Source organism: Dermacentor variabilis, unplaced genomic scaffold (assembly GCF_050947875.1).
Source record: "Dermacentor variabilis isolate Ectoservices unplaced genomic scaffold, ASM5094787v1 scaffold_21, whole genome shotgun sequence".
Lineage (NCBI taxonomy): Eukaryota > Metazoa > Arthropoda > Arachnida > Ixodida > Ixodidae > Dermacentor > Dermacentor variabilis.
The window spans coordinates 2776557-3064914 of record NW_027460379.1 but is presented as its reverse complement, the minus strand read 5'-3'; the positions used below and the strand labels follow the sequence as shown (position 1 = coordinate 3064914).

At 47.0% G+C, this 288358-nt stretch overlaps 1 protein-coding gene and 1 long non-coding RNA gene across 4 annotated transcripts; one reads left to right on the top strand and one right to left on the bottom strand.

The window, feature by feature from the left end:
• Positions 1-56538: 56538 nt before the first annotated feature.
• Positions 56539-215208, bottom strand: Vhl (von Hippel-Lindau protein). Of its 3 annotated transcripts, XM_075678454.1 has the most exons (4): positions 215025-215208; positions 211050-211208; positions 160454-160625; positions 56539-59435 (listed from the first exon to the last, which is right to left on the bottom strand). In XM_075678454.1, the coding sequence occupies exons 2-4, from the start codon at positions 211206-211208 to the stop codon at positions 59308-59310; spliced, it is 459 nt and encodes a 152-aa protein (XP_075534569.1). In that variant the 5' UTR covers positions 215025-215208; the 3' UTR covers positions 56539-59307. The 3 variants fall into 3 exon arrangements, with proteins under 3 accessions (XP_075534569.1, XP_075534568.1, XP_075534570.1); XM_075678453.1 differs by lacking the exons at positions 211050-211208; positions 215025-215208 and adding an exon at positions 172060-172302; XM_075678455.1 differs by lacking the exons at positions 211050-211208; positions 215025-215208 and adding an exon at positions 172060-172530 and having other exon boundaries at positions 59342-59435; positions 160430-160625.
• LOC142568570 (uncharacterized) lies at positions 113538-114582 on the top strand. The gene is made up of 3 exons (XR_012825461.1): positions 113538-113667; positions 113768-113997; positions 114258-114582. It is a non-coding gene; the product is annotated as an uncharacterized LOC142568570 (long non-coding RNA).
• Positions 215209-288358: the final 73150 nt, after the last annotated feature.

Here is a 288358-nt window from a genome sequence, read left to right as displayed (position 1 = left end):
GTTCGGTTCGCGCGGCCAGCTCCCCCTTGGGCTACTGTTTCCCGTAAATGGTTGGCACGGCTCACTTCGCGCTATGGAAAATCATGTATAATACCTAATTTTCAAGTAAGCTCTTCAGTTCGCGCAGCCAACCCTGCTTTTCTCCACTATTTCCACTAAACAGTTCGGTTCGCGCGGCCAGCTCCCCCTTGGGCTACTGTTTCCCGTAAATGGTTGGCACGGCTCACTTCGCGCTATGGAAAATCATGTATAATACCTAACTTTCAAGTAAGCTCTTCAGTTCGCGCAGCCAACCCTGCTTTTCTCCACTATTTCCACTAAACAGTTCGGTTCGCGCGGCCAGCTCCCCCTTGGGCTACTGTTTCCCGTAAATGGTTGGCACGGCTCACTTCGCGCTATGGAAAATCATGTATAATACCTAACTTTCAAGTAAGCTCTTCAGTTCGCGCAGCCAACCCTGCTTTTCTCCACTATTTCCACTAAACAGTTCGGTTCGCGCGGCCAGCTCCCCCTTGGGCTACTGTTTCCCGTAAATGGTTGGCACGGCTCACTTCGCGCTATGGAAAATCACGTATAATGCATACCTTTCAAGTAAGCTCTGCATTTCGCGCAGCCAACCCTGCTTTTCTCCACTATTTCCACTAAACAGTTCGGTTCGCGCGGCCAGCTCCCCCTTGGGCTACTGTTTCCCGTAAATGGTTGGCACGGCTCGCTTCGCGCTATGGAAAATCACGTATAATGCATACCTTTCAAGTAAGCTCTGCATTTCGCGCAGCCAACCATGCTTTTCTCCACTATTTCCACTAAACAGTTCGGTTCGCGCGGCCAGCTCCCCCTTGGGCTACTGTTTCCCGTAAATGGTTGGCACGGCTCACTTCGCGCTATGGAAAATCATGTATAATACCTAACTTTCAAGTAAGCTCTTCAGTTCGCGCAGCCAACCCTGCTTTTCTCCACTATTTCCACTAAACAGTTCGGTTCGCGCGGCCAGCTCCCCCTTGGGCTACTGTTTCCCGTAAATGGTTGGCACGGCTCACTTCGCGCTATGGAAAATCATGTATAATACCTAACTTTCAAGTAAGCTCTTCAGTTCGCGCAGCCAACCCTGCTTTTCTCCACTATTTCCACTAAACAGTTCGGTTCGCGCGGCCAGCTCCCCCTTGGGCTACTGTTTCCCGTAAATGGTTGGCACGGCTCACTTCGCGCTATGGAAAATCATGTATAATGCATATCTTTTAAGCAAGCTCTTCAGTTCGCGCAGCCAACCCTGCTTTTCTCCACTATTTCCACTAAACAGTTCGGTTCGCGCGGCCAGCTCCCCCTTGGGCTACTGTTTCCCGTAAATGGTTGGCACGGCTCACTTCGCGCTATGGAAAATCATGTATAATGCATACCTTTTAAGCAAGCTCTTCAGTTCGCGCAGCCAACCCTGCTTTTCTCCACTATTTCCACTAAACAGTTCGGTTCGCGTGGCCAGCTCCCCCTTGGGCTACTGTTTCCCGTAAACGGTTGGCGTGGCTGGCTTCGCGCTATGGAAAATCACGTATAATGCATACCTTTTAAGCAAGCTCTGCATTTCGCGCAGCCAACCCTGCTTTTCTCCACTATTTCCACTAAACAGTTCGGTTCGCGCGGCCAGCTCCCCCTTGGGCTACTGTTTCCCGTAAACGGTTGGCGTGGCTCGCTTCGCGCTATGGAAAATCATGTATAATGCATACCTTTTAAGCAAGCTCTGCATTTCGCGCAGCCAACCCTGCTTTTCTCCACTATTTCCACTAAACAGTTCGGTTCGCGCGTCCAGCTCCCCCTTGGGCTACTGTTTCCCGTAAATGGTTGGCACGGCTCACTTCGCGCTATGGAAAATCATGTATAATACCTAACTTTCAAGTAAGCTCTTCAGTTCGCGCAGCCAACCCTGCTTTTCTCCACTATTTCCACTAAACAGTTCGGTTCGCGCGGCCAGCTCCCCCTTGGGCTACTGTTTCCCGTAAACGGTTGGCGTGGCTCGCTTCGCGCTATGGAAAATCACGTATAATGCATACCTTTTAAGCAAGCTCTGCATTTCGCGCAGCCAACCCTGCTTTTCTCCACTATTTCCACTAAACAGTTCGGTTCGCGCGGCCAGCTCCCCCTTGGGCTACTGTTTCCCGTAAATGGTTGGCACGGCTCACTTCGCGCTATGGAAAATCATGTATAATACCTAACTTTCAAGTAAGCTCTTCAGTTCGCGCAGCCAACCCTGCTTTTCTCCACTATTTCCACTAAACAGTTCGGTTCGCGCGGCCAGCTCCCCCTTGGGCTACTGTTTCCCGTAAACGGTTGGCGTGGCTCGCTTCGCGCTATGGAAAATCATGTATAATGCATACCTTTTAAGCAAGCTCTGCATTTCGCGCAGCCAACCCTGCTTTTCTCCACTATTTCCACTAAACAGTTCGGTTCGCGCGGCCAGCTCCCCCTTGGGCTACTGTTTCCCGTAAATGGTTGGCACGGCTCACTTCGCGCTATGGAAAATCATGTATAATACCTAACTTTCAAGTAAGCTCTTCAGTTCGCGCAGCCAACCCTGCTTTTCTCCACTATTTCCACTAAACAGTTCGGTTCGCGCGGCCAGCTCCCCCTTGGGCTACTGTTTCCCGTAAATGGTTGGCACGGCTCACTTCGCGCTATGGAAAATCATGTATAATGCATATCTTTTAAGCAAGCTCTTCAGTTCGCGCAGCCAACCCTGCTTTTCTCCACTATTTCCACTAAACAGTTCGGTTCGCGCGGCCAGCTCCCCCTTGGGCTACTGTTTCCCGTAAATGGTTGGCACGGCTCACTTCGCGCTATGGAAAATCATGTATAATGCATACCTTTTAAGCAAGCTCTTCAGTTCGCGCAGCCAACCCTGCTTTTCTCCACTATTTCCACTAAACAGTTCGGTTCGCGTGGCCAGCTCCCCCTTGGGCTACTGTTTCCCGTAAACGGTTGGCGTGGCTGGCTTCGCGCTATGGAAAATCACGTATAATGCATACCTTTTAAGCAAGCTCTGCATTTCGCGCAGCCAACCCTGCTTTTCTCCACTATTTCCACTAAACAGTTCGGTTCGCGTGGCCAGCTCCCCCTTGGGCTACTGTTTCCCGTAAACGGTTGGCGTGGCTCGCTTCGCGCTATGGAAAATCACGTATAATGCATACCTTTTAAGCAAGCTCTGCATTTCGCGCAGCCAACCCTGCTTTTCTCCACTATTTCCACTAAACAGTTCGGTTCGCGCGGCCAGCTCCCCCTTGGGCTACTGTTTCCCGTAAATGGTTGGCACGGCTCACTTCGCGCTATGGAAAATCATGTATAATACCTAACTTTCAAGTAAGCTCTTCAGTTCACGCAGCCAACCCTGCTTTTCTCCACTATTTCCACTAAACAGTTCGGTTCGCGCGGCCAGCTCCCCCTTGGGCTACTGTTTCCCGTAAATGGTTGGCACGGCTCACTTCGCGCTATGGAAAATCATGTATAATACCTAACTTTCAAGTAAGCTCTTCAGTTCGCGCAGCCAACCCTGCTTTTCTCCACTATTTCCACTAAACAGTTCGGTTCGCGCGGCCAGCTCCCCCTTGGGCTACTGTTTCCCGTAAATGGTTGGCACGGCTCACTTCGCGCTATGGAAAATCATGTATAATACCTAACTTTCAAGTAAGCTCTGCATTTCGCGCAGCCAACCCTGCTTTTCTCCACTATTTCCACTAAACAGTGCGGTTCGCGCGGCCAGCTCCCCCTTGGGCTACTGTTTCCCGTAAACGGTTGGCGTGGCTCACTTCGCGCTATGGAAAATCATGTATAATACCTAACTTTCAAGTAAGCTCTTCAGTTCACGCAGCCAACCCTGCTTTTCTCCACTATTTCCACTAAACAGTTCGGTTCGCGCGGCCAGCTCCCCCTTGGGCTACTGTTTCCCGTAAAAGGTTGGCACGGCTCACTTCGCGCTATGGAAAATCATGTATAATACCTAACTTTCAAGTAAGCTCTTCAGTTCGCGCAGCCAACCCTACTTTTCTCCACTATTTCCACTAAACAGTTCGGTTCGCGCGGCCAGCTCCCCCTTGGGCTACTGTTTCCCTTAAACGGTTGGCGTGGCTCGCTTCGCGCTATGGAAAATCACGTATAATGCATACCTTTTAAGCAAGCTCTGCATTTCGCGCAGCCAACCCTGCTTTTCTCCACTATTTCCACTAAACAGTTCGGTTCGCGCAGCCAGCTCCCCCTTCGGCTACTGTTTCCCGTAAACGGTTGGCGTGGCTCGCTTCGCGCTATGGAAAATCACGTATAATGCATACCTTTTAAGCAAGCTCTGCATTTCGCGCAGCCAACCCTGCTTTTCTCCACTATTTCCACTAAACAGTTCGGTTCGCGCGGCCAGCTCCCCCTTGGGCTACTGTTTCCCGTAAATGGTTGGCACGGCACACTTCGCGCTATGGAAAATCATGTATAATACCTAACTTTCAAGTAAGCTCTTCAGTTCGCGCAGCCAACCCTGCTTTTCTCCACTATTTCCACTAAACAGTTCGGTTCGCGCGGCCAGCTCCCCCTTGGGCTACTGTTTCCCGTAAATGGTTGGCACGGCACACTTCGCGCTATGGAAAATCATGTATAATACCTAACTTTCAAGTAAGCTCTTCAGTTCGCGCAGCCAACCCTGCTTTTCTCCACTATTTCCACAAAACAGTTCGGTTCGCGCGGCCAGCTCCCCCTTGGGCTACTGTTTCCTGTAAATGGTTGGCACGGCTCACTTCGCGCTATGGAAAATCATGTATAATACCTAACTTTCAAGTAAGCTCTTCAGTTCGCGCAGCCAACCCTGCTTTTCTCCACTATTTCCACTAAACAGTTCGGTTCGCGCGGCCAGCTCCCCCTTGGGCTACTGTTTCCCGTAAATGGTTGGCACGGCTCACTTCGCGCTATGGAAAATCATGTATAATACCTAACTTTCAAGTAAGGTCTTCAGTTCGCGCAGCCAACCCTGCTTTTCTCCACTATTTCCACTAAACAGTTCGGTTCGCGCGGCCAGCTCCCCCTTGGGCTACTGTTTCCCGTAAACGGTTGGCGTGGCTCGCTTCGCGCTATGGAAAATCACGTATAATGCATACCTTTTAAGCAAGCTCTGCATTTCGCGCAGCCAACCCTGCTTTTCTCCACTATTTCCACTAAACAGTTCGGTTCGCGCAGCCAGCTCCCCCTTGGGCTACTGTTTCCTGTAAATGGTTGGCACGGCTCCCTTCGCGCTATGGAAAATCATGTATAATACCTAACTTTCAAGTAAGCTCTTCAGTTCGCGCAGCCAACCCTGCTTTTCTCCACTATTTCCACTAAACAGTTCGGTTCGCGCGGCCAGCTCCCCCTTGGGCTACTGTTTCCCGTAAATGGTTGGCACGGCTCACTTCGCGCTATGGAAAATCATGTATAATACCTAATTTTCAAGTAAGCTCTTCAGTTCGCGCAGCCAACCCTGCTTTTCTCCACTATTTCCACTAAACAGTTCGGTTCGCGCGGCCAGCTCCCCCTTGGGCTACTGTTTCCCGTAAACGGTTGGCGTGGCTCGCTTCGCGCTATGGAAAATCACGTATAATGCATACCTTTTAAGCAAGCTCTGCATTTCGCGCAGCCAACCCTGCTTTTCTCCACTATTTCCACTAAACAGTTCGGTTCGCGCGGCCAGCTCCCCCTTGGGCTACTGTTTCCCGTAAACGGTTGGCGTGGCTCGCTTCGCGCTATGGAAAATCACGTATAATGCATACCTTTTAAGCAAGCTCTGCATTTCGCGCAGCCAACCATGCTTTTCTCCACTATTTCCACTAAACAGTTCGGTTCGCGCGGCCAGCTCCCCCTTGGGCTACTGTTTCCCGTAAATGGTTGGCACGGCTCACTTCGCGCTATGGAAAATCATGTATAATACCTAACTTTCAAGTAAGCTCTTCAGTTCGCGCAGCCAACCCTGCTTTTCTCCACTATTTCCACTAAACAGTTCGGTTCGCGCGGCCAGCTCCCCCTTGGGCTACTGTTTCCCGTAAATGGTTGGCACGGCTCACTTCGCGCTATGGAAAATCATGTATAATACCTAACTTTCAAGTAAGCTCTTCAGTTCGCGCAGCCAACCCTGCTTTTCTCCACTATTTCCACTAAACAGTTCGGTTCGCGCGGCCAGCTCCCCCTTGGGCTACTGTTTCCCGTAAACGGTTGGCGTGGCTCGCTTCGCGCTATGGAAAATCACGTATAATGCATACCTTTTAAGCAAGCTCTGCATTTCGCGCAGCCAACCCTGCTTTTCTCCACTATTTCCACTAAACAGTTCGGTTCGCGCGGCCAGCTCCCCCTTGGGCTACTGTTTCCCGTAAATGGTTGGCACGGCTCACTTCGCGCTATGGAAAATCATGTATAATACCTAACTTTCAAGTAAGCTCTTCAGTTCGCGCAGCCAACCCTGCTTTTCTCCACTATTTCCACTAAACAGTTCGGTTCGCGCGGCCAGCTCCCCCTTGGGCTACTGTTTCCCGTAAATGGTTGGCGTGGCTCGCTTCGCGCTATGGAAAATCACGTATAATGCATACCTTTCAAGTAAGCTCTTCAGTTCGCGCAGCCAACCCTGCTTTTCTCCACTATTTCCACTAAACAGTTCGGTTCGCGCGGCCAGCTCCCCCTTGGGCTACTGTTTCCCGTAAATGGTTGGCACGGCTCACTTCGCGCTATGGAAAATCATGTATAATACCTAACTTTCAAGTAAGCTCTTCAGTTCGCGCAGCCAACCCTGCTTTTCTCCACTATTTCCACTAAACAGTTCGGTTCGCGCGGCCAGCTCCCCCTTGGGCTACTGTTTCCCGTAAATGGTTGGCACGGCTCACTTCGCGCTATGGAAAATCATGTATAATGCATATCTTTTAAGCAAGCTCTTCAGTTCGCGCAGCCAACCCTGCTTTTCTCCACTATTTCCACTAAACAGTTCGGTTCGCGCGGCCAGCTCCCCCTTGGGCTACTGTTTCCCGTAAATGGTTGGCACGGCTCACTTCGCGCTATGGAAAATCATGTATAATACCTAACTTTCAAGTAAGCTCTTCAGTTCGCGCAGCCAACCCTGCTTTTCTCCACTATTTCCACTAAACAGTTCGGTTCGCGCGGCCAGCTCCCCCTTGGGCTACTGTTTCCCGTAAATGGTTGGCACGGCTCACTTCGCGCTATGGAAAATCATGTATAATGCATATCTTTTAAGCAAGCTCTTCAGTTCGCGCAGCCAACCCTGCTTTTCTCCACTATTTCCACTAAACAGTTCGGTTCGCGTGGCCAGCTCCCCCTTGGGCTACTGTTTCCCGTAAACGGTTGGCGTGGCTGGCTTCGCGCTATGGAAAATCACGTATAATGCATACCTTTTAAGCAAGCTCTGCATTTCGCGCAGCCAACCCTGCTTTTCTCCACTATTTCCACTAAACAGTTCGGTTCGCGCGGCCAGCTCCCCCTTGGGCTACTGTTTCCCGTAAACGGTTGGCGTGGCTCGCTTCGCGCTATGGAAAATCATGTATAATGCATACCTTTTAAGCAAGCTCTGCATTTCGCGCAGCCAACCCTGCTTTTCTCCACTATTTCCACTAAACAGTTCGGTTCGCGCGTCCAGCTCCCCCTTGGGCTACTGTTTCCCGTAAATGGTTGGCACGGCTCACTTCGCGCTATGGAAAATCATGTATAATACCTAACTTTCAAGTAAGCTCTTCAGTTCGCGCAGCCAACCCTGCTTTTCTCCACTATTTCCACTAAACAGTTCGGTTCGCGCGGCCAGCTCCCCCTTGGGCTACTGTTTCCCGTAAACGGTTGGCGTGGCTCGCTTCGCGCTATGGAAAATCACGTATAATGCATACCTTTTAAGCAAGCTCTGCATTTCGCGCAGCCAACCCTGCTTTTCTCCACTATTTCCACTAAACAGTTCGGTTCGCGCGGCCAGCTCCCCCTTGGGCTACTGTTTCCCGTAAATGGTTGGCACGGCTCACTTCGCGCTATGGAAAATCATGTATAATACCTAACTTTCAAGTAAGCTCTTCAGTTCGCGCAGCCAACCCTGCTTTTCTCCACTATTTCCACTAAACAGTTCGGTTCGCGCGGCCAGCTCCCCCTTGGGCTACTGTTTCCCGTAAACGGTTGGCGTGGCTCGCTTCGCGCTATGGAAAATCATGTATAATGCATACCTTTTAAGCAAGCTCTGCATTTCGCGCAGCCAACCCTGCTTTTCTCCACTATTTCCACTAAACAGTTCGGTTCGCGCGGCCAGCTCCCCCTTGGGCTACTGTTTCCCGTAAATGGTTGGCACGGCTCACTTCGCGCTATGGAAAATCATGTATAATACCTAACTTTCAAGTAAGCTCTTCAGTTCGCGCAGCCAACCCTGCTTTTCTCCACTATTTCCACTAAACAGTTCGGTTCGCGCGGCCAGCTCCCCCTTGGGCTACTGTTTCCCGTAAATGGTTGGCACGGCTCACTTCGCGCTATGGAAAATCATGTATAATGCATATCTTTTAAGCAAGCTCTTCAGTTCGCGCAGCCAACCCTGCTTTTCTCCACTATTTCCACCAAACAGTTCGGTTCGCGCGGCCAGCTCCCCCTTGGGCTACTGTTTCCCGTAAATGGTTGGCACGGCTCACTTCGCGCTATGGAAAATCATGTATAATGCATACCTTTTAAGCAAGCTCTTCAGTTCGCGCAGCCAACCCTGCTTTTCTCCACTATTTCCACTAAACAGTTCGGTTCGCGTGGCCAGCTCCCCCTTGGGCTACTGTTTCCCGTAAACGGTTGGCGTGGCTGGCTTCGCGCTATGGAAAATCACGTATAATGCATACCTTTTAAGCAAGCTCTGCATTTCGCGCAGCCAACCCTGCTTTTCTCCACTATTTCCACTAAACAGTTCGGTTCGCGTGGCCAGCTCCCCCTTGGGCTACTGTTTCCCGTAAACGGTTGGCGTGGCTCGCTTCGCGCTATGGAAAATCACGTATAATGCATACCTTTTAAGCAAGCTCTGCATTTCGCGCAGCCAACCCTGCTTTTCTCCACTATTTCCACTAAACAGTTCGGTTCGCGCGGCCAGCTCCCCCTTGGGCTACTGTTTCCCGTAAATGGTTGGCACGGCTCACTTCGCGCTATGGAAAATCATGTATAATACCTAACTTTCAAGTAAGCTCTTCAGTTCACGCAGCCAACCCTGCTTTTCTCCGCTATTTCCACTAAACAGTTCGGTTCGCGCGGCCAGCTCCCCCTTGGGCTACTGTTTCCCGTAAATGGTTGGCACGGCTCACTTCGCGCTATGGAAAATCATGTATAATACCTAACTTTCAAGTAAGCTCTTCAGTTCGCGCAGCCAACCCTGCTTTTCTCCACTATTTCCACTAAACAGTTCGGTTCGCGCGGCCAGCTCCCCCTTGGGCTACTGTTTCCCGTAAATGGTTGGCACGGCTCACTTCGCGCTATGGAAAATCATGTATAATACCTAACTTTCAAGTAAGCTCTGCATTTCGCGCAGCCAACCCTGCTTTTCTCCACTATTTCCACTAAACAGTGCGGTTCGCGCGGCCAGCTCCCCCTTGGGCTACTGTTTCCCGTAAACGGTTGGCGTGGCTCACTTCGCGCTATGGAAAATCATGTATAATACCTAACTTTCAAGTAAGCTCTTCAGTTCGCGCAGCCAACCCTGCTTTTCTCCACTATTTCCACTAAACAGTTCGGTTCGCGCGGCCAGCTCCCCCTTGGGCTACTGTTTCCCGTAAAAGGTTGGCACGGCTCACTTCGCGCTATGGAAAATCATGTATAATGCATACCTTTTAAGCAAGCTCTGCATTTCGCGCAGCCAACCCTGCTTTTCTCCACTATTTCCACTAAACAGTTCGGTTCGCGCAGCCAGCTCCCCCTTCGGCTACTGTTTCCCGTAAACGGTTGGCGTGGCTCGCTTCGCGCTATGGAAAATCACGTATAATGCATACCTTTTAAGCAAGCTCTGCATTTCGCGCAGCCAACCCTGCTTTTCTCCACTATTTCCACTAAACAGTTCGGTTCGCGCGGCCAGCTCCCCCTTGGGCTACTGTTTCCCGTAAATGGTTGGCACGGCACACTTCGCGCTATGGAAAATCATGTATAATACCTAACTTTCAAGTAAGCTCTTCAGTTCGCGCAGCCAACCCTGCTTTTCTCCACTATTTCCACTAAACAGTTCGGTTCGCGCGGCCAGCTCCCCCTTGGGCTACTGTTTCCCGTAAATGGTTGGCACGGCACACTTCGCGCTATGGAAAATCATGTATAATACCTAACTTTCAAGTAAGCTCTTCAGTTCGCGCAGCCAACCCTGCTTTTCTCCACTATTTCCACTAAACAGTTCGGTTCGCGCGGCCAGCTCCCCCTTGGGCTACTGTTTCCTGTAAATGGTTGGCACGGCTCACTTCGCGCTATGGAAAATCATGTATAATACCTAACTTTCAAGTAAGCTCTTCAGTTCGCGCAGCCAACCCTGCTTTTCTCCACTATTTCCACTAAACAGTTCGGTTCGCGCGGCCAGCTCCCCCTTGGGCTACTGTTTCCCGTAAATGGTTGGCACGGCACACTTCGCGCTATGGAAAATCATGTATAATACCTAACTTTCAAGTAAGCTCTTCAGTTCGCGCAGCCAACCCTGCTTTTCTCCACTATTTCCACTAAACAGTTCGGTTCGCGCGGCCAGCTCCCCCTTGGGCTACTGTTTCCCGTAAATGGTTGGCACGGCTCACTTCGCGCTATGGAAAATCATGTATAATACCTAACTTTCAAGTAAGCTCTTCAGTTCGCGCAGCCAACCCTGCTTTTCTCCACTATTTCCACTAAACAGTTCGGTTCGCGCGGCCAGCTCCCCCTTGGGCTACTGTTTCCCGTAAACGGTTGGCGTGGCTCGCTTCGCGCTATGGAAAATCACGTATAATGCATACCTTTTAAGCAAGCTCTGCATTTCGCGCAGCCAACCCTGCTTTTCTCCACTATTTCCACTAAACAGTTCGGTTCGCGCAGCCAGCTCCCCCTTGGGCTACTGTTTCCTGTAAATGGTTGGCACGGCTCCCTTCGCGCTATGGAAAATCATGTATAATACCTAACTTTCAAGTAAGCTCTTCAGTTCGCGCAGCCAACCCTGCTTTTCTCCACTATTTCCACTAAACAGTTCGGTTCGCGCGGCCAGCTCCCCCTTGGGCTACTGTTTCCCGTAAATGGTTGGCACGGCTCACTTCGCGCTATGGAAAATCATGTATAATACCTAACTTTCAAGTAAGCTCTTCAGTTCGCGCAGCCAACCCTGCTTTTCTCCACTATTTCCACTAAACAGTTCGGTTCGCGCGGCCAGCTCCCCCTTGGGCTACTGTTTCCCGTAAACGGTTGGCGTGGCTCGCTTCGCGCTATGGAAAATCACGTATAATGCATACCTTTTAAGCAAGCTCTTCAGTTCGCGCAGCCAACCCTGCTTTTCTCCACTATTTCCACTAAACAGTTCGGTTCGCGCGGCCAGCTCCCCCTTGGGCTACTGTTTCCTGTAAATGGTTGGCACGGCTCACTTCGCGCTATGGAAAATCATGTATAATACCTAACTTTCAAGTAAGCTCTTCAGTTCGCGCAGCCAACCCTGCTTTTCTCCACTATTTCCACTAAACAGTTCGGTTCGCGCGGCCAGCTCCCCCTTGGGCTACTGTTTCCCGTAAATGGTTGGCACGGCTCACTTCGCGCTATGGAAAATCATGTATAATACCTAACTTTCAAGCAAGCTCTGCATTTCGCGCAGCCAACCCTGCTTTTCTCCACCATTTCCACTAAACAGTTCGGTTCGCGCGGCCAGCTCCCCCTTGGGCTACTGTTTCCTGTAAATGGTTGGCACGGCACACTTCGCGCTATGGAAAATCATGTATAATACCTAACTTTCAAGTAAGCTCTTCAGTTCGCGCAGCCAACCCTGCTTTTCTCCACTATTTCCACTAAACAGTTCGGTTCGCGCGGCCAGCTCCCCCTTGGGCTACTGTTTCCCGTAAATGGTTGGCACGGCTCACTTCGCGCTATGGAAAATCATGTATAATACCTAACTTTCAAGCAAGCTCTGCATTTCGCGCAGCCAACCCTGCTTTTCTCCACCATTTCCACTAAACAGTTCGGTTCGCGCGGCCAGCTCCCCCTTGGGCTACTGTTTCCCGTAAACGGTTGGCGTGGCTCGCTTCGCGCTATGGAAAATCATGTATAATACCTAACTTTCAAGTAAGCTCTTCAGTTCGCGCAGCCAACCCTGCTTTTCTCCACTATTTCCACTAAACAGTTCGGTTCGCGCGGCCAGCTCCCCCTTGGGCTACTGTTTCCCGTAAATGGTTGGCACGGCTCACTTCGCGCTATGGAAAATCATGTATAATACCTAACTTTCAAGCAAGCTCTGCATTTCGCGCAGCCAACCCTGCTTTTCTCCACCATTTCCACTAAACAGTTCGGTTCGCGCGGCCAGCTCCCCCTTGGGCTACTGTTTCCTGTAAATGGTTGGCACGGCACACTTCGCGCTATGGAAAATCATGTATAATACCTAACTTTCAAGTAAGCTCTTCAGTTCGCGCAGCCAACCCTGCTTTTCTCCACTATTTCCACTAAACAGTTCGGTTCGCGCGGCTAGCTCCCCCTTGGGCTACTGTTTCCCGTAAACGGTTGGCGTGGCTCGCTTCGCGCTATGGAAAATCACGTATAATGCATACCTTTTAAGCAAGCTCTGCATTTCGCGCAGCCAACCCTGCTTTTCTCCACTATTTCCACTAAACAGTTCGGTTCGCGCGGCCAGCTCCCCCTTGGGCTACTGTTTCCCGTAAACGGTTGGCGTGGCTCGCTTCGCGCTATGGAAAATCACGTATAATGCATACCTTTTAAGCAAGCTCTGCATTTCGCGCAGCCAACCCTGCTTTTCTCCACTATTTCCACTAAACAGTTCGGTTCGCGCGGCCAGCTCCCCCTTGGGCTACTGTTTCCCGTAAATGGTTGGCACGGCTCACTTCGCGCTATGGAAAATCATGTATAATACCTAACTTTCAAGTAAGCTCTTCAGTTCGCGCAGCCAACCCTGCTTTTCTCCACTATTTCCACTAAACAGTTCGGTTCGCGCGGCCAGCTCCCCCTTGGGCTACTGTTTCCCGTAAACGGTTGGCGTGGCTCGCTTCGCTCTATGGAAAATCACGTATAATGCATACCTTTTAAGCAAGCTCTGCATTTCGCGCAGCCAACCCTGCTTTTCTCCACTATTTCCACTAAACAGTTCGGTTCGCGCAGCCAGCTCTGCTTTGGGCTACTGTTTCCCGTAAATGGTTGGCACGGCTCACTTCGCGCTATGGAAAATCATGTATAATACCTAACTTTCAAGTAAGCTCTTCAGTTCGCGCAGCCAACCCTGCTTTTCTCCACTATTTCCACTAAACAGTTCGGTTCGCGCGGCTAGCTCCCCCTTGGGCTACTGTTTCCCGTAAACGGTTGGCGTGGCTCGCTTCGCGCTATGGAAAATCACGTATAATGCATACCTTTTAAGCAAGCTCTTCAGTTCGCGCAGCCAGCCCTGCTTTTCTCCACTATTTCCACTAAACAGTTCGGTTCGCGCGGCCAGCTCCCCCTTGGGCTACTGTTTCCCGTAAATGGTTGGCACGGCTCACTTCGCGCTATGGAAAATCATGTATAATACCTAACTTTCAAGTAAGCTCTTCAGTTCGTGCAGCCAACCCTGCTTTTCGCCACTATTTCCACTAAACAGTTCGGTTCGCGCGGCCAGCTCCCCCTTGGGCTACTGTTTCCCGTAAACGGTTGGCGTGGCTCGCTTCGCGCTATGGAAAATCACGTATAATGCATACCTTTTAAGCAAGCTCTGCATTTCGCGCAGCCAACCCTGCTTTTCTCCACTATTTCCACTAAACAGTTCGGTTCGCGCGGCCAGCTCCCCCTTGGGCTACTGTTTCCCGTAAATGGTTGGCACGGCTCACTTCGCGCTATGGAAAATCATGTATAATACCTAACTTTCAAGTAAGCTCTTCAGTTCGCGCAGCCAACCCTGCTTTTCTCCACTATTTCCACTAAACAGTTCGGTTCGCGCGGCCAGCTCCCCCTTGGGCTACTGTTTCCCGTAAATGGTTGGCACGGCACACTTCGCGCTATGGAAAATCATGTATAATACCTAACTTTCAAGTAAGCTCTTCAGTTCGCGCAGCCAACCCTGCTTTTCTCCACTATTTCCACTAAACAGTTCGGTTCGCGCGGCCAGCTCCCCCTTGGGCTACTGTTTCCCGTAAATGGTTGGCACGGCTCACTTCGCGCTATGGAAAATCATGTATAATACCTAACTTTCAAGTAAGCTCTTCAGTTCGCGCAGCCAACCCTGCTTTTCTCCACTATTTCCACTAAACAGTTCGGTTCGCGCGGCCAGCTCCCCCTTGGGCTACTGTTTCCCGTAAACGGTTGGCGTGGCTCGCTTCGCGCTATGGAAAATCACGTATAATGCATACCTTTTAAGCAAGCTCTTCAGTTCGCGCAGCCAACCCTGCTTTTCTCCACTATTTCCACTAAACAGTTCGGTTCGCGCGGCCAGCTCCCCCTTGGGCTACTGTTTCCTGTAAATGGTTGGCACGGCTCACTTCGCGCTATGAAAAATCATGTATAATACCTAACTTTCAAGTAAGCTCTTCAGTTCGCGCAGCCAACCCTGCTTTTCTCCACTATTTCCACTAAACAGTTCGGTTCGCGCGGCCAGCTCCCCCTTGGGCTACTGTTTCCCGTAAATGGTTGGCACGGCTCACTTCGCGCTATGGAAAATCATGTATAATACCTAACTTTCAAGCAAGCTCTGCATTTCGCGCAGCCAACCCTGCTTTTCTCCACCATTTCCACTAAACAGTTCGGTTCGCGCGGCCAGCTCCCCCTTGGGCTACTGTTTCCCGTAAACGGTTGGCGTGGCTCGCTTCGCGCTATGGAAAATCATGTATAATACCTAACTTTCAAGTAAGCTCTTCAGTTCGCGCAGCCAACCCTGCTTTTCTCCACTATTTCCACTAAACAGTTCGGTTCGCGCGGCCAGCTCCCCCTTGGGCTACTGTTTCCCGTAAATGGTTGGCACGGCACACTTCGCGCTATGGAAAATCATGTATAATACCTAACTTTCAAGTAAGCTCTTCAGTTCGCGCAGCCAACCCTGCTTTTCTCCACTATTTCCACTAAACAGTTCGGTTCGCGCGGCCAGCTCCCCCTTGGGCTACTGTTTCCCGTAAATGGTTGGCACGGCTCACTTCGCGCTATGGAAAATCATGTATAATACCTAACTTTCAAGTAAGCTCTTCAGTTCGCGCAGCCAACCCTGCTTTTCTCCACTATTTCCACTAAACAGTTCGGTTCGCGCGGCCAGCTCCCCCTTGGGCTACTGTTTCCCGTAAACGGTTGGCGTGGCTCGCTTCGCGCTATGGAAAATCACGTATAATGCATACCTTTTAAGCAAGCTCTGCATTTCGCGCAGCCAACCCTGCTTTTCTCCACTATTTCCACTAAACAGTTCGGTTCGCGCAGCCAGCTCTGCTTTGGGCTACTGTTTCCCGTAAATGGTTGGCACGGCTCACTTCGCGCTATGGAAAATCATGTATAATACCTAACTTTCAAGTAAGCTCTTCAGTTCGCGCAGCCAACCCTGCTTTTCTCCACTATTTCCACTAAACAGTTCGGTTCGCGCGGCTAGCTCCCCCTTGGGCTACTGTTTCCCGTAAACGGTTGGCGTGGCTCGCTTCGCGCTATGGAAAATCACGTATAATACCTAACTTTCAAGTAAGCTCTTCAGTTCGTGCAGCCAACCCTGCTTTTCGCCACTATTTCCACTAAACAGTTCGGTTCGCGCGGCCAGCTCCCCCTTGGGCTACTGTTTCCCGTAAATGGTTGGCACGGCTCACTTCGCGCTATGGAAAATCATGTATAATACCTAACTTTCAAGTAAGCTCTTCAGTTCGCGCAGCCAACCCTGCTTTTCTCCACTATTTCCACTAAACAGTTCGGTTCGCGCGGCCAGCTCCCCCTTGGGCTACTGTTTCCCGTAAATGGTTGGCACGGCTCACTTCGCGCTATGGAAAATCATGTATAATACCTAACTTTCAAGTAAGCTCTTCAGTTCGCGCAGCCAACCCTGCTTTTCTCCACTATTTCCACTAAACAGTTCGGTTCGCGCGGCCAGCTCCCCCTTGGGCTACTGTTTCCCGTAAACGGTTGGCGTGGCTCGCTTCGCGCTATGGAAAATCACGTATAATGCATACCTTTTAAGCAAGCTCTGCATTTCGCGCAGCCAACCCTGCTTTTCTCCACTATTTCCACTAAACAGTTCGGTTCGCGCAGCCAGCTCCCCCTTGGGCTACTGTTTCCCGTAAATGGTTGGCACGGCTCACTTCGCGCTATGGAAAATCATGTATAATACCTAACTTTCAAGTAAGCTCTTCAGTTCGTGCAGCCAACCCTGCTTTTCGCCACTATTTCCACTAAACAGTTCGGTTCGCGCGGCCAGCTCCCCCTTGGGCTACTGTTTCCCGTAAATGGTTGGCACGGCTCACTTCGCGCTATGGAAAATCATGTATAATACCTAACTTTCAAGTAAGCTCTTCAGTTCGCGCAGCCAACCCTGCTTTTCTCCACTATTTCCACTAAACAGTTCGGTTCGCGCGGCCAGCTCCCCCTTGGGCTACTGTTTCCCGTAAATGGTTGGCACGGCTCACTTCGCGCTATGGAAAATCATGTATAATACCTAACTTTCAAGTAAGCTCTTCAGTTCGCGCAGCCAACCCTGCTTTTCTCCACTATTTCCACTAAACAGTTCGGTTCGCGCGGCCAGCTCCCCCTTGGGCTACTGTTTCCCGTAAACGGTTGGCGTGGCTCGCTTCGCGCTATGGAAAATCACGTATAATGCATACCTTTTAAGCAAGCTCTGCATTTCGCGCAGCCAACCCTGCTTTTCTCCACTATTTCCACTAAACAGTTCGGTTCGCGCGGCCAGCTCCCCCTTGGGCTACTGTTTCCCGTAAACGGTTGGCGTGGCTCGCTTCGCGCTATGGAAAATCATGTATAATACCTAACTTTCAAGTAAGCTCTTCAGTTCGCGCAGCCAACCCTGCTTTTCTCCACTATTTCCACTAAACAGTTCGGTTCGCGCAGCCAGCTCTGCTTTGGGCTACTGTTTCCCGTAAATGGTTGGCACGGCTCACTTCGCGCTATGGAAAATCATGTATAATACCTAACTTTCAAGTAAGCTCTTCAGTTCGCGCAGCCAACCCTGCTTTTCTCCACTATTTCCACTAAACAGTTCGGTTCGCGCGGCCAGCTCTGCTTTGGGCTACTGTTTCCCGTAAATGGTTGGCACGGCTCACTTCGCGCTATGGAAAATCATGTATAATACCTAACTTTCAAGTAAGCTCTTCAGTTCGCGCAGCCAACCCTGCTTTTCTCCACTATTTCCACTAAACAGTTCGGTTCGCGCAGCCAGCTCTGCTTTGGGCTACTGTTTCCCGTAAATGGTTGGCACGGCTCACTTCGCGCTATGGAAAATCATGTATAATACCTAACTTTCAAGTAAGCTCTTCAGTTCGCGCAGCCAACCCTGCTTTTCTCCACTATTTCCACTAAACAGTTCGGTTCGCGCAGCCAGCTCTGCTTTGGGCTACTGTTTCCCGTAAATGGTTGGCACGGCTCACTTCGCGCTATGGAAAATCATGTATAATACCTAACTTTCAAGTAAGCTCTTCAGTTCGCGCAGCCAACCCTGCTTTTCTCCACTATTTCCACTAAACAGTTCGGTTCGCGCGGCCAGCTCCCCCTTGGGCTACTGTTTCCCGTAAATGGTTGGCACGGCTCACTTCGCGCTATGGAAAATCATGTATAATGCATACCTTTTAAGCAAGCTCTGCATTTCGCGCAGCCAACCCTGCTTTTCTCCACTATTTCCACTAAACAGTTCGGTTCGCGCAGCCAGCTCTGATTTGGGCTACTGTTTCCCGTAAATGGTTGGCACGGCTCACTTCGCGCTATGGAAAATCATGTATAATACCTAACTTTCAAGTAAGCTCTTCAGTTCGCGCAGCCAACCCTGCTTTTCTCCACTATTTCCACTAAACAGTTCGGTTCGCGCAGCCAGCTCTGCTTTGGGCTACTGTTTCCCGTAAATGGTTGGCACGGCTCACTTCGCGCTATGGAAAATCATGTATAATACCTAACTTTCAAGCAAGCTCTTCAGTTCGCGCAGCCAACCCTGCTTTTCTCCACTATTTCCACTAAACAGTTCGGTTCGCGCGGCCAGCTCCCCCTTGGGCTACTGTTTCCCGTAAACGGTTGGCGTGGCTCGCTTCGCGCTATGGAAAATCACGTATAATGCATACCTTTTAAGCAAGCTCTTCAGTTCGCGCAGCCAACCCTGCTTTTCTCCACTATTTCCACTAAACAGTTCGGTTCGCGCGACCAGCTCCCCCTTGGGCTACTGTTTCCCGTAAATGGTTGGCACGGCTCACTTCGCGCTATGGAAAATCATGTATAATACCTAACTTTCAAGTAAGCTCTTCAGTTCGCGCAGCCAACCCTGCTTTTCTCCACTATTTCCACTAAACAGTTCGGTTCGCGCGGCCAGCTCCCCCTTGGGCTACTGTTTCCCGTAAACGGTTGGCGTGGCTCGCTTCGCGCTATGGAAAATCACGTATAATGCATACCTTTTAAGCAAGCTCTTCAGTTCGCGCAGCCAACCCTGCTTTTCTCCACTATTTCCACTAAACAGTTCGGTTCGCGCGACCAGCTCCCCCTTGAGCTACTGTTTCCCGTAAATGGTTGGCACGGCTCACTTCGCGCTATGGAAAATCATGTATAATACCTAACTTTCAAGTAAGCTCTTCAGTTCGCGCAGCCAACCCTGCTTTTCTCCACTATTTCCACTAAACAGTTCGGTTCGCGCGACCAGCTCCCCCTTGGGCTACTGTTTCCCGTAAATGGTTGGCACGGCTCACTTCGCGCTATGGAAAATCATGTATAATACCTAACTTTCAAGTAAGCTCTTCAGTTCGCGCAGCCAACCCTGCTTTTCTCCACTATTTCCACTAAACAGTTCGGTTCGCGCGGCCAGCTCCCCCTTGGGCTACTGTTTCCCGTAAATGGTTGGCACGGCTCACTTCGCGCTATGGAAAATCATGTATAATACCTAACTTTCAAGTAAGCTCTTCAGTTCGCGCAGCCAACCCTGCTTTTCTCCACTATTTCCACTAAACAGTTCGGTTCGCGCAGCCAGCTCTGCTTTGGGCTACTGTTTCCCGTAAATGGTTGGCACGGCTCACTTCGCGCTATGGAAAATCATGTATAATACCTAACTTTCAAGTAAGCTCTTCAGTTCGCGCAGCCAACCCTGCTTTTCTCCACTATTTCCACTAAACAGTTCGGTTCGCGCGGCCAGCTCCCCCTTGGGCTACTGTTTCCCGTAAACGGTTGGCGTGGCTCGCTTCGCGCTATGGAAAATCACGTATAATGCATACCTTTTAAGCAAGCTCTTCAGTTCGCGCAGCCAACCCTGCTTTTCTCCACTATTTCCACTAAACAGTTCGGTTCGCGCGGCCACCTCCCCGTTGGGCTACTGTTTCCCGTAAATGGTTGGCACGGCTCACTTCGCGCTATGAAAAATCATGTATAATACCTAACTTTCAAGTAAGCTCTTCAGTTCGCGCAGCCAACCCTGCTTTTCTCCACTATTTCCACTAAACAGTTCGGTTCGCGCAGCCAGCTCTGCTTTGGGCTACTGTTTCCCGTAAATGGTTGGCACGGCTCACTTCGCGCTATGGAAAATCACGTATAATGCATACCTTTTAAGCAAGCTCTTCAGTTCGCGCAGCCAACCCTGCTTTTCTCCACTATTTCCACTAAACAGTTCGGTTCGCGCGGCCAGCTCTGCTTTGGGCTACTGTTTCCCGTAAATGGTTGGCACGGCTCACTTCGCGCTATGGAAAATCATGTATAATACCTAACTTTCAAGTAAGCTCTTCAGTTCGCGCAGCCAACCCTGCTTTTCTCCACTATTTCCACTAAACAGTTCGGTTCGCGCGGCCAGCTCCCCCTTGGGCTACTGTTTCCCGTAAATGGTTGGCACGGCTCACTTCGCGCTATGGAAAATCATGTATAATACCTAACTTTCAAGTAAGCTCTTCAGTTCGCGCAGCCAACCCTGCTTTTCTCCACTATTTCCACTAAACAGTTCGGTTCGCGCAGCCAGCTCTGCTTTGGGCTACTGTTTCCCGTAAATGGTTGGCACGGCTCACTTCGCGCTATGGAAAATCATGTATAATACCTAACTTTCAAGTAAGCTCTTCAGTTGGCGCAGCCAACCCTGCTTTTCTCCACTATTTCCACTAAACAGTTCGGTTCGCGCGGCCAGCTCCCCCTTGGGCTACTGTTTCCCGTAAACGGTTGGCGTGGCTCGCTTCGCGCTATGGAAAATCACGTATAATGCATACCTTTTAAGCAAGCTCTTCAGTTCGCGCAGCCAACCCTGCTTTTCTCCACTATTTCCACTAAACAGTTCGGTTCGCGCGGCCAGCTCCCCCTTGGGCTACTGTTTCCCGTAAATGGTTGGCACGGCTCACTTCGCGCTATGGAAAATCATGTATAATACCTAACTTTCAAGTAAGCTCTTCAGTTCGCGCAGCCAACCCTGCTTTTCTCCACTATTTCCACTAAACAGTTCGGTTCGCGCGGCCAGCTCCCCCTTGGGCTACTGTTTCCCGTAAACGGTTGGCGTGGCTCGCTTCGCGCTATGGAAAATCACGTATAATGCATACCTTTTAAGCAAGCTCTTCAGTTCGCGCAGCCAACCCTGCTTTTCTCCACTATTTCCACTAAACAGTTCGGTTCGCGCGGCCAGCTCCCCCTTGGGCTACTGTTTCCCGTAAACGGTTGGCGTGGCTCGCTTCGCGCTATGGAAAATCACGTATAATGCATACCTTTTAAGCAAGCTCTTCAGTTCGCGCAGCCAACCCTGCTTTTCTCCACTATTTCCACTAAACAGTTCGGTTCGCGCGGCCAGCTCTGCTTTGGGCTACTGTTTCCCGTAAATGGTTGGCACGGCTCACTTCGCGCTATGGAAAATCATGTATAATACCTAACTTTCAAGTAAGCTCTTCAGTTCGCGCAGCCAACCCTGCTTTTCTCCACTATTTCCACTAAACAGTTCGGTTCGCGCGGCCAGCTCCCCCTTGGGCTACTGTTTCCCGTAAACGGTTGGCGTGGCTCGCTTCGCGCTATGGAAAATCACGTATAATGCATACCTTTTAAGCAAGCTCTGCATTTCGCGCAGCCAACCCTGCTTTTCTCCACTATTTCCACTAAACAGTTCGGTTCGCGCAGCCAGCTCTGCTTTGGGCTACTGTTTCCCGTAAATGGTTGGCACGGCTCACTTCGCGCTATGGAAAATCATGTATAATACCTAACTTTCAAGTAAGCTCTTCAGTTCGCGCAGCCAACCCTGCTTTTCTCCACTATTTCCACTAAACAGTTCGGTTCGCGCAGCCAGCTCTGCTTTGGGCTACTGTTTCCCGTAAATGGTTGGCACGGCTCACTTCGCGCTATGGAAAATCATGTATAATACCTAACTTTCAAGTAAGCTCTTCAGTTCGCGCAGCCAACCCTGCTTTTCTCCACTATTTCCACTAAACAGTTCGGTTCGCGCGGCCAGCTCCCCCTTGGGCTACTGTTTCCCGTAAACGGTTGGCGTGGCTCGCTTCGCGCTATGGAAAATCACGTATAATGCATACCTTTTAAGCAAGCTCTGCATTTCGCGCAGCCAACCCTGCTTTTCTCCACTATTTCCACTAAACAGTTCGGTTCGCGCAGCCAGCTCTGCTTTGGGCTACTGTTTCCCGTAAATGGTTGGCACGGCTCACTTCGCGCTATGGAAAATCATGTATAATACCTAACTTTCAAGTAAGCTCTTCAGTTCGCGCAGCCAACCCTGCTTTTCTCCACTATTTCCACTAAACAGTTCGGTTCGCGCGGCCAGCTCCCCCTTGGGCTACTGTTTCCCGTAAATGGTTGGCGTGGCTCGCTTCGCGCTATGGAAAATCATGTATAATACCTAACTTTCAAGTAAGCTCTTCAGTTCGCGCAGCCAACCCTGCTTTTCTCCACTATTTCCACTAAACAGTTCGGTTCGCGCGGCCAGCTCCCCCTTGGGCTACTGTTTCCCGTAAATGGTTGGCACGGCTCACTTCGCGCTATGGAAAATCATGTATAATACCTAACTTTCAAGTAAGCTCTTCAGTTCGCGCAGCCAACCCTGCTTTTCTCCACTATTTCCACTAAACAGTTCGGTTCGCGCGGCCAGCTCCCCCTTGGGCTACTGTTTCCCGTAAACGGTTGGCGTGGCTCGCTTCGCGCTATGGAAAATCACGTATAATGCATACCTTTTAAGCAAGCTCTTCAGTTCGCGCAGCCAACCCTGCTTTTCTCCACTATTTCCACTAAACAGTTCGGTTCGCGCGGCCAGCTCCCCCTTGGGCTACTGTTTCCCGTAAACGGTTGGCACGGCTCACTTCGCGCTATGGAAAATCATGTATAATGCATACCTTTTAAGCAAGCTCTTCAGTTCGCGCAGCCAACCCTGCTTTTCTCCACTATTTCCACTAAACAGTTCGGTTCGCGCGGCCAGCTCCCCCTTGGGCTACTGTTTCCCGTAAATGGTTGGCACGGCTCACTTCGCGCTATGGAAAATCATGTATAATACCTAACTTTCAAGTAAGCTCTTCAGTTCGCGCAGCCAACCCTGCTTTTCTCCACTATTTCCACTAAACAGTTCGGTTCGCGCGGCCAGCTCCCCCTTGGGCTACTGTTTCCCGTAAACGGTTGGCGTGGCTCGCTTCGCGCTATGGAAAATCACGTATAATGCATACCTTTTAAGCAAGCTCTTCAGTTCGCGCAGCCAACCCTGCTTTTCTCCACTATTTCCACTAAACAGTTCGGTTCGCGCGGCCAGCTCCCCCTTGGGCTACTGTTTCCCGTAAACGGTTGGCGTGGCTCGCTTCGCGCTATGGAAAATCACGTATAATGCATACCTTTTAAGCAAGCTCTTCAGTTCGCGCAGCCAACCCTGCTTTTCTCCACTATTTCCACTAAACAGTTCGGTTCGCGCGGCCAGCTCCCCCTTGGGCTACTGTTTCCCGTAAATGGTTGGCACGGCTCACTTCGCGCTATGGAAAATCATGTATAATACCTAACTTTCAAGTAAGCTCTTCAGTTCGCGCAGCCAACCCTGCTTTTCTCCACTATTTCCACTAAACAGTTCGGTTCGCGCGGCCAGCTCCCCCTTGGGCTACTGTTTCCCGTAAACGGTTGGCGTGGCTCGCTTCGCGCTATGGAAAATCACGTATAATGCATACCTTTTAAGCAAGCTCTTCAGTTCGCGCAGCCAACCCTGCTTTTCTCCACTATTTCCACTAAACAGTTCGGTTCGCGCGGCCAGCTCCCCCTTGGGCTACTGTTTCCCGTAAATGGTTGGCACGGCTCACTTCGCGCTATGGAAAATCATGTATAATACCTAACTTTCAAGTAAGCTCTTCAGTTGGCGCAGCCAACCCTGCTTTTCTCCACTATTTCCACTAAACAGTTCGGTTCGCGCGGCCAGCTCCCCCTTGGGCTACTGTTTCCCGTAAACGGTTGGCGTGGCTCGCTTCGCGCTATGGAAAATCACGTATAATGCATACCTTTTAAGCAAGCTCTTCAGTTCGCGCAGCCAACCCTGCTTTTCTCCACTATTTCCACTAAACAGTTCGGTTCGCGCGGCCAGCTCCCCCTTGGGCTACTGTTTCCCGTAAATGGTTGGCACGGCTCACTTCGCGCTATGGAAAATCATGTATAATACCTAACTTTCAAGTAAGCTCTTCAGTTCGCGCAGCCAACCCTGCTTTTCTCCACTATTTCCACTAAACAGTTCGGTTCGCGCGGCCAGCTCCCCCTTGGGCTACTGTTTCCCGTAAACGGTTGGCGTGGCTCGCTTCGCGCTATGGAAAATCACGTATAATGCATACCTTTTAAGCAAGCTCTTCAGTTCGCGCAGCCAACCCTGCTTTTCTCCACTATTTCCACTAAACAGTTCGGTTCGCGCGGCCAGCTCCCCCTTGGGCTACTGTTTCCCGTAAATGGTTGGCACGGCTCACTTCGCGCTATGGAAAATCATGTATAATACCTAACTTTCAAGTAAGCTCTTCAGTTGGCGCAGCCAACCCTGCTTTTCTCCACTATTTCCACTAAACAGTTCGGTTCGCGCGGCCAGCTCCCCCTTGGGCTACTGTTTCCCGTAAATGGTTGGCACGGCTCACTTCGCGCTATGGAAAATCATGTATAATACCTAACTTTCAAGTAAGCTCTTCAGTTCGCGCAGCCAACCCTGCTTTTCTCCACTATTTCCACTAAACAGTTCGGTTCGCGCGGCCAGCTCCCCCTTGGGCTACTGTTTCCCGTAAACGGTTGGCGTGGCTCGCTTCGCGCTATGGAAAATCACGTATAATGCATACCTTTTAAGCAAGCTCTTCAGTTCGCGCAGCCAACCCTGCTTTTCTCCACTATTTCCACTAAACAGTTCGGTTCGCGCGGCCAGCTCCCCCTTGGGCTACTGTTTCCCGTAAACGGTTGGCGTGGCTCGCTTCGCGCTATGGAAAATCACGTATAATGCATACCTTTTAAGCAAGCTCTTCAGTTCGCGCAGCCAACCCTGCTTTTCTCCACTATTTCCACTAAACAGTTCGGTTCGCGCGGCCAGCTCCCCCTTGGGCTACTGTTTCCCGTAAATGGTTGGCACGGCTCACTTCGCGCTATGGAAAATCATGTATAATACCTAACTTTCAAGTAAGCTCTTCAGTTCGCGCAGCCAACCCTGCTTTTCTCCACTATTTCCACTAAACAGTTCGGTTCGCGCGGCCAGCTCCCCCTTGGGCTACTGTTTCCCGTAAACGGTTGGCGTGGCTCGCTTCGCGCTATGGAAAATCACGTATAATGCATACCTTTTAAGCAAGCTCTTCAGTTCGCGCAGCCAACCCTGCTTTTCTCCACTATTTCCACTAAACAGTTCGGTTCGCGCAGCCAGCTCTGCTTTGGGCTACTGTTTCCCGTAAATGGTTGGCACGGCTCACTTCGCGCTATGGAAAATCATGTATAATACCTAACTTTCAAGTAAGCTCTTCAGTTCGCGCAGCCAACCCTGCTTTTCTCCACTATTTCCACTAAACAGTTCGGTTCGCGCAGCCAGCTCTGCTTTGGGCTACTGTTTCCCGTAAATGGTTGGCACGGCTCACTTCGCGCTATGGAAAATCATGTATAATACCTAACTTTCAAGTAAGCTCTTCAGTTCGCGCAGCCAACCCTGCTTTTCTCCACTATTTCCACTAAACAGTTCGGTTCGCGCGGCCAGCTCCCCCTTGGGCTACTGTTTCCCGTAAACGGTTGGCGTGGCTCGCTTCGCGCTATGGAAAATCACGTATAATGCATACCTTTTAAGCAAGCTCTGCATTTCGCGCAGCCAACCCTGCTTTTCTCCACTATTTCCACTAAACAGTTCGGTTCGCGCAGCCAGCTCTGCTTTGGGCTACTGTTTCCCGTAAATGGTTGGCACGGCTCACTTCGCGCTATGGAAAATCATGTATAATACCTAACTTTCAAGTAAGCTCTTCAGTTCGCGCAGCCAACCCTGCTTTTCTCCACTATTTCCACTAAACAGTTCGGTTCGCGCGGCCAGCTCCCCCTTGGGCTACTGTTTCCCGTAAATGGTTGGCACGGCTCACTTCGCGCTATGGAAAATCATGTATAATACCTAACTTTCAAGTAAGCTCTTCAGTTCGCGCAGCCAACCCTGCTTTTCTCCACTATTTCCACTAAACAGTTCGGTTCGCGCAGCCAGCTCTGCTTTGGGCTACTGTTTCCCGTAAATGGTTGGCACGGCTCACTTCGCGCTATGGAAAATCATGTATAATACCTAACTTTCAAGTAAGCTCTTCAGTTCGCGCAGCCAACCCTGCTTTTCTCCACTATTTCCACTAAACAGTTCGGTTCGCGCAGCCAGCTCTGCTTTGGGCTACTGTTTCCCGTAAATGGTTGGCACGGCTCACTTCGCGCTATGGAAAATCACGTATAATGCATACCTTTTAAGCAAGCTCTTCAGTTCGCGCAGCCAACCCTGCTTTTCTCCACTATTTCCACTAAACAGTTCGGTTCGCGCGGCCAGCTCCCCCTTGGGCTACTGTTTCCCGTAAACGGTTGGCACGGCTCACTTCGCGCTATGGAAAATCATGTATAATACCTAACTTTCAAGTAAGCTCTTCAGTTCGCGCAGCCAACCCTGCTTTTCTCCACTATTTCCACTAAACAGTTCGGTTCGCGCGGCCAGCTCCCCCTTGGGCTACTGTTTCCCGTAAATGGTTGGCACGGCTCACTTCGCGCTATGGAAAATCATGTATAATACCTAACTTTCAAGTAAGCTCTTCAGTTCGCGCAGCCAACCCTGCTTTTCTCCACTATTTCCACTAAACAGTTCGGTTCGCGCAGCCAGCTCTGCTTTGGGCTACTGTTTCCCGTAAATGGTTGGCACGACTCACTTCGCGCTATGGAAAATCATGTATAATACCTAACTTTCAAGTAAGCTCTTCAGTTCGCGCAGCCAACCCTGCTTTTCTCCACTATTTCCACTAAACAGTTCGGTTCGCGCAGCCAGCTCTGCTTTGGGCTACTGTTTCCCGTAAATGGTTGGCACGGCTCACTTCGCGCTATGGAAAATCACGTATAATGCATACCTTTTAAGCAAGCTCTTCAGTTCGCGCAGCCAACCCTGCTTTTCTCCACTATTTCCACTAAACAGTTCGGTTCGCGCGGCCAGCTCCCCCTTGGGCTACTGTTTCCCGTAAACGGTTGGCACGGCTCACTTCGCGCTATGGAAAATCATGTATAATACCTAACTTTCAAGTAAGCTCTTCAGTTCGCGCAGCCAACCCTGCTTTTCTCCACTATTTCCACTAAACAGTTCGGTTCGCGCAGCCAGCTCTGCTTTGGGCTACTGTTTCCCGTAAATGGTTGGCACGACTCACTTCGCGCTATGGAAAATCATGTATAATACCTAACTTTCAAGTAAGCTCTTCAGTTCGCGCAGCCAACCCTGCTTTTCTCCACTATTTCCACTAAACAGTTCGGTTCGCGCAGCCAGCTCTGCTTTGGGCTACTGTTTCCCGTAAACGGTTGGCGTGGCTCGCTTCGCGCTATGGAAAATCACGTATAATGCATACCTTTTAAGCAAGCTCTTCAGTTCGCGCAGCCAACCCTGCTTTTCTCCACTATTTCCACTAAACAGTTCGGTTCGCGCGGCCAGCTCCCCCTTGGGCTACTGTTTCCCGTAAACGGTTGGCACGGCTCACTTCGCGCTATGGAAAATCATGTATAATACCTAACTTTCAAGTAAGCTCTTCAGTTCGCGCAGCCAACCCTGCTTTTCTCCACTATTTCCACTAAACAGTTCGGTTCGCGCGGCCAGCTCCCCCTTGGGCTACTGTTTCCCGTAAATGGTTGGCACGGCTCACTTCGCGCTATGGAAAATCATGTATAATACCTAACTTTCAAGTAAGCTCTTCAGTTCGCGCAGCCAACCCTGCTTTTCTCCACTATTTCCACTAAACAGTTCGGTTCGCGCAGCCAGCTCTGCTTTGGGCTACTGTTTCCCGTAAATGGTTGGCACGACTCACTTCGCGCTATGGAAAATCATGTATAATACCTAACTTTCAAGTAAGCTCTTCAGTTCGCGCAGCCAACCCTGCTTTTCTCCACTATTTCCACTAAACAGTTCGGTTCGCGCAGCCAGCTCTGCTTTGGGCTACTGTTTCCCGTAAATGGTTGGCACGGCTCACTTCGCGCTATGGAAAATCACGTATAATGCATACCTTTTAAGCAAGCTCTTCAGTTCGCGCAGCCAACCCTGCTTTTCTCCACTATTTCCACTAAACAGTTCGGTTCGCGCGGCCAGCTCCCCCTTGGGCTACTGTTTCCCGTAAACGGTTGGCGTGGCTCGCTTCGCGCTATGGAAAATCACGTATAATGCATACCTTTTAAGCAAGCTCTTCAGTTCGCGCAGCCAACCCTGCTTTTCTCCACTATTTCCACTAAACAGTTCGGTTCGCGCGGCCAGCTCCCCCTTGGGCTACTGTTTCCCGTAAACGGTTGGCACGGCTCACTTCGCGCTATGGAAAATCATGTATAATACCTAACTTTCAAGTAAGCTCTTCAGTTCGCGCAGCCAACCCTGCTTTTCTCCACTATTTCCACTAAACAGTTCGGTTCGCGCGGCCAGCTCCCCCTTGGGCTACTGTTTCCCGTAAATGGTTGGCACGGCTCACTTCGCGCTATGGAAAATCATGTATAATACCTAACTTTCAAGTAAGCTCTTCAGTTCGCGCAGCCAACCCTGCTTTTCTCCACTATTTCCACTAAACAGTTCGGTTCGCGCAGCCAGCTCTGCTTTGGGCTACTGTTTCCCGTAAATGGTTGGCACGGCTCACTTCGCGCTATGGAAAATCATGTATAATACCTAACTTTCAAGTAAGCTCTTCAGTTCGCGCAGCCAACCCTGCTTTTCTCCACTATTTCCACTAAACAGTTCGGTTCGCGCAGCCAGCTCTGCTTTGGGCTACTGTTTCCCGTAAATGGTTGGCACGGCTCACTTCGCGCTATGGAAAATCATGTATAATACCTAACTTTCAAGTAAGCTCTTCAGTTCGCGCAGCCAACCCTGCTTTTCTCCACTATTTCCACTAAACAGTTCGGTTCGCGCAGCCAGCTCTGCTTTGGGCTACTGTTTCCCGTAAATGGTTGGCACGGCTCACTTCGCGCTATGGAAAATCATGTATAATACCTAACTTTCAAGTAAGCTCTTCAGTTCGCGCAGCCAACCCTGCTTTTCTCCACTATTTCCACTAAACAGTTCGGTTCGCGCGGCCAGCTCCCCCTTGGGCTACTGTTTCCCGTAAACGGTTGGCGTGGCTCGCTTCGCGCTATGGAAAATCACGTATAATGCATACCTTTTAAGCAAGCTCTTCAGTTCGCGCAGCCAACCCTGCTTTTCTCCACTATTTCCACTAAACAGTTCGGTTCGCGCGGCCAGCTCCCCCTTGGGCTACTGTTTCCCGTAAATGGTTGGCACGGCTCACTTCGCGCTATGGAAAATCATGTATAATACCTAACTTTCAAGTAAGCTCTTCAGTTCGCGCAGCCAACCCTGCTTTTCTCCACTATTTCCACTAAACAGTTCGGTTCGCGCAGCCAGCTCCCCCTTGGGCTACTGTTTCCCGTAAATGGTTGGCACGGCTCACTTCGCGCTATGGAAAATCACGTATAATGCATACCTTTTAAGCAAGCTCTTCAGTTCGCGCAGCCAACCCTGCTTTTCTCCACTATTTCCACTAAACAGTTCGGTTCGCGCGGCCAGCTCCCCCTTGGGCTACTGTTTCCCGTAAACGGTTGGCGTGGCTCGCTTCGCGCTATGGAAAATCATGTATAATACCTAACTTTCAAGTAAGCTCTTCAGTTCGCGCAGCCAACCCTGCTTTTCTCCACTATTTCCACTAAACAGTTCGGTTCGCGCAGCCAGCTCTGCTTTGGGCTACTGTTTCCCGTAAATGGTTGGCACGGCTCACTTCGCGCTATGGAAAATCACGTATAATGCATACCTTTTAAGCAAGCTCTTCAGTTCGCGCAGCCAACCCTGCTTTTCTCCACTATTTCCACTAAACAGTTCGGTTCGCGCGGCCAGCTCCCCCTTGGGCTACTGTTTCCCGTAAACGGTTGGCGTGGCTCGCTTCGCGCTATGGAAAATCATGTATAATACCTAACTTTCAAGTAAGCTCTTCAGTTCGCGCAGCCAACCCTGCTTTTCTCCACTATTTCCACTAAACAGTTCGGTTCGCGCAGCCAGCTCCCCCTTGGGCTACTGTTTCCCGTAAATGGTTGGCACGGCTCACTTCGCGCTATGGAAAATCACGTATAATGCATACCTTTTAAGCAAGCTCTTCAGTTCGCGCAGCCAACCCTGCTTTTCTCCACTATTTCCACTAAACAGTTCGGTTCGCGCGGCCAGCTCCCCCTTGGGCTACTGTTTCCCGTAAATGGTTGCACGGCTCACTTCGCGCTATGGAAAATCATGTATAATACCTAACTTTCAAGTAAGCTCTTCAGTTCGCGCAGCCAACCCTGCTTTTCTCCACTATTTCCACTAAACAGTTCGGTTCGCGCAGCCAGCTCTGCTTTGGGCTACTGTTTCCCGTAAATGGTTGGCACGGCTCACTTCGCGCTATGGAAAATCACGTATAATGCATACCTTTTAAGCAAGCTCTTCAGTTCGCGCAGCCAACCCTGCTTTTCTCCACTATTTCCACTAAACAGTTCGGTTCGCGCGGCCAGCTCCCCCTTGGGCTACTGTTTCCCGTAAACGGTTGGCGTGGCTCGCTTCGCGCTATGGAAAATCATGTATAATACCTAACTTTCAAGTAAGCTCTTCAGTTCGCGCAGCCAACCCTGCTTTTCTCCACTATTTCCACTAAACAGTTCGGTTCGCGCAGCCAGCTCTGCTTTGGGCTACTGTTTCCCGTAAATGGTTGGCACGGCTCACTTCGCGCTATGGAAAATCACGTATAATGCATACCTTTTAAGCAAGCTCTTCAGTTCGCGCAGCCAACCCTGCTTTTCTCCACTATTTCCACTAAACAGTTCGGTTCGCGCGGCCAGCTCCCCCTTGGGCTACTGTTTCCCGTAAACGGTTGGCGTGGCTCGCTTCGCGCTATGGAAAATCATGTATAATACCTAACTTTCAAGTAAGCTCTTCAGTTCGCGCAGCCAACCCTGCTTTTCTCCACTATTTCCACTAAACAGTTCGGTTCGCGCGGCCAGCTCCCCCTTGGGCTACTGTTTCCCGTGAACGGTTGGCGTGGCTCGCTTCGCGCTATGGAAAATCACGTATAATGCATACCTTTTAAGCAAGCTCTGCATTTCGCGCAGCCAACCCTGCTTTTCTCCACTATTTCCACTAAACAGTTCGGTTCGCGCAGCCAGCTCCCCCTTGGGCTACTGTTTCCCGTAAATGGTTGGCACGGCTCACTTCGCGCTATGGAAAATCACGTATAATGCATACCTTTTAAGCAAGCTCTTCAGTTCGCGCAGCCAACCCTGCTTTTCTCCACTATTTCCACTAAACAGTTCGGTTCGCGCAGCCAGCTCCCCCTTGGGCTACTGTTTCCCGTAAATGGTTGGCACGGCTCACTTCGCGCTATGGAAAATCATGTATAATACCTAACTTTCAAGTAAGCTCTTGAGTTCGCGCAGCCAACCCTGCTTTTCTCCACTATTTCCACTAAACAGTTCGGTTCGCGCAGCCAGCTCTGCTTTGGGCTACTGTTTCCCGTAAATGGTTGGCACGGCTCACTTCGCGCTATGGAAAATCACGTATAATGCATACCTTTTAAGCAAGCTCTTCAGTTCGCGCAGCCAACCCTGCTTTTCTCCACTATTTCCACTAAACAGTTCGGTTCGCGCGGCCAGCTCCCCCTTGGGCTACTGTTTCCCGTAAACGGTTGGCACGGCTCACTTCGCGCTATGGAAAATCATGTATAATACCTAACTTTCAAGTAAGCTCTTCAGTTCGCGCAGCCAACCCTGCTTTTCTCCACTATTTCCACTAAACAGTTCGGTTCGCGCAGCCAGCTCTGCTTTGGGCTACTGTTTCCCGTAAATGGTTGGCACGGCTCACTTCGCGCTATGGAAAATCACGTATAATGCATACCTTTTAAGCAAGCTCTTCAGTTCGCGCAGCCAACCCTGCTTTTCTCCACTATTTCCACTAAACAGTTCGGTTCGCGCGGCCAGCTCCCCCTTGGGCTACTGTTTCCCGTAAATGGTTGGCACGGCTCACTTCGCGCTATGGAAAATCATGTATAATACCTAACTTTCAAGTAAGCTCTTCAGTTCGCGCAGCCAACCCTGCTTTTCTCCACTATTTCCACTAAACAGTTCGGTTCGCGCAGCCAGCTCTGCTTTGGGCTACTGTTTCCCGTAAATGGTTGGCACGGCTCACTTCGCGCTATGGAAAATCACGTATAATGCATACCTTTTAAGCAAGCTCTTCAGTTCGCGCAGCCAACCCTGCTTTTCTCCACTATTTCCACTAAACAGTTCGGTTCGCGCGGCCAGCTCCCCCTTGGGCTACTGTTTCCCGTAAACGGTTGGCGTGGCTCGCTTCGCGCTATGGAAAATCATGTATAATACCTAACTTTCAAGTAAGCTCTTCAGTTCGCGCAGCCAACCCTGCTTTTCTCCACTATTTCCACTAAACAGTTCGGTTCGCGCGGCCAGCTCCCCTTGGGCTACTGTTTCCCGTGAACGGTTGGCGTGGCTCGCTTCGCGCTATGGAAAATCACGTATAATGCATACCTTTTAAGCAAGCTCTGCATTTCGCGCAGCCAACCCTGCTTTTCTCCACTATTTCCACTAAACAGTTCGGTTCGCGCAGCCAGCTCCCCCTTGGGCTACTGTTTCCCGTAAATGGTTGGCACGGCTCACTTCGCGCTATGGAAAATCACGTATAATGCATACCTTTTAAGCAAGCTCTTCAGTTCGCGCAGCCAACCCTGCTTTTCTCCACTATTTCCACTAAACAGTTCGGTTCGCGCAGCCAGCTCCCCCTTGGGCTACTGTTTCCCGTAAATGGTTGGCACGGCTCACTTCGCGCTATGGAAAATCATGTATAATACCTAACTTTCAAGTAAGCTCTTGAGTTCGCGCAGCCAACCCTGCTTTTCTCCACTATTTCCACTAAACAGTTCGGTTCGCGCAGCCAGCTCTGCTTTGGCTACTGTTTCCCGTAAATGGTTGGCACGGCTCACTTCGCGCTATGGAAAATCACGTATAATGCATACCTTTTAAGCAAGCTCTTCAGTTCGCGCAGCCAACCCTGCTTTTCTCCACTATTTCCACTAAACAGTTCGGTTCGCGCGGCCAGCTCCCCCTTGGGCTACTGTTTCCCGTAAACGGTTGGCACGGCTCACTTCGCGCTATGGAAAATCATGTATAATACCTAACTTTCAAGTAAGCTCTTCAGTTCGCGCAGCCAACCCTGCTTTTCTCCACTATTTCCACTAAACAGTTCGGTTCGCGCAGCCAGCTCTGCTTTGGGCTACTGTTTCCCGTAAATGGTTGGCACGGCTCACTTCGCGCTATGGAAAATCACGTATAATGCATACCTTTTAAGCAAGCTCTTCAGTTCGCGCAGCCAACCCTGCTTTTCTCCACTATTTCCACTAAACAGTTCGGTTCGCGCGGCCAGCTCCCCCTTGGGCTACTGTTTCCCGTAAATGGTTGGCACGGCTCACTTCGCGCTATGGAAAATCATGTATAATACCTAACTTTCAAGTAAGCTCTTCAGTTCGCGCAGCCAACCCTGCTTTTCTCCACTATTTCCACTAAACAGTTCGGTTCGCGCAGCCAGCTCTGCTTTGGGCTACTGTTTCCCGTAAACGGTTGGCACGGCTCACTTCGCGCTATGGAAAATCATGTATAATACCTAACTTTCAAGTAAGCTCTTCAGTTCGCGCAGCCAACCCTGCTTTTCTCCACTATTTCCACTAAACAGTTCGGTTCGCGCAGCCAGCTCTGCTTTGGGCTACTGTTTCCCGTAAATGGTTGGCACGGCTCACTTCGCGCTATGGAAAATCACGTATAATGCATACCTTTTAAGCAAGCTCTTCAGTTCGCGCAGCCAACCCTGCTTTTCTCCACTATTTCCACTAAACAGTTCGGTTCGCGCGGCCAGCTCCCCCTTGGGCTACTGTTTCCCGTAAATGGTTGGCACGGCTCGCTTCGCGCTGTGGAAAATCACGTATAATGCATACCTTTTAAGCAAGCTCTTCAGTTCGCGCAGCCAACCCTGCTTTTCTCCACTATTTCCACTAAACAGTTCGGTTCGCGCGGCCAGCTCCCCCTTGGGCTACTGTTTCCCGTAAACGGTTGGCACGGCTCACTTCGCGCTATGGAAAATCATGTATAATACCTAACTTTCAAGTAAGCTCTTCAGTTCGCGCAGCCAACCCTGCTTTTCTCCACTATTTCCACTAAACAGTTCGGTTCGCGCAGCCAGCTCTGCTTTGGGCTACTGTTTCCCGTAAATGGTTGGCACGGCTCACTTCGCGCTATGGAAAATCACGTATAATGCATACCTTTTAAGCAAGCTCTTCAGTTCGCGCAGCCAACCCTGCTTTTCTCCACTATTTCCACTAAACAGTTCGGTTCGCGCGGCCAGCTCCCCCTTGGGCTACTGTTTCCCGTAAATGGTTGGCACGGCTCACTTCGCGCTATGGAAAATCATGTATAATACCTAACTTTCAAGTAAGCTCTTCAGTTCGCGCAGCCAACCCTGCTTTTCTCCACTATTTCCACTAAACAGTTCGGTTCGCGCAGCCAGCTCCCCCTTGGGCTACTGTTTCCCGTGAACAGTTGGCGTGGCTCACTTCGCGCTATGGAAAATCACGTATAATGCATACCTTTTAAGCAAGCTCTGCATTTCGCGCAGCCAACCCTGCTTTTCTCCACTATTTCCACTAAACAGTTCGGTTCGCGCAGCCAGCTCCCCCTTGGGCTACTGTTTCCCGTAAATGGTTGGCACGGCTCACTTCGCGCTATGGAAAATCACGTATAATGCATACCTTTTAAGCAAGCTCTTCAGTTCGCGCAGCCAACCCTGCTTTTCTCCACTATTTCCACTGAACAGTTCGGTTCGCGCGGCCAGCTCCCCCTTGGGCTACTGTTTCCCGTAAACGGTTGGCACGGCTCACTTCGCGCTATGGAAAATCATGTATAATACCTAACTTTCAAGTAAGCTCTTCAGTTCGCGCAGCCAACCCTGCTTTTCTCCACTATTTCCACTAAACAGTTCGGTTCGCGCAGCCAGCTCTGCTTTGGGCTACTGTTTCCCGTAAATGGTTGGCGTGGCTCACTTCGCGCTATGGAAAATCACGTATAATGCATACCTTTTAAGCAAGCTCTGCATTTCGCGCAGCCAACCCTGCTTTTCTCCACTATTTCCACTAAACAGTTCGGTTCGCGCAGCCAGCTCCCCCTTGGGCTACTGTTTCCCGTAAACGGTTGGCGTGGCTCGCTTCGCGCTATGGAAAATCATGTATAATACCTAACTTTCAAGTAAGCTCTTCAGTTCGCGCAGCCAACCCTGCTTTTCTCCACTATTTCCACTAAACAGTTCGGTTCGCGCGGCCAGCTCCCCCTTGGGCTACTGTTTCCCGTAAACGGTTGGCACGGCTCACTTCGCGCTATGGAAAATCATGTATAATACCTAACTTTCAAGTAAGCTCTTCAGTTCGCGCAGCCAACCCTGCTTTTCTCCACTATTTCCACTAAACAGTTCGGTTCGCGCAGCCAGCTCTGCTTTGGGCTACTGTTTCCCGTAAATGGTTGGCACGGCTCACTTCGCGCTATGGAAAATCACGTATAATGCATACCTTTTAAGCAAGCTCTTCAGTTCGCGCAGCCAACCCTGCTTTTCTCCACTATTTCCACTAAACAGTTCGGTTCGCGCAGCCAGCTCCCCCTTGGGCTACTGTTTCCCGTAAACGGTTGGCGTGGCTCGCTTCGCGCTATGGAAAATCATGTATAATACCTAACTTTCAAGTAAGCTCTTCAGTTCGCGCAGCCAACCCTGCTTTTCTCCACTATTTCCACTAAACAGTTCGGTTCGCGCAGCCAGCTCTGCTTTGGGCTACTGTTTCCCGTAAATGGTTGGCGTGGCTCACTTCGCGCTATGGAAAATCACGTATAATGCATACCTTTTAAGCAAGCTCTGCATTTCGCGCAGCCAACCCTGCTTTTCTCCACTATTTCCACTAAACAGTTCGGTTCGCGCAGCCAGCTCCCCCTTGGGCTACTGTTTCCCGTAAACGGTTGGCGTGGCTCGCTTCGCGCTATGGAAAATCATGTATAATACCTAACTTTCAAGTAAGCTCTTCAGTTCGCGCAGCCAACCCTGCTTTTCTCCACTATTTCCACTAAACAGTTCGGTTCGCGCGGCCAGCTCCCCCTTGGGCTACTGTTTCCCGTAAACGGTTGGCACGGCTCACTTCGCGCTATGGAAAATCATGTATAATACCTAACTTTCAAGTAAGCTCTTCAGTTCGCGCAGCCAACCCTGCTTTTCTCCACTATTTCCACTAAACAGTTCGGTTCGCGCAGCCAGCTCCCCCTTGGGCTACTGTTTCCCGTAAATGGTTGGCACGGCTCACTTCGCGCTATGGAAAATCACGTATAATGCATACCTTTTAAGCAAGCTCTTCAGTTCGCGCAGCCAACCCTGCTTTTCTCCACTATTTCCACTAAACAGTTCGGTTCGCGCAGCCAGCTCCCCCTTGGGCTACTGTTTCCCGTAAACGGTTGGCGTGGCTCGCTTCGCGCTATGGAAAATCATGTATAATACCTAACTTTCAAGTAAGCTCTTCAGTTCGCGCAGCCAACCCTGCTTTTCTCCACTATTTCCACTAAACAGTTCGGTTCGCGCAGCCAGCTCTGCTTTGGGCTACTGTTTCCCGTAAATGGTTGGCACGGCTCACTTCGCGCTATGGAAAATCACGTATAATGCATACCTTTTAAGCAAGCTCTTCAGTTCGCGCAGCCAACCCTGCTTTTCTCCACTATTTCCACTAAACAGTTCGGTTCGCGCGGCCAGCTCTGCTTTGGGCTACTGTTTCCCGTAAATGGTTGGCACGGCTCACTTCGCGCTATGGAAAATCATGTATAATACCTAACTTTCAAGTAAGCTCTTCAGTTCGCGCAGCCAACCCTGCTTTTCTCCACTATTTCCACTAAACAGTTCGGTTCGCGCGGCCAGCTCCCCCTTGGGCTACTGTTTCCCGTGAACGGTTGGCGTGGCTCGCTTCGCGCTATGGAAAATCACGTATAATGCATACCTTTTAAGCAAGCTCTTCAGTTCGCGCAGCCAACCCTGCTTTTCTCCACTATTTCCACTGAACAGTTCGGTTCGCGCGGCCAGCTCTGCTTTGGGCTACTGTTTCCCGTAAACGGTTGGCGTGGCTCGCTTCGCGCTATGGAAAATCATGTATAATACCTAACTTTCAAGTAAGCTCTTCAGTTCGCGCAGCCAACCCTGCTTTTCTCCACTATTTCCACTAAACAGTTCGGTTCGCGCAGCCAGCTCTGCTTTGGGCTACTGTTTCCCGTAAATGGTTGGCACGGCTCACTTCGCGCTATGGAAAATCACGTATAATGCATACCTTTTAAGCAAGCTCTTCAGTTCGCGCAGCCAACCCTGCTTTTCTCCACTATTTCCACTAAACAGTTCGGTTCGCGCGGCCAGCTCTGCTTTGGGCTACTGTTTCCCGTAAATGGTTGGCACGGCTCACTTCGCGCTATGGAAAATCATGTATAATACCTAACTTTCAAGTAAGCTCTTCAGTTCGCGCAGCCAACCCTGCTTTTCTCCACTATTTCCACTAAACAGTTCGGTTCGCGCAGCCAGCTCTGCTTTGGGCTACTGTTTCCCGTAAATGGTTGGCACGGCTCACTTCGCGCTATGGAAAATCACGTATAATGCATACCTTTTAAGCAAGCTCTTCAGTTCGCGCAGCCAACCCTGCTTTTCTCCACTATTTCCACTGAACAGTTCGGTTCGCGCGGCCAGCTCCCCCTTGGGCTACTGTTTCCCGTAAACGGTTGGCGTGGCTCGCTTCGCGCTATGGAAAATCATGTATAATACCTAACTTTCAAGTAAGCTCTTCAGTTCGCGCAGCCAACCCTGCTTTTCTCCACTATTTCCACTAAACAGTTCGGTTCGCGCGGCCAGCTCCCCCTTGGGCTACTGTTTCCCGTGAACGGTTGGCGTGGCTCGCTTCGCGCTATGGAAAATCACGTATAATGCATACCTTTTAAGCAAGCTCTTCAGTTCGCGCAGCCAACCCTGCTTTTCTCCACTATTTCCACTAAACAGTTCGGTTCGCGCGGCCAGCTCCCCCTTGGGCTACTGTTTCCCGTGAACGGTTGGCGTGGCTCGCTTCGCGCTATGGAAAATCACGTATAATGCATACCTTTTAAGCAAGCTCTGCATTTCGCGCAGCCAACCCTGCTTTTCTCCACTATTTCCACTAAACAGTTCGGTTCGCGCAGCCAGCTCCCCCTTGGGCTACTGTTTCCCGTAAACGGTTGGCGTGGCTCGCTTCGCGCTATGGAAAATCATGTATAATACCTAACTTTCAAGTAAGCTCTTCAGTTCGCGCAGCCAACCCTGCTTTTCTCCACTATTTCCACTAAACAGTTCGGTTCGCGCGGCCAGCTCCCCCTTGGGCTACTGTTTCCCGTGAACGGTTGGCGTGGCTCGCTTCGCGCTATGGAAAATCACGTATAATGCATACCTTTTAAGCAAGCTCTTCAGTTCGCGCAGCCAACCCTGCTTTTCTCCACTATTTCCACTAAACAGTTCGGTTCGCGCGGCCAGCTCCCCCTTGGGCTACTGTTTCCCGTGAACGGTTGGCGTGGCTCGCTTCGCGCTATGGAAAATCATGTATAATACCTAACTTTCAAGTAAGCTCTTCAGTTCGCGCAGCCAACCCTGCTTTTCTCCACTATTTCCACTAAACAGTTCGGTTCGCGCAGCCAGCTCCCCCTTGGGCTACTGTTTCCCGTGAACGGTTGGCGTGGCTCGCTTCGCGCTATGGAAAATCACGTATAATGCATACCTTTTAAGCAAGCTCTGCATTTCGCGCAGCCAACCCTGCTTTTCTCCACTATTTCCACTAAACAGTTCGGTTCGCGCAGCCAGCTCTCCTTTGGGCTACTGTTTCACGTAAACGGTTGGCGTGGCTCGCTTCGCGCTATGGAAAATCATGTATAATGCATACCTTTTAAGCAAGCTCTGCATTTCGCGCAGCCAACCCTGCTTTTCTCCACTATTTCCACTAAACAGTTCGGTTCGCGCAGCCAGCTCTCCTTTGGGCTACTGTTTCACGTAAACGGTTGGCGTGGCTCGCTTCGCGCTATGGAAAATCACGTATAATGCATACCTTTTAAGCAAGCTCTGCATTTCGCGCAGCCAACCCTGCTTTTCTCCACTATTTCCACTAAACAGTTCGGTTCGCGCAGCCAGCTCTCCTTTGGGCTACTGTTTCACGTAAACGGTTGGCGTGGCTCGCTTCGCGCTATGGAAAATCATGTATAATGCATACCTTTTAAGCAAGCTCTGCATTTCGCGCAGCCAACCCTGCTTTTCTCCACTATTTCCACTAAACAGTTCGGTTCGCGCAGCCAGCTCTCCTTTGGGCTACTGTTTCCCGTAAACGGTTGGCGTGGCTCGCTTCGCGCTATGGAAAATCACGTATAATGCATACCTTTTAAGCAAGCTCTGCATTTCGCGCAGCCAACCCTGCTTTTCTCCACTATTTCCACTAAACAGTTCGGTTCGCGCAGCCAGCTCTCCTTTGGGCTACTGTTTCACGTAAACGGTTGGCGTGGCTCGCTTCGCGCTATGGAAAATCACGTATAATGCATACCTTTTAAGCAAGCTCTGCATTTCGCGCAGCCAACCCTGCTTTTCTCCACTATTTCCACTAAACAGTTCGGTTCGCGCAGCCAGCTCTCCTTTGGGCTACTGTTTCCCGTAAACGGTTGGCGTGGCTCGCTTCGCGCTATGGAAAATCATGTATAATACCTAACTTTCAAGTAAGCTCTACAGTTCGCGCAGCCAACCCTGCTTTTCTCCACTATTTCCACTAAACAGTTCGGTTCGCGCGGCCAGCTCCCCCTTGGGCTACTGTTTCCCGTGAACGGTTGGCGTGGCTCGCTTCGCGCTATGGAAAATCACGTATAATGCATACCTTTTAAGCAAGCTCTGCATTTCGCGCGACCAGCTCTGCCTTGCGCTACTGTTTCCACTAAACGGTTCACACGCCTCGCTTTGCTTCGCGCTATTGAAAATCACGTAGTGTCTACCTTTCAACTAAGCTTTTCGGTTCTCGGGGGCAGGTATTCTTTGCGCTTTTTTTATTCTAGGGACACGGATGACCAAGCCTGCCTTGAAGTGGCGGCATGCTAGATTTGGAAAAGTGACTAAAACGGATAACTGAGGCATCAGTAGCGCTAATCACCAAATGCACTTCTTGGACGGACTGAAGTCGCTATCTTGTTTATGGTGGGACGGTATTATGTCTTGTGGCTTTTTGGGGGCCACTTTCAATTTTTTTAGGTTGCGCATGCATGAGTTTTCTTTATTGATATCTGTTTCACTAGCAATAAATCTTCAGCACAAGTAACCAGGTTTTCACCAGCCGGCAACTGATAACACTGGAAGACAAAGTCGGAGCTCTTTTACGGAACCCCGTTTTCCACTGCTCTTATTTTATGAATATTTTGCGTGTTTTCCGGTGGCGCCGCTCCCGAGACATTCGGCGCTGGAAGCGGAGTCCGGAGGAGACAGACGGCACGGTGTGACGCGCTCCGAGGAAGCGCACTCACAGGCGACACAGGCAGCGAGGACGCCCTGCTGCACTATTCTGCTTCGGAAGGTCTGTCGTTCCACGGTGATCACTTGATAGTTGTAAGTCAAAAAGGAAAGCGGAGAATCGTCACTGCTTCCTCATCTTCAACAAGGACGACGTCGGCGGCAAAGGCTAATGACACGTCTCATACCTTCTTGACGCCGACCGACGACCTGCATCGGCTAAACAGGCAAGCAAATCTGTCACACTGGTGGCTCTTGTTCCGAGAGAGATTACGGAGGCGAGAATTAAGACCCATAGGAACATTCTCGCGGTTGATGTTAAGAACAGAGCAGCATTTGATATCTTGAGTACTGTTAAAATGCTGGGAAAAATAAATGTTCGCACCATAATACCACAGGACAGCGACACTACATTAGGTGTGATTTATGATGTCGATGAGTCAATCAACGACAACGATCTGCCTATTTTGGTTAAACCCGCCACAGCAGATGTAACTATTATTGAAATCCGTCGCTCAGGAGAATCACATTGTGTGAGGAGAACCTTCAAGGGAGATAGCTTGCCGTCATACATGAACGTTGTATTTTTCGTCATCCAGTGTGGCCGTTCGTTCCAAGACCACTTCGATGCCGTAATTGTTTGAAGATCGGGCATGTTAGCGGCATATGCGAAAATTCGACCGTGTGCTTAAAGTGTTCTGAGCAGCACATGCGCATGATGCTTGCAGTGCGACTGATTTCAATTGCGCCAGTTGCTCTGGTCCCCATGAAGAATTGTCGAAAGACTGCCGGAGACACAAGACAGAGCTGAAAGTCCTTAAACAAATGGTGAGAGACAACTCAACGCACAGAGAGGCCGCCGCCAAAGTGCGACGGCGTCGTGTCCGCCGTCGCCGCAGACGATCTTTGTCTAATAGAAATACTGATAGCGTCATAAGACAGACGCTACTTCCTGCATCTGGTGCTGCCAAGGCGCTCACCCACACTAACAACACGGTGTCTGGTGACGCAGTGAATACGTCTGCTGAAAGCGACTGGCCTGCACGTCCAACATTAAGTCTTCCAGCACAACAAAGATTAAAACGGCGGACTAGCGAGGCACCAACGACGGCACAGATCGCGTGCGAGGTCAAGAAAACCAAGAAATCGCCATAATCAAATTTCTAATGCAAGTCATCCGCTTGTTGATAAATGACATGCAAACGCCATCTGCTCGAGGTGCACTACAAGTGCTGGACGGCCTGGATCCGGTTTTTGAAAGTCTCGAGTAGCAAGCACAATGAATCTACCGCGCCACCCGTTCCTCAGACAAGTCAAGGAAACGTCTATTATGCAATGGAATGCCCGTGGACTGAAATCCCGTATTGCTAATTTTCGCCATTACGTTTTCACCAATCGATTCCACCTTACTGTCGTCTGTGAACCGAACCTACACACCTATTACCTACTACCTATTAACTTTATGTGTCATCGATATGTAATGACATATTAGTAAAGTGATCCTCTACATACGGTGTGAACTGACTTACATTCTTCATCCAATGCGGCCACATGACAGTAATCAGTATGTCTGTTTGACCGTGAAAAAACAAACTTGCTGTTTACTTTAGTGGGCACTTACCTCCCTCCATCAATTAGTTTCGATAGACAGAGACTGAGTGACATTATAGATGCGACTCCTGGTCCATGGATTGTTGTTGGGGACTTGAACGCAGATCATTCACTTTGGGGAAGCAACAAGGTAAATTCCAAAGGAAGAAACCTCGTGTCCTACGCTTGTGACCACGAACTGCCTAAAGGATGCCACGTTTCTGCGCGGCGGGACGTACAGCAGTTGTTTAGACTTGGCTTTTGATTCGCGGTGCCTAACTCGCTGTGTCCATTGGTTAGCACATATAGAAACCCATGAAAGCTACCACATTCCTACCTACCTGAAGATAAAAGGCCTAACTAAATCCGTTCCATCAAATTTTAAACTAACGAAAGATTGGCCCGTGTTTAAATCACTTATAGAAAATGCATGCCACGAAGGCTTTTCGTCCACACTAGAATTTGAGATCGCCAAGGCTATGCAGGATGCTTTGCGTTGATTTCGGCCATTGGACACAGATTTTGATGCGGAAATGCAGAGCCTCCGTAAATCCGCCAACGAGCGGAGCGACGGTCGGACGGTCTACGACCTTAGAGGCGCCAGAAAATTCAGCAATTGAAGTCATAGCGCTGACAGGGACGTGAAAGACGGCAGCACGTGCGCTAACTATGGTTTCGAGAAAGTGGACGTCGTATTTTCATCTCCACAAAAGCTGTCAAGCACATGCAAGGCCACCGATCCGACGCGCCGAGGCTGCGCAAAGAACCATCGGGCGCCGTTTGTGCACTGCGCGCAAGGTGTCGCTTTCCTTTCACTTGCGGCAAAGTATACATAGGGCAGACTGGCAGGTGCCTCAATGAAAGACAAAGAGAACACAAACAAAAATTGAATTGTTATCGAGACAGACTCCGTGCATTGCGATGATTGCGGCTGTAATCCACTGTTTAATGATTGTATAGTTGTGTTTCGACATGCAGATAAAGATACAAGGGAGATTGTAGAAGCAAGCTTGACTGAAAAAGAAGGTGCAAACTGCGTCAGCGCCCCGTCGATCTCTCTGAGCAGAAAGGAAATGGTCTGTCTGGAAAACGCTGGGCTGCGCGTGCGATGACGCTCACTCACGAGAGCCGGCACAAATACCATGCTTTCCCGAGACCGCACGTCCTGTCGTCTTGTATGTCCCTGTCGATGCAGCACTATGACTTCAATTGATGCAACGAACCAACTAGCCCAAAAATCTGCACTCCTGGAAAATTCAGCGTTGCCTTGTTGTAGTGCAAAATCAAAGCTGCAAATCCTTTTGCGAGTCTCTCGATCAGCGTAGACCTCTGTCAGCTGTCTGGAGAACAATCCGCATACTTCAAACAGCTCCTCAACAGCGCCGTTCATTTAAATTTCTAGCCCTCCATCAAGGATGCCGAGAAGTCGACGTAGCCGAAGATTACTGCGCAAGGATCACGGTTCCGACGTTCACGTATTCACCTTGCGCACCCGCCTTGCTCTCCAGGTCCTCGTATGGACGCTCCTTTCTCCATCGAAGAACCGGAGGCCGCACTTACTGGTTGCAGGCGATCTTCGTCACCAGCACCCGATGGCATCATATACTCTGCGCTTGCAAACCTTGCTCAAGACGCCAGAGATGCACGTCTTAGCCTGTACAATGCATCATGGCATGACTGCCTGGTCCCTACCACATGGAAATCCAGTCGCCTTGTTCCACACTTCAAGGCTGGCAAATCTCCATTGTAATTGTCATCTTACCGTCCAATAGCACTGGCCAGCTGTGTCGTCAAGGTAATGGAGAGAATGATCCTGACACGGTTAGAATGGTACTTGGAATTTCATAACCTCTATCCAGAGGTAATGGCTAGTTTTCCACGTGGACGCCCGCCAATAGTGTTATCGACCTTGTAACATACGTACCACACCAGAAACATGTGAAACGAATCACTGCAGCCCTATTCCGTGATGTTAAAGGTGCGTACGACAATGTAGGCCATCACGCAATTCTGGGCGCCTTAGAAGCTGTAGGGATTGGTGGACACACCTGTGGCTGGATACGCAACTATTTGAATGGAAGATCTTTCTTTATTTTGACTGTAGACGGACCAACGCCATCTAGCTATACCAGTCGTAGTGGACCGAAAGGCGAAGTACTCAGCCCTACCCTTTTCAACCTGGTGCTCGTTGATCTCGCTGATTCGTTACCGCAAACCGTTCAGCTCTCCGTGTGTGCAGACGACATCTGCATATGGACTTCAGTCATCATCATCAGCCTGGTTACGCCCATTGCAGGGCAAAGGCCTCTCCCATACTTCTCCAACTACCCCCGTCATGTACTAATTGTGGCCATGTCGTCCCTGCAAACTTCCTAATCTCATCCGCCCACCTAACTTTCTGCCGCACCCTGCTACGATACCCTTGGAATCCAGTCCGTAACCCTTAATAACCATCGGTTATCTTCCCTCCAAATTACATGTCCTGCCCATTTCTTTTTCTTCATTTCAACTAAGATGTCATTAACTCGCGTTTGTTCCTTCACCCAATCTGCTCTTTTCTTATCCCTCAATGTTACACCCATCATTCTTCTTTTCATAGCTCGTTGCGTCGTCCTCAATTTAAGTAGAACCCTTTTCGTAAGCCTCCAGGTTTCTGCCCCGTAGGTGAGTACTGGTAAGACACAGCTATTATACACTTTTCTCTTGAGGGATAACGGCAACCTACTGTTCATGATCTGAGAATGCCGGTCAAACGCGCCCCAGCCCATTCTTATTCTTCTGGTTATTTCCGTCTCATGATCTGCCCTAAGTAGATGTATTCCCTTACCACTTCCAGTGCCTCGCTACCTATTGTAAATTGCTGTTCTCTTCCGAGACTGTTAAACGTTACTTTAGTTTTCTGCAGATTAATTTTTAGACCCACTCTTCTGCTTCGCCTCTCCAGGTCAGTGAACATGCATTGGAGTTACTAAGCAAGGCAATATCATCAGCGAATCGCAAGTTACTAAGGCATTCTCCATTAACTCTTATACCCAATTCTACCCAATCCAGGTCTCTGAGTACCTCCTGTAAACACGCTGTGAATAGCATTGGAGAGATCGTATCTCCCTGCCTGTCGCCTTTCTTTATTGGGATTTTGTTGCTTTCTTTATGGAGGGCTACGGTGGCTGCGCAGCCGCTATAGCCGCTATAGATATCTTTCAGTATTTTTACATATGGCTCGTCTACACCCTGGTTCCGTAATTCCTGCATGACTGCTGAGGTTTCGACTGAATCAAACGCTTTCTCGTAATCAATGAAAGCTATATATAAGGGTTGGTTATATTCCGCACATTTCTCTATCACCTGATTGATAGTGTGAATATGGTCTATTGTTGAGTAGCCTTTACGAAATCGTGCCTGGTCCTTTGCTTGACAGAAGTCTAAGGTGTTCCTGATTCTATTTGCGATTACCTTAGTAAATAGTTTGTAGGCAACTGACAGTAAGCCGATCGGTCTATAATTTTTCAAGTCTTTGGCATCCCCTTTCTTATGGATTAGGACTATGTTAGCGTTCTTCCAAGACTCCGGTACGCTCGAGGTCATGAGCCATTGCGTATACAGGGTGGCCAGTTTCTCTAGAACAATCTGTCCACCATCCTTCAACAAATCTGCTGTTACCTTATCCTCCCCAGTTGCCTTGCCCCTTTGCATAGCTCCCAAGGCTTTCTTTACTTCTTCCGGCGTTACTTGTGGGATTTCGAATTCCTCTAGACAATTCTCTCTTTCATTATCGTCGTGGGTGCCACTGGTACTGTATAAATCTCTATAGAACTCCTCAGCCACTTGAACTATCTCATCCATATTAGTAATGATATTGCCGGCTTTGTCTCTTAACGCATACATCGGATTCTTGCCAATTCCTAGTTTCTTCTTCACTGCTTTTAGGCTTACTCCGTTGCTGAGAGCATGTTCAATTCTATCCATATTATACTTCCTTGTGTCAGCTGTCTTACGCTTGTTGATTAACTTGGAAAGTTCGGCCAGTTCTATTCTAGCTGTAGGGTTAGAGGCTTTCATACATTGGCGTTCCTTGATCAGATCTTTCGTCTCCTGCGATAGCTTACTGGTATCCTGTCCAACGGAGTTACCACCGACTTCTATTGCACACTCCTTAATGATGCCCATAAGATTGTCGTTCATTGCTTCAACGCGAAGGTCCTCTTCCTGAGTTAAAGCCGGATACCTGTTCTGTAGCTTCATCCGGAATTCCTCTAGTTTCCCTCTTACCGCTAACTCATTAATCGACTTCTTATGTACCAGTTTCTTCTGTTCCTTCCTCAGGTCTAGGCTAATTCGAGTTCTGACCATCCTATGGTCACTGCAGCGCACCTTGCCGAACACATCCACATCTTGTATGATGCCAGGGTTAGCACAGAGTATAAGGTCTATTTCATTTCTAGTCTCGCCGTTCGGGCTCCTCCACGTCCACTTTCGGCTATCCTGTTTGCGGAAGAAGGTATTCATTATCGGCATATTATTCTGTTCCGCATACCCTACCAATAACTCTCGCCTGCTATTCCTAGTGAATATGCCATATTCCGCCACTGACTTGTCTCCAGCCTGCTTCTTGCCTACCTTGGCATTGAAGTCGCACATCAGTATACTGTATTTTGTTTCCACTCTACCCATCGCCGATTCCACGTCTTCCTAGAGGATTTCGACTTCCTGGTCATCATTACTGGATGCAGGGGCGTAGACCTGTACGACCTTCATGTTGTACTTCTATTCTGTATATGCTTAAGTTTCACAACTAGACCTGCCACCCTCTCGTTAATGCTATAGAATTCCTGTATGTTACCAGCTATATTCTTATTAATCAGGAATCCGACTCCTAGTTCTCGTCTCTCCGGTAAGCCCCGGTAGTACAGGACGTGCCCGCTTTTTGGCACTGTATATGCTTCTTTTGGCCCCCTAACTTCACTTAGCCCTATTATATTCTATTTACTGCTCGCTAATTCCTTCAATAGCACTGCTAGACTCGCCTCACTAGATAACGTTCTAGCGTTAAACGTTGCCAGGTTCAGATTCCAATGGCGGCCTGTCCGGAGCCAGGGATTCTTAGCACCCTCTGCTGCGTCACAAGTCTAACCGCCGCCGTGGCGAGTTGCTTCGCAGCTGCTGGGGACTGAGGGCCGGGGTTTGATTGTTGTGTTCATATGGGAGGTTGTGGCCAAGTACTGCACCAGGGTGGCCAATCCTGCTCTGGTGAGGGAGTGCGTTACCGGTTCTGGTCACCGGGATCAGGCCGCACTCGAGGCCTTATTTATGCTATTTTTATCAACAAGCGGATCTTTTTTTCAATCCGTTGGAAAATTGCGCGGCACCGGGATTCGAACCACGGTCCTCTTGCACGCGAGGCGGATGCTCTACCTCTACGCCACCGCTGCACCCTGGGCTTCAGGCATAGGCTTCAGGCATGACACGTGTACAAGTCCGCGCACGACTTCAGAAAGCTTCAATGGCTGTGTCAACAGAAGAAGGCAAGGTCTGGAGTTTTCAGCTGAGAAATGTGCACTCGTTGCTTTTACTCGCAAAGCGATGACTCTGTATGCTTTGCAGATTAATGACAAACTATACGATATAGACGAACGCACCGATTTCTTGGCGTCATCATTGATAGAGATTTTACAATATACAGCTCGTACATGACAAAACGTTTGGCAGCCATTGTAGACCTCCTTGTGTTTCTCAGCGAGAAGTCCTGGGGTGCAACAGTACCATCAATGTTGCAACTATATAAAGCACTGTTTTTGGGCTTCCTGCGGTACACCTTACCTGCAATACTTGTACTAGAAATATCCGCAAAATCCAGAGTGTGCCAAAACAAGCACTCAGAACTTGTCTCGCTCTCCTAAAACTACATCATCGATTGCGACAGTGACCACTGCCAGAGACGCTCCTTTGACAGTCTACATTGATACAGATGTCCTAACGGACATCCGACACCTGACTCGGATTCCCTCTCACCATCTTGCTTGCTTTCCAGCAAAAAGGCCAAATTCAACTTTTGCAAAAAATATTCTAAGACATCAGTCCTACTTGCCATCACAATTTATGCCGTCTACACGATTATCAGACCCATTGTGGTGTCTGCATCGGCCGCAAGTGCAGTTGACAATTCTAGGCATCGGAAACAAAGCTGAAGGGCCGTTGGAATCTTTGAAACAAGCAACATCGGAACACATTCACCATTTGCACAGATTCCGGCAACATGTCTACACAGATGGTTCAGTAAAACTCAACAGCTCTGCTGTTGCAGTCATCCTCCCGGCAAAATCTGAAGAAATCAAATTAAAAACTTCATGTGTGACCACATCGACGGGTGCAGAACTCGCGGCACTCCATGCTGCACTTGATTTCATTAAGCAGGAACCATCGCAATAATGGACAGTCTTCAGTGATTCCAAGGCATACAAAGTGCATACAAAGCCCAATGTGCCACGGACCCAATGAACAACTGGCCTCAGAAATTCGACACATATCATCACAGCCATGACAAAGGATACAACATAACATTTCAATGGCATCCAGGACATTGTAACGTTAGCAGGAATGACCACGCCGACGAAGCCGCCCGATCTGCATGTGAAAGTGGTCAACGAGTCTTCATTCCACTTTCGCGAACAGGCGCTGCAGCTGGGCTGCGACTGATGTCCCGTGATTGCACTTTGCCCCTGTGGGGCTCGAACGTTTTCACCATGTGTTGTTTGCGTTCTTTCTCTCCAGACATACGGATGCACCTCCCGCCTGGGTTACCACGACGTGAACAGACCATGCTGTACCGTCTGTGGCTAGGCGTTGCCTTTACGAACTCGCATGCTTTCCTTATTGGAATGGCCAACAGCCCCACGTGCGACACATGCAACAACGATGAGACGCTTGCACATATCTGTCTGCCCGCGATATAGTGCCCAGAGAGAAGTGCTGTGCAAAGTACTGGACCAGTTGCACAATTGTCAACTATCAGAACTTAAAGCTTTAGGTCAGTGCTCCGAAAGAACATCCGCGTTGAAGGCTTCACTCGTGTTATTAAGGATCCTGCGGTCTACGGGGCTTCCCGATAGACTTTAAGAACGCCGCCCCCTACCGCTCTATAGTGTACGCGCTTTGTTCGTGCTCGTCTCACTTTCTATCTCCCCCTTCCACTCTCTCTTTTTATCCCCCTTAACCCTTCCCCTCGTGCAGTGCAGCCAACTGGAACTACCTGTCGTTAACCTCCCTGTCTTCCTCTGTATTCTTTTCTCTCTCTCTCTTTGATAACCCAGAGCGTTCAGGTGACACACTACAAGGAACTGGGAGCCAAGGAGCACCTGACGAAGACACCCATGTCCCCTTGTCGAACCCCTGACTTTAGGCTTAGACTTCCATTGTTTGCCCCCAATTAACTCTGTAGTAATGTTAAAACAAATGCAGCCGTCGGGCTACATTGTTCTTTTTAAAGTCAAATGCCTGCTATTGTGCGAATAACTCAATAAATACTTTTTCAGTGCTGTTTGTTACTGATGTGAAGTAAATATCTGTTGTTTGCCTCCACATCTTACTTTGCGATTGCATGCTTTTCTTAAGATGCCAATTTTCTGACAACACAAAGCGAGTCAGAGACTTATTTCGGAAATATACTTTTTCGTGTTAATCATCTGATTCGATTAAAGGGTCTGCAATAAGAAGAGTACGACTGGAAAATACAGGCGGACTTTGAGAGGAACCGCACCACTGTCAAGTACTAGCAACGTCGAGAACAAACAAGACAAAAGACCAGAACACCGTAAAATTTCTGGAAGTCAGTGCCACAAGTTTGACGTTATCAAAGGTACAAAAATATGTTCTAAAAAGCACAGTTTTTCTGCCCGTATACGAGAACAAGCTTGTGTCTCACGTGAGTGAAGCGCTATTAATATTACAACGTGGAGAATTACATTCAAAGAGCTTATTTGCAAATCCATGACAACATTAAAAGCACGCATTCGCAAATATGTCCTTGCCGCAACACGCGAAGTTGTCGGCATGTTGCGGCTACATTTATGCCCGATGCGTGACGTGAAGCTTTAAAAATCCACATAAAAATTACCCCGTAGGCTTCGCTCTGATTGTAGAGATCAACCAGTAAACAGTGTTTACATTTGTTTCCTTGTGTACTTTGAAAGGATGTGAAGAAGCATTATGAAGGCAACCTAAACACCAACTACACATTCCATCGGCTGCCAAGGTCCAGTCGGAAACTACGTTTTAAGTGGATTCATCAAGCGCATGCATGTTTGCAGCTCCACACATAGAACCACCTGACGCAAGACTACGTCCACGAAGCGACGCCGAGTTCGCAAGCGTCGAAACCATCGCCACATTTTATGCAGTTCCGTCACCTTCCGCGCAGTACGTCCATTACCGTCAATATCCCGATGTTACTTGGGATGTCCACTTGCAGAAAGACACCAAAATAATCTATTTTTGCCGAACGCGAAATTGAGGGGGATATCCGCATCTTACTCAACGCACGTTGGCAGCGCTAGTGTACTAGAATAGGGGCAGTGTGTTCAGGAGGCGCTCGCGGCGCTGAGGCACTTGATGCACGAGATGGCACTGTCGGAACATGGGCTGTACACGTGGTTGAACACGTGCGAAAACGTGTCATACCTTAAGTGTGCGCGGCATTGATTGCTTTTAAATGGTTGGTGAGAATTACTTTGCGACATTTTGAGGATTTAGATCCTGTGCGTATTGGTTTTTGCTAGAAGGCACGTGCTCTGCATTATTATAGTAATATAGTATTATAGTATTTGCAGTAGAAAAAGCCGGGCAATACATGGGAAGAAAGCCAGGAAAGCGTGTGCGTGCGGTCCCTCAAGGCAGATGAGGATGCGGATGAGAATGGAGAGGGAATCGAGTCAATCGGCACACACTGCTATGTCGATGCGAGACTGAAGAAAATGGAGGCTTTCCAGGAAGAGCTTGTCAAGCAGGTTGAAGAGCTCAAAAACGAGCTAAATATGGAGCGTGATGCACGGAAGGTAGCGTGACGCACGGGACGCATCGCACTTCATCCCGTCGTAGCCATGCAAAGGCAGTTTATCCCCCTCCAGCTCGCACCGCCGCTCTCTTCGTTCAAACAGCGAGACTGCAATCACCTATCTGCTAGAAGCGGTGCACCATTCCAGTCATTCATCGTTCAAGGCATTAATTGAAAATATGATCTAAATATGTCGACCACTCATGTAAAACCCCAAATAGCGTATTTGAGGTACGAATAAATAAATAAATAAATAAAGACTTGAAGCAGCGGAGGAAAAGCTGAACAGGGCCGCCATTATGAACGAGAATCGTCGTGACAATGGAACGCAGTCCCCCGACGCGACAGGAGAGTACGTGGAAAGTACGTGGAATGCGGGCAACATGGTGACGGGTTAGCTGGAAAGAGCGGCACCTACATTGAGACCGCCATGTGTAAAAAGCAGCAGCGCATGGGTCAATGCCGCTTCTCAAGTCCGAATCACGCGGAAAAGGACAAAGGGAAGCAGGGAGAAGTAGGAGAGAGTGAAATGGTGATTATCGCCAGCGACTCAAACCTGGGTAGGTGCTCAGAAGCAACTGTGGAGAGGGTGAAAGGCGATAAAAGTGTGGCGGTAGGGACATTTCCGGGGCGGACGCTGGGTTCTCTCATGGAGCGCGCAAAAGCAAAGCTCGTGGAAAATGCCCACGTGCGCAACCTTGTCATACTATCAGGTGGGCTACATGACGTCCTAAACAGGAAAGGGACAGGACTAGCCCAGCGCTTGGCAAAGGGGGTGGACGACTTGCGCGAGCTGTCCCCTCAAGTGCAGATCGTGGTGCGCACGGTGCCGGAAATGCCTGTACGTTGACAGTTACGTACAAAGAGTCGTAGTGGCTGCTAATGAGGCGATAGTGAAAATGAGCCGAGGGAAAGGCTTCGAGATTGTCGAAGTAAACAGCAAGTGAGGAGTGGTGATTTTCAACAAGACGGGATCCACTTCAATTACAGGTTGGCACGAGAAGTGGGCTGGCAACTTGCTGGTCACGCTGTTGCTTTTTAGGGGGCCTACTGGTGCTCAGGAGGCCAGAGTAGGTTGTAATGAAAAAGGTACCCTAAGGGAACCTCAGAACAGCATCGCCGTCAGTAACAGAAAAAGGAGGAAAGCAAGAAAGAGAGCTCGCCATGCAATAGGCTACATAAACATGCAGGGCGGCAGAAGAAAGGAGAAGAGGGCAGAGATTGAGGAGCAGTTAAATAGACAACAAATAGGGGTGTATGCGGTTACAGAAACGCACCTTACAGATTTGGAAGAGCCGCTAGTGTTTGAGAATTATGTTTGGGAAGGGTGAAACAGAACTAAGTCGGAAAGAAAGGCAAGGGGACTCAGAATGCTCATCCATCAGGGAGCCAAATGGAAAAGAGTAAATTCAAAATGTCAAGAGCATGTTTGGTTATCAGGTACAATGAGTGGGGAAAAATTTGGCTGGGCGTTATGTATTTGCGGACCGGAAATAATTGCACAGAGAACAATAAAGGGTTAGTGGAATGCAGAAGTGCCGATATTAACGGCTTCGGGGATGATGCCGAAATTATTCTATTAGGTGACATGAATGCCCACATGCAGGATTTAGATAGCTATACTGACAACAACGGGAAGTCAATGCTAGACCTGTGTGAGCAACATAACCTCGTTATCGTGAACAGAGGGCCTAAGTGTGAAGGGCAGATCACGTGGGAAGTGGGAAACCGGCAATTGACCATTGATTACTGTCTGATGACAGGAGGAATTCATGATAAGTTGAGAGAAATGGTCATCGATGAGGAAGGGTTTAGCAGCATAGGGAGTGACCATAAACGCATCATTTTGAAAATGGAATATAGCTGGGAAAAAGAGCAAAGAATGCAAGATGGCCTGTCCAAATTTGAACGTTGAACAAATAACAAATGTATTCACTAGAGTCGAGGAAGAACTTCGCAAATGGCCAAGAGTAGGAATATAGTGAGCTTCTAAGTGTAATAACGACAGAAATACGGACAGAGAAACAACACGTTCGTTGGAAAGGAAAAAAGAAACCGGAATGCTGGTGGAACAGGGAGATACGAGAAGCGATCGCCGAACGACAGAAAGCCTCTCGAGAGCACAGGCAGGCAAAGAAGGCGCAGTTGCCGCAGGATGAAGTAACCAGTAAATGGGAAATATACCGGGAGAAAATGTCTTTGGTTCAAATAGTGGTGCAAGCAAAGATAAAAGGTGAGAGTGAACGTTGGTTGTCAGAAATTAGTGAGAAAAAGAAGGCAGCACCTAGAATATTTTGGAACTACATAAAAATATTAGGCAGGAAGTCAACAACAAAACAAAAACATATGCTAGACGAAGATGGAAACGAACTGGAAGGGGAAGCGGCAATATATTACATCCGAAAAATAACAGCCAAATCTTTCCAAGGCAGTGAGGAGGTTGTATTTGAAGAAAAAAAGAGCATGAAGGAGACCCAGGTGGAAAACGAGCTGGTGCTGGCAAATTTCAACTGGAAGAAAGCCGAAGAGAAAATTCCTAAGCGCACAGCCACAGGGCTAGATGAGGTTCCTGTTAGGCTAGGGCCTAGGACTAAAAAGTAAGGAAGCTCTGGTAAAAGCAGTAGAAAGAAGTTTAAAAGATAGATGCATACAAGACAGTTGGCGACAAAGTAGAATTAATTGAATTTATAAAGGTAAGGCAGACGAAGATACAATTCACTCAATAGACTGTTGACCGTTACACCGATAATATACATGGAACAATGCAGGCAATTAAAGCTACAAGCATGGGCAGAGAATAATGGTATTTTGGAGAACTTCAGAATGGCTTCAGAATAGGTAGGCATCTGGATGATAAGTTATTTGTCCTTACTCAGTGTATTCAATTATCCAGGGTAGAAAGGAGACCGTTACATGTGGCCTTTTTAGACGTTACAGGAGCATATGACAACGTAAACATTTTGTGGGATATTGTGGAAAGGGAAGGCTTGGGCGGAGATTGTACACAGCTTTTGAAAGAGAGTTACCTAAAAAATGCTGTTTGCATTGAATGGGAAGGAATGAGGAGCGAGGAGAAAGTTGATATCAACAAGGGACCAAGGCAAGGGTGCCCTTTATCCCCATTGCTGTTTGATGTACATGGTGAGGATGGAAAAGGCACTAGAGCAAAGTAATATCGGGTTTAATCTCTCATAAGAACAGGTCGGTAGAGTAGTAGAGCAGCAGCTTCCAGGTTTTACGCGGACAACATTGTGTTGCTAGCTAACAAGCAAAGTGAAATGGAACGCCTGGCTAATATCTGTGGACAGGAAGGCGAGAGTTTAGGTCTGAAATTTAGCATTAAAAAATCGGGTGCTGGGGTATCCAATGAAAACAGTGAACAGGCAGTGTCAATTCAGGGCCAGGAAATACCTCAGCTAAAATAACAAAAATACCTCGGTATACGGATAAACTAAGGCAATAGATATCTGGAAACAGAAAAAAAGAACAAGAGTAAAGGAGAAGAGAAATGCGGCCATAATTGTCAGTTTTTTCCTGCGTTTCCATACATCTATTGCCTTCGTTTATCCATATACCAAGGCACTTATATTCTTTTACCAGAGGTATTTCTTCGCCCTCTATTGACACTGGCTGTTCACTGTTTTAACGCGACAGCGTTAAGGGCCTCATTTTGGGACGTCATTTCGGGGAAAAGGTTTTCGAACCACCCAAACCCAGGCCCTCCATATGGCGCAAGGAAGTTAGTGAAGTAATTTATTTCTCGAACAAAATAAGTAGAAAAATAGTAAAGTGCGACTTACGCACAACCTACAGACACGATAGTGTCGGATTGTAATTTGAATATGCAAGAAAACATAATTCTGTTACGTGACAACTCAAACTCTTTTTCCAACGTTTCTACCATGCATAGACCGGCCACACAGCGGCACACCCACTTGCTTGCAAGACCTCCAGATGGTGCTCACCTCTGCAGCATCGCAGCCCACGCTTGAAACCGCGTTTCTGCCAGAAAGCCCGCCTTCGTGCATAGCGCTCGCTGTCAGAGTTTCGCGGTAAACATTACACTGCAGTTGCCACGAACCACGAGAAGCAGTCAGGGATCTTTGAATGCTATTGCGTTGCAATCTTAGAGGCGACGCTTAAGCGTCCTCCAATTTTTATTTAATACCATAACACACGACTTTCTAACGCTAAATTTCAGACCTAAATTTTTGTCTTCCCGACCAGATATTAGCCAAGTGTTTCATATCGTTTTGCTTGTTAGCTAGCAACACAATGTCATCCACATAAAACAAACGTGGAAACTGCTGCATTATTACTATTGTACTCACCTGTAAACACGAACAGGTCATAAAAGCGACGCCAATGGCCAACAGTTGAACAAAACTGGGTGCAGGTGACTCCCATAGAAGTCCGTTATCTATGCAGGCCCGGAGTTGCAGTAGGTCTTGTGTTTGTTTGCAGCATTGGGACGATGCTTTTCGATGGCTAACAAATGTTATTATCGCTGGGCGCAGGGCGTGCTTGCATGTATTGCAAGGTTCTCAAATGTTATCAATGCTTCTATCTGTTGTCACCGAATCTGATTGTATGCGCAATGTGAATTGTGTAGTCGTTTATGGAAGGCATGCGGGCACCGGTGATTGCGCTGGAAGCTTGTCAAGTCGTGTATAAAAGCCGACGCCCTTGACCTGTAGATCAGATTTTCGCCAATCGCCGACTGTGTTCCCCGGTATCGTTGTGCTTTTAGGAGCACAAGTTCGCCCAATAATGAGTTAGTTTCGTCATTCAGTTTTGCTACAGTGTCCTTGAGAGTCACTACAACGTGACACTAGCATACTTGGACAGCCAGTGAAACAGTAACAAGTAATATATGTTGGATATAAAGCGTTGTGAAATAGAAAGAACGAAAAAGATTGCTACATGTTGACATGTACCGATACCAAGAGCAAACACCAAGACTACTACCTTCCAACTCATTTTACTAAAACACTTCACACATATTATTCAAACTTATATCGCAGGTCCAATCGGAAAGGTTTGAAGATGTTTGTAAGACATTTTAAATATCAGTGTTTTCATCAATGCTGTTGCTTTTCATACAGCAACTTGGCATGCACAATTGTGCCCACAGCACTTGAAGGTGATATACATACAGCACATTTGTCACGAGACCACCCCCACCTCCCATGATCCCCCCTCCCCCCTCACAGCACTCGCAATTAAAGCTTACAAGAGCAAGTGGCACACAGATGTACCAGAAATCTTGGTGCAGGCACTTCTGCGTTAAATGGTCATTTGCAAATGTGCAATAAATGACACCGAAACTGGGAACATGTCTTCCTTTCTTTATTGTTAAATCACAGTTGAGCTTGACCACACTTACTTTTCTTTAAAAAAAGAATGACAAGGAAACATAAATGCAGGAGCCAGTGGCACCGGTTGCTCCATTACCAATGAAGATATATGTATTTTAATGCAATTAACATTCTTAGCCTACTAACGCTCCTTTGACATGTTGCTATTTAACTGCTATTGGATGACTCAAAAAACATGTCCAATGGTTGGTTTCAAACCCAATTTCCTTGGCACAGCATGCTCTACCTGTTAAATTGTGGAAGCATGCCTAGAAATCCCACCTATTCCTACTCCCCACACCTGTGTACATATCTATGCACCTAGCGGCTTGAAAGTTCATGGCTAAGATGTGGCAGGCTTTCACCATTGCACATGTGAGCTAACCTCAGCACATGAAAACTAAAGCTTCAAAGAATATTGAGAAACTTATTGCCCGACCATGAAACAAAGGAAACCTGCACATCCTCATAAATATACTGCAAGCACAAACAATAAATAGGGCAGTGTGTTGCTGTTAAATGCTGCAGGAGAAACAAGGCGCAAGCTTTCATGCCAGTCATGACAGCCGACTGGATGCACGTAGGTGCCCGCTTGTTGAACAGTTCCACAAAGTTGGTTACAACTACTTTTGTGGAAGTCCATGTGAAGCTTGAATTCTGCCAAAGCACTGGGCACATACGTGGTACCTCGTAAAACATAAGTGAACTTCCAAGTTTAGCAGCTGTGTATCGTGGCACTTGGATATGTACACTGCCTCATAAGGAAATGTTTAGCACTAGTACGACTGCCACAACACTCTTATTACACATGTGCCCCACTTATACAGCAGCTTGCACCAGTATCTTGTGGCTAGCTTGCCTCAGTGAATATTTTAATCCCATTGGTGAATCAGTGCACCCTCGTATAAGCACATTCATAACAGCAGGAAAATGTGCATGATGCAACGCATTATTGTAGAATATAGGAAGCTGGAACTTTGTTTTCATGCAGCAGACATGTCTTTCCATTATTTTCGTGCAACTTCCTGCGTGCTGTGGAGTCATGCTAGGTGGCTTGTTCAGTCAAGTGCACCTGTGTTAATTTGGTGATTGAATCTGGCATCCCCATGCTACACCAAAGTGGCTACCAGCGACACCACACCAAAGACTAATCCCAACTACTTGGGGTCCTTTTCTCACGTGCATAAAAATCTGGCCACACTGCCATGGTTGGAATGCAGCTGCAGTGGCCAGGAATCACACCCACAATAGTGATGGACCGCCCAGTGCATGGGTCCGGATAATCGTCAACCAACTGGAATTGACTGTTTAATCTGCACCTTAACGAGTATAGCTGTGGGCTCAACAGAAATCTATTTTGACTCATGCCTGGCATTTCATCAGCCTAGTTTTCTTGCTTAGTGTGTGGCACAGCAGAACTCCAGACAAGAAGGCGCGAAACCCAACATTGGCGCTCTCTTCCAAGTGAATTTTATTGCGAAAGACACCGTCATTATTATGCATTAAGATAAAATCAAGTAACAAAAGGTAGGTTAGAAAAAATGCAAACACTTCTTTACTGTGGGAAACTGTGCCATTATGTGCATGGGGATGAAAACTAAGTAAAGTTAGACTAGAAATTAGAACTTGTATTTGTCACTTGTTTGTCAAGTTATGCTACAGTGTACGCCACGGAATACTGACTAGCATGCTTGTATGTCCTTGCCCCTCTTCTCTATACATCACGGTGGCTCTGTGGGTATAGAATTCGGCTCCTGGGATCAAAGCCAAGGGTTCTTAATTCCTGGCTACCACAGCTGCATTCGAGTGGGGGTAAAAATGCAAGAACAGTTGTGCACCAACCTTTGTGTTGGCCAAAATTAATAAAGAGCTTCCCCCCCATTAAGGCACTCCCTGCATAGTTGACGAGTTGCTCAGACACATTGAGCATCACTCCATCAGCCAACCAATCAATAAGTTTTTAAATACAACTCATAATTAGTAGACTAAATCACCTTGGCTGCACATTGCACTTGATGTGTTTGCCCTGCCATGTTTGTGCCTTTGCAGCTCTGCGCAATAACATGCTATGATTTATAGCAAAAATAGCTGGCTTACTGCAAGACAAGGCCTACATAAAGAAGATACCAGTGCTCCAGAAGTTCTTTTTTTTATATATATATAGTCTGGAAACAACAACTTGATCGATGGCCACTTATATTACTCCAACGCTGCCGGCAGTAGTTTTACACCCAGAACTCCTCTTTTTGTCAGGAAAGAACAGGCCAACAACTTGATAGCAGCTTGTCCTTTTCCAAACAGTGCTGCTATTTCCTGGTTTACACCCCTCACTCTGCCTTTCATTCACACCAAACATATACATACCAAACACATTCACACACACACTTACACAATGAAGTCATAAAACCTGAGAGAATCTAATTTCAAAAATAAACACTTCTTTTCACACAAGTGACACTCGTTGACTGATGCTTCAAAACCCAGCATGCAGATAAGCCAACTTGAAGACAAGCCTGCTTAGGGGAGGCGAAGAAAGCAGCGAGCTTACCCCCGCTGCAAGTTGACCAATTTTCTTCTGATAACAAAAAGCCTTCATATCTGGTAAAGTGTGCGTATTTTCAGCCCCTGCTTGAGTTTGCCACTGAATGTCACATGCACGCTGAATGCACATCAGCGGTGCAGGTCCAAAGTTGGGAGCGCATACATCCACCACTGCACAGGGTGCCCATGCTATCACTTGCTCTTCATTGCTGCTGTAGAAAGATGAGGTAGTCCATCTGCAGCGACTGTGGAATGCCTGTTCGGCGGATGGCCTCAGGTGACACGATGCAGCGCCGGATCTCTTGGAAGCAGTTCTCCTTCAGCGAGCACACTGCATTAGAAAAGCGAGTCCCATGTGGACGAAAAAACAACGCTACCACACGGTTACCTTTAGCATGCACCTGCTGTAAAGGCTGCCTTTGCAAGGTGCCAGGCTTACACTGCAAATGCTCCCAGGGAAAGGGAGTTTATTTCTGAGATCAGAATATGTGGCTAGAATAAATTAATTGCTACTAATACAATTTGGCAGTGTGAAGCTCGAGGTTACACAAAGCAAACACTACAGAACACTGCATGGGCAAGTTTTATACACGGAAACCATAAAGTGGCATGGTAGAAATCAAGGAAACAGAAAGAGCATAACCGAATTTGAAACATGTAAATTGAATGACATATGTTCAAAGTGGTCAAAATATGCGCAAGTTATGCAAGGGAAAAAAAATCTAACAGCAAAAACACAATGACATTCTGAATTAAAGATTCTCTGAATATTTTTTAGGAACACTATTAGTGAAATCAATCAATAGCAAATCTTTCCTCGCATGTAGCAATAAAAATGAGCATTTGGAGCAGCAGTTGCAGCAATGAGCAGCAGTTGCATGACACTGACTGTGGCTTCTGGTCGATACTGCAATAAAATGACTGTTTGTATGCACATTGTAAGCAGTGTGTTCTTAACCATATTCAAGATGGCCCCTATGGTGCAGCCAAATATACCCTACCTTGCCCTGCGTAGACTTCACCAAGACCCTACCTTTACCCTATGTACTAATTTCATGTGCAAACAGTTACATTATTTAGGTAAGAAGAATGTTAATAATAAATAATGGAGCTCCATTATATTCAACCAAAACAAGCAATTTTTCTAATTGAGTTTCATGTAACTTACGTCACACGTATGTTTGCCAAGCAGTCTTCAATAGCTCAAATTGAATTTTTCAAGAAATCGCTGCAATGTTGCCTAAGATAATGTTTTGAAGATTGTAATACACAAATAAAAACATAATTTATTTGTATGACAGCAAAGGGCAAAGCTCAGTAGGCAATTTATTTGCACTTTATTCCTAAAATTTTGCTGTCTTGCACAGCCATTACGAACACAAACAAACAACAAAAGCGAAGACATCTGTTTAAGCTTCTCTTAAAACACCCACCAAGTGTCTCTTCAGTGCATTTCCTTTTGATCATTATGCCGTTCTTCAATGCTCATATTTACACTGTTCTTACCGATTGCTGCTAAAGCTGACTTTATTATGAGGATGGCACTCAGGCTCCCAGCTCCCCGTCTATTCGACTTTTCTTTTTTTACATTAGTCATACTAGAGAAGATCCTCTGCGTTAGGGTGTGATAAAAATGGCATGATCTGGGCCAATTTTGAGATATTCTTGAATTCTTGCGTGCCATCCACCATTTCTCATCCTCACTCATTCGTATCTTTTCCTATTATCACACAAATTCCCAAGTCAATCAGCGAGAATCATATACTGTGATAAGTACGTCGCATCCATGATTTGACTGTGTACAGCTGGCTAGATTTTGTGACTTTTCTTATGTTCAAGAGCCTGAGTAATACTTGTTGGGGGGCTAGTTGGTGCATGTTTCCAGAAGAGGGTTGCAGCGCCTACTTCCAGTCAACATCAAAAATGCCGAGGCTTACGAAATTGCCTTACATTTTGTCGAAAATTTGCCAGATAGCCCTAAGGTCCTACCAGGCAGCCAAATGCTGAATATAACCTGCCGTAGAGTACTTGCCCTATAGTTGGCAAAACTGATTGTAAGGCATGGAGCATTATTGAAACAGTATTCAACAAGCCTTCCAGCAAACGAGTGTCATAGACCTGTTCACTTGAACCCCTGTTTGGTGTTGCACTAGCTGTCATTAATACTTGCAAGTTTCGAGCTTCTTTTTCATTTTGAATGATTCATAGAGGATATGAAGAGGACTAGCAGAAATGTTCAGTGGATTCTAGGCGATCTTGTATGTTTGAGCAGACTCCTTCCAAGAAAAGACATGATAACATTGCTGGGGACACTTCCTCAGCTATGGCATGACCGTGTCTGAAAAGAAAAAAAAAATGGTGTAAGCTAAGCTTTCTGTAGTGTTTTGCATTAATTGATCGTAACAGTGATGTCGATGGCGACCTTTGAAGCTATTGAGAGCTTGGTTCAATGCAAGAGTGGTGAGATGATGTTACCCTTGTGTGCACCCCTTGTATTTGTCCGTGTAGTACACAGAACACACACACACAGACGTTTTTGATTGAGGCATTGTTGTGGGCCATTGTTCATGGCCTGTCATTATCCCACACGGTGCATCACATCATGGCAGAAGCGTTACAATTTAAATGAATTAGGGTGCATTACATGCCAAAACCACTATCTGATTATCAGACGCGCCGTAGTGGGAGACTCCAGATTAATTCTGACCACCTGGGATCCTGCAACAGGCACCTATATCCTAGTCGTCGTCGTCGTCGTCATCATCATCATCATCATCATCATCATGAGCCTGGTTACGCCCACTGCAGGGCAAAGGCCTCTCCCATACTTCTCAACTACCCCCGTCATGTACTAATTGTGGCCATGTCGTCCCTGCAAACTTCTTAATCTCATCTGCCCACCTAACTTTCTGCCGCCCCCTGCTACGCTTCCCTTCCCTTGGAATCCAGTCCGTAACTCTTAATGACCATCGGTTATCTTCCCTCCTCATTACATGTCCTGCCCATGCCCCCATTTCTTTTTCTTGATTTCAACTAAGATGTCATTAACTCGCGTTTGTTCCCTCACCCAATCTGCTCTTTTGTTATCCCTTAACGTTACACCCATCATTCTTCTTTCTATAGCTCGTTGCATCGTCCTCAATTTAAGTAGAACCCTTTTCGTAAGCCTCCAGGTTTCTGCCCCGTACGTGAGTGCTGGTAAGACACAGTTGTTATACACTTAAATCCAAGTACGCGAGCATTACTGCATATTGCCCTCATCGAAATGCGGCCACCATGGTCTGGATCAAACCCGCGACCTTGAGCAACGCCATAGCCACTCAGCTACCGTGCCGAATACAGAAGTGTTGATTAGCTGGTGGCCACTTGGGTAGTGCTGTCTTGACACTGTAGTGCCTTAATGCAGCTTTGCGTCTGCATGCCCTGCGTCTCTTCTCTGCAGTACAAATGGGCATGATGTTTATTTTTTCAGAAATAGCAGAAAAGTGCCGGACCTGGAATTAAGTTATCAACTTAGTCCTCAATTGTTGCTGTGTGTAGTAGTAACCTTTCCTTTATTAAAGAGACCCCAGATGACACAAGCTTTCTGATGTCACATTGCCCCTCTCCTGCACCGTGTAGGTGAGCTGCCATGATGTAGGTATCGGTGACTGAATGTGTAGGGCATTCGGTTCTATCCATTCCCTGCCTTTTACCTCTACTCCCTCTGCTGAATGTTGCGTGTGATCACAAAGTCAAGCACTGCAGCTTCTGCAATGGTTTTGCAGGCAGAAAACACTGTGGCCATGCTCCCCTCAAACGAGGCATGCATTTTGACATCGCCCATCTCTTCTCCCCCACTCCTAACGTGTGCTCTTGACCACCACGCAACGTGGCATGCAAGAGAGCGACATCAGCAGCAGTGCAAAAGTCGAAGGAAGAAGCAAACAAAGCTTCGTTTAAAGGGCCCCTCACTAAGTCTTGCCATTTTGAACTGAGAAGCACAGTGTACACAATGCGTGCTAATCATCATGCCTGCAAAGTATTACACTGCTACATGCCACGAAAAGAGCTGAAATTTCAAACCACACACCCTGCACCTTTCTCCTCGCAGGTACCGTCGGCATCAATCGTGCAAGTGTGCCTACGTAGCTCGCTGTGCTGTGACGTCACTCACAGTGGCACGTGACTGAGAATTATTCAAGGCAACAGCAGTTATTTCTTTCATCTGTTGCTTCAATAGACGAATTAGCTTAGAGAAATAATAAAACCTACAAACCAACTTTCTACGTGTCTTTGTTTTACTTCGTACTATAGCAAGAGAGATGTACCGTATTTACTCAAACCTAGGCCCACCCCGATTCTAAGCCGACCCCCTAAAGTCCGAAGCCAACAAAAAAAATATATATATTACCTTGAATGTAGGCCGAACAAAAAAAGCGAAGACAGCATTCACAAAATGCAAACAGCATTTATTGAATCTGAACGTGCAGAGCTCATTCAACGTCATCGTTGCTGCTAGAGTCGCTGTGTTCCTTGTCACTGTCACCTTCAAACAGTGCACTATCTTCGGTAACGTCAAGCGCATTAGATATGCTGCACTTTTTAAAGGCGCGCACGATCAAAGTACCTGGGATGTCGTCTCAGGCTGCAACTACCCAGCCCACCAGCTGCGATAGCGATGCACGTTTGATGCGGCCGTTGCCGTTAGCATGTGGTCTTCGTCAGTCAACCAGTCCGTGTAATATTTCCGCAAACGATCCTTGCGGAAACTGTATGTAGGGCGGTCAGGCCGCTGTGTTAACGAGCGCCTTAGAGAACATGAGCAATCCATACCAACAGGCACAGGTTCCCATTTGGCTCAGCATCGTAAAATATGCAAGTGCAAACCCATTTTCCGTGATACCACGATTTTGAAAAAGAGCTGTGATACCACCGCCCGAGAGTTATCGGAAGCATTTTTCATTCAGTCATTGGGGTCACAGTGCATTAGTGTGCCTTCCTTAAACATGTACAGTGCTGAATTTGGTTTTTTGGATTCTGTCGCATGAGTGCGCTCTTGGGATCGGATGTTGGTGGCTCCACCGCATGGTGCTCACTGTGCATGTTCCTCTAGTTTCAGCTGTCTATAAAGGAGTGACGCAATAAAATGATGTCAGTTGAGAGTAGCGCCTTGTCCTTGTCGTCTTTCTTGTGTCTGTTGTTTTGCACTAAACAAAGTATTCATGGATCCTTGAAAGGTTTCTTGATGCAGACATCAAGTGACTGCAACTGGCCTGTCATGCCGCCCGGTATGACAGCGAGGTCCGTGTTCGCTTGGGCGAGTGCAGCCTTCACGTTGTCGGTCAATTGCCCATGGTAAGAGTCAACGACAAGGAGTGAGTTCTTTGTCAAAAGGGCTCCTGGACGCCGTTGCCACACAATCTTAACCCACTCTTCTACCATCGCACCGTCATCCACCCATCCTCATTTGCCCACACAATGACATTTCTTGGAAAAATTTCTCGAGCAGGCAGTGTCTTCCTTTTAAATATCATATAAGGAGGGAGTTTATGTCCATCAGCTGTGCAGCACAGCATCACAGTTGTGCGCTGCTTCTCGTAGCCCGCAGAGCGCACCTTCCCCTCCTTGGCACCCTTTTCATTCACGGTGTGCGTCACTGGCATGTCAAAATACATAGCCGTCTGGTCGGCACTGCTGATTTGCCCAAGGTTGTAGCCTGCTGCTTCTCTCTTTCGCAGCACGTAGCGCTGAAAAGCTATCAGCTTTTCTTCGAAATCGCTTGGTAGCTTCTGGTTGACTGAAGTGCGACGTCGGAGGCTGAAGCCAAAGCACTTCATGAATTTCTAAAGCCAGCCCCGGCTGGCTTTGAAATCCTTTGGCATTAGGCCTCGCTCCCTCGAAAGTTCCCTAGCTTTCGCTTGGAGCACTTCTGTTGTCACTGGAAGGGCAGCTGCTCTCTGCGTCCGAACAAAGTCGGCCAAAACTGCCTCCACTTTGTGGTGACGGCCTTTCTTTGGTTCGCTAAATGCCATCCTCTTTGAGCTGCACACAAAAAGCTGCCATCGTTGTCCCCTCCAATGACGGACGTTTTTCTCGTCGACACCAAAGTCCCACCCGGCTTGAAGGTTTGACGATGCCTCTGCGGCTATCACAACTTTTCGCTTGAAAGTGGCACTGTAGTGGCATCTTCTGTTTGGTGCCATCGCGATAACACCACGCCGCACACCGATACGGCCGACACGACACAGGTCAAAATGCCGACCTCGCTTGTGTACGGTTGGCTACTGGCACGGCTAGAAGCGGCTGCGATACTGACTTTTCTGGATGGCGCTAGCTATGCACCATATTTAGCAGTTCCAATGAAAAACTGGCACGTTTTTTTTAAAATCCTCGAATCTAAGCCGACCCTAGAGTTTGGAATATGATTATTTAAAAAAAACTATCGGCCCAGATTCGAATAAATACGGAACTTCTGTATCATCTGCTTGTTCCCATGACGTGCGCTCAAGCGCGCAGAGAATAAAACTGCCATTATCTACGGTATTCCAGCACGTGATCATGCTCTGTGATCATGTTCAGTGTTTGTGTAGCACTGACTTATACTGCTAGTCAGGTGTTCTCGTGCACAGCATGCAAAATCGGGCGCTAACAAGACAAACGCAACAGCTCACGCGTGAGATCATCACCGGATGTGCGCCGAGCAGCAAGAAAAGCGAGAAAAAAATAAAGCCGAGGCCCATGATGTATGTGGCACTCGTTCCTACAGCGCTGGTTTGGAAGAGCGCAGGGAAGGATTTTCACTTGCGGAGGCTAGACAGGGTCAAGTGGAGAGAGTGCCTGTGGTGGAGGTGATGCTCGCCACCTGAAATCATGGCTTCGCAGCATTGGAAATATTTCTATGTCGGCTATTAATAAACCAATTTCAAAAATTCTTGCAGTAGAATGCTTCCTCAGGGCATGTAAAAATTTTCAGTTTACTATAACTAAAATTTGTTATGTGGTCTGGTAAAGGACCCTTTAAAAAAAAACCCAGTGCATAGCGCCCCTCTTGGGTTGGTCAATGGGAAGAAACCTGGTTTCTCCGAAAACTTTTGCAAAATAAGAGTTTCATGGATTACCAAAGTTTTGCAATGACAAGACAGAAAGTATGGACACTCGCAGCATTTATTGAACTGAGATAATGTTCCAGCTGTTCAACGCTGTGTGTGTTCACTCCTGTTAGTTCATCATGGCAAGCGTCCATTTCTATTGTGTTCAAACACAATGTGGAATGTGATGTAATGTGGAATGTGATGATGATGCAGCACTAACCAGGAGCCCAACGCTCAACTTTAGGCTTTCTGGGCAATTTCTTTAACAATGGAAGCGAAATTTGTCCGCATGGCAAGCAAGCTCTCCAACCACAAATGTTTTCGGAGCATAAAACACTAAACATTGCACACCATGGCAATGTTCGGTTTTGTTTAGATTTTATGGCAAAGCTGTTAGTGCAACAAGGCGCGGTGTTACAGTGCCCACGCAAAGTGTGCACAGAATGCCTGCACAAGAAACTCGTCTAAGGTAAGTGTCTATTCTTGCCACTCAAAATCAGCTAAACACATAGGAAACACAGTAGATCTACTATTGCAGAGAGAGGAAGTACATATTACATTTTTTTAAGTTAACAAAATTTCTGCAAAATGGCAACACACTCTTGTCGTGGAAATAATGCTTCACATGGCCTTAAATTAAACTGTAGGATTTTACATGTGAAACTGCAATATAATTATTAGGCACGCAATGTGGGGAACTCTGGATTAATTTTGAATATCTGGGGTTCTTTAACGTGCACCTAAATCTAAGTGCATGAGCGTTTATGCACTTGGCCATCATCGAAATGTAGCCACCATGACAGAGATCAAACCTGTGGCCTCAGCAGTGCAATGCCATAGCCACTGTGGCAGGCCTTCCCTTGGCCTTGTTACACACGTCTGATAGGAGTGAAGTACACTTCCCACTGCCCGAGAAAGGAGTAATAACAGCCTCAGGCACAGCCCACGATGTAACAGCAGCTGAACTGGGTAAAAGGAAACAAGCAGGTAACACTTTGTGGCAATGCTAGCAAGGTGAATGGATTCACAGTAGGAACCGTAGGTCCGTGCATGAAAATTGGCAAATTATTATATCAGATTGTCAGCACCAACCATGGAATGAAATGCACTAACTACCCATGACACTAAGCTTGCAAAGTTCAGTCCTTGGACTTGTGCACAACAACATTATCATCTGACACCAAGTAGTGAGGAAGACTACAAGCAGTATTTCATACGAGTCTTTCTGGCCGGGGATGCAGAGTGACATGAGATGACTTATGCAATCCTGTGATGTTTAAAAGGCCAAAAGGGTTGTTGTCAAAAGCACCTGCAGAGATCATGCTTACTATTGACCAACCATTTCACATGACATGGTTGGCATTTTAAGTCTTGTTAAACAAGCTTTAAGCAACAAAAAAAAAGTAGATCCTCACGATGGTAAATGTTGCCACTCAATATCCAGATGCTGTAGCAAAGAAAAAGATTTACTTCTGGAGTTTTACATGCCAGAACCACAATCTGATTATGAGGCACATGATGGTGTGATGACGACATATAGTTTTTCATGGTGCAAGGGCCAACGATGGCCAAAGAATGGCAAGAAATCATGTGAGGCAGTCGATGGTGCGGTCAATGAAAAAGGATATTTGTGACATAGCTGAACAGTGAGCTAAAAATATTCACTGTAAATAACGTAAAGTATGCTATATCTGTATTAAACCTATGACATATGAGGTGCACTACGACATAAAAGGCAAGCTATGAAGGGTGATAAGCTAAAGGATGAGTGCCAGTAGCACTGCTGCCCAACCGTCGCCCTTAAATGAAGAGCATGGAAGCACATGTTACACGAAGTAGTACAGTCGCAGCAGCGGCATCTAATGAGATGTCGTGCTGTGATCTCCTGGCTGATGACCTGCAATGTGCTAACATCACGTAAAAAGCTTAAAACTGATTTAATGTAAAAATTGGGTCTGTACTAAGGAACATTGGTGAGTGAAGAGGGATGTCTACAGGCTAAAGGAAAGTACTTTTTGTGTCGAGGTTCTGCTTCCTCACATTTTATCAAGACATGAAAGCCTCTCGCCACATCTGCCACGAGTTGGAAGTTCACCACCAGTCAGTAGAAAATTATTGGTGCCACATGTGTGCCTTATCCCGTGAAAGAATCCTTACAACTTCCTTCACTAGCCGCTCGCAGGAAATATTCTCGTCTTTTCCATAAGATTTACTACCATAATCCATATCTGTTTTCATTTTGATAAATGCCACGCTTTTCATATCAGCGCGCCTCAACCACCGTCACAAGGTTCACATCCCTAAAGGTAACACAATTACCCATTCACTGTCCTTTTTGACTAAGACTACAAGAGATTGGAACCAGCTCCCTGGGTCTACAACAGGCATCTGCGATCCCATATGTTTAAAACACGTTAGCAGTTGATTAGCTGGTCTTTAATTATTGTGCAACTCAATTCTCTTTTTTGTATTTCTGTGTGTTGCCTTATATATTTATTGAATCTATTATTGTAATTCTGCGCTTATTTGCTCATGTATTTCTGCTATATTGTTTACCCATGTTATTTTCTCAATTATTCCTTGCCAATTATCAGACTGGTATATTCATGTACGATTGCCCCTCCCCTCTGTAATGTACTGTAAAATACCCTTAGGGTAAAATAAATAAATAAATAAAGAATTATTCAGACCCCACGTGCTGTGGGAATCAACGTAAGTGAAGCTTTCCGTGCTGGATGCTTTGATTGACGATAATTAGCGGTGATGTTGGCGGCTAAAGCTTAATTTCTTTAACATTTTGGCTAACACGAGAGTGGTGAGTTGATGTTAAATGTTACCTTGCGTGCACCACTGCTGTTTGTCTGCGTAGCACACAGAATACACAGGGAGAGGTGTTTGCTTGAGGCGTTGCTGTGTGCCATATTTCATAACCTCTGAGAGGGTTGAGCATAGTCATTGACTCACATGGCACGTCGCATTGTGGCAGAAGTATTCAACTTGAATTGGATTATGGGGCTGTACGTGTCAAAACCACACTCGGATTATGAGGCAAGCCATAGTGGTGGACTCCGGATTAATCTTTACACCGTTACATTCTTTAACATATCCCAAAGTATAAGTGCATGTGCGTTTTATATTTTGCCCCTGTCGAAATGCGGTTGCAGCGATTGGGATCAAATCCACGACGTCTAGTAATGCCACACCCGCAGAGCTAAGGCGATGGGCACAGAACTGTTGATTTGACGGTCGACCGCTTACGTAGTGTCTCCTGGACCCTGCGGTGCACTTTAATTAATGCGGCTCTGCTTCTGCACGCCCTGTGTAAGTTGCCTGCTTTACATATTTGCATGGCGTTTATTTTTCAGAAATAGCAGCAACATACTCTACCGTACCTTGAACTTGTCCCTGCATCGCTCTCGTATAGTAGTGGGATTTCCTGTCACCTCTCTTGTGTGGGAACTGCCTCTCCTCCATCCCTTCTGGCCTCGCAGGTTAGTAGAAAGGGAAGTGCTGCAGTTTCTGCAGTCACGGATAATTACAGCTGTCAAGCGGCTAATGTTGTGACGGCCAGGGAGCTGCAGAGGGCATTGTGCACATTGGACGCAGTGGGGTGAAAACGAGTTTCTCCTGTCCCCTTTCCTCTCTGACTCGCCCCTGTTATCTACATACATGCAGCAGCAGCCTACAGCAGTAGCACGAGCAGTGGAAAAGTCCAAGGAAGAGGCAAAGAAAGCTTCGCTTTAAAATAACTATGGCGTTGTTTATGGATGGTCGCATAACAGGCAGGGTTCGTACAGGTCTCAGAGAAAGAAATTCAAGGATATTTAAGGACTTTCAAGGCCCTGTCAAAGCTTTTTCAAAGGTGCACAGCAGTATCCCATGTAGCAAATTTTTACTAAACATTTCCAAAACACTACAGCTAAATGTAGACATAATGAAGTTGGTAAATTCAGTACTTGGTCATATTTAAGTTGGACCTTTTATGCAAATTAGTACAGTCGCTGACATATTTTCCGTGCACAGAAAGGGCCTTAAAAGCTTTTTCACATTATCACGCAACCAGAAAAAGAAACAAACTTAATGAGAAAAAAAATCATTTTTCCAATTTGAGAGTCTGTGATCAAAGATCCGCTTTCATGCTGTGTCAATTTCTTTACATCAACAGCCCACGGATCAAAGGCGAGTGTGGTGAAGGTGTATGGCATGCAACATCTGGCTTTTTTCTTTCATTTTTTGCTATACCACTGTTTCTAAAATGGGTAGTTTGCTGGGTCCACACTGATCTAGCTGCCATAAAAAGCTGGTCACAAAATTGATCTTTGCCTGTATTACTCAAGAAATTCAAGGGTTTTCAAAGAGTAGTAGGACTTTGAAGGACCTCGAAAACATACTTTTCAATTTCAAGAATTTTGAAGGATTTCAAGGACCCTTGCGCACCCTCCAGAGGTTTTCAGGGTTCAAATGCACTAAAATAAGTAAAACTGGAGTATGACCCACGCAAATTAAGTGACCATTAATTCAATTCCATGTAGACTTTGTACAGGACTTGTCCTGAAGGTACCAGTGGCCATTCAGATGTTTAAATGGTGAATCGGATCCACCATCTTTAACACAGCTGGTGCGGTAGAGTGGTACACCAGAGCACTGTTATCTAAATGTGATCAAACGAGGCAGGCTCTTGTATAGACTTAATAAACACTTTCTGTCACTGCCCCATGTTGTGTGTGACAGTATTTTGAGAGTGTTCATTGTTTTTAGGCATTAACGTTGCGATACTTCAAAACTTTTGCTCCACTTTTAGAGGTAGATGCTGTCCATGGAATTTGATAGTGGCCTCTGGCTCGAGGTCTTTCTTTCTGGTATGAGGACACACAAGCTTTCCTGGGAATTAACTTAAACCCATTTTCTTTAGCCTGTTTTGACACTTTGTTCAGGGAAAGCTGAACCTGTCATTTGCAGACTGAGAAGTTACATGACTTAAATCCAATTTGCACATCATTCACAAATGCAAAATAAAACATACTTTGCAGAATCAATGAACGTAAGGAGTTCATTTATATAGTAAAAAGGGTACATCTAATTACACCATCCTGCGGCCACCCCAATTTTCTGAATACAGAACCTGCATAAAGCATTAAGAATTCAAACATGGAATCTCCAGTTTGTGAAGTAGCTTTCAATATTGTTTAACATGTTCCTTCGCATACCCATTCCTGACACAACCCACAACATTCCGTAGTGCCACATGGTGTCGTACACTTTTTTAATGTCAAGGAAAACAGACAAAAAGTACTGTTTATGTGCAAATGGGTCACGAATGTTAGCCTCGATATATACAAGGTGGTCAGTTGTCGACCGCCCTTCCCGGAAATCACATTGATGTGGGTCAAGCAACTTCTTGGATTCGAGAAAGTGCAACAGACGGTGATTAATCATCTTTTTAAACAGTTTACATAAGCAGCTTGTCAGTGCTATTGGGCGGTAACTTGTTACTGAGGGTGGGTCTTTGCCCTGCTACCAACCCCCATGTGCTTGGGTACGTAGTGTCACAACATATAAAACACCTGCTGATGCAGACGCACCTGCGAGGCATCATGGTGGTAGACTTCGTACTAATTTTGACCAGCTGGGTTCAAGGTACACAAGGGTTTTTATATTCCACCCTCATCGGAATGAAAGCAGAAATACTTCTATGTCAATCTGCAGGAATTTAGACACGAACTGGAAGAGTAGTGCTGAATCACCCGTAAGGGCCTCACTAAAACTCGGCCATCATGCAAGTAGTACTATGACAGGATAAGTCCGAAAAAGAGTTCTCTAGGTCAAAGGCAAAGCCTTGGTCATGCTGAATCCAACAAACTGGGAATGAGTTGTAGAGGACCATTTCATGTGAAGAAGAGTATGAGTCCCGTTGACTACGCATTTGAAAGGTCAGAGAAGGAATATATTTCATGTCAACAAGCTAAACTATGAAGAGAGAACCCCACAGGGAGTCATCACCAAATTGGAATCAGATGGTCTCCACAAAGTCAAAATATTGACAATATTGACAGAACAGTACTAAGAACGGGCCACAGGAGTGTGGTCATAAACTCAACTGAGTAAGGTGAAAAAAAGAAGAGAGGCCAAAGCAATGCTACAAGAAATCAGTGAAGTACAGTTGAACCCACTTATAATGATCCCAGATATAATGACCTACCAGTTATGATGACCACATTTCAGTGCAGTTACAATTTTATGACCCTCCCTATGAAAACAGCTTCCAGATATAATTTTTAAATCGCTGTAGTGTTAGAATGAATGCTTTAAAACCGGTAATGGTAAAAAGAGCGCACATGCAAAGTGTTAAAGCACGGAAGTGCAACCAAACTGGATGCATGGCACCCTGCGCCCCACTCCAGCACTCTAGTCCAACCGCAACTTTGTTACGGCCTTCAAGATGAGCGAGTGACATCCTTGCATGAAGTTTGGAAGAGGTCATGCGTGGTTAAGTGTTTTCCAGGCACGCCTCCAGGGCACAGGTGTGCCGCATACAGCATGAACAAAATGGCAGGGCATGTGCTGGTGCGATATCAGATGTCACAGTGGCATCGTTTTCATTTTTGCGCATTTGTCCGACCATGTGCATTATTGTTTCAATGATTTGGAATGACCACCTGTCTCTCCACCATGGAAACAATGGCCACTCAAGCGGCTGAAGTCAGCGAAAATGCTGCACCATGCGCTGCCACCATGCTACTACATCACCTACTACTACGCTACTACATCACCATCAGGAGACCACAGTTCGATGGCGCTGCTTTTACACATTGCCAATTGCTGACAACGGTTCACGGTGGTGTTTTACCTTTTGAACATCTCATTTTTTTCGCCCGAACCAACATAGGTACCGTAATTTTAGGGCTTTTGCGTGGCTGACATGCAGTCGTAATGTAGAGACCATTATGTCCAAGACCTTTGCAGAAAGGCAGCCTGCTGCAGTAGTTTCTCAAGTTTGTTTCCGGCCCACTAGAATGCTTCCTCTTGTGTGCAGAACAGTTGTGTCCCGCTGGTTGTAAAATGCATCACAAGCTCTTAAATGAAAAAATGGTGGCTGCGCTTGCAGTTTCGAAATGACAGGTGATTGGAAACGGGTGCCATTTTAACAGAACTACATGGCAACGCATTTCTTTCTTTAGATGGACGTTACCAACGAATGTTTGCAGCAAGGTGCAGGAACAAAAATGACACTGAAAATCTCATTTCCAGACCACAGTGCTGCCGAACTGCAACTGCTGACATCAGCGTCAGTACGGTTTTTTTAGCATTTTAAGGGCGAATTCATATGTAACAAACTAGTGACATATAATGACCACTTTTTGCGGAACTATCGATCTTATTAGAAACGAGTTTGACTGTATTCACTGATCACCCAGGAAAGACAATAGTGCTCAAGTGTAGCATTCAATTAACAAATAGCAAGCCAGTCAATATGGGTTAGTATTCCGTTCAGCAATGGCAATTTAACCCTTTGAGGGCCAATGACATAAATATATGGCGCCGTCTGTATGTTTAAAAAGCGCACCAATTTCCTATCTTTTCCTTTTCTGGCATGTGCTGCCACTATGTGGGAATACAGGGAATTTTTTTTGCACACCTCCATCTCTTTGTTTCTATTGCATGGTCTGTTTTAGAGCTAGTTTGCTCTTGCGCGTCTATATAAAACTGCTCGCACATTGGAGCGCGCGCAAGCAGGCGGTGGTTTGTGTTTTGTTCCACAAGCGGTTTCGGCTTTTTTCGCTTGCAAAACTGATTGCTATCTTGTTACTTATACCTCAAAGGGCTACCGCTTGTTTCTCGCTCGTTTAGTGCTCACAAGGGTGTGCAAAGGAAGGATGCCGCCGTGCATGCATTTCCGTTTCGTTTTCTTTTTTGGATACTCGCGAAAACTAATTGCCTCTGGTTGGCGAAAAGATGGATTAGCGAAAGTTTTTCCCACTTTTTGCTTTTTGACGGGCACACAACCACACAGTTTTCTTGAGTGCGCGCACCTACGCAGTTCGATTATGCTATGGACGTAAATATTAGTGTAAGAGCAGGAACAGGCGGGAGTTGCGAAATATTTTCATGTGCGCATTTTGAAAGCCTTGAACTATGTGTATAACAATGCATCAAATTTTTTATTCTTTTAAGTTTATTTGTTTTTTATTGTTGTTATCCATGAATGAAAAGTACATATATACCAACACAAAATATTTTTTCCTCACTTTACCTTCACCATAGAAAAATTACAGTAAATTTTTTTCTGAAATAAATCCCTAAGAAGAATTGGAATCTACAAAAAAAAAACGACCCTGGGCGGTCGCATATGGCGAAAAAAATCGACCCTCAATGGGTTAAGAAGTAAGGAAATAAGCTGGAGTGACTGAACAATCAACTTCAGCCTATGATTCATCCTTGGCGGCAGTAAGAAGTCCGATGGGTGTGTGTGTGCCGATTTTAAATACCTAAATAAAGTGCTGGTGGACAACTCGGAATCAATCCTGCCAGAGCACAGTGGCTAAAGTGATGCGCTGCTGAGCATGTGGTCACGTGTTGAATCCCAGACACGACAGCAACACTCCAAAGGAGGTGTAATGACAAAGAAAAGAAGCCCTCAGGGTCTGTGCTTTGCGTGCACATTAGACAACTTCCATTAATTCGACCTTGACAGGGCCAACCAAACTGATAAAATTATACAGCAGGTTGACTTGCATAAGCAGCAGAAAAAAACTCCAATACACACTGGAAGGCAAAATTCGCCGAAACAAATGTTTTCTGCATGTAAAATAGAGCAACTGACCTGAAAAAGTGCATACGTAAGTGTTCGCTGTTAGACAGAACCAATCTAGGTTGCCATTTTTTTTTTTAAATACGCGACACATCGGCGTTTAGCAGATAAAATCCCTCATCTGTGACCCTGTGTTTGTTTACAGCTTGCTTCGTCCTCGCGCAGCGGAGTTTTTCTCCCGTCTGCTTCCACCTTTGAGCCTGCCCTGCAATCAAGGAAACATGAAAAGCTATTTATGTGGCGACGGACATGGCAATCGCCCACCGAAACCGTCTTCTCCTGCCGAAAAAGAAGAGGTTTAGCCCCCCGTGAGGCACCACACAGGTGGCATTGATTTTGGCTATCGCCATCGTTTCCCTGCTTCGCAAGAGCTGCGCAAATGGTATACAAAAGGCACGTGCCATAATGAGGGGGGTTCTTGTTTGTGAGAAGGCTTTCGCCTGCCTCTTAAAGTAGCGAGCTGCAATTACATGGCACGTCTTCAAGTCTGCTATTTGCTAGAGAGAGCATGAACGCACATAGTGTGCAGATGCCAGAAACGGAAACGCTTCCTTACTCACTTGTATTTGTATCTTTCTGTTGCCAATTCATTTGTTTGAAGTGAAGCCACAATGTAAGGATCGCAGCCTAAGGAAAGAACCGAATAGAGGGGAACACCAGATAGTAGTAGTAATGGGTTGTTTATTACATCATCATCATCATCAACCTGGTTACGCCCACTGCAGGGCAAAGGCCTCTCCCATACTTCTCCAACAACCCCGGTCATGTACTAATTGTGGTCATGCCATGCCTGCAAACTTCTTAATCTCATCTGCCCACCTAACATTCCGCCGCCCCCTGCTACGCTTCCCTTCCCTTGGAATCCAGTCCGTTACCCCTAATGACCATCGGTTATCTTCCCTCCTCATTACATGTCCTGCCCATGCCCATTTCTTTTTCTCGATTTCAACTAAGATGTCATTAACTTGCGCTTGTTCCCTCACCCAATCTGCTCTTTTCTTATCCCTTAACGTCACACCCATCATTCTTCTTTGCATAGCTCGTTGCGTCGTCCTCAATTTAAGTAGAACCCTTTTCGTAAGCCTCCAGGTTTCTGCCCCGTAGGCGAATACTGGTAAGACACAGCTATTATACACTTTTCTCTTGAGGGATAATGGCAACCTACTGTTCATGATCTGAGAATGCCTGCCAAACGCACCCCAGCCCATTCTTATTCTTCTGGTTATTTCAGTCTCATGATCCGCATCCGCAGTCACTACCTGCCCTAAGTAGATGTATTCCCTCACCACTTCCAGTGCCTCGCTACCTATCGTAAACTGCTGTTCTCTTCCAAAGACTGTTAAACATTACTTTAGTTTTCTGCAGATTAATTTTTAGACCCACCCTTCTGCTTTGCCCCTCCATGTCAGTGAGCATGCATTGCAGTTGGTCCCCTGAGTTACTAAGCAAGGCAATATCATCAACGAACCGCAAGTTACTAAGGTATTTTCCATGAACTCCTATCCCCAATTCTTCCCAATCCAGGTCTCTGAATAGTTCCTGTAAACACGCTGTGAATAGCATTGGAGAGATCATATCTCCCTGCCTGACGCCTTTCTTTATTGGGATTTTGTTGCTTTCTTTATGGAGGACTATGGTGACTGTGGAGCCGCTATAGATATCTTTCTATATTTTTACATATGGCTCGCCTACACCCTGATTCCGTAATGACTCCATGACTGCTGAGGTTTTGACTGAATCAAACGCTTTCTCGTAATCAATGAAAGCTATATATAAGGGTTGGTTATATTCCACACATTTCTCTATCACCTGATTGATAGTGTGAATATGGTCTACTGGGCTAAATGTCGTAAGTGGAGTCTAAATCTAAATGTCGCAAGTGGAGTGCCACTTGCAGAAGAGTGCACTTTGGTCAGAGTGCATTCACAGAATGCAATTTGCTGGCCAAGTGTGTAGCCTCACCACCAGCGGTTTGAATGGTACAAAATGTAATGCATAAAAACAGGACACATAAGTTCATTTTAGCTCTTGAACAACTTTTAATAAAATAATCAGAACAGAACTCCCTCATATTCTGTTTTAGCAGGATCAAATGCAATTCTCGTCGCATGCCACCATGTTCTGGACTGGGTAGACATTCACCTTGGCCGGCATTGACTTGCAACACTGTTACAATAAAAATCTTTTAGTTTTTTGAGAAAACATACATTACAGTTGCTTTATCTATAATACAGCATAAAACAATAACTTTTTTAGAAGTTTTTTTTTCTTTTTAATCTACCATCTTCAAAAAATGCGCTCTTCAGCTGTCGCCTTTTTTTTTTTTTTTTTTACTGCAAGTGCATTATTTTCCCGTTTAGCATAGCGTAGCCTAAAGTGGTGACTCAAGGTCCTGAAGTGCACTCCCTCTAAGCGCACTTAACTTGCCCGCTTGACAGGGGTATTAGAGATATTTCTCTGAGTCGACATTACATGTTCAGGTTTTATGATGGTAATTGCTTCTTTGAACACAGGTGTGTATACTTCCATGGTTATACTGCGCTCAGTTTTACAAACACGATACTAAGGAAGGACAGGACGTGGACGGACGAAGCGCAAACTACCAACTGTTTGATACTGTTAAAGAACGCGCCTATATACAAGGAGATATGGTGCGGGGGGGGGGGGGCTACATATAAAAAGATATGACAAGGTGACGACATGTGATTATAGTTTGGGTCAGGCATACATCCTTCACATGCACCCGTTATAACCATGAACCATGAATAACGATGAACGTTCACCAACTAGCCCCCTTCATTGAACCATAATAACCATGAACGTTCACCAACTAGCCCCCTTCATTGCTTTACTAAGTGTGTATACTTGGTCAGCAGACAAGGGTAAGCATATGAGCCACTTTGCGGGTACTTATTTTCTCTTTGTAGACACTTTCAAGGACGACACGATGACAGGAGATGTCCTTTCGTTTCAGAACAAAAAGAATCGACTGTTTATTTGACAAGACATATAGGATAACTGTATAGTGCACATTCATAAAAGTGAAAATACCACAAAGGGAGCTCAGAATGCAAGTTTTCCTCCACACTTACGCGTTGTTTCAGCTCTTTTCTTTTTCTCGTATGTGCCAGTGATCTACACCCTGTAAATGGCAATCAAATGTCTCTCCAAAATACGGCAGTATGTACAGTATCATGTTGCAGGTCTGCATGAGCAGACAATCATTGGGAAGCAAAGCCTCTATATGTAGTGTAAACAAAACAAGCGGTGGCCACATATTATTCACTAGAACAGTGAGGCAGAACAGCCAACAAGGAGGAGAAGTGGCACTGGAAAACTGGCGGTTTACTGGGTGGTGAATATCTAGAAAGAGTGGATGAGTGGCAAGCAGGCAGTTTTTGAACGTCAGGCAGTGGGCAGCTGTCGCCGAGCGGTGGCCGCCGAAAGTTCATCGCTTTTTCATTTCGTGGAGATTGGCCTTTATGCAGTAAAGCATACGAACGTTGCGAAAGCAGGTTTCGTTTCGTATCTCATTGGATCAATAAAGGGAAAGTGAGACATCCACCCGTTCGTAGCAATTGCTACAAAGGAAACCCATGCGGGTTCCTCGAAAGAAAAGCCTCATAGTTGAAGAAAAATTCGTCCTGGTCCGGGACTCGAACCCGGGACCACCGCCTTTCCGGGGCAGCCGCTCTACCATCTGAGCTAACCAGGCGGCTAGCAGATGGCAGAGCGAAGTCGAATTTGTCGACAACACGAAGCAAAGGCAAGAGTTTGACGTAGTTGTTCTGCGGAACACGTAGTGTTCCGCAGAACAACTACGTCAAACTCTTGCCTTTGCTTCGTGTTGTCGACAAATTCGACTTCGCTCTGCCATCTGCTAGCCGCCTGGTTAGCTCAGATGGTAGAGCGGCTGCCCCGGAAAGGCGGTGGTCCCGGGTTCGAGTCCCGGACCAGGACGAATTTTTCTTCAACTATGAGGCTTTTCTTTCGAGGAACCCGTATGGGTTTCCTTTGTAGCAATTGCTACGAACGGGTGGATGTCTCACTTTCCCTTTATTCATTACTTCCTCCACCTTGCGGGTTTCCGCAGAACAACTACGTCAAAATCTCATAGGATCACGCAGCCAATTTTTGGCCTAATTTTCGTGAAAAACAAAAAGAAAAGGCACACCTCAAAATCTGGTAAATACGGTAATTAGACATTATGAGCTATGGTTATTGTTTGAAAATCTTCCTAGGTCAGGCTGAAAACCGGTGTTTTCAAAGGAAGATGATGTGTGTTCAATGCATACACTGTACCTTAAACTCAGCAGAGACAGATGCTACCACTAGAGGGGTTCTATTGGGGTCCCTTCCCATAGGGGTCAGGCACATGCATACTAACTGGTCAAGTTTTAATTATCCAGCGAGGTCTAATTTTAGGATTGAAATAATGAAAGTCTGGGCCCATAGAAATGCATGGGCGCTGGCTGGGATTGAATTAACCAGAGTCAAATTAACGGAAGTCTACTGTAGTAGAACAAAGGTGGTCAAAATTAATTAGTATAATCCTCCACTACAGCGTCCTTCATAACCAAATGTGTAGATTTTGGGTAGTTAATCCCACAATTTATTTTTTGTCACTCCTGTGAGCACACACTACGTTTGCAAAGGTCACTGGCACTTTCCATTTGATAAGGCACCGAAAGAAAAAACTGCTTCCCAATATGCTCGGGAGTTGTCTCAGTTCCAGTTTCGGTCATTCAGATTCTGTTCATTCCTTTAGTGAGCTAATGCAAACAGTACTCCAGTGACTAGATAATGTGCAACATTATCTGGTCGACTCACGTTAATTCGACTCTCGTGGGACCACAACATTTGGTTGCATTATTCAAAAAGTCAAATTAACAAATGGCAGCATAATGAATGAATAAATTTTTTTATTGCTTGAAGTAGTCTGTGATGTATTTTTGTTTCTTTCTCTTGAGGCACAACTCAATCAGCATGCGGCAAGGAATACAGAGACGTTTAAACACTGATTCAGCATGACATGGCACGAAATAAGCGGCAATGGACGGCCACTAAAAGATAAAAATAAATTTCCATAACACGGCTTCACGCTTAGGAAAGCAGTAGCATCGTCTGCTAAATTTCTTGTGTTTTCAAGCTTACAGTAGCTGCTGCACACCTGAGGGGATGACAGTGCAGGCAGGTGAGAATCAAATTACATGAAGCAGCATGCTTTCGAGTTTTCCTTCAGATGCCACTTCAGCCGGCAGCATAGCTGGGCAAACGTCGTCGACCTCGGAATAACTTTTACGCATCATTGTAAGCATGTTGCTGGCATTGCCTCTGCAGAGCGGCATGCTCGGGATGACCACGTGATTACAACATGCTAGAAGCAGCCTGAACACATGCATACGAAAAAGCAAAATGGCAACTGGAAAGCGTAAGCACCGAGACTTCTCAGGCAGGCAACTGATGATGATGATAACCAAGTGATGCTTCGTAATACATCATGTTATGCTGTGGCACATGACATATAAGGGGCTTTGATGTAGGATTGTTTCTACCTGAACCACTCATGGACACCACCACCACATCATGGACAGTAGGCTGGCGCACTTGATTGAAGCCAAACAATCTATGTTAAAAAGATGGAAAACGCAACAGCTAAACGGGAGACTCAGGACGTGCATAGCATTGTTGAATAGGGACATTGAAGAACACTCCAGAAATTTACAGAAACAACAATGGGATGAGCTTTTGTAATTCCATAGATGGCAAAATCAAACGTGGTGGAAATTGGAACTTACTTAGACATTTGCTTCATGAGAACGACACAAAATCTCGTAGGAGAACAGCAGTAGCACGACTTGTCCATCGTGAGAGTCAGGACACAACGGAGGAGGACATTCTGGATCGGCTCGCAGCTAAGTATTTACCCCTTAAGGATAGCAATGAGAGTACAGACCAGCCTGAATATACAGGGGACTTCACAGAAAGCGAAGTTCGTGCAGACCTGTACGACCTCAACAGTAGATCCGCTGCCAGGGCAGCGGATCTACTGTTCATCTACTGCAGCTAATTGTTAACACAATTCTTATTCCCAAACCAGGCAAGCAACTCAATCTAGATAACCTAAGACCCATATCGTTAACATCATGTCTGGGCAAAACCATGGAGCATGTCATACTCAATAGACTGACTAAGTATGTAGAAAACAGAAATGTTCTTCCGCAAAACCTGATCGCTTTCCGTCCTGGACTTTTGACTCAAGATGCAATGCTTTTAATCAAACATCACCTTATTCTTGCTAGCACACTACATACGAGAGCTCTCCTAGGCCTAGATGTAGAAAAGGCCTTTGATCGCATCAAGCACAGGGCCATAGTGGATACCCTCTCGGAGATGGGATTGGGTAAGCGATTCCACAATACGAGGTGTGACACGAAACGAGACTAAGTGGATAGCTTGAAAAAAGAGGGGAGTTGGAAACAACTGTTTTGCTGACGTAATCCCACACACCTTTTCTATTCATGCGTCCAGTTTCGATGGGACCGATCCCGCCATTTGGGAGTGTTGCGTCATTGAGTGAACACGTGCAACTGCATTCTTCCAGAAAAATGTCTGATGTAAAAACCGAACAGTGAATCAACATCAAGGTTCTTGTGAAACTTAAGAAATCAGCCACGGAAACATTTCAAATATTAACCAAGGCATATGGAGAATAAACTTTGTCTCGTGCACATGTGTTTGAATGGCATAAGCGGTTTTCAGGGGGAAGATGATGGATGTACTGGGCACCCAAGGCCAGCGATTGCAGACCAAAACATTGCCAAAGTTCGTGATGTGATCCGTGGTGACTGAAGATTAAGTGCTCGTGCAGTTGGTTAACTTGGATAGGAAAGCTGTTTGATGCATTTTAACGGACGAATTACACATGACGAAGATTTTTGCGAAGGTTGTTCCAAAAGTTCTGTCCGTTGACCAAAAACAGTGCCGTAAAGACGTGTGTGTGGACATGTTAGAACGCATTGCAAACGAGCCATATTTGTTAGAATCTGTTGTAACATATTATGAGACATGTATTTTTACCTAGGACCTAGAAAGTAAGCGCCAGTCAATGCAATGGAAGTCTTCAGGATCCCCAAGACCCAAAAAAGCACGCATGTCAAAATCAAAATTCAAGGCAATGTTAATTGTCTTCTTCGACATTAATGGAATTGTATTGATTGAGTGGGTTCCCAGTGGTCAGACTGTTAATGAACAGTACTACCTTGAAGTACTACAAAGACTTCGTGAAAAAATTTGGAAACAAAAGTCACAGTTGTGGAGTGATGGATGGCTGTTGCACCAGGACAATGCACCCGCTCACACGGCCCTATCTGTTAAGCAGTTTCTGACCAGCAAAAACATTACTGTGCTGGGCCTTTTTATTCACCTGATTTGGCTGCATGCGACTTTGTTTTATTTCCTAAAGTTAAATCTTGCTTAAAGGGAACCCATTTTACGTCAATTGAAGAGGTTCAGGCAAAAACGGAGAATTTCCTGAAGGACCTTCCAAAAACCTCGTTCCAGAACTGTTACCAGCAATGGCAGCACCGAATGCAGAAGTGTGTGAATGCTGAAGGGGACTACTTTGAAGGTGCTAATGTCACACACAACTGATTCAGTAAGTACAATAAGTTATTGGACCAGTCTCGTTTTTTTTTGTGTCATACCTCGTATAGTCAAAGCCTTTCTCGGTGGCCGTTCTGCTTGTCTCAAGGTTAGGTGAACTCCAATCGACAACCCTGGAACTTGGGAATCGTGGGACACCACAAGAGTCTGTCTTATCTCCCGTCTTATTTAATTTGGCAATGTCAAAAGTGGCTCGAGGTCTCGCACAGATTGAGGGTATCCACTTTGCAATATATGCAGATGATGTAACAATCTGGAGTGCCGAAGATAATATGGGACAAACAGAGACCAAACTACAGGAAAGCATTTATGTGGTGGAAACAATACCTGAGGGTATGGGACTGAACTGCTCTGCTAAAATATCAGAGCTATTGGTACTATGGAGCAGTAAGCGTGGGTGCAAGCCGAACGGATATATCCCAGAAGAACCCCGCACTGACATATACGCCAAGAATGGAGAACCAATCAGGCAGGTGGAGACTATTAGAGTTCTAGGACTTCTCCAGCAAGCGAATGGATCTAATTGCAGGATGATACAACATATTTCTAACAAGTCAGAAGAAGTCATTAGGCTTCTGCGTAGAATTTCCAACAAGCATAAGGGGCTAGGAAAAGACAGTGCCATAAGATTGGTACATGCATTCGCCTTTTGCCACTTCTCGTACGTGGCAGGCATGCTACAATGGACACAGGCTGATAAGAACAAGCTAAACGCTTTGATCAGACAACTTATAAAAACTGCACTAGGACTTCCCATCAGCACGGCCAACGATAGCTTATCGCGCCTAGGGCTGCATAACATACTAGAAGAGATAGCTGAGGCTCAACAGGTGGCCCACCAGGAGAGACCAATGGGGACGCGACCTGGGAGGGTGCTACTGGAAGAAATTGGTGTAGATATTAACAACCACACCAACGAAGAAGAATTATTAATAGAATTGCAAGCGGGACTACGAGAAACAATGAAGACGACCCCATTCCCTAGGAACATGCACCCAACACATAACCTCGAGAGACGGAAGGCAAGGGTGAAGGCACTCCTTCAAGACATAGATCAACATAAGCAGCACGCGGTGTTTGTTGACGCTGCCAGGGTTGAAAATAAGGATCTCCGTTGTAGTAGACACTCAAGGTAACGTACGGGATGCCATCACCGTCTATACCAAGGACCCAACACTAGCAGAAAAGTAGCAATCGCCTTAGCCACCCGGGCTAATCAGTGGACACATACAGTCGAACCCGGATATATCGAATTCGACGGGGATAGGAAAATATTTCGATATAGCGAAAATTCGATACACAGATATAGGCCAAAAAAGCACTCGGCTTACCGATTGGAACAGCCGCGAATCACATAGCATGTGCACACAATATGAAAGCGCTTTATGTCATGGAAAAAAAAATCGCTAATTTTGGGCTGCTTTTTCCTCTGGGAAATGAAGTTGAAAACACTAGTCTCAATCTTGTCGAGACTGTCCAGGTGCGAGAGCCCAGTGCCTTCCATTTCGCCGCAACAGCGCCGAATCAGGCTGAACGCTGACGCCAGCTCAGTGGCTGTGCACGGATGCGTTTCTTCGAAAACACAGTTGCTCTCGTCGTCGCTGGAATCGCCATCTTGAACACCAGCTATTCCGGCCACAATGTCCTCATCAGCGAGGTGGGCTACCGCTTGAACTTCGCTGTCAGCGTTAATGAAGTCATCAACAGTAACTTCGGACGGGACGGCGCCGGGAAAATTGGACAAGTCGCGAAAAGCGTCCTCCAAGCACTCATCGTCACCTAAAGCTTCCGGACATTCATCTCCGGCCACTTCAAGGCCTGCCTTGCCGAAACAGTTGGCTATTGTGGCCTGCTTCACGTTGCCCCAAGCGCCGGTAATCATCTGGATCGCGATGAGCAGGTCAATCTTGAGATCGGTTCCCATGCGGAGGTTTACGAGGAGCCATTGAATAAGTCGCTCCCGATAGCCTACCTTGAATGCCTTTATGATACCCTGGTCGAGGGGCTGCAGTCTCGCTGTGGTGTTCGGCGGGAGAAACTTCAGTTCGATGTGCTGCAGCTTGCAAGTCGTTTGATGGGCCAAACAGTTGTCTACCAGAAGGCAAACTCGGCGGCCCGACTTGCCCAACTCAGCGTTCCAAGCCTGCAGCCATTCAACAAAAAGTTTACGTGTGATCCAGGCCTTCCTATTACAGCCGTAGCGGACGGGAAGCTGTTTACAGTTCTTGAAGCAGTGCGGTGACTTGCTCTTCCCGATCACGAATGGCCGTAGCTTGCACGAGCCGTCCATGTTGGCTGCAAGCAGTACCGACACACGCACTTTGCTCATTTTACCGCCGTTACATGAGTTTCCACGAAAAGCGAGTGTCTTATTCGGCAACATTTGCCAAAAGAGACCAGTTTCGTCTGCATTGAAGATTTCTGCAGGCGAAAACTTCGCAGTTATCTTCGGCCACTCCTCAGAAAGCCACTGCTGCATCTCCTGGCTGCTGACAGCCCCACTTTCGTCTGAAATGGCCTTTCCTACAATGCCATGGTGGTTTTTAAACTGTTGCCGCCATCCAGTGCAACCGCAAAAGTTCTCTTCGCCAAGAGCTGTAGCAAACCATTTGGCCTTTTAGATTAACATCGGGCCATCCACGGGAATATTTTTTGCTCAGATTTCAAGAAACCACGTATAGAGTGCCTTCTCCACTTTGTCGAAAGCAGCGGGGCGCACACGACACGCTCCTGAGCGACTTTCCCCACCTGCTTTGAGCTTGATGTCCTGCTCGTCTTTTAACAACGTACTTAAAGGACACCACGGAATGCCGAATGCGTCTGCCACGGAGGACTTTTCTCCGTTCTCGACACGCCGGATTACCTCAAACTTTCTTGCAAAGTCCAGATTCTCCCTCTTTTTTATGTCCGCAGATGCCATAGCTCACCAGATGACCGCAATCATACATGCTACACACGGCACGTTGAAACACAGGTACACACAAGAAAACGTGCGATGCGCAGATGAAGCAGTCCGAGCGAAGCCTGTTCATAGAATAAAGAACCAACGCATACCAACATTCGAGCGGCAGTAGCGCGGCTGCGAAGGAACGACAAAGGGAAAAGAAAGAAGAGAGCAGGGAAAAAGATCGGCGGAATATGCCGTCGAAGGCGCTGTGGGTGCAATTGCCGCTTCGCTATGCTTCGTTTTTTGAGCCCTCTGGCAGCGACCGTGCCGACCCCTCACTCTCTCTTCTTTTCCCCAGGAAGCGTGGCTTGGAAACGTAGCCGCGTCTCAATGCCGCACACTCTCTTCGTTGAGCTCCAATGGCCTTGCCCAATGCACACGCCAGCGGTACAGGAGGAGCGAGAGAGGTCGCGCCGGTGGGGCGCAAGAAAAGGGGAAAGGCTCTGAGTCTCCGTCGCTAGGCGACGGCCGCGCATGTGCAGAGGAGGAGCCTGCTGACTGACTGCAGAAATGTTTTCCCCTGAGGACCGGACACGAATGTCTTTGGGAAAAGTGCACCTACCAGGGGCGCGATGCAGCGTGGCGTTCGATATATCGAATGTCCAACGAAAATGGAATTCGATATACTACGCAATTGTCCTACACTTTTACATAGTATTTTCAAGGGGGTAATCTGTGTGTTCGATATAGCCAATAATTTCGAAATATGCGAGTTCGATATATCCGGGTTCGACTGTATTTACAGCGACTCTAGAACAGCCATACGCAACTTTACTAACGGATATGTGACACGGATAGCAACAAGATTACTAGAGAAGGTCAACAGTGAGAGGATAGAAATCCGCTGGTTTCCTGCACATCTGGGGGTGGTGGTCGAAGCTCGGAGAAACCTCAATGAGGTGGCAAATGAAGCAGCACGAGGACTTTCTAGCCGTGCTCTTTAAGACCGAGCAACTTACACTTCACCCGGGGAACACAGGGATCGATTATTAACATATAACGAAATCATGAAGTACTATTATTTAAGCAGAAGGGAATACCCATTGCCACACGGTAAGCTTTGCAGAGCCCAAGCGGTCACATTACGTTCGCTACAGACAAGAACATAACCAAGTCCAGATTTTATTAACAAGATCTATCCGGAGAGGGAAACTCAAACCAACTGTAATAAGTGCAATGGCATCATTACTCTTGACCACATGCTTTGGCAGTGCCCCGCGGTCCTCACAGACTGTAACAAGGAACAAGAATGGTGGCTGCAAATGCTACACAGTGAATTACTCTCTGACCAATTACGGGCAGTCCAAAAAGCCTGCGATGTGGCTGAAGGGCTCGGCCTGACAGTCCCAACGTGGGAGCGTCCAGCATCAACCTAGGGTTCACCTTTAGGACCCAATAAGGTTATTCATACCATCATGCCATACCACTAGTGGCCACAACCTAACAGCAAAAAACTGTGGCACGCTTTAGTTACTTATTGCATCAGTTCAGTGACTTTAACCGCTTTTTTAAAGAAAAACTAAACTACTGTTAGGACCACTTATAGTGCAGAACTGGCTATGATGCAGTCTTTTCCGACTCCCATTTACCCACCCAAAGAACTCTCGTGTATACACAAGCCGCTTATGGTACAGCTGCGCGAGACCAAACACCGGTTATAATGCAGCTGCTGGAAAATCGTGCAGTCAAGCGAAGCAGTGAACAGGCAATGAGGTGTGCCGGCCGAAGGGAGAGTGACAGGGGCGATGCGAAAAAGGAGCAGATGTGCAGTGCACAAACAAGGAACGTAAATAACAAAATAAAGGTGTGGTGGCAGCGCACTGCCTAGGAAGGAGTTGGAGAAGCCTTCGCTCTGGCTGCTTGTCAGTGGCGCAAGCTTCACATAGGACGCACGAGCACTGTCCCTCTTTAGTTTGTGTGCAGAGAGTAAATGGTTTTTTATGACTCCAACAGCACAGAAAAATCGTTTCCAGAATTTTGCTGTATGCTATGCTTTATTGAAAATAATACCTGTGTGAAGTTTTATAATGGTCCAAGGCTCTCACCTCACCCATCGCTACGCAGATATCACACGTGCGACTTTGACTCCGCGACTGTGTCAGTTTGCACTGTGTTCTGCCAATTCAGTTCAGAGCTTTTAGGTTTTAGGCTTCCACGCAAGCCTTCGCCGTTCCTACCAGTTTGCGTGCACATTAGGGATGTGCATATTTCGCTTCAAATCTTCGAAAAATTATTTTGAACTTGCCACTGAACGTTTCTTGCTCAAATTTTACATAAAGATAGCATTTTCAGAGTGTCTACCAAGTTGACATTTCCAAATTCCCCTCCCCCCCGAGTTTTCCAGGTTCTCCCTGAGCAACTTTGCAAAATTCCCTGAATAAGCCAGAACTTTGTTTTATATCAAGACGGGCTGACACAATGTTGCCCGATGCTGTCACTCTCTAGTAAGTATGTTGAAACAAAAAAGTGATTTAATCCAGTTTGAATAGTAAGGAGTAATACCTATTTTATTCAAAAAGAAAACAGAAAGAAGCTGATACTAAAATGCACAGCAGAAGAAATGGTAAAACCCATTCCGAATCGAGTCGAACATTTTCAAATACGAATGAAAAGGAGATGCATACAGAAGTAAATTTTTTCAAATATGAGCTATTTCTATCAACTGATAGCAAGCTCATTGGTATGAGGCCTGAACTTTGTCACAACTAAGATTCTCTCTCAGCAGCTGGGAAGTCAACCTCAACTGTCCTGACATACTCTCAGCCTGTACACAATATCTCAGTGTTGGGTTTCACTGCTTTAAAGAGTTTATTTTGGTTTGGTTGAAGGACACCTGCATCTCGGCGTCAGCCAACCCTAGCAAAAATTCTAATAGAAGTTCGTATTAGTTTAATACAGTTTTGTATTAGTTGTATAAGTTTTGTATTAGACCAATAGAAATTTCTATTAGTTGTACTGATTGACCTATAAGACCAATAGAGCCTATGTATTAGGCGTATTAGTCTTACACAAACAGTGTTGCATGTCTGCTAGTTTCGTTATTAGACTGATACGTCCTATTGACTTTATACAGATTGTTGCTGGTCTGTTATGCAACATGCATTGTTGAATTCTGTTGCCCCTTTTTGCTGCTTGTTTAATGCGAGGGTGAAAGTTTGTGAAAAATTAAGTCTGTATTGGGGACCATTTGCAGAGAGGTCTGATTATTCACTGAATAATTAAGAATTTTGCTGTACAAAATGTGCAGCACACAGCATCCGCACGTTTGTATTAGTTTCATCGCACTAAGCTTATCTCTCAGCGATATACACGAAAGCGATGGACGCGCGCCTACATGGTCTTGCCAATTTTGTTTCACTGGCGACGTCTCATAACTAGGCCTCTGTTGAGCCTCGTCGCGATGAGTCATGAGGAAACAGCTAGTGTTTACAACACAGCAAATACTTCGCCACGAAAAAAAAAAAAAAGCACAACGAACAACCAGCCGTGACCTGCAAGGCAGAGTCGCGATGCCCGGTGGGTTTACGAACGATGGTGCAATCGCAGCAACCATAGTTGTTTGCCACTGAAGTTTTGTTAGTCCCGTATCTTCTGTTTAAGTGCGCATAAAGCAGTGTTAAACTTGTAACCTAAACTGATAACTTAATACCGCGTATAAAAGGCCGTAATATTTATTGACATCAATGAGCAGTATCGCAGAGAAGGGAACACGGCAGGCGGGAAGATTGCAAAAGTACAGCCGTAGTCAGCCGTAGTTGCGCACAGCACATGTGCATTGGCGGCTGCCATGATGCAGTGTACTGTAGCCATGTCAAGGCGAGGTGTGCGCGATTTTTAGTGAATGAACGATGTGTTTTTAAAGAACCCGAGGTGCTGGCGTCTGCGCAATCTTATTCCTGCAGTATAATACTTGGATATGAGTGTTGTGTGACTTCAAAACAACAGAAGGCAACTGTTTTTACCCCTGTGCTTCGTGGATCTATCAGCGTGCATCGATGTGATGTGCTTCCTTTCCATTTGGAGGTAACTATTGTACTTATTTATGCTTCTTTATGTTTCTTTTTATCCCAATGGTGGATGTACTTCAGTACAGTGTGATTGGGCCGATTGTTGTGCGCATGGCAGCAGTGACATGCATGTTTCCGACAATGCTGTGCAAGATTTCTGTCTAGAGTTGTTCCTTATCTGCCTACAGTTTCGATGTAACACACAGAACATCTTTGGTGCATTTTATGTGCTGTCTAATCGTTCTGTCATATCAGATGGCGTCATTTTTCTTTATAATAAACATGTCGAACTAAGCATATCACACTTTGTCCTAAAATTAGTTTGGAAATTACGGGGCCATATTATTCCAATTTAGAAGCAAATATTGCCTGCTTAAACATTTAGTGGTAGAACAAGCACCCTGCTTTTAAATGTTTCTACATGTGTGTATGTTTCTACCCAGGTTTTTTGACCACCCCAAAAGGACGTTCTCTGGTCGAAGTGGTGGAGTAAAAGCTCTGGCAATCAAGATTGCTGACCTGACGAAGATCTCGAAAGAGAAATCTGTAAAAATATTTGTGTGCTAATAAAGGCTCCTAGCAATTATGCCTGTTTTTCATTCTGTAACTGGTGCATTGAAACCTTTTCTTTCACACCAATAGACCTATTAGACTAATACGCCGATATACCTATTAGACTAATACGCCGATATACCTATTAGACTAATACGCCGATATACCTATCAGACTAATAGGCCAATACAGCAATAGATCTATTAGACTAATACACTAATAGACATAATAGACTGTATTAGTGTAAATAACCTCATAGGCTATTAGTTTTTGTATTAGAATTTTTGCTAGGGAACACGTTGCTTTTTTGAGCTCAAGCTCCTTCAAAGAGGCGGCGGCACGCTTCCTTTCTTGCTAATTCCTCAGTGCGTTGGTCCTTTCAGTTCTCATCCTCCTTCCGCCACGCTTGCGCCCCATGTGTCATTTGAAGCACCTTCTTGGTCAATTGTACAGTCAACGTCCGATCGATTTTTCTGACTCCATATCGGCTGCGAAAACATCCGAAAAATCGGGCAGTCCGAAAAAAATGAATGCATGTCTTTAACTGCCCTTAACTCTTTTGTTATCACGCATATTAAAATTGATAACAGGGGACTGATATTTTATATAGGCGATTTCGACATGTTGGAGCCGTTTCATATCCACTTAAGGGGGGACGCGGCTTTCGCATCGCGAAAAATTGCCGAAACATCGATTTCTTGAAAATCACATTTTCAGTTTCTACAGCCCTTTTTCTACCTCATACCCAAAGATCATCCCTGTAAACCACTTAGAAGTGCTCTAAAAAATTCGTTTTATCAGCCCAGCTGGCGAAAAATCTCGCTGAAATCAAGAAAGAACAGCGTTTTACAAGCCACAATATCTCCGGAACGGCGCTAGGGTGGCTAGAAGGGGAGGTGTGAATACCGGTGGCGCTTTCCTTCGGGCGCGCGTGACCCCCTTGCGCACCGATGCCACCAGGGGGAATGTGGCGCTGCCGCTCGCGGCGGGGGACTCGTAGCCGTGCTGGCCTGCGCCTCCGCTGTCAGTTGGTCTCGGCGCCCCTTTTGGAGTGTTCCTCGCGACAATCCGTAATTCGAGGGCGAGATGCAGTCAGCAGCGAAAAAGAAGACGGAGCTTTGTGCCCGGATGTGATACTGGGTGCAAGAAAACCTCAGAAAAGGTATCTCTTCCGTGCCCCTGCCTGCAAACAAGCATTTGCCAAACGGGATCGAGTGGTCCCAATGGTCAGGCCAGGCTCATTGAAGCTATGACGTCGAGGTTCCCTGCAGAAGTCATGAGGTTATTTTAACAAAGTTTTTCTCTCAAAATGGTGCATGATTGTTCTCTTTGGTATTTCAGATGGGGCAGCAAGAAAGAGGCCACCCTTGATGAAACTCTTCCGTTTCTTGATGAATGGAAGGCTCACTCCAATGGGCTCGGCTTTCTTAGTAACAGTACTTCTGAGGGGCTGACGATGACCATCCATTCAACAAAACACCTTCTAAAGTACCTTACCGACAATGCTGACATCATGTACATGATGACTTCGAAACTGAGTCAAGACTGCCTAGAGCAATGTTTTGGCGTTGTGAGACAAGCGAGTGGGGAAAACAATCATCCTAGCCCACCTCAATTCATTCTAGTCATAAGGTGTGTATACGTGCAAGCTTGGTAAATAGTACCAATGTTTTACAGAAGTTCGGCATGCTTAAGTAACAAATGTTGCTTGCGCACATCCAGGTGTCTTAGTTTCTAGAACCTCACAAGGAGCCCCAAGGATGGCAATGTGTCGTCGGATGTCCTGGAGTTGTTATCTGTTGGAGAGGTGCTGGCTGAACAAGAAAGCCACAGTGAAGACAGCGTGAAGGCTGTGCCAACAGATGCCGTGCAAGTGGCTGTAGACCACCAAAGTTATGTAGAGCACCGCAGCGACGCACGGCTTAAAGTTTATTACATTGCAGGTTATGGGGCGAGAAGGCGTGTTTTGCCCACACATTGTGAAGACTGCAAAGCAGCATGTCTTAGTGATAAAGGCAATATCCCCAGAGAACTTCCATCAGAGGCATCCAAAGAGTGGCACCTTGAGGGCCTTTCATATCCCTCAGAATCGTTCTATAAGCTGGACAATGCCCTTGAAAACAAGAGAGAGAGAGAGAGAGAGAGAGAGAAGGGAAGACTGAAAGGCAGGGAGGTTAACCAGACTGAGTCCAGCTTGCTACCCTACACGTGGGGAGGGGAATGGGGAGTGAAAGAGAGAGAGAGAACTTAGTTGTAGGATGTATATAGTCGGGCACTCAAGTCTGTTGCCCTCAGGTAGCGAAAAAGCGCTCGAACTGCTTTCTGGGCTAATGAACTGTGAGGCCAGGCTCCCAAGATCTTCGCTTCCGTAAATGGCCTGTCATCCAGTCTATTTAAGGCACACTGGAGAGTCTCACGTTGATTATCGAAGCGAGAACAGTGGCACAGAAGGTGACTGATGGTCTCTTCGCACTTGCACTTAGCGCACATCATTGGTGAATCCGCCATTCCAATACGATAGCTGTAGGAGTTGGTGAATGCTACTCCTACCCACAGCCGACACAGCAGTGTTGCTTCACGTCGTAGGAGGTTCGCTGGCAATTTAAGTTTCAGTGATGGGTAGAGGCTGTATAAACGACACTTAAGAGTTCTGTAGTGTATGCCAGCAACCTAACGTGATGGTACGAGCGAGACTGCGAAACTCTCTTGCAGCGTCGACTCTGGATAAAGGTATAAGGAGTGTCGGTGAGCCAGCCTGGGCACGTCGGGCAGCGTCATCGGCGAGGTGATTACCAACGATGCCACAATGTCCCGGCAGCCACTGAAATATGATATCATGTCCTCGTTCATAAGCGCAATGGCAGGTTTCGTTGATTTGTGACACCAGCTGTTCATAATTGCCTCGTCGTAAACTTCGCAAGCTCTGGAGGGCTGCTTTCGAGTCACAAAATATTGCCCATTTGTTGGGCGGTGCTTTTTCAATGTATTCGACAGCAGCGCGAAGGGCGGCCAGTTCAGAACCTGTAGATGTCGTTACATGGGAAGTCTTAAACTTGATGACGACCGATTGAGATGGTAGAACAACGGCGCCTGTAGAATTTTCCGAGACGGAACCATCCGTGTAAACATGAATCCGGTTAGCGTATGAAGAATGCAGAAGTTCCAATGTGATCTGCTTGAGAGCCGCGGTGGTCAGGCTAGCTTTCTTCACTATTCCTGGAACAGCAAGGTACACTGGAGCCTTCTTCAAGCACCACATAGGGGATGGCGTTCTTGTTGCGGGTGAGTGCCTCAAAGACAAAGAGTGCCGGTTAGCCGCAACTGATCTGGAGAACGCTGCCTTGGGTCTTTTCTCAGGCAAGCGAGCGAGATGGTGGTCCGGGACTCTGGATACATGGCGAACATGCACCTGGAGTGCGTCGATATCTATGTAGGTCCTTATTGGGTGGTCTCTCGCGGTGGCAATTGTTGCCACGGTTGAAGCATTTCGAAGTAGCCCCAGACATATTCGTAGGGCTTGGCCTTGAATGCTCTGTAGGACATGGATGTTAGTTTTGCTAGCATTGGACAGCACTGGTGTGCTGTATCGCAAGTATCCTAGGAAGAGCGTCCTGTATAGTTGAAGCATAGATGCCACGGATGTGCCCCACGTTTTACCGGCAAGAAACCTTAATATATGGGAGATAGAAGTAAGCCTCTTCTTCAAGTATGTGATGTGGGGGCTCCATGAAAGGTCTCTGTCTATAATAACGCCTAGGAATCGGTGAGTTTTTGCGTAGGAAATTGGTTGGTGGGCAATAGAAATGGGGTACCAGGCTTGTGGGTAAAGGCGACTAAGGCGCACTTCTCGGTCGAAATGCTAAGGCCTTGCGCACGCAGGTACGATGATGTTAGGGTCACTGCTTTTTGGAGCCGTGCACGCACCTGGAGACGTGTAACTGCCGAGGCCCATATGCATATGTCGTCAGCATATATGGAAAGGTTTACTGTATGTGGTAGAGCGTCGGCAAGGCCAAGGATTACAAGGTTGAACAAAGTGGGGCTAAGAACCCCACCCTGAGGGACGCCACGGTTAGTGTAATGGTCAGCAGTTCGGCCATCTGCACTGTGCACAAAGAAGGATCTTTTGAATAGATAGCTCCGAATCCACCGAAACATGCGGCCACCAATTCCATTATTTTCCAGGGCATCAAGGATGGCTTCGTGCGTTACATTATCATAGGCGCTTTTCACGTCGAGGAATAGTGCAACCGATATACGCTTGTGGTGTTTTTCTTGTTGTACAGACGTGACTAGGTCGATGACGTTGTCAATAGAGGAACGGCCTCTTCTAAAACCAGCCATGGCATCGGGGTATACGTTGTGGCGCTCAAGATACCATTCTAGGCGGCTGAGAATCATTCTTTCCATGACCTTCCCAACACAGCTGGACAGCGCAATGGGTCGGTAGGATGCTAGATCAAGTGGCGACTTTCCAGGCTTCAGGAGTAGTATCAAGCGGCTGGACTTCCACCGCTCAGGAACGACGCCATCATTCCATGACTGGTTATAACATTCCAGAAGTCTGCTTCGGCCATCTTCACCTAGGTGGCATAAAGCAGCGTAGGTGATGCCGTCTGGTCCTGGCGACGATGAGCGCCTGCATGAGGCCAGAGCAGCGTCCAATTCCTCAAGTGAGAAGGACACATTCAAGTCTGGGAAACGTGTCGCAGGAACCTCACCCAGAATTTTGCTATTGATGGTGACCACACTGCCCGCAATCTTCACACAGAAGTCTTCGGCTATATCGACCTGTGAGCGGCCTTGATGGAGGGCTAGGGCTGAGAATGGGTGTCGTTGCTGTGGAGACGAGCCAAGGCCGCGCACCGTCCTCCATATGATAGACAGTGGCCTGCGGGGGTCAAGTGATTCGCAGAACGTCTTCCACCGTTGTGCCTCCAGACTGTCCATACGACGTTGGATTTTCTTCTGTATACGTCGAGCGACTCTAAGGTCATGAATTGACTTCGTGCGCCTGTATCGCCTCTCGGCTCTTCTGCGAATAGTTCGAAGTCGCTCAAGTTCCATGTCAAAATCCGTACGTTTTTTAGCGGATGTAAATGCGTACTTAGACGATTCCAGTACACTTGTAATAAGGTTCTCAATGGTGCCTGTAAATCCTTCTTTGCATGCCTCTTCCACCTTTGTCTTATATGTTGACCACCTTATATATGCTTGTCGGGAAGTACAAGAGGAGAAGCTTCCAAATCCAGTGATACTTAAGTAGGTGGGAATATGGTCACTACCATGAGTCTCGATGTCAGAGAACCATCGAACATTTTGACCAAGTTGCCGTGACACCAAGGTCAAGTCTAAGCAACTGCTATAGTTCGAACCACGCAAGTACGTCGGACTGCCATCGTTCATAATGCTGAGTTCATGGTCGGAAGCAAATTCCACAAGTTTCCGGCCCCTGGAATCTATTCTGGAGCTTCCCCAAGCCAAGTGATGAGCATTAAAGTCTCCCGTGATAATCCAGGGTCCAGTAGTCGCCGTCAGGATGTCTCGCAATCGGTCGCCGTCGAACCGACTATATGGGGATATGTAGGCGCCAATAAGGGTGAAGGCCACTTTATTCTTTGTAATGCGGAGACACACGTATTGGTTTCCATCATGAGGCTGCACCGAGTGGGGAATGTAAGTCAGTTCTGTACGGATGTAAACAATTACTTTGCTGGATTGCCCGCACGTCGACGCCATAAAGGCTTCGTATCCAGAGAGTCTTAGCGCTTTTGACACGTTCGGTTCACATATTACCACTACAGGAAATCGGTTCGTGAAAACGTATTGGCGGAAACATGAAATCCGTGATTTAAGTCCTCTGGCATTCCACTGGAAAATCGTCGCACGACGCACTTCATCACGGAGTGAAGGCAGTGGAAGAGCCATTGTGCTTATGCAAGATTTGCAAGCACTGGGCTCAGGGCATCCAACACTTGCAGTGCGCTTCGAGCTGTTGGCGTATTCGAGTTGCCCAGAAGCGTGCGAATCGTATTTATCAAAGACGTGAGCATTGTTGCAATTCGGCGGTCATGCTCTGTCAGCTCATCTGGGTGAGGGGTGAGCATTGTGGTGTCTTTCCTTGTTGGGGTTTTTCCACAGGGCTTATCCTTGGCAGTGGTGGCCATTCTTCATCCACGGCATTCTTTTCAGATGCTCCGTTGTCTATACATGGTTTGGAAACATTCTGCACTGAGGTTGGAGCAGATTCCACAGCAAGAGGCTGTGCGGCACGCGTATGCTTTGTGCGGAGAGCAGAATTCCTTGATGAGCGTCTGCGACGAGAACGACGTCGCCTGACGTCAGCAGCTGCTTCACGATGTGTCGACCGGTCCCTCACCATTTTCTTCAAGATGGAGAGTTCTCGCTTAACTCTAGGACATTCCTTTCATGAGGCATCGTGGGGCCCTTGACAGTTCGGACACTTATAAGTTTTTGCCTGGCAGTTGCCTGCAGAGTGTTGTGCTGCACAGCGGGAACATATAGCAGACTTTCCACAGACGGCGCTCACGTGGCCGAATTTCTGACAGTTTCTGCACTGAAGCGGCTTGGGAACAAAGGGCCGGACAGCATGTCGAAAATGACCTACCTTCACATGCGATGGAAGGCAGTCACCTTTAAAGACAATTTTCACGCATCTGGAAGTTCCGAGACAGGCCACCTGTAGTATGTGGGTCCCATGATTGGCAGGCTTTATCAAAAGTGGTAAATCCTCGCCTGAGATGGCCGCATCAATGTCATATATGACGCCTGTAGTAGTTTCTTTTCCCATCGGGATGATGGTACGGACGTTCATGCCACCGAGAACAGTGACAGCTCGCAGAGAATCTAACGCCGACGCTTGGGCGACGTCTACCGCGACAATATTCTTCCGAGGGTTGACTCGTACGTCCTCAATGCCATTTGGCAACAGCCTCTCGAGTTCAACCGATGCAACTTGCCTGTTGAGGAACCTCATGTTGTCGGAGGGTAGCACAGGTAAGAAAAGGATGGTGTACTTCGGCGAACTCTGCGATAGTAGATGTGTCCACAGAGGCCCTAAGCATCCGCCGCTTTGCTTTCTGACTCAGGACAGTCACGTAGTCGTCGTCGGAGCTGTCGTAGCTCTCGGTCGAGTCTATCAGGGTAGCCTCGCTGTCGCTCGAGAGGCTGTTCCGCTTCCTTGAGGTTGCCGACGCGGGCGTCGCTACATCAGGTGGGAGTGCGGGTGGTTCCACTTCCATTCCCGTCCGGCAGGGAACAGCGTTCCCCGGAAGAAAGCGAGAATTACCACAAAATACTGGTGACGGAGAACAAACACTCAGCAATAGGATCACTTCGTCGTCTTCCTTGAAAACAAACTCACTCGTTTATTCAGTATAACACCCGCCGTGGTTGCTCAGTGGCTATGGTGTTGGGCTGCTGAGCACGAGGTCGTGGGATCGCATCCCGGCCACGGCGGCCGCATTTTGATGGGGGCGAAATGCGAAAACACCCGTGTCCTTAGATCTAGTTGCACGTTAAAGAATTCCAGGTGGTCAAAATTTCCGGAGCCCTCCACTACGGCGTGCCTCATAATCAGAAAATGGTTTTGGCACGTAGAACCCCATAATTTTTAATTCAGTGTAACACGCTGGCATGCCAAAGCTGTGGCCGAGATTTTGCAGTCAATTGGTTAAACATCAAAGATTGGTTGCCTAGACCATTCTGCTACCCTGACAGCCTCAGTTATACGTTTTTATTGCCTCACAAAGATTCACTTTTTGCTTAAAGGTGTCAATCAGCAGAGCAGTGAGAAGAAACGGAAAACACTGAAACCTTGTGTGTTGTAAATTTTTTTCCTCACTTGCAAATAAACGATTTCATGACCAGATCTGTTGCTTCACCGTCTGCAATCATAGTAAATTGCTTATATGAGCGTCAAAATGACATGCTACAGGTCTGCAAGCGCAGACAAAAAGTGGTTTGTAAACACGTGCAGACGTTATCAGCAGGTAATGTCTGCAGTTTACAGGTCTTACGGCACGCATAGGGTGATTGACTGCTAATCTCGAGGACGACGGTCGCATTTTCAGGGAGGCGATAAGCAAGGCGCCTGTGCGCCGTATGATGTCAAAAAAAAAAGTTATGGGGTTTTACGTGCCAAAACCACTTTCTGATTATGAGGCACGCCGTAGTGGGGGACTCCGGAAATTTGGACCACCTGGGGTTCTTTAACGTGCACCTAAATCTAAGTACACGGGTGTTTTCGCATTTCGCCCCCATCGAAATGCGGCCGCCGTGGCCCGTATGATGTCACTGCGCGTTAAAGAACCCGAAGTGGTCGAAATTATTTCGAAGCCCCCACTAGCCCCTAACACCCAAGGCCAGCTCACGAAATGCGCACAGACGAAACGCGTTTGAATCTCGATACAGTGCGAACTGGGCCCGTAAAATTTCGCAGGTGTAACGATGTGGGCTGACATAACATTGTTGTCATGATAAAGATTAATTATTTGACGCTCGCAGAAAGCGCGCGAAACCCGAAACAGGCTCACTTTCCCTTCGGTGGTAGAGATGCAGCCGACGCGAGGCTGGCGAGGCGCTCATTTCGGCTGCGTGCTTACCCCGCCTTGGTCAACAGCGCCGCCCCGCGGCATCGGTGCGCTGTGGGGTCACGTTTGCGCCGCCGGTATTCACACCTCCCCTTCTAGCCACCCTAACGGCGCGACCGCGCGCCGCCATCTTGGTCTCATTGGAAAGCGCATTTCTTCGTCTTTAAATCTGCCGCTTCAGCGATCACAAAAATCAAATGATTGAAGGTCGTGCCGGAGTCTGCGATTGGCCGCGCCCGCCACGTGACTACAGCGCTGTTCGCCATTGGTCCGGCACTCGCGTCGTCTGCTCGGCTCTTTGCACCTCGCGAGTTTGACGTCTCCACTCGCCGTAATCTCGACGTGTCAAAACGGGCGCTACGCGGACATCGCAGTAGCGTGGCCGATCCCTATGCTTGTGGACGTTTCAGACTCGCGGCTAAGCATTCCGAGCATCGGCGACGCGGACTTCGCGACCAAGATTCACGCGCGGAATCCTCGGACATGCGGCTAAGCCTTTCAGCACTCGGTGGTTCGGAATTCGTGACGAAGCATATCGCGCGCGCAATCCTCGGAAACGCGGCTAAACGTCTCGCGCATAGGGAGTCTCCGACTCGGCGATCATGCACATCGCGCACGGACTTCTCGGACCGTCACCTAATCATTTTGTGCATCGGCGCCTCCGACTGCGCGAACAAGCGCATCGAGGGTCGACTCCTCGAGCCCGCCACTAGGCATTTCGCGCATCGGCACTTCGGACTGCGCGGCTAGGTACTTTGCGCGTCAGCACCTCGAACTGCGCGGCTGAGCACATCGCGCGTCGGCTCCATCTGCGGCTAGGCAGTTCGCACATCGGCACTTCGGACCCGCAACTAAGCACATTGCGCGTTCACTCTATTATCATATTGTCACGATAGCTCGTAACAATATCTATCAAATCACCCCTTCATAAAGAGAACCTCATCATGAGCTCTGTTCACTAGGCCCCTTGGGCTGGCACAGACACCTGGCAGCAGAAGTGATCGAGGCCTCATACAAAAGCAAAATTCTGGAAAGCACCTAGCAGCTGCACATCTATCACTCTGATCGCTCTCTGATCCTAAGTTCTACAGCCATTGTGAAGTAAAGATGACTTGGGAGGCTGCTGACACTCAGAGCCTTCATTCAGTAACATGGTCAATTCTACCAAAAAAAAAAAAAAGAAAAAAAGCCTCACTGATTGTACTGGAGATTGCTATCAATCGGGCAGCCTGCGGGTACAGGCTGCCTGAATGTACACTGGAACTATATTCATGCCCACACAGAGTTCTGCACGTCACTTGGTTTGAAACCTAGGCACCATATGCTCTTTATAGAGCAGCAGCAGCAAAGAATGCCCTATAAAAAGAAAAAAAAAAGGGGGGGGGGGAAGCACACCAGCTCAGAGGCCACATGTACAAGAAGCCCCACATCACAAAACAACCCAAAGACTACAAATTTGGTGCTTTTAGAGAACTGAAGAGCAGGTGAAACTTTGAGAGCCGTTTTCTCAAAACTGCGTTTCTGCCTGTCTGCTCAGTTTCTGGACGTTTCTCAATAAGTGACGCTTGATAACATGGAATACCAACTAGCCCGTACTCAAACCTTGCGTCAGTTTCTGGAGCTGATTTCTTTTTTACCGTTCAACATATTTTGACTCCGTTGTTTTTTTGTTTTTTTTTTTTTGTCACGTTCCTTGGGCTGCAGTGCAGGTCGTGATATTCTCGCTTTCTTATGTTGACCCTTTGTAAGTTTACGATATGGCTATTCGTCTACCCTGAAAGTGTGCTTGATGTGAAGGTAACATAAAATATAGCACACCAAAAAATTTGTGTTGCGAAAAAAAAAATGCAAGAATGTCACGACCTTCAGCACACATTTAGCTATGCAGTCAATACTTAACAAGCCTTCTTTCACGTTTTTTAAGTTCCCCAAGCTCCCCAGAAAGTAAGGGGGAGAAAAATTCTGCTCAATAAAATTGAATAAAATGTTCTCAAGATATCGCTCTGAAACTGTTATGGAAGCATCAGGGAGACATTCTAAACATATGTGACAATTTTCATCAAAATCCATGAAGAAATAAGGAAGTTGATTTTCAAAGCCACGTCCCCCCTTAATGCCATCCAGTAGTTAGTACAGGCACTGAACTTTCCGAACCAGTTAAAATTTTCGCGCTCCAGTGATGTGATTTTTGATGGACCTTTTTGCGAACGAATGCGCGTATGTTGTAGTGAAAAGAGGCGTGGCCGTCACCTTCTGCCGCGCTCGAGAAAAAATCATGTCGCTCATGAATACACTACACTAGCATCAAAATTTTGCAATCAAATGACTCCCAGTGAGTCAAGAATTAAATTATATCGCCGGCTTTGCCGTCCGACAATGCTGAGCGGTGATAATTAACCGAAAATGATGCCAGCTGTTTACTAGTGAGCTTTGGTTTGGAGTCCGAGTCGTTTTATTCCACCAAAGTGTATTTCTGAAGGTCTACCACAATGTCTAGCATGTAGACCTGGTATTTTCAACCAGTTTCCAAGAGTATCGGTTTCGCTTCTCTCTTAAAAGGGGCGCTGCCGGTGTCACTGCGCAGTTATTGAAAGTGGCTCCCATGGCATCATCCCGCGCGGCTGCGTCGCGAGAAAAGCGTCGTGCTCGAAACTATGCTGCACCCGCACTTCAATTTAGTAATGAGGACTCGAGTTATGATTCCGAAGATTGCCACAGGCACATCCGAAAAAGCTCTCAAGGCCTGCCAGTACACTTATTAGGCATATCGGTGCTCGTATTGTGACAGGATACGGGGGTGCATGCCTGTATAATTAAGGAATGCATACTGTGTCCCGTGACAATTTCCCCTTCCCACACTTGTTATCCTTCACCGCGTAACACTTCTGTACTGAGGCGAAGCTAACTTTCGGAGACTGGCATTGCACAACGCGCTGTGCTTCGCGAGCTTCGAAGCCAATCGCGAGGATTACTGTTATATTCAGTTTCGTTATTCATTTCAGTTCTTTATTCCCCAGGGGGCGCTCCTGTTCGTCATTATATATATTGTTGCATACGTTGAATAAACGGCTTTTTTTTTTTTTTTTACATCGGGACGGCTGGCGTCTAACTTCCACCATAAAGAAATTCAACAAGAGGGGACACACTTCAAAAACTGGCAACAGGAAACACGTCACGCCTAGTTTCAACACCATCCGTTAGCTGACGCGAGCATCAGAAAAGAATAATGTGAAATAAACTTCCAGACAACGTTTTACGTGTAAATGAACTTATACTTTGCAACTTTTTGTTGCGTTGCCTAGCAACAAGCTAGCGGCACGCCAGACGCGCGTGCATACGTCATGCGCCAGACAAGCCGCAGGAGTGAGCGAGGCCGGCTGTGCATGTGAAGCTCGCGTGCTCGGCGACCCGTCTCTTTGGGATGTAGCCCGTTTTTTGGGCTCCCGGCGTTCTCTTGTGTTCCGTCTGCATTTCGACACGGCACCGTTGCACTACTGGACTACAGCAAGGTGAGGAATTTTGTTTGACAGTCTGCGACGCACTTCAAGCACATTTAGGCTTACTGCACAAAACTGAACCAGTTATCGAATAACAGCTCCGCAGTCCAAGCCTAGTTAATATGAGTTAATTACTCGTACTGGGAGATGTTTGCGACGCTTTCTATGAGCCCAAGCATAATTATAACCTATTTCGGTAGTTTTTGGGCACGCTCGCCGCACCTGGCTTTCTGACGAAAAGCACCTTGGCCGTGTGACGCAGTTTCGCGTGTACTGAATCTTACCGGGACAAGTTTTGGCGCCTTCTCTGACCCAAGACATTATTGTAACTAATTTCACTACTTTTTGGGGTACTTTTCAAGCACAGTGGCCGCGCTCGGCGCAGTTAGCGAAAAGCAGCTCGGCTATGTGCCGCAGTTAGTTTCGCATGTACTGTATCTTGCTGGTAGAAGTTCGTGACGCATTCTCTGACCCGAAAAAGTATTGTAATTTATTTGGTAACTTTTTGGGATATCTTGAGGCTTGCTCGCCGCGCCTGGGGTTGTGAAGCTGTTAGCAAAAAAGCAAGCCGGCCATAGTGAGCTAGTTTTGCGTGTACTGAATTTTAGTGGGACAAGTTTGTGACGCATTTTATAGCCCTGCAACATTACCTTATTTCGGTACTCACGCTTCTCGAAAACGCGACGAGCAATTGCCGAGAGTGATAACACGGGAGTGTTGCATGCGCCGGCAGGACGCGCAAAGCACGGAGGAGTTCAAGAACATGACATTTATGTATTCTGAGCGACTGAAAACAGCCTTTGCACCCACGAGTCTGACTTGAGTGCGATTAGAAGGCATTCTGCGAGCGTGTAACATGGTCTGGCTGAGCCTGTGTTGTAGCCACCTTTGTGTACTTGGCGTACCATCGTGTCGACTGAGGCCAAGTTGTTTTGGAAACGCGCAGTCACCCGTGTATTTGTGCACTTAAAGTGCAGGAAATAATGCCCAGGAAAGGAGGGGTGCTTGAAAATCGGATGTTCAGATTTTGTGGCATTGTTTGGGAGGAGTCTTTGCTGCGAAATGTACGTAAAAGTGAATTTATCTGTAATGCCGCTCATTCACCACTTACGCACGTTTCGCCTCTACACGCAATACTCCTAGCTGTTAGGTCAATATACCGAAATGATACATGCTTGTAATTTACTTTCTTTCAGCTGATGGCACCCGGTGGAGCATCGTACGGCAACGACTGCTGCTTACCTGGTGCCACAACTTTGGATGAATGCAGAAGAAGCCCGGAACGAGCATTTATATAGAGCAAAATAAACATTTCATCATTTCAGAAGACGTCTTTCGTTTTCTTTATGAAATTGCACCTGACAGATTCGGCGCAGTCTTGTAAAGGTCAATCGCAATCATTTCTACTTAATAAGGAAACGATTCCACGCCAAGGCCACGCGAGGTTCAGCAGAAGCGAAAAAAAAAAAATGAATGCCGCGCCGAGCAGCGGAGCCGGCACGGCGTGTACCAACTGGTGTTCAAAACGCGCGCGCCCAAAACCGAAAGGAGTCGATAACATCCGCTTGGTGCTCTACAGTCAATTCGGCCGCTGGGCTCTATGGGAGTGTCCGCTCTTGTTGAAATTACCTTCTCTATGCTTCCACCTTCGGTCAATACCAGGCCCCGCACAGTGCATGGCGGCACGGCAGGGGTAGCACACTCTCAAGTTCAACAAATGGCCACAGAGGGCGAAAAAATCGACCACGCCCCGCTGCTAACAAAGCCAGCGTAGTAGCATCACTTCGGGATGCTTACGTTAGTTCCAACATTTCTCGGTAGAGGCGTCGTAATAAGCGCAATTTTATCTTACAAACTTTCTTTTACAATTACTGAAGCATTCTTGTTACATAAAAAAAAACAGGGCAAAATTAGCATTGCTATTTAGATATTGTACTTTGTTAGTAAGTTTATTATTTCTTCGTCCTTATAAACGCAAATAGTGTTCAGCATCATCGATCTTTCACGTGACCTCTGGCCTGAATTTAAAATGTTTACCGGTATTTTCCAGTGCACGGCGGCACGGATTCATTCGTTCGTACACTCCCGACTGGTTGCTTCTGTCGCGTGGTTGGTGCCGCGCGGGGCACGAGCACGCAGGGACGGACCGAAACGTACATGTACGGCCACTTGCTTGGACGAAAAGGGAATGCCCCTTCTTTATTGGGCCCGAACATATATATAGAGACAGACACACAAAGGTCACAGGGGGCGCCACACTCTGGTGGCAGCCCAACAAACGGGGCTGAACTGTGGCGACCTCTACATCTCCCCCCTTGAAGCATTGGAAGTTAGACGGGAGATTCAGGAAGCCAAACACATCAAAAGTTTCACAAGTTCAAACGGCGCGGCGGAACAATAGGCCGGCCGTAACGTGTTCGTGTCACACCGTCACTGCGGTCCCTGGCTGCAGGGGACTGTTGCACAGACTGTCCGAGGGGGTCCGTCGATTCCACGATGTTGGCAGGCCGAGGCTCCTGACAGCGAACTTGCTGCAGTGGTGGTGGTTCCTCTCCGGAGGCAGTAGGCCCAAAAGGCACTAGGTGACGCCTGTTGCGCTGTAGGGTGCCACCTCGCTCCGTTTCGACCACGTAGCTTCTTGGTCTTTGCCCCGGACTGAGGACCGTAGCCTGCACTTGATCAGGTCGCACCCAGACACGCTGACCTGTTTGGAGTGGCGGTAAGCCTCGAGCTCCATGATGCCTGTTGTAGTTGTCGGCCTGCTTCTGCTTGTAAGTCGCATCCTTGGCGACGACTTCTTTCGTTGGGGGCCAGTTGGGACATAGCTGGGAGCCTTGCTTTGGGACTCTGGTTCTGAGTTGACGTACCATCAACAGCTGGGCTGGACTAAAGCCGTTGACTCCTGGAGTATCCCTATAGCTGAGCAGAGCCAGATAAGGATCCTTTGACTTGCGAAACAGGTCCTTGATAGTACGCACCATCCTCTCCACCTCTCCGTTCGACTGAGCGTAGTGTGGACTGCTGGTCCTGTGGTTAAAGCCGTATGACGCTGCAAACGCCGTGAACTCTTGCGACGAGAACGGTGGGCCGTTGTCTGACCTGACTTCTTGCGGGATTCCATGGCGGGCAAAGATGGATTTGAGAGCGTCAATGAGTGCCTGAGCTGTCGTGCTCCTCAGGGTCACCACCTCAGGGAACCTTGAGTAATAGTCCACCACCAGGATGAACGTCTGGCCGTTGAGGTGGAACAAGTCCATTCCAAGGAATTCCCAGGGATGTCCAGGTAGGGCCGTGGAGAGCAGGGTTTCGGCAAAGTTCACGCGGGTGGATGCGCACTGTTCACAGTTGGCAACGAGAGAGGCGATGTCTGTCGAGATACCGGGCCACCAAACTGACTCCCGAGCTAGGGCTTTGGTCCTATTGATGCCCTGATGACCTTCATGCAACAGCGTCAAGACCGCTGGCCGAAGGGACGACTATCCGGGCGCCTTTCAGCAGAACACCGCAGACAGAGAGCTCGTCTGCCACCGAGGCGTACTTTGAGAGGTGCAGTGGTATCGTCGTCTCCTTAGGCCAACCATTCTGGCAGTAGGAAGCGAGGGCTTTGCACTCGCCATCGGACTCTTGTGCCTGTCGAACGTCTTTAGGGCTGAGTGGCAAGACTTCCGACGTGCAGCCGACTACCTGTGCTGCAAAAAGTTCGATAGTGTCTAGAGGAGTGGGTGGCTTGTAGGTGATGCGCGACAACGTATCAGCTGTGGCTAGCAGCTTTCCTGGCACGTGCAGCACACGGAACTGGTATCGCATGGTCTTCAGCCATAGTCTCTGAATACGAGGCGGCAACATGTCCAGTTCCATCTTGCCCAGAAGTGAAACGAGTGGCAGGTGGTCAGTCTCGACGTCGAAGGGGATGCCACGGACGAACTCGTCGAACCTTTGGATAGTCCACGTCGTCGCCAAAGCTTCTTTTTCAGTCTGGCTGTAACGCTGCTGGGTATCTGTCATTGACCTCGAAGCGAACGCGACTGGGCGGCGCTCTCCTGAGGGTTGCGTCTGTAGCAAAACTGCGCCGAGTCCGAATGAGCTTGCGTCTGCAGACACCGTAGTGGCGTACGACGGGTGGTACTTGGCCATGCACCTGTCTGACGTCAAGAGTTCCTTTATTTTCTCGAATGCTGCCTTTTGCTCGTGCTGCCACACCCAACTCGCAGACTTGTTCAGTAAGGCTCGGATGGGAGCTGTGACGTCCGAGATGTGTGGCAAGAACCTGGCAAGATGGTTCACCATTCCGAGCAGTCTTCTAACGCCGGCGACGTCTGTTGGAGCTTCCATGGCTTTGATTGCTTCGACCTTGCCCGGATCTGGCCTGATGCCCTGTGCTGAGACGACTACTCCGAGGAAGGAGACCTCGGATACCCCAAAACGACACTTGTCCTGGTTCAATGCGATACCTGCTTTTGCAAGGCAAGATAGCACCTGGCTCAGTCTGGCGTCATGTTCCTGGCGGGTGCTTCCAAAAACCAAAATATCGTCTATCATATTGGCGACTCCTTCTTGGCCCTCCAGGATTCTTGCCATCTGCTTTTGGAAGTACTCTGGTGCGGAGGTGATGCCAAAGGGGAGGCGGCAGAAGCAGTATCGGCCATATGGGGTGATGAATGTCGTAAGCTCTTGGGAGTCTTCAGAGAGCTTCACCTGGTGGAAGCTTGCGGTCGCGTCTAGCTTCAAAAAAACTGTTGCATCGCCGAGGAGGCCAAGGACTTGCTCGACAGTTGGCAGAATATGTCGTTCGCGGAGGTCGACTTTGTTTAGTTGAGTCAAGTCGATGCAGAGGCGGTAGGAACCATCGCCTTTCCGGACGACGACGAGACCCGAGCACCATGGTGTTGGCTTGTCGACCCTACGGATCACGCCTGCGCTGTCCAATTTATCCAGCTCGCGGCGGACGATCTCGAGCAGCGGGATGGGGATCCTGCGAGGTATGCTTAGCGAGAAAGGTACGGCATCGGGTTTCAACCGGATGTTGTACTCGTCCTTGAGAGTGCCCAATCCATTGAAGAGCTCGGCGTGCAGCGTCGCTTTTGAAGTCCTGAGTTTATCAAGAAACCGAACTACTTGGAGGGCTTGGAGCACTGGCAGTCCCAGAAGAGGCACAGTGAGACTGGATCACGTAGAGGCGCTGACAGCTTGTTTTCCCTTGCCACTGAAGTCGTGCCACATACGAGCCCAGCACGCGCAGTGGCTGTCCTCCCGGACCAGTGAGCAGAGTGTCGACTTGGTCGAGTTTGGCAGGCAAGGTAGGAAAGTCGCTGGGAACAGCAGAGACTTCGGCTCCGGAGTCAACCTTGAACTGCGCCGTGTAGTCGTCAACGGTGACGTCAACGAACTTTGCCGAGGCGGGCGTCGCGACGGCGTGCAGGTGAACGGAGCTGAGCTTGTACTGCTTGAACTTCCGCGAGCGGCATACTTCGGCAAAGTGGCCTTTCTTTTTGCAGAAGTTGCAGGTGGAGCGACGGGCCGGGCAGTCGGAACGTCGATGAGGCGCGCAGCCGCAGAATTCACATGTGGACGGCTCGCGTGAGCGCTCTGCTAGCGGCTGCGGCGAACGAGGCTTAGCGGCGGAGCGGCGGCGAGAGGGGAACTTGTTAACTTTTGTGGCGTCGAGGTTGAACTCGCGGGAGTGCTCGGTGCGGTTCTGGGGCAACGCCTTTTCCCTGTCGGCGTCTTCGGATTGGCGGGCTTGTGTCCAAGCGTCCTGGAGTGTCAACTTCGCGTTCCGGCACAGCTGGGGCGCGATCGGAGATATTTTGTTCGATACGCGTTCTGTTCAGTTGCTGCGACGTCACAAAGTTGCAGTATGCAAAATTTGTGACAGCGGGGCGGAGAGAGCAGCCAATCAGGAAGCGGTGACCTCCCCGGAATTTTACCTCCGTCGTTTGTCGTCTGCTTGCAAACAGTATACTACAAAGCCAAATGTTTCTCGTCTTCCAATTGAATGAAATCTTTATCTAAAAAAAATGTATTTTTTCTTCGCAAGCCCAAACACGTTTTCAAATAGTAGTACGTGTGACGACTGTAATTTATAACTATTAGGTTCTTTGCGTCGTCCCTAGGTGGTATCGCGCACAGCGAGAAGGAAAAAGAAAAAAAAAATGACGGGAAGAGTGGCGCACTTTTCAAGAGGCAGCGACAACATCCCAGTGGCTCGCTGGCACCGATGATCTTGTCGATTTCTCTGTACAACCAACGAATTATTTGTTTCGAGAAACAAAAACGACGCCGGAATTCACTTTCTGCCATTTCTTCAAACGCGTTTCGCACCGCCACCCGCTCTCCTCCTTCCTCTAGAAAAGCCAGCGCAACAACCTAAGTTAGGGTGGCTAGAAGGGGAGGTGTGAATACCGGCGGCGCAAACGTGACCCCACAGCGCACCGATGCCGCGGGGCGGCGCTGTTGACCAAGGCGGGGTAAGCACGCAGCCGAAATGAGCGCCTCGCCAGCCTCGCGTCGGCTGCATCTCTACCACCGAAGGGAAAGTGAGCCTGTTTCGGGTTTCGCGCGCTTTCTGCGAGCGTCAAATAATTAATCTTTATCATGACAACAATGTTATGTCAGCCCACATCGTTACACCTGCGAAATTTTACGGGCCCAGTTCGCACTGTATCGAGATTCAAACGCGTTTCGTCTGTGCGCATTTCGTGAGCTGGCCTTGGGTGTTAGGGGCTAGTGGGGGCTTCGAAATAATTTCGACCACTTCGGGTTCTTTAACGCGCAGTGACATCATACGGGCCACGGCGGCCGCATTTCGATGGGGGCGAAATGCGAAAACACCCGTGTACTTAGATTTAGGTGCACGTTAAAGAACCCCAGGTGGTCCAAATTTCCGGAGTCCCCCACTACGGCGTGCCTCATAATCAGAAAGTGGTTTTGGCACGTAAAACCCCATAATTTTTTTTTCTGACATCATACGGCGCACAGGCGCCTTGCTTATCGCCTCCCTGAAAATGCGACCGTCGTCCTCGAGATTAGCAGTCAATCACCCTATGCGTGCCGTAAGACCTGTAAACTGCAGACATTACCTGCTGATAACGTCTGCACGTGTTTACAAACCACTTTTTGTCTGCGCTTGCAGACCTGTAGCATGTCATTTTGACGCTCATATAAGCAATTTACTATGATTGCAGACGGTGAAGCAACAGATCTGGTCATGAAATCGTTTATTTACAAGTGAGGAAAAAAATTTACAACACACAAGGTTTCAGTGTTTTCCGCTTCTTCTCACTGCTCTGCTGATTGACACCTTTAAGCAAAAAGTGAATCTCTGTGAGGCAACAAAAACGTATAACTGAGGCTGTCAGGGTAGCAGAATGGTCTAGGCAACCAATCTTTGATGTTTAACCAATTGACTGCAAAATCTCGGCCACAGCTTTGGCATGCCAGCGTGTTACACTGAATTAAAAATTATGGGTTCTACGTGCCAAAACCATTTTCTGATTATGAGGCACGCCGTAGTGGAGGGCTCCGGAAATTTTGACCACCTGGAATTCTTTAACGTGCACCTAGATCTAAGGACACGGATGTTTTCGCATTTCGCCCCCATCAAAATGCGGCCGCCGTGGCCGGGATGCGATCCCACGACCTCGCGCTCAGCAGCCCAACACCATAGCCACTGAGCAACCACGGCGGGTGTTATACTGAATAAACGAGTGAGTTTGTTTTCAAGGGCATTTTCCAGCTTATAGAACGATTCTGAGGGATATAAAAGGCCCTTAAGGTGCCACTCTTTGCATGCCTCTGATGGAAGTTCTCTGGGGATATTGCCTTTATCACTAAGACATGCTGCTTTGCAGTCTTCACAATGTGTGGGCAAAACACGCCTTCTCGCTCCATAACCTGCAATGTAATAAACTTTAAGCCGTGCGTCGCTGCGGTGCTCTACATAACTTTGGTGGTCCACAGCCACTTGCACGGCATCTGTTGGCACAGCCTTCACGCTGTCTTCACTGTGGCTTTCTTGTTCAGCCAGCACCTCTCCAACAGATAAACACTCCAGGACATCCGACGACACATTGCCGTCCTTGGGGCTCCTTGTGAGGTTCTAGAAACTAAGACACCTGGATGTGCGCAAGCAACATTTGTTACTTAAGCATGCCGAACTTCTGTAAAACATTGGTACTATTTACCAAGCTTGCACGTATACACACCTTATGACTAGAATGAATTGAGGTGGGGTAGGATGATTGTTTGCCCCACTCGCTTGTCTCACAACGCCAAAACATTGCTCTAGGCGGTCTTGGCTCAGTTTCGAAGTCATCATGTACATGATGTCAGCATTGTCGGTAAGGTACTTTAGAAGGTGTTTTGTTGAATAGATGGTCATCGTCAGCCCCTCAGAAGTACTGTTACTAAGAAAGCCGAGCCCATTGGAGTGAGCCTCCAATTCATCAAGAAACGGAAGAGTTTCATCAAGGGTGGCCTCTTTTTTGCTGCCCCATCTGAAATACCAAAGAGAACAATCATGCACCATTTTGAGAGAAAAAATATGTTAAAATAACCTCATGACTTCTGCAGGGAACCTCGACGTCATAGCTTCAATGAGCCTGGCCTGACCATTGGGACCACTCGATCCCGTTTGGCAAATGCTTGTTTGCAGGCAGGGGCACGGAAGAGATACCTTTTCTGAGGTTTTCTTGCAGCCAGTATCACATCCGGGCACAAAGCTCCGTCTTCTTTTTCGCTGCCGACTGCATCTCGCCCTCGAATTACGGATTGTCGCGAGGAACACTCCAAAAGGGGCGCCGAGACCAACTGACAGCGGAGGCGCAGGCCAGTACGGCTACGAGTCCCCCGCCGCGAGCGGCAGCGCCACATTCCCCCTGGTGGCATCGGTGCGCAAGGGGGTCACGCGCGCCCGAAGGAAAGCGCCACCTGTATTCCCACCTCCCCTTCTAGCCACCCTACCTAAGTTTCCAAAGGAAGCGCCATTTTCTAGAATTAAACTATGGATTGGATTCAAACGTGCCATTCCGCAGCCGAAAAGACCGCCTGTTGGATCCATAGAGTTTCTCAGTATAACCCCTAGAGGGTAATCTGGCGCCAACGTCTATGGGAGTTTCTTAAGGGGGCACCGTGCCGTCATGGGAATGACGGTATATGTATAGAGGCTAGAAGGATAACCTTCTAGCCTCTATAGTATATGTATAGTGAACTAGAATACTTTCTAGTGGCGCGACCGGTGGCTGCTGGGGCCAGCTCGGCTGAAGTGAGTTGACACTGACGGCCGCCAGGGGCGCTGCTGCGCCTTTTCCTAGCCTCCGGCGCGCGCGTTGGCAGCACATGGCAATGCGGTGTGTGATTTAGCTCGCTTCGCGCGCGCGCTGTCACGCAGTTAATTTTACTTTAGCGTTCGTATCTTGCTGTTAAGTAGGGATAGCAGTGAGCAGGAACGATGTAGCATCAGTGTCAGGGAATTTAACGAAGTTATGGCGAAAAGAAGAACTGATTCCCACTGTTTTGCGCCAGGCTGCCGCACCAAGAGACGACGAGTTGCGAGGGAAGTGGGAGCAGAACATGCGAAGGGACGACAAGAGCCTCACGGAACTATCAGCAGTGTGTGAGCACCATTTTGAAGCCCACCTCATATTGCGCGACTACGTTCACGTAATCGACGGCGTTGAAGTGCGTATACCCAGAAGCAAGCCGTCGTTAGCTCCCGGTGCCATTCCGACGCTGCTGCCTGGGTGTCCAGCCTACCTCTCTGTTAAAACCCCTAAACAGAGGACTAAAGGAAAAGATCTGCTTGTCAAACAATTCCACCACGAAGCAAGAAGCCGTGTCAGGACGTGAACAGCGCTGACAACGAACATCAAGAGCCGGGAGAGCTGGCTGCTACAGAATCCTCGCCTTTCTCGTTTCAGGCGCTCCGTGGACTCGCTCCTTCGACGAGCTGGTGCCGCTTCGAGGACGAACGTTTCGGGTTAATTTTTACGACGTCTTCTTTGAAAATGCAAGCAAGGCTTGTGATTACGCATGAGCGAGCTGTGGTTTTCAAGCCTGTCGGAGGCAAAGTTTGTGCTGACATTTATTACCAAGGAGTGATGTGCACAGAAAAAACAGTTGCCTCTGTTGGCGACGCTGCAGCTGTACTGCAGGATGCCGAAGCAACTTGTGTTTGCAAGGGAGCAATGACGGATGATGAATATAGGCAGGTGTTACCGAACTTGACGGTGAAACTTCAGGCAGCAACATGCAGCAACGGACTCTGCGTCTTCAGCATAAAGTGCTCTGGAAACGTCCCGTCCGTTGGTAAGTAATTTTAAGAGACTTTCATGTACTAGTCTCGTATGTATGTATTCTTTATTCCAGCATTTAAACAGTTGCGTTTTTTTTTTCATCGACAGGACTTATCTGCCCAGAGTGCAAGTCGCATCGAAAGTTATTGCTGACCCGAAAGTCGAGCTTAAAAGCCCGTGTGTCCAAGAAAGGAGCTCTTGCTCAGCGTCTAAAACTTCAAAGGCAGAAGACAAAACGTTTGAAGACCAGCGCCACTGCATTAAAGGGCCAACTGAAAGCAATGGCAGCTAAAAACAAAGACATCAATGAGAAAGAATTTGCCTCTAGAATAGAAAGTCTCCCTCCAAAACAGCGTGAAGCAACACTTCACATGTTTAAATCTGTTTCAAGAAAAAGCACAAAAGGCATGCAGTATTCTAACGAATGGGTCCTGGAGTGCCTCATAATGAAAATGAAGAGTGCCAGGCTTTATGAGCACCTGAGGAAGGAAAAGATACTGTCACTCCCGAGTAAAACAACTCTACGCAAATATTTGAAATCCTACAGAACAGGGTTTGGTTTCTGCCCAAAGATCTTCAAAGTCATCAGTGAAAAGACGGCCACAATGGATGAATATGCACGCCACAGTGGAATTATTGTCGATGAGATGAAGCTCTCTCAGCATCTTTCTGTGACAACGGCTGGCCACATAGATGGTTTCGTGGATCTCGGCAAGTTTACATTGACTGAGGACAAACACACACCATGCGATCACGGAATGGTTCTGGTTTTCGTACCGTTTGTTGGAAAATGGACCCAAATTCTTGCAGCATTTGCAACAAGAGGGAACATTTGCGGCAGTACCTTAACGAAGATCATGATTGAAGCCATAATTTTGGCAGAAAAAGCAGGGCTGAAGGTTGACTTCGTAACATCAGACGGAGCAAGTTGGAACCGACTGATGTGTACATTAATGGGCATCAAGGCGTCTTTGGACCACATTAGATGCAGTGCACCACATCCTGTAGACGAGCACCGCCAACTTTTCTTCATGTCAGACTTCCCTCACCTCATAAAGTGCCTTCGAAACCGGCTGTTGTGCTTGGATTTCCAAACACCAAAGGGCCAAGTAAGTATTTGCCAAAGCGGCATGCTTAACTGTTTTCTGTAATTTTTGTTCCAGTCATTCTAACTGGCAGTAAATAATTACTGATTTGCCTTACTTGCAGGTGACAATGCGAACTATTCGAAAAGCTGTGGAGCTGGACGGAAGCAATGTTACCCTGCAGGCCATGCATGGCATCACATCCAGCCATACGAACCCTAACAATTTCGAGAAAATGAGAGTCTCCTTGGCGTTCCAGCTCTTCAGTGAAAAAGTAATTCATGGGCTTCAGCTGCAAAAAGCCAAGTTAGAGCCTCTGTGCGGCAGCATAACAGCGACAGTGCACTTTTTTGAGTAAGTATTGCATATCATAGAATGATAACTCCACTACTCCACGTACAAAGAAAATGCCTTATTTTGTCAACCTAACCTTCAACCACAGCCTAGATCAAACTGGGACTAGCCTGCCTGACAACAAGTCTCACTTAAAACAGTGTGCTATAGTGAACTGGTGCACGACCACATGACTAACTGAACGCTTTATTATTTATGTGTCGTAAATAAGTTAAATAGCTAAGTGTGATTGAAATTGAACATTAACATTGCTCTTGCAGGATCATTCATGGTGTTATACAAGTCATGACGTCACGCTTTCCAGCTGAAGCACTGCGTCCCAACTCTGCATCGGCCGACAAGTTGAATTCTTTTCTGTCGTTTCTGTCAGAGTGGGAACGCCACACAAATGGGCAGCGGGGCTTTCTAAGCCAGTCCACAGTAACTGGACTGCGTGTAACTCTATGCAGTACCTTGTCGCTGTTGAAGTACTTGACTCAACACATTGGTTTCAAGTATGTAATGACAAGCAGGGTGAGCCAAGACCCCGTGAAACATCTTTTTGGCATCGTCAGACAGTCATCGGGATGCAATACTTATCCTACACATCAGCAGTTCATTGCTACAGTGAACTGTCTCAGCTTCAGCAATCTTGCACACTCTGTGTCAAGAGGAAACTGCGAGCCTGCTGATTTAAGTTCACTCTTGAATGCAGATGCTGGTGAGCAGGACACTTGCACTGGGAGGGAGAAACTCATTGACAGATTTCTCGATGCCGGAAACTTGGATGCAGCCGACGCCCTGCTCACAAAAGCTGTGCCTGACCATTCTTCCATTGTTGTGGCATCAAGCGACTGCAGGCTAACCTTTTACATTGCTGGTTACATCGCGCGAAAATGCGTTCTAAAAACGGGTTGTGAAAGGTGTCTTAACCTTCTTTTGCTCATCAAGGAGGCAGCGGACAATTTAAACATGGCCGAGCTTGTCCGTTTAAAGGACAATGGTGGGTTACTTTACCCTTCAAGCAAGTTGTTTAAATTTGTGGCTGACCTCGAAGAGTCATTCACAACCTGCTTTAGCCTTTCAGAGCTGCACTCTGAAAGTGTGCTTGATGTTTTGGACCTTGCTAAGCAAAAGCAGCAAACTGAGCTTGGATGCCCTGAGCACGCTCATACCATAGCTGCAGAAATAACTGCATTTTACCTAACTACTCGTCTGCATTTTTTCACGAAGAACATTAATCGAGCCAGCGACAGCAAGCGGCAGGCGTCAAAGCACCTTAAATTGAGTAGGTGCTGAACAAGGCAATGGCAGGGAAGTTGTGGATTTTTGCAAACAAGATTCTTTTTCTGATCATTTCTGCACTGAAGTCAGTTGTAAATAAAAGCTTCATATGGTGTTCATGTGTACATAGCTGTGACATCAATTTTATAATTATTACTACATCAAAAACAACACCAAAACTCACATCATAGCGGTAAATCGATCATATTTACAAGACCATTGACTTCTCTGAGCCATATATGAGCTCAAAATGCCACATAAAATTTAGCTTAAACGGTTTACTTCTGAAAGTGTGTGGACAATAAATGGCTGTGAGTACACACACTAAATGGCATTGCTTTCGGGTCTTGATCTTCAAACCACAGCAATGGTCGCGCAAATAATTTGCTCTGTATGTCATGCTGACCGCTTGTCATTCTGCGATGGTGTTTTGCGCCAAAAAATCACTCTGCAAGTCGGAGTTTAGCAGACGACGCGACAGTAGGAATGTTGTATCCTTGCTTAGGTACGTGGTTTTCGGACGCGTTTCAATAATTAACAAGCCTAGTCACTGTAACTGACAGGCGGAGAACAGCAAGAAGTAATAAATGAGCGATTCTTATTAGTAAATGAGATGAAAAACGCAAGATGACAGACGACCTTTTCAAAACTACGCGAATTCCTGTGCCTATGAAAAGTTGCGGTGGCGCCATCTCGTGGCGTCTGTTAGAAAACGGCTCACCTGCGCCTCGCCGCTCGCGCCACTAGAGTGTATTCTAGTTCACTATAAGTATATGTGTCTGCGAGGCTCGTGTTGGCTGGTGTTGTAAGAGGCTTCGTCTAAAACGTGGATATGGCTACGCAAATAACGCGTTCTCAAAGTAAAATCTTCATAAAATGTTTCCATTCACGCATATTACATCTTTACTCACGCACGATGCATGACCATGCGAAGAAAAGCAAGAACAGACGACCAACTGTCAAAGCGAGCGCGAACCTTGTCGTCTGTCCTCCAACTTTAGCGGCCCGCTGATACGTTTTACGTAACATATGTAGTCGTACACACAATAACAAGTTCTCATAGTTAAACATGGTTTCGCGTAATAATAAAGCTAAAACAGCTTTTCACGTGCTGCTTTAGTAGAAAGTGAATCATTGTGACAGACGGAACGGTACTTGCCAAGCGCGTCTTCAAGGTGTCCTGTCTCTACGAGAACGAAGCCAATCCGAATCCACAATATACCGGCATTCCCATGCATACCACAGCGCAGCAGCGCCAGATTTCCCTCTAGGTAATGTAGTGAGAGACTATGGTTGCATCCAATCCAATCCACCAGACGCGCCATGCGAAGCCGTATGATCGCTCCAAACTTCTCAACTCCCGTCGCATTCGGACGAAATGCTCGGTGGGCGTTATCCGGCCGCTTCTGACACCATGTCGCGTCGTTGGTGCCGCGCAGGGCACGCAGGGACGGACCGACACGTACGGCCACTTGCTTGGACGAAAAGGGAATGCCCCTTCTTTATTGGGCCCGAACATATATATATATATATATATATAGAGACAGACACACACAGGTCGCAGGGGGCGCCACACTCTGGTGGCAGCCCAACAAACGGGGCTGAACTGTGGCGACCTCTACAGTTTCTAAATCTAGTTTCTTGCGCTTCGATGTCTCGCGTTATTTAAAGGGCCCCTGAAACGGTTGGGACAAATTTTGTAGACGCGTAGGGTACAGCTTAAGTAGAACATTCGCACCTCAATTTAAGTGAAGCGTTACGTATTAAAGGGCCCCTGAAACGGTTCGGACAAATTTTGTAGACGCGTAGGGTACAGCTTAAGTAGAACATTCGCACCTCAATTTAAGTGAAGCGTTACGTATTAATGGAGCTACAAGCGATTAGAAGTTACCCTCCTCCCCAGCCACGCTTTTCCTCCTCAACTCGTTCGCCGAGCGAGCGGGGCTAAGCTCCGCCTTCACTGGTCCTGCGTCACGATGCGACGTCACATCGTCTACTTCCGGTTGTTTTGGAGCCCGCCCCCGCCCGCGCGAAACTTCTCCGCTAGCCGCTTGGCTGTCGACCTCAAGCGAGAGCTATCGAAGCAGCGTGCGTTGCGAGCATTCTGTCGTAGCGCCGAACGTGTCTGCTATTCCGTTAACCACAGGCAAGCTGGTCATTTCGGCAAATGACTGGAGGCATAAACTCAAGCTGATGAAGGAACTTTGGCGTAGACGTACGTGAGCGGCCTGATCGGTCTGCACGGTCCAGACACTTGTTGGCGCAGCGCTTAACCAGCCAAACAAAGCGCTAATATTGCTCTAACCAAGTGTAAAACATTTTAAACATTTATAAAAACAACGCGTTGATGATTACACTCCTGCGAAAAATACGCACCAGCAGCAAAGAAGAATATGCTTCGTTGCTGCTACTGTGTATGGTTGAGCTCTCTGCCACCAGGTGGCTGCACTGTGCAGACCGTACACATTTGCCCTTCTGCTCATCTCGGCTCATCCCGTTACGGCACAGTCAAGCGGCCAGACCCTGTCCCCTTGCGCTTAAGTTTGCCCTAATACGGGACTCGCGAAACGCTATTGCGTTAGTAATCTTCCGGTGTAAAGTGACGGCCACAAACGCGCAAATCCAGGCGCCGATCGTAAAGCGGCAGTCTGATGCGCAGCAGCCAGTTCGCTCGTACGCTGCCTTGCAGAGGGACACGATGTCGCAGCTTGACACATTGCCAGTCGCTACGTTCGCAGTCCACAAGGCAACAAAGTCGAATCATAGTGCTCGCGAAAAGACTGAGACCAACTCTGACCGCGGAGCTCTCGTCAAAATGGTGTACGTTGTAACACAAGCAGACGACACTTGCTGTGTGCCGGAAGTGCTTAAGTGTACTGAAAAATTGTTCTTGTGCATTCTCTTTATGCTACTTTCTTTTTATAAAAACAAATTAACTAACATTCCAACTATTACGAAGATCATTTGTTTACCATAAAGTTGGAAAAATTATCGATCATGCGCCCTGGTCAGCCAATGGGATAGCTCGCCCCACTGACGTCATATGGGTGATTTCGGTCATATGAGTAGGGGCGGCTTAAAATTCCGCCGAGCACTGCGCTGCGATCGGCAGCGATGTGCATTTTCAAAACCTTATAATAAATTACACCCTTTACGCAGAGCACTTAGATGTGTCAATTAATGATCAGAAGGACCTACTCTAACGACTCAGTACGTTTGTAGAAAATCGTCAAAAGCGTTTCAGGGTCCCTTTAACTTGGGGTGAAGTTACGTGTTTGCAAGCGGACATGTAAGCCCGGAAGTTGCGTTTCGGTCGTGAGCCATTCGGAACATGTCTGCATCGAAACGGGAGCTGGATTTTGCTCCGGCTGACAACGGAAATAACGGTGAGTCGTTTAACACCGCTGCTTGAATCGTTATATAACATCCGTCGCATTACCTTCCAGGCGGGCACAAGTTAACGAACTAGATCCTGCATTACACATGGGCAGTCAGAATCTCCAGTTGCTCTTTCCTAAATAAACCTTTACTTGCGAGGCTGTCGTTATACACACACAACCAGGAAAGAAAGAGCGATATCGAAACGCGCGTCTCATTTTTCATCTTATTGTAGCCGTGGTCGTAGGTGACTGAGTAGCCTTATCAATATACAGATTAAACTTTTTTTTTCGAGTCCGCCGGCAACTTCTTTCGTCCACAAAACCGAATAATCCTTTGGTAAAATGAAGTGAAAGTACAGAATTTAATGTATTAAACAGTTGCAAGCACGATAATTCGCCCATATTTCGTACTTGTTGGTTCCAAATGTTCTTGCTGTTCAGTTTGGTTTACCGTAGGCCATTTATTTTTGAAGTAGTGAAGCGGTGCATCACGTTCGTGCAGAAAAATAATGCATCAGTTCTAGTAGCTTCATGACTTTCATGCATTTGCGTGTGGAACCAGCAGTGTGATCTCTTCTAGTGTATAAATGAACGTACAAATGTTCTCATTTGTGATCGTAATAATACTTAAGCTGTTGACATGCATTGTAGTTAGGCAGACATCAATTTTATGGACAATAGCAATATTCATTTAACAAGCTGCTTAAGCACCCTAGAACAGACAGTGTACATTTGCATGTGTTCTGTAGTCGCAAACCATTACAATATATATGTCACACCTTTTTGCATTTCATATTGCAAAATTTTGCTTTTTCAATTTCTGATTCAGTCAAAATTTCTGTTCCAGACATGCAGTAATGAGGATGACACCAGTATAAAGCAACACACTCCACGCACTAAACAGAAGCTGCTGCCTGCTACAAGGTCGTTGCGTGGACGTTGGCTACTACTACAAGGTAAACAACACGTGGTTCAGAAATAAATATGTTTGATATATGCTGTATTGGGCTTGCTGTTTGTAGCAGATATGAATGTTTGTCCATATTTATGGTTCAGTATAATTGGTTCGAACATAAAAGAAAACACCCATGAGTTTGGCTAATCTGTGCCGTATCTCATGTGTCACCGTTCTGCCCCAACAGAGTCTATGCCAAGCACATCTTGGTCATCACAGGAGCTCCTATCTGTACCAACAGGAAGGGGCTGGGGCCGAATTTGCAAGGCTTTTACACCACGAACAAAGAAGCGCATGCAGAAGAATATGGATGAGATATCAAGTCTGCAGAGGACTGTGTTAAAGACTGAAAAGAGCTTCAGCCACCATTCCACCAGCACGGACATTTGGCTGAGTCATCCAGGTAACTCAAAAAGGACTTTCTAGAAATTCTTCATCTTCAGATGCACTTGCAACATCCGACCAAGCACGGACGACGCTGGCCAAAAGATCGAATTCCGTCGGTTTGCCCTTAATTAGCTTCCTAGCCATGTCAATTCCGTTTGTGCCAAGTGTAATTTTTCTTGTATAAATGCAAGCTTTTTCATTGCCCATTTTTGTTAGAGATCATTCATCCTCATCCAAACATCAAGGTCAACCGATTCTTCGCTGATACTTAATACCAGTCACTGTCTAGTAGCCTAACATATCTATAGCTGTATCTTCTAGTGTATATTGTCATGCACAATTCCTCTCCTGAAATAGCTGATGCAGCATCGGTATGTGTCTTGCATTAACCTACGCACCATGTGCTATGCACCATTTTACTTTTCTTGATGTTTTTAGCCTTCAATGTCTGCAGAGCAGAGTGGCTTCTCTCTTGAATGCAAGCTTTCTCATTTTCCATATTCCTAGTCTCGTTGATGATCACTGAAGTGATTGATTGCAGAATCTGGTTTCGCTGCCCAACTTGGTTGTGGTAACTGTGTTATGTTTCTCGGATGTGTGTGCCTGGTCAGTTGCATTGGTAAGCAGTCCCTCGAGGTAAGCATTTGCTCCTGCAGTCCGCAAAGCGACATAGACTCCCAGTATACACACACCATAATTGGTGCTCCCCGTTCGCTCTTGCCTGCTGCAGCCATGGGCAAATTGTGCTTGTGGCCTACCTCGGTCATGATTTGCTCAAAACAGAGACCAGCATATGTGCTTACATGGTTCGAAGTGTATTAAGTTGATAGCTGTATGGGTGGAAAGGCCCGCAAAAATGGCTGCCGAAGGTGATGCCCACAAAAGCGACTTGTCCACATTGAGACAAAGTGGGACACAAAGTGTGAGCCACACATTAGCGGCCCTCAAAAGAAAATAAATGTGCAGGTTGGAAAGGAGGTAATGCTAAAATGCCGGGTAGTCCATGTCGCTGTGTTGGTTGCGGCAGCAGACGCCTGCGTCACCTGATTGCTTCGCAATGGAAGTTGCTCGTCTTCAACGGCAACTGTTGGTTCAAATAGGTGCGAGGCTCTGTCCAATCTGTTTGTACCGCTGGTTGTCGTACGTTACCAGACCACCACATGCGACAAAGGCAAGCATTATGCCTGTAAGATGGTTCGTAGCCAATGTATAATGTATTGTCTGAACCTCATGCGGTGACTGATTGCTGTTTAATCTTGCTGTTATGTCACTTGGTTACGGTTGCAGTGTTATCTTTTTTGAATATTGCGGCCTGGTCGGTTGCACTGGGAAGCAGTCTCTCGAAGTAAGCATTTGCTCCTGCAGTCTGCACAGCGACATAGGCTTCCAATTTACACACACCGTGATTTGTGCTCTCCATTCACCCTTTCCTGCTGCAGCCATGGGCAAATTGTGCCTCTGGCCTTTCTCGGCTGCAATTAAGCACGAATGGAGACCAGAATATGTGCTTACATGGTCGGACGTGCATGAAATTGGGTGGAAAGGCCCGCAAAAGTGGCTGATGAAAGTGATGCCCACGAAAGCGACTTGTCCATATTGAGACAGTGTGAGCCACACATTAGCGGCCTCCGAAAGAAAAGAAACGTGCAGGTTGGAAAGGAGTGAACGGCTAAAATCCGGGGTAGTCCATGTGTCGCTGTGTAGGCTGCGGCAGCAGATGCCTGCGTCACCCGATTGCTTCGCAATGCAATTTGGGCATTTTTAACGGCGACTGTCGCTGCAAACAGGTGGCACACTGTCCAATCTGTTTCCGCTGCTGGTTGTCGCTCGTTAACCTGACCACCACGTGCGACGACGACGGTGAGCCGTTCACGAGCTCGCGTCAATGATTCCAGCGTATCTCGACATGCAAATTTTATTTCTGCTATTGCACAAGAATGTACACTGCTTGTCTTCTGCCAATAAAGTCGCACGTTCTGTTCACTCACTTGTGGCTTGTTTGTATGGGCGTCAGTAGAGGCTCTTGGCAATTAGAACGCACCAGCTACGCGGCAGCGAAGGCATTGAGGCATGCCGCATAGCCGGCAGGACAAGCACGGCACGTACCAGCGTACGCGACCGGCGAAAAACGGCCATATTGGATTTTGTTCTAAAACAAAAAAAGTACTTCCGCTTCCGGATTGAGCAACGTCATCTGGCGTCCACCTAAGTAAGTTCCATGCGCTGCTGCTGCTTATTTTCGAACCACTGCGAAAGGTACAGTTTCCCTTCTCTAAGTTGGTTCTTTATTCTATGGGCACGGATTCATTCGTTCGTACACTTTGACTGGTTGCTTCTTTGTTGCTAAAATTAGTTTACTGCGATTCGATGTCTCACGTTACTTGGGGTGAAGTGACGTGTTTGCAAGTGGACATGTAAGCCCGAAAGCTACGTTTCGGTCGTAAGCCATGCATCCAAATGGGAACCGTATTCTGCGACTGAGGACAGCAGTACCGGTTAGTCGTTTAATATCGCTGCCTGAATCCTTAAGTAATATTGCTCTCGTTAATTTACAGGCGGAGACAAATTAACGAACGAGATGCTACATTACATATGGGCAGCTAGGACCCTCCGTTGCTGTTTCCGAAATAGACTTTTAGTTGCGAATTCACGAAAGAGAAAGCGATATCGGAACGCGCGTCACATTTTTTATCTCGCAGTCGTAGCCATGGGTGACAGAGTAGACTTATCAATGTATTTTCTTTTTTTTTCGAGTCCGCCTGCAAGTTCTTTCGTCCGCAGAACCCAATAACCCTTTGATAAACTGAAGCTAAAGTATTGAATTTATTGTATCAAACAGTTGCACGCACGATAGTTCACCCATATTTCGTACCTGCTGGTTCGAAATGTTCTTGCTGTTTAGTTTGGTTTACCTGAGGACATTTATTTTTGTAGTAGTGAAGCGGTTCATCACGTTCATGCAGAAAAAGAATGCATCATTGATATTAGCTTCATGTCTTTCATGCATTTGCTTGTGAAACCAGCAGTGTGATCTCTTCTATTGTATAAAATGAGCGCACAAATGTTCTCATTTGTGATCATAATAATACTTAAGCTGTTGACACACATTGTAGTTAGGTAGATACCAAAGTTATGAACAGTGGCAATATTTATTTAACCCCACAAAGCCCAACATATCATTTTTGATAAGCTGGATTCGATGCCTGAAAAATTTCATTTTGTGCTATAAGTCCAATGTACAGCCCATACTAGCCTTTTCGATATTCTGGAGGGAGTGTTCAGTTGTGAATAGTTCAGCAAATGAATTACTAATTCGGTAATCATCATACTAATTCATTTTACTGAATTGTAATTTTGCTGTTTTCTTCGTACTAATATACTCTCTGTGACCAGAGATATGTGTTAGCAAGTATTTTTTTTTTTTTTTAAGTTTCTTTGACGTGGGACGGTGTGCATTTGCATGTGTTCTGCAGTCACAAACCATTACAGTGTCACAGTGTCTTGCATTTCACATAGCAAAATTGATCTTTTTTCAATTTCTGATTGAGTCAAAATTTATTTTCCAGACATGCAGTAAAAAGGATGGTGCCTGTGTAAAGCAAGGCACTTGCGCATTGAAGAGAAGCTACTGTCTACTACAAGGCCATTGTGTGGACTTTGGCCGCTACTACAAGGTAAACAACACTGGGTTCAAAAATAAAATCCTTCATGAATGCTGTATTGGCTTCCTAGTCTTGAGATGGATGTAGTGAGTTTATAGCAGACCATATAAATGTTTTATATTTACGGTGCAGCATTATTAGTTTAAACATAAAAAGAAAACACTACATGACTTTGCGTAATTTCTTGTGTGAAATCCATGTGTGACCAAAACAGATATCTCTTGAAATGTAATGGCATACTGATAAAGGAACTGGGGAATTATACAAATTAGTCATTCTGTCGCATGACAGCAGTTATTGTTTAAGGCAAGGTTGGTTCTGGTCTGTTTACACTTGCCAAGCTGCGAGTTAGCGGCAGCTGGGATGTGCACTAAGAAAAAGTGCAGACGATGTGAGAATGAAGGAAAGAAACGTTCACAGTGCTCGTATCACACGTAAATAAGCAGCAGCAACAGTAAGTTCTGTAGCTGAGGCACGGGAACAACCAGACATATTAACCAGGCATGCTTGTAAAGCATCATCATCAGCAGCCTATTTTATGTCTGCTGCAGGATGAAGGCCTCTCCTTGCAATCTCCAATCACCCCTGTCCTGCAACAACTGATTCCAACTAGCACTTCCTAATTTCATTGCTCCGCCTAGTCTTCTGCCGTCCTCGATTGTGCTTCCTTTTCTTGGCGCCCATTTTGTAATCCTAATGAATCACCGGTTATCTAACCTATGCATTGCATGACCTGCCCAGCTCCATTTTTCTTTCTTTTAATGTCAATTAGAATATAGACTATCGCCATTTGTTCTTTGATCCACACCTCTCTCTTCCTGTCTCTTAACATTACGCCTAACATATATCGTTCTATCGCGCTTTGTGCAGTCCTTAACTTTTTTTCGAGGGTCTTTGTACGTCTCCAAGTTTCAGCCCCATATGTTAGCACCAACAGAAAGCATTAATTGTACACCTTCCTTTTCAATGATAATGGTGAGCTTCCGGTCAGGTGCTGACAATATCTGCTGTATGTGCTCCAACCCATTTTTATTTTTCTGTGAATTTCCTTTTCATGATGTGTTGCTGTTCTGCCCCAACAGAGCCTGTCCCAAGCACGCCTGAACCCAGTCAGTTAGTTGACCCAGCTCCACTACCCAGTGAGCACGACTCCGCCAGTTGTCGTTCAAGGTGCGTTCACAGCTAGTGTGTGGCTAATTGCCGACGTTCTTGCCTGTGCTGTATCTGATGTGTTGCTGTTCTGCCCCAACAGAGCCTGTCCCAAGCACATCTTGGTCCTCGTCGCAGGAGCTACCATCTACGGCAACAGGAAGAAGCCAGAGCCGAATCCGCAAGGCTTTTACACCACGAACTAAGAAGTGGATACAGAAATATTTGGATGAAATAGCAAGCCTACGGAGGACGGTGTCAAGACTGAAAAGTGCCTCGGCCTACATTCCACCAGCACGGATATTGGCAGAGTCATCCAGGTACCTCAACAACGACATTTTAGAAATTCTTCGTGTTCAGATGCACCTGCAACCCATGAGCAAGCACGGACGACGCTGGCCAACAGAGTTCCGCCAGTTTACACTTAACCTCTATTTCAATAGCCCAAAAGCATACAGGTACCTGGCAAAAACCCTTAGCCTTCCAACAGTAAAAACATTAAGGACCTGGCTGTTGGCAATATCGCTCAAACCAGGATTGATGCCAGAGATTCTGGATTTTGTGAAAGAAAAAACAAAAAATTGGGATTTGATGGACAGGGCATGTGTCCTTATTTTTGATGAAATTTCTCTGAAACGAAACCTGCAGTATGACTCTAAGCATGATGTTGTTCTTGGTTATGTTGACAGTGGCACTGAAAGGTCTGGTCGTGTAGCAAACACAGCACTCTTGTTTCTTGTGTCTGGTATAGCGAAGCAGTGGCTCCAACCTGTAGGTTTTATGATAGGTGACGGCACAGTTCCTTCTGAAGCCATTTTGAGTTTGCTGAGACAACTAATAAGTAAGCTGAAGGACAGTGGTCTCCTTGTAAAGGCATTGATCTGTGCAATCTGTGATCTGTGTACAACTGTGCGCTTGGGACAGCCCTCAAAATAACCCCACAAGATCCTTTTTTTGAAATCGATGGGACGAAAATATACTTTATTTTTGATCCGCAACACTTATTGAAGTGTACTAGGAACAACTTGCGGAAGTATGACCTCAAGGTTGGCAAGGATGTTGTTTCGTGGAAACACATACTCAAGATATACGAGTCCACCCACCACTTAAAGCTCAAATACCTGCCTAAAATCACTAACAAGCATTTGTACCAGACTCCTTTCGGCAACATGAAAGTAAAGTTCGCCTCACAGGTCTTCAGCAACAGTGTGTATTTGGCAATTGAGGCCTTCATTGCTTTTAATGTTCTGCCTCCTACTGCCACACATACGGGCAGCGTTGTAGAAAGGATGGACAAGCTATTTGATGCTTTGAACAGCTCCGCAGTACGTATAAAAAGAGCGAAAAATGAGACATGCCATGACCTCGTCCACAGAGCACATTGAATTTTTAAAGGCTTGCGTGCCTTGGATCAAGTCCTGGAAGTTCGATAGCCCTCGCCGGCCTACGACTATATATGGATGGCAGGTAACAATCAAGGCAATCTTGTTGCTGTGGCAAGATCCGCACCACTCTTTTAATTTTAAATTCTTGCTAACCCGCCGACTCAATCAGGACCCAATTGAGAATATGTTCGGGCTCATTCGGCAGCAGCGTGGTTGCAATGAAACTCCAAACGTCTACCAGTTTTGTGCCGGTCTACGGCACATTGTTGTGTCAAAGCTTTTCAAGCTTTCTGACAACAGTAACTGTGAGGAGGACAAGGGGTTTCTTTTAACTCAACTTAGGTCGCTGCAACTGACCAACCTGAGCAGCCCGACTGAAGGGGGCCCTAGCTCCACAAGTGCTGCTTTTACAGAAGGGCTCTCTGAAAGTAGTGATGACGTGCTTGAGTCAAACATAGTTTGCTATGTGTGTGGATATCTTATACATGCATTCCTAAAGCAAAGTCAGTGCAGCTCGTGCCACAACCTCCAGAAGGAAAGCAACCAGGACCTTGCAAAACCTAGTCAGTTATTTATGATGTTTAAAGCTGTTCCCATAAGCGGCAAATCCCTCGGCCATTTAACTGTTCCAACTGACGCAGCATATGCGTATGTCGTGAAGCTTGAGGACAAATTTACACACGCAGTAGAGGCTGTTGTACACCATCAAGGTGTTACAAGTGAATTGTTTTCCATTGTGGCAGAGAAGACCGGCAATCTGCCATTTTGTAGTTCAGTCTGCAAGCAGCAATTTCTGCAGCTCTATGTCCACCTTAGACTTCTTTGGCATTTGCGGTTGAAAAACCGGGAGTTAAGCTTGTCAAAAGCACCTAAATCTGCTGCGAAAAGAAAACTGGAGAAGCTGCAGTAGGCAACTGTCGGGGGGTGCCTTGCAAAAGTAAGGGTAGCACTTCCTTTCTTTTTCACTTCAATGACTCGTGGATTTTGGTTTTCTTTGCTTACTTAGCTTCCTGGCCTTGTCAAATTCCATTTGTATCAAGTATAAAAGCTTTTTCATTCTCAATTATTCTTCGAGCCAATTCTTCCCCCTCATCCAAACGTACAGGTCAAGCAATTCTTGCTATGTAGCATTTGCCTTCTTGTTTTTGGCCTCCATTGCTTACAGAGTGTAGTGGCTTCCTACTTAAATGCAAGATTTCTCATCCCCATATTGCATTGCTGGTCTCATCCAGAATTGCTCTCCTTGCTGGGAAGACTGGGTTTTTGCCAGATACTGAAGCAAAACAGGTTCAAAACAATCTGTTTCCACTGCTGGTTGTCGCTTGTTACCAGACCGCCAGGTGTGACGGAAGGCAAGCACTATACCTGTATTCTAACGGCTGAATGTGCCGCAAGCCACCCATGTACGCGAATGCTCGCTGATGCCATGTTGATGTTAACCAATGTATAGAGTATACAGTGAACCTTGTGCGAGTGGTACGCTGAAGTGATTGATCGCAGAGTTTCCTTGAGATGCTGTCCTTCTCGGTCATGGTTCTCGGATGTGGCGGCCTGGTCAGTTGCATTGGGTAGCAGTCTCTCGAGGTAAGCACCTGCTGCTGCAGTCCGCACAGTGACATGGACTCCCAATTCACATGAACCGTGGGCAAATTGTGCTTGCGGCCTTCCTCGGCGGCCGCGGTCTGGCATGAATGGAGACCAGCATACGTGCTCGCATGGTCTGAAGTGTCCGATGTTGTTAGCCACGTGGATGGAAAGGCCCACAAAAGTGGCTGCCAAAGCTGATGCCCATGAAACGAACGATGAACACAATGAGACAAAGTGGGGCGCGAAGTGCGAGCTACACTTTAGTGGCCCCCGAAACATGCAGGTTGGAAAGGAGTTTGAACTCTAAAGTGGCGGGTAGTCCATGTTACTGTGTTGGCTGCGGCAGCAGATGCTTGCATCACCCGATTTGTTCGCAATGCAAGCTGCTCACTTTCAACGGCAACTGTCGGTTCAAACAGGTGGGACGCTCTGTCCAACCTGTTTGCACTGCTGGTTGTCGCTTGTTACCAGACCGCCAGGTCCGACGACGAAGTAGGAGCTCGCGTTAATTATTCCAGCGTATCTCGACATGCAAATTTTATTTTTGTTGTTGCACGAGAATGTACAGGGACACTGCTTTTCTTCTGCCAATAAAGTCGCACGTTCAGTTCACTCACTTGTCTTGTTTGTATGGGCGTCAGTAGAGGCTCTTTGGTCTCCTGGCAATTAGAGCGCACCAGCTACGCGGCAGCCAAAACAAGGCATGCCGCAGAGCCATAGAATGCATAGCCAGCAGGACGAGCACAGCGCGTATCAGCGCACGCTACCAGCGAGAAGCGGCCATATTGGATATTGCTCTAAAAAAAAAAGAAAGAAACTGCGTTTCCGCTTCCGTGTTAAGCATCGCCATCTGGCGTCCCCCCTGCTAACTTCCATGCGCTGCCGCTGCTTATTTTCGTACCACTGCGGAAGGTACAGTTTCCCTTCTCTAAAGTTAGTCCTTATTCTATGTCAATACCACATCAGCGACGAGGATGTCGTGAACAAAGTACCTTCACGATAAACTTGAAAGATTACAGAATAGGGCTCTTAGGTTTATCTATTCAAAGTATTCTTGGCGCGACAGTGTAACGGACATGCGCAATCAAGCGCATTTGGCAACTCTTTCCTGCCGGCGTCATGTTGCACCTATGAAGTTTTTTTTATCTCCTCTTTAACGGACACATCAAAATCGGAAAAGCCGACTATATTCATCCGCCTGGCCGTCGGTCTAGTAGGACAAACCACGATAAGTGCATCCGGCCATTTAATACGCATTGCAATACGTTTAAGTTTTCCTACTTCCCTCGCGCTGTGAACGCTTGGAATGCGCTACCAAGCGAAGCTGTAAATAATCCAAATTTAGATCAGTTTTTCTCTCTAGAGGAGCAGCTAATGGACCCTGTATAACTACTTTTCCTGTTGTAAAAACCCAGAAAGTATTTTGTAGTGTGGTATTATTTTCGTGTGTACATTTTTCTCATGTATAGCATACGATACATAATGCTAGATTTTCTGTTTTCGTGTACGCGAAGCGTAACCATGTAGTTAATATAATATGTATGCACTTGTTGAAAAGTGTTCTGATCTACCTCATGTTTTCCTGTTGTCTTTTTGAGAACTTGTTGTATCTTATTACATGCCTATGATGATGAAAGCCCGCTCCCTGTATGGGTCTGCAGAAGACCTACAGTATTGATAAATAAATAAAGTAAATAAACGTACCCCCAGCCCCGCTGCGCCGTCCGGAGCCGCCCACCATGAGCTTCACTGGGCTTGCTCCGCCACCGTTTTTCCTTTCGACGCCCGGCCGTCCGTCATTAGACAGCTTTAGTTACACGTACGTAGAGGCTTTGCGTATGTAGAGCTTCTACGTGTGAGCAGTGCGCATGCGTAGATCGTAGCGGGCGCATGCGCGTCTCATGGACAAACGTGAGATTCAATTCTTTGCGTGCGTTTCTTGCGCACGTAGACAGCTTCGCGCGGGAGTTCCACAAGATCACGAACAAGCGATAGCAGGCCGCACGCGCGCAGACGGTTCGCATCGAAACACGGCGACAGGATTGAATTGGCTACCGCCGTGTTCACATTTCCCGATAGATGGAGCTACGGGGTCCCTCTTGGCGTACGTGTAGCTAAAAGCGTTTCAGATGGCGTGCACGTAAGGTACGTAGGCTTTTCACGTTTGCGTACGTGAAACCTCTACGTACGTGTAACTAAAACTGTCTATTGCCATGGGAGCAGATGTTCAACGTGTACTTGCTGGCATCTGGAGCCGCCACATTCAAGCCGGAGCAACGCAGGGATCTCCTCATGGCATCGCGTTACGAGCGGATATCACGGCACCTTCGAGGCGTCATCGCCACCTATGGAAAATTGACAGCGTAGTTAAATCATGAATACAGTTGTGAAAATTATAATTTACGAAAATAACAGCAACACGTTGGCTCGTCCTAAGTGCCCTCAAGACCGCAGTCTGTCGATGGTCACCCCGACTAGTGATTCAGGCCGGTCACCCTGACCCAATTCGCAAGGAGGCAACCATAATTGGAACTTCACGGCAGCGTGCACCGCACAGCTGAATCTGGTTGTATATTCTCACGCATGTGTCAGCGTTGTCGCTGCTGTCTGTAGTGGCACCCTCGCGTGCATTTCTTGTTCAAGCCTTGTTGAAGGGTTTGAAGAAATAAAGGCAGTACGGTGCCGCTAATTTCTCCTTTTAGCACCCTGCTGCTTGCGGAGCATAGTAGCCTCTGCAGCTCAGTTCTACTTCTTAACGCGACGGCAGGCACCGATTGCAAAACCTTGCTTCTACCTGCGGCAGCAAGCATTGGAGCAGTTCGAGATAACACAAAGCCGCAGAAGGCCACTTTGTGCGAGTCATCTAAAGGCGTCGGAGAAGACAGTGCGGCGTGCGATAATTCCCCCAAAGAAAGAATGAAAGCGAAGTGCGGCGGACGCGCGTGCCAGCCCAGCCGCAGCCACTGCGTAAAACAATGGCCCAGATGCGATGGAGCAGCGAAAACGACGCCCAGTGGACGTTTAGTCTGCAAGCACCACAGCGACGTCAGGCAAAGCTACATGTCAGGCCAGCAGATATGATGGGACGCGCGTGCACACCGCTGCTGTAGCGGCCCTCTCGAGCAGGCGCCGCGTCGGTAGACGGCGCGTCGATGCAGTTTGGCACGCGCTCCCGTGGTCCGTATACTTATGCTCACGGGTGTACATGAGCGGTTACTGCTCGAGGGTTCCACACTTTCATTCGATAATTCAGTTCGAATTGCACTTCAGTTTGAGCAGGCGGCTGAAGAGCCAAAGGAGCTTTCTGCTTTGGTCGAAGCAATTTCATTGTGGCAGCGTCGTAAACCATCCTGGCACTGTTAAAAAAAAAAAATCACAACAGGCAGCCACCTTTGAGCAGAACTTAACGAGGAGCGCGGGCGGCTCACGTGCTCCGCAGCGGAACCGAGAGCAGAGTAGCCGCTCCGGTTCGCCACATTGTTTCCGATGCGGCTCGCGGGACCACATCGCGTCAGCGCCGGAGTGCCCAGCACATGGCAAGACTGGTTCGTTTTGCGGTCGCAAGGGCCACTTTCAAAGGGTATGCAACCGCAAGCTAACCCAAATGCAAGGCCGAGTCCGTGAAGTTGAATTTCATGAAGGTGTTTCGTCATCTAGCAGTGCTGAGTCAAGTTTTGACTGTGCAAAGTTCCGCGCGTAGCGGAATTCATATTCAAGTGCAAGTTGCGAATGTCACTTTGACATTCCTTGTTGATTCAGGGTCGTCTGTTTCAATCCTGTCGGAGCAAGAATCCAGTCTATATTTTCAGAGCGTTCCGCTCCTGCCTGCTCCGCATGTTACTCTGTTTGACTACTCTCAATGGCCGATTCCCGTGCTAGGTTGTTTCCAGGCAGACGTTCGCTTTAAAGGCCGCACAGCGTCGCTATGTTTTTATGTTGTTCACCGAGGAACTTGTCTGATCGGTCTTGACGGCATTAAAGCCTTGGATCTTCGCATTGAGGGTTCTGCTCTCAAGTGCTTATACACGTCCGTTGCTCCGCTGCCGACTGTCGTTGACCCGCTATCCTGTTCCATTTCCACACCGTCAAGCATGCAGCTCCGTAACATAGCCCTTCCGCCAGCCTTAGCACATGAGTTCAGTTCACTTTTCAGTCCCGAGTTGGGTCTTGCTAAGGGGTTCACTCATCGCATCAAGACACGGCAAGGCGTGCAGCCTGTAACTTCGAAGCTTCGCCGTCTGCCATATTCTCTCCGGTCACCAGTATCAAATGAGCTTCAGAGGTTGCTCAGCCTTGACATCATCGAGCGCATGGATGCTTCTTAATGGGTGTCCCCCATTGTTGTTAACAAGAAAGATGGTAGCATCAGGATATGTGTAGACCTTCGAGAGCCGAACAAAGCTATTGTTCCAGACAGTTTCCCGTTTCCCCACACAGAGGAGCTGCTTCACGCTTTGGTAGGCACTACACACTTCTCAAAACTTGACTAGGCTTCCGCTTACCATCAGGTTCTCTTGCACCCTGACAGCAGGGATCTGACAGCTTTCATCACTCATGACGGCCTTTTCCGTTTTAAAAGAGTTTGCTTTGGATTGGTTTCTGCCCCAGCGGCATTTCAGCAGATGATGGCGACAATCCTTGACTGCTGCCCTGGCGTGTTGTTCTACATTGATGATGTCATCATTTTTGGCAAGACCGCAGAAGAACACCTTGCAAACTTGAAGACCGTACTGCAAAAGATCAAGAACGCAGGTCTGAAACTGAACAACAAATGCCTCTTCGACGTTCCAGAACTTGCGTTTCCAGGGCACAAGGTCACTGCACGTGGTATCTCGCCACTTTCAGAGAAGGTAGACACCATAGTTAACACACCAGTGCCAACTGATGTTGCCACCCTTCGTTTGTTCCTGAGTCTCGTAGAATACTATTCAAAGTTTGTTCCACACTTGGCACAAGTGGTTGAGCCTATGAGGATCTTACTTCGCAAAAATGAGCCATTCATCTGGTCTGCCGAAGCAGACAGCAGTTTCAGGAGGGTCAAGGAAATGCTTTCGTCGAGTACAGTCCTCCAGATGTTCGATCCATCACTTATAGTTATTGTGTCGACCGACGCATCCGACTGTGGGTTGGGAGCAGTCCTGCAGCAACAAAGTGGCCACGAGCTCCGCACAGTCGCTTTCGCATCTCGTACACTGTCGCCTGCGGAGAGAAAATATTCAGTCGGTGAACAAGAAGCTCTTGTGTGTATCTGGGCGTGTGAACGATGGCACACGTACCTTTGGGGTCGCCATTTCACAATTCGAACAGACCACCAGGCACTGATGTCCTAGCTGTCGTCACAAGGACATGGAAGACGGCCACTCCGAATTGCACGCTGGAGTGCACGATTGCTTTGCTACAATTTCACTGTTGAATACCGCAAGGGGTCCACAAACACTGTAGCAGACGCACTTTCTCGGCTACCAGCACCTACCTCGGAGGCAGAGATTGCTAAGGAGGAAGAAATTGTCCCGTTCGTTGAGCCAGCCTGTGTGACAAAGCAGAAGTTCAGGCAGGCCGCCCTCGACGACAGTTGCCTGGAAACCGTCAAGTCATTCGTCCCAAGTTCCTGGCCACCTAAGTCCATACCAGAAGAGGCGAAACCATTCTACCCCACGCAGGAAGAACTTTCTGTTGTTGATAACCTGCTACTGCATGGAGAGCGCCTCGTTGTTCCATCCTCCCTCACGGCTCAGATCATCGGCATCGCACACGAGACGCATCCGGGTATCACGCGCACGAAGGCGCGACTGCGTGAGCGGTTCTGGTGGCCAAGAATGGGTAAGCAAGTGGAAACGGCAGTAAAAAACTGCCATATCTGCCTGGAAGCAGATAAGTCTGCCAAAACATCACCAGCACCATTGCAACCAGTTGAATGGCCTGAGTGACTGTGGCAAAAGCTTGGCCTAGACATTGTTGGTCCTTTGGAGCATGCAGCACACAACAGCAGATTTGCTGTAACGCTTGTTGACTACCATTCTAAATGGCCAGAGGTATATTTCTGCAGCGAAGTGTCCACGAGCACCGTGAAATATTTTTAACAAGTGTTTTTGCCCGTGAAGGCTATCCAGAAGAGATAGTTTGTGATTTGTGACAATGGACCTCAGTTCACTTCGCGTGAATTCATCACTTTCCTGCAAAACAGAGGCATCAGTCTTTCACATTCTTCGGTATACTACCCCCAAGCCAATGGGCAAATAGAACGTTTCAATCGCACATTGAAAAACTTCATTCAAGTATCACTCCTCGAAAGACAACCACTCCGACAAGCTGTCACAGAATACCTTGCCATTTACTGCTGTACTCCACACGCCACCACCGGGGTCGCCCCAGCAGTCCTGCTGCATGGTAGAATGCCCCGGCTTTCTCAGCACCAGCATTTGCGGAAGACACAGCCAAGGAGTTGGCGCGATTTCGTCAAAGGGTTCGGTGTCAACAGCAGAGCAGCAAGTACTACACGGACAAAAGGAGAGCCGCCAAGAAGACGAAGATAGCCGTAGGCGATTTTGTCCGCATCAAAAAACTGTCCGTTCGTTTCAAGGGAGACTGCGCCTTTTCTTCACCAACTGAGGTGATCAAGAGGAGGGGACCAGCCTCTCCGACTTGGAGACGGCCGTACGTGGAATGCCTCCAAGCTTTCCAGGGTTCCAGAGAGGGGTACCTGGGAACCAGGCCAACCTGCCACGCCACGCCGCAGCTTCCTGATGCGCTGCAGTCCGCCACGCCGCAGCCGCGGTCCCTTGATGTGCAGCAGCCTACCGTGCTACAGCCGCCTTCTCCTAGGACGCAGGCGCGGTCTCTTGCCATACCGCAGCAGCAGTCTACGAGCTCATCGCCAGTGGCCGACCCGAGAGCACCGGCCACCGGCCTGGCTCCAAGACTATCAGACCAACTAGTTGGCGGTCTGACGTTGTGTGCATAGTTTGTAAATATGTGTAAATAAGTACAGTGTGCATGCCTTGATGGTTTTCTTACTAATACTTACTAACAACCAATCACTAAAGATAAGGGAGGGAGTATGTTATATTCAGTTTTGTTATTCATTTCAGTTCTTTATGCCCCAGGGGGCGCTTCTGTTCTTCATTATACATGTGGTTGCATACGTTGAATAAACGGATTTTTTACATCAGGACGGCTGGAGTCTGACTTCCACCTTCGGTCAATACCACAATTACAAAGGCGGAGTTGGTGCCAGTGCTGACAGCGGCGAATTCTTTCAATGAAAAACACGGCACCGCACGGCAACAAGCTAGCGAACATAGAAGCAGCTAGGATTAACGTTGCACAGTGGTGGCTACGGCTGCCAGCAGATCTGCGTGCAAGAGCACCGGTTCGAGGCGGCGAAATAATCAAAATGGCAGTGGCGGTGGCTTATTAATGCCATTTCAGAACTGCAGTCAGGGCAACATACATTGACTCTATGGAGTACGTGGTGGTGCTGCGAAGCCGTGCGAATTATTGGGCACGTTCGAAAAATCGGGCGTCCGGAAAATCTGTCGTTAAATACTCTAGCAATACCTTGTGCCAATGACACGGCGTCAATGATGATTCGTTGCCATTCCTCTGTTACTGGAGCCAGCATTAACACGACTTTCGGTCCCTTTAAAAAAAATTACAGCTAATTTTCCCTAGAACAAGCACAAATTCCTTGAGTTGTCCCCGAGTATTTCCAGACTATTCAAATTCCCGGTTTTCCCGGTTGGTAGACACCCTGCATTTTGGAGACTACGTTGTTCAATGTAACACTTGGCACAGTTAATTGCCTGGCTTTGTAAGAAAAAAACATGCGAAGTTACCTTCGTTTATGTAGTAGTAGTAGTATTTGGGGTTTTACGTGCCAAAACCACTTTCTGATTATGAGGCACGCCGTAGTGGAGGACTCCGGAAATTTTGACCACCTGGGGTTCTTTAACGTGCACCTAAATCTAAGCACACGGGTGTTTTCGCATTTCGCCCCCATCGAAATGCGGCCGCCGTGGCCGGGATACCTTCGTTTATGGGGATGCAAATTGTTGCTAAGATGGCGCTAGCGTAAGCTTGTCACCGCCTGCCAGCAGCTGCAGTAAGTAGCCGTTCAGTAATGGTTGACGCATGTTGCCCACTCCTCTGAAACATACGGCAACCCTCCTGGAATGGCTACTTTCTGCAGCTGCCTTCAGGCGGCGACACACGTCGACATCGAGGCTTAGCATATCAATATAATAGCAGGAGTGTGTGGGTTAGCCAGCCCTCGATTATCTTGCATAAAGATGAAATAACATGCCTAAACATGTAGACCCACGCGTGTCCCTGATTGTTGGTTGGCGCAGCCATTCCTGAGGATGTGCATATAAGTTACGTGTCATCCTTCTTTACTGCCACTGTGCGACCGTTCAGTTGACACAGTCGAAACCCACAATAAAGAAATCCCGAGGCAACGAAATATTTTTGAATCCCCAACAAACACTCGGCATTTCATTTGTCACAACAACGAAACATTTTACATAACATTCCTGCATTAATGAAATTTTCTGAAACAGCAGTCCGCAGATAATGTACTCACTTAAGAGGAAGCTTTAGTTCGGGCCCAACTCTGATGCGGCCTATTCAAATACATATAAAACGCAAAAAAAATTTTCTGAGATAACCCCTGGACCAATTTTAATGAAGCTTGTTGCATTTGAGAGAGAAAGCTAAATGCTAGTGACTGTTGGATGCGGAATTTCGATTTAGGGCATGAATTTTGTTAAAAAGATTTTCAAATATTCGACCGTTTGAAAAAAATAGAAGCACGGAGTTTACAAATTCATGGCTCTGCAAACGGCATCCGTTAGATCATTCAAAGCGGACAAATTCGATATGTCATTTGACATCTTACGTTGGTTACATGGGTTCTGCAAAAGCTGTATTTCCATTACTCAATTTTTTTACATTCATGTGTAACATATCAATTTTGTCCGCTTTAGACGTACTATTAGATGCAATTCAAAGAATTGTATTATCTTTTTTCATTGTTGAGTTACAGAGTTGTAAACTTGATAATTTCGTCTTTTGAAAATTTTCTATTTTTGCCGATTTTTCATAAAAGATTGATGACCTAAATCGAAAATTCGAAATCAACAGTCACTAGATTTTAAGCTTTTCTTTTAAATGCAACACACCTCGTAAAATTTGGTGCAGTGGTTGCTGATAAAAACGAATTCTCCTTTTACATATATTTAGATAGGAGCACTCGAGCTAAAGCTTCCTCTTAAGGGGTGAAGTGGGTATCCTGACTCATTAACCCTTTGAGGGTCAATGCCGTATATTACAGCACCATCTGTATATTTAAAATGCGTGCTTATTTCCTAGCTTTTTTTTTTTCTGGCATGTGCTGCCACTATGTGGGAATACAGTGAATTTTTTCTCGCACCTCTCTCTCTCGGTTTTCGTTGCATGCTCTGTTTTAGAACTAGTTTGCTCCGGCGCGTCTATATACTACCGTTCGCACATTGGCGCGCACGCGGGCGGGCGGCAGTTTGCGTTTTGTTTTGCGGGCGGTTTCAGCTTCTTTCGCTTGCAAAACTGATGGCTATCTCGTTACTAATCACTCAAAGGGCTACCGCTTGTTTCTCGCTCGTTTAGTGCTCACAAGGGTGCGCAAAGGAAGGATACTACCGTGCATGCGTTTCCGTTGCGTTATTATTATTATTTTTTTTTTGGAGACGCACGAAAACTAATTGCCTCTGGTTGGTGATAAGATGAAGATTAACAGAAGTTAGTCACATGTTTCGCTTTTTTGATAGGCACACAACCACACAGTTAGTGCGCTCACCTAGGCCATTCAATCACACCATGTATGTAAATATTAGTGTAAGAGTTAAGACATATTCTCGTGTGTGCATTTTCTAAGCCTTGAACTATGTGTATAACAATGCATCGAATTTTTATTCTTGTAAGTTTATTTCCTTTTTTTATTGTTATTCATGAATAAACAGTACATGTATACCAACACAAAATATTTTTTTCTCACTTTACGGTCACCCTAGAAAAATTACGGTAATTTTTTTTTTCAAAATAAGTCCCTCAGGAGAATTGGAATCTGCAATATAAAAATCGACCTTGGGCGGTCACACCATGGCAAAAAGAATCGGCCCTTAAAGGGTAAAGACCTCCTTTACCAAATTTAATGAAACTGCACACCCTTGTTCACTTTTATATGCTGATTCCAAATATGTGGTTAATGTTAAAATATGCCAATTAGTCCCAAAATTAACTAAAAATAAATTAGGATTGTATCCGTGAACTATGGAGCAGAAACTACTTATCAAAATCTTGCTTTAGGCACATACCTAAATACTAGGAAACATAAGCTTCACTGTGGTAACAATACTTTTTTTGGTATGACAACTATTAACACTTACACAGCATATCAGAGCTTCCTGTTCAAAATGGGTTCCATGTGGTTGTTTGATGTATGGACAATAAAAAAATAACAGAACTGAAAGACAAAACTCTGCTCCTACTACTGTGTGCATTATTCATGTAGCTCAGTATTGCAACAAGAATTACAATAATAGGTGCCCTGATTACTGAGAAATCACTCCCAGAAGATTGCAAAGATTCAAAAACTCAGGTTTTTGAGAAAATGCATAAAAACAAGGCTCATTTTTATTCAAATATAACAAAAAGTATGGAGATATTCACCTAGATAAATGGTCAGCAGTCACCAGGAATGTAGGCTGTCTGCCTACAGCTACCCGAATGGCACTTTTTGAATCTTGAAGGCTTGTTTCAGATTTTCTGCAGATGCACGCTTGTGGGATAATGCTGCTGCTCGCCGGTTATCTTTCTCGGCCATTCTCTAGCCATTTGGTAGCCCCGGGTTCAAATGAAGCTTATGGAGTATGGCAGATGAAGCTTTCTCATTGCCCGAATTAAATTTCATCACTGCCTCAGCAGCTTCAACAGCAAAAAGCGAGGCATGCTGTTGCTTTGGTGCCAATGCCCAAATCTATGGAATGCATGCATTCATTATTGTTTTGGGTCATGCTGCACTGGCACCTTTCAAACAGTTTTTTTTATTCTGAGATGCGCTCATACACTGGTAGAAGGGCTCGACAAACATGGGAAGCAAATGATACCAATGCTTTGGGATGGGCTCATTTCTTGCTTGGGCAGCATTCTGATGGCACCAAGAGTCTGAACCTGATGGACAAAGACTGTGGTTTGAAAGCTTGTCGTTTGACGTGATGTGGTGATATGTTGCCATCACAGCCTTCTGCATAGCCTTCACGTTACCTTTGTCTGATATTAATGCCCATCCATAGAAGGCACTCAGTTTGGTGATCAGGCTACCCGTCAATTTTACTTTCCGACGAAGTGTATCAGAAGCTGAGTACTTGTGTTTGGCAGCAAGAGTGCACAAAGCAGTCCCCATCCTATTTAGCATGTGATTCACACAGTCTTCTTTCTCTAATGGCACAGTCATACACCTTGGGTTGTCTGAGAGCAAGACATGTGCGACTACGTATCACCATCTGAGAGAATTGCAGTGTACCTCGGCTTGTGCAGCTGAAACGACCTCTGGAACAGTATATGTGCTGCTTCAACTTCCATCTCTCCTGCTTTTTTTTCTGTATTTCTTTGGTACATATGCCTTGCCTTCCAATCTTCGCAGTCAGAATTGCCAGGTTTCGGGGCATGCACGCACCCAGCACAGAAATTACTCAGGGCAACGTAGTCGAGTACAAGTCCGGAAATCAGTTCGATGACTGTGCCTACTCCAATGTGTGACGAATGGTCACGCGTCATGCATGAGTCATCATAGGATCCCAGTATACAGTAAAACCTTGTTAAACCATACCCGCTTAAACAGTAGTTTCATTTTAAAAGTAGTAAAGTCAAATCCCCAATTCAGCGGCCATTGGACATAATGTGTTTTGCATCCGCATAAACCGTACCAGCTTATTGCATACGTACTGGTTAACACGTAGTGTTTCCACATTTCGTCACACCGTCTCCATCGGGCGGCCTGGCAGAACAACAAGCCTCAGAGATGGGAACAACAGCCTCCCAGCGCCCTGTGCGCTTGAGTGTAAAGCCACATCAACATCATTCCGGCACCGTGCAACCAAGGAATCACGTCCTGCCGAACCTCGGATAAAAAAGATGCCGGGTGCTCAGCATAAAAGAAAAATTAGACATTGTTCGTGCTATCAAACATGACACGAAAAAGTCGGCGCAGGCATGCGACAAGGATCTACTGTTGACTACGGTGTGTGGCATCTGGAATGCGAAGAAGTTGCTCGGCAGCGCTGCTGCAACCGCGAAGAGATGTCGGCTATGAGGCGTGACTTTTCGCCATCGTTGGCTCTGTTGTTGCCGAAGTGTCGACTAGTGACAGTGATGAGGACGACAGGGAAAGTGACAGCACGGGCGATTCAGGCCCGACAGTGGCAGAAGCTGCACGATACGTCAGCCTCACGAATGCTATCGTCGCGACAAGAACAGCACCCCGCGATGAAAAAGACGCCCCGCGACTTCTGCAGCGCTACCGCGCGCGTGCATGGAGAATCATCATCATCACCATCAGCCTGGCTACGCCTACTGCAGGGCAAAGGCCTCTCCCATACTTCTCCAATTACCCCGGTCATGTACTAATTGTGGCCATGTCGTCCCTGCAAGCTTCTTAATGTCATCCACCCACCTAACTTTCTGCCACCCCCTGCTACGCTTCCCTTCCCTTGGAATCCAGTCCGTAACCCTTAATGACCATAGGTTATCGTCCCTCCTCATTATATGTCGTGCCCCCCCCCCCCATTTCTTTTTCTTGATTTCAACTAAGATATCATTAACTCGTGTTTGTTCCCTCACCCAATCTGCTCTTTTCTTATCCCTTAACGTTACACCTATCATTCTTCTTTCCATAGCTCGTTGCATCGTCCTCAATTTAAGTAGAACCCTTTTCGTAAGCCTCCAGGTTTCTGCTCCGCAGGCAATATAATATTAGCTGTGTACTGGCAAGACACAGCTATTATACACTTTTCTCTTGAGGGATAATGGCAACCTGCTGTTCATGATCAGAGAATGCCTGCCAAACGCACCCCAGCCCATTCTTATTCTTCCGATAATTTCCATCTCATGATCCGGATCCACCGTCACTACCTGCCCTAAGTAGATGTATTCCCTCACCACTTCCAGTGCCTCGCTACCTACCGTAAACTGCTGTTCTCTTCCGAGACTGTTAAACATTACTTTAGTTTTCTGCAGATTAATTTTTAGACCCACCCTTCTGCTTTGCCTCTCCAGGTCAGTGAGCGTGCATTGCAATTGGTCCCCCGAGTTACTAGGCAAGGCAATGTCATGAGCGAATCGCAAGTTACTAAGGTATTCTCCATTAACTCTTATCCCCAATTCTTTCCAATCCAGGTCTCTGAATACCTCCTGTAAACACGCTGTGAATAGCATTGGAGAGATCGTATCTCTCTGCCTGACGCCTTTCTTTATTGGGATTTTGTTGCCTTCTTTATGGAGGACTACGGTGGCTGTGGAGCCACTATAGATATCTTTCAGTATTTTTACATACGGCTTGTCTCCACCCTGATTCCGTAATGCCTCCATGACTGCTGAGGTTTCTAGCATGGTGAATACGTAACGCCAATGAGGAATCTGCCTGCGAGTGTTTGTCGAGAAGAGGAGGCTGGCTGAAAAGCTGGCTTGCAGCTTCAGTAAGTTTGAGGCCGCTGTCGTCAATGCTAGGCCGCCGCGGCATCAGACGAAAATAACCATTTTGTCGTGCAAAGTGAATAAATACTGCACATTTTTTCCCCCTTTCATCACACTCGCTCTGAGTTCCATTTTTGACAGGTAAGTGGGCGATCTCATGCTATTTCAGTTAAGCAGTACTACTGTTTAGTACGTACTTTTTCCGAGCTCCGGCCAACTACGGTTTAACGAGGTTTCACTGTATTCCCGAAATTGGCAAGTTTAAAGTCACTGGACAATGAAATGACTTCACTGATAGCGCACACACACTCTTTCGGCAGCAGATGATGCCGCCAATGCCAGCTTCTACTTGTTATAGCCCTGCCATTTTTTTGTATGAAAGCCATGGTGCAATATATTCATCGCAGCAAAAATGTCATTCAGCGCTGTTTGTCGATTGCCACTGCTAAGCATCACACGAGCGGCAAGAAAGTTGACAATAAAGGGGTGACCGTCTTGCTGTTTTTCACACAAGAGGAGCTCCACTCAGAAAAATCGCCGCAGTTGTCAAAAATACAGAGAAGCTTGACGGCAAGGCCGTATTCTCGCTCCTCTGTGTCAAAAGTCACAGAGCCACCACATAGACTTCACTTAGGCATGATAGCAAAGTGCCTATCGCTTCTGCACTGATAACAAAAAGGCGCGACTCCATCTCTACCAGTCCATTTGCAGCATTGTGGATACTCATACACATGTCCAATTTCCGTTTCGTTGCTGAAGTTCCTGCACATTGTTGGAGGTTTTCCCCTGCTTGCTTCTGCCGTTGGAGCACCTCCGCTGGCTGCACCATCTCTGTGCCATGCTGAACGCTGCTCCTGAGATCGCTATCACAGGCTATGTTGTTAAACTTTGGTCGCTCTCGCCAGGTCTGTCGCATTCTGCATCGCAGCCGTCGCTTGAAACCACCGTTGTTATGTCACTAAACTTGTCACTCTCGCCAGGTCTGTCGCAGCTGTTGCTTGAAACCGCCGTTGGTATGTCGTCAAACTTTGGTCGCTCTCGCCAGGTCTGTCGCATTCTGCGTCGCAGCCGTCGCTTGAAAACCGCCGTTGGTGTGTCGTTAAACTTTGGTCGCTCTCGCCAGGTCCGTCGCTTGAAACCACCATTGGTATGTCGTTAAACTTCGGTCGCTCTCGCCAGGTCTGTCACATTCTGCGTCGCATCTGTCGCTTGGCAAAGCGGAACCGCCTGCGTGGCTTGCTGATCCATAATCACTGAATAGCCAAATCCACACGTGAAGACACCAATAACGCTTTGTTGGGCTTTGTGCTCTGTGTATCACGCACATGATCACATGTGCGCAGTGTGGTCGGAATGTGGAGTTAGTGCTATGGCATGTCAGCCATGTGTGGCGATCGGACCGTCTGCTCTGGTAGGTTGCCAAGATGCCACACTAGCAAAAAAACACAAATTTTTGATGCTACAAGATAAGCCTGCAATTACTGCCAAGGTTGAATAAGGCAGGAAGAAGATGGAGATCACCGACGAATTTGGAATTGCGTGGAGCTCACTGTCTACAATTTTGAAAAACAAAGCCTGCCTCCATTCTCGGCATGCTTGGAAATGGTGCAAGGAACAAAACGGTGATGGCTGCAGCATTCCCAGACGTCTCCATGGAAGTGTTTTCTTGGTTTTGTGAACAGCGTGCCAACGAAGTACCACTGTTCGGCAGAATAATTCAACAGAAAGCGCTGGACTTGGCGTGCATGCTTGGGCACGATAATTTTAAGCCAAGCCCTAGCTAGTTGAGCCATTTCAAAACCACTGCAAATTGTTTTAACCATGCCAGCTTCATTGCCACTCAGCAGGCATCATGCGCTGATCCAGCGGCACTGGAGGAAGATTTGCCTGAAGGCGCACTCGATAACAGTGCTGATGGCACAGTGCCGCCATCGCTGACCCATGCATGGGATGAACTTTGTGCCATGGAAAACGAAGTTCCAGATGGCCGCAGCATTGACGAGTTCGGTTGCGTGGGTGAAAACATTGTTGTGCACAAGGAGATAACCGACAAGACCATCATAAGTAATGCATGCGAAGCCGACAATGCCGACAACCACCAAGGACCAAAACATTGAAAAGAAGGCAAACCCGTGGGATGTGTTAGACACCTGTGACACAATTCGTTTGTTTTTCGACAACGACGTGGTAATGGACCACACCTTGCAGTATGAAGGCAGAGCTGTGAAGTTGCTGCAAGGCAAGGCTCAGTAAACTTACCGGCTCTTGGCAATAAATTCTTGTTTTTCAAGCCATTTCCCTGTCTTCCTTTCTCAATCTCGCGCCAACAAAATTTCCATCGAAATGAAATTTTTCACATTTCCTGGTGATTTCGTTATTGTGGGTTTCGACTGCAGTTTGTGCTTATGATGTCCGTTTCCCTCTTCTTGTACCTGTGTCTGCATGCTTAAATTTTTTCTAACATTGACCCCCATTCATTCGAAAGATCAGATAATTTGACTTGTGTCTTGTAGTTCCGAAAGGCGTATGGAATGCCATCAAACTCTCATTAACTCGGACGTATTTGGATGCACACTGGTTAATTCAGACAGACCTCGAAACGTGATGAGCACGGAGTGTTTCAAGCATCCAACTAAAGTGAAGCGGCAGAGTCCGCATCCCCATTCATCAGCGGGAAATGACAGGAATGCCAGAACATGTCATGTTTATTTCTCTTTATAGCCCTTATTCTTGTGTTAGCTGCTGCGCATGATATCTTGTGGGGTGCGTGCCTTCAGAACTGTGCAATGTCCATTCATGATCATGTCGATAGCGACCACAGTTTCGACTGCAGCGGTTCCACCTAACAGTAGTTTCGTATTGACTCATTTTGAAAGTTGGCTGTGTGCCTTTCAGAACTGCGTAGTCATCAGTCGTGATCGTGGTTTCATCCGCAGTGGTTGGGGCAAGCAGTAGTTTCTCTCTGACTGACACTACATTGGCCGTGCACCTTCAACTGCGTAGCCAGCATTCGAGATTGCGCCGTGATGATCCGCAGGGGATGCGGCAAAAAGTCGCAACTCGGTGCACATTGGCTGTGTGCCTTCAGAATTGCTTGGTTGCCATCTATCCATGATTGCATTGATAGCAACTACGGTTTCATTCACAGCGTTGCAGTGAGCAATAGTTTCGTTTGGACTCAGTGCAACATGATGAGGCAATACTGCAGCCCACTCACTGGCATCAAACCCACCGGCTACATCCCAAGAGATGGACAGTCTGTTGCCAAACAGTGTGCGATTGTGTGCACCGTAGCAAAATGCATGTCTCGGACGAAGATGCAGGTTTTGCGTCATGGCCGCAACGCGAAAGAAGTCATTAGGCCTTTGCCGCTGTGCCCCCTAATCCGTCACAAGATGACAAGAAATGCAGCTTCCAAACTGCCTTTGTGCAAAGCAGATGCAGGACTGCCAATTCATTCAGTAAACAAAATCGTGTTGATGTCTAAAGCACTTTATTGTTGTTCTCTTGGTGCCCTCGATAATTCAACATTCAATTAATGCGGACATTTTTTTTTTTCAGTCCCATGAAATCCAAATTAATGAGGTTTTACTGTACAGTGGTATCTTGATGATACAAATCTCAAGGGGTCACGAAAAATATTCGTATTAGCCGAAATTCTTATCATCGAAACAATTAAAACTAGCTAAAGAGTCAGAGGTGAACTCACTCAGGCACACATACGTAAAAAGCATTTATTTCTTGAAGAGAAAGTCTCTAATGTCCTTCTGCTTCTTTTTCTTTGTCAATTCACTTAGCAGACTTTCTTTAAATCCATGAAAATGCGTGCATGTTATAGGGGTATTACTCAAGTTCGCACGTGTGCACCTGACCCTCCTCTGGATCGCACAGCGCCGGCGGAGCGGCAGTCGCTCGCTAGCACTTTTGCAGCAGCCCTAACAGTCAGAGCTGTGAACCCTAACCCGCGGTTCGCAGTGAGTTGCGACCACGGCAGGTTCAGGCGAGGGGGGACAGGGTGAGCTTCGACCTAAGGTGTTTATTCACCTTAGTACAAGTACCAACTAGCACCAACAGCAACCACAAATACAAAACAAAACCACAGCGGTGGAGCGTTCCGCATGTCTGAGGCGAAAGAAAGTGCGCAATGTTGGAACCACAAAAGAGGTTGATAAGAGTTCAGCTCACCCAGAGTGGATCCACGCTCGGGCCCTGGGATGGTCAGTCGCTCACAAAGGCTTCCTACCGCAGCAGGGGGACGGCGTGCGGCGGTCTCAGCGGCTGAATTGAGATGCAGCGAGTCGCAAGCTCCTCAGCCGAAAGACAAAGATCCATCGGGAGAATAGCGCTTCTCCCCGAGTGGCGGAGAGGGAGTCTCCCCGGTTCCAAGAAATGGAAAGGAGGGAACGGGGTGCCTTGGGCCCAGGCGTTGCGGCCAGGCGCGAAGAGCAGCGGGAACGGCGAAGGTGCCCTCTCCCCGCTACCCTCCGCGAGCGAGCACGTGATTATTGCGTGACAACCGCGTGGCCGCTCCGGAGAAATCGGGATGCGCGTGCGATCCCACAACGAGTCGTCGCTCATTTCATCCGCGGCCATAGCATGCCTCAGAACTTCGAGCACGTGCAGCGTTTCAGCCGCCAGTGGTAATCCTTCGCCGTCACCCTCGTCTAACACACAGAACACGTCCCGAAGCACAGCAGCCACTCCGTCCGATGGCACGCGGAAAAGGAGGAAAAGCACAAAAGTAACAAAATCACCACCGCTTCAAACTAAACTTCAAACTCTTTGCGCCCAGTTGCAGCCTCCGTGCTGGCAGGCACAGCGTCCGCGCCTCTGCACCAAAAGAGAAAAAAGGGAGAAATTGCGTGACTGCGCGCTGTTCTCTTTCGCGGCCTTCAGTGGGGTGGTGTTAATTAAGGCGAAAGCCTTTAATGGCTGATTCTCGCAGTTGCGTCCGTCCGTGCGCTGGAATCGTGCCAACTGTGGCCTCCCCCCTTTAGTAACCGGCGTGCCGGTGGGGGGCGCAGCTGTGCATAGCAACCGTGACGTCACACAGTAGCGGTAGAACGAGCGTGCGCGCGTCGGCGGTGGCAGCTGCACCGCCTCTCCTTCGCCAGATATCTCGTTGCAGTCCAGTGAGTGAGACGCATGGCTCCTAAGCAGCCCAGTGATTCCGCGCCAAGCGGTTCGGGGAAGCGGCTGCGGACGCCGGATTCCCCCCCCCCAACACCAAACGCCAGAAGAACAAGGAGTGAATGCGCATGTGACGACTGAACATGTCACCAGATGCGAAAGCAAGGGAGGCAGAACGGAAACGCCAACAGCGACAGGCAATATCGCCGAACACCAAAGCGAACGAATTGGAGCGCAGATGGCAGCAGCGACTGGCTATGTCACTGTACAGCAAAGCCAGGGAAGCGGAGTGCAGACGGCAGCAGCGTCTGGCTTTCGCCAAGCACACTTCAGAATTTCCAAATTTGGCGGTAATTTTCGTATCAACCGACGCGGGTCGAAAATAAATTCGTAACAACCATTCTCTAGCACGTTGCAAAGTAATGGGGCTCAGTGGGACCACTGAAAAATTTGTATCATCCGGAAATTCATATTAGCCGTGATCGTATCATCGAGATTTTACTGTAATTGGGCCATAAATGCATGTATGTCCCCCACCGTCTATGGTTAACAAAACAGCGTGATGATGCATGCCAGAAATAAGGGGTACTGGCAAATAAGCTCAATTCACTATGCTCAAAGTTGCAAGCATGGTTAATCGCCACCTCTTATCTTGCATCAGGATCACTATGCATGTACAGTCAACGACTGAATTTTCGAACGCCCAAATTTTCAGACATGCCTGATATTTCGGACGTCTTCGCGGCACCGCCACGAGCTCCATAGAATCAACGTATAAGGACATCTGAAGTTTCGGACGCTCGAACCCGCCGCCGTCCAATTTTCCGGACTTTTTGACGCGACGGAAGGTCCTTTGGCTCCTCGCACAGCGCCCTTGCGAAGAAAATCAACTTGCAGCCGAAGCATATCACCACTTTGAACCACAACTAGCCGAATCTAGCCATCACACACCGATTTGGTCTGGCCACGCTGGCTATGTTTATCGCCGCACTTCCGCCTCCGGCGGAGTTTCCGGAGCGGCGCCATTTCATTTGTTTACGCCGGCCACGTTTTGGCTAGCGTGGTTAGGGTGGCTAGAAGGGGAGGTGTGAATACCGGCGGCGAAAACGTGACCCCACAGCGCACCGATGCCACGGGGCGGCGCTGTTGACCGAGGCGCGGGAAGCAGGCAGCCGAAATGAGCGCCTCGCCAGCCTCGCGTCGGCTGCATCTCTAGCACCCAAGCGAGAGTGAGCCCGTTTCGAGTATCGCGCGCTTTCTGCGAGCATCAAAGAATGAATCTTTATCATGAAAACGATGTTATGTCAGCCCACATCATTACTCCTGTGAAATTTTACGGGTCCAGTTCACACTGAATCAAGATTCAAACGCGTTTTGTCTGTGCACATTTCGTGAAGCGGCTCAGGGTGTTAGGGGCTAGTGGGGGGCTTCGAAATAATTTCGACCACTTCGGGTTCTTTAACGCGCACTGACATAATACGGCATACGGGCGCCTTGCATTTCGCCTCTCTGAAAATGCGACCGTCGTCCTCGAGATCAGCAGTCAATCACCCTATGCGTGACGCACGCATAGTAGTCAATAACCCTAAGCAATCACCCTATGCTCTGGGGATACTGGGAGTTCTCTGGGGATATTGCCTTTATCACTAAGAGATGCTGCTTTGTAGCCTCACAATGTGTGGGAAAAACACGCCTTCTCGCCACATAACCTGCAATGTAATGAATTAGCCGTGCGTCACTGTGGTGCTCTACATAACTTTGGTGGTCCAAAGCCACTTGCATGGCATCAGTTGGCACAGCCTTCACGCTGTCTTCACTGTGGCTTTCTTGTTCAGCCAGTGCCTCTTCAACAGATAACAAGAACTCCAGGACATCCGACGGCACATTGCTGCCTTGGGGCTCCTGCTAGACTGTAGAAGCTTAGACACCTGGATGTGCACAAGCAACATTTGTTACATAAGCAAACCGAACTTCTGCGAAACACAGGAACTATTTACCAAGCTTGCACGTATACATGCCTTATGACTAGAATGAATTGAGTTGTTTGCCCCACTCGCTTGTCTCACAACGCCAAAACATTGCTCTAGGCGGTCTTGGCTCAGTTTCGAAGTCATCATGTACATGAAGTCAGCGTTTTCTGCAAGGTACTTTAGAAGGTGTTTTGTTGAATGGATGTTCATCCTCAGCCCTTCAGAAGTACTATTACTAAGAAAGCCGAGCCCTTTGGAGTGAGCCTCACATTCATCAAGAAACGGAAGAGTTTCAAGGGTGGCCTTGCTGCCCCGTCTAAAATACCAAAGACAACAATCATGCACCAATCTGAGCGAAAAACTATGTTAAAATAACCTCATGACTTCTGCAGTGAACCTCAATGTCATAGCTTCAATGAGCCTGGCCCTTGGGATCGCTCGATCCCGTTCGGCAAACATTTGTTTGCAGGCAGGGGAACGGAAGAGATACTTTTTCTGAGGTTTTCCTGCACCCAGGATCACATCCGGGCACAAAGCGCCAACGCTCCGTCTTCTTTTTCGCTGCCTACTGCATCCCGCCCTCGAATGACAGGTTGTCGCAAGGAACCCTCCAAAAGAGGCGACGAGACCAAGTGACAGCGGAGGCACGGAGGCGCAGGCCAGCGAGGCTACGAGTACCCCGCCGCGAGCGGCAGCGCCACATTCCCCCTGGTGGCATCGGTGCGCAAGGGGGTCTCGCGCGCCCAAAGCAAAGCGCCGCCGATATTTACACCTCCCCTTCTAGCCACCCTAGCGTGGTGTGTGGTTGTGCTGTTCAAGTGTGCTCTGCGACGCTAGGCCTAGGTGCTTCGACGCTCGTCAGGGAGCTCCACTGTTCGCAACTTGAGGATTTCGCTTGCCTTCGATGGCCCCCACTCCGTCTTCGTCGTCCTCGCCGATATCATCGAAGCGCGGAAAGCAGTACCGTCGGTTAACGATGGAGAAGAAAGCTGCCATTATTAAGCAAGTCGTGAGCGGCCGATCCCAGGCTGGCATGAGCAAGGAGTTCGGCGCCCATGGACGACGTGATCAACGACCTCCGCTCTGCTGGGGTTTCCATACGCACGGAAATAACTTTCGAACAGTTTGTTGACGCTGACAACGAGCTCGACTTCTGCGCAGAACTGACTGACGAGGAAATAGTCCGTCAGGTTGTGTGGGATTCAGAAGACTCCGATGTTGAAAATGAGGAGCCAATGCCTGCGCCGACTACAAGCGCCGAGTTGACGCGTGCACTGCTGACATGACCCTTGCTGAGATCGAGGCGAATATGATCGCATGCAATCGGAACGCCATCCAAACAACAATCAACAAGTTCTTTAAGCCACTGCAGCAATAACACCGGCTGCCCGACGATGCAATGTACATAATAAACAGGCAGTCGGCTGCATACAGAGTTTTTGAACGCCTCGTTTTATAGCCACTTCACTGATGCTTTGGCAGGGTTTCGGAAGCCTGGTACTTCGCCCTTTACCTCAAGATCCGATAAAAAAAAGAAAAAGTGCGTTTTTTTGCATGCATTCATTTTTTCGGACTGCCTGAATTTTCGGACGTTTTTACGTTCCCTAGAGGGTCCGAAAAATCGGTCGTTGACTGTAGTGTATCCTTGGTCAATTATTTTACGGGACACTTGCTGCTTTGTATAACCTAACGTCTAGCACCACAGCATCTCATTTGTTGACTTATCCAATGAATGCCATGAAAAAAAAAGTGCTCCAAAAGTGATCAACTCAGCATATGGCCCGAAAACACTTTCACAAAAAACAGTTCATTAAACATGCTATGCAAAATGTTTCGGTCACTTGTTGATGTTCGTCAATCACGAGTCTCTGAAGCAGTCCCCAACGACTATCTAGAGCTCGAGAAGGCCTGAAAGTTTATAGACACCACAGCTAGAGATAACTAGATAAACTGAAGGGAGCACTGAGGCAAAAAAAAAAGAAAGAAGACACAAAATTCATCTGTGCAAGCTCTGGAATGGTATCACCACGTGTCAGTTGGGTACATGTGCCGGTCTACGTGAGAGATAACTGTTAAGGCACTTAATCTCTTCCTTATGTAAAGTAATCGAAGGCTGACTCACACATGCACTTGCACCATTATAGATATTCCATTCCTCTACCATGAGGCGCGTATCTTCATTCTTATGCCTGTACAATATTGCGCATTCATCTAACTCTGGCGTGCAGCTACAATCTTGGCAATGTAGGGTAAGATTATTTATTTATTTATTTTATTTATTCAAGTTACCCTTAAAGGCCCTCCAAGAGAGGGTATTAAATAGGGGGAGGGGGGTGCGATACAGCTTTTAATAAACGCGATACATTTCAGTAATAAATGTAATAAAACATAAGGCATCACACGAAAAGAAAAAATTAACACAAACAAAAACAGCAAATTTTACACATTTCCGTCACAGCGAAGAAACTCTTGGAATTTTATGACGCCAGTTTCTGTGGCGATGGCTGATGGTAAATTATTCCATTTGATGATAGTACGCGGAATGAATGAATTGGTGTAAGACGAGGAATGACACTTCACACGTTTAATTTTGAAAGAATGATCATGGCGTGGAAAGATGGCATGAGGTGACTGAAACAAATCACTTCGAAGGGAGGGGTGGTGATAAAGTTTATGGAAAAGTGTTAAACGAGCAAGTTTGCAGCGATATGACAAATCTTCCAGTTTGGCACGTTTTTTTAATGCTGTAACACTTGTGAAGGGTGAGTAGTCTGAAAATATGAAGCGAACAGCGCGGTTCTGCAAGGATTCGATGTTATTGATAACGTAGGCTTGCTCAGGGTCCCAGATGGCTGCAGCATATTCGATTTTAGGGCGTATTAGAGTTATATAAGCCAGTTTCTTAACGTGCATAGGGGCGCGTCTGAGGTTACGTTTGAGAAGACCAAGTGAGCGGTTAGCAGATGCTAGGATGAGGTCGATATGGTGATGCCATGATAGGTCAAACTGAAGGTGCACACCGAGGTACTTGTATGTTGTTGTTAGTTCTACAGTATTGTCGTTAAGAATATAAGTGGTTGGAATGCGATCTGTGCGACGAGTGAAAGATATCTGTTTTGTTTTAGAAACGTTTAATGAAATGAAGGCGATCCACCAGTTAATGACCTTTTATGTTCCATTAGCCTCTGATTGATAGACCACCCCGTTTGCCCAACGAAGAACTGGCCACAGCTAAAGGGAATTTTATAAACCACACCCATACGACAGTCAGTAAAACTGCTGTTCTTATTGTGCTTGACTGGAGAAATATCTGTTCTTTTTTTGCCTTTTACCAGCTCCTTTTTCCTCTGCACGGCAGTGCATATCTTACCTAGCTTATTGGGAGCAGTGAAAACATCATATCTACTTGCAACTTTTCAAGCCTGTGCGATACTGAATGAATGTACGAAATAGCCACTACTCTTTTTTTTTGCTATTACTGCTTTCTGTAATCACGTCCGTCCCCCTCAAAACTGACTTCTTTAGGCGTTCAGCCACAGTGGCCACTGCTACGCTAGGATAACGTGCTTCTTATAGGTGCCGGACCTGCGCATTAAAACTGGCGCTCATTTTGTGCATGCAGGATCTGGTGAGGGAAGACCTAAGGCACGACATGGCAATTACGTTTTTTACTGCTTTTGAATGCTTGGATTGAAAGCTTAACAACGGCTTCGAAGACCTTGGGGAGTACTACCAACAAACGTGATTTTGTTCAAAGACCAAGGAAATGTCTCGAAACTGAATTATGCGTCGCTGAGGAAATTCCTTGGTTAAACTTTAATCCTCCTCCATAAAGTTTAAATTGCTCACTTACTGAGACAGCAGCGGAATCGAATTCTTCCCTATTGCAGAAAATCGGGTAATCATCAACGTAACGAAATATCTTGATAACGCAATCATCTAAGGCTTTCTCTAAGCAGCTGTCAACCTTACTCAGGTAAATATAGCTAAGAATAGGGGCAACCTTTGAGCCAACACAAATACCTGATTTCTGCAGAAACACACCATCTCTCTACGCAATCAGCGTCGACTTTAAGTACATTGAAAGAATTTCTAGAAATGCTCCCATGGAAACACTGCATCTGTCAAGAAAAGCCAACTCTTGCACTTGTTATTTAATGCACTCATTTACGGAATTTAGCAACTTATCATACGGCAAGGAGTAATACAGGTCTTCGATATACATACGAAAAGCTGTACAATCACCAGGATTTTCCTCTCTCAAATACTGAACTAGTGCCCGAGAATTACGCAAGCAAAAGGGGTTTGAAAAAACTAGTGAAGCTAAGCAGTTCTGCAGGTAACTAGCGAAACAGACTTGTCACGTCCCTTTCTCTGACACTACGAGGTGTGACACAAAAGAAACGAGACTAAGTGTGTAGCTTGAAAAAAGAGTAGGGTTGGCAACAACTGTTTTGCTAACGTCATCCCACGCTGCTTTTCTATTCATGCGGCCAGTTTCGACGGGACCGATCACGCCATTTCGGAGTGCTGCATCATTAAGTGAACACGTGCAACTGCATTCTGCCGGAAAAATGTCTGATGTAAAAACCGAACAGCGAATCAACATCAAGTTTGTTGTGAAACTCAAAAAATCAGCCGCGAAAACATTTCAAATGTTAACCGAGGCTTATGGAGATGAAACTTTGTCTTGTGCACATGTGTTTGAATGGCATAAGCGGTTTTCAGGGGGAAGATGATGAACGTGCTGGGCGCCCAAGGTACAGCGATTACAGACCAAAACATTGCCAAAGTTCGCGATGTGATCCGTGGTGACCGAAGATTAATTGTTCGTGCGGTGGCTGAGTTGGTTAACTTATTCTTATTTTTTTATTTACATTACCCCTAAGGGCCCTCGTCAGTGCAGCAGTGGCGTAGAGGTAGAACACCCGCCTCGCGTGCAAGAGGTCCGTGGTTCGAATCCTGGTGCCGGCAATTTTCCACCGGATTAAAAAAAAATCCGCGTGTTGATAAAATTGCATAAACAGGCCTGGAGTGCGGCCTGATCCCGGTGACTAGAACCGGTAACGCACTCCCTCACCAGAGCAGGATTGGCCACCCTGGTGCAGTACTTGGCCACAACCTCCTATATGAACACAACAATCAATTCCCGGCCCTCAGTCCCCAGCAGCTGCGAAGCAACTGACCAAGGCGGCGGTCAGACCTGCGGCGCAGCAGAGGGTGCTAAGAATCCCTGGCTCCGGACAGGCCGCCATTGGAATTTGAACCTGGCAACGTTCAACGCTAGAACGTTATCTAGTGAGGCGAGTCTAGCAGTGCTATTGGAGGAATTAGAGGGCAGTAAATGGAATATAACAGGGCTCAGTGAAGTTAGGAGGCCAAAAGAGGCATATACAGTGCTAAAAAGCGGGCACGTCCTGTGCTACCGGGGCTTAGCGGAGAGACGGGAACTAGGAGTCGGATTCCTCATTAATAAGAATATAGCTGGTAACATACAGGAATTCTATAGCATAAACGAGAGGGTGGCAGGTCTTGTTTTGAAACTTAATAAGAGGTACAAAATGAAGATTGTGCAGGTCTACGCCCCTACATCCAGGCATGATGACCAGGAAGTCGAAAGCTTCTATGAAGATGTGGAATCGGTGATGGGTAGAGTGAAAACAAAATACACTATACTAATGGGCGACTTTAATGCCAAGGTAGGCAAGAAGCAGGCTGGAGACAAGGCAGTGGGGGAATATGGCATAGGCACTAGGAATAGCAGGGGAGAGTTATTAGTAGAGTTTGCAGAACAGAATAATATGCGGATAATGAATACCTTCTTCCACAAACGGGATAGCCGAAAGTGGACGTGGAGGAGCCCGAACGGCGAGACTAGAAATGAAATAGACCTCATACTCTGCGCTAACCCTGGCATCATACAAGATGTGGACGTGCTCTGCAAGGTGCGCTGCAGTGACCATAGGATGGTCAGAACTCGTATTAGCCTAGACCTGAGGAAGGAACAGAAGACACTGGTACATAAGAAGTCGATTAATGAGTTAGCGGTAAGAGGGAAAATAGAGGAATTCCAGATCAAGCTACAGAACAGGTATTCGGCTTTAACTCAGGAAGAGGACCTTAGTGTTGAAGCAATGAACGACAATCTTGTGGGCATCATTAAGGAGTGTGCAATGGAAGTCGGTGATAACTCCGTCAGGCAGGATACCAGTAAACTATCGCAGGAGACGAAAGATCTGATCAAGAAACGCCAATGTATGAAAGCCTCTAACACTACAGCTAGAATAGAACTGGCAGAACTTTCGAAGTTAATCAACAAGCGTAAGACAGCTGACATAAGGAAGTATAATATGGACAGAATTGAACATGCTCTCAGGAATGGAGGAAGCCTAAAAGCAGTGAAGAAGAAACTAGGAATTGGCAAGAATCAGATGTATGCGTTAAGAGACAAAGCCGGCAATATCATTACTAATATGGATAAGATAGTTCAAGTGGCTGAGGAGTTCTATAGAGATTTATACAGTACCAGTGACACCTACGACGATAATGGAAGGGAAAATAGTCTAGAGGAATTCGAAATCCCACAGGTAACGCCGGAAGAAGTAAAGAAAGCCTTGGGAGATATGCAAAGGGGGAAGGCAGCTGGGGAGGATCAGGTAACAGCAGATTTGCTGAAGGATGGTGGACAGATTGTTCTAGAGAAACTGGCCACCCTGTAAACGCAATGCCTCATGACCTCGAGCGTACCGGAATCTTGGAAGAACGCTAACATAATCCTAATCCATAAGAAAGGGGACGCCAAAGACTTGAAAAATTATAGACCGATCAGCTTACTGTCAGTTGCCTACAAACTATTTACTAAGGTAATCGCAAATAGAATCAGGAACACCTTAGACTTCTGTCAAGCAAAGGGCCAGGCAGGATTCCATAAGGGCTACTCAACAATAGACCATATTCACACTATCAATCAGGTGATAGAGAAATGTGCGGAATACCTATAACCAACCCTTATATATAGCTTTCATTGATTACGAGAAAGCATTTGATTCTGTCGAAACCTCAGCAGTCATGCAGGCATTACGGAACCAGGGTGTAGACGAGCCATATGTAAAAATACTGAAAGATATCTATAGCGGCTCCACAGCCACCAAAGTCCTCAATAAAGAAAGCAACAAAATCCCAATAAAGAAAGGCGTCAGGCAGGGATATATGATCTCTCCAATGCTATTCACAGCGTGTTTACAGGAGGTATTCAGAGACCTGGATTGGGAAGAATAGGGATAAAAGTTAATGGAGAATACCTTAGTAACTTGAGATTCGCTGATGATATTGCCTTGCTTAGTAACTCAGGGGTCCAATTGCAATGCATGCTCACTGACCTGGAGAGGCAAAGCAGAAGAGTGGGTCTAAAAATTAATCTGCAGTAAACTAAAGTAATGTTTAACAGTCTCGGAAGAGAACAGCAATTTACAATAGGTAGCAAGGCACTGGAAGTGGTAAGGGAATACATCTACTTAGGGCAGGTAGTGACGGCGGATCTAGATCATGAGACGGAAATAATCAGAAGAATAAAAATGGGCTGTGCGTTTGGCAGGCATTCTCAGATCATGAACAGCAGGTTGCCATTATCCCTCAAGAGAAAAGTGTATAATAGCTGTGTCTTACCAGTACTCACCTACGGGGCAGAAACCTGGAGGCTTACGAAAAGGGTTCTACTCAAATTGAGGACGGCGCAACAAGCTATGGAAAGAAGAATGATAGGTGTAGCGTTAAGGGATAAGAAAAGAGCAGATTGGGTGAGGGAACAAACGCGAGTTAATGACATCTTAGTTGAAATCAAGAAAAAGAAATGGGGCATGGGCAGGACATGTAATGAGGAGGGAAGATAACCGATGGTCATTGAGGGTTACGGACTGGATTCCAAGGGAAGGGAAGCGTAGCAGGGGGCGGCAGAAAGTTAGGTGGGCGGATGAGATTAAGAAGTTTGCAGGGACGACATGGCCACAATTACTACATGACCGGGGTTGTTGGAGAAGTATGGGAGAGGCCTTTGCCCTGCAGTGGGCGTAACCAGGCTGATGATGATGATGATAAGGGCCCTCACGCGAGGGTACGCGAGGGTATAAGAAAGCTGTTTGAGGCATTTTAACAGACGAATTACACATGAGCAAGATTTGTGTGAAGGTTGTTCCAAAAGTTCTGTCCGATGACCAAAAACAGTGCAGTAAAGATGTGTGTGTGGACATGTTAGAACGCATTGCAAATGAGCTGAATTTGTTGGAATCTGTTGTAACATGTGATGAGACATGGATTTTTACCTATGACCCAGAAAGTAAGCGCCAGTCAATGCAGTGGAAGTCTCCAGGATCCCCAAGACCCAAAAAACCATGCATGTCAAAATCAAAATTCAAGGCAATGTTAATTGTCTTCTTCGACATTAATAGAATTGTAATGCTTGAGTGGATTCTCAGCGGTCAGACTGTTAATCAACACTACTACATTGAAGTACTAAAAAGACCGGGAAAAAAATTTCGAAAAAAAAGGTCACAGTTGTGGAGTGATGGATGGCTGTTGCACCAGGACAATGCACCCGCTCACATGGCCCTATCTGTCAAGCAGTTTCTGACCAGCAAAAACATTACTGTGATGGGGCATCCTCCTTATTCACCTGATTTGGATCCCCCCCATGCTGATCTTTTTTTATTTCCTAAAGTTAAATCTTGCTTAAAGGGAACCCATTTTGACTCAGTTGAAGAGGTTCAGGCAAAAACGGAGAATCTCCTGAAGAACCTTCCAAAAACCTTGTTGCAGAACTGCTACCAGCAATGGCAGCACCGAATGCAGAAGTGTGTGAATTCTGAAGGGGACTACTATGAAGATGATAATGTCACAGAGAACTGATTCTATAAGTACAATAATTTATTGGACGAGTCTCATTTTTTTTCTTTGTGTCACACCTCGTATAGCACAAAAGGAATTTCTTGCTTATGGGTCTTCGCCGAGAGAAACAGTTCTAAGGTGAGGGGTTTTGCTTTCTGGACATTAGAGACAACCCTATCAAGATTATATCTTGACAGGAGGTCAACCGCACATTGTTTAACTGCCGAGGGCTTGAGTTTTACTGTCTGTAAATTATTTTCTACGGCTGAAATCAGTTTTTCTGAAAACATGTCATCTGGCATAATTATGAAATAACTTTCCTTGTGAGACATTACTGGTCTAAGTTTATGCTCCACAAGGTAATTAACTAACGGTTGGACAGGGTCAGACGTCTTAAAAGAAGAATTTGATTGTTGAATGCTAGCAATGCAATCTGAAATACAGCGCGAGCGTTCTTCTGCCGGGACGAACCTGGCTATGCAGTGCAGTATGCTTAAAACGTCAACTGGCTTTACGTTAGGCTTGAAACAGTGCTTAGGACCTAAAGCAAGGGTTTTTCTGTGGGTATCACTTACGATGGCGTCTTCAAGAACTAGTACGTTATTTGACGGTGAATTATCAGAAAGGTGTTTCCTCTTACTTTGTTGAAGCTCCGGAAGTTTCATCCTCCATAGGAAGTCCGCATGTTGCACGGCTAACCTGTTCCAATCAGCGTAGGGGCAGTTCCAATGGCGACTGCCTCCTAGGGCCGCGCAATGGACCTTTAGACACTCCTGGTAGAACTTAACTTGGCGCCGTGATTCAGCGGAAAGAATAGCTCCAATCCTCTTGGCATGCCCAGTTGATGGTTGAAGGAAGCCGCACATCATCTGAACTTCCAATGGGACGACACGATTACAAGTAAACCACGACATTGTTCTAGCACGGAAGATACATATTGGCAATTTCGGAGCTTCAACTTCCAGTTTCTTCAACAGTTTTACTGACTGTCGTATGGGTATGATTTATAAAATTCCCTTTAGCTGTGGCCAGTTCTACGTAGGGCAAACGGGGCGGTGTATTAATCAGAGGCTAATGGAACATAAAAGGTCGTTAATCGGTGGATCGCCTTCTAATCTTGCCCTACATTGCCAAGATTCTAACTGCACGCCAGAGTTAGATGAATGCACGATATTGTACAGGCATAAGAATGAAGATATGTGTCTTATGGTAGAGGCATGGCATATCTATAATGGTGGAAGTGCGTGCGTGAGTCAGCCTTCGATTACTTCACATAAGGAAGAGATTAAGTGCCTTAACAGTTATCTCTCACGTAGACCGACACATGTACCCGACTGACACGTGGCGATACCATTCCAGAGCTTGCGCAGATGAGTTTTGTGTCTTCTTTCTTTTTTTCGCCTCAGTGCTCCCTTCAGTTGATAGTCGGCATTCGTGTTGTCCACTTCTCTACTCTTGTGTCCTGTCTGCACGTCTCACCTCTTTTTTGCATAATGAATCCTTAACAACTAGCTCAGCTTTCTGTCGTTCTAAAAACCACCTGAACCTGTACTTCAATAAAAAAAAACAGTTTTTTTACAAGCCACATAGTTTTACTAATTTCTCCAGTTAAATTAATCATCCACCTTTCATTGAATTCCAATCTCCTTATCTACATTTAAGATGAACCTTACATATAATTAACCTAATTTTATTTCCTTTCCTCAACTACCGACCGGACCGGTATTTGTACTCGTCGATTTCTTTTCCTATTTGCACACTGTGCTTCACTTCTGGTACAACTCTTCTTGTGCGCGTGTCCTGTATATGTACAGTCCAAGGGCCACCTCTGCACACTTATTGCTTTCCGAGTAAAACTAATCCCACTGAATGGACACCAGCTGCTTACATGTCAGCTCAACTTTTTTATGTGTGTGCGTGTGTGTCACCCCCTACTTCTCGGAAGCACCTGCATCACAACCCCTAGCTATTACCCATACTCCATACTTTTGAACACTTCCCCTAACACTCACTATGGTCTCTTTTTGTGCCCACTCATCCTCCTCACCTCTTTGGGGGGGAGAATGAGTTACACCACATACAAATGATGCCAACGAAAAAAGCTGTTGGCCTGATAAAGGCAGGTCACTTTGTTGAAATGCTGACTCCAGCTTTCGCCTACCGAGGACTTCAAACTGCCATCTTCCTATGAAGACCTTGTCTAGTATAGGGGAAATTATTTGTAGCTTTAATTGAAGAACAGAAATGATAAGCTCAAGGGAAATGGAAGTGGACGACAAAGACCTTGCTGCCATGGTTACCAAAGCCACAACCTTCCCATTAGAATGTGTGCATTGCTCTACCAAATGTGCTACGGCGGCAGCTGCTGTTTTCCCGTCCACTTTTTTTAGCATTTATGTATGTTACAAGATCCCACTTTGGGAGTGTTTGCTAGTGCCACTCAAGACGACAGCAGCGGAACATCCTTTTGACCGAAGAAGGAGACGAAAGAGGAATCGAGGTGCTCAATATTTTGTTGATTACAACTGACCGATGCCATCGGTCAAAAGGATGTTCAAAAGGACCACAACTGGCAGTGCAACACAGGCATAATGCAGAGATTGTGGGTTCGGTTCCCACCGGCGGTGACTTGTTTTTTCGTCCACTTTTATTTCCTTTATCATTTCGACACTTCAATTAAAACAACAAATAATTTTCCCTGCGCTTTCCTTGTCTTTATTAACTGTTCGCTTCATATAGTTGTGATCAACAAAATATCGAGCACCTCGATTCCTCTTTCGTCTCCTTCTTCGTCTCGTCTGTACTTTATGGACATGCTTGAGTACTGCAGAAAGCCTTACAAGGAGTGCTCCCTTCTGCAGGCTCCGTCCCACATCGACGTGCACACACCCATGTGATCTGGCACGTCAGGAACCACCGATATAGTGAAGAATATACAAAGTGAACCAGTGAAAAATACCAAGGAGCCTGGCCTCTCACTGACCAGGCAGGGTGATGAGCACCACCTTGCGGGTGTACTGGGGTTGCCCATCAGGGCCCAGGCGTGATGGCTCGGGAGGGTGGAACACCTCCTTTTGATGAACAACCATACGATCACGTGTCACCGTGTCCCGAAAGATCCACGGATGGTTCACGAAGGTGTCTACATCGAGCATCTGCAATGGCACACAAAATGCCATGAATGACAAAAAGCACCGACATTCATTGTCAAGAGCACCACCCCCACCCATGGCTTTGACGCAGTTCAAAGGGGCCCTGAACCACTTTTTATCGAAGTTGAGAAATGCACTTGAAGTTAAAATATACTATTTCAGAAATAATTTGCTGCAAAAAAGTATTTCAATGCTTTAAGCAGAACTGGAGTTTCCATTCCTTCTTCAATACCTTGCACTGCGAAAGCTACGGCAGAACGGGGTGTGCCCACAACCCTCTGCCTACTGACCATCCTCATGGCACACAGTTAAAATTTTATTTTGGATGTTCACTACTTCCGATGTTGGTGCCTACGACATGCCAAACACGGTTGTCCTCAGCAAGCCACAGTGCAGTCAGCCAGTAGACTCATCGCGGCATCCACACTACGTAGGAGATTGCAGCTACATGCAACTGTAGTGCATACGCGCAGTGTTTGCTTTGTCCACAACAAGGTTTAAGTGAGCTTGTGCTTATATGCTCCAGTCTGGCCGAGCTACGTGGTGCAGACTGGCTTTGTCCTGCACCAGCTTGACCAACGGAGTAGCTACATCCAGCTTGCACATTTTGAAGCGATATCAATAACTCAGTACGAAGCGAAGTTTGCCATTGCGTTTAGCCAGGAGTGAGCGCACGCTGGCAAGCGCATGTGTGGTTTGACCTTAAGTTTCGCACAGTTCGAGGATAGTTGTGTTCAAAGCTAGTCGAAATTGGCGAGACCTGATGACTACGACACCAATAAACAGGGTGGCCAACGTTTCATTCCTACGCAAGTGGCAGCGCGTGAACAGAAAATAGTCTGCTTCTTCCTAAAGTACGCAATTTTCGCAATTCGAAAGCAAATTTTCGCTTACTTCAGCATGTTTATTAAACGTCATCAATAAATACACACAGTAACAGTAGGAATAAGTGCATTGATCCAAACACCCTTCTTTATTGATGTCATTCTATTTGCCAATAGCAGCCAGGTATGGGAATCTACTACAGTAGACTCCCTGGGATCATGAAAAGTGTTCATCTTACCAGAAGTTCGACTAATCAGGAATGCTTCTAAAAATGGTGTTTGAGCATGCAGTGTGTGTCCAAATAACTCGTATATGGGAACAAATGAATGAAATGGCCTTTCAGGGAAAAAATAACTGCAATACAAGCATTTATTGCACTACAAGTGGTACACTACACATTGCCCTAGTAAGGCGTCAGGCACTGTTGACTGTTACCCAGTTTGTTATTTTTTCTTTTGTGCCTGTCGAGAAAATCGCCTGGCTGCTACAAATGCAGACATCTCACTTAATTTTCTAAGATATTCCTCAGTGCCCTCGCATTGTTCGAAAAACTGTACTAAAATATCCAGGCAAGCGTCAGCTGCATTGCAGGTCACTTGTGCAGATTCAGGCACAACATCCATGCTTTCATCGTCAGCAGCAGTTTCTGTTGGCAGGTCGAGCACCTACCTCTTCAATTAAAGCTTCCAGTGTGTCAGCCCTACATGTTTACACCCCATCAATGCTGACATACGCACTCATGTCAATGGAGACACCCTTACTGCTGACCGTAGAAACAATGCTGCTCTCCTCCAAGTTCACAGTACAGTCCTCACTCATACCAGTACCACAGTCATTCTGTGCTGAGCTGTCACTAGGTGCCATAAACCCCGCATGGTGAAAGGCACTGGCAATGGTCACTTCAGTAAACTGCCCCCAGGCACTTGTTAGTAAGTGGACAGCACTTAACAGGTTCACTGTGTACTCTTTACTGCTCTCCATGCAAATTAGCATCGTCTGCAACAGAGAGCGATGATAGTGCCTCTTCAAGCTGCTGATTACTCCCTGCCCCATGGGCTGTAGCTTCGCAGTTGTATTTTCTGGTAGAAACTCCAGACGGATGGCACAAAGTCCGGCGACGTGACCGTGTCCAGGACAGCTATCAACAACAAAGAGAACTTTTCTCTCTGGAAGTGATTATCCATCTCCTGAAGCCACTGCTCGAAAAGCGCTAGCGTCATCCATGCTTTTGAATTAACCATGTACGTGACCGGCAGCGTTTTTACGCTTTTAAAGCAGCATGGTGCTTTAGACTTCCCAATCACCAGCAACCTAAGTTTGTCAGTCCCAGTCATATTTGCGCCCACGAGGACCGTTACCCGAAGCTTGCTGTGCTTGCCCGCCACACAGTTATCACGAGCAAATGTGTGCGTTTTGTTTGGAAGCAGCTGGTAGAAAAGGGCAGTTTCGTCCACATTGTATATACCTTGAGGGTCATATTCTTCCATGAGGTCATTCAGTTTGTTCTGCCTCCAATTGCTGCAGGTGATTTCGTCCACTGCAGCGGCCTCGCCGACACGGCCTCGCCGACAACACAACGAAAGGCCAGTCCATGCCTTCTGCGGAAATGGTCAAGCCACCCATCGCTGCATGTAAACTCCATATTCAGCCGCAGTGCAATTTCTTCTGCTTTCGCTTTCAATATGACTCCATTCACTGGCAAATTCGCACCGCATGCTCTCTTTACCCAAGCAAGGACGTCTTCTAGGTCTTTGTGCATAGCTGTGCGCATCCTTTTACGCTTCGGCGCAAACTCACCATCTTGCAGAGCACTGGTAATCTGCGCTTCGTCTTTCACAATACCACTCACGGTACTTTTCGCGATGCCGAACTTGCGCGCAACTTTGAAAGCCGGCCGGTGCGAACTTCGGTTAAAACTTCGATCTTCTCACGAAGTTGAAGAGGCTTTTTCCGAGCTGTTGACTGACTTGCCATACTAGCAACACGACGAACAGGGCGCACACTAAGACAAACATCGCACACCACGATGTGACGGTATACGGACTGGCAGGAGACAGTGGGACACGACGCGCATGCATGCCACGAAGAAGGGATATGCCTACCATGGAATAAAGAACCAACTTTAGAGAAGGGAAACAGTACCTTCCGCAGTGGTTCGAAAATAAGCAGCGGCAGCGCATGGAACTTACTTAGGTGGACGCCAGGTGACGCTGCTTAATCCGGAAGAGGAAGTACACTGTTTTTTTGTTTTTGAGAGCAAAATTTAATATGGCCGCTTTTTGCCGGCCGTGTATGCTGGTACGCGCCACGCTTGCCCTGCTGGCTATGCGGCATGCCTCAATGCCTTGGTTGCCGCGTAGCTGGTGCGTTCTAATTGCCAGGAGACCAAAGAGCCTCTACTGACGGTCATACAAACAAGCCACAAGTGAGTGAACAGAATGTGCAACTTTATTGGCGGAAAACAAGCAGCTTACATTCTCGGGCAATAGCAGAACTAAAATTTGCATGCCGAGATAAGCTGGAATCATTGACGCAAGCTCATAAACGGCTCACCGTCGTCGGCGCGCATGGCAGTGTGGTAATGAGCGACAACCAGCGTTGCAAGCAGATTGGACAGAGTGTCCCACCTGTTAGCAGCGGCAGTCGCCGTTAAAGATGAGCAACTTTCATTGCAAAGCAATCGGGAGACGCAGGCATCTGCTGCCGCAGCCTACACAGCGACATGGACTACCCCGCATTTTAGCCGTTCACTCCTTTCCAACCTGCACATTTCTTTTCTTTCAGTGGCCTATAATGCGTGGCTCACACTTGGTGTCTCACTTTGTCTCAATATGGACAAGTCGCTTTCGTGGGCATCGTCTTCATCAGCTACTTTTGCAGGCCTTTCCAACCATGTGGCTATCAACTTCATACGTATCGGACTATGAAAGTATGTATGCTGGTCTCCGTTCATGCCTAATCGCAGCCGAGAAAGGCCAGAGGCACAATTTGCCCATGGCTGCAGCAGGAAAGGGCGAACAGGGAGCACGAATCACGGTGCATGTAAATTGGGAGTCTACGTCGCTGTGCAGGCTGCAGGAGCAAACGCTTAATTCGAAAGACTGCTTCTCAATGCAACTGACCAGGCCGCCACATCCGAGAAGCATAGCACGACGACCATAACCAAGTGAGATAACAGTGAAATTAAACAGCAATCAATCACCACATAAGGTTCAGACAATACATTATACATTGGCTACGAACCATATGGCAACAGTGAGCATTCAGATACACAGGTCTCTTAGGGTACATTCAGCCGCCTACCTACAGGTGTAGTGCTTGCCTTTGTCACACATGGTGGTCAGGTTAACGAGCGACAACCAGCAGCGGAAACAGATTAGACAGAGTATGCCACCTGTTTGCAGAGACAGTTGCCATTAAAAAGGCGCAACTTCCATTGCGAAGCAATCGGGTGACGCAGGCATCTGCTGCCGCAGCCTACACAGCGGCATGGACTATCCCGCACTTTAGCCGTTCCCTCCTTTCCAACCTGCACGTTTCTTTTCTTTCGGGGGCCGCTAATGTGTGGCTCACACTTGGTGTCTCACATTGTCTCAATATGGACAAGTCGCTTTCGTGGGCATCGCCTTCATCGGCTACTTTTGCTGGCCTTTCCAGCCATGTGGCTATCAACTTTATACGCATCGGACTATGATGTATGCTGGTCTCCGTTCATGCCTAATCGCAGCCGAGAAAGGCCAGAGGCACAATTTGCCCATGGCTGCAGCAGGAAAGGGCGAACGGGGAGCACGAATCACGGTGCGTGTAAATTGGGAGTCTACGTCGCTGTGCAGGCTGCAGGAGCAAATGCTTAATTCGAGAGACTGCGTCCCAATGCAACTGACCAGGCCGCCACATCTGAGAAGCATAACATGCAGGCTGCAGGAGCAAATGCTTAATTTGAGAGACTGCACCCCATGCAACTGACCAGGCCGCCACATCCGAGAAGCATAACACGGCGACCATAACCAAGTGAGATAACAGTGAAATTAAGCAGCAATCACTCACCACATAAGGTTCAGACAATACATTATACAGTAAAACCTCGTTAATTCGAACTCGGTTTATTTGAAATCCCGCGTAATTTGAAAGTTTTCAGCGGTCCCAACAGTTTTCATGCAAATTTTGCCGGATAATTTTAACAGCCAGCGTGCCCATATCCGGATAATACGTCAGTTTAAACCATGGCCTCCATGATCCGCAAAAAACAAAAATTTGTGTGCCAGTCTCTGAGGCCAGTATAGTTGCCAGAGTGGCAGCCAGGCGGCACTTTAAATCAACTTTCTGTTTCTGATGAACGTTGTGCGCAGTTTTGTGGAGTGTAGCGGTGGTAACAGTGAATTGCGGCACACTGTAAGCAGACTGGAGGACGCAGCCTACGGTGCGGCTAACTACCGCGCCAAGCAGTCACGCATTGATGACTAACATATTTACACGATTATAAGTCGACCACTTTTTTAAAAATTGAAAATCTGAAATGGGGGGTCGACTTACAATCGAAACCAAAACATGGCACCGCCAAAAAAGCGAGACCAACGGGAGCTACAACGTAGTTAGAATTTTATGATTGCTCTATGGCCCTATCCATAGCTTTTCGCTATCCTGCATGTTTCTTCACTTTTCGGAATTTCAACATTTTTCAGAGTCTTACAGTGCACACAAACACTCATGAGGGGGGTGTCGATAGTTGATGGAAGCGCCGCTGTTCTATTCGTGGCGGCACCCTCATTACAGCGGCGCTTGTGGGGAGCATTGGTAGTTCATGGAAGAGCAGACACCACTTGCAGGCTTTTCTTTGCCTGTTGTGCTTAGCTATCTCTATAATTTGACGAAAGGCATTGGTTTGACGCGTTCCACTTGACTGCCGGCTACGCGCTACTTCTATGCTTCCTCAGTCATCATGAGTGCTCCAGGCCCACTAATGATTCGGCACTCGTTCACAGCAGCGTTCAAGAGGGCTGCCATCCTTTACGCCGAAGAAACAAATCACTGCGCAGCAGGCCGCAAGTTCGATGTTTCTGAATGGGTGGTGCGAGAGTGGCGACTACAGCGAAGCGAAATTTTCACCTGTGACACAGGTGAGGAATTTCCCACGTGTCGAAGCCTGGACGCTTTCCGGAGCTGTAGACTAAGCTTGCGGCGTACATCGCTGAAATGTGCAATAGGTCCCTGCCAGTGAAGTGTTACATGGTCATGAAACAAGCCCAGATCTTCGCCTTTTAAGGACCTGCTCCGCTGCGAGTACGAGTGGCTGGCGGCAGAAGACTGTGAAATTACGCCAACCGGACCTGTCAAAAGAGCCTCCCTGTCGGCTGCGTGTGGTTGGGTGCATTCGGTGTGGGCTGCTGTTCCACAAGATGTCGTGGTGCGGTCGTTTGCCAAATGTGAAATTTCGCGGGACGACAATGCGCTGTGGGACTGTAGCAACGATGAAGATGGCAGCACTAGTGAAGTTGAGTAGTCCAGTGACCATGTCAGCTACTAATCAATTTTTGTTCTCGAATGCGCCCTCAAGTATGCTCTCCTTTTTTTTTTTTTTTTTTTTCCTGTCACGCGATATGGGGGGGGGGTCGACTTGCATTCGAGATGCCTTACAATAGTGTAAATACGGTACTTCAAGTGACCGTTTTTCAGGCGAAATAAAGGTGCAGTGTTGATACAGCCACATTTCGTATGTTTATTTCTCGTTTTTTGTCCATTTTTGATAATTTGAATACCCGGCTAATTCAATGATTTTTTGCGGTCCGACGGACTTCAAATTAACGAGGTTCAACTAGAAGTTAGAACTAGAAGTTACCACAACCCATTGGTTACAAGAACTTAGCGAGTGGCTCTATCTAAATAAACTTGACTTAAATGCAAAAAAAAACGAAATTTAGTTTTTTATTCCAAGAATAAGCACAGATTACGACGTAAAGCTTTTTTATTCTGGATCGCAACTTGAACATGTCTCAAGCCATTCGTTTCTGTGTGTTACATTTCACAAAAACCTAAGCTGGACAGAGCACATAAATAAGGTACGCACTAAGGTTGCACGATCTGTTGGCTTGCTACAAGGGATCCGATGCTTTGTGCCTATCAGGCTTCTCATACAATTATACTTTTCGTTTTTGCACTCACATCTTAGCTACTGCCTCTTCGTATGGGAAAACGGTAATAAAACAGATATAGAAAAATTGGCAGTTATGCAAAGGCGAGCTGTTCGGTTGCTGAACTTCTCTAAACAATACATAGGATCTTCTATACTAATGATGCACTACAACATTCCTAATATTAGAGACTCTTACAAAACAAAGATGTGCATACGGCTATTTAAAGAGATCTCCAGCAACAGGGAACTATTTTCAACTCTTTACCTGAGTAGAGACACAGGATACAACCTACGTCACACATCAATAGTAATAAAGAAACCAAGGACAAAATATGGCATGCAAACGATCAAATAAGAAACCATTTCTTTATGTAATATGTACCCTAACATTGTTGACGAAGCTATAAATTCTAGAACAATTCACAAATTTAAACATGCAATACAAAACATAATATTTTCTGATCACAGTGTATTTAACGAATGTTAATAAAGTTTCTTTGTTTAATGTCAACAGTAATGTTATTAATGTTCTATTCTGAATGTATAACTTTTGTTAATAACAGAATGTTCTTATTTTTCCTGTGCTGTATTTATTTAGTTACTTGCTATTTGGCAAACGGTTGATACTTTTCATTGTGTTTAAAATTTTGCTGTAAATAGTTTTGAAGTTTTGTGTCTTATTAGTTGTATTTTGTTATCAGTTGACTGCTACTTCTGCTGCTCCAGCGAGGTAAAGGCCTTAGTCAGGAGGATTACGCCTTCCTTTTGCCTTACCTTGCAGGCAAACCTTGTATTTATGTTGCCCAAATAAGAACTACTGTACATTGGCTACGAACCATATGGCAACAGTGAGCATTCACATACACGGGTCTCTTAGGGTACATTCAACCGCCTACCTACACGCGTAGTGCTTGCCTTCGTCGCACATGGTGGTCAGGTTAGCGAGCGACAACCAGCAGCGGAAACAGATTGGACAGAGTATGTCACCTGTTTGCAGCGACAGTCGCCGTTAAAAAGGCGCAACTTCCATTGTGAAGCAATCGGGTGACGCAGGCATCTGCAGCCGCAGCCTACACAGCGACATGGACTACCCCACACTTTAGCCGTTCACTCCTTTCCAACCTGCACATTTCTTTTCTTTCGGGGGCCGCTAATGTGCGACTCACACTTGGTGTCTCACATTGTCTCAATATGGACAAGTCGCTTTCGTGGGCATCGCCTTCATCGGCTACTTTTGTGGGCCTTTCCACCCATGTGGCTATCAACTTCATACACGTCGGACCATTTAAGCACGTATGCTGGTCTCCGTTCGTGCTTAATCGCAGCCCAAAAAAGGCCACAGGCATAATTTGCCCATGGCTGCAGCAGGAAAGGATCAACGGGGAGCACGAATCACAGTGCATGAAAATTGGGAGTACAGTCAAACCCGGCTATATCGAACTTGCAAAAAGACGCCTATCAGTTCGATATAGAGCATAATTCGATATAAGCCTGCTAAATAATTGGATGTCATAAAAGCACATACCATCTATAAAATCATTTTATTGGTGAAACTAGCTTAGTTTCGCACAAAGTAGTCCTGCATTTTCTTCTGCTTGGGCAATTTCGCTGCCTGCGACGCACGCACTTTTCCACATGGTCAGCGTCGGAGCAGCTGAGGCCGCAACCTTCCGCATTCGCGCAGAAGTACCAACTAGCGCGAGCGCACCAATCACTTCGGAGGATGTGGGCCAAGGACCGGCATTGCTTTCTTCATTGTGCCCACTTTCACTTGTGCTCGGTACGATATCGGCAATGTAGTCTTCATTTTCGGGCTCTCCTGTGGTCGCGACACCATCATTTGCGCTCACAAACTCGTCCACCGTTGATTCGTCAACAGCTTCCGGAAATTCTGACAGCTCGCTCCGAACTTCGGAAACATCGGCAACGGCTTCTTCGCATTCATCAGGATTTAGTCATCACCGAGCACGCGAAAGTCGGCATGGCTGAAGCAATTTCGGATGAACCACTCGCACACGGCCCTGCGTACGCGTCGGGCGCCACGGGCACCGGGTCGCGAGTTTGGCCGCTTTAGCCGTAATCTCCCCCTTCAAGATCGTGCTGAGAGTGCTCCTCGGAATCTTGTACGCTGCGGGGACATCTGACTTCTCATCGCGTTCGATCTTATTTATGATTTCGAGATTCACGACGAAAGGCGAATTTTGCCGCTTCATCACGGCAACACTGCGGGAGACGGCCTACAAGGCGCACACACAATGAACCAGAAAAGCAGCAAGACAACTCGCACTTCCGCCATCCTGCACGAAGAGGGCACAAGAGCCTCTGAGTGGCTGTCTGAGCAAGCGCTGCGGGCGGGCCAGGATCATTTTTTGCAGGGGGGTGTCGACGGCTTGTCCGAGACAGGGCAGTCATGGTAGGGAGAGTGGTTGGATGGAGCTGCGCCACTGGGTTTTCCCGCCACCGGGAGGGAAAGCCAACTTCTGGGGGCACTTTCTGCCGCTTGACGTTCGATATATCGGGAGTCGCTGCTTTTTTTGTTCGATGTAAGCGTAATTTTTGCTATATATACTCATTGTAACTATACCGTGTCCAGAAATTGTTCGATATATAGAATAATTCGATGTAAACGGGTTCAATATAGTCGGGTTCGACTGTATGTCGCTGTGCAGGCTGCAGGAGCGAATGCTTACTTCGAGAGACTGCTTCCCAATGCAACTGACCAGGCCACCACATTCGAGAAGCCTAACACGGCAACCATAACCAAGTGAGATAACAGCAAAATTAAACAGCAATCAAGCACTGCATAGGGTTCAGACACTACATTATACATTGGCTACGAACCATATGGCAACAGTGAGCATTCACGTACACGGGTCTCTTATGGTACATTCAGCCGCCTAGCTACAGGCATAATGCTTGCCTTCGTTGCACGTGGTGGTCTGGTAACAAGCGACAACCAGCAGTACAAACAGATTGGACAGAGCGTCGCACCTGTTTGAATTGACAGTTGCCGTTGAAGATTAGCAACTTGCATTGCGAAGCAATCGGGTAATGCAGGCATCTGCTGCCGCAACCAACACTGCGACATAGACACCCGGTATTTTAGCGTTAACTCCTTTTCAACCTGCACATTTCTTTTCTTTTGGGGGCCACTAACGTGTGGCTCGCACTTGGTGCCCCACTTTGTCTCAATACGGACAAATCGGTTCCGTGGGCATCACCTTCGGCAGCCACTTTTGCGGGCCTTTCCACCCATGTGGCTATCAACTTCATATACTTCGAACCATGTAAGCACATATGCCAGTCTCCGTTCTGAGCAAATCATGGCCGAGGTAGGCCACAAGCACAATTTTCCCATGGCTGCAGCAAGAAAGAATGAACGGAGAGCGCCAGTTACAGTGCGTGTATACTGGGAGTCTATGTTGCTGTGAGTACTGCAGGAGCAGATGCTTACCAACGCAACTGACCAGGCCCCCAGATCCAAGAAACGTAACACGGCGACCACAACCAAGTGGGACAGCAAAACCAGATTCTGCAATCAATCACTTCAGTGTAGCTTGTGCAAAGACCCAGGCTATCGAGGAAGAACAGCAATCATTAACAAGACTAGAAATATGGAAAATGAGAAAGCTTAGAAACAACTCTGCTCCGCAAGCATTGAAGGCTAAAAAAATAAAGAAAAGTAAAATGGTGCATAGCACACGGTGCGTAGGTTAATGCAAGACACATGCCGATGCTGCATCAGCTATTTCAGGAGAGGAATTGTGCATGACAACATACACTAGAAGATACTGCTATAGATATGTTAGGCTACTAGACAGTGAATGGTATTAATTATCAGCGAAGAATCTGTTGATCTTTATGTTTGGATGAGGATGAATGATCTCTAACGAGAATGGGCAATGAAATATCTTGCATTTATAGAAAAAAAAATTGCACTTGGCACAAACGGAATTGACATGGCCAGGAAGCTGAGTAAGGCCGAACTGATGGAACCCTTTTGGCCAGCGTCGTTGGTGCTTGGTCAGATGTTGCAGGTGCATCTGAACACGAAGAATTTCTAGAAAGTCCTTTCCGAGTTACCTGGATGACTCGGCCAAATGTCTGTGCTTGTGGAATGGTGGCTGAAGCTCTTTTCAGTTCTGACACAGTCCTCTGCAGACTTGATATCCAAATTCTTCTGTTTGCACTTCTTTGTTCATTGTGCAAAAGCCTTGCAAATTTGGTTCCAGCCCCTTTCTGCTGCTGTAGATGGGAGCTCCTGTGCTTGGCATAGACTTTATTGTGGCAGAACAGTGACACATAGATACAGCACAGATTAGCCAAACTCATGCAGTGTTTTCCTTTACGTTTGAACCAATTATACTGAACCATAAATTTGAAAAACATTCATATCTGCTGCAAACAAATGACATGTATCTCAATACTAGCAAGCCAATATAGCATATGTCAAGCCATTATTTATTTCTGAACCATGTTTACCTTGTAGTAGCAGCCAAAGTCCACACCTCGTTGCAGCCTTGTTGTAGCAGGCAGCAGCTTCTGTTTAGCGCGTGGAGTGTGTTGCTTTATACTGGTGCCGTCCTCATTACTGCATGTGTGGAACAGAAATTTTGACTGTATCAGAAGTTGAAGAAGCACAATTCTGCAATATGAAATGCAATAAGGTGTGACATATATATTGTAACAGTTTGCGACTACAGAACACATGCAAATGTACACTGTCTGTTCTAGGGTTCTAGCATGTTAAATAAATATTGCTATTGTCCATAAAATTGATGTCTGCCTAACTATGTCAACAAGCATGTCAACAGCTGAAGTATTATTAAAATCACAAATGAGAACATTTGTGTGCTCATTTATACACTAGAAGTGATCACACTGCTGGTTCCACAAGCAAATGCATGAAAGTCATGAAGCTATTGGAACTGATGCATTATTTTTCTGCACGAACGTGATGCACCACTTCACTTCTGCAAAAATAAATGCCCTGCGGTAAACCAAACTGAACAGCAAGAACATTTGGAACCAACAAGTACGAAATACGGGTGAATTATCATGCTTGCAACTGTTTAATACATTAAATTCTGTACTTGCACTTCATTTTACCAAAGGATTATTCGGTTTTGTGGATGAAAGAAGTTGCCGGCGGACTCGAAAAACAGTTTTATATGTATATTGATAGGCTACTCAGTCACCTATGACCACGGCTACAATGAGATGAAAAATGAGACGCGCGTTTCGATATCGCTCTTTCTTTCCTGGTTGTGTGTGTATAACGACAGCCTCGCAAGTAAAGGTTTATTTAGGGAACAGCAACGGAGGATGCTGACTGCCCATATGTAATGCAGGATCTAGTTCATTAACGTGTCACCGCCTGTAAGTTAATGAGACGAATATCATATAACGATTCAAGCAGCGGTGTTAAACGACTCACCGTTATTGCCGTTGTCAGCCGCAGCAGAATCCAAATCCTGTTTCGATGCAGCCGCATTCCGAATGGCTCACAACCGAAACCTAGCTTTCGGGCTTACATGTCCACTTGCAAACACATCACATCACCGCAAGTTAAATAGTGCAAGACATCGAAGCGCAATGAACTAGTTTTAGCAACAAAGAAGCAACCAGTCTAAGAGTACGAACGAATGAATCCGTGCAGCCGTGCACTCGAAAATACCGGTAAAAATTTAAAATCCAGGCCAGAGGTCACGTGAAAGATTGATGATGCTGAATGTTATTTGCGTTTATAGTGACAAGGAAACAATACACTTACTAATAAATAGTGCAATATCTAATTAACAATGATAATTTTTGCCCTCTTTTCTGCGTAATAGAAATGCTTCGGTAATTGTAAGAGAAAGATTGTAAAATAAAATTGTGCTTATTACGGCGCCTCTAGCAGGAAATATTGGAACTAACGTAAGCATCCAGAACCAATTCTACTATGCTGATTTTATTTGCAGCACCGTGCGGTCGATTTTTCCGCCCTCTGTGGCCATTTGTTGAACTTCAGTGTGCTCCCCTGTGCCTACTGCGTAGTTGGAGGTCAGCAAACGCGCGGAGGTTGGTAGCACTGGCATGACGGCATTATCCCATGATGACCATTGGGAAACAGAATTGGCTGCTTTTTCTTCTCACTTTTTTCTTTCGAGTTTTGCTGGCTTTACTGGCCAGGCGACACTTGGTCTTTCTCTCCCTCTCTTTCTGCGTCCTGTTTCCTCCCTGCAGTCTGCAAGTTCGGTGAAAGCCAGCGCGACGCGAACCTGCTGCGGCGACAAAGAGGAGAGATCATTGCGAGAGGTGCTGCGGTGGGGGGGGAAGGGGAGTAGCACAACGCTGAAAATGCCTCGTACGAAGGGCTCATCGCATCAGTGCTGCGCAGGGCAGAGGGTACGGCGATGGGGAGGCAAAGGAGAGAATGAAGTTGAGGGCACGGCTAATCTTGTAGCCGGGCCGGGAGGAGATAGAGGAGTGAGTGAGGAATGGTGGGAGAGGAGGAGCGGAGGAGCAGCGGAACCTTCGCAGAAACACCGAGGTGGTTAGGTCTCCTCGTCTCCCCGTGTCGCACAGATGGTCGACGGCGCATTCTGCGCCGTCGACCATCTGCATGCGAAATGCAGGTTGTGGGTGCATCTGCACGCGAAATGCGAAGGTTGTGGGTTCGGCTCCCACCTGCGGCAAGTTGTTTTTCCATTCACTTTAATTTCCACTAATTTATCATTTCTTTATTTCATTTATTCAGCACAAGTAATTTCCCCTATGGTGTCCTTGGTGTCAGTGTTTGTTGGCTTCTCATGATATGTCACCATAAAGTGATCATAGGCTTCTCTTTGTATTCACAAACTAGCTGCAATGCATCCAGATTTAATTGCTTATTTCGCACTTTCTTCTACCCCAATGATTTTTTCTACATTCTTTCCTGTGGTTGTTCAAGCATGAAGTCATGCAGGAAGTAATGCATGTAGTATTAGGCAACATTCACACTGACAACCGGCAGACGTCATGCGAGCAACAAGCTGCCAACCAAGGAGCGGCCAATGTAGCAAGCACGAGTTGCTCATCGCTACACCAAAATGTCTCTCAACTGGTGCGATCACATCTGTTTGCACTGCTGTCGACACGTAAAATAACCAACAGTGTATTCCAACATCACGCTCCTACACTAATGATTGGTTTGGTAACATTGTGACTCCAGTCACAGTTGAGGAATCGGTCAGTGAGCAACTCCATGAAATTTTTTACTTTCTGACCAAAGTGACCATTTGTAGCCGGTCGCGCGACAAAGTTGGTCACAGAGCAATGATTTGCTTGTAAATGGTCACCTTGGTCGAAAAGCGACTGTTTTGGGTTGGTCACTTGCTGCTCGATGTTTCAGTCACACAACTACTGTCACAAGGCTCCTGAACCAATCAGTGGTGCAGGAGTGGGATGTCTGTATATGCTGATGCTCATCTTATGTGGTGATGGCAGTGCAAGCAGACGTGAACAGGACCAATTGCAAGACATCAGAGTATGGCGACAAGCAGGCCATACTAGGCAGCGTTAACATTGGTCGCTCCTTGGACGTCCGTCACGGTCAGTCGCCCCAACACTACACCTGAAGCTGCAGGTATAGCCTCATCCTATGTCATATTGTAGGACTCCATGCTCACCGATAGCCACTTAGCTGCATGCTCAGGCTCATAGAGACTACTGCTGTGATCAGATGTTAGAATGAGCGAGCCAGCCATAATAACATACTGCACAGCATTTCAGTTGATTCGTATGCATGATAACAGTTTTACAAATGCATCTGGCATATCACTAGCACCCTAACTTGTCACCACTGCCAGCTACACACTAGTGCAGAAATTCTTGTGTTAAAGGCCAGGACGACAGCAGCCATCAGCCAAAATAAAATGTACACCTTTTTTTGTTTCTAGTGTTAAATTGTCAAGCACATTTTCTTTGCTAAGAGTGCTTGGTCAAATGAAATGTACTGCCATCAGTGTTGCAAACAAAAAGCATACTTCTGTTTCCTTTATTAGTACAAGGGGCAAGGTAGAAGTACTAACTATTAATAGCCAGCCCTGTATTTGAACCTTTCTGCTTGTGCCCACACTCACTGTTTATGTTTCAAATGATCCAACATAAGCTTCATTGTTCTTAACGCAACTGCATTGGCGAGCATTACCCCTTTCAGTGTCAGTGACATACTGGTACATTTCCACTGCTTCTGTCCGGCAATGTCAGTGACGTAACCGCACATGCTCCACTCCCTCCAGTCAGATGTACACAGTAACATGAAGTTCGCAAGCTTCAAGGTAGTTCTGCCATCTGTTGCATGTTGCTATAGTCGGATACAAATTTAGAAAAAAGGGGAGGCCCCGCCCAGATGACCGAAGTGCGACAGCTGATTGCCTCCGCGACTAAAATAGTCCTGCTCGAAAAATCGTGCTCCTGACACGCGTAATTGTCGGTATAAATAAGGACTTTTGTATTTAGATGACTGGTTTAGTAGAGTTCTCATGGGCTACAGCACATGCCGGATAGCGACCAAAAAATAACCCCATGCCTCTTACGACGGTGCCCGTCGTCTGCTCTTTAGCTTCATTGCAAGTGACAAAAGTAGAAAAGAGCGGCTCTGCAAGGCTTTTGCGCTTGTTCACATGTACATGGCGTATCTACTACTCATTTTCCAAGCTTAAAATGAATCGGTTGCTATTGAAAAAGTACTTATATAAAACAATGCATTTATCGCAACCATTACAAACCTGGGGCGAGAATACGGTCTAGGCAGGAAGGTACAAAAATGCTTCATTGATCGTTTTAAATAAATACTTTTGGTTTTAAATAGCATAAAATTTGTATTTTTTTGGTTTTGCGTTTTCACAGCATGCATTCTACCGCTTGCATGTGCAGTGAGCATTGGTGGACAGAAATCAATCGACGGTGCTACACAGCACTCGAACACTGTCGCTAGACGCTCGGCTATGTCACTGCTGACAATGATCGTTCCACACTAAGTTCACGTCGACAAATTTTTGCGTTGAAGACTTCTGCAAATATTTTCTGTTGAGACACTCGTAGGGTTGTTTCATGCGCACACACTTTTATGATTTCTCCTGAGAATGGTTTTGCTCCATCACTTCACCCCATCCGACGAAAAACGCAGTGACACAGTACACGAACACACCCGCCGCTAACAGTAGGCACCAGTCTTTAGAAAACTTTGCTCGTCGTAACTTCACTCGGGAGCAAAATAAAACAACATGGAACAAACACGCAGGATGTGTGTTCATAGCGGTCGCCGCGGGATCCTGTTTTCAGGCAAAGCGCAGCGCGGCGCCAGCGATGCTCGCTGCAATGTTCCTTCGCCGGATCACGGCTCAAAATAAACGCACGCAGCACAAATGCCGCATCGTAAGCTCGCAGTAATATTTCCGGCATGATAAACTATCACAAACAGTTCTGGAATTCACTCTGACGAGGGGCTGAAGCCCACAGCTGACACGACCTCGCCCAGTTCGAAGCGTGGGCGGCCATCATCTCCGACGGCGGAGTCACTGTCCGTCCGGCTCATGACGTAAGTCCAGAGTGCGCACCCATTGGCGGATGCTCATGTGCCTCCCCCTCGGAGGAGTAAATGCCCCCTTTTTCCTAAAGTTGTATCCGACTACAGAAGCGTATTTTCTCATCTTTCTAGGTTTGCTCAGTGTGGGTCTTTGTCAGCGTGCTGCGGAGCATCCACAGATGGGAGGAGTGGCCCTCGGACTTTGTGCACTGCTATCATGTTCAAATATTCACCCCATAGCACATGGTCAGCATTCTTACCTATCTCTGCCATCCATCGTACACTTATAGTTTTTTTTATATTATTTTTTAAACACTGATACAGCAGCACTATCACGGAAGTGTGCACGTCAGAACGAGACTAGGTAGAGTATACAAAAAAAAACAGGAATGCAAGGACCATACTAAGAGCCCATTTGCCCATGTCATTTTTGCCCTTCTGCATACGAAAAACTGTTGTGCTCATTTTATCATATCCGAGAGAAAAAATCCGACACTGGGGATGCCTCACCTCCAAAAACAACCGAAACTGAAAGGGATAAGCTCTTTAAATACTCTATGTTTTGTTAATGAGCCTGATTAAAAGGTATGGTTTCTTTTTTTCCGCGAATCTCAACTGCACAGCTTTCAGGTTTTTTCAAAGATATCTAGGATCATGGGTTGCAAGACAGATAAAAACGGTATTCACTGGCAAGAACTTTTGATTTGGGTGATTGTGTTTCAGTGCCCACTGTTTTGGTCATTGCAACAATTTTATGTCACAGCTGCTGTTCCACAGTGAGCGTGCAGTCTAGATGTTTCGTGCACTCCTCAAAGACTGCCATGATCCTCCAAGCGCACTTGTTATATCTGGTAGTGTGCAGTCACTTCTTTGTGGCATCTGCACAAGTCGCAAAAAAGTGGCAGACACCAGCATCCGGTATAAGAGAGCCATGTAAGCAACTTGCTGGTAAATATGAGAAGCTGCGATGCTCGCAACTGATAAGCGATTAGGCTGGCACCCAAAGCAGACTGAAACACTTCCCCGCTTGTTTTGCAGCAAACCCGAGGCAATTTGTTGAAAATGCACTTGAGAGAGCCACAGCGAAAGCGTGCAAACATGTTACATTTTTTTCAAAGTTGAGGGCTTTTTTTTTCAATTGTCAGAAAGAAACTATTTGTTCAATAAAATTTAAAAAGTATAGCCTGTTACAGCTGTAGGCAGTACTGCCTCTGTTTTCACTTAAAACATCTCATTTTCCAAGTGAAGTGGTAGGAATGTCCTTCAGCATTTTGGAGCAGCCGTTCGAGCAGGGAAAATTAATATTGGAGCACCCACTGCTGCGTGTGGCGCAGGTGTAAGCCTTCCACGAAAGTGCACACAGAAAAACTAAATAGTTTAGTGTTCTCTTTAGTTCAGATAATCATTTACAACTAGGAGCAAAATATCTGATTCACTGCAGCAAGTTATGACGGAAGCGGCGATCATGCAATAACAGTGACATGCTACCGGTGGCACTGTGCAAAACCATGCAAGGCACTGGGACACCACAATAAGAAACACTCTTCCATTTTGTGGTAACAAGTAGATTATTAGAACAGCAAATGAAGGTCACAGTCCTCAATAAATTTTGTGCCAGCGCTAGCTTGACTTGATGGATTTTAAAGTACTTTCTCATACTTGGCCCGTTGTGTACCTGTAAAAGCTCTTGAAATTTGCTAAGCAGTCTTCCGCTCTTCTAGGATGAAATGTAGTACAACTAAACCGAAGTTATTCGGGGCTGAGCAGTCGCCATCAGAATCTATGATGTCATGGTAAGCTGGGTCGCAAAATCCAAGGTCTTTCGTTCTAGCATCGCTTATGGCTTACGAAGCCTGTTCCCACAGTAAGAGAGGCTATTTATACAGGTCATTTACTAGTGCAGCTAAAACTAGTTTTCTTTTCCCATTAAGAAAGGACCACTTAGTAGGCTTGATATTCCACTCAATTTAATTGTGTTTTATGAACTATATTAGGGCAGTGAGAGCACGCAATGTTCTTTATTCCGCCACTGATGCGCACTTGCAGGAAAGACGTATAGGGCTGGAGTACTTACTCGTTCGCATCCAACTTTTTTTACCACGCGCTTTACCAAAGGCACATGTATTACCAAAGACATAGTTGACAAGGAGCATGAACCGTGGTGACAAAGAGCATACCTAATCACTGTGCATTTGGTTGTAATGCCAAATGCTAAGTAATAAAGAAGTAATAAAGCTAGCATGGCCACCTAACTCATTATATCCTCACGCACGTTTCACGATTGGCGTATAAAAGTAGGAATGAATTCAATTCTGTCAGCTGTCATAGCGCCGGTATCGCTGGCTGTAACACCCTGAACGAATGCGACTAATGAACGCAATGGTGATACAGTTTTTGTATTGCATGGTAGCTTCCAAATTTTCACACTGCCGAAACTACGCTGTGGTGCAGCAGTGGTGCAATTTAGGTGAAAAAGACATTTTTGGAGCAGTATGGAGCTGCAAATTCCAGTCGGCGCAGATTGGCGCAGATTCCCCGCCACTGCAAGTGTGAATGACCAAACTGTGCAGTACAGTAAGTTATGGCCAACATTATCATGACTGGGCGATGGACAATGTGCTTATTGCACAAATATATCTCAACCTATTCAGGCAGTCCTTACAGTTCATCATAACACCACAAGAAGTGCACCATGAGCAGAGCCAGATACCTTCAACCAGCCAAGACACAATTTCATGTCTCGCGTTTTTGCCAACCAATTATTCATTTTTTCCTTTAAAATTTTACTTTGGTCGGCGTAGTGCCCCTGGTTTTGTCTACCTTTTCAGAATTATTCAGACAGCACAGCACTGCCACCTGCCTCTGCTATGTCTCTAAAATGAGATAGCAGTATTTCTAAATAAAAATATATGCAATGTATAAGGACAAACACAATTTCACTCATTATAGCGTCCACTTGAATAATTCTGAGTGCACCAATAGGTGGTGTCGACTGCAGGACAAAGGCCTCTCTCAGCAATTTCCAATTACCCCTGTTCGGCGCTAACCGATTCTAAGATGCGCTTGCTAATTTCTTAATTTGATCCCCCCACCCAATTTTCTGCTGTCCTCGACACCCATTTTGCAACTCTAATGAACCACCAGTTATTTGCCCTAGGCATTACATGGTCTGCTCAGGTTCCATTTTTATCTCCTAATATGAACTAAAATATTGGTTACTGCCATTTGCTCTCTGATCCACACTGCTGTCTTTCTGTCTCTTAATGTTACGCCTAACATTTTCGTTCCACATGGCTCATTGCACGGTCTTTACCTTGTTCTCAAGCTTATTGGTTAACTTCAAAGTTCTGCCCCATATGCTAGTACTGGTAGAATGCAATGATTGCACACTTTTATTTTCAACAATAGCGGGGATTTCCCAGTTCATGGCGTCGTGATGCCTATCACATGTGCTCCAACCCAATTTTTATTCTTCTGTAAATTTCCTTCTCTTGATCGAAGTCCCCTGCGAGTATTTATTTATTTTATTTATTTGGTACATACTGCTAGCCTTAACGAAGGCTTTGGCAGGAAAGGGTACATTCATAAACGGGAAAAATACATCATTCACACAGGGTTCAACGATAATCTTTTACAAGAGGCCTTGGCTTCGGTTTAAAAACAAGCTTATTCATACACACGTACATCGATATAGGCAATGCACAATCTTGGTGACGATAGAACACAATGTAAAAACCACAGTTCATCACATTGCAACAAAGATATGGTCAGACAGCTTAGACAGAAGGAAATTAAAGGTTATACAATCGTCAACCTCTTGAGGCAAGATTCCATTCTCTGATAGCTTGCGGAAAGTATGAATACCTGAAGGTGTCATTGTGAAATCTATACTCAGATAATTGTTTATTGTGCTTCGTTCTTGAAATTTTAGCGTTAGAGTGTATTAAAAACTTCTTTTTGTCTATTTTAGAGCACTGCTCTGGAGAATGAACAGGAATTTTAGTCTGAGATATCTTGCACTATTGCTAATTGTTGGGAGTCTGGCTAAGCATAGAAGTTCAGTTGGGGAATCATGACGACGGTATTTATTATAAATGAGTCTGGCTGCTGTTCTTTGTACGCTCTCTAACTTCGCTATGGCACATTTAGTGTATGGGAACCAGCATATGGCGCCGTATTCTATAACAAAGCCAATGAGTGACGTGTACGCGAGTAGTTTGGTGAAGCGTATCTGAGGAACCGTTTGAGGGAAAAAATCGCTGAGAGTGATTTTGTTGCTATGTATGACACGTTTGTTCGATTTTAGATCAGAAGAAATGATGATACCTAAATGCTTGTATTCTTCAACCCTTTGTAGTTCTCTTTGCTGAATTTGGTATGGAAAGGTTAGTGGTGCTTTCTTTCTCGTGAATGTTATGCAGACAGTTTTTTCAGCATTTAGCGTCATCTGCCAGTCTTGACACCATTTTGCTATACATTTAAGTGCGTCATTCAGAACAACCTGATCATCCTTGGTCTGTATTGGTTTATAAATAATGCAGTCATCTGCGAACATGCGTACCGTGGCGTCAATGCCATTTGCGATGTCATTGATAAAAAGAAGGAAGAGAATGAGAGCTAAAACTGTGCCCTGAGGCACATCGGATAAAACTTTAACGTGGTCTGAGGATTGCCCTTCGAAATGTATGAATTGTTGACGTCATGACAAATATCCTTTTAACCATTTTGTAAGAATACCATATCCCAGGATCCCTTGCAGCTTATGGATTAGTTTTGGATGCAATACCCGTCCAAAGGCTTTTGATAGGTGTAGAAAAATTATGTCTACCTGTCCGCGCTTATTGACTGTTAACGCTAGGTCATGAATAGTCTCTATTGAGTTGCCATAGACAAACCACTCCTAAATCTGTGTTGGTTAGGTATAATTAAAGAATGACTTTCAACAAAAGTTAAGATATGTTTTAGTATTAAATGCTCAAAAAGTTTCCCCGCTGTACAAGTGAGTGTAATAGGATGGAAGTTTGAAGGATTTGTAGCATCACCTGATTTATGTATAGGAATAATTTTAGCAATTTTCCATTCTTGATGAACTTCAGAAGTTTGCAACGATTTTGTAAAAATTAGCAATAAGTATTTGGAAACCCATTTAGTGTACCTTCTGAGAAAAGCGTTTGGAATGTCATCTGGGCTGCTGGATGTTCTTATATCAAGACTAAGTAATAAAGAAAGAATTCCCACTTCCGTTATATTTAGCACACCCGGTATCTCGCCTATGTCACTTGTCTGCAAAAACTCGTTAATTCGGATCTTACGGGACCGGGAAAAATGTCCGAATTATCAAAATGCTGAATTAACGAATGAACAGGAAAAATAACATTAAAATCAAGTTGGAGAAGCATACCTTTATTTACTGAAGTATTTTGGAATATTCGTCTGCTTTTTCGCGCAGATTCCGGCTGACATCACAATTTTTTCTTAACTCTTCCATGTCGCCAACAGCCCGCAAACTGTCGGAAGTGCTCAGGCAAACGTCCTCCAATATCAAAAGCACTTCCGTGACTTCTCGTGAGGTGCGATGAGGTCGTGGCTGCACCTCCTCGCATGACTTGTCTGAATCATGGTCTTCCCGGACGCCCGTGACATCATTAATAATTTCTTCATCGGTAAGGAGACCAGTCGTGGCGACACAATCATCAATCACGATGCAGTCCTGAAGGGTCACATCTGTGGGAAGGACAGCATCGAAGGTCGAGCAGTCATCATCGGTGGACTCCGCTGACACCTCATCGGCTGCTGCCGCATGCTCAGGCCTCACAAAACCGCTGTGCCGAAAACAGTTGGCGATGACTTGCGGAGGTTTATTTTTCCACACGTGGGCGATGATATGCACTGCGCTGATTAAGTCCACTTCATACAGCTTTCCAACTTCTGAGCATAAGATCATTTGCTGTAGCAGGTGCTTTCGGTACTTCGACTTCACGTAGTGAATGATACCCTGGTCGTTAGGATGGATAGTTGGGCATGTTGGTTAAACATGATCTGAAGTGAAGGGGCTAAAACGATGGTGGACGAAGAAAGAACACACACACACAGGGAGCCACTTCCAACAATGTTTAATCAGGAAAATATGCCACTGATTTATACTAGGAGCGCAATCACAGTTTCTCAGTGCGCATTCGCATTCAGGTAAAGCAGTTCTTTGCGTGATAGTGACATGGATGCAACACTTATGCACATACCTCCTGCTTCAATGATCCTTTTGGCCTCAATTATTAATCGAACCCCTTTGTCATGGTTTATGGCAACCACAGCGCAGGCATGAAAGTCTGGCTTACATTTGCAATTTCTGCAATGAATTGCCAGGTGGCCCTCCTTCCCATTATTCACTTTGTTATTGTGTTGCCTAAGCCTGTCATTCAGGCACTGCTCTGTTTGGCCCACGTACTTTCTACCACAATCTGAAGGAATCTCATAAACGACTCCTGCCCGACATTCTACGTATTTGTTATTGTGCTTTGTGACACAGGCCGGTGCCTTGCGGGAAAAAGGTTTAGTCATTCTGCATAACTTAGAGAGCTTGCACGGGGCAGAAAACACAAAATTTACGTTGGCTCGCTTTCCAATCTTTTTCAAATTAGGCGACATGCAGTGCATGTAGGGTATGACAGCTACCTTTTCTTTTTCGCGGGGTGGCTCATGGTCAGGTTGGCGAGTTCGCGACTTCTTGATGATTGTTTCCGCTACGAAAACTAAAACAGGTTGCGGGTAGCCTGCCTCTTCCAGTCGGTCACTATGTTTAAGAAAACTCGCCACTGCTCGATGTGGACAGGACTTCTTAAAAACATTCAGCAGGCACATGTTGGCAATGCTGCATTTAACTAGCTTAGAGTGAGAGGAACTAAAAGGTAGCAGAGGTTTACTAGCCCGAGGTTCATACTGCCAACAGACGTGGTTACTTGCTAAAAACAATCTAAGATCTAAAAACCTGATGAAGGAATCTACCGAAAGTTCGTGGGTCACTTCAATGGAAGATAAAATCTGCCTGAAGGTTGTCAATGTTTGACTAACGACCAAGTCTACAGGACCAGTGTGACCCCGGTCGCCCCGCAATTAATCGTCTGGAGTCTTATTTGAAGACGAACGCCTACTGCACACTCCCATCGGACAAAGAAGGCGGCTTTGCCGTCTTTCCAAAAGAGACATACAAGGTGAAGGCGCTGGAAGCCTTAAATTCTGTTTTTCATTGTCACCATAATGTATTGCTCAATAAGTTGAAATGTAAAGCGAAGAAGCTGTGTGAAAAAATGAACCTGTCTAAATTAGCTAGGGACATCAGAAATAGCAAAGGGCGCACTCTCGAGGGTGCCAAGACCCACAAACTGCCCTGCAAGAGTGATTGTGCCGGAGCGCAATACGTGGCAGAAGTGTTTAGCTGCGTTTCTGTTAGAAAGACTGAAGCTTCTAACAGTAGATGACCCTCACCTTGTAAAGGATTCTGCACAAGTAGTTGAATACATGTCAAGGCAGCCAGTAACAGAATTAGAGGCCTTTTCTGTAGAGCTGAAAGATCTATATTATAGCATGCCAAAAGCAGAATTGCTTCAGTGCCTCCAGGAAGGCATTGACAGTTTCGGCTTCCTGCCTTTTCAGAACGAAGCTGGTATTCCGGAAGACAAATTCTTGGCTATGCTAGAACTTTACCTAGCTTCCACTTATATTGAATGGGACAGTCATTTGTACCTGCAGAAGAGCGGCATTTGCATATGTTCATTCTAAGCTCCAATCCTGGGTGACTTACTTTTAGGTCGTGCTGGCAGAGCCATTTCTAGCAGTCTCGAGGGTAATGGCATAGTCACAGTTTTTACACTCGTTGACGACTTCCTAATTTTGGTAGATAAGAATTACAGTGACGCCGACTTGGTCGTTAGTCAAACATTAACAACCTTCAGGCAGATTTAATCTCCCATTGAAATGACCCACGAACTTTCGGTAGATTCCTCCATCAGGTTTATAGATCTTAGATTGTTTTTAGCAAGTAACCACGTCTGTTGGCAGTATGAACCTCGGGCTAGTAAACCTCTGCTACCTTTTAGTTCCTCTCACTCTAAGCTAGTTAAATGCAGCATTGCCAACATGTGCCTGCTGAATGTTTTTAAGAAGTCCTGTATACATCGAGCAGTGGTGAGTTTTCTTAAGCAGATTGACCGACTGGAAGAGGCAGGCTACCCGCAACCTGTTTTAGTTTTCGTAGCGGAAACAATCATCAAGAAGTCGCGAACTCGCCAACCTAACCAGGAGCCACCCCGCGAAAAAGAAAAGGTAGCTGTCAAACCCTACATATACTGCATGTCGCATAATTTGAAAGAGATTGCAAGGCGAGAGAGTTGTTTTCTGCCCCGTGCAAGCTCTCTAAGCTATGCAGAATTACTAAACCTTTTTCCCACAAGGCACCGGCCTGTCACAAAACACAATAACAAATACGTAGAATGTCAGGCAGGAGTCGTTTATGAGATTCCTTTAGATTGTGGTAGAAAGTACGTGGGCCAAAAAGAGCAGTGCCTGAATGACAGGCTGAGGCAACAGAATAACAAAGTGAACAACGGGAAGGAGGGCCACCTGGCAATTCATTGCAAAAATTGCAAATGTAAGCCAGAACTGAGGTTTTTTAGCGGACGAAAAGGGACGAAAGACAGTGGCAAGATGCGGACACAGCGCTGACTTCCAACAATTGTTTTATTCCACGAAGCGGTACACATATATATAGGTAACACACACCACCGTACGCATGCACATATGTACTGATTTTTAATCAAATGAGACAGCAACGAGACGTGTAATGGAAAGTTAAGAAGATATCAAAGATGAATGAACGACCATGCATAGCCAAAAAAAGTTTTTTGTAATTGCAAGATTAAAATGTCATCTCGATCAGACCACCCTCTGCGTCACGTTTAAAAAATCAAATTCTTTTTTTGAAAGACCGATTGAAGGCGAGCTAACACAAGCGCTCCCTAAACTAGCGATCTTCGCCGCTTCAATAATCTAACGTGTTGTTTGCGCTGCGCTTCTTCCTATCATCGTGCACTGTTTATAAATGGGACTGCACCCATGCTTTCTGCAGTGAAAAGCCAGATGCCCCAATCCTCCAGTTCACACATTATTTGCGTGTTCACGCAACCTGTCATTTACGCACCTTCCCGTTTGGCCGATGTATTTTTTGCCGCACGACAGGGGCAGTTCATACACGATATTGTTCTCACAATGAACATAGCATTCCTTGTGATTTGTCCGGTAACTGGGCTTCTCAGAACCACAGTAGCTGGCCTTGCACAACTTGGACAGCTTGATTGGCGCTCAGAAGATGACGCTTACATTTGCGTTATTGCCAATCTTCTTCAGTCTGTGCGAGATATCGTGGATGTACGGTATGATTGCGCGTTTCTGCTTCACTTGCGCATTTTCCGGTCTTAAGGAGACCTTCGGCCGCAGCTGTGATGATATGCTGCGGCAAACCGGCCTGTTTCAGGCGATCCACTTGTGCCAGAAAACTGGGCAAGCACTTGTGAGGACATGAGCGGCGAAGCGCATTCATTAGGGTTGACTTTGCGATCCCCCTCTTAACCAACTTAGAGTGGCCCGATGAAAATGGCAGTAGCAGTTTGTTCGCTCTTGGTTCATATGCCCAGCACACCTGGTGTCCCTCAAAAAACATTCTTATTTCGAGAAATCGCAAAGTACCATCCTGTGGCGTTTCATGCGTAACAGTGGGCGGTTGTAAACACTTGTTGAAAAGATCTAGCACTTGCGTGACATCAAGACAAGCCTCCCGCTAGGACTTGGATCGAGAAGCACAAGGTAGTCGTCAATGTACCTATACACCTTTTTTACATTTGAGTTTTCTAATTTGGCATGCAGTATCCAGTATAAAGGTCACTTAAAATTGGCGCAATGCATGAACCAATGAAAATTCCTTGTTTTTGAAGATAAACACTTCCATCCCGCTTGGAGAACATCGAGCGCAGGTACATGGACAATGGTTCAAGAAAACCCTGTGTAGATATGCAGATGGTGTTTACGAACTTCAGTTCATCGTAAGCATCAACAGCCTCTTGAACACATACTAATAACTCGTAATGTGGCAGTGAATAATATAGATCTTTTACATCTATAGAGAAAGCTTTAAAATTACTGCCTACGTGCGTCTTCAGGTAACCTATTCTTCTGAGTTCTTGGTCAGAAAAGGATCATTCACTGAAAGGAACTTTTACTTGCGTTGAAGATAAAAGCCTACGGACTTTTGCCAAGTCTCACCTTCCAACACTATAATGCGCAGTGGCCATTCTGGTTTATGGGTTTTGATAGGAAAAACATTTCAAGGCTGCCAGAATTTTTACTTTCAATTTCACGGACCAGTTTACTCAGGTTTAATTTATGACAAAGCTTCTTGGCTTTAATTTCACTTTCGCAAGTGAGACATCTTTCCTGCTATGAAAAACGGAATCCGAAGCTTCATGTGCCTTCTGTTTCAATGAGTTATGCGGGATGACCACAAAACCACCTTCTTTATCTGCAGGAAGCAGTGCCAAGCTATTTTCGCGAAGGAAATGTTTCACACATTTTAAGGGGACGACAGTGCTACAAATTACTTGTGAGATAGAGTATAGATAAACATATTCCTGCATCTATTCTAGAGGCTGACTGCCGATTGTGAATTCTTGGTTTATTGCCAGGCTATTCAACATTACACTTGTCTTCTGCATATTAATTTTCACTCCTAGTCTTACATTTTCTTGGTTAAGGTCCTCAATCATTTGTCGCAGTTTATCCCCATTGTTGCTGAACAGGAGAAAATGAGTAAAAGAAACTAATCTTGAAGGCTATGATCTTGTTGACTTAAGCAATTGCCAAAAACAGGCCATTTTTTAGACACCACCTATTCAGCAACTGAGACAAGCCGAATGTGCATGAGAAAAAGCATGAATATGAAAGAACAATGTCTGTTTTGATATGTTACCAGTGCCTCCTCTAAACCAAAAGTAGCAAAGCCTAGTAAATCTAATAGTTGTCAATTATGCTCAAACCATGACAAGCCAAGCAGCTAAGTTTTCAAGGCTTCATTTGTTTGTTTGTTAGGTGTACCTCCCAATGCTAATGCATTAACACTAAAACTTGGCGTCATTCAGCTGCTGAACTGTGGTCAACGTCTGTACGATTTGCCAGGGGCTGGCGAATAGATGCATGCGTTGACCGTACTGTCGTGTGTCTGTAGTGACAGCATGACAGTGTTTGATATACAAACTTACCAGGTCTCATGCAAGGGTATGTATGTGAAGCTTTTCTGGCCACTTGTGTAATGGACATTTATTTTTTGTTGAATTTGTTATTGCAGGCTCCCGACCATAGGCGGAACGTTTTCATTTATTCAGGGAGGGGGGGGGGTCTCAACCAACTTTCCTAACCAGACATATATATATATATATATATATATATATATATATATATATATATATATATATATATATATATATATATATATATATATATATATATATATATATATTGACACTTGTACACGTTTATCTTTCTCTGGTGACCACGTTTCACCGCTTAACAAATGTTATCACGCAGCACAGGACGCGCCTGCATGTATAGGAAGTTTCTGGAATGTTATCGATGGTTCCATCCGCTGTCTGTCACCGAACCTTATGTAATCTGATTGCATGTATGCGCGACGCAAATAGTGTAGAACTTTGTGGAAGACACGCGGATCCCAGCTATTAGTCTGGAACATTTGACGACTGATGTATAAAAGCCGACGCGCTTGACCCACTGATAAGATTTTGACGATCGCAGACTGTGTTCGCCGTTGTCGCCATTCTTTAAGGGAGGAGGAGGGGATCAGAATGAACTTTTTTGTTTCTTGACAGGAAGTGCTGAAATTTGGCGCACACACTGCACATTGCAATAAAGCGACAAATCTAAAATTTCATTAGGATATCTTCATTAGATTTTGTTTTATAAGAATTTATAAATTCCTTGCTTGTGGAAAGGCTGGCACAGTAACAAAACATGATAGGGAGCTGGAATACTTCGCATGTTTGCCCAAATGTCTAATCTACATCAAGACAGTGTTCAATTTTTTTTTAGTGCGCTAATAATTTTTTGCTCAACATAACATGCACATTACTGTGTTTCATTGCATGGAGCCATGTAGTCATTGTGAAATAATTAAACAATGGAAGGATAAAGAAACATTGCAAGACTGTCTTTAAGTACAGCACAGCTTGTGGATCACAGCAAAACAAACTGGACCAAAATTGGTCCAGCCTTTGTTGTGCTACGCTTTCCACGAGCGAGGTGATTGACAAAAAAAATGCAATTGAGAAAACTGGCTGCAAAGTTTTAAAACCACTGCAAATTTATTAAAAAGCACCAGGGCTGTAATATTTTGAATCATTGCTGTCAGGCATCTTCTTACACCTTTGCCTCTGTTTCGTCGGCTTTGGATGCCTTCTTCAGGCATTCTTTATCCTTTTCTTGAGCCTTCTGGAGTAGTGCATGACCACCATTTTCACTGCCAGACCGAGCCTGGTATCGCAGTGTACACCCACAGAATGCTGTTGGCATCTTGGGCATAGAGTTTTAGCGATCAAAGAGTTCATCGCGGAAACAGGCACAATAATGAACCCAGTCACAAGGAGCCGAAATTTGTTCTTGGCCTTGCTGGTCCACCAAACTGAACTTCCGCTCAGTTGCGGACACTGCGCGAAGGGAGTCGCGAACGCTGCGTGCCTGCGCTTCTGCAGTCACCGCTGACACAAAACGCGGCTTGAGGCACGTCTGAATCATGCGACGATTCGTCTGGTGAGCCTTGAGTCACCATACAGTATGTAGCTCGTCGACGGTTGGGGCTCACTCGCAGGCTGCGTGTCCCAGTCGCACGATGCATCGGAAACATACACCGTCTCTGCTGGCGATGGTGACCTTCGACCCGCATCGCCTCCAACAACGCGATCTCGGTTGCCGACTCGCACGGCCGTACGCACAGGTGCGAGAGCTTCCGTTGGCACGTTTTCCGGTGGCTTGGTTATCAGTGTCGATGTCACAGGGCGATTGTCGGCTTCGCTGCTGGAATCGCATGGTGAAAGATAATGCGGCACATTACCCGCGTGTTCAGTCGGGTTCTCCGTTTCTCCCGCTGGCCGCCATCTTTTTCTCGCCGTAGGAGGCTTGCGCTTCCATTTTCCGAAGGCATGCTTCATTTAAAAGTTCTTTTCGAACGAGCGAAGATCCATCACTGACCTGGGAGCTTTCATAAATCCGAATTCTGCGAGTGTCAAATGAAGAAAGATGCCGGCGTGGTTTTCAAAGCAGACAACTGCGGTTCGCTGTGGTTGCCAGCTTGCCCGCTGTTGGAGCAGCAACCAATGGCGAGACGCCTTTCAGTACGGCAACCAATCGGAGGCCTGCTTTCATCGCAGGGCTCGTGTGACCGCCTCTAGCAGACCCGCGCTTCTTTTTGTGTTTGTTACAACATGGTGACGACCGAAGAATTCAGAAACGGAATGGCGAAACTTCGAGCTTTCGAACAATACCAAGATGGCAGCGTTCGGTGGCGGGAAAGACGAGTTAGGGCTCCGCGAACTGCGGTTACTTTACGCGATTTAAAGCTGTTTTCTTGCCCTACGCACTGACAAATTATTTTTTTTCAGGCATTTTTAATGCGTCTTCAGTCAAACCATTTTGATACAATGTAGATTAGGCATTGCAGATACCGAGACGCGTCGTTGCCAAAAATCGATCTTTTTTGAGATTTCCGCGATCTGATCCCCGTGTCTCCCCTTAAGTGTAGCCTGTTTTTGTGGGCACAGATTCGCCCAATAAAAGTTACTTTCCTCTTTCACAGTGTTGCTACTGTGTTCTTCATACGTCACTCCACATGACACCTGGTGGAGGTGCTTTTCGTTCATGTACCGGACGCCCCTGACAAGCCGTGATCCAAGCCCGGACCGCAAAGAGAACACCAACGTAGTCCCAGAGCATCAAGCAAGCCGTCGCCTTCAACAGCTGCCCCCGGAGCACGGGCTTCTACCTGAGAAGACCAAGAAGACTGTGGCCAAGGCAACCCCAATGGCAGCCCCAGCGTCCACAATCGTGCTGCAGCAGCCCAGGGAACCTCCAACATTCCACGGTTCAACATTCGAGGAACCGGAAACCTGGCTGGAGACGTATGAGAGGGTCGCTGCGTTTAACACCTGGAATAGCGATGACAAACTGCGACATGTCTTCTTCGCATTGGAAGATGCTGCCCAGACGTGGTTCGAGAATCGAGAAGCCACCTTAACAACGTGGGACCTTTTCCGAAATGGCTTCCTGCAGACATTCACGAGCGGCATAAACCGAGAACGAGCCCAAGCACTACTAGAAACCCGAGTGCAGCTGCCTAATGAGACCATTGCGATTTTTACAGAAGAAATGAGCCGCCTCTTCCGCCACGTCGACCCGGAAATGTCCGAGGAAAAGCGAGTCCGCCTACTGATGCATGGTGTAAAGGAGGAACTTTTCGCCGGAATGGTACGAAGCCCACCGAAGACTGTCGACGAGTTTCTTCGCGAGGCCACTAGCATCGAGAAGACACTAGAAATGCAGAACCGGCAATTCAACCGCCGCACGAACTCGACAAGCAACGCCGGAGTTCAATCACTGGCCACCGACAACCTGCGTGAGACTATCCGAGCGGTCATGCGAGAGGAGCTACAGAAGCTGTTCCCGTCATCACAGCCTCAAATGGCTTCGATTGCAGACTCCGTACGTGAGGAGCTCCAACAACAACTCAGAGTAGCCCCTGAATCACCGCAGCCTCAAACGACGACATACGCTGCTGTAACCCGCCGTCACGTTCCCCCTCGACGCCCAAGCCAGGGCCCTGTGACAACACAGTTCCATCGTCCATCACCACCCCTGCCGCCAGCATACCAACCCATCACCCCATGCGGCATTCCAAGGAACACTGACATTTGGCACGCCCCTGACCACCGTCCGCTTTGCTATCGCTGCGGAGAAGCCGGGCACATCTACCGCCGATGCCCACACCGAGAGATGGGACTCCGAGGGTTCACCGTTAACGCGCAGCGACCATAGATTGGCGAACGACCTCGCAATATCGCCAACTACCTTGCCGCCAATCAGTGGAGCCCTCGACGATCGTCCCGTTCGCCATCACCAGTCCACCACCTGTCGCCGCAGCGCCGACCATACACCAGCCCAGCCCAGGGCCGCTCTGCAAGCCCATATCCGGAAAACTAAAAGCAGCAACCGATGGAGCTGCGGTTGCTGTTCATCGAACTGACGAAGATCCTCTGCCGCCGACGAAGACAATCTCGACAACATAATAATGACACGCTGCCGTCCCGACAAAGCCAGGAAGCCAAGACTACACCGACAAAAGACGACTTGATGACGCGACATTCCAGGGGCCAAATCTTATAACGGTTCGAAATACGAACCGTTCGCTTCGCCGCTTACGTCACTAGATGTGGCACTCCTAAGCCGTTGGTGGAAGAAGGGGAGGACGCGACTAATAGATGAGAGGGTGCCACCTCTGAAGTGTATGTCATTATATGACGAGCTAATCGAGGAATTGCAGAATGTTTCTGCTGGCTAAATAAATGTAAAATATAAATTAAATATTATACGCCAAGTTCCGAAGTATAAACGTGTGTTGCCGGGCCTTTACGCAATGCAGAAATAATTTATTAATGTCATTCTTTTTCATTCTCAGCCGACAGGCGATATCGCTAGCGCAAATGAGTTGGCAGAGCGCAGCGCTATATGTCGTCTGCTACCAGGAGCTCGCACGGTGCACATAACAGGAACGCACTGCCAGCACTTACGTAGCAAGCGCGACAAAACCGCTAACTGGTTTTTAGGGACACCTTTACTAGCCGACTATATCAATTTTTCTTCTTTTTTCGCCCTTCGTCATCGGCTCGAACATGACTCGCTCGCCGCCGCGCTGCCGCTATCCCTGCGATATGCCCCACAGCACGTCACGTGATAGAACCACTGGAACTTGAAATCAAACATTACGATATATGGGCCCTGCATTGCCTGCGCGAAGTTAAATCGAAGAGTGTGGTGCTGACGGTGCGCGCTTTGCCGTGAAATTGAGGAACAAAGTGCGGCACTCCCGAACTAGAGAAAAAAGGGCAGCCAAATAAAAGATCTCCACAATATCTTCACATCCTGACTGTACAGTTTTATCAGTCGAACGAAGGAAGCACTGAACCAGCCTAGGTTGAACCCTTCTGATTGCTGAACGGCGATCTGCGAGCTATTCACGCTGGCGATAGCACTGGGAATTCGATCTCACTATGCAAATAATTCCTTGGCATTGGCTTTGAATTGGAGGTCACGGGAAAGCTGACCCAGCCCTTCTACCGGCCAACACAGTAATTGCGAGAGCAACTTTGTGGACATTGTCGGCAGCAGAGATCTAGGCCATTCCGATGAATGCTTCCCGTCCGACCAACTTTTGAGAGCTGCAGACCAGTGACGATGAACCGCAGCGCGCAATATTCCATCCTCTGCGTGAAATGACCACTGGTACGCTTGCACCCGAGTCTCCTCCATTTGATAGCGTAGCCTGCAAAAGGTCTACTTAGAAAGCTGCCAAGGGCAGTGCGACTCATTATCCATCATTTCTACGAATGCATATCGCACTTCCAGCCATGGTCGACACAGAAAGAGCAACGCCAAGCAGACGATTAAGGCAAGTACTATCCTCCGAAGCAACCAACGCAAGCGCGCTTGACGCCCGCGTGTCTCCGGGGTCGCGCGACCGGCACGCGCGGCCAGGGTCGCAAGCCAACAGCCAAGCCACAGCAACGGAACCCAAAGCAGACTACCCCTTTGCCGGTTCCTACGACCGGTTCGCTTTGAAGATGATTGACAGATGCATGACGTATTCATAAATTGCAATACCGCCCCGCTGCCTCTGACGACCTGTGACGTAACCAAAATTTTGGCCAATCAGGTGAGGCCAAACGAACGGTTCCCTCAACCGAACCGTTATAAGATTGGGCCCCAGCTTCAGTTCAACACAACGCAGCGGTGATCCGATGCCAAGACCTAACTGCGATGCCAGACAAAGAACCACCGACCTTGACGTGCTTCTCGACGGCCACACAGTCACCGCCTTAGTGGATACAAGGGCCGATTACTCCGTAATGAGTGGACACATCGCCGCCCAGTTGAAGAAAGCTAAAACTGCATGGGAAGGCCCTCAAATTCGAACCACTGAAGGACACCTCATTACGCCGACTGGAATCTCCACGGCAAGAATTACCATTCATGACCGGACTTACTCTGCCACTTTCGTTATCCTCCAAAAGTGCTCATGAGACGTCATTCTCGGCATGGACTTCCTGAACCAACACGGCGCAGTCATCGACCTGAAGCCAAAATAGATAACGCTGTCGTAAAATCAAGCGATACTGCCAGAGAGCTCTCAAAGTCACCACGCCTTGAGTGCGCTCGAAGATCAAGCGAGCATCCCGCCGCGCTCCAGCATTATTATTTCCATTGGCACTGAAACACCCGCTGATGTAGAAGGCATCATCGAGGGCGACCAACATCTACTGCTCGACCGTGAAATTTGCGTCGCAAGAGGAATCGCTCGACTCCACGGAGGGAAAGCGAAAGTTATGCTAACCAACTTCAGCCAAGAGTTCAAGCACATCAACAAGGGCACGACAATCGCGTACATCGAAGAAATTGTGGAAATCAGCAATGCCTTTGTCCTCTCGGATTCTGCCGCATCTACCCCGATGAGCATAGTCCCCGAACCAGACTTTGACATAAATCCAAGTCTTCCTATGAGTAACTTCTTTTCGACGTCATCGAGGATTCGACGAACGTCAGTTGCAAAGCATCGCATAATAACCGAAGAGTGCGCTCGACCACTCCGCGAGAGCCCTTACCAAGTTTCAACACGAGAACGTGAAGCTATTAGGCAATAAGTCGATGAAATGCTACGCAACGACATCGTCCAGCCGTCAAAAAGCCCGTGGGCATCTCCTGTAGTCCTGGTGAAGAAAAAGGACGGAACCCTACGCTTCTGTGTCGATCATCGTCGACTGAACAAGATCACGAAGAAGGATGTGTACCCCCTTCCACGGATAGACGACGCATTGGATCGGCTCTGCAACGCTAAATACTTCTCGTCGATGGACCTCAAGTCTGGCTACTGGCAAATAGAAGTCGATGAGAGAGATCGCGAAAAGGCCACCTTCATCACGCCAGACAGCCTCTACGAGTTCAAGGTCATGCCATTCGGACTATGCTCGGCGCCTGCAACGTTTCAGCGCGTCATGGACATGGTGTTAGCAGGATTGAAGTGGCAGACCTGCCTTGTTTACTTGGATGACGTCGTTGTCTTTTCCGGAAATTTCGACAATCACCTTAGGCGGCTTGCGACAGTATTAGAGGCCTTCAAGTCATCAGGGCTCACTCTGAAGCCGGAAAAGTGCCGCTGCGCTTATGATGAGCTTCTGTTCCTAGGCCACGTCATCAGCAAATCTGGAGTACGCCCCGACCCGGAGAAAACAGCTGCCATCGCAAAGTTCCCACAGCCAACCGACAAGAAGTCAGTGCGCAGATTCCTTGGCATGTGTGCCTATTATAGGCACTTTGTCAAGGACTTTTCACACATCGCGGAGCTGCTAAGAGATCTAACCAAATGTGATGTCGAGTTCAAGTGGGAAACGCCGCAGGCTGACGCATTTCAAGAACTCAAACGACGCATGCAGTCGCCATCGGTACTTGCACACTTCGACGAGGACACCGATACCGAAAATCCACACTGACGCCAGTAGCCTAGGCCTCGGTGTCGTCCTAGTCCAGAGGAAAGACGGACTTGAACGGGTTATATCTTATGCTAGCCGGTCACTGTCAAAAGCGGAAGGCAATTATTCTACGACTGAAAAGGAATGCTTCGCCATCATTTGGGCTACAGCCAAATTCCGCCCTTACCTCTATGGCAGGCCATTCAATGTTGTCAGCGACCATCAGACGTTGTGTTGGCTAGCTAACTTAAAGGACCCTTCAGGACGGCTGGCGCGGTGGAGCCTCAGACTGCAAGAATATGACGTCACCGTAATGTACAAGTCCTGAAGAAAACACTCCGACGACGACTGCTTATCACGCGCCCCCATCGATCCCCCGCCGCAAGAGGACGAGGACGACGACGCCTTCCTTGGGATAATAAGCGTGGAAGACTTCACTAAACAGCAACGAGCAGACCCGGAGCTAAAAGGCCTCGTCGAGTATTTGGAAGGGACCACCGACGTTGTCCCTAGGGTATTTAAGCGCGGGTTGTCTTCGTTCACGCTACAAAACAACCTGCTCGTGAAGAAGAACTTCTCACCAGTCCGCGCCAGCTACCTTCTTGTTGTACCGTCAGCGCTGCGTCCAGAAGTACTGCACGCCTTACACGACGATCCAACCACTGGGCACCTCAGATTCTCCCGGACACTGTCGAGGGTACAGGAAAGGTATTACTGGCGGCGTCTGACTGTCGAAGTCGCCCGTTACGTCAAGACATGCTGAGGCTGTCAGCGACGCAAGACACCACCGACAAAGCCAGCAGGATTACTACAGCCGATCGAACCTCTTCTCAGACCATTCCAGCAGATTGGGACGGATTCGTTGGGGCCGTTTCTGACGTCAACATCCGGGAATAAGTGGATCGTCATATCAACGGACTATCTCAGCCGCTTCGCTGAAACTAAAGCTCTACCAAAAGGCCGCGCAGCCAAAGTGGCGAAATTTTACGTCGAGAACATCCTTCTCCGACATGGTGCCCCAGAAGTCCTCATCACCGACAAAGGAACCGCTTTTACTGCAGAGCTCACCCAGGCCATTCTGCAATATAGCCAAACAAGCCACAGGAGGACAACTGCCTACCACCCGCTGACGAATGGTCTCACGGAGCGCCTGAACAAGACCCTCGCTGACATGCTAGCCATGTATGTCGACATCGGGCACAAGACGTGGGACGTGGTCCTGCAGCATGTAACCTTTGCTTACAGCGCAGATCACGCCGTTCAAGTTGGTTTACGGCCGGAACCCGACGATGATGCCCAAAGCCATGCTGCCGCATGTCACTGACGAAGAGAAGGTTGACGTAGCTACGTATCTCCAGCGCGCCAAAGAAGCGCGACAGCTCACCCACCTATGGATCAAGAACCAGTAGTGTACCGACAGCCGACACTACAACCTCCGACGACACTACGTCGAGTACCAGCCTGATCACCGCGTTTGGGTGTGGACCCGATATGCCGACGAGGGTTCAGTGAGAAACTATTGCAACGCTATTTCGGACCCTACAAGGTCATCCGACGTATTGGCGCACTAGACTATGAGGTCGTGCCAGACGGCATTCCGCATTCACAGCGGCGCCGCACACGATCTGAAGTGGTCCATGTGGCACGTCTTAAGCCCTTTTACGCACGCTGACGAACGTCCTTAGTTTAATGTTTCTTTGCTACGGGTGCGTTTGTTTATTACTTTCGCTTATTTGCAGCATCGGGTCGATGCTTTTTAAGAGGAGGATATTGACACATGTACACGTTTGTCTTTCTCGGGTGACCACGTTTCACCGCTTAACAAATGTTATCACGCAGTGCAGGACGTGCCTGCATGTATAGGAAGTTTCTGGAATGTTATTGATGGTTCCATCCACTGTCTGTCACTGAACCTTGTGTAACCTGATTGCATGTATGCGCGACGCGAATAGTGTAGAACTTCGTGGAAGACATGCGGGTCCCAGCGATTAGTCTGAACATTCGACGACTGATGTATAAAAGTTGACGCGCTTGACCCGCTGATCAGATTTTTTTGACGATCGCCGACTGTGTTCGCCATTGTCGCTGTTCTTTAAGTGTAGCCTGTTTTTGTGGGCAATAAAAGTTAGTTTCGTCTTTCACAGTATTGCTACTGTGTTCTTCATATGTCACTCCACCTGACATATATATATATTTCTTGCACTTTGAGAAACTTCGTGTGACCTCAAAGCCCTGTTCACTGAAGTGCCTGCGTTATATGAGAATTAACAAGGCCTCACAGTAGGAGACAGTCCAATTTAACAGCCCGAGTCCTCGCCCACCACCAAGAATTTGGCATCTCTCAGTGGTGTAATCTTCCATCATGTAATTGTCGCATATTTGGCTAGCACTAATACTGCTTCGCCTTTCTGGCGGTACTGCAGCCTCTCTCTGGCTTGTTTCCTTTCTTTGCGAGTTCCAGCATAAGTGCTCCTGCGCATGACTGCTGTTGATTCTGATTTCGAGTGAATCTGGCTTGGCCTCATTTCAGTTACTGATTTAATTATACAGCGTGCCCCAACTATCATGCACCAAGACTTAAATTTAGAGCAGTTGAGTTATTCGTAGAAAACCTAGCGCATGTTGTTTCCAGTACAGTGGAGTAGCCGCCAGTAATTCTTTTGTTCCTGAAATTTATTTGGACAATTGCAATTAATTATTTAATTTGGGAAGTACTGTCCTAATAATAAAAGTGCCAATCAGATATTTGTAGGCACCCCAAGGCACCCCCAAATGACATCTAACTGCTGTGTTTTCAGCAACGTACTAATTGCGTGCAATTTTTTCCGACTGGCAAACAAACCTCACGAAATACGAAAAATACAATGTGACTGCGCTCCCACCCGCATCATAAAGCAGCGCCCTCAAATAAGCTTATCGATGTTGGCGTTCCTCCAAGAGTGCGGTACACTCGAGGTCATGAGGCATTGTATATACAGGGTGGCCAGTTCTTCTAGAACAATCGGCCCACCATCCTTCAACAAACGTGCTGTTACCTGATCCTCCCCAGCTGCCTTCCCCTTTTGCATAGCTCCCAAAGCGTTCTTTACTTCTTCCGGCGTTACTTGTGGGATGTTAAATTCCCTCTTTCATTATCGTCGTGGGTGCCATTGGTACTGTATAAATCTCTACAGAACCCCTCAGCCTGTTGAACTACCTCATCTATATTAGTAATGATATTGCCTGCTTTGTCTCTTAACGCATACATCTGATTCTTGCCTATTTCTAGTTTCTTCTTCACTGCTTTTAGGCTTCTTCTGTTTGTGAGAGCATGTTCAATTCTATCCATATTATACTTCCTTAACCCTCTATTGCACGAATTATGAAAAAGTCATTTTAAAAATTATTTTTTCAGCTTTTATAATTAATTGAATGAACAAACACATATACAAAATGTTTCAGAGTTACAACTACTGTATTAATAAAGATACAACTTTGTGCCAAATATGGCACACCATGAAGATGGCCGAGCGCTTTTGCTGCCATGGGCGGAAAACAAAGCTTCACGGACGGCAGTCTTTTTAGCGCAATATGTGCAATGAAATGAAACTGTTGTTTGCTGCGTTCAGGCACAGGTGAATGTTGCACTTCCTCCATCTTACCGACGACTTTTTTTCTTTTTTTATTGCAATAGCGTGCCTTCTTGCATAACGAACTATTTAAACGTGTAGATACACTCCGGATTCGCGAAGGAAGTCCAGCGACTTGTTTGTGCAAGATGGCCGCTTACATCTTTGTTTCTTCTCATCAAATTCTGGCCAGTAGCCGACTTGGTCAGATTGGTCATCTTTGGGTGACATTGCGGCCACTTGTCCCTGTGCTTTTTTGACTTGAACCTGGAATTTGATCTCTTGACTAGAAGGCCTTCCTGGTTGCTTGTTGGGTAGGCAACTGTTATGTGAGGTAAGGCAGTCTGCAATTTCTGCTTTGAATTGAGCCAGCGGTAGTACTTGTTTCTTCCCAAGCTGCTCCTGTACCCTCCTGTACAATAGCCATGCTGCTACTACCAATAAGTCTAGCATATGCGTAAAAATTCGAAAGTGCCATTTCTTCGACCTGATATGTATGCGGTAAAGTCCAAGCAATGAGTCCAGCAGGTCGACCACGCCCATATGCCTGTAGTGGACCTTTACTATGCTGGGGCAATCAATTTCGCGAAACTCCTTGGCGGAGGTAAACCAGCGTTTAGTCTTTTGGACTGGATCTCTCCGAGCAAAGCTCGACAGAAATGTCATGGCGCGGCTATTGTACCACTGCACACACAATAACTCCACGTCATCTGTCGCGCTTGTGAGTGCCTCTGAAGCACCACGTCCTTTACATTTCAGTTCCTTTTCGCTTTTCAGGCGGCAGTTTGGTAGGCGATTCGCCCTCACCGTACCGATCGACAAAATTCCATCTTGTGATAGAGTGACCTGCAGCTTCGGGCTATTGAACAGATGGCAGCACGTTAACATATTTTGTCTTTCAAGTTCATACTGTGCCAAATATGGCACACACCGATTTCAGGTTCTCTGCTGTAGTTGCAGACGAAATTGAGAAAACTAATAACAGGCTTGAATTGGTGATACCAAAAAATTTGCCAAAATAATTTTCCTATGTTTCTGCGGTGTAAATATTCAGAGGAAAAAAAATAGCAATTGCTCGTGTTTGTCCCCTCCGAGTTTCACGTCACTTCCCAAAATCTATTTCACCTCTGTTTTGCGTATCTCTCAAGAGGCTGCAGCACTTGCCCATAATAAGTGCGCATAACTATGAGAATTACTCTGACAGTATCACATTCTCAACTGGAAATTTCATACACGCGAAAAAGAATGGTAACCGGTATGTGCCAAATATGGGACGCCATGCAATAGAGGGTTTGGTCAGCTGTCTTACGCTTGTAGAGAGCGTATACTTGCTGCAAAAACAGGGTCATGGGAAAAAATAGAAGCGATATAAACAGACTGGGACACAACCTATGTGTAGAGAAAAGGCAATATCGATGCATTTAAGAAAGTAAATATGGCACTTCTAAATGAGCCGAACTGGCAATAGGGACGCCTGCACAAAAACAAACAAAAATACATCAGATAAGTGTGCCCTTTTTATCTATGAATTCATAAGCACCTCTGAACACCTGCTGCTGCCTAGAGGACATTTTCGAATAGGTCTCCTTCTACAGCTACATAGCACCGAGTCCGCTTTGTCCCATTTACAGTGCCTTTCTTGATGACCAACGCTGGAATTCGATGGCAGACATCCATTATCCATGCCTTGAACTAATCTGACGTCTGTCCCGATCATGTAAGCACATTCTTTCACATAACCTCAAAGAAATTGAGTGGAGAGAGGTCAGGTGACCTGGCCGGCCAATCTACAGGCCCGTGCCTTCCAATATGTTGCGCACGAAGAGTCGCATCCAGCCAGTTTCATGCTTGGCTGGTGCTGTGTGCTGGTGCCCCATTTTGCTGATGCCACAGAAGCGGAAGACATGACAGTGGGACTTCGCTGAGAGAGAGTAAAACATCTTTGTTAATAATATCTGAATGGCGAGAGCAGTGTGGGAGGAACCCTCAGTCCAGGGTCCCTAAGATGATTCCGGCGATGTTTCGAGCCCATTGTATCACAGCTCGGAGGACCTCGGGAGGTCCGTCGCAGAGGGCATCGTCCCACAGCTCTTTGTTGCGTAGGGGGTAAAGGAGAGTTGGCAAGGGAGGAAAGAGGTTTGCAGTGCACTCAATCGTGACGTGGAAGATTGTGGGCGAGCTGCCACAGCCAGGGCAACGATCTGCATAACAGCGTGGGTAGAATTTATTGAGAGAGACAAGATTAGGAAAAGTTGCGGTTAATAACTGGCGTAATGCCACTGCTTCCTCCCGCGAGAAGGACGGTGGTGGTGCGGCGTGGGTGCGACGAATGTGTGTATAATGACGGAGTATGTCTTTATAACGGAGCAAGGGATCCCCCCACTCTGAACTAGTCGCCTCACCACGCCAAGTCGCACTGAGGGAAATTTCTCGGGCAACCGCATGTGCGCGTTCGTTACCTGGCAGCGAGGTATGACCAGGGGTCCAGAGTAAGTGGATGCGGGGAGGTGTCGTTAGTGTATTATGCGGGATCTGTTTGAGAATTTGGTGCGCCACTCTCGGGATGCCATGTCCTGATAGGAACGCCCGGCATGCCTGTTGCGAGTCCGTCAATATATACACTTCCTCAGGAACACGGATGGCGTATCGAATTGCAAGAGCAACACCGAGAATTTCTCCGTAAGCGGCATTTGTTCCACACATTGCAACAGAGTCTCTCAGGGATTCGGTGCCATCCAAAACTACCGAGGTATAGCCCTCTTGAGTGCGTGATGTGTCCGTGTATAAAGTGTGTGTTTCCGGGATGTTTGCAAGCATGCGGCCAATGTATCGTACACAGGCTCTGCGCCGCCCTTTGACATGCTCGGGGTGCATATTACGTGGCAATGGATGAATACTTAGTGCTTGGCGTATCGCTGACGACAAGATCGTTGGACGGGTTTCAGACTCAGAGGTGGGACAGAGTATCCTAGCCGTGTGAGAAGATGGCGGCCAGTAGGAGTGAGTAGAAGGCGCTGGCGATGGCTGACCCAATGTGCCTCTAGCAGCTCGCCTAGTGTGTTATGTGTCCCTAAGTTAAGGAGACGGTGTGTGGAAGTATAGTTCGGGAGGCCGTGGGCCAGCTTCGTCGCTTTGCGAATCATTGCGTCTATGCGAAGTTGTTGCGCTTGGGTCAACCGCTGAAATGGGAGATGGTATGTAAGGCGGCTGATCACGCATGCCTCCACCAAGCGCAGCAGGTCCTCTTCTCGAAGGCCCGAGCGCCTGTTGGAGACCCTCCGGATCATGGCCAGAACTTCCTCAATCTGTCTGGATAGAAGGGAAACAGTGTACTTTGACCTGCTATCCGCTTGGACGTGTAGGGCGAGGATACGAGCACGATTAACCTGTGGTATCGGTGTGCCATCCACGTGCACAGTGATAGGGGGAGTAGAGGAACGGCTCCGGGGGCGAATGATTATGAGCTCCGACTTTTCCGGAGCACATCTTAAGCTGCATTTTCTCGCGTACTCGGAAACTGTATCGACTGCTTGCTGCAGTCGGTCCTGGATGGCTCCGTCGGAACCCCGTGTCGACCAGATAGTAATGTCGTCCGCATAAATAGCGTGGGCGACATCAGGGATCTGGTCGAGTAGTCGGGGGAGCCCTGCGAGCGCGATATTGAATAAAGTAGGGGAAAGAACTGAGCCCTGGGGTGTCCCGCGTCCTACAAGGGGAATCGTACCGGATCGATGCGGTGGCTGTGCGATCTCGAAAAAATGCGCGGATATAGTTGTACATACGAATTCCACAGTGTGAATGTGCAACATTGCGAAGGATGAGGTCATGTTCAACATTATCGAATGCCCCTTTTAGGTCTAAGGCTATGAGTGCTCTCATTTGGGCAGACGACGGAGGTCCTGACTTCCTCCCGCAATTGTAAAAGCACATCTTTGGCAGACAGATGAGCCCGATATCCGAATTGAGAGTTAGAAAAGAATGATTTTTCTTCGAGGAAGGGCTGCAGACGCCACAAGAGTACATGCTCCATGAGCTTACCAATGCAGGATGTTAGGGAGATAGGTCGTAAGCTTTCAACCTTAACAGGCTTGCCCGGTTTGGGGATCAGTGTGATGTCGGCATGTTGCCATGCTTGGGGAAGCATGCCCTTGCGCCAGCAATCATTGAAGATATGGGTGAGGTGGTTAATATCCGCGTCACTGAGGTTACGAAGGGTGGCGAATCGGATGTGGTCAGCTCCCGGTGCCGTGTTGCGGCGTAGGTCTTGTAGGACCACCCACACCTCGTCAGATGTGATGTCCGCATCTAGCAATTCGTTCGCCTCGCCTACATAAGGATAGTCAGGGTACTGCGACGGCGGGCCTGTGGGTATGAAATGCTTCTCTAGCTCTCTGAGGAGTGTCGAGACATCGTCCCTGTATGCGTGCATCAGGATGTGCAGCTGTTGAAATGTTTTTCCCTTTGTTGTGGTGGGATCTGTGAGTGAGCGAAGAATCGACCACGTTTTTGCTGTGCTCAATGTGCCTGAGAGACGATCGCAAAATCCTCGCCAGTTATTTCTCGTAAGGATCTCTGCATACTCCTGAGATTCCCGTGTAATTTGATCTATACGTTTCCTAAGTTTACGGTTGAGGCTTTGTTTCCATCGTCGTGTCAACCCTCTGCGGGCGTTCCAAAGATGAAGTAAATGCGGGTCTATGTCTGGTGCTGAGAACCACCATTCCTTCAAGGATTTCGTCGACCTAATGCTGTCCAGTCAGTGTGTGATCGACCATAGCACCCGCATAAATTTAGAGAAAGATGTGGTGACTGGGACAAAACAAAACGCACCTTTAAACATTTGCACTGACGTTGTCAATTCGCTTTTGGGGTGATATGTCTTGTGGCAAGAAAAAAAAAAAGAACCATCTGTGCACTTTATCCATGCTAAGACAACAGCTATCGCAACGTCTTTCCAACTAACACCAAACACGATGTGTTACTTCGGACGAGACGCAGCAGATAAGCTTAGCTGCTAACCTGGCGAGAAAAAAAATCGGGAGACTTATTATTCGCGCCAATGGAGGGGGGGGGTTCGTTCAAACCTGCAGGCACTGTTCGATGAGTCCTTTTGCAGGACTTTGCAGCAGCAGACTTTGCTCACTTCAAAAATTCGTCAGGGTAGCTTGGGTCAAAACATGGTCTAGACTGACGGCTCTTCACTAGCAGCAGGTGTTGGAGGGGAACTCAGTCCTAGTTTTTCGCGCCGTGCTAAAAATCCTCTCAGACTCTGCATTGCTATGTGGTATCACGAGTAAACCCAGCATCACCTTAGCAACTCGGTGAAACACGTTTTCCATCAGTGTTTTTCATTTTTCCAACCATAGACCACTGCACGTCCCACCTTTCTTCATTCAGAATGTCCTCTGGAAGACCGTGCGCCTGTAGTGTGGCAAACTCAGCTTCGAGAGCATCTAAAGCGTCTTCAGCATATTCAGTGGAATCTCGAGGCAGCAGCTGAGGAAAACTCTGAATAAAGAAACAAAGACTTGAGAGCGATGCCTGCAAAATAAATTTCAGGATGGCCACCTCCGCATTCTTCAGAGTTGCGTTTCAGAATTGTGTCCACATCCATAGCGCTTCGTTTCATCCCATTTCAGGAGTATTTTCCATAGAAGAGGCCCAATGTAGTCGCTGACACTAAGGGGTAGGTTGTGTTCCGACGAGGAATCCCGTAAACAGGCACTCCACACGTATAACACAGTCGTCGTACTTGTTCCAGAGAAAGTTCACTATGTTGCCTTGCTGCTCAGTAGTGTCAACATAGCTTTGATGCTTCGCCGTGCAAACACGCAGTTTCAAGTCGCCTTTGACACCGCGAGACATGCTGACGCCGCATCCACACGTTGTACAATATGCAAAATGTTTTCCTTTTCTTGATGTCAAAAAGCACGGAAATTCAGACGTACAAGATCGCAAGAACTTCTGCAAATACCTTTTCCTGGGCTTTGATAGCGCCATGGCATAAAGCACACGAGGATTCTAACTTTACACAGTGCACTGCACATAGACAGCCTAGCCAACACTAATCACACACAAGCAGCAGCAACAAGATGCACCATGGAGGAAGGCATGCATGAAATGCAAGAGCTACATTGGCTCTGGCTTTGGTCGGCTTACTAGGCACCGTAGTCAGCTGCTTAGTCGATGATACCAATGGTGCTAGTGCAGCCGTTGTTGGTGATGCTGATGATTACGATGTGGCTGTATATTCCGCGGTGCCGGTTTCGCAAAAACCATTATTGCACGAACGGAGACCACTTTTCGGGAGATATAAGACAGTGATCATACAAACGGTAAGTTCAGTAAAAAATCAGGAGTCTCCCGGGCGATCGGGAGGGTTGGCAGGTATGGATAAGGCACTAGCTCGATCACGATGTTTTACAGCGAAGCTGTATATGGCTAGCCAATTCGTCCCTCCATCCGTCTGTTGCCTGTACACCGAAAACTCCTCCGGCACAACTCCATGCGAATGCACGAAAAAGAATGTGAAAAAGAGGCACCCAATTGGCTGCGCATGTAGTGACGTCATTGCTCTCTGTCGCAGCCGAGCAGACATGCAGCAGTTTCTCTCCGGCTACATAAATTGGCTGGCCACATGCCATACGTATTCCTGAGCAGGCAGCTTTCGATCAGCAATGCCACGAGTAGAACCGGGAACGAGCTCGTCTATGCCATCCCAATGCTGTAGCCCAGGCTCAAGAACAGGCTCGTGCAGGCGAGCGCAAGCAGCAACTGCGTACTTTTGTGATCGGCCGTTCACCCCGTGGTCACAGCTCGCACGATTATGGGGACTGGGCCGATGGCCTAGTCAAAATGGTTCTCGACACGGATGAATTATGACCAGTGCGGGAATACCTCGTTCATGAGAGGTTTCATCAATTAGCAATGATACGGTTGTCACTTGTCAGCAGCACAAACTGGTATGTCCAAGCCAGAGATGCACTGAGTGCGATGATCTGGCCATCTCCTCTCAGGGTACAATCGGCATCGGCGAAAAGGGGCAACCTATCTCCGGATTGGTGGCACCTGAGGTCAGCGGCCTCCTGACACCGGATTGGTGGGACCTGATGTCATCGGCTCCCTGCCACCGGATTGGGGGAAGCGACTAAACAATGATCACGCAAGGAATAAAAGGAGCTATGGACGGTGGGAGTGATCGGCAACCTACCTGTATGTCATCCACGTAGATGGAATAAAAGATAGATGGGGGTAATGTTTTACGAAGCGTGTTCATTTAAACTACAAAGAGCGTGCAGCTAAGTACGCCTCCCTGGGGTACCCCAGTTTCCTGTATGAATGCACGCGACAGAGCATTACCTATTTTCACCAGGAATGTACGGTTGTGCAGGTAGCTTTCTATAATGTTTAACATAGCGCTGCAGATGCCCAGCGTCGATAGGTCATGCAGGATACCGTAGCGCCAAGTTGTATCGTACGCCTTTTCCATGTCGGAGAAACACGGATAAGAAGGACTGTTTATGCACGAAGGCACGAAGGCGAAAGCAGAGGGTGCTAAGAATCCCTGGCTCCGGACAGGCCACCATTGGAATTTGAACCTGGCAACGTTCAACGCTAGAACGTTATCTAGTGAGGCGAGTCTAGCAGTGCTATTGGAGGAATTAGAGGGCAGTAAATGGAATATAATAGGGCTCAGTGAAGTTAGGAGGCCAAAAGAGGCATATAGTGCTAAAAAGCGGGCACGTCCTGTGCTAACGGGGCTTAGCGGAGAGACGGGAACTAGGAGTCGGATTCCTCATTAATAAGAATATAGCTGGTAACATACAGGAATTCTATAGCATAAACGAGAGGGTGGCAGGTCTTGTTTTGAAACTTAATAAGAGGTACAAAATGAAGATTGTACAGGTCTACGCCCCTACATCCAGGCATGATGACCAGGAAGTCGAAAGCTTCTATGAAGATGTGGAATCGGCGATGGGTAGAGTGAAAACAAAATACACTATACTAATGGGCGACTTTAATGCCAAGGTAGGCAAGAAGCAGGCTGGAGACAAGGCAGTGGGGGAATATGGCATAGGCACTAGGAATAGCAGGGGAGAGTTATTAGTAGAGTTTGCAGAACAGAATAATATGCGGATAATGAATACCTTCTTCCGCAAACGGGATAGCCGAAAGTGGACTTGGAGGAGCCCGAACGGCGAGACTAGAAATGAAATAGACCTCATACTCTGCGCTAACCCTGGCATCATACAAGATGTGGACGTGCTCTGCAAGGTGCGCTGCAGTGACCATAGGATGGTCAGAACTCGAATTAGCCTAGACCTGAGGAAGGAACAGAAGAAACTGGTACATAAGAAGTCGATTAATGAGTTAGCGGTAAGAGGGAAAATAGAGGAATTCCAGATCAAGCTACAGAACAGGTATTCGGCTTTAACTCAGGAAGAGGACCTTAGTGTTGAAGCAATGAATGACAATCTTGTGGGCATCATTAAGGAGTGTGCAATGGAAGTCGGTGATAACTCCGTCAGGCAGGATACCAGTAAACTATCGCAGGACACGAAAGATCTGATCAAGAAACGCCAATGTATGAAAGCCTCTAACACTACAGCTAGAATAGAACTGGCAGAACTTTCGAAGTTAATCAACAAGCGTAAGACAGCTGACATAAGGAAGTATATTATGGACAGAATTGAACATGCTCTCAGGAATGGAGGAAGCCTAAAAGCAGTGAAGAAGAAACTAGGAATTGGCAAGAATCAGATGTATGCGTTAAGAGACAAAGCCGGCAATATCATTACTAATATGGATAAGATAGTTCAAGTGGCTGAGGAGTTCTATAGAGATTTATACAGTACCAGTGGCACCCACGATGGTAATGGATGAGAGAATAGTCTAGAGGAATTCGAAATCCCACAAGGAACACCGGAAGAAGTAAAGAAAGCCTCGGGAGCTATGCAAAGGGGGAAGGCAGCTGGGGAGGATCAGGTAACAGCAGATTTGTTGAAGGATGGTGGGTAGATTGTTCTAGAAAAACTCGCCGCTCTGTATACGCAATGCCTCATGACCTCGAGCATACCAGAATCTTGTAAGAACACTAACATAATTCTAATCCATAAGAAAGGGGACGCCAAAGATTTGAAAGATTATAGACCAATCAGCTTACTGTCAGTTGCCTACAAACTATTTACTAAGGTAATCGAAAATAGAATCAGGAACACCTTCGACTTCCGTTAACCAAAGGATCAGGCAGGATTCCGTAAAGGCTACTCAACAATAGACCATATTCACACTATCAATCAGGTGATAGAGAAATGTGCGGAATATAACCAACCCTTATATAGAGCTTTCATTGATTACGAGAAAGCGTTTGATTCAGTCGAAACCTCAGCAGTCATGCAGGCACTATAGAATCAGGGTGTAGACGAGCCATATGTAAAAAATACTGAAAGATATCTATAGCGGCTCCACAGCCACCATAGTCCTCCATAAAGAAAACAAAATCCCAATAAAGAAACGCGTCAGGCAAGGAGATACGATCTCTCCAATGCTATTCACAGCGCGTTTACAGGAGGTATTGAGAGACCTGGATTGGGAAGAATTGGGGATAAGAGTTAATGGTGAATACCTTAGTAACTTGCGATTCGCTGATGATATTGCCTTGCTTAGTAACTCAGGGGACCAATTGCAATGAATTCTCACTGACCTGGAGAGGCAAAGCAGAAGGGTGGGTCTAAAAATTAATCTGCAGAAAACTAAAGTAATGTTTAACAGTCTCGGAAAGAGAACGGCAGTTTACGATAGGTAGCGAGGCACTGGAAGTGGTAAGGGAATACATCTACTTAGGGCAGGTAGTGACGGCGGATCTAGATCATGAGACGGAAATAATCAGAAGAATAAAAATGGGCTGTGCGTTTGGCAGGCATTCTCAGATCATGAACAGCAGGTTGCCATTATCCCTCAAGAGAAAAGTTGATAACCAGCTGTGTCTTACCATTGCAACAAGCAATGGAAAGAAGAATGATGGGTGTAACGTTAAGGGATAAGAAAACAGCAGATTGAGTGAGGGAACAAACGCGAGTTAATGACATCTTAGTTGAAATCAAGAAAAAGAAATGGGCATGGGCAGGACATGTAATGAGCAGGGAAGATTACCGATGGTCATTAAGGGTTACGGACTCGATTCCGAGAGAAGGGAAGCGTAGCAGGGGGCGGCAGAAAGTTAGGTGGGAGATTGAGATTAAGAAGTTTGCAGGGACAACATGGTCACACAATTAGCACGTGACCGGGGTAGCTGGAGAAGTATGGGAGAGGCCTTTGCCATGCAGTGGGCATAACCAGGCTGATGATAATGATGATGATTATGACGAAATAGCCCAAAATGTTTGAAAATATGTTGACATCCACAGCATCACACCGGCAGACCAGCACTGGAGTTTCAGTGCAAACGTTCAAAGAATTGAAGTTTGCACTTTATTTTCCTCTAGTAATGAGCCTCTTACCGTCAAATTAAATAAAATAGATTTTTCAAGGAATACTTTATCAGTCTTAACTGATTTAGTGATTCTATTTAGTATCCCTTAAAGCAGGAACCGCAAGGAACATTCATATGATGTCTCTGCAGCGTAGCATTTACCAGCATACAGACATCTATATGATGCTGCACAGTGACCCGGCTTATATCATGGCACATCACATGAACACATTTTGCCAGGAATAACAGGGACAACAGGAATGCTGCAGATGAAAAAGTCTTTTGGGTAGCTACAAATTTCATGCACACAACACCAACACTGCACTTGTTGAAAACCACAGATAAAATCTAAACCGAAAGCCACACTCAGGTAAGTCTAAAGCGCACGTCAGTGCAGATAGCAGTTTCAGTGTTGCCTACCCCAGCTGATCCTGCTGTGAGATGCACACACACACATGTAACCACAGCGTGACTTGGCAAGCAGTACCCTTTTTCTTTAACCCAGCAGCCATGCAAATACTAAACCTACCCAAGGCACTTTATTTTAGGTGGGTTACTGTCGAAGCAGTTTTTGCAGGAAACAGAACATTTTGATACACAACATAAAAATCAGGGAAGCACAGGAATACACAAAAGATAATGTCAAGCACTTGGAGCATGAAGCAGTTTAAAAGCTGCTTCATGCTACAATAGACGAGTCCTTGTGTGTTGTAATGTTAAATATCAGCCTACAGTTTAGTTTTCCCAAATAATCTATAAGGATTGCAAAAGCCCCAGATTCAGTGCCAACAAGGAAACATGAATATGAACTAAATGATTGGGCAACATCGGATGCATCAAAGCACCTCTATGGCACCTAAAAGAGGACAGGTGCTGGTCCCACCACATTGGTGCTATCATTGGTCCTATAAACTACACAGTTGCTCCAAACGATAACCAACATCAGATATTAACAGCACTAGGAGCAGAGCACATTTTCAGTTTTTCCCATATACCTGATTTGGCCCAAGGCTCTTGTACTTGATGCGCAGGCCTTCATAGTTGAGCCAGATGACATCCACGTGGCGGTTTGTCTTGTTCACAAAACGCACGTACGATGGACACAACGATGGGCCCGAGACCAGGCAGCGCACCTGACCTCGATCGTCACCCATCTGCAGAGTCAGGAGGCACCAGTCATGACCATTAGGCACGGCTGATGAGGAGTTGCCAGTGCTTTTATAAACTTCCCAAGCTCTTTCTGAGTAGTTCCGTGCAGCAGGGCCCACACTGCGAGATCTGCAAATGCAGATGCTTGTGCGGGCATCAAGGTATGGATGGATACCTTTAGATGCGCTTTCCCTCGCAATTGGTTAAGGTGCCTGTAGATTCCACGGTGCTGCACAGAACTACCGAAAGTACAAGCTATGAGGGAACTCACAGTGAACAAGGGCACCCTATTTATTTATTTTACTTTATTTTCACAATACTGCGGACATGTGTCCAAGCAGGAGGGGGCTACGTGAGCAGATACTAAAATAAGCAAACATACAAATATATACAAGGGTTACAGTCAACAAGATTCGTCAAGTGGGTGGCTGTAACCAGCGGGAATTTCCAGGTAGGGCATTCCAATCATTGATTGTTTTCGGAAAAAATGATACAGCTACACTAAAACTTCACATTATTCAAAGCACTACAAGCATAGTGTGAAAGATGTTCGCTAAGCTCCCACTTGAGCCAAGTTTTTTTTCTCCACTTCATTTCCCTTTTCATTATTAGTTTTGCATTTGAATTAAACATTAAATTTCCCCATGCTTTTTCTGGCTTCATTGTCGGTTTACTTCATATGGTTGTAACCAACAAAAAAGTTTAACCCCTCAGATCACCTTTTCCTTTTCCCTTTAGACCTTAACCAGAGCCAAAAAAGAAAGTTTGTTAACTGAAATTTGCATAATTATCGCATTTTATTAAAGTGCAGCATGTGCAGCATATTCAAATGAAATCTGAAATAGTTACCGACCACTTCATTACGAATTCAGGGGCATATCATGGCCTACACAACCACGTAAAGAACAAAACAAAAGAAGCTTATCTTGTTCTCAATATGTGCTTTCATCAAAATGTTTGTCGCAAATTAACTGCATATTTCCGGGCCTTGTGCATCACCTTTCCTGGCACAACAGCTTGCAAAACAGATCTAAGTCTGCTTTTCCTTCCAGCAGTTACCGCCTGAGGGGTTAATATTTGTTCAGCTTTACCGCACATATCACAGCGAGACAGCTGAATGTTGTGACAAGGAATCAAACTCACAACCTAGTGCTCGGCAGCAAAGCACCTTTGAAATAGAACTGCTGCACTGAGACTGCATGTTTCAGACACAAAAATTTTCAAGACTCTTATTCCAGTACATAACCTTCAGCAATCTTACTGTCAGTGTTCATGGTGATCTACCAGCAGACATCTTTGAAAGCATCAGGTGTGTGGCAGTACTAATACTGGAAGTGCTGGGCTAGCATTTCCATTAAAAGATCAAGAATTACACATGTTTTCGTGTACTTGTCACTTCTCTGTACAACTAAGGCACTCCCACATGTTCTCACATGATGGAGAAAATTTGTTAGCTCATTGCAGCTCAAAGCAGTCTTTTTTTCTTATTTCCCATGATGGCAATTCCTGGAATGCAAAAAGGCAATTTTGCTGTTAACGTGGCTAAAAACTGACACGCCAACATTGGTATACGCTCCTGACAGTGCAGTTTCCCGGCGACGGCCGCGCCACCTGTAGTGTCGAAAGTGCAACTCTGGTACTGATCAAACTTCAGTCGACGGCGTAGTGGCGCGCGTGTTGTTGTGATGACCGCATGTGATTCGAAACTTCTGAACCACGTGCGCCACCGTCCTGCAGGTAAACGTTCTCATACCGCTTTTTTACGATGGCAAATGTGCAAGACATCGAAAACGGCCCAGGAAGAAAAGCGTGGGGACGGCGGTACTGCTGCGTCAAAGGCTGCAACGGCCATGCAGGGCTGCCTGCTCTCCGACTCTCAGATTTCCTGGTCGGCCGTGGTTTTGTGCTCTAGCTTCCTTCCTGGAGGATCGCACCATAAAGTATTGTAGTCAGTAGACTGAAGTTTGTGGTCAAGAAAGAGTCTTGCCGGGCAGCCGGCTTACATATTTTTGCAAATTCTCCATATCTTTTAGAGCTATTTATTTCGCTGTATACGAGGCGTACTGCGTGGTGGCTGCAGGTGTTCTGGCTTGCATGAGTCGCTCAGCACTTCACGCTGTGTGGCTCTGCTTGGGTTCAGGTTGCCGGATACGGTCACCAGAGTCTTGGCGGGCGGCGCGGCCCAAGCTTGGTCGTGCTGGTGCCTCGGCAGTTGTAAACAAAGTACTGGGGTTGCTTGTCAGAACATAGCAGTCTAATAAAGTTTTTTTGAAAGTTGTTTAAATGAACCTTTTAGCAATTCGAAAAGATATGGCGCCTATCATCCCTGGCCATTGAGGCTTTGCAAGTGTGTCAAAACAACACCACGGAAGGACACGTTTTGTCTACGGCAGTGTCTACGGTAACTGAAATGGTTGGATAAGAACACCTACGGTTTCGTTTGTTGCAATTGCTACGAACGGGTGGATGTCTGATTTTCCCTCTATTAATTGTTGGTTTCCGCACAACTATTACGTCAAACTCTTGCCTTTGCTTCGTGTTGTCAACAAATTCGACTTCGCCCTGCCATCTGCTAGCCACCTGGTTAGCTCAGATGGTAGAGCTGCTGCCCCAGAAAGGCGGTGGTCCCGGGTTCGAGTCCCAGACCAGGACGAATTTTTCTTCAACTTCGAGGCTTTTCTTTCGAGGAACCCGTTTGGGTTTCCTTTGTAGCAATTGCTACGAACAGGTGGATGTCTGATTTTTCCTTCTTTACCTATGCCTAACGCTTAATAAGCTCAGCCAAGCCTGCACACTCAATTGAGCTGCTTGATCAAAGCACAATATGATACTTGAGTGTACTCAGGCTAGAGATACGCTGCAGTTGCATTTGCCTTGGTGGAAGTGACACTTCTCATGATTCAGTTCTCATGTTATGACTAATAAAAAAATCGGAACCCTCGGTTAACCCCCGTTCTACTCGTTTACTTCGCCAGCACAGTCACACCGGCGGTTTCTTTCACGCTGTGAACGTGCGCGGCAGCGTAGAGCTTTTCCCCTTTGCGACGAATGGCAGGGCGTATCAGACAGTCGAAAGTTAAGACTGATCTGAAACCACACAGCAAAACTTACGCCATCTGTTCGTTTCCAAACAAGTATGAACAAGCGATCACGTTGGCAGATCCGCGTGGGCAGCGTGAGTAGTGTGGTCCGTCAGTGTCAGTTTTGACGGAAAGTGCCGCAAGAGGCGCTAACGATCACTGCTCGGACGCGCCACCTGGGCAGTGTCAGGAGCGTATACAATGACCAACTGGAACAGCACGACTCCTGAAAGAGCACCGCAACTGTTACGCAGTACTTAACCCCATGTTCTAGAAGATGCAACGAACTTGCAATCGCAGCTATTCCAATATAAAAAGTCTTAAGTTAGAAGTGTTTCTTGCAAGAAAAGTTATTCAAGAAGGCTACATGTGCTATTTCGCACACAGTGAGGCAGCCTCTTCATCTGGGTTTCCTGATACATCAAACCAATCGTCACCACCTAATGAAGCAAAACGAAGGATGTTCGATGAGGAATGCGCTCGTGCTGAGCGCATTTCTCCCCGCAACGCACTTTGACGCATGATGCATAACAAAAACAATAAACGCTGCTGCATGCGGCCTGTTTGATTCCACGCAATGCGGCCGTCACAAAGTTTCGACCTCTTTGACAGCGCAGAGGCTACGCTCTTTGAGCCTAGTCAAAGGGTCAAAAGTGGCATCGAGGAATAAGTTACCCTCACCCTGCGTCATAGAATAAAGAACCAAATTGTCTGCGTTAGCAATCTGTTTACGATACTCACGGCACCCAAAGATAATCGGCTCTTGCAGCACTCGCCGCACGCAACGACAGCGCACCTAGACTACCTAGTCACCCGGGCTATTTCAGCTCCATCGTGAAATCCCCAGTCGCACTTGTCAGTTGGCAGTGACCATAACAATGTGCCCTGCGCATACAGCAGAAATATCAAAACCGAGATTAAAACACCCTACCGTGGCACAAGTTGAACGCAATACCGACTGCAGCACCTCTGGCGGCGCTAACAATGTCGCGTGCGATGCTTTTCTTTTTCGGACTAATTTCCTCGGTGATTCCAATTTTGTAGATACTGAATACTAGGCTGAAATCCACGCATCAAATCATACAGTCTTGTGCGGATGGATGTATTCCCCGTAAATATGGCCAATCAAAAAATCGTAGCGACTAGGCGCGAAATTCAATTACGAGGAAGGACTGCCTACAGGATCAGCCTACAGCATGCTTAGTGCACTGAACCATTTGGTTCCAAACGAAGTGAGCAAATGTCGCTTGTAGCTTTGCTCATGCATAGTTCATCATTTATTATCATCATCATTTATATTGTCCCTTAAAGAGCCCTTTTCGGGCATTACATAAGGTGGGGGGGGGGGGGGGGGAAGCATCAATAAACAGTATGGTCATAATTAAACAATGGCTAACTTATGTTACACGGTAACTAAAACTTGGTATACATGCTAGTAGACGACGGGCAAGAAAAATCAAAAACAAAACAAAGGTGCGAACCGGAAGTGGAAATGGCAACACAATTGGCAGTATAACAGAGCAGTAAAAAACTTAGACGTTACAGTAACAGCGTAATAGTGGTAGGTTAAGGGTTTTAAAAACATGACAACAGGTGCCTAAATATATCTGGATCACTTTCATTTACTATACTGTTGGGTAGCGCATTCCACAATATAATAACACTAGGTAAGAAAGAGTTGTTGAAGGCATGCATATTAGAAGAACCATGAATACGTTGTAGACGGATTGTTAAAGAGACGCTTAGAAGAGCGGCTGGCCGAAAGTAGAAGAGTGTTTCTGAGATGTGGGAAATTATAATAGAGCTTGTAGAAAAAGGAAAGTTGTGAAATCTTCCTACGAAGTGTTCGACTAGGGATGCTGAGGGATGATTTAATGCCGCGTATACTTGCATGCCAGTCATAGTTTGAAGCGATAAAACGTGCTGCGCGATTCTACACTGCTTCGAGCGAGTTAATAAGGTAAGTCTGGTGAGAGTTCCAAATTGCTGAGGCATACTCAAGTTTAGACCGAGTGAACGTCTCATTGTCGAGCTTGCGTACGGGAACAGGAGACAGAAAAAGCGATCGATCTTTTGAGTAAGCCAAGTGATTTAGAACAGTCGTTTATAAGTTGAATTATGTGGGCAGACCACGTAAGCTGATTAGTGATAGTAACGCCTAGATAACGGTAAGAGTCAACTTGAGTGAAAGCTGTGGAATCAAGAGAGTACTTGTGGTTAATGATTTCCCGCTTAGTTACACACATGTATTTGCACTTGGAAACGTTGAGGGACATGAGGCAAAGAGAGCACCAATTTGCTATTTTGCTTAGGTCTTCCTGGAGTATTAGTTGGTCATTATGGGAGGATATGCGCCGATACAGGACGCAGTCATTAGCGAATAACCGCATTGATGAAACAATGCTAGCTGTTAGGGTGGTCATTTATAAAATTGAGAAACAAACAGCACAGAGCCCTGTGGTACACCTGACAAGACTGGACTACTTGACGACTTGAGGTTATCGATGACGGTGTGTTGTGAGAGGTTTGTGAGAAAATATTCAATCCAGGACAATACACGTTGGTAATACGAGTCTTCTCAACAGACATACACAGGCCACAGAAATTATTCAGAAATGTGTGTCCCTGAACTCTTTAAAAAAGAATGTTGAAGCTTACCTCCTTCCCTGTCCTAACAATCAATAGGTTGTGTATACAGAATTTTTGATGATCCTAGGGTTCCTTATTTCTATTAATTTTCCGTTAATATAGTAAAAGCTTGCACCTTGTTCGGTTTTTTACTTTGTATAAAACTGTGTTGTGTATGTGACGGTAGTGTATTATGTTCTTTCTGTTGCTACATGCTCTGAGTGTGTGTATTCGGGTGCTTGGGTCCTGTCAGGCAGAACACATGTGCCTTTTGCCCTTGATTCCGAGACCTTGTTGTCTGAAATAAAGATTATTATTAAGTGGGTCAAGATTGAGGCAAGCAAGTTTTTCGGTAAGACGTAGGTGGGCGACACGATCAAATGCCTTTGCAAAGTCAAGATAGATAACATCGGTTTGAAAACGGGAGTCAAGGTGGCGGTGAAGGTTTGTGGTGAATTCGAACAGTTGTGTTTCACACGAGTGGCCTCGTCTAAATCCATGTTGATTGGGAAAGAAAAAAAGTTGTTGTCTAAATGAGATGCATTGCTGGAGTACAATATATGCTCTAGAATTTTACAGGGTATGCAGGTTAAGGAAGTAGGGCGGTAATTACATGGACTCCAACGACTACCGGATTTGGACATAGGTACAAAACTGCTAATTTTCCAATCATTCGGAATAGTGGAAGAGGCAAAAGATTGGGTGAAAATCAATTTCAAGAAGCGGCTAGATGGCGATTTGGGGCCCTTTGGCCGTTATGCCGTCGGGACCCGGCATACTGGAAAGTTTGAGGTCATCAATTAAATTGGAGATTCCTTGAGTTATTATGTAATAACAGCCGAAATTTCTGAATAGTGCGTAGATGGCAACGTAGGAATATATCAGTAGAAGGTTCATTAGCGAAAACCGAGCAAAAATAAGAGTTCATGACATCGGGACGCTGATTCACTTCAACCACTTACACCGTGACTTCAACAGGAGACCCGTCCGAGCTGCAGAAGAACTTTAGCCTAGTTGGTGTTTACTGCATATCATATTGACCGCAAATAAAGACGGGGACAGCGGGAGAGAACAACTGCCCATGTTGTTTATGCGTTCTCTCCCGCTGTCCCCGTCCTTATTTTCGGTCAATATGACATCCATCCGAGTTGATCAACGCGATACTATGACATGAAGTACATTTAAGTGATAAGTTCCAGAATTTGCGAGGGTTGTCACACAGAATGCTCAGCAGGTCCTGGTGGAAATAACTGCGTTTAGATTGCCTCAGCAAACTTGTGTATTCCCGCAATACCGTATTTTCCCCATTTTTGCGGATTGTTGCGTCATTTGAGTTCACGGAAAATGCGCTTTTTTTTTCTTAGATAGTTTTTTTAAGGTTGTTCGAATACCAGGGTCTGCCGGCATCTCCGCGAATACGTACAAGAGGAACATGACCATCAAGAAGAGACAAAAGTTTATGTTTATAGAGTAACCAGTTTTGCTCAACTGTTCTGGAAGGGGCTGATTGATGGAAGAACGATTCTAGCTGATTGTTAATTTCTGGAAAGTTTGCTTTATTGTAATCTCGGATGAATTTAATAGACGGCTGGTAAGTAGGAAGCTCTATAGCTATGTTAAAAAACAGAATGTTGTGATCGCTAACACCTAATTAATTAGTTCCTTATTTGTAGTAAGTACTAAATCAAGAATGTTAGTACTGCGAGTAGGTCTGGTAACTACTTGGCTAAGATTGTGCATAAGAACTGCTTCTAAGAAATCTTTGGATGCGCGGGTTGAAGCGATGCAGTTTTCCCATTCAATATCCGGAAAGTTGAAGTCACCGCATGGCACGAGATTAGCACGAGGAAAACGGGAGATTAGATTGGATATGATGGAATTAAGTTCGTTTGTAAATGTAAGGTCAGAATCAGGGGGACGGTAACAAGAAATCAGTATGGTCGTGCTTGTCGGCTGTACTATCTTGAGGCAGAGGATCTCGTGGTGACCTTCATTAGATAAGCGAGAAGAGACCAGCCATTGTTTGACAAATACAAAGACCCCACCCCCCGACGACCGATCCTATCTTGCCTGTAAACAGTATACGATGGGTTGTTCAGAAGTTCATTGTCGTCGATATCAGAGTTTAACCATCACTCTGTGATAACAATAATGTCAGTGTCATCACCTGTGATGATCGTTTGCAGTGTTTATTTAATTAATTTATTTTTATTTGTCCATACTGTGAGCCCTTTTCGGGCTGTTACAGGGTGGGAAATACAATCTTATAACAAAACAGTGGCATGCGCAAATAATTAATCAGTAATTATATACAAGGCATACGAGGCATACATACACTTACGATCAGTAAAACATTTCCAAATTTCTTTCAAAGAAAACCACAGAGATAATAAATCAGTAATTCTATAAGTACAAATAAGGCATATGTACACTTACGATTAGTAAAACAACATTTCCAAATTTCTTTCAAAGGAAATCACAGAGTCAACATTTTCAAAAACCTCAGAATTAAGTTTGTTCCAGTCAGCAATTGTTTTAACCAAAAAAGAATGCTTAAAGACATCAACTCTCGAGGAATAAGGCATGAAAGCATAGCTGTGATTAATCCTTGATATATCAAGCCCCGCTTGATATAGCGTCGCCATCTTGGCCTTCCGTTAGCTTCCCTGTAAGTGAATTGTATATTGACACGTGTACTTATCTTTATCGGGCGACCACGTTTCGCCGCCTAACAAATGTTATCGCACAGCGCGGGAAGCGCCTGCATGTATCCGAAGTTTCTGGAAAGTTATCGATGCTTCTATCCGCTGTCTGTTGTCGCCGAACCTTGTGTTATCTGATTTCATCGCCTGACGCGAATGGTGTAGAACTTTGTGGAAGGAACGCGTGTCCCAACGATTAGTCTGGAACATTCGTCGACTGCTGTATAAAAGCCGACGCGCTTGACCCGCTGATCAGAATTTCGACGATCGCCGACCGTGCTCGCCGCTATCGTTGTGCTATATAAGTGTAGCCTGTTTTTGTGAGCGCAGGTTCGCCTAATAAAAGTTAGTTTTGTCGTTCACAGTATTGCTACTGTGTTCTTCAACGTCGCCACCACGTGACAATATTTCCCTTACATGTTCAGCAGCTGTTCAGAAGGCACTCGTAAACACCAAAATTTTAGGATATAACACATTCGTGTGATCGAAACTTGAATACGCGGAGGTTGTATGGGATCCTCATACCAAAAAGAATGTCATGAATTTGGAATGTGTACAAAGGAAGGGCAGATAAAGAAAGGATAAACTAATGGAAATTAAAGTGGATGAAAAAAACAACTTGCCGCAGGTGGGAACCGAACCCACAACCTTCGCATTTCGCGTGCGATGCTCTACCAATTGAGGTTGTGGGTTCGGTTCCCACCTGCGGCAAGTTGTTTTTTCATCCACTTTAATTTCCATTATATTATCGTTTCTTTATTTCATTTATTAAGCACAAGTAATTTCCCCTATGTTGTCCTTGGTGTGAGTGTTTGTTGGCTTCTTCTGATATGACTAATAAAAATCGAGCCCCTCGGTTAACCCTCTTTCTTCTCGTTTATTACATAACGCGGGTCTCGAATCCGGCAACATTGATGCCTTCAGGTAGCATATGTGGGTTTATTGACCAGTGGCCTTCACCAAAAAGATCACGTTCTCGTGACGCCTGCGGCAAAAAGGACGTTCCACGTCCGCCGCCAAGGTCTGTGAGTGGGGGCGCGGGCTAACAATCCCAGGGTTCATACTACAGGTTTTCCCGCTCAGTTTAATCCAAACGCCATTGAAAATAATCCAGGTTCCAGCCAATTTAATCTGAGCGCCAGCATTTTAAATCCCAGCGCCAATAATTTAATCCAGGCGCCACCACATTTAATCCCAGTGCCATATCCGAATTAATCCGCGTGCCAACTCATTTAATCCTTGCGCCAACCATTTTAATCCAAGTGCCACACATTTTAATCCAATGCCAGTCACTTTAATCCTGTTGGAAATTGATTGAGAAACGAATAATTCCTGCAGAAGAGCTCGTAACAGGCTTCATGAATGCCGTATATTCATTGATGTGATAACTATATTGGCGTCAGCACTATAGGAGCACAGTTTCCACGCTACCGGTGTTGTTATGGTTGCTTCAGAAACACTTACGTGTGCTATACCGCTCGCTCATTTCCTCCTTTTCAAGTCGCATTTCCGTTTGACAAGAGACTCACATTGGTGAGGCAGAATCGTGACGGATATTACGCGACTTGGGTTGCGATCATGACATGCGATTTCCTTCCCTATCGTCTTGCATATCGATCGACATTGTTCGCAAGGGTAAAAACTTGCTCACCATTACTCAGGCACTTGGCATAATCACTAAGCGATTCAATATAGCTCACTAATCTTGTATTTTGCATGCACTCTTATGCTTCCGTCATGCATACCAAATGAAATGCTTCTAAGGATATAACAGCTTATCCTTGAGTGACATAATTAGCTCACTTGTGACTCGCTCGACGCCACCGCCGTCGGATGCACCTCTCCTAACCTGCCTACTAACATGTCAAAGGAAATCGCTTTCAAAGCTCAAAAACATGCTCCCTATCAATGACTCAAGTGACGTGATCACTAGTGACTGGCGTGACGTCACCAGGCTTCTCACGCATTCACTATCCTAATCTGCCGGCATGCATATCAAACGAAGTGGCTTCTAAAGGATAATAACCGGCTAACTATCACCCAGCCAATGACGTGATCACTAGTGACTCCCATGACGTCATCATGGTTCTCACCCAACCATGCACTCTCTTAACCTGGCGACATGCATATCAAACGAAATTACTTTTGAAGAGCAACAACCAGCTCATTATCACAACGTCGAATGAGGTGATCACTAGTGACTCACGTGAGTCACTGCATTCGCACGGGAGCGTCAACTCCCCTTACCTGCCGGTACGTATATCAAAAGAAATGGTTTTCAAAGGGCAGGTAACTGCTTACTATCGCTCATTTACATGACGTGATCACTAGTGACTTACAATGCGCTGTTCCGAGGAACTCGCTCAAGATATCGTGTTAGAGAAGAGACGCATTGACACGAGCAAACCGTGTTATGATGATGACTCACATGACGTCACCATGAAGACTATTTGGCACGCACTCTTCATTAAGGGCTGCAATAATACAAAAATATTTTTAAAAGGCGAAATATGCGAATTGAGTCACACCTTTTTCTTACAAATGAACTATTCATTATGGAGCGGTGGTTCTAATATTGCCAGAAACATTGTCATGTTACCGACCTCGAAAGAAAATATCCTTGCATAGGCTTAAACTTTGATGGTTGCCTCGCGTTAATCAAATATAAGTGGAAAATTGACGAATAGCTGAATCTCGGATGCGTGGGATTGAGTGCGCATTCTTTTCTCCTAAAGCTCGAGGATGGACGGCAAGAAGTGCAACCCAAGAAGACAGCGCCGTCATGTATTTTATGAGACATCTCACTCGGCACGAGATGTACAAAGATACGGTGAGACCTTTTGAACGAAAATATGTAATTTATTCGATGCGGTATTTAATTTCACAAGATACCAGGGCACTTCCTGAATGGAATTATAGAAACAAACCGAGATCAACTACATGTCCTCCTCTCTAAGCGCAGCCTGAGCAAAAGAAAAGTTGTGCCTATAAAATGCAGCGCAATCCACGCGTTGAACAAGTGCTATTGCGTGTTGTGCAGTATTTACAAGCAACGAGCGCCTGTGCTCCTTTTGTGTGACTCTTTGTGGAGTCACCAGCACTGCGTCGCGCCGCTCACTGAGGTACTGTTTAACTTGACATTTAAACTTGGAGAAAACTTCCTCAACGGTATTAAAAAAGGGCTGTATGGCGGCAGGCGCTTCATGGAATGGTTAGAGCTGACCAGATTTGCCTGTTCTGCGCGATTGTGAGCGGGAGCGTTGTCGAAAATGAATACGGCCTCTGTATCCGGCTCCTCAGAGTCAACCTGGGCGGAAACGTCGGCGAGAAAGTCATTGAATACGATCCAATGGACTCTTTCGACAATTCGCCAGTGCAGCGCATCGTTTGCCGACATGCAGGCGATGATGTTGATGTTCGCGCCTTTCGTCGAAGTCGTCGTCTGGAGCGCTGCCGTGCCCTTTTTTGCGCGGCCGAATTTTCTTGAGCACCATATATTGTAATTCGTTTCGTCGACGTAAAAGCGGCAAACTCGGGGCCCATTGGTTTGTAACCATTGCGCATACTCTTTGCGCTTCTTCACGTCGCAGCGGTTGCGGTCCACCGGCGTCTGGGTCGCTAATTTGATGCGAGTTTGTGTGTGCGTCGAGGAGGCGGTCAACAGAACTGGTGGTGATTGTGAGGCCAGGTATTTCTTTTTCAACGGTTCGCTTTATCTATTTCAGCGTGAACGCTGGGTTCTCGTCGACAGTTCTTGTTAGGACGGCGACAACGTCGGCACAAAACTTTCTGATGGAGCCCCCCGTTTTCAGAGACACTTCACGGTCTGTCACTGCAATCGACCTTACAGTTTTTAGATTTATGCCCAGCGTCTCGGCGAGTTGTCTCAAATCTCCGCCGCGCCTTGAGGCATCGACGATTCTTGGTCGGTCGACGTCAGACAGTTTGTTGTTTTTCCTTGGTGGCTTATTTTGATCCTTGAACGGAGGACCCCGCTTTCGCACGCGTGGTGATGTCACGCCAGTCACTCACGTCACTTGAGTCATTGATAGGGAGCATGTTTTTGAGCTTTGAAAGCGATTTCCTTTGATATGTTAGTAGGCAGGTTAGGAGAGGTGCATGCGACGGCGGTGGCGTCGAGCGAGTCACAAGTGAGCTAATTATGTCACTCAAGGATAAGCTGTTATATCCTTAGAAGCATTTCATTTGGTATGCATGACGGAAGCATAAGAGTGCATGCAAAATACAAGATTAGTGAGCTATATTGAATCGCTTAGTAATTATGCCAAGTGCCTGAGTAATGGTGAGCAAGTTTTTACCCTTGCGAACAATCTCGATCGATATGCAAGACGATAGGGAAGGAAATCGCATGTCATGATCGCAACCCAAGTCGCGTAATATCCGTCACGATTCTGCCTCACCAATGTGAGTCTGTTGTCACTCGGAAATGCGACTTGAAAAGGAGGAAATGAGCGAGCGGTATAACACACGTAAGTGTTTCTGAAGCAACCATAACAACACCGGCAGCGTGGAAACTGTGCTGCTATAGTGCTGACGGCAATATAGTTATCACATCAATGAATATACGGCATTCATGAAGCCTGTTACGAGCTCTTCTGCAAGAATTATTCGTTTCTCAATCAATTTCCAACAGGATTAAAGTGACTGGCATTGGGATTAAAATGTGTGGCACTTGGATTAAAATGGTTGGCGCAAGGATTAAATGAGCTGGCACGCCGATTAATTCGGATGGCGCTGGGATTAAATGTGGTGGCGCCTGGATTAAATTATTGGCACTGGGATTAAAAATGCTGGCGCTCAGATTAAATTGGCTGGCACATGGATTATTTTCAATGGCGTTTGGATTAAACTGAGCGGGAAAACCTGTAGTACACACAAATACCCAAGAAAGTGGATGGGAAAACGGAGCCGCAGTAGCTCAATTGGTAGAACATCGCACGCGAAATGCGAAGGTTGTGGGTTCGGTTCCCGTCTGCGGCATCTTGTTTTTTCATCCACTTTAATTTCCATTAATTTATCGTTTCTTTATTTCATTTATTGTTCACAAGTAACTTCCCCATGTTGTCCTGTGTGTCAGTGTTTGTGGGCTTCTTCTGATACAACCATAAGCAATATTTCTCACTATTTTTCTCGTTTTTTATGTGAAATTCTCTGTATTTTGTTATGTTTAGTGCCCGATTATTGTTTGGCACAGCGTTTTTTATCCGCACATAAATTCATATGTGTGGTGCTTTTTGTTGTAGTTACATGTGCTAAGGCAAGCATTTTGATTTTTGTAACATGGCTATGGCCTGCATCCTTTTCATGCACTGTTTATATATTTTTTAAAAAATTATTATCCTTTTTGCTTTGTCATTACCTGGCCAACTGTATTGCTCCTCCTGCATGGGCCAGTGTGTTGTCCTGCAGTATGAATAAATAAAAAAAAGCGCTTAATACTGCACGCTATGCACAGGAGCTATGTAAACGTACAGAGGAGCTACAAAGCGTGCAAAATATCACGTAGCTCTACAGACAGCCCTTATTACAAAAGACCTGCAAAGCAATGCATGAATGGTGACTACCTCACAACATCGAGCATCACTATCGAAAACGTGTGCCAGAACCACTGAAACCATAGTACCGTTGTGCACAAAACCTGCGGACCGCGAGAAGCACATACATTACAAGAAAGACTAGGACGAGTATGAGAACTGAAACACGGGACAAAGGGAGACAAATAAGAACGTCGCTTCTGTATCGCCATTTGTTTCGGGTTGCAGTTCAGCTGTTCAAACAAGTCTTAGCTATATATGCACCAATTGGCTCAGTTTAATACTATACCGAGAAGAAACACCACCGACATGCCTTGAAGGGTGCTGCCGAAACCGCTGGGCGTTTGAGTTGTGCATCAGCTCTTCCGGCCCATGCTAAGCACTCATTACCGGCATAAAAGAGAAGAAAGTACAAAAACAAACCACCGACATACCTTGAAAACCATGTGCCTGCTGACGACTGGACACCACTGCAGACGAGAATAAGATATGAAGTGTCACAGCATCAGCACCGCAACCTAAAAGTGGTTCGTTGTGAGAACGGAAAGGTTGGCGCTATCTTCTGCAGCCCTTCATGGAGCACAGCACAGGGCAGCACAGCTCAGCCATAGAGAAAGCTCAGCGCCACCATTGGAACACAAGCTCACACATGCCCGCATACGCTTGCTTGCTGCGCTATTGCAAAAAACGGAAGGCACTTTGTCGAGACTTAAGTGTGAAATGGTGGAAGCCGGACACCATTGCCAATGGCGATTTGTTGCGTCGGAAATACCACGCAGGCACACAACGGGTACACTGTTATGTGAATGTTTGTTTGTTTATTAAATGCCTGCAACGTTGTTTAAGCCTATGTCTATTGTTTCAATGTCTTCTGAGTCCATCATTTCAAAGCTGTCATCTGGGAGAATGTCGGCTTGCAACTCATGGCCTGTGAACTCCTTGTGCATTAATGGGTCCAGATCACGGAGTAAGACATTTAGGAGGGGAAACTCCCGTCAGCGCGAGCGCGCGCGGGCGACCAGATAAGGTCACAATTGTTGTATGCACCGACGGGGCCGTATACACTGGCAGCGCCATGCGGCGCGTCGGAGAAGCCGCAGCGAAAAAAAAAAAAATGCAGCGCCCGGGCAGGCGGCTCCGGCGCGCTCTCAACGGCGGTAATTTCTTTCCAGCCCGCCAGACGCCGCCAGCACGATAACGGCTCCGCGGGCTTGTGACTTTTTCTGGTCGCAGCAAACAGCGGAGTTTCCACTCCTAAATGTTTCTTGCTCCGTGGTCCAGATCCAGGAGAACTGCTTTGCAGCGCCGAACTGTTGCAGAGCCGTTTGTGGATCAGGAGAAGATGTGTCCTCCATGCCGTTGTTGGGGTGTAGTTGGCCATCCTCATTATCCACTTCGCTCGATTGACTTGTACTTGATCGGCTTGCCATGGCAAGAAGGCGGTCACGGCACTTCCGAGCTTCATTTCCCTTGGTACCCGAGATGCAGCGAGACGCTTGAAACGCATTGCCTCTCTTGCGTTGGCTTGTCGCGTCCCTAGACTCTGTGGTGTCAGACGCGCCTCGCCGCCCTGATGCATGCGACGTATACGCTCAGCCTCCTCTTGAGCACCACTTGCATTCAGCGGCTGCCGCACGTCACGTGTTGGGAGACACTGGTTTGGTGAGGCGAGGCATCCTTTCCACACGATACCGCAAAGTAAACTGCCGCGACCGCCGCCACCACACCCAAGCAGACGGTCGCCACGCGGACATCGCGACAGTGACGTCAGGCCACACAGCGCCCAATCGAAAGGCCACCTCAAGCGCTTGACGACAGTGACGTCAGGGCGCACCGTCGAGCACACGGCCGCCACGCATGCCGATGTGATGAGTCATCCCGCGCGGCGCCGAACTACCTGGACATCCGAACTTGACGACAGTGACGTCACGCACGCGAGCCAATCAGGAGGCGCACACCTGCGCCTACCGACAGTGACGTCACGACACAGAGGAGACCAATCAGGAGAACGGAAAGCTGTGACAGTTTCTGCTAACGGCAGATGACCTTGACAATGAGCCATTGATCGAAGGCTTCCGCCAAAATCTGACGTGGCCTATTCAAATACATGTAAAACGCAAAACATTTTTTCTGAGATAACCCCTGGACCAATTATAATGAAGTTTGTTGCATTTGAGAGAGAAAGCTAAATTCTAGTGACTGTTGGATGCGGAATTTCGATTTAGGGCCTGAATTTTGTTAAAAAGATTTTCAAATATTCAACCGTTTGAAAAAAAATAGAAGCACGAAGTTTACAAATTCATAGCTCTGCATAAAAAACAGATATCACGGTTCTGCAAACGGCATCCATAAGATCATTCAAAGCGGACAAATTCGATGTGTCATTTTACGTACTACGTGAATTTGTTAGGTTGGTTACAAGGGTTCTGCAAAAGCCGTATTTCCATATTACTAAACTTTTTTATATTCATGTGTAACAAATGAATTGTGTCCGCTTTAGACGTACTATTAGATGCAATTCAAAGAATTGTATTATCTTTTTTCGTTGTTGAGTTACAGAGTTGAAAACTTGAAGGTGTCGTTTTTTGAAAATTTTCTATGTTTGCCGATTTTTCATAAAAGAATGATGAACTAAATCGAAAATTCGAAACCAACAGTCACTAGATTTTAAGCTTTTCTTTTAAATGCAACAAACCTCGTAAAATTTGGTGCAGTGGTTGCTGATAAAAACAAAATCTCCTTCTACATGTATTTAGATAGGAGCACCCGAGCTGAAGCTTCCTCTTAGAGGGAGCTTTAGCTCTCTGACTTTCCGGTTGACCGTCTTTGTTGCTGTGTTGCCCACCCCTACAGGCCACATACTTGCTGGTAAGCTTCCTAGTTCTTTTCCTCCACTGTGAATCAATGTTTTTCCTGTACAGATACCTGAACACTCTCCCAGCCCATTTACTTTCTTCCATATTCCTCAGTCGTTCTTCATATTCCATTTTACTGCGAGCTTCCCTCACTTCATAACTAAGATTTTCCTGCTCAGTTTAATCCAAACGCCATTGAAAATAATCCAGGTGCCAGCCAATTTAATCTGAGCGCCAGCATTTTTAATCCAGCGCCAATAATTTAATCCAGGCGCCACCACATTTAATCCCAGCGCCATCCGAATTAATCCGCGTGCCAACTCATTTAATCCTTGCGCCAACCATTTTAATCCAAGTGCCACACATTTTAATCCCAATGCCAGTCAATTTAATCCTGTTCGAAATTGATTGAGAAACGAATAATTCTTGCAGAAGAGCTCGTAACAGGCTTCATGAATGCCGTATATTCATTGATGTGATAACTATATTGGCGTCAGCACTATAGGAGCACAGTTTCCACGCTGCCGGTGTTGTTATGGTTGCTTCAGAAACACTTACGTGTGCTATACCGCTCGCTCATTTCCTCCTTTTCAAGTCGCATTTCCGAGTGACAACAGACTCACATTGGTGAGGCAGAATCGTGACGGATATTACGCGACTTGGGTTGCGATCATGACATGCGATTTCCTTCCCTATCGTCTTGCATATCGATCGACATTGTTCGCAAGGGTAAAAACTTGCTCACCATTACTCAGGCACTTGGCATAATTACTAAGCGATTCAATATAGCTCACTAATCTTGTATTTTGCGTGCACTCTTATGCTTCCGTCATGCATACCAAATGAAATGCTTCTAAGGATATAACAGCTTATCCTTGAGTGACATAATTAGCTCACTTGTGACTCGCTCGACGCCACCGCCGTCGCATGCACCTCTCCTAACCTGCCTACTAACATATCAAAGGAAATCGCTTTCAAAGCTCAAAAACATGCTCCCTATCAATGACTCAAGTGACGTGATCACTAGTGACTGGCGTGACGTCACTACGCGTGCGAAAGCGGGGTCCTCCATTCAAGGATCAAATAAGCCACCAAGGAAAAACAACAAACTGTCTGACGTCGGCCGATCAAGAATTGTCGATGCCTCAAGGCGCGGCGGAGGTTTGAGACAACTCGCCGAGAAGCTGGGCATAAATCTAAAAACTGTAAGGTCGATTGTAGCGACAGACCGTGAAGTGTCTCTGAAAACGGGGGGCTCCATCAGAAAGTTTTGTGCCGACGTTGTCGCCGTCGTAACAAGAACTGTCGACGAGAACCCAGCGTTCACGCTGAAACAGATAAAGCGAACCGTTGAACAAGAAATATCTGGCCTCACAATCAGCACCAGTTCTGTTGAACGCCTCCTCGACGCACACACATACTCCATCAAATTAGCGACCCAGAGGCCGGTGGACCGCAACCGCTGCGACGTGAAGAAGAAGCGCAAAGAGTATGCGCAATGGTTACAAATCAATGGGCCCAGGGTTTGCCGCTTTTTCGTCGACGAAACGAATTACAATATATGGTGCTCAAGAAAATTCGGCCGTGCAAAAAAGGGCACGACGACTTCGACGAAAGGCGCGAACATCAACATCCTCGCCTGCATGTCGGCAAATGGTGCGCTGCACTGGCGAATTGTCGAAAGAATTCATTGGATTGTATTCAATGACTTTCTCGCCGACGTTTCCGCCCAGGTTGACTCTGAGGAGCCAGATACAGAGGCCGTCTTCATTTTCGACAACGCTCCCGCTCACAATCGCGCAGAACAGGCAAATCTGGTCAGCTCGAATCATTCCATCAAGCGCCTGCCGCCATACAGCCCTTTTTTAATACCGTTGAGGAAGTTTTCTCCAAGTTTAAATGTCAAGTTAAACAGTACCTCAGTGAGCGGCGCGACGCAGTGCTGGTGACTCCACAAGGAGTCACACGAAAGGAGCACAGGGGCTCGTTGCTTGTAAATGCTGCACAACACGCTATGGCACTTGTTCAACGCGTGGATTGCGCTGCATTTGATAGGCACAACTTTTCTTTTGTTCAGGCTGCGCTTAGAGAGGAGGACATGTAATTGTTCTCGGTTTGTTTCTATAATCCCATTCAGGAAGTGCCCTGGTATCTTGTGAAATTAAGTACCGCATCGAATAATTTACATATTTTCGTTCAAAAGATCTCTCCGTATCTTTGTACATCTCGTGTCGAGTAAGATGTCTCATAAAATACATCACGACGCTGTTTTTTCGGTTGTACTTCTTGCCGTCCATCCTCGAGCTTTAGGAGAAAAGAATGCGCACTCAATCCCACGCATCCGAGATTCAGCTATTCGTCAATTTTCCACTTATATTTCATTAACGCGAGGCAACAGTCAAAGTTTAAGCCTATACAAGGATATTTTCTTTCGAGGTCGGTAACATGACATTGTTTCTGGCAATATTAGAACCACCGCTCCATAATGAATAGTTCATTTGTAAGAAAAAGGTGTGACTCAATTCGCATATTTCGCCTTTTAAAGATATTTTTGTATTATTGCAGCCCTTAATGAAGAGTGCGTGCTAAATAGCCTTCATGGTGACGTCATGTGAGTCACCATCATAACACGGTTTGCGCGTGTCAATGCCTCTTCTCTAACACGATATCTTGAGCGAGTTCCTCGGAACAGCGCATTGTAAGTCACTAGTGATCACGTCATGTAAATGAGCGATAGTAAGCAGTTACCTGCCCTTTGAAAACCATTTCCTTTGATATAGGTACCGGCAGGTAAGGGGAGTTGACGCTCCCGTGCGAATGCAGTGACTCACGTGAGTCACTAGTGATCACCTCATTCTACTTTGTGATAATGAGCAGGTTGTTGCTCTTCAAAAGTAATTTCGTTTGACATCATCATCATCATCATCATCATCATCATCATCATCATCATCATCATCATCATCATCATCATCATCATCAGCCTGGTTACGCCCACTGCAGGGCAAAGGCCTCTCCCATACTTCTCCAACAACCCCGGTCATGTACTAATTGTGGCCATGCCGTCCCTGCAAACTTCTTAATCTCATCCGCCCACCTAACTTTCTGCCGCCCCCTGCTACGCTTCCCTTCCCTTGGGATCCAGTCCGTAACCCTTAATGACCATCGGTTATCTTCCCTCCTCATTACATGTCCTGCCCATGCCCATTTCTTTTTCTTGATTTCAACTAAGATGTCATTAACTCGCGTTTGTTCCCTCACCCAATCTGCTCTTTTCTTATCCCTTAATGTTACACCTATCATTCTTCTTTCCATAGCTCGTGGTGTCGTCCTCAATTTGAGTAGAACCCTTATCGTAAGCCTCCAGGTTTCTGCCCCGTAGGTGAGTACTGGTAAGACACAGCTATTATATACTTTTCTCTTGAGGGATAACGGCAACCTGCTGTTCATGATTTGGGAATGCCTGCCAAACGCACTCCAGCCCATTCTTATTCTACTGATTATTTCCGTCTCATGATCCGGATCCGCCTGCCCTAAGTAGATGTATTCCCTTACGACTTCCAGTGCCTCGCTGCCTATTGTAAATTGCTGTTCTCTTCCGAGACTGTTTAGCATTACTTTAGTTTTCTGCAGATTAATTTTTAGACCCACTCTTCTGCTTTGCCTCTCCAGGTCAGTGAGCATGCATTGCAATTGGTCCCCTGAGTTACTAAGCAAGGCAATATCATCAGCGAATCGCAAGTTACTAAGGTATTCTCCACTAACTTTTATCCCCAATTCTTCCCCATCCAGGTCTCTGAATACCTCCTGTAAACACGCTGTGAATAGGATTGGAGATATCGTATCTCCCTGCCTGACGCCTTTCTTTATTGGGATTTTGTTGCTTGCTTTATGGAGGACTACGGTGGCTGTGGATCCGCTATATATATCTTTCAGTATTTTTACATACGGCTCGTCTACACCCTGATTCCGTAATGCCTCTATGACTGCTGAGGTTTCGACAGAATCAAACGCTTTCTCGTAATCAATGAACGCTATATATAAGGGTTGGTTATATTCCGCATGCATGTCGGCAGGTTAGGAGAGTGCATGCTTGGGTGAGAACCGTGGTGACGTCACGTGAGTCACTAGTGATCGCCTCATTCGACGTTCTGATAATGAGCAGGTGGTTGCTCTTCAAAAGTAATTTCGTTTGATATGCATGTCGCCAGGTTAGGAGAGTGCAAGGTTGGGTGAGAACCATGATGACGTCATGGGAGTCACTAGTGATCACGTCATTGGCTGGGTGATAGTGAGCCGGTTATTATCCTTTATAAGCCACTTCGTTTGATATGCATGCGGCATATTAGGATAGTGCATGTGTGAGAAGCCTGGTGACGTCACGCCAGTCACTAGTGATCACGTCACTTGAGTCATTGATAGGGAGCATGTTTTTGAGCTTTGAAAGCGATTTCCTTTGACATGTTAGTAGGCAGGTTAGGAGAGGTGCATGCGACGGCGGTGGCGTCGAGCGAGTCACAAGTGAGCTAATTATGTCACTCAAGGATAAGCTGTTATATCCTTAGAAGCATTTCATTTGGTATGCATGACGGAAGCATAAGAGTGCATGCAAAATACAAGATTAGTGAGCTATATTGAATCGCTTAGTGATTATGCCAAGTGCCTGAGTAATGATGAGCAAATTTTCACCCTTGCGAACAATGTCGATCGATATGCAAGACGATAGGGAAGGAAATCGCATGTCATGATCGCAACCCAAGTCGCGTAATATCCGTCACGATTCTGCCTCACCAATGTGAGTCTGTTGTCACTCGGAAATGCGACTTGAAAAGGAGGAAATGAGCGAGCGGTATAGCACACGTAAGTGTTTCTGAAGCAACCATAACAACACCGGTAGCGTGGAAACTGTGCTCCTATAGTGCTGACGCCAATATAGTTATCACATCAATGAATATACGGCATTCATGAAGCCTGTTACGAGCTCTTCTGCAAGAATTATTCGTTTCTCAATCAATTTCCAACAGGATTAAAGTGACTGGCATTGGGATTAAAATGTGTGGCACTTGGATTAAAATGGTTGGCGCAAGGATTAAATGAGTTGGCACGCGGATTAATTCGGATGGCGCTGGGATTAAATGTGGTGGCGCCTGGATTAAATTATTGGCGCTGGATTAAAAATGCTGGCGCTCAGATTAAATTGGCTGGCACCTGGATTATTTTCAATGGTGTTTGGATTAAACTGAGCGGGAAAACCTGTAGTCTAACCCATATCACCCTGAACAGCTTTATTTGTAGTCTTCCCGTGAGCGCCCAATGCGAGGCGACCCACTGACCTTTGGTTCCCGTCGAGTCCTGATTGTACCCCCGATTTAAAGCAAACAACCGCATTTCCAAAAGTAAGTCCTGGAACCATTATCCCTTTCGACATACCTCGGAGGACCTCGTACCTATTGTATCCCCATAGCGCTCTGTGCTTCATTATGACTGCATTTGACTTTCCCTTCACTGTTATTGTTTTTTCCTGTGTTTCCATATATCTATTGCCCTCGTTTATCCATATACCAAGGTATTTATAATCTGTTAGCCGAGGTATTTCCTGGCCCTGTATCTCCCCTGTCTGTTCACTGTTTTCATTGAATACCATAAAACCTGATTTTCTAACACTAAATTTAAAACCTATATTGTTGCCTTCCTATCCACAGATATTAGCCAGACGTTGCAAATCACTTTGCTTGTTAGCTAGCAACACAATGTCATCCGCATAAAATAAACCTGGGAGCTGCTGCTCTACTACTGTACCCGCCTGTTTGTATGAGAGATGAAACCCGATATTACTTCCTTCTATAGCGCCCGCTCCATCCTCACCATGTATTTCATAAACAGCAGCGGGGATAAAGGGCACCCCTGCCTCAGTCCTTTGTTGATATAATGTTGATGTAATGTCCCTTGTTGATGTAATGTCTAAAAAGGCCACATACAATGGTCTGCTTTCTGGTTTTGATATTTCAATACACTGAGTAAGAACAAACAAGTTATCATCCAAACGCCTACCTATTCTAAAGCCATTCTGAAGCTCTCTCAAAATGCCATTATTCTCTGCCCATGCTTGAAGCTTTAATTTGATTGCCTGCATTGCTAGCCTGTATATTACCGATGTAATGGTCAACGGTCTATACTAGTGCATTCTGACTTTCTCCCCCTTACCTTTATAAATTAAATTCACTCTACTTTGTCGCCAACTGTCTGGTATTCGTCTATCTTTTAAAGTTTGTTCCACTGCTTTCGCCGGAGCTTCCTTACTTTTTGGTCCCAGTTCATTAATCAGCCTAACGGGAACCTCGTCTAGCCCTGTGGCTGTGCGCTTAGGAATTTTCTCTTCCGCTTTCTTCCAGTTGAAATTTGTCAGCATGCACGAGCTCCTTGTCCACTTGGGTCTCTTTCGTGCTCTTTCTCTCTTCAAATACAACCTCGTCATTGCCTTGGAAAGATTCGGCCGTTATTTTTCATCCTGTTAGTTTCATCCTACACGCCAGCGCTCGTTTCTCCCCTGGCGGAACGATTTCAACTCCAACGGGTTTCCGCCGCCGCTTCCCTTCGCGGTCGCGCCCGCGTTCAGTTTTCGCGCTGCGCGCTAAATGTCCCTTGTTTGCGACGGCGCCTCGTCGGATGACCGGAAATTATTATTGTGTTGTTAACTGTGATCACAGCAATGTGAACACGAAAGAGTTGATGGCACCAGTGAAATTCTGCCGATTCACAAGAAAATGGTACGAAAGAAGCAGACGACAGACATGGATTACTGTGGTGCGCCGAAAGAAGTAAACAACTGGCAAACGAAGCGAGCTCGTTCGTTGATCACTCCTGAGTGTATGACGGTTTTTATATGTAACCCACATGAATTTCATGATTACTCGGTATATAACCCTTTTATTCATATAAAAACTCTGTTGTTCGACCTGAGCTTGTCCTGTCTCCTTTCTTGTGTTTCGTTTTCGTGTGCGCTTCCCAAGAATGGAAACCACTTCTGTTGCATGCGCTAGCAGTAGCCGAAGTTCTCGCGTGCCGAGAAATTGAAGATGTGCACGATGCATAGAACATGACCGGAGTTCATTCCTGCATCACCACTGCACCGATCGATCGAGCTACTGGACGATACACGCCCGCGTCTTGGTCGCGCCGGTATTGCTGAAGCAGAAATGATTACTAATACTTTCAACTTCCGTCTCTTGACCGCTGTTAAAAAATGGATAAGCTATTTACATTGCTGCCTCTATTCTATATTGTAGGGCACGTACTAGTTAATGTTGTGTCCGCATGTCGTACTTGTGCTATGCGGCGGCGATATATTTTGTTTATTTCCGCACAGTGTCGATTAAAGCCCGTTGTCACCATCAGAGACAAACGGATTTGTAGCAGACATTTTGTGGGAAACTGCAAAAATGACTTAAGCTAACACGCATCATATATGCCGACCATTTTTCCGGCGGCACACACGATGTCGTTTCCAATTATACTTCTGAGCGTCACTTACATGGCTAAGCAGACGCTGCCCTTTAGCCGCATTGCAGCCATAAAAATAATCGTCAAGCGTACCGATCTTCTCAAAGGCAAATAGAAGCGTGTACGTCGTCCTTCAAATCAAACGTCCACGCACACGCACGTAGGCACACACCGCGCGCGGTGCGAAGCGTGCCCAAACACGTGCTGTGCAAGAGGCAATCAAGGCGGTGCGAACGAGAGATGGGAAAGGCGTACCACCCGCTATTTGAATTTTGCCCAACATACGGCGCTCTTACGCCGGCGAGCTTAGAGTTACTGTATATGCTACCAAAGGTAGCACCTTCGGTAGCATATACAGCAACACATACAGTAACATATTCAGTAACTCTAGCATATACAGTAACTAAGGCGAGCTGTACGCGTGGTGACCGTGACCGGACGGACGGACGACTGCGAGAGCGCCGTGTCTACGACAAATAGATGAGTTCTTTCCTTTAATTTAGATTCAGGCTAGTTTTTAGAGCTAGGCTTGTCAGGTGAAGTGCTCGCGAAAGAGCAGTTCAGTGACCTAACGGCCGGGTCTTTTCCGCCCGGCAGCTATATATTTGCAGGGCTCATTTGTGAATTAACTAGTTTAGACAGGTAGTTAGTATTTCTTTTCTAGGTGATCGGCTTTTTGCGGTAGGCAGAATTTTATTTGAGAACGTGGTTGCAAGTGGTTTTTTTCTAGCTTTTGTGGTAGCGATAATGTAGTGCTGCTAAGATGTTCAAGCAACTGAAGGTTAAATGCAAGGAGCGTGAGGCGTCGGTGAATTGGAAGGAAACACGGTTCGAATCTGTAGAGGAGCCTAGCGTTACGTATGGATGCTCTAGAAAAGGAGCTACAGGTAGAGAGGGCAGAGAAGCGAGAACTCCAAGAGCAGCTTAGTGAATTATTGGACGAAAAAATGGCTGACACCGCCATGCGAAGTCACATTGGCGGACTCTCCAGCGCCAGCCACGTGGATGGGGCCTGCACTGGCATAGACAGCGATTGGAAAGAAGGTCAGGCAGGTTCAGACAGGAATAGCTACGCACACGTGGTAACTAGGAAGTCAGGAGGCGATGGAGAGGAGGGCAACAAGCTAACCCCAAGGAATGAGGTCACAGTCAAAGATAACAGGCAGCATAATCTGGAAGTTAGGAGGGAGGAAGGGAGTGCCCTAGTGCTTATCGGCGGTGACTCAAATACGAGTAGGTGCAAAAGAGCTATAATGGAGCGTGTAAATGGTGATAAGCGGGTAGCAGTCGGGGCGTTCCCAGGCAGGACAATGGAAGAGTGCAGAGAGAGACAAAAAGCGAGCGTTCTAAGAATGTTGCAGAGCGCAATTTGGTAGTGGTAGAGGCGGGGCTAAATGATGTCCTGAATGGTGAAGCCGAAAAAGGAGTGGAAAGATTAGCGGAGCGAGTTGATGATTTAAGAGCGATAGCATGCACATCTAGTCCAGATCGTGGTATGCACAGTGCCGGAGGTGCAAGGAAGGAACGGAGAAATTACCAAGGACATTGTATCAGGAGATAAGAAAGCTAAGCCAGGAGAAAGGCTTTGAAGTGGCAGACAAACAGAGAAGTGAATAGAGTAGGCTTTGGCGCAGGCTTTACACGAGATGGCATCCACTTTAATGGAAGGCTAGGAGCCGAGATCGGCTGGCGCCTGGCAGGCCGGGCAGTAGCTTTTTTAGAGGGTCCACTGCGGCTCAGGGCGTAGGGGTATGTAGAAACAATCAGAAAGTGCAACAATAGAGGCTGACGCCAGTAAAATAGCCACTATGAGGTCCAGGAAGAAAACTAGAAAAAAGAAATTTAACACCAGGATCAGGTACATAAACATGCAAGGCGGTAGAAAGAGAGCGAAGTGGTTAAAAATAGAACAGCAGTTAAAGGACGAAGAAGTAGGTGTTTACGCGCTATGCGAAACACACCTCAGGGATCTAGAAGACCCACCGTATATTGAGGGCTACGTCTGGGAAGGGAGCAACAGAACAACAATGGAGAGGAAGGGAGGAGGAGGTATGCTGATACATCAAGAAACAAATTGGCAAAGAATAAAGTCAACTTGCAAAGAGCATGTCTGAGCATCAGGTACAATTGCTGGTAAAAGAAATGGCTAGGAGTAGTTTACTTGGAGACAGGGGACGAATGCAGGCAAGAGAACAAGGCTCTAGTGAAGTGTCTCAATGACGATATAAAGCAGTTTGGAGAAGGTACCGATATTATTCTGCTGGGTGACGTGAATGGCCACATCGAGGATCTGGATGGATATACAGATTGTAACGGGAAGTTGATGCTAGATTTCTGTGAGCGACACAGCCTAGTTATAGTAAATAGAGAAACTAAGTGTGAGGGACAAATCATGTGGGAATCCCGTAACAGGCAAACAACCATTGACTACTGCTTAATGTCGCAGGGCATGTATAGCAAGCTCGCAATAATGGAAACAGACGAAGAGGGGAAGTACAGCCTCGGAAGTGATCGTAAGCGTATTAGTCTACAGCTGGGAGCCCTGCTAAAAAGAGAAATGCAGGGAAGTCAAAAAGTCTACGCAAAATTAAGTGACTAACAAATAGCGCAAATAGCGGCTGGCATAGAGGAAGCAATAGAGAAACATCCCATGGAAAAGTGGGATTATAATCAGTTAGAACTACTCATTAGTTCAAAAACAAAACAAGTAAAAGGAGTAAACCGCTGGAGAGGAAAGAGGGAACCACGAAGTTGGTATGGCATGGCAAAACTTTATTGAAGTCCTGCAGATCGGGAGTCTTCACGAAGTGGGCCGCTCCCACATGGGAACCGTGAGGCCGAGCCTCTCGGCCGCATCGTGCTGGACAGCCCAAAGTTGGTCAGCCAGAAGAGGGCTGCGGAGAACCGCCGCCCATCTGGCCGAGCTGTTATCGGTGATAGAGTGTGACCGGGCACACCTCCAGAGCATGTGGTCTAACGTGGATATTTCTCCACAATCGCAGCAGATAGCATTGGTGTAAGTATCCGGATAGATTTTATATAAGAGCGATGGATTGGGATACGTATTCGTTTGTAGTAGACAGAGCGGTAATGCTTGAGCTCTTTTAAGCCGCGGATGAGGAACAAAGTAGGTTCTACGGCTGAGATAGTAGTGTTTAGTAATCCCGTTGTAGGAGGAGGGCGTGTCTCTGTTCTCTGGGGAGTCGGCTTCAGATCGGTCGAGGGTAGCGCGGTGGGAAAGTTCATGCGCAGCCCCGTGAGCCGACTCGTTGACGTTGGGAGGAGCACCCTTTATCTGACCCTGATGTGCAGGAAACTAATGAATGAAGTGGTGCGTGATTGCCTTGCCCTCAAGAAGTTTGTGGAATAAGTAAATCAGGGAGGCCATCGAACAACGATGGCTGGCATCACGGGAACACAGAGAAGAAACGAGGGCGCAGTTATCTGAAGAGGAAATAGGCCAAAAATGGGAATCTCATTGCCAAAAGAAACAACAAGTGCAGGTCCTCGTCCAGGCTAAAATAAAGCAGCCCTCTGATTGCTGGCTGGCTGAAGTTAGCGATGCAACTAAAGGAGGGTCAAGAAAATTCTGGAACCATATATAAGCTGGCTGGGTAAAGCGAATCACAGAAAGCAAGAACAGATTCACGATGCCGAGGGAAAATGTTTAGAGGGAGATGACGCTGTGAACTACATTGGTTCAGTTATAACTGAGTCATTTAGGAAAGATGATAGGGTAATCGCTCCAAATGTGGGAGCAACATGGGATAGCACAATAGAAAACAGCTTAGAACTGACCAATCTTAACTGGAAAAAGGTGAAAGCAAATGTACCAAAATGCACGTACACAGGGATAGACGAAATTCCAATCAAGTTAATTAGTGAACTTGACCCAAGAAGCAAGGAAACGTTGATAAAAGCATTGGAGGCAGTCATAACAAATAAGCAAATTCCGCACAGCTGGAAACAGAGTAAAATGAATTTGATTTATAAAGGCAAAGGTGATAAGACGAACATAAAATCCTTCCGACCAATTACGATAACATCAGTTATATATAGGCTGGCGATGCAGGCGGTGAAATTAAAAATGCACTCATGGGTAGAAAGTATAATAGAATGCAGAACTTCAGAACGCGTTCAGAAGTGGTAGGCGCTTAGATGATAGCCTGTTCGTGCTTACCCAGTGCATAGAAATAGCTAAGGCGGAAAATAGACCTCTGTATTTAGCCTTCCTGGACATAAGCGGTGCATACGACAACGTTATCAGGGAACTCCTGTGGAACATATTAAAAGATGAAGGTATTGGTCATGAGGTAATTGATTTCCTACGGGAAAAATATCGAGAAAGTAATGTTGAAATAACATGGGAAAGAATTAAGAGTACGACAACTGTCGAGGTACACAAAGGATTAAGGCAAGGTTGTCCTCTATCACCGCTGGTGTTCATGCTTTATATGATAAGTATGGAAAGAAGGCTACAAGGAATCAATCTAGGGTATAATTTGTCGTACAGATTAGGCGGAAAGGTTGTTGAGCAATGACTACCAGGTTTAATGTATGCGGACGATGTTGTACTGTTAGCAGACAGCCAGGAAGGTTTGCAAACTCTGGTTAATTATTGTGGAGACGAAGGAGACAGTCTAGGTTTCAGTTTTAGCGCAGCTAAGTCCGGTGGGATGTTTTTCAACGATACAACTGCTCAGGAGCTTACAATACAAGGCCATGAAATACACCGAGTGGCCAAATAAAAATATATCGGGGTATGGATAAACAAAGGGCAAATGTACACGGAAAAGCACGAACAGTCTCTCATAGCAAAAGGGCGAATAGATGCCGGGATAATGAAACATATAGAATTGTGACGGTACAACCGCTATGAAGTACTGCGAGGTATTTGGAAAGGAATAATGGTGCCGGGGCTTACTTTCGAGAATGCGGTCCTGTGCTTAAGGGCAGAAGTTCTGTCGAGACTAGAAGTAAATGAGAGAGCTCTTGGAAGATTAGCACTAGGTGCCCACGGGAAAACCAGAAACGAGGCAGTACATGGGAGTATGTGCTGGGCATCGTTCGAAGTACAGGAAGCTCAGAGTAAAATCCTACACGAAAAACGCCTGAGGAAATTGGACGATAACAGGTGGGCAGCTTAGGTCCCACGGGCACTATTAAAGTCCTCTGAACCAAAGACCCTTTACTTCAAGGGAGAATGCGCACTGTCACACAGGCACAGCAAAGGAGCCCTGCTGGAAGGGAGCTTTGAGTCAAAGGAGTGCGCGTTTGTCGTTTGAAACCTCAAGGGAATACCATAGAATAAAGAACCAACCTTACAGAAGGGAAACTGTGCCTTCCGCAGTGGTTCGAAAATAAGCAGCGGCAGCGCATGCAACTTCCCTAGGTGGACGCCAGGTGGCGCTGTGCAACCTGGAATATACCACTTGGTTGGTCGTGGACGCTCCTGTGCTTCAGCGACTTCGTTCGTAGCTAAGTACTCTTTTATCTTTATTAGCTAGTGTTTTGAAGTGTTTTCTTTTGCATGGAGTAGGGGCGCAAATTTTGAGTTCTTGGTAGGAGTAGTAAACGTACCGGCTTTGTCTAGGTGTGGCGGCTCCCCCGTTAGGCCTAGGTGGTAGGAGGGACCTATTCGATAGGCTTATTTAATTCTTTCAGCTAGCTCTTCGGATTCTTACACGGAGTAGGGAGGGATAATTCTTTATTTTTGTTTGGGATAGCGGTCGAGGTCGGCTTTGTGTGAGTGATTTGGCGAACTTGCTCGTTGGGCCTAGGGACGTAGGCCAAGCGATGAAATCGAAGAACGTGAAGGCCGCGGGGGACGGGGAGCAAGTGCAGTGCGACGAGTGCCTGCGATGGTGCTTCCTCGACGAGACTAAATTCCAGAATTTAGCAGACGCGGAGGGGTCTAGCTTCACGTGCAGGCCGTGCGAGGGCGTCAGAGAAGCCGTCCAAAAACTGGAAGGGAATTGGGCGGCTAAGTTCGAAGAGCTTAAGGCAAACCTGAGGGAGGAGCAGGAGAAGCGGGTAGCACTGCAGGCGAAACTTGACAATTTCGTCAAGGTGGAGGCGGCCCAGGTCGCGCAGTTAGTAGGGACTGTGGCCGAGCTTGAGGAAGAGAAAGAAAGGAGCGCCGAACTGAAAAAGCGGCTCGACGCGCTTGAGACGCGGGCAGCGGAGAATGTCGGGTCAGGACACCAAAGCGGTGGCAAAGACTCAGAAAGTAGGGTAGACCCTACAGGCGAAGTGGGAGGCAGGGAGCCAAAGCAAGCGGTCGCCAGCTCGCCGCCGGTGAATCGGCGTAGCTATAGTGAAGCAGCGCAACACGCCCCGAGTGAGGCGACGCTGCAGCCACAGGAAGCTGGAAAGAGTGGCACCTACCTTGAGGCAGCCACGCGGAAAAAGCTGGAGCCCAGGGGACAATGCCCTTTGTCGAGTCCGAATCACGCGGAAAAGGACACAGGGAAGCAGGGAGAGGTAGGAGAGAGTGAAAAGGTGATTATCGCCGTCGACTCAAACATGGCTGGGTGCTCAAAAGCAATTGTGGAGAGGGTGAAAGGCGACAAAAGAGTGGCGGTAGGGACATTTTCAGGGCGGACACTGAGTTCTGTCATGGAGCGAGCAAAAGAAAAGCTCAGGGAAAATGCCCACGTGCGCAACCTTGTCGTAATAGCAGGTGAGCTAAATGACGTCCTAAACCGGAAAGGGCTAGGACTAGCCCAGCGCTTGGCGAAGGGGGTGGACGACTTGCGCGAGCTATCCCCTCAAGTGCAGATCGTGGTGTGCACGGTGCCGGAGGTGCCTGTGCGTGACAGTCACGTACAAAGAGCCGTAATGGCTGCCAACGAGGGAATATGGAAAATGAGCCGAGAGAAGGGCTTCGCAGTTGTCGAAGTAAACAGGGAAGTGAGAAGTTGTGGTGGTTTTAAACGAGATGGGATCCACTTCAATTACAGGCTAGCACGAGAAGTGGGCTGGCGACTTGGGGGTCGCGCTGTTGCTTTTTTATGGGGCCCGCGGGCGCTCAGGAGGTCAGAGGAGGTAGTAATGAAGAAGGTCCCCTAGGGGAACATCAGAAGAGCATCGCCGTCGATAACAGAAAAAGGAGGAAAGCAAGAACAAGAGCTCGCCATGCAATAGGCTACATAAACATGCAGGGCGGCAGAAGAAAGGAAAAGTGGGCAGAGATTGAGGAGCAGTTACATAGAGAACAAATAGGGGTGTATGCGGTTACAGAAACGCACCTTAGAGATTCAGAAGAGCTGCCAGTTATTGAGAATTATGTATGGGAAGGGGTGCAACAGAACTAAGTCGGAAAGAAAGGGAGGGGGACTCGGAATGCTCATCCATCAGAGAGCCAAATGGAAAAGAGTAAATTCACAATGTCAAGAGCATCTTTGGTTATCAGGTACAATGAGTGGGAAAGAAACTTGGCTGGGAGTTACGTATTTGTGGACCGGAAAAAATTGCACAGAGAAGAATAAAGAGTTAGTGGAATGCATAAGCGCTGATATTAAGGGTTTCGGGAATGGTGCTGAGGTTGTCCTATTAGGTGACATGAATGCCCACATACAGGATTTAGATGGCTATGCCGACAATAACGGGAAGTCAGTGCTAGACCTTTGCGAGCAACATAAACTCGTGATCGTGAATACAGGGCCTAAGTGTGAAGGACAGATCACGTGGAAAGTGGGAAACCGGCAATCGACCATTGATTACTGTCGGATGACAGAAGGAATTCATGATAAGTTGAGAGAAATGGTCATCGATGAGGAAGGGAGTGACCATAAACGCATCATTTTGAAAATGGGATATGTAGTTGGGAAAGAGAGCAAGGAAAGCACAATGGCCAGTCCAAATTTAAACGCTGAAGAAATAGCAAATATAGTCACTAGAGTTGAAGAAGAACTTGGCAAGTGGCCAAGTAAGGAGTGGGAATATGGTGAGCTTTTAAGTGTAATAACGACAGAAATACGGAAAGAGAAACAACATGTTCGTTGGAAAGAAAAAAAGAAACCCAAAAGCTGGTGGAACAAGGAGATACGAGAAGCGATCGCCGAACGACAGAAAGCATCTCGAGAGCACAGGCAGGCAAAGAAGGCGCAGTTGCCACAGGATGAAGTAACCAGTCAATGGGAAATATACCGGGAGAAAAAGTCTATGGTTCAAATACAGGTGCAAGCAAAATTAAAAGGTGAAAGTGAACGTTGGTTGTCAGAAATACGCGAGAAAAAGAAGGCCGCACCTAGAATATTTTGGAATCACATAAAATTATTAGGCAGGAAGTCAACAACAATACAGCAACATATCCTAGACGAAGATGAAAACAGACTGGAAGGAGAAGCGGCAATAAATTACATCCAAAAAGTAACAGCCGAATCTTTCCAAGGCAAGCACGAGGTTGTATTTGAAGAAAAAAAGAGCATGAAAGAGACCCAAGTGGAAAAGGAGCTGGTGCTGACAAATTTAGACTGGAAGAAAGCGGAAGAGAAAATTCCTAAGCGCACAGCCAGGAGTGATCAGGAGTGATCAACGAACGAGCTCGCTTCGTTTGCCAGTTGTTTACTTCTTTCGGCGCACCGCAGTAATCCATGTCTGTCGTCGGCTTCTTTCGTGCCATTTTCTTGTGAATCGGCAGAATTTCACTGGTGCCATCAACTCTTTCGTGTTCACATTGCTGTGATGACAGTTAACAACACAATAATAATTTCCGGTCATCCGACGAGGCGCCGTCGCAAACAAGGGACATTTAGAGCGCAGCGCGAAAACTGAACGCGGGCGCGACCGCGAAGGGAAGCGGCGGCGGAAACCCGTTGGAGTTGAAATCGTTCCGCCAGGGGAGAAACGAGCGCTGGCGTGTAGGATGAAACTAACAGGATGAAAAATAACGGCCGAATCTTTCCAAGGCAATGACGAGGTTGTATTTGAAGAGAGAAAGAGCACGAAAGAGACCCAAGTGGACAAGGAGCTCGTGCATGCTGACAAATTTCAACTGGAAGAAAGCGGAAGAGAAAATTCCTAAGCGCACAGCCACAGGGCTAGATGAGGTTGCCGTTAGGCTGATAAATGAACTGGGACCAAAAAGTAAGGAAGCTCTGGTGAAAGCAGTGGAAAAAACTTTAAAAGATAGACGAATACCAGACAGTTGGCGACAAAGTAGAATGAATTTAATTTATAAAGGTAAGGGGGAGAAAGACAGAATTCACTAGTATAGACCGTTGACCATTACATCGGTAATATACAGGCTAGCAATGCAGGCAATCAAATTAAAGCTTCAAGCATGGGCAGAGAATAATGGCATTTTGAGAGAGCTTCAGAATGGCTTTAGAATAGGTAGGCGTTTGGATGATAACTTGTTTGTTCTTACTCAGTGTATTGAAATATCAAAACCAGAAAGCAGACCGTTGTATGTGGCCTTTTTGGACATTAGAGGAGCATACGACAACGTAGACCGCAACATTTTGTGGGATATTCTGGAAGGGGAAGGCTTAGGTAACGATTGTCTACAGCTTTTGAGAGAGATTTACCTACAAAATACCGTTTGCGTTGAATGGGAAGGGATGAGGAGCGCTGAGAAAGTTCATATCAACAAGGGACTGAGACAGGGGTGCCCTTCATCCCCGCTGCTGTTTATGAGGTACATGGTGAGGATGGAGAGGGCACTAGAAGGAAGGAATATCGGGTTTAATCTCTCATACAAACAGGCAGGTACAGTAATAGAGCAACAACTCCCAAGTTTATTTTATGCGGACGACATTGTGTTGCTCGCTAAAGGGCCAAGTGATTTGCAACGTATGGCTAATATCTGTGCACAGGAAGGCAACAATTTAGGTTTGAAATTTAGTGTTAGAAAATCAGGTGTTATGGTATTCAATGAAAACCGTGAACAGACAGTGGAGATACAGGGCCAAGAAATACCTCGGGTAACAGAATATAAATACCTTGGTATACGGATAAACGAAGGCAATGCATATATGGAAACACAGGAAAACATAACAGTGAAGGGGAAGAGAAATGCAGCCATAATGAAGCACAGAGCGCTATGGGGATACAATAGGTACGAGGTCCTACGAGGTATGTGGAAAGGGGTAATGGTTCCAGGACTTACTTTTGGAAATGCGGTTGTTTGCTTTAAATCAGGGTTACAATCAGGACTCGACGGGAACCAAAGGTCAGTGGGTCGCCTCGCATTGGGCGCTCACGGGAATACTACAAATGAAGCTGTGCAGGGTGATATGTGCTGGACTAGTTTTGAAGTGAGGGAAGCTAGCTGTAAAATTGAGTATGAAGAACGGCTGAGCAATATGGAAGAACGTAAATGGGCTGGGAGAGTGTTCAGGTATCTGTACAGGCCAAACATTGATTCACAGTGGAGGAAAAGAACTAGGAAGCTTACCAGCAAGTATGCGGCCTGTGGTGGGCAACACATCAACAAAGAAGGTCAAGCGGAAAGTCAGAGTGAAATAATCTCATGGGTGGCGGCAGTGGAAAAGAAACCTGCCATGAGTAACTGCTTAAGAGGAAAAAACGAAATCAGGAAAGAAACCATTTATGATAACTCAAAGGGAAGCTCATTACTTTTCGAAGCGAGATCGGGATGCCTTAGAACATGCACCTATAAAGCGAGATATAAGAAGGAAGAAGAAGCATGTGCTTACTGCCGTAAAGCTAGGGAAACGACGGAGCATATTTTATTAGAATGTGAAGACGTCTACCCAGCGGTCGATTTAGGCACCACTGGCCTCCTTGAAGCCCTTGGGTTTAGCGGGAGCAGTGGTAAAGCAAACAAGTCCGCAATAGACATTAATAAGAGGCGATTGCAGGATTGGTGGAAGAAAAGTAGGGAAACGACAAAAGGCGAAGACGTACAAAAGCACAGTTCGCAATAGGGGATCAGAAAATTTGGACGTGGTAGTTCATAGTGTTTTTTTTCTTTTTTCATTGGTTAACCTAGGTTAACCTAGGCAGCATAGTAGCAAGAGCTTGGTGGCGCAACCCACCGCCCCGTTCCAAAGGGGACGCTCATAACATCCATCCATCCATCCAGCGGAAGTCTGTTTTCTTTTACAGCAAAATTCAATATGGCCGCTTTTTGCCGGTAGCCATGCCGGTAGCATACGCTGGTACGCGCCGTGCTTTCCCTGCCGGCTATGCGGCGGGCCTCAATACCTTGGCTGCCGCTTAGCTGGTGCGTTCTAATTGCCAGGAGACCAAAGAGCCTCTACTGACGCCCATACACACAAGCCACAAGTGAGTGAACGGAGCGTGCGACTCTATTGGCAGAAGACAAGCACTGTACATTCTCGTGCAATAGCAGAAATAAAATTTGCATGTCGAGATACGCTGGAATCATTGACGCGAGCTCGTAAACGGTTCACCGTCGTCGTCGCACATGGTGGTCTGGTAACGAGCGACAACCAGCGGCGCAAGCAGATTGCACAGAATGTCCCACCTTTTTGCAGCGGCAGTCGCCGTTAGAGATGAGCAACTTGCATTGCGATGCTCAGGGGTGATGCAGGCATCTGCTGCCGCAGCCAACACAGCGACATGGACTACCCCGCGTTTTAGCATTGAGTCCTTTCCAACCTGCCCGCTTCTTTTCTTTCGGGGGCCGCTAATGCGTGGCTCACTCTTGGTGTCCCACATTGTCTCAATATGGACAAGTCGCTTTCGTGGGCATCACCTTCATCAGCCACTTTTGCGGACCTTTCCACCCCATGTGGCTATCAACTTCATACACGCCGGACCATTTAAGCACGTATGCTGATCTCCCTTCGTACTTAATCGCAGCCGAAAAAGGCCACAGGCATAATTTGCCCATGGCTGCAGCAGGAAAGGATCAATGAGGAGCACGAATCACGGTGTGTGTAAAGTGGGAGCCTGTGTCGCTGTGCAGACTGCAGGAGCAAATGCTTACTTCGAGAGACTGCTTTCGAATGCAATTGACCAGGCTGCCACATCCGAGAAGCATAGCACTGGGACCGTAACCAAATGAGATAACAGCAATCAATCACCGCATAGGGTTCAGACCATACATTATACATTGGCTACGAACCATATGGCAACATTGAGCATTCACGTACACGGGTCTGTTATGGTACATTCAGCTGTCTACCCACAGGCATAGTGCTTGCCTTCGTCGCATGTGGTGGTCTGGTAACGAGCGACAACCAGCTTCAGAAACAGATTTGACAGAGTGTCCCACCTGTTTGCAGTGACAGTCGCTGTTAAAGATGAGCAACTTGCAGTGCGAAGCAGGCATCTGCTGCAGCAGCCTACACAGCGACATGCACTACCCATCATTTTAGCATTGACTCCTTTCCAACCTGCACGTTTCTTTCTTTCGGAGGCCGCTAATGTGTGGCTCACACTTGGTGTCTCACATTGGCTCAATATGGACAAGTCGCTTTCGTGGGCGTCACCTTCACCAGCCACTTTTACGGGCCTTTCCACCCCATGTGGCTATCAACTTCATGCACATCCGACCATGTAAGCACGTATGCTGGTCTCCGTTCATGCTTAATCGCAGCCGAGAAAGGCCACAGGTACAATTTGCCCATGGCTGCAGCGGGAAAGGGTGAACGGGGAGCACAAATCACGGTGTGTGCAAACTGGGAGTCTATGTCGCTGTGCAGGGCTGCAGGAGCAAATGCTTACTTCGAGAGCCTGCTTCCCAATGCAACTGACCAGGCCGCCTTATTCGAAAAAACATAACATGGCGATCTTAACCAAGTTAGATAACAGCGAAATTATACAGCAATCAATGACTGCATGAGGTTCAGACAAAACATCATGCATTGGCTACTAACCGTATGGAAACAGCGAGCATTCACATACACGAGTCTTTTACGATACATTCAGCCGTCTACTTACAGGCATAATGCTTGCCTTCTTCGCACACGGGGGTCTGATAACGAGCGACAACCAGCAGTACAAACAGATTGGACAGAGCGTCACACCTGTTTGAATCGACAGTGGTCGTTGAACTTGAGCAACTTGGATTGCGAAGCAATCGGGTGAGGCAGGCACCTGCTGCCACAACCAACACAGCAACATGGGCACCCGATATTTTAGTATTAACTCCTTTCCAACCTGCACGTTTATTTTCTTTCGGAGGCTGCTAACCTGTGGCTCACACTTGGTGTCCCCTTGTCTCAATATGGACAAGTTCCTTTCGTGGGCATCACCTTCATGAGCCTCTTTTGCGGGCCTTTCCACCCCATGTGGCTATCAACTTCATACACATACGACCATGTAAGCACGTATGCTGGTCTCCGTTCATGCTTAATCGCGGCCGAGAAAGGCCACAGGCACAATTTGCCCATGGCTGCAGCAGGAAAAGGTGAACGGGGAGCACAAATCACGGTGTGTGCAAACTGGGAGTCTATGTCGCTGTGCAGGGCTGCAGGAGCAAATGCTTACTTCGAGAGCCTGCTTCCCAATGCAACTGACCAGGTCACCATATTAGAAAATATAACACGGCGACTGTAACCAAGTGAGATAACAAGTGAGATAGAACGATGACAAATTACGGCAAACAAAAGATCGATTACCAGATTCCAGTTGTTCTCATAACCCATCTTTAAGTGTCATGTTTGATCTCCCTAAGAACAAAATTAAAAAAGACATCAAAAAGTTATTAATCAGCACTGACTCAATATTATTTCAGTTTTTTACTTAGCGAAGCATCTCTTGTTTTCATATCAAGTTGTTTATGTGTGTGTTTTCTTTAGCGACCTCATGCCATGTTTATACACTGCCTTTGATTTATGGTGCACTGTCTTTGTAATAAAAGTAATATTTTTCACGGTAATACTGTCGTTTCATGAAATGTATTTTGTTCACTATTGACACGTGTACTTATATTTATCGGGCGACCACGCTTCACCGCCTAACAAATGTTATCGCACAGCGCGGGACGTGCCTGCATGTATCCGAAGTTTCTGGAAAGTTATCGATGCTTCTACCGCTGTCTGTTGTCGCCGAACCTTGTGTTATTTGATTTCGTCACGTGACGCGAATGGTGTAGAACTTTGTGGAAGGCCCGCGGGTCCCAATGATAAGTCTGGAACATTCGATGACTGCTGTATAAAAGCCGACGCACTGGACCCGCTGATCAGATTTTCGACGATCGCCGACTGTGTTCGCCGCTCTCGTTGTGCTTTAAGTGTAGCCTGTTTTTGTGGGCATAGGTTCGCCCAATAAAAGCTAGTTTTGCCTTTCACAGTATTGCTACTGTGTTCTTTGACGTCACGACCACGTGACATCTGGTGGAGGGGCTTTTCGTCCATGTACCGGACGCCCCCGACAAGCCGTGATCCAAGCCCGGACGGTAAAGAGAGCTCCAACGTAGTAACGGGCCATCGAGCAAGCCGTCGTCTACAGCAGCTGCCCCCGGAGCATGGACTTCTTCCTGAGAAGACCAAGAAGATTGCGGCCAAGAAAACCGCAATGGCTGCCCCAGTGTCACCCATCGTACTTCAACAACCCAGAGAGCGTGGAGCTACGTCGGAGGATCCTGAAACCTGGCTCGAAACCTTCGAAAGGATCTCAAACTTCAATAACTGGACCTCTGAGGATAAGCTACGACACGTGTACTTCTCCTTGGAAGATGCCGCGAGGACTTGGTTCGAGAACCGGGAGTCCACCCTAGCAACATGGGAGCTGTTCCGCAGTAACTTCCTGAGGACGTTCACGAGCGTTGTCCGAAAAGAAAGGGCCGAAGTTCTGCTGGAAACCCGAGGCCAACTACCCAATGAGACCATCGCCATCTTCACAGAAGAGATGACCCGTCCTTTCCGGCACGCCGACCCGGAAATTTCCGAAGACAAAAAAGTGCGTTTTTTGATGCGAGGCGTAAAGCAAGAACTTTTCGCCGGACTAATCCGAAACCCACCGAAGACCGTAGCTGAGTTCCTGACAGAGGCTACGACGATTGAGAAAACGTTAGAAATGCGCACTAGGCAATATAACCGCCAAGTGCTCACGCCTCAGAACGCCATCGAAGCGCTGGGCTCCGCTGATCTCCAAGAGACCATAAGGGCCATTGTGCGTGAACTCCGCAAGGTCTTGCCTTCGTCCTGACATCGTGAAAGATGAGGTTACGCGATCGCTGGGAGCTCGTGAGCTGCAACCTCAATTACCGCAGCCCCAGCCAGAAGCGATGACCTACGCCGCCGTCGCACGCCGTCAAGGTCCCCGTCCGCGACCGCGCCAGGGCCTTGTCACGCCGCAGTTCCGTCGTCCGCCGCCACCGCCGCCAGCACGACCACCCGTTGCCCAGCGCACCTACGCGAGGAAGACGGACATTTGGCGCGCCCCGACCACCGCCCGCTCTGCTACCACTGCGGCGATGCCGGCCACGTCTACCGACGATGCCAATACCGGGAGATGGGACTGCGAGGTTACGCCGTCAACGCTTCGCGCCCGCAGCAAGGTGAACGTCCTCGCGATATCGCCGACTACCTCGCCGCTACTCAGTGGAGCTCTCGACGACCGTCGCGTTCGCCATCACCAGGCCGCTACCTGTCGCCGCAGCGCCGAGCATACACTGGCCCAGCCCGGGGCCGATGCGTGAGTCCATATCCGGAAAACTAAAAGCAGCAGCCGATGGAGGTGCGGTTGCTGTTCGTCGAACTGACGAAGATCCTCCGCCGCCGACGAAGACGACGAAGAGACAATCTCGACGACATAATATCGCCACGCCGCCGTCCCGACGAAGTCAGGCAGCCAAGAATACACCGACGAAAGACGACTTGATGACGCCACGTTCCAGCTTCAGTTCAACGCGACGCAGCGGGGATCCGACGCCAAGACCTAACTGCGATGCCAGACAAAGAACCACCGACCTCGACGTGCTTCTCGACGGCCACGCAGTCACCGCCTTAGTAGACACAGGAGCCGATTACTCCGTCATGAGTGGATCCATCGCCGCCCAGTTGAAGAAAGTTAAGACTGCATGGGAAGACACCTCATCATGCCGACTGGAATCTGCACGGCAAGAAACACCATTTATGACCGGACTTACCCTGCCACCTTCGTTATCCTGCAACAGTGTTCACGAGACGTCATTCTCGGCATGGACTTCCTGAACCAACGTAGCGCAATCATCAACCTGAAGTCGAAGTCAAAACACTGTCGGAATATCAAGCGACCGCCGAAGAGCCCACGTTGTAACCACGCCTTGAGTGTGCTCGAAGATCAAGGAAGCATCCCGCCTCGCTCCAGCATTGTTATTTCGGTCGGCACCGAAACGCCCGCTGACGTAGAAGGCGTCATCGAAGGCGACCAACGTCTACTGCTCGACCGTGAAATTTGCGTCACAAGAGGGATCGCTCGACTGCACGGAGGAAACACGCAAGTGTTACTGACAAACTTCAGCCAGGAGTTCAAGCACATCAACAAGGGCACGACGATCGCATACATCGAGGAAATTCTGGAAACCAGCAATGCGTTTGTCCTCTCGGATTCTGTCGCATCTACCCCGACGACCGTAGTTCCCGAGCAAGACTTCGACATTAATCCAAGTCTCCCCGTGATTAAGCGGCAACAGCTCAGAAGTCTGCTTCGACGATACAAAGACTGCTTTTCGACGTCATCGAGGATTCGACAAACACCAGTCGCAAAGCATTGCATAATAATCGAAGACTGCGCTCGACCACTCCGCCAGAACCCTTACCGAGCTTTGAGGCGAGAACGCGAAGCTATAAGACAACAAGTCGACGAAATGCTGCGCGACGACATCGTCCAGCAGTCGAAAAGCCCGTGGGCGTCTCCAGTTGTTTTAGTGAAGAAAAAAGACTGAACCCTACGTTTCTGCGTCGATTATCGTCGACTGAACAAAATCACGAAGAAAGACGTACACCCCCTCCCACGGATAGACGACGCATTGGATCGGCTCTGCAATGCTAAATACTTCTCATCGATGGACCTGAAGTCTGGCTACTGGCAAATAGAAGTCGACGAAAGGGATCGCGAAAAGACAGCCTTCATCACGCCAGACAGCCTCTAGAGTCCACGGTTATGCCATTTGGACTGTGCTCGGCGCCTGCAACGTTCCAGCGCGTGATGGACACAGTTTTAGCAGGATTGAAGTGGTAGACCTGTCTTGTTTACTTGGATGACGTCGTCGTCTTCGCCGGAAATTTCGACGATCACCTTAATCGGCTTGCGACAGTATTAGAGGCCATCAAGTCATCAGAGCTCACTCTGAAGGCGAAAAGTGTCGCTTCGCTTGCGATGAGCTTCTATTTCTAGGCTACGTCATCAGCAAATCTGGGGATGCCCCGACCCGCAGAAGACAGCTTCCATCGCAAAGTTCTCGCAGCCAGTCGACAAGAAGGCAGTGCGCAGGTTCCTTGGCATGTGTGCCTATTATAGGCGCTTTGTCAAGGACTTTTCACGCATCGCGGAGCCGCTAACACGTCTGACGAAATGGGATGTCGTGTTCAAGTGGGAAACGCCGCAGGCCAACGCGTTTCAAGAACTCAAACGACGCATGCAGTCGCCGCCGGTACTTTCACACTTCCACGAGGACGCCAATACTGAAATCCACGCTGACACCTGTAGTCTAGGCCTCGGTGCCGTCCTAGTCCAGAGGAAAGACGGACTTGAACGGGTTATATCTTATGCTAGCCGGTCGCTGTCAAAAGTGGAAGGCAATTACTCTACCACTGAAAAGGAATGCCTCGCCATCATTTGGGCTACAGCTAAATTCCGCCCTTACCTCTATGGCAGGCCATTCAAAGTGGTCAGCGACCATCACGCCTTGTGTTGGCTAGGTAACTTAAAGGACCCTTCAGGACGGCTGGCGCGGTGGAGCCTCCGACTGCAAGAATATGACGTCACCGTAATGTACAAGTCCGGAAGAAAACACTCCGACGACGACTGCTTATCACGCGCCCCCATCGATCCCCCGCCGCAAGAGGACGAGGACGACGACGCCTTCCTTGGGATAATAAGCGTGGAAGACTTCACTAAACAGCAACGAGCAGACCCGGAGCTAAAAGGCCTCGTCGAGTATTTGGAAGGGACCACCGACGTTGTCCCTAGGGTATTTAAGCGCGGGTTGTCTTCGTTCACGCTACAAAACAACCTGCTCGTGAAGAAGAACTTCTCACCAGTCCGCGCCAGCTACCTTCTTGTTGTACCGTCAGCGCTGCGTCCAGAAGTACTGCACGCCTGACACGACGATCCAACCGCTGGGCACCTGGATTCTCCCGGACGCTGTCGAGAATGCAGGAAAGGTATTCATCATACCTTGCTGGTGAAGCAGCGAACTGACACGGACACAGTGAAGACAAACAGGAAAAGACGACACTTGCAGTTGCGAGTGCAGCTAGTGTCGTCTTTTCCTGTTTGTCTTCACTGTTTCCGTGTCAGTGCGCTGCTTAACCAGCAAGGTATGATGATCACTCACCAACGAGCCCAACTTTCAACTTTAGGAAAGCTATTACTGGGCGCGTCTGACCGCCGACGTCGCCCGTTACGTCAAGACATGCCGAGACTGTCAACGACGCAAGACACCACCGATAAGGCCAGCAGGGTTACTGCAGCCGATCGAACCTCCTCGTCGACCATTCCAGCAGATTGGGATGGATTTGTTGGGGCCGTTTCCGACGTCAACATCCAGGAATAAATGGATCGTCGTGGCGACGGACTATCTCACCCGCTTCTCTGAAACGAAAGCTCTACCAAAAAGCAGTGCAGCCGAAGTTGCGAAATTTTTCGTCGAGAACATCCTGCTGCGACATGGTGCCCCAGAAGTCCTCATCACCGACAGAAGAACGGCTTTTACAGCAGAGCTCACCCAAGCCATTCTGCAATATAGCCAAACAAGCCACAGGAGGACAACTGCCTACCATCCGCAAACGAATGGTCTCACGGAGCGCCTGAACAAGACCCTCGCCGACATGCTAGCGATGTACGTCGACGTTGAGCACAACGTGGGACGCGGTCCAGCCGTATGTAACCTACGCTTACAACACGGCTGTGCAACAACACAGATCACGCCCATCAAGTTGGTTTACGGCAGGAGCCCGAGGACGACGCTCGACGCTATGCTGCCGCACGTCACTGACGAGGAGAATCTTGACGTCGCTACCTATCTCCAGCGCGCCGAAGAAGCCCGACAGCTCGCCCGCCTACGGATCAAGAACCAGCAGCGTACCGACAGCCGACACTACAACCTCTGGCGACGCTTCGTCGAGTACCAGCCCGGTGACCGTGTTTGGGTTTGGACGCCAATACGTCGACGAGGACTCAGTGAGAAACAATTGCGACGTTATTTCGGACCCTACAAGATCATCCGACGTGTTGGCGAACTGGACTATGAGGTCGCGCCAGACGGCATTTCGCAGTCACAGCGGCGCCGGACACGATCTGAAGTGGTCCACGTAGTGTGTCTGAAGCCCTTTAACGCGCGCTGACAAACTTCCTTATTCTTAGTTTCTTTGCTACGAGTGGTTTTCTTTATTAGTTTCGTTTGTTTGCAGCATCGGGTTGATGCTTTTTAAGAGGGGTGTATTGACACGTGTACTTATGTTTATCGGGCGACCACGCTTCACCGCCTAACAAATGTTATCGCACAGCGCGGGACGCGCCTGCATGTATCCGAAGTTTCTGGAAAGTTAACGATGCTTCTTTCCGCCGTCTCTTGTCGCCGAACCGTGTGTTATCTGATTTCATTGCGTGACTCGAATGGTGTAGAACTTTGTGGAAGGCATGCGGCTCCCAACGATTAGTCTGGAACGTTCGTCGACTGCTGCATAAAAGCCGACCCGCTTGACCCACTGATCAGAATTTCGACAATCGCCGACCGTGTTCGCCGCTATCGTTGTGCTATAAGTGTAGCCTGTTTTTGTGGGCCCAGGTTCGTCCAATAAAAGCTAGTTTTGCCTTTCACAGCATTGATACTGTGTTCTTTGACGTCACGACCACGTGACACTATCATCCTATGATGCATTTGATGCAATGTCGTTTTGGTGCAATGTATTTTGTTCACAATCATTCACTATGTTCACTATCAGTAAGGTGCCTGGTGGTGGTCTCGAGCGGACGGTGACCTCTCGGTGAGCGCATATTTCCCCTCATCTTTTAAGAGGTTCAATACTTACACGCATTTGACTCGCAAACCATCATCATGGCCACGCACGCTTATATCGCCTTCCGTTTCTCTACCCCGGGTGCGCTTTAAAACCATGGCGCTGCAATTTTGCTTCAGAGACTTTCCTTTCCTTCCTTCTTCTCCGACCTTAAACTGGCTCTCTTAACTACTACGCAGACAAAGCAACAGCGCACGCAAGCGCTCTCATAGATGATATATATATATATATATATATATATATATATGAATATATATATATATATATATATATATACATATATATATATATATATATATATATATATATATATATATATACATATATATATATATATATATATATATATATAGAAAATTATCAGTCGTAGCTCTCGTAGTATAGCCCTCTGGGCCGTTTCCTTTTTTTTCGAAAATAGTCCTATTAGGGTTATTATCATTACACGAAGGTATTTCGCTCTCGTCAGCAGCAGTCCCTGAGATAGTTATTCTGGCGGCTAGCTTCCCAACCTATGCGTGCCGCCGTCGCGCCTGTTTAAGCTTTTCCTAGACGCTAGATTTACACTATGTACGCGCAACCTTGAGCGATCGGAAAAACACGTTTTCTTCTCTTGGCCGACGGGAATGGGGGGGGGGGGGCTTTGATTCCGGCCGCAAAGCCCTCCACGTCTCAGTAAGGTGCCTGGTGGTGGTCTCGTGCGGACGGTGACCTCTCGGTGAGCGCATATTTCCCCTCATCTTTTAAGAGGTTCAATACTTACACGCATTTGTCTCGCAAACCATATTTATTTCAAGGGGGTTTTCCACGTCTCAATAATTTCTCTCGTCGTATTCGAGTGCTGATTGCCGTGTTATAGTTCGTTAACGAAGCTTTCCCTCAAGTCTAAATATTTTAAGGCAGTTCGTCCTGTGCGTATCATGGCCCCGCAGGCTTATATCGCCTTTCGTTTCTCTACCACGGGTGCGCTTTAAAACCACGGCGCTGCAGTTTTGCTTTCCTTTCCTTCCTTCTTCTCCGCCTTTAAACTGGCCCTCTTAACTACTACACGCAAAGCCAAAGCTACAGCGCGCGCATTAGATCCCATAGATGAGATGAATATTTACAATTATTATTAGGGTTATAATTATATTCGAGTGCTGATTGCTGTGCTATCGTTGTTAATGAAGCTTTCCCTCAAGTATAAATATGTTAAGGCAGTTTGTTGTGTGCGTATCATGGCCACGCACGCTTATATCGCTTTCCGTTTCTCTACCACGGGTGCGCTTTAAAACCACGGCGCTGCAATTTTGCTTTCCTTTCCTTCCTTCTCCGCCTTTAAACTGGCTCTCTTAACTACTACACGCAGAGCCAAAGCAACAGCGCGCGCATTAGATCCCATCGATGAGATGAATATTTACAGTTATTATTAGGGTTATAATTATATTCGAGTGCTGATTGCTGTGCTATCGTTTGTTAATCAAGCTTTCCCTCATGTCTAAATATTTTAAGACAGTTTGTCGTGTGCGTATCATGGCCACGCACGCTTATATCGCCTTCCGTTTCTCTACCCCGGGTGAGCTTTAAAACCACGGCGCTGCAATTTTGCTTCAGAGACTTTCCTTTCATTCCTTCTTCTCCGACCTTAAACTGGCTCTCTTAACTACTACACGCAGAGCCAAAGCAACAGCGCACGCAAGCGCTCCCATAGATGATATATATATATATATATATATATATATATATATATATATATATAAATATATATAGAAAATTATCAGTCATAGCTCTCGTAGTATAGCCCTCTGGGCCGTTTCCTTTTTTTTCGAAAATAGTCCTATTAGGGTTATTATCATTACACGAAGGTATTTCGCTCTCGTTAGCAGCAGTCCCTGAGATAGTTAGTCTGGCGGCTAGCTTCCCACGCTATGCGTGCCGCCGTCGCACCTGTTTAAGCTTTTCCTAGACGCTAGAGTTACACTATGTACGCGCAACCTTGAGCGATCGCAAAAACACGTTTTCTTCTCTTGGCCGACGGGAATGGGGGGGGGGGGCTTTGTTTCCGGCCGCAAAGCCCTCCACGTCTCAGTAAGGTGCCTGGTGGTGGTCTCGTGCGGACGGTGACCTCTCGGTGAGCGCATATTTCCCCTCATCTTTTAAGAGGTTCAATACTTACACGAGGGGCCGGGGTGGCGTAGAGGTAGAACATCCGCCTCGCGTGCAAGAGGTCCGTGGTTCGAATCCCGGTGCCGGCAATTTTCCACCGGATTAAAAAAAAATCCGCGTGTTGATAAAATTGCACAAACAGGCCTGGAGTGTGGCCTGATCCCGGTGACCAGAACCGGTAACGCACTCCCTCACCAGAGCAGGATTGGCCACTCTGGTGCAGTACTTGGCCACAACCTCCTATGATCACAACAATCAAACCCCGGCCCTCAGTCCCCAGCAGCTGCGAAGCAACTGACCACGGCGGCGGTCAGACCTGCGACGCAGCAGATGGTGCTAAGAATCACTGGCTCCGGACAGGCCGCCATTGGAATATGAACCTGGCAACGTTTAACGCTAGAACGTTATCTAGTGAGGCGAGTCTAGCAGTGCTATTGGAGGAATTAGAGGGAAGTAAATGGGATATAATAGGGCTCAGTGAAGTTAGGAGGCCGAAAGAAGCATATACAGTGCTAAATAGCGGGCACGTCCTGTGCTACCGGGGCTTAGCGGATAGAAGAGAACTAGGAGTCGGATTCCTGATTAATAAGAATATAGCTGGTAACATGCAGGAATTCTATAGCATTAGCGAGAGGGTGGCAGGTCTTGTTGTGAAACTTAATAAGAGGTACAAAATGAAGATCGTACAGGTCTACGCCCCTACATCCAGTCATGATGACCAGGAAGTCGAAAACTTCTATGAAGACGTGGAATCGGCGGTGGGGAGAGTGAAAACTAAATACACTATACTAATGGGCGACTTTAATGCCAAGGTAGGCAAGAAGCAGGCTGGAGACAAGGCAGTGGGGGAATATGGCATAGGCACTAGGAATAGCAGGGGAGAGTTATTAGTAGAGTTTGCGGAAAAGAATAATATGAGGATAATGAATACCTTCTACCGCCAGCGGGATAGCCGAAAGTGGACGTGGAGGAGCCCGAACGGCGAGACTAGAAATGAAATAGACTTCATACTCTACGCTAACCCTGGCATCATAAAAGATGTGGACGTGCTCGCCAAGGTGCGCTGCAGTGACCACAGGATGGTAAGAACTCGAATTAGCCTAGACCTGAGGAGGGAACGGAAGAAACTGGTACATAAGAAGCCGATCAATGAGTTAGCGGTAAGAGGGAAAATAGAGGAATTCCAGATCAAGCTACAGAACAGGTATTCAGCTTTAACTCAGGAAGAGGACCTTAGTGTTGAAGCAATGAACGACAATCTTATGGGCATCATTAAGGAGTGTTCCATGGAAGTCGGTGGTAACTCCGTTAGGCAGGATACCAGCAAACTATCGCAGGAGACGAAAGATCTGATCAAGAAACGGCAATGTATGAAAACATCCAACCCTACAGCTAGAATGGAACTGGCAGAACTTTCGAAGTTAATCAACAAGCGTAAGACAGCTGACATAAGGAAGTATAATATGGATAGAATTGAACATGCTCTCAGGAGCGGAGGAAGCCTAAAAACAGTGAAGAAGAAACTAGAAATTGGCAAGAATCAGATGTATGCGTTAAGAGACAAAGCCGGCAATATCATTACTAATATGGAAGAGATAGCTGAAGTGGCTGAGGAGTTCTACAGAGATTTATACAGTACCAGTGGCACCCACGACGATAATGGAAGAGAAAATAGCCTAGAGGAATTCGAAATCCCGAAGGTAACGCCGGAAGAAGTAAAGAAAGCCTTAGGAGATATGCAAAGGGGGAAGGCAGCTGGGGAGGATCAGATAACAGCAGATTTGTTGAAGGATGGTGGACAGATTGTTCTAGAGAAACTGGCCACCCTGTATACGCAATGCCTCATGACCTCGAGCGTACCGGAATCTTGGAAGAACGCTAACATAATCCTAATCCATAAGAAAGGGGACGCCAAAGACTTGAAAAATTATAGACCAATCAGCTTACTGTCCGTTGCCTACAAAGTATTTACTAAGGTAATTGCAAATAGAATCAGGAACACCTTCGACTTCTGTCAACCAAAGGACCAGGCAGGATTCCGTAAAGGATACCCAACAATAGACCATATTCACACTATCAATCAAGTGATAGAGAAATGTTCAGAATATAACCAACCCTTATATATAGCTTTCATTGATTACGAGAAAGCGTTTGATTCAGTCGAAACCTCAGCAGTCATGGAGGCATTACGGAATCAGGGTGTACATGAGCCATATGTAAAAATACTGGAAGATATCTATAGCGGCTCCACAGCCACCGTAGTCCTCCATAAAGCAAGCAACAAAATCCCAATAAAGAAAGGCGTCAGGTAGGGAGATACGATATCTCCAATGCTATTCACAGCGTGTTTACAGGAGGTATTCAGAGACCTGGATTGGGAAGAATTGGGGATAAAAGTTAATGGAGAATACCTTAGTAACTTGCGGTTCGCTGATGATTTTGCCTTGCTTAGTAACTCAGGGGACCAATTGCAAAGCATGCTCACTGACCAGGAGAGGCAAAGCAGAAGAGTGGGTCTAAAAATTAAGCTGCGGAAAACTAAAGTAATGCTTAACAGTCTCGGGAGAGAACAGCAATTTACAATAGGCAGCGAGGCACCGGAAGTCGTAAGGGAATACATCTACTTAGGGCAGGTAGTGACGGCGGATCCGGATCATGAGACGGAAATATTCAGAAGAATAAAAATGGGCTGGAGTGCGTTTGGCAGGCATTTCCAAATCATGAACAGCAGGTTGCCGTTATCCCTCAAGAGAAAAGTATATAATAGCTGTGTCTTACCAGTACTCACCTACGGGGCAGAAACCTGGAGGCTTACGAAAAGGGTTCTACTCAAATTGAGGACGACACAACGAGCTATGGAAAGAAGAATGATAGGTGTAACGTTAAGGGATAAGAAAAGAGCAGATTGGGTGAGGGAACAAACGCGAGTTAATGACATCTTAGTCGAAATCAAGAAAAGAAATGGGCATGGGCAGGACATGTAATGAGGAGGGAAGATAAGCGATGGTCATTAAGGGTTACGGACTGGATCCCAAGGGAAGGGAAGCGTAGCAGGGGGCGGCAGAAAGTTAGGTGGGCGGATGAGATTAAGAAGTTTGCAGGGACGGCATGGCCACAATTAGTACATGACCGGGGTTGTTGGAGAAGTATTGGTGAGGCCTTTGCCCTGCAGTGGGCTTAACCAGGCTGATGATGATGATGATGATGAATACTTACACGCATTTGTCTCGCAAACCATATTTATTTCAAGGGGGTTTTCCAACTCTCAATAATTTCTCTCGTCTTATTCGAGTGCTGATTGCCGTGTTATAGTTTGTTAACGAAGCTTTCCCTCAAGTCTAAATATTTTAAGGCAGTTCGTCCTGTGCGTATCATGGCCACGCACGCTTATATCGCCTTTCGTTTCTCTACCACGGGTGCGCTTTAAAACCACGGCGCTGCAATTTTGCTTTCCTTTTCTTCCTTCTTCTCCGCCTTTAAACTGGCCCTCTTAACTACTACACGCAAAGACAAAGCAACAGCGCGCGCATTAGATCCCCTAGATGAGATGAATATTTACAATTATTATTAGGGTTATAATTATATTGGAGTGCTGATTGCTGTGCTATCGTTGTTAACGAAGCTTTCCCTCAAGTCTAAATATTTTAAGGCAGTTTGTCCTGTGCGTATCATGGCCACGCACGCTTATATCGCCTTTCGTTTCTCTACAACGGGTGTGCTTTAAAACCACGGCGCTGCAATTTTGCTTTCCTTTCCTTTCTTCTTCTCCGCCTTTAAACTGGCCCTCTTAACTACTACACGCAAAGTCAAAGCAACAACGCGCGCATTAGATCCCATAGATGAGATGAATATTTACAATTATTATTAGGGTTATAATTATATTGGAGTGCTGATTGCTGTGCTATCGTTGTTAACGAAGCTTTCCCTCAAGTCTAAATATTTTAAGGCAGTTTGTCCTGTGCGTATCATGGCCACGCACGCTTATATCGCCTTTCGTTTCTCTACAACGGGTGTGCTTTAAAACCACGGCGCTGCAATTTTGCTTTCCTTTCCTTTCTTCTTCTCCGCCTTTAAACTGGCCCTCTTAACTACTACACGCAAAGTCAAAGCAACAACGCGCGCATTAGATCCCATAGATGAGATGAATATTTACAATTATTATTAGGGTTATAATTATATTCGAGTGCTGATTGCTGTGCTATCGTTGTTAACGAAGCTTTCCCTCAAGTCTAAATATGTTAAGGCAGTTTGTTGTGTGCATATCATGGCCACGCACGCTTATATCGCCTTCCGTTTCTCTACCACGGGTGCGCTTTAAAACCACGGCGCTGCAATTTTGCTTTCCTTTCCTTCCTTCTCCGCCTTTAAACTGGCCCTCTTTACTACTACACGCAGAGCCAAAGCAACAGCGCGCGCATTAGATCCCATAGATGAGATGAATATGTACAGTTATTATTAGGGTTATAATTATATTCGAGTGCTGATTGCTGTGCTATCGTTGTTAACGAAGCTTTCCCTCAAGTCTAATTATGTTAAGGCAGTTTTTTGTGTGCGTATCATGGCCACGCACGCTGATATCGCTTTCCGTTTCTCTACCACGGGTGCGCTTTAACACCACGGCGCTGCAATTTTGCTTTCCTTTCCTTCCTTCTCCGCCTTTAAACTGGCTCTCTTAACTACTATACACAGAGCCAAAGCAACAGCGCGCGCATTAGATCCCATAGATGAGATGAATATTTACAGTTATTATTAGGGTTATAAATATATTCGAGTGCTGATTGCTGTGATCGTTTGTTAATCAAGCTTTCCCTCATGTCTAAATATTTTAAGGCAGTTTGTCGTGTGCGTATCATGGCCACGCACGCTTATATCGCCTTCCGTTTCTCTACCCCGGGTGCGCTTTAAAACCACGGCGCTGCAATTTTGCTTCAGAGACATTCCTTCCGTCTTCTCCCACCTTAAACTGGCTCTCTTAACTACTACACGCAGAGACAAAGCTACAGCGCACGCTAGCGCTCTCATAGATGATATATATATATGGCCGTTTCCTTTTTTTTCGAAAATAGTCCTATTAGGGTTAATATCATTACACAAAGGTATTTCGCCCTCGTCAGCAGCAGTCCCTGAGATAGTTATTCTGGCGGCTAGCTTCCCACGCTATGCGTGCCGCCGTCTCACCTGTTTAAGCTTTTCCTAGACGCTAGGGTTACACTATGTACGCGCAACCTTGAGCGATCGGAAAAACACGTTTTCTTCTCTTGGCCGACGGGAATGGGGGAGGGGCTTTGATTCTGGCCGGAAAACCCTCCACGTCTCAGTAAGGTGCCTGGTGGTGGTCTCGTGCGGACGCTGACCTCTCGGTGAGCGCATATTTCCCCTCATCTTTTAAGAGGTTCAATACTTACACGCATTTGTCTCCCAAACCATATTTATTTCAAGGGGGTTTTCCACGTCTCAATAATTTCTCTCGTCGTATTCGAGTGCTGATTGCCGTGTTATAGTTTGTTAACGAAGCTTTCCCTCAAGTCTAAATATTTTAAGGCAGTTCGTCCTATGCGTATCATGGCCACGCACGCTTATATCGCCTTTCGTTTCTCTACCACGGGTGCGCTTTAGAACCACGGCGCTGCAATTTTGCTTTCCTTTCCTTCCTTCTTCTCCGCCTTTAAACTGGCCCTCTTAGCTACTACACGCAAAGACAAAGCAACAGCGCGCGCATTAGATCCCACAGATGAGATGAATATTTACAATTATATTAGGGTTATAATTATATTCGAGTGCTGATTGCTGTGCTATCGTTGTTAACGAAGCTTTCCCTCAAGTCTAAATATGTTAAGGCAGTTTGTTGTGTGCGTATCATGGCCACGCACGCTTATATCGCCTTCCGTTTCTCTACCACGGGTGCGCTTTAAAACCACGGCGCTGGAATTTTGGTTTCCTTTCCTTCCTTCTCCGCCTTTAAACTGGCTCTCTTAACTACTTCACGCAGAGTCAAAGCAACAGCGCGCGCATTAGATCCCATAGATGAGATGAATATTTACAGTTATTATTAGGGTTATCATTATATGCGAGTGCTGATTGCTGTGCTATCGTTTGTTATTCAAGCTGTCCCTTATGTCTAAATATTTTAAGGCGGTTTGTCGTGTCCGTATCATGGCCACGCACGCTGATATCGCCTTCCGTTTCTCTACCCCGGGTGCGCTTTAAAACCACGGCGCTGCAATTTTGCTTTAGAGACTTTCCTTTCCTTCCTTCTTCTCCGACCTTAAACTGGCTCTCTTAAATACTACACGCATAGACAAAGCAACAGCGCACGCAAGCGCTCTCATAGATGATATATATATATATATATATATATATATATATATATATATATAAATTATCAGTCATAGCTCTCGTAGTATAGCCCTCTGGGCTGTTTCCTTTTTTCCGAAAATAGTCCTATTAGGGTTATTATCATTACACGAAGGTATTTCGCTCTCGTCAGCAGCAGCAGTCCCTGAGATAGTTATTCTGGCGGCTAGCTTCCCACGCTATGCGTGCCGCCGTCGCACCTGTTTAAGCTTTTCATAGACGCTAGAGTTACACTATGTACGCGCAACCGTGAGCGATCGGAAAAACACGTTTTCTTCTCTTGGCCGACGGGAATGGGGGGGGGCTTTGATTCCGGCCGCAAAGCCCTCCACGTCTCAGTAAGGTGCCTGGTGGTGGTCTCGTGTGGACGGTGACCTCTCGGTGAGCGCATATTTCCCCTCATCTTTTAAGATGTTCAATACTTACACGCATTTGTCTCGCAAACCATATTTATTTCAAGGGAGTTTTCCACGTCTCAATAATTTCTCTCGTCGTATTCGAGTGCTGATTGCCGTGTTATAGTTTGTTAACGAAGCTTTCCCTCAAGTCTAAATATTTTAAGGCAGTTTGTCCTGTGCGTATCATGGCCACGCACGCTTATATCGCCTTGCGTTTCTCTACCACGGGTGCGCTTTAAAACCATGGCGCTGCAATTTTGCTTTCCTTTCCTTCCTTCTTCTCCAACTTTAAACTGGCACTCTTTACTACACGCCGAGACAAAGCAACAGCGCGCGCATTAGATCGCATAGATGAGATGAATATTTACAGTTATTATTAGGGTTGTAATTATATTCGAGTGCTGATTGCTGTGCTATCGTTTGTTAATCAAGCTTTCCCTCATGTCTAAATATTTTAAGGCAGTTTGTCGTGTGCGTATCATGGCCACGCACGCTTATATCGCCTTCCGTTTCTCTACCCCGGGTGCGCTTTTAAACCACGGCGCTGTAATTTTGCTTCAGAGACTTTCCTTTCCTTCCTTCTCCGCCCTTAAACTGGCTCTCTTAAATACTACACGCAGAGACAAAGCAACGGCGCACGCATGCGCTCCCATATATATATATATATATATATATATTGCCACGACCTCGACACAGCTGACAGCCACTCGGTGCAAGCCGGTGCCACATGCTAGGCACGTTGGGTGGCTCCGAGAAGAAGAGAACGACCAAGGTGCCAGGACAGCGATAGATATAAAATATCTCTAGCATCGACCGAAGACTTTTGTGGCTTCTTCTGTGACAAACTGGTGGAAGTGCGGGGTACGCGTCTATGTACTCTGACCCCCAGGAACAGGGAGCGGACAACCTACGCAAAAGCCGACGGCTTCAAAGACTGCCTCCGGAATAGGGCCTGCAAGATCTGCCGAGGATGTCCACCACAACCGCAAGCCAGACACAGGAGACGTACGGTACGGGACAGCCTCCTGCGTCGCTGGTTCTCCACACCCACGCTGGCCGCGGCCGTTCCATGGTGAGCCTTTTGAGGACGTGGAAGACTGGCTCGCCGACTTCGATGGTGTGGCTGACGTCAATTATTGGGACGAGCAGAAAAAGTTAAGGAACGTGTACTTCGCCATAGAGGACTCTGCCGAACATGGTTCGCTAACCACGAGCCATCCATCACCACCTGGCAAGAATTTCAACGGCAGATACGCGATACGTACAGCAGCCCCGCAAGAAAAGAGCGAGCAGAGCAAGCCCTTCAGAATAGGGTTCAAAGGCCGAACGAAAGCGTAGCCATGTTCGTAGAAGATATGTCGCGGCTTTTCAAGCGTGCTGACCCTGGCATGACAGAAGCGAAGAAAGTACGCCTACTGATGCGTGCGGTAAAAGAACAGCTGTTTACTGGACTGATGCGAAGGCCTCCAGCTACAGTAGCTGAGTTCGTCAGTGAGGCGACGACAATGGAGCGAGCCCTTCAACAACGCTCCTCGGTCTACGATCGCCAAATCAACCTGGGATCAGCATCTTCTCTCTCGTTACCCTATGACACCGATGCGCTTCGAGAGCTTGTGCGTAGTGTCGTGCGTGAGGAGCTCGACCGGCTACAGGGAGTGCGATTTCAACCGACCGTAACATCCCTCACAGATATCGTCCGCGAAGAAGTTCGCCAGGCAGCACAGCCATTCGTGCAAACCAGACCTGAAGCCGCCCCCGTACTGACTTATGCGCAAGCAGTGAGGCTACCTGCGCAACCCGGGAACCACCGTAACCCGCCTTCTTCTGAAGAACCGCTGTGCCACTTCCAGGGCCAAGGTTCACGTACAAATATGTACGGGTCCACGAGCCCCCGAATCAATACGCGAAAGTCAGACGTGTGGCGCACACCTGACTATCAGCCACTCTGCTTCCACTGTGGCGAAGCGGGCCACTTGTACCATGCCTGCTACTACCGAAGAATTGGACTCCAGGGCTATCACCCCGGCGCTCGTCGCCCACGTGAGGGAGAGCGTCCGAGAGAAATCCAGCAATATCTGGCCAGTCAACCTTCGTCGCCGTACGCGCAGTTCCCACCGGTTGAACAGTCCCTGCCAACGACCCGATCTCCGTCTCCGCAGAGGCGCCAGTCACGATCACCACCTCCTCGACGATCGGCGTCACCTAGCCGCTACACTACGTTCTCCGCTTCCGTGGGCAACCGGCCCACGAGCCCAAATCGGGGAAACTGAGAACAGCGACCTCCGGAGGTGGGGCCGCTGTCCAACGCACTTCGAAAGATCCTCCGCTGCCACACCCCGACGACGACGATAACGATGAAGACAATGACGACTGCGTACCTTCGACACCTTCCTTCGAAAACCGTGAGCCTGTTTCAGCCGACATACTCGTTTCTGTCGATAACCACCCGGTAACCGCTCTTGTCGATACTGGCGCCGATTATTCTGTCATGAGCGGACAACTGGTTACGGCACTTCGCAAGGTGACGACACCGTGGCCAGGACCTAAGCTCCGTACAGCCGGCGGTCATGTCCTCACGCCGATCGGCAAATGCACTGCGAGGGTACAAATTCGTGAGGTCACATTTGTCGGTTCATTTATTATACTGGAAGAGTGCTCTAGTCAGGTCATACTCGGCATGGACTTTCTTCGGGAGTACGGCGCAATCATAAACCTTCGCGAGTTGCTTGTCACATTTTCCAGCGAACACGCAACTCTTTCGGACGACTACCACCCACAGTCCACGGTGTTACGCGTTTCGGGTGACTGTGCTACTTTACCACCTCGGAGTACTGCGTTGATCACCGTAGAAACAGACGATGATCCTCCCCATCTCGGAATCGCTGAAGGCAATCTGTCAGTCTTGTTGGCTCGACAGGTTTGCGTAGCCCGCGGCATCTTGCAGCTGTCGTCACGGACTGCTCAGATTTTAGTGACCAATTTCAGTCGTGAATACCAGCACTTCGCCCCACGAACTGCCATCGCCTATTTGGAGCCAGTCAGTGATTTTCCCGCTTGTTTAACTGTAGGGCAAACTGATGGAGATTCTAACTGTGACGTACCAGCCAACAGCAATATTGATGTGAATTCTAAAATATCGGCTCAGCAACAGGCTAGCATTCGAAGCCTTTTACAGTCTTTTGCGGACTGTTTCGCTTCAACATCGAAGGTCAACCAAACGCCTATTGCGAAACACAGAATTATTACAAATCCCAATGAAAGACCCGTGCGCCAACGTGCTTACCGTGTTTCTCGTAAAGAGCAAGACGCCATCCGAAATCAAGTCCAACAAATGCTTACCGACGATATCATACAGCCCTCCACCAGTCCATGGGCGTCACCTGTGGTTCTGGTGAAAAAGAAAGACGGCACACTGCGTTTTTGCGTTGACTATCGCAAGCTTAACAACGTTACGAAGAAGGACGTTTATCCCCTTCCCCGCATCAACGACTCTTTGGACCGCCTTCGAAATGCTCGATACTTCTCATCGAAGGACCTTCGCAGTGGCTACTGGCTAATAGAGGTTGATGAGCGTGACCGTGAGAAAACCGCATTTATTACACCTGACGGACTTTACGAATTCAAGGTCCTTCCTTTCGGATTGTGCTCTGCGCCTGCTACTTTTCAGCGCATGATGGACACGGTTCTATCAGGTATCAAGTGGCAGTCATGCCTTGTCTATTTAGATGATATCGTTGTCTTTTCAGAAACTTTTGAGCAGCACCTCCAGCGCTTACACGCAGTTCTAGACGCAATTCGTACTGCTGGCCTGTCTTTAAAGCCTGAAAAATGCCATTTCGGGTATAACGAACTAAAATTTTTAGGCCATGTCGTCAGCTACGAGGGCATTCGACCAGATCCCGACAAAACCATTGCTGTTGCTTCGTTTCCAACACCTTCGAACAAACACGAACTCCGCCGTTTTCTAGGGCTTTGCGCATATTATCGACGCTTCGTGGCCAACTTTTCACGTATAGCCGAACCGTTGCAACGGTTGACTAAGGATAATGTTCCGTTTGTCTGGGAGCAGGACCAACAAGAGGCCTTCTGTGAACTCCAGAAACGTTTGCACACACCTCCTGTTCTAGGACACTTTGACGAAGACAGTGACACCGAGTTGCACACGGATGCCAGCAACGTTGGCCTTGGTGCCGTCCTCGTACAGTGGCAAGATGGAGCCGAGCGCGTCATTGCGTACGCAAGCCGCACTTTGTCTCCAGCTGAAAAGAACCATTCCACTACGGAGAAGGAATGCTTGGCCGTTGTGTGGGCAATTGCTAAGTTCCGACCATATTTGTACGGCCGATCATTTCGAGTTGTGACAGATCACCATTCATTGTGCTGGCTCGCCAATCTCAAGGATCCATCTGGCCGTCTTGCACGCTGGAGTCTTCGCTTGCAAGAATACGATATGACGATAGCGTTCAAGTCCGGGCGTAAACACACCGACGCCGACTGCTTGTCACGTGCTCCACTTCAACCGTCGCCATACGACTTTGATGAAGAGGACGCCTTTCTGTCCATTATCACAGTATCAGACATCAGCAAGCAACAGCGCGATGATTCAGAACTCCGGCCTCTCATCGACTACCTTGAGAACCGTCTACCAGAGCCGCCTCGTATGTTCATCCGCAAATTATCCTCGTTTTTTCTCCGAGATGGCGTTCTCTACAAACTGGGTTTTCACTCGACTGCAACCGCCTGCCTTCTTGTAGTGCCGTCTTCACTGCGTGACGATATCCTGCGGGCCACTCACAACGAGCCATCTTCGGGCCACTTGGGATTCGCACGGACGTTTTCACGCATACGCCAAAAGTACTTCTGGCCTAACCTTCGCCGTGACGTAAAGCAATACGTGAAGACATGCCGCGACTGCCAGAGGCGCAAGACACCACCCGCGCGTCCGGCTGGCCTTCTCCATCCCGTGGATCCTCCGCGGATCCCTTTTCAGCAGGTTGGCATAGATTTGCTTGGGCCATTCCCCACGTCGAGGGCTGGTAACCGTTGGATTGGTGTTGCCACAGACTACCTTACACGTTACATTGAAACCCGAGCACTCCCACGAGGCACTGCTAATGATATTGCTACCTTCTTTGTACATGGTATCGTACTCCGCCACGGTGCTCCAACAGTGGTTATAACCGACCGGGGCACAGCATTTACAGCGCAGCTCACAGAAGATATCATGCTTCTCAGTGGTACAGTTCACCGCAAAGCCACTGCTTACCATCCCCAGACGAATGGGCTCACAGAAAGGCTAAACAAAACGATCGCTGATATGATTTCCATGTATGTTGACGTCGACCACAAAAACTGGGACGACGTTCTCCCATACGTTACGTTTGCATATAATACTGCCGTTCAAGAAACTACCGGCTTCACCCCTTTTCGCTTAGTACACTGCCGGGAAGCTGTTACAACGTTGGACGCAATGCTTCTACCCACCTACTGTTCTAATGTTCTCACTGATGCTGCGGAATTCGCTCGATGTGCCGAAGAGGCACGCCAGCTCGCACGAATGCGTATCCGCCACCAACAACACAACGACGCCGACCGGTACAATCTTCGTCACCGCGACGTCACTTATCAACCCGGTGACAAAGTATGGGTGTGGACACCGCTCCGCCAGCGTGGTCGGTCGGAGAAACTTTTGCGCCGCTACTTTGGACCTTATAGGATCGTTCAACGACTCATCGACGTCACATACGAAGTGATTCCTGAAGGAGAAGGCACCACTCGCCGTCCCCGACGCCCAGGCCTGTCCGATGTCGTTCACGTCTCTAGATTGAAGTTATACCACTCCCGCTGAACGCAAAGCTCCGCACCTCTCTCACCATCTACGTCTGTCTTAACAGTATCACCGTCGCTATCTCCAGTGCGTCAATGTTCCGCATCGAGACGATGCTTCTAGGGAGGGGGGTAATGCCACGATCTCGACACAGCTGACAGCCACTCGGTGCAAGTCGGTGCCACATGCTAGGCACGTTGGGAGGCTCCGAGAAGAAGAGAACGACGAAGGTGCCAGGACAGCGATAGATATAAAAGATCTCTAGCGTCGACCGAAGTCTTTTGTGGCTTTGTCTGTGACAATATATATATATATATATATATATATATATATATATATATATATATATATATATATATATATATATATATATATATATATATATATATATATATATATATATATATATAACTATGTATATATATATATATATATATATATATAGCAAATTATCAGTCTTAGCTCTCGTAGTATAGCCCTCTGGGCTGTTTCTTTTTTTCGAAAATAGTCCTATTAGGGTTATTATCATTACACGAAGGTATTTCGCTCTCGTCAGCAGCAGTCCCTGAGATAGTTATTCTGGCGGCTAGCTTCCCACGCTATGCGTGCCGCTGTCGCACCTGTTTAAGCTTTTCCTAGACGCTAGAGTTACGCTATGTACGCACAACCTTGAGCGATCGGAAAAACACGTTTTCTTCTCTTGGCCGATGGGAATGGGGGGGGCTTTGGTTCCGACCGCAAAGCCCTCTACGCCTCAGTAAGGTACCTGGTGGTGGTCTCGTGCGGACGGTGACCTCTCGGTGAGCGCATATTTCCCCTCATCTTTTAAGAGATTCAATACTTACACGCATTTGTCTCGCAAACCATATTTATTTCAAGGGGGTTTTCCACGTCTCAATAATTTCTCTCGTCGTATTCGCGTGCTGATTGCCGTGTTATAGTTTGTTAACGAAGCTTTTCCTCAAGTCTAAATATGTTAAGGCAGTTCGTTGTGTGCGTATCATGGCCACGCGCGCTTATATCGCATTCCGTTTCCCTACCACGCGTGCGCTTTAAAACCACGGCGCTGCAATTTTCCTTTCCTTTCCTTTCTTCTTCTCCGCCTTTAAACTGGCCCTCTTAACTACTACACGCAGAGGCAAAGCAACAGCGCGCTCATTAGATCCCATAGATGAGATGAATATTTACAATTATTATTAGGGTTATAATTATATTCGAGTGCTGATTGCTGTGCTATCGTTCTTAACGAAGCTTTCCCTCATGTCTAAATATGTTGATGCAGTTTGCTGTGTGCGTATCATGGCCACACACGCTTATATCGCCTGCCGTTTGTCTACCACGGGTGCTGCTTTAAAACCACGGCGCTGCAATTTTGCTTTCCTTTCCTTCCTTCTTCTCCGCCTTTAAACTGGCCCTCTTAACTACTACACGCAGAGATAAAGCAACAGCGCACGCAAGCGCTCTCATAGATGATATATATATATATATATATATATATATATATATATATATATATATATATATATAGAAAATTATCAGTCATAGCTCTCGTAGTATAGCCCTCAGGGCCGTTTCCTTTTTTTTCGAAAATAGTCCTATTAGGGTTATTATCATTACACGAAGGTATTTCGCTCTCGTCAGCAGCAGTCCCTGAGATAGTTATTCTGGCGGCTAGCTTCCCACGCTATGCGTGCCGCTGTCGCACCTGTTTAAGCTTTTCCTAGACGCTAGAGTTACACTATGTACGCGCAACCTTGAGCGATCGGAAAAACACGTTTTCTTCTCTTGGCCGACGGGAATGGGGGGGGGGGCTTTGGTTCCGACCGCAAAGCCCTCTACGCCTCAGTAAGATGCCTGGTGGTGGTCTCGTGCGGACGGTGACCTCTCGGTGAGCCCATATTTCCCCTCATCCTTTAAGAGATTCAATACTTACACGCACTTGTCTCGAATACCAAATTTATTTCAAGGGGGTTTTCCACGTCTCAATAATTTCTCTCGTCGTATTTGAGTGCTGATTGCCGTGTTATAGTTTGTAACGAAGCTTTGCCTCAAGTCTAAATATGTTAAGGCAGTTCGTTGTGTGCGTATCATGGCCACGCGCGCTCATATCGCCTTCCGTTTCTCTACCACGCGTGCGCTTTAAAACCACGGCGCTGCAATCTTGCTTTCCTTTCCTTTCTTCTTCTCCGCCTTTAAACTGGCCCTCTTAACTACTACACGCAGAGACAAAGCAACAGCGCGCGCATTAGATCCCATAGATGAGATGAATATTTACAGTTAATATTAGGGTTATAATTATATTCGAGTGCTGATTGCTGTGCTATCGTTTGTTAATCAAGCTTTCCCTCATGTCTAAATATTTTAAGGCAGTTTGTCGTTTGCGTATCATGGCCACGCACGCTTATATCGCCTTCCGTTTCTCTACCCCGGGTGCGCTTTAAAACCACGGCGCGGCAATTTTGCTTCAGAGACTTTGCTTCCGTCTTCTCCGCCCTTAAACTGGCTCTCTTAACTACTACACGCAGAGCTAAGCAACAGCGCACGCATGCGCTCCCATTGATGACATATATATATATATATATATATATATATATATATATATATATATATATATATATATATAGAAAATTATCAGTCATAGCTCTCGTAGTATAGCCCTCTGGGCCGTTTCCTTTTTTTTTCGAAAATAGTCCTATTAGGGTTATTATCATTACACGAAGGTATTTCGCTCGCGTCAGCAGCAGTCCCTGAGATAGTTATTCTGGCGGCTAGCTTCCCAACCTATGCGTGCCGCCGTCGCACCTGTTTAAGCTTTTCCTAGACGCTAGAGTTACGCTATGTACGCGCAACCTTGAGCGATCGGAAAAACACGTTTTCTTCTCTTGGCCGACGGGAATTGGGGGGGGGGGGGCTTTGATTCCGGCCGCAAAGCCCTCCACGTCTCAGTTAGGTGCCTGGTGGTGGTCTCGTGCGGACGGTGACCTCTCGGTGAGCGCATATTTCCCCTCATCTTTTCAGAGGTTCAATACTTACAGGCATTTCTCTCGCAAACCATATTTATTTCAAGGGAGTTTTCCACGTCTCAATAATTTCTCTCGTCGTATTCGAGTGCTGATTGCCGTGTTATAGTTTGTTGACGAAGCTTTCCCTCAAGTCTAAATATTTTAAGGCAGTTTGTCCTGTGCGTATCATGCCCACGCACACTTATATCGCCTTTCGTTTCTCTACCACGGGTGCGCTTTAAAACCACGGCGCTGCAATCTTGCTTTCCTTTCCTTCCTTCTTCTCCGCCTTTAACTGGCCCTCTTAACACGCAAAGGCAAAGCAACAGCGCGCGCATTAGATCCCATAGATGAGATGAATATTTACAATTATTATTAGGGTTATAATTATATTCGAGTGCTGATTGCTGTGCAATCGTTGTTAACGAAGCTTTCCCTAGAGTCTAAATATGTTAAGGCCGTTTGTTGTGTGGGTATCATGGCCACGCACGCTTATATCGCCTTCCGTTTCTCTACCACGGGTGCGCTTTAAAACCACTGCGCTGCAATTTTGCTTTCCTTTCCTTCCTTCTCCGCCTTTAAACTGGCTCTCTTAACTACTACACACAGAGCCAAAGGAACAGCGCGCGCATTAGATCCCATAGATGAGATGAATATTTACAGTAATTATTAGGGTTATAATTATATTCGAGTGCTGATTGCTGTGCTATCGTTTGTTAATCAAGCTTTCCCTCATGTCTAAATATTTTAAGGCAGTTTGTCGTGTGCGTATCATGGCCACGCAGGCTTATATAGCCTTCTGTTTCTCTACCCCTGGTGCGCTTTAAAACCACGGCGCTGCAATTTTGCTTCAGAGACTTTCCTTTCCTTCCTTCTTCTCCGCCTTTAAGCTGGCCCTCTTAACAACTACACGCAGAAATCAAAGCAACAGCGCGCGCATTAGATCCCATAGATGAGATGAATATTTACAATTATTATTAGGGTTATAAATATATTCGAGTGCTGATTGCTGTGCTATCGTTGTTAACGAAGCTTTCCCTAGAGTCTAAATATGTTAAGGCCGTTTGTTGTGTGGGTATCATGGCCACGCACGCTTATATCGCCTTCCGTTTCTCTACCACGGGTGCGCTTTAAAACCACTGCGCTGCAATTTTGCTTTCCTTTCCTTCCTTCCCCGCCTTTAAACTGGCTCTCTTAACTACTACACGCAGAGACAAAGCAACAGCGCGCGCATTAGATCCCATAGATGAGATGAATATTTACAGTTATTATTAGGGTTATAATTATATTCGAGTGCTGATTGCTGTGCTATCGTTTGTTAATCAAGCTTTCCCTCATGTCTAAATATTTTAAGGCAGTTTGTCGTGTGCGTATCATGGCCACGCAGGCTTATATCGCCTTCTGTTTCTCTACCCCTGGTGCGCTTTAAAACCACGGCGCTGCAATTTTGCTTCAGAGACTTTCCTTTCCTTCCTTCTTCTCCGCCTTTAAGCTGGCCCTCTTAACAACTACACGCAGAAATCAAAGCAACAGCGCGCGCATTAGATCCCATAGATGAGATGAATATTTACAATTATTATTAGGGTTATAATTATATTCGAGTGCTGATTGCTGTGCTATCGTTGTTAACGAAGCTTTCTCTAGAGTCTAAATATGTTAAGGCCGTTTGTTGTGTGCGTATCATGGCCACGCACGCTTATATCGCCTTCCGTTTCTCTACCACGGGTGCGCTTTAAAACCACTGCGCTGCAATTTTGCTTTCCCTTCCTTCCTTCTCCGCCTTTAAACTGGCTCTCTTAACTACTACACGCAGAGCCAAAGCAACAGCGCGCGCATTAGATCCCATAGATGAGATGAATATTTACAGTTATTATTAGGGTTATAATTATATTCGAGTGCTGATTGCTGTGCTATCGTTTGTTAATCAAGCTTTCCCTCATGTCTAAATATTTTAAGGCAGTTTGTCGTGTGCGTATCATGGCCACGCAGGCTTATATCGCCTTCTGTTTCTCTACCCCTGGTGCGCTTTAAAACCACGGCGCTGCAATTTTGCTTCAGAGACTTTCCTTTCCTTCCTTCTTCTCCGCCTTTAAGCTGGCCCTCTTAACAACTACACGCAGAAATCAAAGCAACAGCACGCGAATTAGATCCCATAGATGAGATGAATATTTACAATTATTATTAGGGTTATAATTATATTCGAGTGCTGATTGCTGTGCTATCGTTGTTAACGAAGCTTTCCCTAGAGTCTAAATATGTTAAGGCCGTTTGTTGTGTGCGTATCATGGCCACGCACGCTTATATCGCCTTCCGTTTCTCTACCACGGGTGCGCTTTAAAACCACGACGCTGCAATTTTGCTTTCCTTTTCTTCCTTCTCCGCCTTTAAACTGGCTCTCTTAACTACTACACGCAGAGACAAAGCAACAGCGCGCGCATTAGATCCCATAGATGAGATGAATATTTACAGTTATTATTAGGGTTATAATTATATTCGAGTGCTGATTGCTGTGCTATCGTTTGTTAATCAAGCTTTCCCTCATGTCTAAATATTTTAAGGCAGTTTGTCGTGTGCGTATCATGGCCACGCAGGCTTATATCGCCTTCTGTTTCTCTACCCCTGGTGCGCTTTAAAACCACGGCGCTGCAATTTTGCTTCAGAGACTTTCCTTTCCTTCCTTCTTCTCCGCCTTTAAGCTGGCCCTCTTAACAACTACACGCAGAAATCAAAGCAACAGCGCGCGCATTAGATCCCATAGATGAGATGAATATTTACAATTATTATTAGGGTTATAATTATATTCGAGTGCTGATTGCTGTGCTATCGTTGTTAACGAAGCTTTCCCTAGAGTCTAAATATGTTAAGGCCGTTTGTTGTGTGCGTATCATGGCCACGCACGCTTATATCGCCTTCCGTTTCTCTACCACGGGTGCGCTTTAATACCACGGCGCTGCAATTTTGCTTTCCTTTTCTTCCTTCTCCGCCTTTAAACTGGCTCTCTTAACTACTACACGCAGAGACAAAGCAACAGCGCGCGCATTAGATCCCATAGATGAGATGAATATTTACAGTTATTATTAGGGTTTTAATTATATTCGAGTGCTGATTGCTGTGCTATCGTTTGTTAATCAAGCTTTCCCTCATGTCTAAATATTTTAAGGCAGTTTGTCGTGTGCGTATCATGGCCACGCAGGCTTATATCGCCTTCTGTTTCTCTACCCCTGGTGCGCTTTAAAACCACGGCGCTGCAATTTTGCTTCAGAGACTTTCCTTTCCTTCCTTCTTCTCCGCCTTTAAGCTGGCCCTCTTAACAACTACACGCAGAAATCAAAGCAACAGCGCGCGCATTACATCCCACAGATGAGATGAATATTTACAATTATTATTAGGGTTATAATTATATTCGAGTGCTGATTGCTGTGCTATCGTTGTTAACGAAGCTTTCTCTAGAGTCTAAATATGTTAAGGCCGTTTGTTGTGTGCGTATCATGGCCACGCACGCTTATATCGCCTTCCGTTTCTCTACCACGGGTGCGCTTTAAAACCACTGCGCTGCAATTTTGCTTTCCTTTCCTTCCTTCTCCGCCTTTAAACTGGCTCTCTTAACTACTACACGCAGAGCCAAAGCAACAGCGCGCGCATTAGATCCCATAGATGAGATGAATATTTACAGTTATTATTAGGGTTATAATTATATTCGAGTGCTGATTGCTGTGCTATCGTTTGTTAATCAAGCTTTCCCTCATGTCTAAATATTTTAAGGCAGTTTGTCGTGTGCGTATCATGGCCACGCAGGCTTATATCGCCTTCTGTTTCTCTACCCCTGGTGCGCTTTAAAACCACGGCGCTGCAATTTTGCTTCAGAGACTTTCCTTTCCTTCCTTCTTCTCCGCCTTTAAGCTGGCCCTCTTAACAACTACACGCAGAAATCAAAGCAACAGCGCGCGCATTAGATCCCATAGATGAGATGAATATTTACAATTATTATTAGGGTTATAATTATATTCGAGTGCTGATTGCTGTGCTATCGTTGTTAACGAAGCTTTCCCTAGAGTCTAAATATGTTAAGGCCGTTTGTTGTGTGCGTATCATGGCCACGCACGCTTATATCGCCTTCCGTTTCTCTACCACGGGTGCGCTTTAAAACCACGGCGCTGCAATTTTGCTTTCCTTTTCTTCCTTCTCCGCCTTTAAACTGGCTCTCTTAACTACTACACGCAGAGACAAAGCAACAGCGCGCGCATTAGATCCCATAGATGAGATGAATATTTACAGTTATTATTAGGGTTATAATTATATTCGAGTGCTGATTGCTGTGCTATCGTTTGTTAATCAAGCTTTCCCTCATGTCTAAATATTTTAAGGCAGTTTGTCGTGTGCGTATCATGGCCACGCAGGCTTATATCGCCTTCTGTTTCTCTACCCCTGGTGCGCTTTAAAACCACGGCGCTGCAATTTTGCTTCAGAGACTTTCCTTTCCTTCCTTCTTCTCCGCCTTTAAGCTGGCCCTCTTAACAACTACACGCAGAAATCAAAGCAACAGCGCGCGCATTAGATCCCATAGATGAGATGAATATTTACAATTAATTTTAGGGTTATAATTATATTCGAGTGCTGATTGCTGTGCTATCGTTGTTAACGAAGCTTTCCCTAGAGTCTAAATATGTTAAGGCCGTTTGTTGTGTGCGTATCATGGCCACGCACGCTTATATCGCCTTCCGTTTCTCTACCACGGGTGCGCTTTAAAACCACGGCGCTGCAATTTTGCTTTCCTTTTCTTCCTTCTCCGCCTTTAAACTGGCTCTCTTAACTACTACACGCAGAGACAAAGCAACAGCGCGCGCATTAGATCCCATAGATGAGATGAATATTTACAGTTATTATTAGGGTTATAATTATATTCGAGTGCTGATTGCTGTGCTATCGTTTGTTAATCAAGCTTTCCCTCATGTCTAAATATTTTAAGGCAGTTTGTCGTGTGCGTATCATGGCCACGCAGGCTTATATCGCCTTCTGTTTCTCTACCCCTGGTGCGCTTTAAAACCACGGCGCTGCAATTTTGCTTCAGAGACTTTCCTTTCCTTCCTTCTTCTCCGCCTTTAAGCTGGCCCTCTTAACAACTACACGCAGAAATCAAAGCAACAGCGCGCGCATTACATCCCACAGATGAGATGAATATTTACAATTATTATTAGGGTTATAATTATATTCGAGTGCTGATTGCTGTGCTATCGTTGTTAACGAAGCTTTCTCTAGAGTCTAAATATGTTAAGGCCGTTTGTTGTGTGCGTATCATGGCCACGCACGCTTATATCGCCTTCCGTTTCTCTACCACGGGTGCGCTTTAAAACCACTGCGCTGCAATTTTGCTTTCCTTTCCTTCCTTCTCCGCCTTTAAACTGGCTCTCTTAACTACTACACGCAGAGCCAAAGCAACAGCGCGCGCATTAGATCCCATAGATGAGATGAATATTTACAGTTATTATTAGGGTTATAATTATATTCGAGTGCTGATTGCTGTGCTATCGTTTGTTAATCAAGCTTTCCTTCATGTCTAAATATTTTAAGGCAGTTTGTCGTGTGCGTATCATGGCCACGCAGGCTTATATCGCCTTCTGTTTCTCTACCCCTGGTGCGCTTTAAAACCACGGCGCTGCAATTTTGCTTCAGATACTTTCCTTTCCTTCCTTCTTCTCCGCCTTTAAGCTGGCCCTCTTAACAACTACACACAGAAATCAAAGCAACAGCGCGCGAATTAGATCCCATAGATGAGATGAATATTTACAATTATTATTAGGGTTATAATTATATTCGAGTGCTGATTGCTGTGCTATCGTTGTTAACGAAGCTTTCCCTAGAGTCTAAATATGTTAAGGCCGTTTGTTGTGTGCGTATCATGGCCACGCACGCTTATATCGCCTTCCGTTTCTCTACCACGGGTGCGCTTTAAAACCACGACGCTGCAATTTTGCTTTCCTTTTCTTCCTTCTCCGCCTTTAAACTGGCTCTCTTAACTACTACACGCAGAGACAAAGCAACAGCGCGCGCATTAGATCCCATAGATGAGATGAATATTTACAGTTATTATTAGGGTTATAATTATATTCGAGTGCTGATTGCTGTGCTATCGTTTGTTAATCAAGCTTTCCCTCATGTCTAAATATTTTAAGGCAGTTTGTCGTGTGCGTATCATGGCCACGCAGGCTTATATCGCCTTCTGTTTCTCTACCCCTGGTGCGCTTTAAAACCACGGCGCTGCAATTTTGCTTCAGAGACTTTCCTTTCCTTCCTTCTTCTCCGCCTTTAAGCTGGCCCTCTTAACAACTACACGCAGAAATCAAAGCAACAGCGCGCGCATTAGATCCCATAGATGAGATGAATATTTACAATTATTATTAGGGTTATAATTATATTCGAGTGCTGATTGCTGTGCTATCGTTGTTAACGAAGCTTTCCCTAGAGTCTAAATATGTTAAGGCCGTTTGTTGTGTGCGTATCATGGCCACGCACGCTTATATCGCCTTCCGTTTCTCTACCACGGGTGCGCTTTAAAACCACGGCGCTGCAATTTTGCTTTCCTTTTCTTCCTTCTCCGCCTTTAAACTGGCTCTCTTAACTACTACACGCAGAGACAAAGCAACAGCGCGCGCATTAGATCCCATAGATGAGATGAATATTTACAGTTATTATTAGGGTTATAATTATATTCGAGTGCTGATTGCTGTGCTATCGTTTGTTAATCAAGCTTTCCCTCATGTCTAAATATTTTAAGGCAGTTTGTCGTGTGCGTATCATGGCCACGCACGCTTATATCGCCTTCCGTTTCTCTACCACAGGTGTGCTTTAAAACCACTGCGCTGCAATTTTGCTTTCCTTTCCTTCCTTCTCCGCCTTTAAACTGGCTCTCTTAACTACTACACGCAGAGCTAAAGCAACAGCGCGCGCATTAGATCCCATAGATGAGATGAATATTTACAGTTATTATTAGGGTAATATTTATATTCGAGTGCTGATTGCTGTGCTATCGTTTGTTAATCAAGCTTTCCCTCATGTCTAAATATTTTAAGGCAGTTTGTCGTGTGCGTATCATGGCCACGCACGCTTATATCGCCTTCCGTTTCTCTACCCCGGGTGCGCTTTAAAACCACGGCGCTGCAATTTTGCTTCAGAGACTTTGCTTCCGTCTTTTCCGCCCTTAAACTGGCTCTCTTAACTACTACACGCAGAGCTAAGCAACAGCGCACGCATGCGCTTCCATTGATGATACATATATATATATAAATATATATATATATATATAGAAAATTATCAGTCATAGCTCTCGTAGTATAGCCCTCTGGGCCGTTTCCTTTTTTTTCGAAAATATTCCTATTAGGGTTATTATCATTACACGAAGGTATTTCGCTCTCGTCAGCAGCAGTCCCTGAGATAGTTATTCTGGCGGCTAGCTTCCCAACCTATGCGTGCCGCCGCCGCACCTGTTTAAGCTTTTCCTAGACGCCAGAGTTACGCTATGTACGCGCAACCTTGAGCGATCGGAAAAACACGTTTTCTTCTCATGGCTGACGGGAATGCGGGGGGGGGCTTTGTTTCCGGCCGCAAAGCCCTCCACGTCTCAGTAAGGTGCCTGGTGGTGGCCTCGTGCGGACGGTGACCTCTCGGTGAGCGCATATTTCCCCTCATCTTTTAAGAGGTTCAATACTTACACGCATATTTCTCGCAAACCATATTTATTTCAAGGGAGTTTTCCACGTCTCAATAATTTCTCAACAGCGCGCGCATTAGATCCCAAAAATGAGATGAATATTTAGTTATTATTAGGGTTATAATTATATTCGAGTGCTGATTGCTGTGCTATTGTTCGTTAATCAAGCTTTCCCTCATGGCTAAATATTTTAATGCAGTTTGTCGTGTGCGTATCATGGCGACGCACGCTTATATCGCCTTCAGTTTCTCTACCCCGGGTGCGCTTTAAAACCACGGCGCTGCAATTTTGCTTCAGAGACTTTGCTTTCCTTCCTTCTTCTCCGCCTTTAAACTGGCCCTCTTAACTACTACACGCAGAGCCAAAGCAACAGCGCGCGAATTAGATCCCATAGATGAGATGAATATTTACAGTTATTATTAGGGTTATAATTATATTCGAGTGCTGATTGCTGTGCTATCGTTTGTTAATCAAGCTTTCCCTCATGTCTAAATATTTTAAGGCAGTTTGTCGTGTGCGTATCATGGCCACGCATGCTTATATCGCCTTCCGTTTCTCTAACCCGGGTGCGCTTTAAAACCACGGCGCTGCAATTTTGCTTCAGAGACTTTCCTTTCCTTCCTCCTTCTCCGTCCTTAAACTGGCTCTCTTACCTACTACACGAAGAGACAAAGCAACAGCGCACGCATGCGCTGCCATAGATGATATATATATATATATATATATATATATATATATATATATATATAAAATTATCAGTCTTAGCTCTCGTAGTATAGCCCTCCGGGCCGTTTCCTTTTTTTCGAAAATAGTCCTATTAGGGTTATTATCATTACACGAAGGTATTTCGCTCTCGTCAGCAGCAGCACCTGAGATAGTTATTCCGGCGTTTAGCTTCCCAAGCTATGCGTGCCGCCGTCGCACCTGTTTAAGCTTTTCCTAGACGCTAGAGTTACACTATGTACGGGCAACCTTGAGCGATCGGAAAGACACGTTTTCTTCTCATGGCTGACGGGAATGCGGGGGGGGGGCTTTGTTTCCGGCCGCAAAGCCCTCCACGTCTCAGTAAGGTGCCTGGTGGTGGCCTCGTGCGGACTGTGACCTCTCGGTGAGCGCATATTTCCCCTCATCTTTTAAGAGGTTCAATACTTACACGCATTTGTCTCGCAAACCATGTTTTTTTCAAGGGAGTTTTCCACGTCTCAATAATTTCTCAACAGCGCGCGCATTAGATCCCAAAAATGAGATGAATATTTAGTTATTATTAGGGTTATAATTATATTCGAGTGCTGATTGCTGTGCTATCGTTTGTTAATGAAGCTTTCCCTCATGGCTAAATATTTTAATGCAGTTTGTCGTGTGCGTATCATGGCCACGCACGCCTATATCGCCTTCAGTTTCTCTACCCCGGGTGCGCTTTAAAACCACGGTGCTGCAATTTTGCTTCAGAGACTTTCCTTTCCTTCCTTCTTCTCCGCCTTTAAACTGGCCCTCTTAACTACTACACGCAGAGCCAAAGCAACAGCGTGCGCATTAGATCCCATAGATGAGATGAATATTTACAATTATTATTAGAGTTATAATTATATTCGAGTGCTGTTTGCGGTGCTATCGTTTGTTAATCAAGCTTTCCCTCATGTCTATATATTTTAAGGCAGTTTGTCGTGTGCGTATCATGGCCACGCACGCTTATATCGCCTTCCGTTTCTCTAACCCGGGTGCGCTTGAAAACCATGGCGCTGCAATTTTGCTTCAGAGATTATCCTTTCCTTCCGTCTTCTCCGCTCTTAAACTGGCTCTCTCAACTACTACACGCAGAGCTAAGCAACAGCGCACGCACGCGCTCCCATAGATGATATATATATATATATATATATATATATATATATATATATATATATATATATATATATATATATACATATAGAAAATTATCAGTCATAGCTCTCGTAGTATAGCCCTCCGGGCCGTTTCCTTTTTTTTCGAAAATAGTCCTATTAGGGTTATTATCATTACACGAAGGTATTTCGCTCTCGTCAGCAGCTGTCCCTGAGATAGTTATTCTGGCGGCTAGCTTCCCAACCTATGCGTGCCGCCGTCGCACCTGTTTAAGCTTTTCCTAGACGCTAGAGTTACACTATGTACGCGCAACCTTGAGCGATCGGAAAAACACGTTTTCTTCTCTTGGCTGACGGGATTGGGGGGGGGCACTGCTTCCGGCCGCAAAGCCCTTCACGTCTCAGTAAGATACCTGGTGGTGGTCTCGTGCGGACGGTGACCTCTCGGTGAGCGCATATTTCCCCTCATCTTTTCAGAGGTTCAATACTTACAGGCATTTCTCTTGCAAACCATATTTATTTCAAGGGAGTTTACCGCGTCTGAATAATTTCTCTCGTCGTATTCGAGTGCTGATTGCCGTGTTATAGTTTGTTAACGAAGCTTTCCCTCAAGTCTAAATATTTTAAGGCAGTTTGTCCTGTGCGTATCATGGCCACACAAACTTATATCGCCTTTCGTTTCTCTACCACGGGTGCGCTTTAAAACCACGGCGCTGCAATCTTGCTTTCCTTTCCTTCCTTCTTCTCCGCCTTTAAACTGGCCCTCTTAACACGCAAAGACAAAGCAACAGCGCGCGCATTAGGTCCCATAGATGAGATGAATATTTACAATTATTATTAGGGTTATAATTACATTCGAGTGCTGATTGCTGTGCTATCGTTGTTAACGAAGCTTTCCCTCAAGTCTAAATATTTTAAGGCAGTTTGTCCGGTGCGTATCATGGCCACGCACGCTTATATCGCCTTTCGTTTCTCTACCACGGGTGCGCTTTAAAACCACGGCACTGCAATTTTGCTTTCCTTTCCTTCCTTCCTTCTCCGCCTTTAAACTGGCCCTCTTAACTACTACACGCAGAGCCAAAGCAACAGCGCGCGAATTAGATCCCATAGATGAGATCAATATTTACAGTTATTATTAGGGTTATAATTATATTCGAGTGCTGATTGCTGTGCTATCGTTTGTTAATCAAGCTTTCCCTCATGTCTAAATATTTTAAGGCAGTTTGTCGTGTGCGTATCATGGCCACGCATGCTTATATCGCCTTCCGTTTCTCTAACCCGGGTGCGCTTTAAAACCACGGCGCTGCAATTTTGCTTCAGAGACTTTCCTTTCCTTCCTCCTTCTCCGTCCTTAAACTGGCTCTCTTACCTACTACACGAAGAGACAAAGGAACAGCGCACGCATGCGCTGCCATAGATGATATATATATATATATATATATATATAAAATTATCAGTCTTAGCTCTCGTAGTATAGCCCTCCGGGCCGTTTCCTTTTTTTCGAAAATAGTCCTATTAGGGTTATTATCATTACACGAAGGTATTTCGCTCTCGTCAGCAGCAGTCCCTGAGATAGTTATTCCGGCGTTTAGCTTCCCACGCTATGCGTGCCGCCGTCGCACCTGTTTAAGCTTTTCCTAGACGCTAGAGTTACACTATGTACGGGCAACCTTGAGCGATCGGAAAAACACGTTTTCTTCTCATGGCTGACGGGAATGCGGGGGGGGGGGGCTTTGTTTCCGGCCGCAAAGCCCTCCACGTCTCAGTAAGGTGCCTGGTGGTGGCCTCGTGCGGACTGTGACCTCTCGGTGAGCGCATATTTCCCCTCATCTTTTAAGAGGTTCAATACTTACACGCATTTGTCTCGCAAACCATATTTATTTCAAGGGAGTTTTCCACGTCTCAATAATTTCTCAACAGCGCGCGCATTAGATCCCAAAAATGAGATGAATATTTAGTTATTATTAGGGTTATAATTATATTCGAGTGCTGATTGCTGTGCTATCGTTTGTTAATGAAGCTTTCCCTCATGGCTAAATATTTTAATTCAGTTTGTCGTGTGCGTATCATGGCCACGCACGCCTATATCGCCTTCTGTTTCTCTACCCCGGGTGCGCTTTAAAACCACGGTGCTGCAATTTTGCTTCAGAGACTTTCCTTTCCTTCCTTCTTCTCCGCCTTTAAACTGGCCCTCTTAACTACTACACGCAGAGCCAAAGCAACAGCGTGCGCATTAGATCCCATAGATGAGATGAATATTTACAATTATTATTAGAGTTATAATTATATTCGAGTGCTGTTTGCGGTGCTATCGTTTGTTAATCAAGCTTTCCCTCCTGGCTAAATATTTTAAGCCAGTTTGTCGTGTGCGTATCATGGCCATGCACGCTTATATCCCCTTCCGTTTCTCTACCCCGGGTGCGCTTTAAAACCACGGCGCTGCAATTTTGCTTCAGAGACTTTCCTTTCCTTCCTTCTTCTCCGCCTTTAAACTGGCCCTCTTAACTACTACACGCAGAGCCAAAGCAACAGCGCGCGCATTAGATCCCATAGATGAGATGAATATTTACAGTTATTATTAGGGTTATAATTATATTCGAGTGCTGATTGCTGTGCTATCGTTTGTTAAGCAAGCTTTCCCTCATGTCTATATATTTTAAGGCAGTTTGTCGTGTGCGTATCATGGCCACGCACGCTTATATCGCCTTCCGTTTCTCTAACCCGGGTGCGCTTGAAAACCATGGCGCTGCAATTTTGCTTCAGAGATTATCCTTTCCTTCCGTCTTCTCCGCTCTTAAACTGGCTCTCTCAACTACTACACGCAGAGCTAAGCAACAGCGCACGCACGCGCTCCCATAGATGATATATATATATATATATATATATATATATATATATATATATATACATATAGAAAATTATCAGTCAAAGCTCTCGTAGTATTGCCCTCCGGGCCGTTTCCTTTTTTTTTCGAAAATAGTCCTATTAGGGTTATTATCATTACACGAAGGTATTTCGCTCTCGTCAGCAGCGGTCCCTGAGATAGTTATTCTGGCGTCTAGCTTCCCACGCTATGCGTGCCGCCGTCGCACCTGTTTAAGCTTTTCCTAGACGCTAGAGTTACACTATGTACGCGCAACCTTGAGCGATCGGGAAAACGCGTTTTCTTCTCTTGGCCGACGGGAATGGGGGGGGGGGCTTGTTTTCCTGCCGCAAAGCCCTCCACGTCTCAGTAAGGTGCCTGGTGGTGGTCTCGTGCGGACGGTGACCTCACGGTGAGCGCATATTTCCCCTAATCTTTTAAGAGGTTCAATACTTACACGCATTTGTCTCGCAAACCATATTTATTGCAAGGGAGTTTTCCACGTCTCAATAATTTCTCTCGTCGTATTCGAGTGCTGATTGCCGTGTTATAGTTTGTTATGGAAGCTTTCCCTCAAGTCTAAATATTTTAAGGCAGTTTGTCCTGTGCGTATCATTGCCACGCACACTTATATCGCCTTTCGTTTCTCTACAACGGGTGCGCTTTAAAACCACGGCGCTGCAATCTTGCTTTCCTTTCCTTCCTTCTTCTCCGCCTTTAAACTGGCCCTCTTAACTACTACACCTAGAGCCAAAAAACAACAGCGCGCGCATTAGATCCCATAGATGAGATGAATATTTACAATTTATTAGGGTTATAATTATATTCGAGTGCTGATTGCTGTGCTATCGTTGTTAACGAAGCTTTCCCTCAAGTCTAAATATGTTAAGGCAGTTTGTTGTGTGCGTATCATGGCCACGCACGCTTATATCGCCTTCCATTTCTCTACCACAGGTGCGCTTTAAAACCACGGCGCTGCAATTTTGCTTTCCTTTCCTTCCTTCTCCGCCTTTAAACTGGCTCTCTTAACTACTACACTCAGAGCGAAAGCAACAGCGCGCGCATTAGATCCCATAGATGAGATGAATATTTACAGTTACTATTAGGGTTATAATTATATTCGAGTGCTGATTGCTGTGCTATCGTTTGTTAATCAAGCTTTCCCTCATGTCTAAATATTTTAAAGCGGTTTGTCGTGTGCGTATCATGGCCACGCACGCTTATATCGCCTTCAGTTTCTCTACCCCGGGTGCGCTTTAAAACCACGGCGCTGCAATTTTGCTTCAGAGACTTTCCTTTCCTTCCTTCTTCTCCGCCCCTTAAACTGGCTCTCTTAACTACTACACGCATAGACAAAGCAACAGCGCACGCATGCGCTCCCGTAGATGATATATATATATATATATATATATATATATATATATATATACAATTATCAGTCGTAGCTCTCGTATTATAGCCCTCCGGGCCGTTTCCTTTTTTTCGAAAAAAGCCCTATTAGGGTTATTATCATTACACGAGGGTATTTCGCTCTCGTCAGCAGCAGTCCCTGAGATAGTTATTCTGGCAGCTAGCTTCCCTACCTATGCGTGCCGCCGTCGCACCTGTTTAAGCTTTTCCTAGACGCTAGAGTTACACTATGTACGCGCAACCTTGAGCGATCGGAAAAACGCGTTTTCTTCTCTTGGCCGACGGGAATGGGGGGGGGGGCTTTGTTTCAGGCCGCAAAGCCCTCCACGTCTCAGTAAGGTGCCTGGTGGTGGTCTCGTACGGACGGTGACCTCTCGGTGAGCGCATATTTCCCCTAATCTTTTAAGAGGTTCGATATTGACACGCATTTGTCTAGCAAACCATATTTATTGCAAGGGAGTTTTCCACGTCTCAATAATTTCTCTCGTCGTATTCGAGTGCTGATTGCCGTGTTATAGTTTGTTAACGAAGCTTTCCCTCAAGTCTAAATATTTTAAGGCAGTTTGTCCTGTGCGTATCATGCCCACGCACGCTTATATCGCCTTTCGTTTCTCTACCACGGGTGCGGTTTAAAACCACGGCGCTGCAATTTTGCTTTCCTTTCCTTCCTTCTTCTCCGCCTTTAAACTGGCCCTCTTAACTACTACACGCAGACACAAAGCAACAGCGCACGCATTAGATCCCATAGATGAGATGAATATTTACAATTATTATTAGGGTTATAATTATATTCGAGTGCTGATTGCTGTGCTATCGTTGTTAACGAAGCTTTCCCTCAAGTCTAAATATGTTAAGGCAGTTTGTTGTGTGCGTATCATGGCCACGCACGCTTATATCGCCTTCCATTTCTCTACCACAGGTGCGCTTTAAAACCACGGCGCTGCAATTTTGCTTTCCTTTCCTTCCTTCTCCGCCTTTAAACTGGCTCTCTTAACTACTACACTCAGAGCCAAAGCAACAGCGCGCGCATTAGATCCCATAGATGAGATGAATATTTACAGTTATTATTAGGGTTATAATTATATTCGAGTGCTGATTGCTGTGCTATCGTTTGTTAATCAAGCTTTCCCTCATGTCTAAATATTTTAAGGCAGTTTGTCGTGTGCCTATCATGGCCACGCAGGCTTATAT

What these genes read in the sequence shown, in the direction of transcription:
- Vhl (XM_075678453.1), bottom strand. Translation starts at nt 172,287, where the DNA reads ATGTGTTCTGTAGTCGCAAACTGTTACAATATATATGTCACACCTTAT. An exon ending in ACTTTGGCTGCTACTACAAG is followed by an intron (nt 160,626 to 172,059) that starts GTAAACATGGTT and finishes GTGCCATTGCAG; the next exon opens with ATGCTCGATGTAGACACCTT. An exon ending in GGTGCTCATCACCCTGCCTG is followed by an intron (nt 59,436 to 160,453) that starts GTCAGTGAGAGG and finishes TTTCTAATGCAG; the next exon opens with TGTGCTCGCTGAAGGAGAAC.